Source organism: Cnephaeus nilssonii, assembly GCF_951640355.1.
Source record: "Cnephaeus nilssonii genome assembly, chromosome: 5".
Classification (NCBI taxonomy): domain Eukaryota; kingdom Metazoa; phylum Chordata; class Mammalia; order Chiroptera; family Vespertilionidae; genus Cnephaeus; species Cnephaeus nilssonii.
In genome coordinates, this window is record NC_137076.1 from 37,571,364 (window position 1) to 37,797,263 (window position 225,900).

General features: G+C 43.3%; 5 protein-coding genes across 20 annotated transcripts; 3 read left to right on the forward strand and 2 right to left on the reverse strand.

The window, feature by feature from the left end:
* Positions 1-36,976: 36,976 nt before the first annotated feature.
* LOC307099589 (uncharacterized protein) lies at positions 36,977-51,300 on the reverse strand. Of its 6 annotated transcripts, XR_013813531.1 has the most exons (6): positions 50,260-51,300; positions 47,655-47,767; positions 46,643-46,731; positions 44,300-44,447; positions 43,338-43,443; positions 36,977-40,739 (listed from the first exon to the last, which is right to left on the reverse strand). XR_013813531.1 is itself a non-coding variant. In XM_079771338.1 (5 exons), exons 1-4 carry the CDS (start codon positions 50,313-50,315, stop codon positions 44,301-44,303), a joined length of 405 nt encoding a protein of 134 aa, XP_079627464.1. In that variant the 5' UTR covers positions 50,316-51,300; the 3' UTR covers positions 36,977-43,443; position 44,300. The 6 variants fall into 6 exon arrangements, 4 of the variants coding, with proteins under 4 accessions (XP_079627464.1, XP_079627463.1, XP_079627465.1 ...); XR_013813532.1 differs by lacking the exon at positions 50,260-51,300 and adding an exon at positions 46,986-47,144 and having other exon boundaries at positions 36,977-43,443; positions 47,655-48,085; XM_079771338.1 differs by having other exon boundaries at positions 36,977-43,443.
* HAND2 (heart and neural crest derivatives expressed 2) lies at positions 48,189-51,420 on the forward strand. The gene is made up of 2 exons (XM_079771335.1): positions 48,189-49,987; positions 51,310-51,420. The coding sequence occupies exons 1-2, from the start codon at positions 49,433-49,435 to the stop codon at positions 51,406-51,408; spliced, it is 654 nt and encodes a 217-aa protein (XP_079627461.1). The 5' UTR covers positions 48,189-49,432; the 3' UTR covers positions 51,409-51,420.
* Positions 51,421-58,909: 7,489 nt separating this feature from the next.
* On the forward strand, positions 58,910-179,105 carry SCRG1 (stimulator of chondrogenesis 1). 7 transcript variants are annotated; one of them, XR_013813559.1, is made up of 5 exons: positions 58,910-59,846; positions 73,112-73,162; positions 74,147-74,321; positions 74,670-74,712; positions 74,883-77,502. XR_013813559.1 is itself a non-coding variant. In XM_079771742.1 (2 exons), the coding sequence occupies exon 2, from the start codon at positions 176,519-176,521 to the stop codon at positions 176,759-176,761; it is 243 nt and encodes an 80-aa protein (XP_079627868.1). In that variant the 5' UTR covers positions 58,910-59,846; positions 176,505-176,518; the 3' UTR covers positions 176,762-179,105. The 7 variants fall into 7 exon arrangements, 1 of the variants encoding a protein (XP_079627868.1); XR_013813556.1 differs by lacking the exons at positions 74,147-74,321; positions 74,670-74,712; positions 74,883-77,502 and adding exons at positions 110,076-110,188; positions 128,518-129,933; XR_013813560.1 differs by lacking the exon at positions 74,670-74,712.
* Positions 97,729-195,792, reverse strand: SAP30 (Sin3A associated protein 30). Of its 4 annotated transcripts, XR_013813555.1 has the most exons (8): positions 194,821-195,791; positions 193,074-193,199; positions 192,577-192,675; positions 179,283-179,345; positions 166,044-166,132; positions 102,550-102,610; positions 98,378-98,437; positions 97,729-98,062 (listed from the first exon to the last, which is right to left on the reverse strand). XR_013813555.1 is itself a non-coding variant. In XM_079771741.1 (5 exons), the coding sequence occupies exons 1-4, from the start codon at positions 195,139-195,141 to the stop codon at positions 179,322-179,324; spliced, it is 570 nt and encodes a 189-aa protein (XP_079627867.1). In that variant the 5' UTR covers positions 195,142-195,791; the 3' UTR covers positions 165,609-166,132; positions 179,283-179,321. The 4 variants fall into 4 exon arrangements, 3 of the variants coding, with proteins under 3 accessions (XP_079627867.1, XP_079627866.1, XP_079627865.1); XM_079771741.1 differs by lacking the exons at positions 97,729-98,062; positions 98,378-98,437; positions 102,550-102,610 and having other exon boundaries at positions 165,609-166,132; XM_079771740.1 differs by lacking the exons at positions 97,729-98,062; positions 98,378-98,437; positions 102,550-102,610; positions 166,044-166,132; positions 179,283-179,345 and adding an exon at positions 189,332-189,663 and having other exon boundaries at positions 194,821-195,792.
* Positions 195,793-213,195: 17,403 nt separating this feature from the next.
* HMGB2 (high mobility group box 2) lies at positions 213,196-215,930 on the forward strand. 2 transcript variants are annotated; one of them, XM_079771738.1, is made up of 5 exons: positions 213,196-213,334; positions 213,912-214,080; positions 214,358-214,503; positions 214,588-214,762; positions 215,307-215,928. In XM_079771738.1, the coding sequence occupies exons 2-5, from the start codon at positions 213,931-213,933 to the stop codon at positions 215,460-215,462; spliced, it is 627 nt and encodes a 208-aa protein (XP_079627864.1). In that variant the 5' UTR covers positions 213,196-213,334; positions 213,912-213,930; the 3' UTR covers positions 215,463-215,928. The 2 variants fall into 2 exon arrangements, with proteins under 2 accessions (XP_079627864.1, XP_079627863.1); XM_079771737.1 differs by having other exon boundaries at positions 213,211-213,334; positions 213,896-214,080; positions 215,307-215,930.
* The last annotated feature ends 9,970 nt before the right edge of the window (positions 215,931-225,900 follow it).

Below are 225,900 nucleotides of genomic sequence, written 5' to 3' on the forward strand. Positions count from 1 at the left end.
TTCATCCTGAAGAAGAGAAATAATCAAACAACTTAAAAAAATAAACATGCCCTAGCCAGTTTGACTCAGTGGTTAGGGCGTCGGCCTGAGGTCTGAAGGGTCCCAGGTTGGATTCCAGTTAAGGGCACATGCCTGGGTTGCAGGCTCGATCCCCAGTAGGGGGCGTGCAGGAGGCAGCTGATCAATGATTCTCTCTCATAATTGATGTTTCTATCTCTCCTCCCTTTCTTTTCCTCTCTGAAATCAATAAAAATATTTTAAAAATAAATACATAAAATAAACATAATTTTAGGACTGTAGAGTTTTACAGCTGATAGGAAGCTTGAACTCCGCGAGTCCATGTTCTTCACATTACATTTGAGGTAAATTGGCTTCAGGCTAGTTAGTTGGTTAGTGAAAAAACTGGGAGCAGAAGGCCAGGTTTATGACTCAACTCTACCAAATCTCCGTTCACATATAACTGGGAATATGCATATTATTGGACACTGCTAGTAAACCTTTAATTTACTGTGTTCATGTGCATCTCACCTAATTACTTTGTATTCCAAGCATCTATGATATGTAATAATCAGGATGTCTCATAAATTTACTTTCAATCATTTAATTACTCCTAAAATCGTGTATAAAGCCAACTCCCTTTGCTATTCTACAATGATTTCACATATCAAATATCAAATTTATCACCCTTCTGGGCAGTGGCCTAAACATATAAAATTTCTTTCGTGCTGTATTTTAAGGAAAATATCCACTTTTAACTTGTTTTTTCCTATGATCACTGTAAGGCAATATTGATTTAGTTTTATATTAAGACATTTTCTGATAAATAGTTTCAACTAAAGGTTTAAGAATGTTTAAGGAAAACAGCTTGTCTTCTACTCATGTTTGTTTTCACCTTTAAGAACAAAGTCCCACAAGTCAAAGTTTATAGTCAATCAAAAAAAAGTCACATTACTTTCCCATTTTAATGGTAGAACAGGGGCCTTTAACTTTCCTAGAGGCTTTGCTTTGGGGTTTATGCAGAGCAGAACTTCCTTAACGCTAGTAATCAGACCCGCAGGACACGTGTTAATTGTTCCTGACATGTAAAACTATCTACGATATCTCAGCTAATAACACCATTGCAGACATTTCACTTTTGGAAAACACGGTATTGAAACCAATTACGTGTCTGTTGATTTACCTTCCCATACTTCCCCAAGACATTAGTTTAGCTCATTCCAATAATGTCAAACTTTTAATCCCAAAATTGCAGCAAAAACACAAGTTATCAGGTATGCCATCGCTGACTAAAAATACATTTGGGCACATTATTATTTGTGCAATCCTATGGAAGCATATAATTGATACAGTTTCACCATAGCTAATAGCTTCAAATAAACATTATTTACAGGTAAGTCACTCTCAAAGGTAGATTACCATTGAGTGCATTGATAATTCAGTGTAAGATGTTAGCATTTATTTCCACCCAGGCTTTGGAAGTTGTTGCATCAGTGGAAGTTCTTTTTGCAAGAAATAGAAACCTACTCTGATTATCATAAGACAAAAGAGTGATGAAGAGAATTGAACAGAAGTGTATGGAGGCTTTGGAATTGGTGGGAGGCTGGAGGACCAGGCTGGGAGAATGGCCAGGAACCCAGGGGTCCAACAGACCTGGGCAGCCAGAACCAGAGCAGTGGGCAGGCTGAGCAGGCTGCTCCAAACCCACTGCCTCTGCTGCCAGGGAACACACCCTCCATCCATCCTTGCCCACTTACCCAGTTGCTAAAGATTCAAAGTCCCAGAAGACAATGTCTGATTGCCCAAACCTAAATCACGCTACTTCCTTGGGGAAGAGAGGGAGGGTCTGGCCCCTTCAGTAGTTAGTTGTGCAGCTTCACCAAAAGGGACCAGGGACTATGAGAAGGGGAGTTGGATAATGGAATCACATACACACACATACACAAATGACAAAGGCTTGCTATAAATGTGCTGATTTCACTTGTGGGTGGTTTTTTGTTTTGTTTTGTTTTTTTGTTATTTAAGCCTTTGAATTTGGGAAATAGTTTTGTATTCCTGATGAAGTTCACTTTGAGCTTTAGATATTTAATGCCTTGAATGGTTCTGGCTGCTCAGGTCTGTTGGACCCCTGGGTTCCTGGCCATTCTCCCAGCCTGATCCTCCAGCCTCCCACCAATTCCAAAGCCTCCATACACTTCTGTTCAATTCTCTTCATCACTTTTTTGTCTTATGATAATCAGAGTAGGTTTTTATTTCTTGCAAAAAGAACTTCCATTGATGCAACAACTTCCAAAGCCTGGGTGGAAATAAATGCTAACATCTTACACTGAATTATCAATGCACTCAATGGTAATCTACCTTTGTTAAGTTGTGCCTCACACCCATGTCTTTGCTGCAGCAAGTAAGGTTCCTGGGATTTGCCTGACTTTGATCATAGAGAGAGAGACCTAACTGACTGTAATAGCAAAACAATGTATTCTGAGATTGTTGACCTTTTTGCTAAAAAACAAGAATCAGCCACTCTCTCAATTAGAAAGAAAGTTTCCAAATTAAATTGCAGTTTTTAGTGATATTGAATCAGATCTTTCTCATTTTTTACTCTAGGTGACTCCTGTCAGCTCATAGCTGTATTTTCTTTGTACAAATATTAAATGTAAAAGCAGTATTTGCACATAACTGTTTCACTAAATGGTGGTGAAAATGAAATCCAACATGGAACTTTACTCTCTGGGATATGTTTACCACTTGCATAAAATAAAGATCAACTTTTTAAAGGTGGAAAAAATACTTAATGCATATTTGCTACCTTTTAAATTTTTTAAAAGTGTTCATACTAAGAATTTTACCAGATATGAGCACATTTTCATCATATTTTTAACTATTCAAAAACTGACCCTCAGCATGGGGAATGAAGCAGGGAGAATCTGTAATCAGGTTTACTTCCTTAAAGAATTGTTTTTCTGGAAGGTGGCAGAAATGAGGAGATACTGATCAAAGGGTATAAATTTTCAGTTATAAGATGAATAAGTTCTGGGGATCTAATATATAGCATGGTGAGTATAGTTAATAATACTGTATTGTATGTTGGACATTTGGTAAGAGAGTAGATATTATATATTTGCACCACAGAAAATATGCTAATGATGGTCATCATTTCACAATTTACTAGTATATGCATATTAAATATCATGCTGTAGTACAACTTTTTAAAAATCACACTGTACAATCTAAATGTATACAATTTTTATTTGTCAATCATACCTCAGTAAAGTTGAAAAGTAATACAATAAAATGAATCAGTAAAATAAAACAATTGTTCCCCATATAAGATAACTTAGAGGCCCAGCACACAAAATTTGTGCACTTGGGGGGGCGGTCCCTCAGCCTGGCCTGCGCCCTCTCGCAGTCCAGGAGTCCTTGGACATCCTTAGCGCTGCCGCGGAGGCAGGAGAGGTTCCCGGCACCACTGCTGCGCTCCCTAGCCTTGAGCCCGGCTTCTGGCTGAGTGGTGCTCCCCCTGTGGGAGCGCACTGACCACCAGGGGGCAGCTCCTGCGTTGAGCATCTGCCCCCTAATGGTCAGTGTGCATCATAGCAACCGGTTATTTTGCGTTCAATCGACTTGCATATTAGCCTTTTATTATATGAGATAATAGTATAAAGTTGATTCATATCAATAGATGCTAAATAATAAAAGCTCAATAAGTATTTACTAAGTAAATAATAATTACATTCATATCACTAACTGTGCCAGACATTATTCTGATGGCTTCACATATGTTCCTTCATTTCATTCCTCCAACAGCCCAGTGAACTAGGTATTATATTTATACCCATGTTACAGATGAGAACACGTAGGGGTAGGACAAATAAGTAACTTGCCTTAAGATTTCTTAGGTAACCCAATAGATCTGGCTCCAGAGTCTATGCTCCTAATTGTTAAGTTATAATTCCTCTTGGATACAGATTTTTCAAGAAAGGTGATGGAAGTCCTTCCATTAATGTAATTTAAAGATAAAATATGCCATTGGATGGGATCATTGAAATAATCCTCTACCTCCCTCCAGTTTTGGATCAAACGGTGTTACAATTTCATACTCTTATAGTAGAGCTCATAAATCTGGAGTAGAGGACCCCCTCTCCAAAAAAGTAAATATATTTAGACAATTCTCTCCAAGGTACTTACACATCTCTTTCACCATAACTTAGTGTGTATATTTCCTCCAATATTACTCTTGTCAAGATATGACTCTTGTCAAGGTTTTTGGGGGGTACAGAGATTGATCTATAGAACACAGAGTTACAGCTACATAAATACCTAAGAAAATTCAAAGCACTAATAATGTGATGCTTTTGAGTGCCAGGTGTACTCTTAGTGGTCTCAGATAATGAAACATCTGAAGAGATATCTAATATACAGCCACAGAAGAGCTTAATGAGTGAAGAAATCAAATCCCTGATGGTACATTGAATTGTACATTAAAGTCCTAGTGGAGGGAGTATCAAACAGCCAACCTTTATGGCAACAAATGTCTGTATTCTGAGAAGTAGACTGAACAGTATTGAAGAAAACAGCAATTACTAAAAAGGTTTCCAGACACACTAGAGTTATTGGACCCTGTTACAAACTCTAACTTCCACCATCAGTTATTACGTTCATTTGTGCCATTGACGCCTACACTCAGAGCAACTGGAACAAAAATGTTTACATTTTACCAGTGTTTTATTTTCAATTAAACATCTCAGCTGCTATTTACATAGTTGAATGGCATGGCATTTATACCGTGCAATTTGATGTTATTTCTTTGTAAATATTTCTCCAACAAGAGACCTAAGTTCAAATTCGTTGTGAAAATGTCACCAAAAGTAAAATAAACTTTAATTTAACCTTGATCACAAATTATTGTTAGGCTAAAGCTGAAAACCTATAAAAATTAAAAATGGAAGGCCCAAAGGAATTAACTGGGATGCCCTTCCCTGTCCCAGAAAGTGAGTTGCTTTTGCGCTGCCTGGGCCTTTGAGACTTAGGTTGAGCTAACTCAACCAAGGTCAAGTTAACGTGGACCGCAAAGCTACAGAGGGCATGGCATAGACAGTGAGGCTGTGTTCTGTGCTCTCACCTCTCAGGCCTGCAGATCCATTCTGGAATAAGTCACAACTGGAATGTTTCACATTTCTTACTAATGGTTGCTGTTATCTGACCAAGGTCATTCATCATGGCTGGAAATCTCCTCTCCATCTGGATCTGAAACTCCCAGGGCTAGGCAGGTCAGCATCAAATTCAGAATGGGAATAAAATCATGAAGAGGGTGTGCTGAGCTTTCTCTGTGTTGCTACCGCAAAAGATTCTCTTCCCAATCTCTCTTTAATACAAAGAGAAGCCTAAGTAAATAAACAATGTTTTAGGCTCACTTTTTAACATTTGCTTGTTGATTTCTTCCAGTTTTCCAGATGGTGATATAGAAACCTGAATTTAGGAAAAACAGGCTTTGAGATAGAACTGGCCTTATACCCCACGATGTAAAAGCCAATAATCACAACTATGTAATGTGACTTGAGAGATTCCAATCATGACATTATGTAAACCCCTCACCCCACAAAAAAAAAAAAATCCACTGGCTTGGCAGACACCAAAGATCAAGGCGTGGTTACCATTGTCTTTTAAACTCCCAGTAACACTAGAGGGATGAAATATACAATTCAGTGTGGAGTCTTTTATTACATTACTTTCCTCTGAGAATGCTAAATGAAATTTAAAATAAGAATTTGACAGTGGGAGAGATAATTTTTGGATAGGGGAGACCTGATGTCAAAGAAACTCAAAAATTTACCAATTTTGCCTATTTACCAATTTTGCCTTGGTTTGGGGAAATGAGCTAATGCTTCCCTTCTCCATTTAGTCAGTAAACTCAAATGCTTTCAGCAGTTAGCCGGGTAACATAAATTACACAGAACCGACTACGTAAAGCAGAAGAGAGGAGAGGGTCTGTGATGCTCTAAGGAGCACAAACCTCATCACAAGAATTACAAATTCAAAAAAAAAGGCGGGGGGAGGGGGGGGACAAATTGGCCAGCCCATACTATATATGTGCAGCTGCTAGTTTTTGATCCCTAATTTAGTCCAAGCTAAAGGAAATTCTATGGCAAGAATGATATTATTCAGGAATTATATTAAACACGATTCAGTACTTTGTGATTGCTTGTTAAATCGAGAGGCCCTAGAGAGAAGCCAACTGAGGGGCAAGCACTAATTGAGTTTTCTCTAATTTGTATACATTTTTCTGATGATGGGGATGGTGACTAATTTAGTTACTTGAAGAAGTCTCATGTTATGCGAAATGAATTGGCAGCATCTGACAGGGATGTGCAGGGAAAGGCACTGAGGTAAGAGACCAGTTTAAAATTTGGAAGCTCAGAACCAGCAAGCAAAGTGTTCATCAGCATTCAAATAAATGCCACTTTAAATTCTTTTCTTTTGCTTCCATATCTGCCAAAAGAACACAGCATGTCCAGTGCCTTCCTCAGAATGGTATTATGAATATTAATCATGCTAGTGCCTTCCAGGTACTTTGAAGATAAAAAGGACTAATTAGTATCAAGGCATGAAGTGGCAGCCAAGACATCCATAACAATTAGAGCAAACAGGAAGGAGACACCACCGAGAAACTTGGAACCAATACAGCAATGTACTTGTTTCTGCGTAAACCTTTTAATAACGAAAGCCTCTGAACTCCTCTTCAGATGAAAAGAGGCTCAACTGTGTCTTTAATTAGATCATCCCATTGGAGCACAATATAGTGATAAAGAAGATTTAATAAAGCATTTTGTCTTTTTATTACTTTGATTTGATGCAACATATCTGCTCATCCAAGCAAGATGTTTAACTTCAAAAGAAGTTCTGTCCACCCTCCCCTTTGGCCAATAAATAACTCCCAGGGGGGAAAAATACCATATATTTGGAGCATCCCCATGCTGCTGAGTGATGAAAAGATTCATCATTTTTTTCTTAACTGTGAACATGGGTCTATAATGAGTCCTATTCTTTCCTCCTATAACTGGCAGAATTTATAAGACTTTAAATGTTGCTAGTTATTGATTAAAACACATGGCAAAGTAATTTTGAAAACAATATCTAATTACTTAACAACCATAGTAAAACTTCCCGATTTGACATGATCCTGGATATGCCCATAAGATTGGGAATTTGGGGAATAAACAAAATTAAGCCATAAAACTGTTGACATAGAATTCTCTGTATCATGACAGACTTATTCTAAACATATTTTTTTATACATAGATCTATAATTAACTTCGTTGTTGGATTTAAAATTATGGCCAGGCTAAGCCTGGAAACATAAAAATAGAAGGTTTAGGAGGTCAAGGAATTGATATTTGGAATTTGTTTACTTTTTTTAAAGTCATCTCATCTCAACAATAATATTAGCATAGATGATCAGATTAGCCAGACAAACATCCTGGGTCTATACATAAGAAAACTTCAGACAAACATATCCAAATAAATTAGTTAACATTGATCAAGTAGTCTGGATAAAAATGAGAAGATGGACAAACCACAGAGAGGAAACCAAAAGAATATCAACAAGGACAGAAGGAGAGTGAGCAATCCAGTTAATTAATTGTCTTAACTACACTATACCTTAAAGCCATTTTGACTTTTTTTACCTTAAAAAAAAAAAAAAGGTGGTATTAATGAATCAACAGAGAGTCATGGAAGATGGCTTAAATCCTCAGATAAGCAGAAAGAAAAAGGATGTCTCAGATAAGCCTATAGGCTATAATTGTTAAGTAACATAACAGAATTTCTGATTTCTTATAACCTTTTTATTTTGCATGACACACACTGATTTTCTTTAAAGTCATTTCCAACATTTCTCTTCTATAAGAAAACCACTGTTTCTATATGTGCCAACTTAAGTTCCTTACAACCTCCCTCATATCGTTGGAATCAGAGAGACCTGAATTCTTACTTCACCTTCACCATTGACGGTGGCTGTAGTTTTCTTACCTGTAAAAATGGAAATAATAATGCCTACTACCTGTGGTTATAGTGCAGATTGAATGAGAAAACATACATAAAATTCTTGGAAAGTAGCAGGTTCATACTCACTAACATCCCATATCCACTCACACACATGCAGACATACTCTAATCCACAATCTGAGCTAGCGTCTTGATATTCACTTGAGTGTTCTCCTACCAGTTTTTCTGAATGTGCATTTTTAGAAAGTGCATTCAAGCTTACATCTAATAACCTCACATGTTCAGGTGAAACTTTGTCTTCTTATCCATTGTACATAAAGTTCTCCAATGCAATAATCCATTTATTTGGGGAGTTTCACCTGGATGTTTGGAAGCATGTAGACATAGCTTTTAACTGCAAATTTCTAGAGAATAGAGCACCTCACATGGAACGACATGACCTGAATGGTCCTGTTCCTTACAATTAAAAGGAGATAGGGTCCACCACTAACATTGGACAGCTCCTGGGAGTCACTCCCCACCTGCAAGTGATAAAGGAAGTGTCCTGCTGACAGGCAAGATGTGGCATCCAGTGGTGGATTCTATCCCTGCACTGCCAGTCAGTGCACTCGCAAACAAAGCCAGACTTGAGGCAAATAAGGCACCAGGAGTTCAGGAAAGTTACCAAAAGAGGGATTTGAAAGATGGCATCTTAGTCAAGATCCTTGTGGTTACACAGAAGAGAAGCCAACTCAATCCAGCCTAAGCAAACACGAGACTTTCTTGAAAGGCACTGAGGTATCTAATGGAACCCAGAGATCTTTTCCAGAGAAGTGTTTTTCTTTTATATGGTGTGTGAGGGGTTTATTTTTTAATATATTTTTATTGATTTCAGAAAGGAAGGGAGAGGGAGAGAGAGAGATTAACATCAATGATGAGAGAGAATCATTGATCGGCTGCCTCCTGCATGCCCCCCAATGGGGATCAAGCCCGCAACCCAGGCATGTGCCCTTGACCGGAATCGAACCTGGGATCCTTGAGTCTGCAGGCCAACACTCTATCCACTGAGCCAAACCAGTTAGGGCTGGTTTGTGTGTTTTTTTAAATATATTTTTATTTATTTCAGAGAGGAAGGGAGAGAGAGAGAGAGATAGAAACATCAATGATGAGAAAGAATCATTGATCAGCCACCTTCTGCATGCTCCACACTAGGGATGGAGCCTGCAACCGGGCATGTGCTCTGACCAAGAATGGAACCGTGACCTCCTGGTTCACAGGTTAACACTCAACCATTGAGCCACGCCAGTCGGGCAGAGAAGGGTTTTTCAACCTCAGGACTATTGACACTTTGCCCGGGTAAGTCTTTGTTGTAGGTGAAGGAGGAGGTTTTCCTGTTTGCTATAGGGTGTTCAGCAGCATCACTAGCCACTGTCTAGCATTGCCCCTCCCCCAAAGTCATAACAACCAAAACAGTCTCCTGACTTTGCAAAATGTCTCCTTGGGGACAAAAATCACTCCCAGTTTAGAACCACTGGCCTAGAAGGGGAAGGCTTGCTCTGTGACACGTGGCAGAGCTGCAAGAGGGCCAGAATGGGGCGAAGGGCTCCCTAAAGCATGGGGAGCAGAACAGGGGCCGAGGTGTGTCAGGCTCTGTGTTAGTTATCTTCCCAGAATTATTTTCTCTAATCCTCCCAACAACTCCACAAGGTAAGGACTATTAACCAATTTTATCAATGAGGAAACCAAGGCTTCTGAATTTAAGCATCTCGCTGAATTTCACACATCCTGAAATTGCCAGAACCCAGCTTAGCTCTATGAGGTGCCAACCAGGCTGGAACCAAATCAACAGAAAGCCAAACTCAAATCTCAGGCCTTGAAATAGTCTGATACTAAAGTGACCCTACTTGATTCTTCATCAGATGTGGAGCACATTTGTTGATGCTCATGAAATGGTATGCGATGATAACGAATATCACAGGAAGCATTTTCTTCTGTTTAGGAAAATATTGAAGAGATTAAGAAGTTACCCCTGGCTTTAACACCAACCCTGCCTTTTAAAAATATCATATCTGAGTGGAAAACATTCATAGCCTCCTGTCTCTAATTCATTAGTTAACATGACTTGAATTAAATGGGAATCAGCTCTTTTGAAACCAGCGGAGATTTTGCCCACGCAGGGGAGCAAAGACTAAGGTCAGGTGCACATAAATTAAGGTGCAGAACTATGTGTGCAAGACCATAAAATCACATAGTTCTTTAATGGCAGAGTCCACATCTCCCTTATTTTGAATCTAACACTGTATGTAATACATAAAAAGCACTTAAGAAATTTTGTTGAATGAATCAATGGCTTTGAATTTCTCTAGATAATTTTAGTTAAAGAAATATACTTTCTTCCACCCATGGGAAGGATTCTGGATAATTGCCTAAACTTTTTGCTTAACTTTAACTCTATAAAAACAATCTAAGAGAGAGAGAGAGCCTTAGAATGTGTCACATTCAAATGTTTTAAAATAAATTTTGTGTTTGATGCAGTGCAGTTCACATAAAGCAATGCATCCAGCAAAACCAAAAATAAGCATGTGTCACCGGAAAGCTGAAATGCGTTAATAAATACATTTGTATGCACTGGACCAAGGGTAATAGTACACAAGAGCAAAGGTCAGACAGTTGGAGACCCTGGTTTAATAGCAGGCCTGAACTGCTATTTAAATGTCACAAATGTCAGTGTTCATCTTCAAATAGTATTACAGTAGGATTAGTGTCCTAAGCCTTGTCCCAATTTATGGAGAATCAGGGAGAATGATTCTCATCAACTTGGTCCAAAGCAAGAGAAGATTGATTTTCCTTTACCCTTGAGTCTGCTTTTATGAGTTTTCCAGACCCTACCTTTCCCAGGCTGCATCATGGATGCAAACTGCCGGACTGGTTGGAGGCCATATGTCAGCAGTGAATCTGCAAGAGTTATGGCTCATTGAGAAACCAGCGAAGAAACTCCTGCCCTTCTCAGCCACCTCCTCCCGACCAGAGCTCCCTGCAAGTGTTGAAACCAGTAGTGACTCAAACACGGAGCAAGTGTAGGTAGGACCCACCATGCAGAAGGCAGCAAACAGCAGAACCAGGATGCAGAGCTCATCCTGAGTCTCCATCAGCATTGTTTGTCTTTGCTTAACTAGGAGAAGGGACATGATTCTGCAGCGCTTCCATTCCTTATTAGAACTTATCTTTGTGGTTAATCACAGTAGCACTCATGTATTTGAGCACCTGCAAGTGCAATAGACACAGCATCTCATCTCACTTAAAGCTCACAGCGTTATGTGAATAAGTGTTATTATTGTGCCTATTCTAAATAACAAGGATATGACTAAAGGTTTCATAACATGGAAGGGTTACCTAATTCCAGGCCCCTCCCTCGTAACAATTATGTAAATGGAGTGGCTTGCATAGAGGGATAAGGCAAAAAACCTCAAAGCCACAAAGCTTTATCCCTTGAAGTATTGCCCACCAGGGACTTGGAGTTCTATAGCTCAAGGGGCTGTAGTATTTGAGGTCCCAGCCTCAACTAGGACATCCAGTGGCATTCAATACCTTGAACAACCTCCAAATGAGAACAGCATCTGTCCTTGACATAGCCCTTTCCTCTTTAGAGCTTTGGACAAACCACAGGGTGATTTTCAAGTAGAAGGTGGAGACTTTCCTACTACAAAGGAACAAGGGGGTGTCAGAGAAGGTCATGGAAAGAGGACTGTGGGCCTATTCAGCTCTCTGAGGGGAAGGCCAGGTGAACTGAGGGAAGCAGCCATCCCTCTACTCTAACCCTCTCCATTTCCCAGGCCTTTGATAGTTACTATAATTTTAGAAAATAAATGAACTTCTAGTTGTTCTGCAGAGTGTGTGGATGTGCCATGTGTGGGAAGGCTGCATGAGGCCCCAGAGGGACCACAATAAAAATATTTGAGTTGCTGAAACCGGTTTGGCTCAGTGGATAGAGCGTTGGCCTGCGGACGCAAGGGTCCCAGGTTCGATTCCAGTCAAGGGCATGTACCTTGGTTGCGGGCACATCCCCAGTAGAGGGTGTGCAGGAGGCAGCTGATCGATGTTTCTCTCTCATCGATGTTTCTTGCTCTCTGTCCCTCTCTCTTCCTCTCTGTAAAAAAATCAATTAAAAAATATATTAAAAAATAAATAAATAAATAATAAAAAATAAAAAAATATTTGAGCAAAAGCACCAATCAGAAAGGATATATGCATCCCTATGTTCATAGCAGCACAATTTACCATAGCTAAGATTTGGAAACAGCCTAAGTGCCCATCAGCAGATGAGTGGATTAGAAAACTGTAGTACATCTATACAATGGAATACTATGCTGCTGTAAAAAAGAAGGAATTCTTACCATTTGCAACAGCATGGATGGAACTAGAGGACATTATGCCAAGTGAAATAAGCCAGTCAGAGAAAGATAAATATCACATGATCTCACTCATTTGTGGAATATAATGAACAACATAAAGTGATGAACAAAAATAGAACCAGAGTCATAGAAGCATCAGATATACTGTCCAACCTATAAGGAAAGGTGGGGGGTCAGGGAGTAAGAAATCAACCAAAGGACTTGTATGCATGTATATGAGTATAACCAATGGACACAGACAGTAGGGTGGTGAGGGCATGTGCTGGGGGGGTGGGGGCAGCCAGAGAGAGGTCAATAGGGGGGAAAGGAGACTTATGTAATACTTTAAACAATAAAGAATTTAAATTAAATTTTTAAAAGATTATCCCTTTGTCTTTAACCTTTGGCATTTATATATATATATATATATATATATATATATATATATATATGAACAAATAACACTACAAGGCAAGAAATTAGACCCATATTAAGATCTCCAGAAAGAAAACACTCAGGGCAGCCACTAAGTTTTAAGAGAGATGTACTATCTGTTATTTCTTTCCTCATGTGAGCATGACCAGATAACACAAATAAATGATAATATAGATGCCCGTTGTTGGACTACATTTGACTATTAATGAGATGACCCCAAAATACTATAAGATTGATGCCACCTTGTGAAATATAGATAAATGTTTAATCAATCATAACTAGTATTTCATATGCCGTGAACATAAAAATGTACAAAGCACCTATTATGGATTAGTTACATTATTAGGCACTTTTACATAATCAGTGCTTTTCCTCACAACAGCCTTAGAAGAAACAACTGTGTCTCAGAGAAGCTATATGACTTTCTCAAAGTCCCACAGCTATTTGGCTCTGAATCGGGGTCCTTAGATTCTAAAACTCTCACTCCTTTTATTTCCCCATGCTGACAGCTCAACAAGGCGAGCAGCCCAGGTGGGCAGTTGCAAAGAAGGGACTTAATGAAAAGGTCATTAAGTATAGAATTTTGTTCTGACAAAACCTTGCCTAGGTAAGTTCAGGTTGCTAATACTGGTAGTGTCCTATATCTAGACACTTTAAGTTAGCTCTACACAGATGAAGTAAAGATTTATGTTCGCATTCTAAAATTTGCTATTGAAGAAATCAAAATTTGATATCCAAGTCAACCATCATGTCATTCTATAGAGTCTAAATTCAGCTTATAATTATTAATTGACCTCTACTTTGCTTGTGTAGAAAAGGTCTTCTTCACCATTGCCATTCCTTTCCTTAAACTGTCTTGTTTTTAATAGTTGATGCGTATTAACAACCCCGCTCCCCGCACACACACAAACACACACCAAGTTAAATTTTAGAAAGAGCAAGGAAGAACAGAATCCAAACAACTCTTATTTTATGTTTTTAAGGTGAATTAGTCCATACCAGGTGTTTTTTGTTTGTTTGTTTGTTTGTTTGTTTACCATTTTTGAAAAATTTGTTTAAACTTTCCTACAATTTTTATACAAAAAGAAGAGAGAGAAAAAATACATCCCCAGACATGATTTTTTAATGTAATCTTTTGTTCTGGATTTCCATGCTAAATTAGGAAAGAACTTACTATATATTATCATCTCAAAATGATTTTTCAGAAAAAAATAATATAAAAGTCTTTGGAGCTTGAGTTCAAATTTATGTTGTAAAGTGACCAGACTTTTATGCTGCTCTCCATGCCAGAAAACTGTACGTTCTCATCACTTCTTCTCCTCTTCTATCATAGTACACGTGTACAATCTTCCTAAAATGTTTGGGGATCAGTAGGTTCTAAAGAGTGGGTACATACTATCTGACCGAGGAGATGCTTTACTGAAGAGAAGGAGAATGAGGAAGCCTCGTCTGAGGGCAGAGGGAGAACAGGAGAGTGGTGGCAGGGAGAATCGGGGTTCTGGAAAACTAATGTTCTTGGACTACACAAAGGCTTTTCAGTTTGTAACAAAAATCCAATTCAACTTACAAATTAACTTTTTTTTAGTTCACTAATAATCTGAAAATAATGTCTACATTAAGCTAGGAAGTAAAACCATTCAATTAAGGAATTAAAAATATCAACATGAACTAAAGAACTTTCTGATGGTAAATGTATAATAGCTCTTTTGTTAGTGTGTAAAATAAGTCCGGGGAATATTTTGATAGATTAATACTCAAATGAACAGCAAGTTAAATTTTTCCAGCACAGTAATACAGTCTGCTTTATTGAGCACCAAACAGAAAGTTGCAAACGTACCCTCTGGATAACAATCTCTACACTGTTCCATTTTAGCAGGTGGAATTCCAGCTTGCCAAAAAATCAAAATTAGGAAACTGCTCTTCTAGCCATCTCCAGATTGGTTGAACTGAAAACTGTAGGAAGATTGTCCTTAAGTATGGGATCAGATCCTGAACCAAACTTTTGTTTTCTATTACATTCCAAAGAGGTCTTTATGCCAGGCAAATAATTCAACGGTGCATTATAAAATGGGTAAAGAAGGGGGATGTACTAGTAAATGCTGATCATGAGATTTCTGAAGACTGACGCTTGCTTCTGCATATTCATCTCGTTTACCCAGAAGGCAATAACGAGAATTATTAGATACATCAAAGAAAGGAGGCCCCTTTACTGAATAGAATAAAATAAAGCAACTAAGCTACATATGGAAATTTACTCCACTGTGATATTTTCTTCTTCTAAGATGCCTTGAAATGTTTTAATTTATTTTATATAGAGCTATTTGATCCCTCCTGGACACAAATATAGTCATAAGTGTTATATTAATTCAGCGAGCCATGAAAAGATGAGCTGTAAAACATTTAATATAGGACCATGGTGGTTATTCATAACTGAATAATGAATAGCATGTCACACAATGCATGATAGTTATCTGTGTTGCTGAAGTTATAGCTAAGGAATTATTGGTCTCCCTTATCTAAAAGACCAAATGTTGAGTGAGATCAAAGGAGGCAATAATTGTACAGGAAACAACATCTTTAAAAAAAAATTCCTCTGAGGATGAGAAACTGATTTATAAAGTTCAAGATTAGTAAGTACCGAGTATCATTTTAGCTACTCAACTTGCATCAAACATGTTTAGCAATTTTTCTAATACATCATTTGCAGCAAGAACAAAAACACTAAAAATTACCAAATTGCCAAATCAAAGACTGAATAAAACAGCCTGTAAAGTTATTTTCAGTCACTGACATGACATAGAAAAAGTCTATATATGTCCAGCTGGGCATGGTTCAATGGTTGAGCATCCACCTATGAACCAGGAGGTCGTGGTTCAACTCCCAGGGAGGACACATGCCCGATTGTCTGCTCAATCCCCAGTGTGGGGGATGTAGGATGCAGTCAATCAATGATTCTCTCTCATCATTGATGTTTCTATCTCTCTCTCCCTCTCCCTTCCTCTCTGAAATCAATTAATATATCCTCTCTAATAAAATGGTAATATGCAAATTAACCATCACTCCGCTACATAAGCCACACCCACCAGTCAAGCCACGCCCACCAGCCAATCAGGGCGAGTATGCAAATTAACCTCATCCAAGATGGCTACAGCCACAGAGAGCAAGGTTTCCCTGGTAACAGAGCAAGCCAAGCTTTCCGATAGCTGTTGCAGGCCTAAGCCTCCACTCAAGCTACAAAGTTTCAATTATAGAAGGTAAACAAATTCAAACAAATGGCGGCAGAATGGAGCTTGAGAGAGCAGGCCAGGGTTGCCGGCGGCAACAGGGGAAGCAAAGATTTCCGCACACCCTGGCCGGGCTCACCCGCTTAAGGCTACAAAGTTTCAATTGTAGAAAGTGAATTAACTGCCAGAGAAATGGCTGCCACACTGGAGGGAGCAGCAGGCTGGGCTCTGCTCCAGGCTACAAAGTTTCAATTGTAGAAGGAAAATAAATTCCAGATACCAGTGCCTCCGCTTGGGTTGCCAGGGGGCGTGGCCGGCCTGCAAACCACCACAGGCCCCTCGCTCAGGCCACCCCACGCCCCAAGGGAACCCCACCCTGATCCAGGACACCCTTCAGGGCAAACCAGCTGGCCCCCACCCCTGTACCAGGCCTCTATCCTATCTAATAAAAGAGTAATATACAGATTGATCATCACTGCAACACACAATATAGCTGCCCCCATGTGGACACAACATGGCCACCACAAGATGGCCAGCAGGGGAGGGCAGTTGGGAGGCACCCGGCCTGCAAGGGAGGGCAGTTGGAGGTGATCAACCCTGCAGGAGAGGGCAGTTAGGGGTGACCAGGCTGGCAGAGGAGGGAAGTTGGGGGCAAACAGGCTGGCAGGGGAGCAGTTAAGCATCAACCAGGCTGGCAGCAGAGTGGTTAGAGGGTGATCAGGCTGGCAGGCAGAAGCGGTTAGGGGCAATCAGGAAGGCAGGCAGGCAAGCAGTGGGAGCCAGCAGTCCTGGATTGTGAGAGGGATGTCCGACTGCCCGTTTAGGCCCGATCCCACTGGATCGGGCCTAAACGGGCAGTCAGACATCCCTCCAGGAGTCCCAGATTGGAGAGGGTACAGGCTGGGCTGAGGGACAACCCCCCGCCATGCACGAATTTCGTGCACCGGGCTTCTAGTATATATATATATATATATATATATATATATATATATATATATATATACTAGTAGCCCGTTTGCACGAAGATTCGTGCAATAGACCTTCATTCACCTGGCTGCCTGCACCAGTTTTCTGCCGGCACCAGGGACCCAGGCCTTGGCTGTGGCCACCGCCTTCTGCCTTTTTCAGGGTCGGGGCTTGGCCCCGGGCAGTGGCCTTGGGCTTGGCCGCACCCAACATCCCTGCTAAGGATCGCAGGAGCCGACCCCCAGTGGTTTCCTGCGATCCTTGCAGGCTCCCTGCTGGTGCCCAAGGCCGGGAAAGCCTCCGCCCCGAGGCTTTCCCGGCCTTGGGCTCCGCCACACCCCAACGTGGGCGTGGTTGGTGGGCGTGGCTCGGTTGGTGGGCGTGGTTTGGGCATAGCGAAGGTGCGCTCAATTTGCATATTTGTCTATATAAGGTAAGATATATATATGTGTGTGTGTGTGTGTGTGTGTGTGTATACACACACACACACACACACACACACACACACACACTGAGTGGCCAGATTATTATGACCACATGACGTTTGTAGGCAAATTAGCCGTACACTGCATCGTAAGGAATATGGAAGCCAAAAGCCTGTTCCAACACCTTTGCTGCCCACAGTTACCAAGATAAAACGTCTCCAATTCACACAGGAACACAAGGATTGGACAGTCGAGCATTGGAAAAAAGTCATGTGGTCCGATGAATCACGTTTCCAGTTGCATCATGCAGATGGCCGAGTGAGAATTTGGCAGAAAGAGCATGAAAGCATGCACCCCACATGCATGAGTACAACCCTTAAAGCTGGTGGGGCAGTGTTATGGTTTGGGGCATGTTTTCCTGGCATGATTTGGGCCCTTTAATTTGTGTGGAACAACTTCTGAATAGCACAACATACCTAAGTATGGTTGCTGATCAAGTTCATCCTATCATATTGATGGCGTATCCCAATGGAGATGCCTTCTTCCAACAAGACAATGCGCCATGCCACGGTGCTCGTATTGTGCAGGAGTGGTTTCAAGAACATGAGGGAGACTTTACCTTGCTTAGGTGGCCCCCACAATCACCAGATCTCAATCCAATTGAGCATTTGCGGGACGAAGTTAAAAGAGCCATCAGGCAGCTGGTTCCACAACCATCAAATCTCACAGAACTGGACAGTGCTATTCCTCAGGCATGGTGTCAGATTCCTCACATCACCTTTCAACATCTCGTGGAGTCAATGCCAAGAAGAATCGCCGCAGTATTGAAGGCAAAAAGTGGCCCAACGGAGTACTGATGGGGTGGTCATAATAGTCTGGCCACTCAATGTGTATGTGTGTGTGTTTGTGTGTGCATCATCCTTCTCTTAGTGGTATACCAACAAATCCAATTAACTTTAATTAAATACATTATTCTCATTTAAGTGTCAATTTTAATATTCATAATTCAGACATTACAAATGCAATATGTACATTTTAAATAGCTACTTACAAATTCACATATGTATATATAGAGAGTATCTCCAAAAATGTATACACACACTCTGAATAATTATAAAGGCAGTGTTTATTAAAATACATTTCATTTTCAAAATTAAGCTACCAGCTGTTAAAGTGTGTATACATTTCGGGGGGACACCCTGTTTTTACGTGTGTCATGATTAGAGCAGCAAGCTGAAAACAGGAGCCCAAGATCCACCATTCCCATTCAAATTCCCTAGTTCAGCTACACTGAGCTCTGTTCCCCACCCCTCACCACTTGGCAATTTCCTGTGTGCACACCTTTGTTTGTCCTGTTCCTTTCACTTAGTATGATTTTTATTTTCTCCTGTGCCCCATTTTAGGTCCAAATTCATCAAAATCCTTCCCACAGTGCCCTGGCATGTGTGGCTCAGTTGGTTGAATCATCATCCCTATTCACCAAACAGTTGTGGTTTCAATACTAAGGGCACATGCCCAGGTTTCAGGTTCCATCCCCAGTAAGGAATGTGTATGGGAGGCAACCAATTAATGTTTCTCTCTCTTTCTCTCTCTCTCTCTCTCTCTCTCTCTCTCTCTCTCTCTCTCTGAAATTAATAAATAAATTAGTTAATTAATTAATTAAAAATCCCTTTCCACCGTTATCCTGTGGCAGGACAACTCTTCCCAGTGCAGCCATGATGACTTAGCAATAAGGGTCAGAATAGACACTTTAAAGAGGCTGCATAAAGGTCATACCTAGGCAGCCCAGTACTGCGCTGCCTGCCTCAACTTGTACCTGTCAAATATGCTAAAGCCACTTAGTGAATTAGCTAAGGCTGGGACTGCTGAGAAGGTGGTAGCTAACCTCACCAAAATACATGCTAAAAATGAGAGAATAAAAAATCAATCATGGGCCCTGGTAAAGTAGCTCAGTTGGTTAGAGCGTCGACCCTATATGTCAAGGTTGGGGGTTCAATCCTCAGTCAGGGCACATACAAGAATCAACCAATGAATACATACATAAATGGAACAAAAAAATCTATATTTCTTTCTTTATCTCCCTCCCTTATTTCTCTCTCTCTCTCTCTCTCTCTCTCTCTCTCTCTCTCTCTCTCTCTCTAAAAATCAATCAATTAAAAAAAATTTTTAATCAACCATGAAATAAAGAGCCTTTGGATCATGAGCTATAGCTGAGGCAGTCTGCTTCTTGTGTGCATCTGGAGAAATGCCAAAATCCTCTGCCCAACAGCCTCCCCAGCCCCGGTGGACAACACGGAACTGGGCTACAGAAGTGAGGTACCACCCCTAGCCCTAAGGGAAAGGTGGGCATCTGGCAGGGCCAGCAGTTTATTTCATCAGTTTCTGACAATTGAACCAGTCAATGTAGATTTTTAATAAACTTTTCAGTAAAATCTATTATGTTGGGTTCTTGTTACTCCAATTGTCTTATCCTTCAGGACCAATACCACTCTCTCTTTCCTATTAAAAGTAATGTCCTCCCCTGTGGAGCTGCAATAGCACTTTATATCATTCTTGAGGTGCTTACCATGAATTTCTTAATCTCCTTACAAGACTGTTAAGGTATGATCCATACTTTGTACTTCTTATATTTTCCAGAGTTTTAACACAATAATTAGCACACTAGGAGCCAAGTAAATATGAAATCTGGCAAGGAATGAATGAATCAGAGTTGAATAAATGGATTTATGAATGAATGAATGAATGAGTGAACACTCCATAGTGAATCCCATTGCTACAGCCCCCAAATAATCCAGGTCCCACCTTAACCCAGATTTCCATCTGAGACTCACTTAAATGTCCTTTCTTTAAAGGGAAATGCCTATTCATCACACATAACAAGAGATGTCCAACAACAATGTTAACTACAACATTATGCTGTCAATGTATAAAGCAGGTTGACAACTACTAAAGAAAGTGCTCTCTGGTGACATTCTCTAAATTTTAACCTTATTTTCTTCTTATTGCTTCCATAAATTGCTTCTTCATTTAAAATAACTGTTAGAATTCTTTGTATTGTTCTTAATTGGGTATAAATAAAATTACCGGTGTATAATAAATTTTTCAAATTGTACATGCTAGTATTAATCATTGTTAGCATTAACTTGTGTTCTCATAAAATATCTAACTCAGTGACAGAAGAGTTTTCCTTACTTTTTTTCTCAAAGCTAATAGTACCTGAAAATTATTCACACTGAAAAATATTACTCATAACTAAACATTCCACTCATGCAGTTATCATGGGCTCACACTTCTCATGTAAGTCATTTTCTATAATATTAAGTCAGCTTCCCAGGCTTTCCTAACTTTAATATATATATTCGTGCACCGATGGGGTCCCTCAGCCTGGCCTGTGGGGATTGGGCGGAAACCAGCTCTCTGACATCCCCCAAGGGGTCCCAGATTGCAAGAGGGCGCAGGCCAGGCCGAGGGACCCCACCGGTGCACAATCAAGGCCGGGGAGGGACCATAGGAGGGCTCCAGGGCATGTCTAGCCCATCTCACCCAGTCCCGATTGGCTGAACCCCAGCAGCAAGCTAGCCTGCTGGTTGGAGCATCTTCCCCCTAGTGGTCAGTATGCATCATAGTGACTGGTCGAACGGTCGGACACTTAGCATATTAGGCTTTATTATATAGGATATTTTCCAGAGAGGAAGGGAGAGGGAGAGTGAGATAGAAAGATCAATGATTAGAGAGAATCATTGATCAGCTGCCTCCTGCACACCCCCTACTGGGGATCAAACCCACAACTGGGGCATGCGCCCTTGACTGGAATTGAACCCAGGACCCTTCAGTCCATAGGCCGACACTCTATCCACTGAGCCAAACCAGCTAGAGCTGGGCTTTCCTAATTTTAAATGTGTTCTATGGCTCTGGCAGTGCCTAAGGACATTAATAACCCCTATCACACTTCACTAAAGGTGCTTCTTTGTCAGATTTCCCTCAGATTTTTAATCCTTGCTATAGCTTAAGAATCCATATCCTTTGAAGTCTATATTATAATGTCAAGTGTAAAAAATAAAATAATGTGTATTCTACATCTAGACAAATAACTAACTCATAAAGGTAACTTGGAAAATGAAAATATTTAATTGTATAATGTGATGATAAATTTTTATGACTTTTATTTCATTAAAATTTCTACTTTTACTAAAAACCTGACTTTTTGGTATTAATTCTACATATTTACTTGCACATGTATAAGATAATACACATATAAGGTTATTCATTAAACATTGTCTATAAAAATAAAACAGTGGAAACTCAATGTATACCAATAGGGATCTGGGTAAATAATGATATATTCATTTAATGGCATGATATGTGTTTAAAAGAGAATGAAAATGCTCTCTATGTAATACACTAGAGGCCTGGTGCATGAAAATTCATGCACTGGAGGAGGGGTCCCTCAGCCCGGCCTGCCCCCTTTCACAGTCCGAGAGCCCTCAGGGGCGGGAGGCAACCCGGCGATCAGGGGAAGGCAACACCCCCATCACACCTCTGCTGCTGCCACTGCCAGCAGCGCAAGCCTGAGCCAACCCTGGTTACCTGAGCTTCAGGCGGCCCTGGGCGGCTGGGGGTCTGAGGGAACTGTGGGACTCCAGAGGTAGGTGTGCAGAGTGGCTGGGCCCACCTGGGGGCAGGCCCGGCCTGGCCGTGCACCTGCCGCCCCAGCAGGGCTGAAGGGACTGGGTGCCGCCATCTTGTGGCTGTGGGCACTGCCATCTTTGAGAGCGTGGCAGTCAATTAGCATATTCCCTCCTTTTGGCTGTGGGCGCTGCCATCTTTGAGGGCAGGGCAGTCAATTAGCATATTCCCTCCTTATTGGCTGTGGGTGCTACCATCTTTGAGGGCAGGGCAGTCAATTAGCATATTCCCTCCTTATTGGCTGTGGGCACTGCCATCTTTGTGATGGTGTGAGGGTCAATTAGCATATTCCCCTTTTATTATATAGGATTTCCCAATATAATTTATTACTTTGTTGTCTGTGATAGAAAATATTAGAAACTCTATCAAGGACCACCAATAGGTAACTGGATAAATAAATTATAGGACATCTATTCATTGGAATAATACACAATTATGGGGGAAATAAGGCTACTCTTCATATATATGGAAAGAGCTCTCAAACATACTGTTAAAAAAGGCAAAATTAATAACAATGTTTATAATGTGTTAATTTTTGCATAAAAAGAGGGGAGAGTTTAAGATATATTTGCATAAAGAAATTCCATATGAGTACATAAGAAACTAATAAAAATGGCCATATAAAGGAGATAGAATTGGGTACATAAAAGACAAGGGAAGTAGAAAAACTTTTCATACTATATCATTTTATATTTTTTTGTTTTTAACCTTGTAAATGTATTACCTAGTCAAAAAATATATTTTATATGTTAATGTATTTTATGTCCTATATAATAAAGAGGTAATATGCAAATTGACCATCATGCCCTTGCACAAGATGGCCACCCCCATGTGGTCACAAGATGGCCAACCCCATGTGATCACAAGATGGCCGCCACAAGATGGCTGGCAGGGGAGGGCAGTTAGGGGCAACCAGGCCAGCAGGGGAGGGCAGTTGGGGGCGACCAGGCCTGCAGGGGAGAGCAGTTGGGGGGGACCGGGCTGGTAGGGGAGGCCGGCAGGGGAGTGGTTAGGGAGTGATCAGGCTGGCAGGCAGAGGCAGTTAGGGGCAATCAGGCAGGCAGGCAGGTGAACGGTTGGCAGCCAGCAGTCCCGAATTGTGAGAAGGATATCCCAGATTGGAGAGGGTGCAGGCTGGGCTGAGGGACACCCCTCCACCCCCACCCCCAGTGCATGAATTTCATGTACCAGGCCTCTAGTTTTAATATAATATTGCATTATCACAGTTGTAATGTTTATTTAATAAGTAGATTTTAAAAGAATTCCCAATATATCATTCTCTATCCTTCTCTTGCCAAATTTCCCTGCAGTGCTCTGCCCTCCCCTCTTCTGTATCAAATGCCTTTTCAAGGCTCACAAAGACCCAGCTACAGCAGAGCACTTTGGAATGGAGTGGATTTTTTATCCAGTTTGAAATCTAACAAGACACGATGTTAAATAATGAAGTAATTTGAGGGACATGTTTGCCTAGAAATGAAAGATGGGATGGGTGATGGCCAAAAAGTTGAATAACACAGAATTAATTTTACCTGCTTTTCACTAACATTTTAATGGCCTAATTATCAGGAAGTTTAATAACAATGCTTTCTTAAATGAAGGTGATGATTATCAATCACTCTCTGAGGAATTGGTTATTTTCTTATTTCACTAGCTTAAACAAATTTTAAGAAAAAGAGAAGGTAACTGAATAGCCATACTGAAATTTCCTTTTTAATTCTAAGTCAACTTTTTAAATGTTAAATCATTACTCTAGATTTGGAAATCTGTAATCATCTGAGATCTTGAACAGCCTGCCATTTAGTAGAAATGAATTCACACCAAAAAAAAAGCAACAATGTTTAAACTTGGTGTTCAAAAGACCCTCTCAGCAAAAGGTATTAAAATGTCAACCTCATTTAAATGAGACATTATTGACCCCCATTAGTAGGACACGTGCTTGGCTTGGCTTTCTCTAATGGTGGTGATGGATTTGCTCTTGTCCATCCACACACTCCTGCCATGTCCTCTTATGACCTGGGGCAGACATATGCTAGACAGCTGGCTGGACCAGGTCTGTCTGTGACCACTGAACAAAGCAAACCTTGCTGGCCCACACAAAGATTGAACCTGTGACCTTGTTCTCATTAGCTCAATACCCTGACCACCTGAGCTAAACAGCCACACACACAAAAAGTATAGATTGAATGATATGTAGATAGATGTCTGTGTGTGGGTGTCAAAGCCAGGTATAAAATAATGTGTAACAATGGGCATAAAGCTGGTGCTTAAGTATAAAGGAGGGTGTTAGCAGTTATATATTTGGTATATCTTGTATCCTATGTCCCAGTGATGCTTTCCAAGCTGAGCACAAACCATGATCACCTCAAAAGGAATTTTATTTCAGTTTGGTAACAAATTTCAATATGGTGTCAACCCTGAAATAAAGAAATTAGCCATTTAAATTAGTAGTTAACCAGAATATATTAGAAGATTCCAGCAACATATTCCGCATCTCATTTGATCTGTATTCTACTGAGCCTTGGGCTAAAAAGGTAAGTAGAGATAAGAATAGCAGTTGATAGAGCAAGAGGTGAGAATAATACCCAAGAATTTGTAACTAGAAGATATAGAAGCTGTTTATCTAAGCAAAGCTTCATGGGGGGAAAAAAGTCAATCTACAACTTTTGGTTAGGTATTTATGTTTGTTTTTGCTTTTGGATTTTTGTTTTGCTTTGTTTTGTTTTGTTTTGTTTTGTGTGTGTATTGTTGTTTTGTCACAGGATCTTTGGTTACAGAGATTATTAACAGGAAGGAGACTTCCACTCATAGGACACTCAATCATGGAGAAAGTCACTAAAGTCTAGTTTCTTAAATTTCTCCTTAGCCTTGAATAAACAGTTATTCTGGTGCCAACTTCTAAGGGTCACATGACCGTGTGCCTAATACAATACTCGCTAAATGTAGAAAATTCCAGATTAGGTGAGAAGTTTAAACACGAGTGGATTATGAGCAGTTTCAGTGCTAAGGTTTTATTTCTCAGGATGAGATGAAGTTCCACCAATAAACTCTTCCTCTTCACTCATTTGAGTGGACTCTCCATCATAGGAATGAGCTATAACAGAATCCTGGTCAACAGGATCGCAGGCACTAGGAAATGACAACTACACTCATATCTTGGGTCAGGATAAATATATTTTAGTTAACCATCCAAAAACACCAGTTTCAAGCTCCTCCCTTCTTGAAAAATAAAATTTCCCTCTGCATAAAGTTGCAACTCCTTATTTGGCATCCAACAGAAATGCAAGGCTACTAGTAAATCTTCTTTGTCTTTGCATCCCCATGACTAGGAGAGGACTTCGCACATAAAAGGAACTCAAGAAACTATTGAATGAGAAAACAAGTGAGTGACTCTGATTCTAATGTATCTTTTCACATTATCTCACTTTTCTTACTAAATCATTCTTGCCAAGACTCATAATAATCTTCTCATTGCCCCATAAACATGGTCAGCTCTCTCCTTATTTCATGTTTGTCTAGGATGTTCTCTCCAACTAAGGGTATTAGCATTTATTGAGTGATTACCATGTTTCACGTTATATACATTATTTTATTTAATCCTGAAAAATAATAAAGTAGGCATTATTATACCCATTTTCCACATAATGCTCAGAAAAGCTGAATAACCTCCCAATATTATAGGGCAATGGAATCAAGATTTGAACCCAGATCTGTCTGGCTCCAAAATAAAATTCTTCTCCCTTCTAGGGTAATTCTTCTGTCTTCAAGTACCCAAATTTTGCATTTCCAAAATTGGTCTGTTTCTCAAAATTTAGTGAAAGTTGTAAGGAGAGGCACTCTTTATTATTCATCCCATAATGATCTCTCTTTTAAGTTAGTGTTATTAACACAATGTCTCAGGTAACAATCATGGGCTACCTCAACATCCCTACTATTATTCCTTCTATATTTTCCTTTTAACTTTTCATTAATCCATTCCCTCTCAGCCTAATCGATGATAATAAAAGCGTAATATGCTAATTAGACTGGACAGCTGAACAACCTTCCGGATGAAGCCACTGCAGTGGGGGCCGAGGCAGAGGCAGTTAGGGGCTATCAGGCAGGCAGGTGAGCAGTTAGGGGTGATCAGGCAGGCAGGCAAGCAATTAGGGGTGATCAGGCAGGCAGAGTGGTTAGGGGTGATCAGGCAGGCAGGCGAGAGGTTAGGGGTGATCAGGCAGGCAGGCAGAGTGGTTAGGGGCGATCAGGCAGGCAGGTGAGCAGTTAGGGGGCATCAGGCAGGTAGGCAGAATGGTTAGGGGAGATCAGGCAGTCAAGCAGAGGTGGTTAGGGGTGATCAGGCAGGCAAGCAGAGTGGTTAGGAGCTATGAGGCAGGCAGGCAGAGTGGTTAGGGGCAATCAGACAGGCAGGTGAGCAGTTAGGAGCCAGCAGTCCCAGATTGCAAGAGGGATGTCCCAGATTGCAAGAGGGTGCAGGCCAGGCTGAGGGACCCCTCACCGCCCCCGCCCTCTGTGCACGAATTTTGTGTACTGGGCCTCTAGTTAAATTATCAGCTTAAAGGGCAGATTGTACATGTTATAATTTGCTGTATCCCTTTACAAGCATTGAAGTGACTTCCACACATGGTAAGCACCCAACAAACATAACTATTTTAAAAATGAGTAATTAACGTTGGCACCTCCATTCTCCCACCAAAAACGTTTGTGCCAATTCCCACTGTTATAAAGAAATACTTTTTAAAGTCTTTATCTCCTAAGATTATCATAATAGAGAGAGAAAACATATTTGTAAAATATTTCAGTCTTTCATTACTAGCCTTCTGGAGCATCTCTGCTCTGACAAGCCCACCAAACCAATGTTAATGAAATCATCTTAAGATTTTCCTTGTTTCCTTCAAATACCCTCATTTTCAAAGGTTAATTACCTGGTTGTAAAAGTGCACTCCAGAATGAAATTAAACCTACAAGTTCTCCATCTTGAGGTGAAATATTCTTAGCCTTTTTTTTTCTTCAAAAAATAGAAAGCCATCTGTTTAATCAATTTGAATACATTCCTATAGAAGAATTTTTAAAAAAGGAATACAGAGGTTCATGGATTTTAAGTACTTTTGAGTATTTGTAAAACACATTATGACTTTGATGCTTGCAAAAAATATGAAGTGATGCTTTCAGCTATAAATCAGCACCAGCAAATAAAGCTGAGCTAAAAGTGGGGATATCTTTAGGACAAAATTTTTTTGATCATCCAAAATGTTGATCACTTGTGGGCCATAGGAAAGAAAGATTTATTATTTTTGAATGGTTCAATTTTTAGTAAGATAAAGCACATATAATTTGAGAGAACATCAAACGGAATGTGGTTCTTATTAATATCACATAACTTTTCCTACCAAACTTTTCCTTTCTCCAGCCTAGCTCCCATTAGAACCAAACTAAACATGTTGACAGCTACAACTTAGGAAGGTGTTAGGCCAATAGTCTCCCCTTTTGAGAAACTGGATCATTAATTCCATATCATGTTTCTAGTTTTCTGTAAACCAAATGCACAGGGACAGACTCTATTCTGTAGGGTTTAATCACACTCAAGTGGCAAAAACCACAAAACACAGCTCCTAATCAGCTGGGCCTTCAACCACAGACTCCCTCTATGCACATATGTCACTCCCATTATAATTAGTATGAATAAAATTCTTATTTTACGAATTCAAAAGAGGCTGGATCTCAGTGTTCATGGTTATATATGTTCTCATAAAAATTATATTGTCTCATTACCAAATGTGTTTACAGATATCAGTATGTTTTAGAATTCAATATTCTCCTCCAGAGCATAATAAATCATTGTTTCTTGAACAGTCTATGACTTATTTCCTTTTTATCCTAAAAACTCATGAATCTGAAGTTTAAAATTTTTAAGAAAATCAATGATCTCTAGGATCTCAAGTTTGATTTATTCTGTCTTGCATGTACTAGCCACTCAATAAACATTTACCAAAGAATGAATGACTGAATCACCTAAACTTGGGAATTCAACCCATAATCACAAAGGGTTGTCCCTAGGGGAGATCCCAAGTGGAATTCAAGATAAAAATCTCAACAACTAGGCTCAGCCTTTTGCCTCCTTGCATCTGAGAGAGCAAGATGAGTCATCAGCCGATCTATAGGAGCCATTGAGAAAATTCACCCAAGGTTTTCGCTCTTGGGCTGGAAATACTGTCTCAATATGTGCCACCTGTGATTCCCTCAGTACAGGAAGAATTTAGGCTTCATTAAATTGGACTAAGTCCGTGATCGGCAAACTGCGACTCGCGAGCCACATGTGGCTCTTTGGCCCCTTGAGTGTGGCTCTTCCACAAAATACCACGGCCTGGGCGAGTCTATTTTGAAGAAGTGGCGTTAGAAGAAGTTTAAGTTTTAAAAATTTGGCTTTCTTGCCCTGACTGGTTTGGCTCAGTGGATGGAGTATCTGCTTGCGGACTGAAGGGTCCCAGGTTCGATTCCGGTCAAGGGCATGTACCTTGGTTGCGGGCACATCCCCAGTAGGGGGTGTGCAGGAGGCAGCTGGTCGATGTTTCTCTCTCATCAATGTTTCTAGCTCTCTGTCCCTCTCCCTTCCTCTGTAAGAAATCAATAAAATATTTTTTTTAAAAATTTGGCTCTCAAAAGAAATGTCAATCGTTGTACTGTTGACTAATGAGTTTGTCGACCACTGGACTAAGTGAACTTCCTTGAATGAGTCATTCAAGATATCTACATTACCACAGCAACAATGTTAGCTCTTTGTACTTAAAAATTTAAAAAGATAGGCTCAGATCTACCTCATGAGTTGATTCCACTTAACTTTGAGCTTGAATCCCAGGAGGAATAGTCTTAAGGTTCCCAAAAGATTCAGGCAGAATTGGTTAGGCAGAGATCAAAGATAATAGATGTGACTGTATCTTTAGAAGAACTAGTTTAGACTTTCCTTTGTCTGGGGCTATCTCCTGACTCCCCTTTGGAGGCCATCCCTGAGTTGATGAACCCAGAATCATATTCCAGAGTTGTATGGCTGTACATCAAAACAAAGCAAACGTCAACGCCTTCTAAGATACCCTGGGCCCAACTCCCACCCCTACTGCCACTGTTACTGGCACAATCGTATCCAGGTAGAGAGCCTGCCCACCTAGCCTGTGACCTGAGGAGCCTGACATTGAAGTGAGCCAACCTTTCTACCTACTTGGATGGGGAGCAGAAGGAAGAAGACAACCAAGGCTGTGTGAGAAGGAGTCAGGCTGCCCACTTTTATTAAGGAGCCATATCAAAATCAACATGCCATACAAACATGGACTAATCCCCTCTCACAACCTCGAGCTCTTCACACAATAAGTCATCAGCCTTTGTGCTCAATAGGCCGTAAGCTCAAAGAAGGCAGAGACGTATACCTAGATTCACTAAAGTATTGCCTACATAAAGCCCAAAGCCTGTGGTATACCAGATGCTCAATAAATATGTGGCAAATGACTGAACAATAGTGGATAAGAGAACAAATCCGGGGATCAGTCTGCATGGGTTTCATCAGGTGTGTGATGCTGGTAACTTCTTGGGGCTTCAGTTTCTTGTCCATAAAATAGGAATAATAACTATATCTTAGTCAGTAATTATGAAAAATAAATGAGCTAATATGGGAAATGTACTTAGATCAGTGTTTGTCACAGAATACGTACCAGTATTTTTATTATTATTATTATTATTATTATTATTATTATTATCACCTTTAATTCCTGGTGTAGAGTGAAGCAGAGTCTTGACCAACTTTTAGCACCATCCTAGAGGTCTGTGAAAATGCTCACCGCCCTGTGAAAATGCTCACTCCTATAATAAATTGTGCTCCTTTTGTGAATGAAAAGACAAAGCACACCGCTCAATAAAATGAATTACTGCAATGTTCAAAAGGATCCTCCGGAGTGAAAAGCTTATCTCCACTCTTGCCCTTACGTATTAAGTAAGTGGTGTCCAAGGTATTATAACAAGGTCTGGAGATATTAAACATAAAAAATAACTTTCCCACACGTTCAAAATGCCATCGGTGCAATTTTGACAGGTACAAGGAGACTCCCGATAGTGCTCTCTGTTCACTGGGCTTAACCTCAGACAATGATTCAGCTAAAGGGTAGATTGGATTTCATCATTTCCATTTGCACTGCCCCTGCAGGAACTCTCTGAGGGGTTACGGTTATCTAGAATGGTTCGAGTGCCTGGCTGTGTGCCTGCCGTCACTGTGGAGGGTTGTGTGAGGGGAACGGGGACTGGAACATCTTAAAATGAAACAGCTGCATCAGAAATGGTCAAGGCTTGGGCGCAATATGATAGCTCCTATTAAACTCCACTTTGAGATTCTCTTGGCTTTGATGATTTCTTTCTTCCTCTCAAAAGTTTATCATTCTTTTCCTGACCTCAAGTCAACCTCATAAAAGCCCAATTTTTGTTTGGATTCCTATTAAAGTTTTTGTTGTATTGTTGTTAGTTTAGGGAGTTTAATTGTTTTGTTGTTGTTACTGGTTTTTCTTTGTCTACTAGGTCTGGAAAAACTATAAAGGGAGGCAGACCAATCATACTAAATTCTCTGAAGTAGACATGGGACTGGAAATTTTTGTTCCCCAGTGTTCACCTGTTTCACAGCCTCTGCCCTCCATAGCAAGTCCTTCTGGTAAGCAGCTGGAAATGCCCGCGTGTGCTACAAGTTGTTTTCAGGCTGTCTGGTACCAATGGCCTGTCCTGACATCTCTCATTCCACTGTGAGAGAGCTAGTTGAGTTAAAAGGCTTCATTTTAACATCCAACAATGGCATCCTTAAATAAAGTTTATTGCTCGCTATTTTAAGAGAATAAGCGTTTAAATGCATTATTAGAATAAAAATTATTTTTCATTCCGACATAAAAAGTTAATGCACTTTAAGTGCCTTGGAAAAGATGTGTTATAGTAACACAAACAGTGACAGGAATGGGAAAGGTTATAAAGAAGCAGTTTTAGGGCCTTCTAACCCTACAAGGAGGGAAATCATTTAAATAAACTACAAATAATATTTCTTAGATGAACATACCTTAATGCCACGATTGTACGTAGCATAATCTTTTCTTAAGGAGATAATTAATAAGTCATCCCTTATAGATTATTTAATGATGCTGAAATGAAGCCTAGACTTAAGTCAGCCAACTCATTGAGACTTTTCCCAGCTCCCAATGGCCACCTGGCATTCATCTCAATTCTCTGATTCTGTGTTTCAAATCAGCCACTCAAAGATACTATTTGCTGTCAGCAAGTCCCCTGATTTATTTAATCCTTCCCCAAAATATGTCCTAAAATTCTCACAATCTAACCCCTATTCGTCACGACGGCAGCTCCTCTGCAGTGACTAAGTCACTCTCCGGCGCTGTCAGGTGTGTACAGAGGCCTCGTGACTGTGCTGGTGGCCTGGAAAAGCGAGGCCAACCCTCTGTAAGATTGCTGTGGCTTCATCTTCTCAACAGTTCATCAATAGATGTGTTTAATTCCACTTGTTAGCCAAGCATTCTGCAAGTGTGTGGTGCTGTGTGGAGAATCACTATAACTTTCTATCCCTCATTTTAAGAATAACATTAGTAATTCTGTCTACAAAATGCACTCTTAGTAGGTGTTTTTTTTTTTTTTAGATTAAACAGTGGAATATGGGGATATATGGGTTCAAATAGCATAAGCACACACAAAAAAAGGAAAATAAAGAAAAAGACAAGGATAATAAAAACTCTTCTCTGATTGACTTCAAGAACAGACTACGATGCAATCTAGTTTTATCTTCTGATATGTAAAGCCATCAGCCGATGAATTGAAAAATCCTTGTGGTTTGCAAACTGGCGAAGTCCTATGACAGAGATGTGGGAATTTTTGAATTCCCAAAATTCACAGTAAATATGCATTACAGTTCATAAGAAAAATCAGAAGGAAGACATTCAGAAGAGTTTGAGTGGTGTGCTGAAAATCATTCTCAAGGTTTACGACTCCTATTCTCAATCCCATCCTGCCTCTATTTTCCCAACAGTTCTAGAAGTCACTGCGGGTCAGTGACTGGTCTATTAAGCTTTTTATGTTGAGGTAATTGTAGATTCTCATGCAGTTGTTAGAAATAACAGAGATTCCATGAACCCTTTACCTAGTTACTCCCAACAATAACATCTTGCAAAATTACAGTACACTATCACAATCAGGATATTGACATTAACACAGGTTAAAATACAGAACATTTCTGTCACCACAAGTATCCCTCTTGTTGCCCGTGTGTGTGTGTGTGTGTGTGTGTGTGTGTGTGTGTGTGTGTGTTTGTACTTTTCCTTTTTTTGTTGTTGACTCTATTACAGGTGTCCCCCATACCCCCCCACTTTTGCCTCCCTCCACCCTGCTCCCACCCTCCCTAGGCCTTCACCTTATGTCTGTGTTCATGGGTTATGCATCTATTCTTTGGTTCATCTCTTCCCGTCCTCCCCACCCCCTCTTATTGCCCTTTTATAGCCACACTCACTTCCCTTCCACCCCCTCTAGTAACCATTTTCTCCATTTCTGTAATTTTGCCATTTCAAGAATTATATACACATGTATCCTTTTGGGGTTAGCTTTTTCACCCAGCATATTTCTCTGGAGATTTATTCAAGTTATTGTGTTTATTAATAATTTATTCCTTTTTATTGTTGGGTATATTCCATGGTACAAATGTACTCTGATTAACAGTTCCTGCTTAACTGTTAGCAGAGTGGTTAACAGTTTGTTTATCCATTGAAGGACATCTGAGTTGTTTCCAGATGGGGGCTATTATGAATAAAGCTGTTATAAATATTGATACACATTTCTGTGTGAACTTAAGTCTTCATTTATCTAAATAAATGCTCGGGAGTTCAATTGCTGAGTCATAAGGTAGTTGCATATTTATTTCTTTTAGAAACTGTTGCCCTGGCTGGTGTGGTTCAGTTGGTTGAGCATCGTCCCGTGCACCGAAGGGTCACAGTTCATTCCCAGTCAGAGCACATGCCTAGGTTGCGGATTTGATCCCAGTGTTTCTCTCTCTCTTTCCTTCTCCTTTTCTCTCTCTCTCTAGAAGATTAATAAAAACATTTTTAAACATATATATTTTTTAAAAAGAAAGAAACTGTCAAACTGTCTTCCAGACTAGCTGTCCCATTGTACATTCCCACCAGCCAAATATGAGTGATCCAGTTCATCCACATCTTCAACTGCATTTGGTATTGTCATGGTTGGTTTTTAGCCAAAGCCAGAGATCCAATTTGGGACAAAAACTGGCAGCAAGACTTTCAACTTTAATATGTTTTGTTATTTTAACATTATTTTAAAATATGTATTTTTTACATTACATATGTAATCTGTCTCCCCTCATTTCAGACAAAAATAAATATAGTTTTAAAAGTAAGTTAAGCCTGGCTGGTGTTGCTCCGCGGCTGAGGGGCTACCCAGAAACCAAGCGGTCACAGGTTCAATTCCCAGTCTGGACACTTGCCAGGGTTGCAGGCTTGATCCCTGGTGAGGAGCATGCAGGAGGTAGACGATCAAGAATTCTCTCTCATTACGGATGTTTCTATCTCTCTCTCCCTCTCTCTTCCTCTCTGAAATCAATAAAAACTATTTTTTAAAAGTAGTGTAACCTGCTTTAAAAAAAAAAAAAAGAATCACAATGGAATACTATGCTGCGGTAAAAAAGAAGGAATTCTTACCATTTGCAACAGCATGGATGGAACTGGAGAGCATTATGCTAAGTGAAATAAGCCAGTCAGAGAAAGATAAATATCGCATGATCTCACTCATTTATGGAATATAATGAACAACATAAACTGATGAACAAAAACAGATCCAGAGACAGAGAAGCATCAATCAGACTGTCAAACCTCAGAGGGAAGGTAGGGGAGGTTAGGGGTAAGGGGGAGAGATCAACCAAAGGACTTGTATGCATGCATATAAGCCTAACCAATGGACACAGACAACAGGGGGATGAAGACATGAGTGGGGGTGGGGGGGAGGAGGGAAAAGGGGGGATGAGGATACATATGTAATACCTTAATCAATAAAGAAATTTTAAAAAAAGAATCAACTAATGAATGCATAAATAAGTGTAACAACAAATTGATGTTTCTCTCTCACTTTCTCGCACTCCCTTTGTTTCTCTCGAAAAATCAATAAATAATTGTTTAAAAAGAGCAAGGTATTTAAAAAAGAATATATAAGGATCAAATGGAGAGACGTGGAGGAAAGGAAATGGAATTTATTGAGTATTTATTTTATCCTATGCTCTTTATAAACATTACTAGAGGCCCAGTGCATGATTAAATCATGCACATGTAGGGTCCCCTACACGCTTTCGCTTTCAATCATGGGGGAGCTGGGTGCCTGTCCGCTGGTGCACCAGGCCTTTCAGAAGCCTCCGGCGCGGCGGAGGCTTCTGAAAGGCCTGGTGCCTGAGCGGACAGGCACCCAGCTCCCCCGCTTTTGATGGTCCGCGGTGGGACGTGAGCTCGCTGCCCCAGAGGCCCCTTCTGTGCCGCAGCACAGCCATGGCGCAGACGCTGAGCTCGTGCCACCGCTGGCAACGCGAGCTCAGCGTCCCACAGGCCCAATCGGCCACCCCGAGTCCCGCCCCCCCCTTCCCACGCCTCCTGGCCAATCGTGGGCATAGCGAAGGTATGGTCAATTTGCATATTTTTCTATTATTAGGTAGGATTCCTTTAATCTAGTTCTTTACTTGGAAGGGTAGATTTTACATGTAAAAGTTGTTTAAAGTTCACAGCTTTGCAGCTGTGGCATTTAAATTTAGAAAAATCTGACATTAAAAACATGTTTTTCCTCTCTTTAAAGGCTCATAATACGTGAAGTTGCTTGACTGTGGGGCACTCCGGCATGAAAATCCCTTGAACTTCTAGTGGTGGCCGTGGCCAGATAAGCAACCTTCTTAGTAAGTATAAATCACATCTGACACTTAGTATTAAGAAAAGAAAAAAAAATCTTAGGCACCATTGACCTAGGATATTCCGTTTATTTAAAGCATCATTTCCCCCAGTTTAGACCTTCGCGTCAGGCGCCAACTGACCATACCACACGTGGAAAAGATGGCATGAGCCTCAGGCAGCCTGATGGGTTGCTATCACTAGGACCATTTCCACATACCTTTCTAGAGCCTCTGAAGACAGCCAGAAGCCATTGCCTTCACCCTGTCAGCCTGGAGGGCTGGGTGCCAATGCAGACTCCACAGACGGAGCTCCATGCCCGTAGGCTGTCAACATCCCCACCCTTACTTAATGGCTCTCAGGAAGGTCACCGGCGTGCCACTCTTAACCTGGTAGAGCAATGCCAAAGAGAGGAGCTAGTGCTTACTGAGCACTTACTCGATGCCAGACCCTCTCCTAAGAGCCTCAGGTGAATCATCTCACCAAGTGTTCAGCATACACTGTGACAGAGTCTAAAATTATGATCCACCTTTTGCAGATGCAGTAAGTGAAGCAGAAAATGGTTAAATAATTTTCCCAAGACCACATGCTGATAAGTGTTGTAGTCAAGATGCAAAACTGTGTCTTTGACCCCAGTGACTTTGCCCTTAATCACTATGTTATGCTGCTTCCCATGCATAATAGTTTCATTTCTGTGTATCATTGAAATGTCTTTACAACACGCTCAAAATTAACTTCAAAAATGTGTCGCATTCCAAATGTGATTTTTGCTTCATCTTGGGATAAAGATTTTTACCAAAATATAGCATTGATCTCGTGATAAACATCAAAATAAATTGCAAAATTACATTTACAGGAATTATTTTTTTAAAACAAATTTGGAAAAAAATTATCTTAATTCTTCAAACAACTACTTTAAACCCTTCCTGACATGTAGCAGGGCCTAATTAGTAATCCAATAAAATGTATATGGCTTACTATTTACTCAGATGAATCTGGGGTTGTAAGTTAAAACTCCAAGGCAATGAGAAAAATTCAGTTCATGATCCAATTATTGCCACATATTAAGACAATTAACAAGGAGAACATAAAGCTCAAGGACAACTGAGTGAAGTCTTCAGTCATCTGATAGTAAGGCATTTAAGGAGAGAAAAGCCCAGTGAGCTGCAGCCACTCTTCATTCTGGGAAGTTTTGGGAGGAGGGTGAGAGATGGCATTTTCTTTTTCTTTCTTTTTTTCTTTTTTTTTTTTTCTTTTAATTGATTTCAGAGAGGAAGGGAGAGGGAGAGAGATAGAAACATCAATGATGAGAATCATTGATCGGCTGCCTCCTGCAGACCCCCACAGGGGATTGAGCCCGAAATCCAGGCATGTGCCCTTGACCAGAATCGAACCTGCGACTCATCAGTCCACAGGCCAACATAACACTCTATCCACTGAGCCAAACCGGCTAGGGCGAGAGATGGCATTTTCAATAGAGAAATGCTTCTAAGGCAAGTTCCCCCATATGATGAGGTGTCCTCGCCTGTGTACGTTGAGGACCCTAGAGTTTCTCTTCTCAGATGTCCTCATTATGAATACCTAGGTCATGGTTTTAAAAGCACTTACAATTTACAGAGCACAGCTCGCACCACACAGATTCAAATGCCCCTTGGTTACCATGACTATGGTATCTTTGATGAACCTTCAGATTGATATTTATAAACACTTCATTAAATATCACTATCTGAAAAAAAGAAATATTCAACAAATAACTACACTTTCAAAAGCCCCAATATAATGTACATATATGTATATTGTAATAAAGCAGATACATTATAATAGAGCAAAAATAGTCACGTGAATAGATTCTGTAAGTTTATTGCTAACATTTTTACTTGAATGGCACAGGACGCAAAGAACTTAACAATGTTGGAAAAGCAAAATGACTAGGAATGTAAGGGACCAGTTTCTTGCTTTTTGTCTCCCAGATTCCTAACCAGTTGCCTAGTTTCTTGCTGAAAAGGTTTTTCCCCCCACTTATTTCTCAGCTAATTGGAGTTTATGAAAGCCATCTCGTGGATATATACTGTACTTTATTATCCCAATTTAACACAAGTTTGAAAAAGTCAAGACTTTCGACACCAACTGTTACTACATTCATTCACTTAGAAAGAACAATGGCATGGTGGATCCAATATTGAAAATCAAGGAAGCTATGTAAGAATTCACATATATTTCCTCAATTGCACTTCTTCGGTGAAAAATCTACTTTAAAATCACTGAATTGAAGAAAATAACAACAATAACAACAACAAAAACAATTTATTCCCTGATGTGGCTGCAACTCATCAATCTCCTATGTATAGACAAAAAGCCAGATCCTGCCTGAGAAAACTTTCTTTTTCAGATTTTTTTTTTGCCTCTACATTCCTCCTCTCTTATATTTTACATCCCTCTCTAAGCCATCATTTCATAAATATAGTTAGAAAAGGCACTCACTTATATTCTCTGAATATATTCTCTGAAACAGATTTTTTTTAGATGAACCCCAAGCAATCTTACAAAAAACTCCAATTTCTTGTAGATTCTGCAAAGAGTAGGCAGTCTGTCCAGTGCACTGTCCATTTGTCACCCAGCACAAACAGGGAATCCTATTACCTACAAAGGTATTAGGAAAGTGCTCACAGCTGAAAGCATTTATCCAATTCCAATTGTTGTTTGGAAGTCTAAAATACTAAGGGTGGTACTGTTCCAGGAGCTACTGTTTAAAACAATGCAATGCCTGTTTAGAGTGGAAAATCAGAACTTGAAAATCTCAGTTGGCTTTAAAAATAATAACTGTGCATCCAAAAAAAAAAGAATTCTTAAAGAAACATTTATATGCCAAGCACATGTTTTTAATTTTAATAACATTGGTTTAGCTTAATAAATATGTAGACCTAATAATTATTCTCTACATTTTGATATTTTTGTATATTATTCTATTTTAGTGAGTTTGCAAAGAGACTAATTAATAACAATGTAGGAAAAATCTGTATCTGTCAGTACAAAGTTGCTGTGGTTTATAGGCTTTGCTAATGCTGTTTTGAAGGGGGGAAAATCTGTTAAAAAATAATTGAAAACTGCCCCGATTTTAAAAGAAATAAATGTAGCCATATCCTTATAGGATAATGTCAGATAAAAAGTAATCGTGTTCCCTTTACAATTGTATTTGCTGGCATTTATATAAGAATAATCATGCTTTAAGGTTATTTTCATAGTTGTTCACTTAACGTGGGATTAACATCAAAATCTTCATAATTATCTGAGATCACCCATTTGAAAGTAGTGTAGTAAAACATGTTAGTGGTTAAGACACTCTAGCAGTTTTAATACTAAACAGATTAACACACATGAAACTAATATTATAATTTGTGCATGGAATAATATGCCAGACCCAGTTTTTTTTTTGTAAAGAGAGAATTTTTAGGAAATAGTACCCTTTCTAGCTACTGTTTCCTATTTCTTGAAATACTAAAGCCATCCGCTAGAAACTCTGTGGGAGACGTGAGTGGGTATGCATGATTTCAGGACTTGGAATATTATTTTGTGGCTTTGTCATTGCTCAGTTTTAGGAAACCATCATCTCTGAGGTTTACTATAAATAAAATTGAGAACCAAAATATTTCGATAGGAGGGTGATCCAGGAGAATGAAGATACAGTCCAAGAGGATTTATTTATTTTTTTAATTTTAAGCATAAAAAAAGATTGTTAATTAGCAAGAATGGCTATGAATTCATTTTATGACCACCAGCAAACAAATACAGGTCCATACTTTATGCATTTTTTTTAAATAGTAAAGAAACATTTTAATATGTACCCCAGAGTCTCATGAAACTATTTCTTTGCCTCAACTTTCCCACCCCTTCAGAAGCCCACGTGAGAGGAAAATGGGTAGCCATTTAGAAAGTTACATGAAATTATAAATTAATTACCCAAGTCATGCCATCTTTTTTGAATCCGTGTGAAAATAGACTTCACATCCCAGAGCTAATTAATTCATAGTCCTCGCTGCATGCGGCTCTGTGTGGGTCAGGGTGGGGTGTGAAAGCTTGGAAACTAAACTGAATGTAACAAATGTGGGTGCCTCCCCCCCAGACACGCAGAATGTGTGTTCAAAGACAGTATCTGTATAACTTCAGCTGTGCCTGAAAAGAGGGGGAGGGGGGTGTGAGAGGGGAGAGTGTCGCGGATTTAAATCACGTTGTTTCCATGTATGCAGAGAGAATCCATAAAAAGAGATTTATTGTCATATTTTCCTTTTTGAAATGTAGTATTTGCTTTCGACTTTGAAAGTGCTCCTCGGCGTAGAACAGAGTAAATATTGCGTTTTTGTTCAGCAGCCGCCAAGATGTAATTGTCTGTGAAATACAAGGCTTAGGACCTGATTGGAGTTAACTACCGTTCTGCGGCGAGGCACCCGGCGGGCCGGCGCGGGGACCCACCGCGTCCAGCGGCGGATTTACGCGGAGGAGCCGCCGCGCGGCGTCCGGGAGGGCTGGGGGCGGCCGCGCGCCGGCGGGAGCCCTTCCCGAGGGCTGGGAGCTTCGTTCTTCCTGCCGAGGGTTTAAAGCGACTCTGTACCCGAAGTCAAACAAGAAGAAGCAGCCGTGGAAAATATCACAAATCATGCTAGCAGCTTAACAGCGAGAGAGAGGGGGTGGGGGCGGGGGAGGAGAATCCAGGGACCGCTAACAAACACCGGAGAAGCGTGTCTCGGGGGTGGAAGAGAGGGGAGAGGAGAGAAAGGCTCAGGAAGGATGCAGCACGATTGCCACGTGTGCCCTGCTCGTTTTATTGTTCGTGCAGATACCTCCGTGGCTCCGGGAACCTGAAGGCTCCGAGTCCTTCGCCAGCGCCCTGAGCGCCCTGGGCGCGCGGGGGCAGGAGAGGCCCGGCCGCCCGCGCCCCCTCGCGGCCCCTCCCCCGGAGCCACCCCGTCCCCCAGAAGGGGGCTCCGCGGACCGCCGGCCTCCTGCACCCGCCCGCGGAGCCGAGGAGAACCCGGGCGGCCGCACATTGGCCCCGGTGGCACCGCTGCCACCAGCCAACCCGTAATTGCAAAGCAAACACGGCTGAAATATTGGGATTGGTCTCCATCGTGACAAGATCTACGCTTTTGCCGCCAATTTATTTGTGCAGCTCTATTTAAAGGCACTTGATTGAGGAAATGTTGAAAATAGCGGTGAGGGTTTCCCTAATGAGACCTCGGGAGGGAGGCGGGGGGAGGGGGGGACCTTCGCCCGGCACGGAGGGCGCGGTGGGGGAGGGACGCGGTTAACCCCTCGCTGCCCGCCTCCACCGAAAAGTCCTCCGAGGTCCGCCGGGGGGGGGGGGGGGGGACGCTGGGGGAGGTCCCTCCCGGCCCGCAGCGGCGACCCGCCTGGGCCCGAGTGGCGGAGAACCGGCCTCCTGGGCGGCGGCGGTGGGATCAAAACGAGAATGCAACCAGGAGCGGGCCCAGCCGCCAACGCAGAGGCCTAGGTGTGGGGTGGCGCCCCCTGTACCCCAACAGTCCCGGGCTGTGGCTGCAGCCCCGCGTATCAGTCCGGGGCGCACACTGTCCTTCGCGGGCTGAGGCCTTGCGATCCCCGGGGAGGCCGCGGTGGTGCCCCCGACGCGACCCGGCCCGGCCCGTCGTTGTCTGGCTGGGTCCTCGGGCTCCTGGAAGAGAGGGCGAGAAACCGGAGAGGCAGAGAAGATACATGCATGCTCACTCCGCGCAGCCAGAAGCCGTTTAACCTTCCCCAAACACCCTCGCGGTCGGGCTCACTATCCCCATTGTTCAGATGGGGAAACTAAGGCTCAGAAAGACCCAGGCGCTCCTCCGCGGGGAGCCCAGCGTCCTGCGCGCGCGCTCCGACCCCGGAGCCCCAGGAGGTGGAGAAAGGGTACCTCGAGGCCGCACTGGGTCTCCCCCTCCCGGACCCAAAGCTGGCTGCCGCAGACCCCGTGCCAGGGCGATGGATGGCAGGAAGGCTTCCCTGGTTCTCCCGGGGGCTGAGAGAAAGGTCGGTGCCCTAATGGACCACGATCCACGATCGACTCCTCCACGAGCTCGAGTCGCTTTCAAAATAAACACCAATCCGACTGCTTCCCGGGATAGGCGCAATTCACCTGGCTGCTCGAAGTCACCCCTTTTACACACGCTGTCTACGCACCTACTGGGTTCAAGGCATTGATTGGGGTCCCCACGAACCCATAGTCAAGGAAGTGCTAGAGATCTACTAGAGAGACCGAAGCAGGAGCACCCGAAAGGAGTTCAAAAGAAAAAAGTTGATTTTTTTTTTTCTTGAGTTGGTGGAAGAGAGAGAAGGGAAGCTATACCTGAAAAGGATTCCTGGAGGGAACGCCATTTCAGGGGGGGAGGGGGCTAGAAGAAACACAGAAGTGGGGGGAGAGAGGAGTCGTTTCCTAGCTGTGCTGGCGAGGCAGGGGGTGCCGGACCCACAGTTGGGCACCTGCTGCCATCTCCTGCTCCTTTAACCTGAGAACTGAGTTGATCAAACCCTCAGCCTAAGTTCCAGTCTCTCTGCAGATTAGGGCTTGGCGACAGCTCCCTTAGGGCTAGACTTAGACCCTTCCAGAGCCCTGGATGGGGGCCAAGGGAGACTGTCGAGGGCAGGGGTGGGCACATGGCACTGGGGACGCTCTCCCCAGAACTCCTATTAGAGCCACACAAGCCAGCGCCTCCCAGAGGGATCTGGTCAGAAATGTAGCTTGGCCAATCTGACGTGTGTCTTTCTGGAGTCAGAGGCAGATGTAGACTGGAAGAAGGAAGACCCCCTTCTTGGGGAGGGGATAGGGGAGGCCTGGTTTGGGTTGGACTTCCCCAGGAGTGATCTGTGCCTTCTGTTAGCAAAACAAAAAAAGCGTCCGTCACACCGATTTAGAGAAGCCTCCAAACGTGTTCTGAATGGAATTCTGCTTTTCTTCTTTGAAGTTGGATGCTTTGCAAGCAGAATGCAATTCCACGTTTAGTTCCTCGAGGTTTTGGCCTGTGTTCATGCAAGTGGGGCATTCACGCAAGTATTAAAAGAAAACCATTCTCTTCTGGAAAATGGAACAAAGCCGCCCCTCTCCAATCATGGGCAGATATATAATCTCTAACAACAAATTAGCCGCCCAGTGCTGCGCATTTCCCGCAAGCATCCTGCCTTCTCTGTTTATAACTTTCCTGCCTGCAATTATTTTTATTTTAATTTTCTGTCACTTGAACAAAAACCAGAGCCTTTCCTTTTCATGTTTTGTACACAACATGTTCATTTTGATAAGATGTTCTTTCCTATCCTCTTTTAGTTTGCCTTTCCTTGTTTAGAGTTCTGTATCAGGCGTTTCTAATACTTCTCTCTCTCTTCCCTTCTCTCTCTCTCTCTCTCTCTCAAGAACTTGTCCCTGTCTTGCTTTATTTGTGTGAAATTTAGTTTGAAAGGAGATCAGAGAGAGCAGGAGGGGTTTGTAATAAGAGAATGACCGAATGACCCAAAGGCTGATTATCTATCATTAACTGGAGACTCGGTGTACCCAAATTACCAGGGAGACCTCAGTCTGCCGGATCCTTACCCGGCCAGAAAGGCGAGTGTGGAATGCACACACTGAAAACAGGCTCCTGACATTGCAAATGAAGACACTCTGCTCACACACTTTAAGGAGGTTTCCTTCAAAACGCAACTCAGGTTCAGCTGGCAAATCTATTAGATTCTGACACGGTGTGCACAGGTAAAAAATCTCTGCTGAAAGACTAACTGTAACATTTCTGTGACTAACGTTTTTGTGTGTTGTTTCGTTTGGAGCAAAATTGCAGTTAATTGTCTAAGCTCCAGAGAATATTGAGAAATCAAGCCAAGCTGCTTTTGATCTGCTCACGCTGCTAAACCCAAGCCTTGTAAAAATCGAGGTTTGCCATTAATATTGACAATAAAAGTGTTTCTTTTTGTTAACCTGAAACCTAACCATCCTGGCTCACGTCCCTCGACTAGAAGCAAAGGCCCTAGGAGAAAGCAGAAAAGGTTTGGGAGAAACTGCCAGGGCAAAAAAAACCCCTCTGTGCGAGTTTGCAACGGAGGTTTCAGAACCGGACTTCCAGGAATGCGAGCAACACCGCAGTTAGGACTGGGGATGGCCTGGCCCTCCAGTCCCAAGCAGACCCTTCAGTCACATCAGTGGTGTGTCCAAAGCCCCACACTTTAAGTTGCCCTTTGCTTTTGCATTTTACTCTGGACCCCAGACTGTATTGAGGACTAGTTGAAGTCAATTACTTACTGTTCCCACAGAGCATGTATGCAAACTTGCAATTCCTTCCTCATCTGAATGTTGAATGGTTTCCTCCCGGCTTGGAAGAAAATATTGCTGGCATGTATACAATTTGCTTGAAACAAGAATGTGGATGAGTAGTTAACATAAATCCTGTGGGGTGTAAACTCTATTTTACTGCAAAGTAGCAAAGATCAGATTTACAGGACCTCATAGGACCCCTGTAATAACATTAATAACACCTCCCATGTATATATTACCCTGCCTCCAGTGAGGCCCTTTCGCGTACACTATCTTTTGTCCCCTTTAGTCTGAGTAAGTATTTTAGCTTTACAGACTTGGATACCTAGCAAAGTACCTAGCTCTCCCTTATCAGTGCAAATCTCCCAGACCAGCTGACTATCTTCCAGTTAGCATGGAGATCTAAGCATTGATTATTTGGAGGAAAAGGGAAGTCCCAGTGCCAGTAATCTTGGATATTAATATTCTGTATACATGTTGTATACCTTAAACTTACAACAATGTTGCATGTCAGTTATATCTCAATTTAAAAAAAAAAAAAAAAGGTTTTTCTTAGAGGAGTTAGGATGAACCGGTCAGTAACATCAAAAACCTTGTAAACCCAAACATCGCTAGAGGGCAAATTAGAAGGGAGGGAAGGAGACAGGGGAGAAGAGGGACTAAGTGGAGGGGGGGGGGCAAGAGAGGGGGAAGGGAGGATATACAGGCAACAGGCAAGTCCCAATTGTGGCCACTGACTGAGATGTTTCTTAATCATCATTGGACTGAAGGGGTCCTAAGCAATCAGCCCCTTCACAGTCATCACTGCAGCTGGATCAGCCCCTCCCCGCCCCCATCGCCACAGAACCGCTCTGGATGGGGAAAAGGGGAGAACCGGGCTCACTCTTCAAATACCCTGCCCCCACCCCAAAATACAAAAAAAAAAAAAAAATGCTCAGAAGAAATAAAACCTCATAAGAGCCCAAGGGAAGCTCTCCCCGCCCTTCGTGTCTGAAACAGATATAAAAGTCCGATGGCATTTGGTTCTGCTTTGTAGACGTGTGCTGCAAACGGCACTTCACTGCTGGAGCCACTGTCACTGGCCGGGTCTGTAGACAACTGTTTCCAAAAAGGAAAACAAGGAAGTGAGCGCCTGCAAAACCCCAGGTGGAGAGAAACCCTTGCCGGCACTCAGGCAATGTGTCTTGTTCTAGATGTCCTAAGGGTTCTGAAACCAAGTGGTTAGCATGTACGATGACTCCATCCCGCCCTAGTACAGACAGGAATGCGGAGCCATCCGGGTGTCACAGGAAGCAGGGTCCCTGGAGCAGGTGGGACTGGGTTACATCTTCAAGAACACGTTGCTTCTTGTGCCACCTTCTGGGTTCGGTGGCTTTCTGGGGGTCACTGTATACAAGCTCATTGTGGATATATAAGGGAATGCTCCGTGGCTTCTATGTTAGTTGGGGAAATAAGGTAAAAGGAGATTTGAAAAAAACGACGAAGGGAATTGAGCCATCATTCCCGTAAACATAAAATGTGTGTTTATGGCCCTTTGGCCTGGTTCGTTTCAGGTCCAGTTTATTTTGAGTTCTCATGAGCAAAACACAAGCTACAATCTGCCCTTGCCTTTGGAATCCTAAAGGCCTCAAAAAGATCTGTATTTTCCCTAAAACGCACTGAGGTTTTAAAAAAATTTTTCTTCCCCCGTTTAAACCAGATTGATTCTTTAAAGTATCTCACAAGACCAACATGTTTGCAAGGGAGTGCTCAGCCTCTCTCATGCTCTTTGAATCTTTTCCAGGGGAAGGGGTGGGAGTGAAGGGAGAGAGACAGGGACATGGGCGCAAAATAAATGTTTGAACCCCGTTCTGTCTGTTTAGTTGGAGGCAGATGTCATGAGCAGCACAGTGAGTACACCATCAGCTACGACAAAGACCATGGACACGGAATCACAAACATCCCCCCAAACCAGGCGGCCCCCTTGGGAAGGGGTCTCCAAACTGACCCCAGTAAGACAAGTTGCAGCCCGCCCCCCCCCCCCAAGCCTAAGAAAAGGAGAAGTAGGAAGTAATTCCCTTGCCAGGATTCCTCCTGTGGGCACCCACCCTAGGGCTGCCCCCCAGCCAGCATCATCTCAGCAGCTGGGGCCCTCTGAGTGCTCAGAAAATAATCCCTTTGGGGAGCAGTGCACCAGAGGCCACACTAGTTCAGCCCTGGGGAGGGCTCACCGGGCTGCCATGTAAGCCTGGAAATACACCCTCCTTCCCTTTTTTCCCCTCTACTTTCCCCCTCCATCACTGCCACTACCATCACTTTCATCACTACCGCCTCTGGAAGGCACAGGTTACCTAAACTGGGGGCAAAGATGGCACCTCTGCCTCGCAGCTTTCCAAAACAGCAAGCTAACCCAGCATCCCACTGCGCCTGGAGCAAAATGTGCCAAAGAGAACACCAAGGGGGAAACATGGCCGCCTTTGATTGAGAATTCAGAGTGGAGCTCAGCTAGCCTGGCTTCTCTGAGGCAGTAACCACAGTTCAAGACAGCAGAGTTCACCCATCTGTCCCCTGCCTCCAAGCCGCCTTTCTAAGGCTGTAGCCTCTGGGTTTGGCTTTCTGAGATAAATGAAGCCCTAGACCCTTGGACCACATTAATTAACTGATAATGACACTGTCAGTAAGAACTGATGCTCAGATTAGCATCTTTTACGACTTTTTTCTGTCCCAAGTTGTCCGTCTCTTTTTTTTTATCACTTGCCATGCTATCTGGGACCATGAAGGGACTCGCTCGTTTTTGTTGGTGTTGTTTCAATTAAAGATCGAGAGAAAGGCAAGGCAAGTTCTGAAGCCTTCGCCCCTGAGGCCACTTGCCTCTGGTGGACACAGCATCCCAATCTCCAACTCAGCCCTCTCCTGGGCCCCTTCATCCTCTGTTCAATTCCCAAAATTCCCTGTGGGTCTGAAAGCAGACTACCAACTGCTCTCCGTGAATTTTATCTGTTCCCAGCCAGGGTGCAACCATCTTACTTTGTCTACATACTCCCAAGGCCTAGATGTGTTTTTATAAACAGACTTTTTTTTTAATGTATCAAATGTCAGGGGATTGAACTACCAATATTTACACATTCAGGGTTTGCCTCCTGGTGAAAATGTAAACAGAACCCAGACCACACTACCTATATTCTTTCCTAGAAGAACGACGTCTTAAAAGGACTCTCCTTCTGTTCAAAATTGCAGACCCACCCAAGTTGCAGCTTCTTAAGTTCTAGATCCCTATTTTGTTTCCAGCCCAAACCCAAGCCCCTGGCACTTACCCACGAATCTGGCTTCAGCTGCTCTCCACTCCCTGTTCTCTGCCTTAAGACGTTCTGACCAGGGCCAGGCCGCCAGGGAAACTGACCTCCTACGGGGGGAACCGAGTGGGCCTCGCATGGACTCCCAGCCTGCGTTTCTAACATCCCTCTCTGAGTTCCTTCCCCTCTCCTACGGCCCTGCCGCAGCCAACCTGAAAATTATTTCTCAGTGCTGTTGCCCAGGGCTCTGGGCCTCAAATCCCTGGCAGCAACGGAGTTGGACAACCACCCCCCCCCAAACCCTGCTCTCCATTTGCCCTGACCATGCCTTCCATCCCTGAATTCTGTGCCCCACAGAACTCACCCAGCGGGTGAGGAGAGGGTTGTCCTCCGGAGTCCTTGGGACTCACTTTGCGGCCTCCCTCCAAGGACGGTGGATGATCCGGGTGGAGTCACTGGTCTGCCCTGGGCGACCCTGGTCAGGATCAGCACCGTCTTCTGCACACTCTGCCCTGTGGTCCCTCTAATTGATGGCCAGAGGGCTTCTGTGAACACCCTTTCCCAAACTCAGCTCCATCGAATAGAATCCTCATCTACCACCCTCATCTATATATATCAGCCTCCCCTGGCCGCTCTGGGCAAAGCCGATGGAAGATTTCAGCTCCCGCCACTGTCCAGTCCCACCGCCCCCTCGCCCCACTAGCCTCCTGCGATCCTTCTGATCCTTCTCAGAGATGCTCAGGGGCGCCCTGGCCTGGGTGCCCCCTCGGCCGGTGACTTCCAAGTGGAGATCCATTTTCCGTTATAATGCGTTCAAGATCACCACGGCCAGCAATCTAAACATCCACGAGCCGTCCTTCTGGCCTGCCTCTTAAACTGGTGTTTAATGGTTCCCCTCCGAGAACTAAACCTGCCTTCCACAGATGCCCGCTTTTATGGGAGAGGCAGGAATGTAGAGATATATTTATATGTTTGTTCATAAAAACTGGAAAATAAGCTCTGAACACGCTGTAAAAAATATTCAGTTACTTACCAAACAGGCTAGTTAAAACAGGGGAACACCGGTACCCGCCACACCACAAATTCGGGGAATCGAGGTGCCTGCGCCTTGAAATCGCCCAAGGTCTTCCGTAGGGGCTGGTGTCCCTGAAGAATATGGAAATAGGATTTACAATCGGCTGGACCGTTCCTCCGGGGGTCTCAATCGCGATCTCCAAAAGCAGCCACCATCACAGGAGCCACAGCAAACAGCCCGCGCCGGGGTTAAGGCGGTGGGTGAGTGAAGGGACCCCAGCCAGGAGTGTCCAGCCTGTGCCCAGGTCCAAGCATCAGCCTTCCCCGCCGCGCCCCGCGTCCGCCCGGGCTCAGCCGCCCCTTTGTGGGGGCCCCGCAGGCCGCCGCCTCTGCTCTCGGCCCCGGCACAATACTGCACCCGTCGGCCTGCGGAATTTCTTCTTGCCTCGATTACCTACCAAACACTTCGAAAAGCAGTGTCTGCGTACCTTAAAAAAAAAAAAAAAGGGAGCAGAAAAGAAAAAAGCGGAGAGATACTGTACCTGGTTTGAGATTCTTCAATATTTGAGAGTTGGGGGGGGGGGGAATATTTTAATAAGGAAGCATCTGTTAAACACTTGCATTAACCTCTGGCTGATAAAAAAGTTTTTTTAACCCTGCCCCCCCCCCCTCTCGTTTTAATTATCTTCTGGTTATGAAGGCGCAGCCAATCCTAGAAGAGGACCTCGGCAATTAGCAAGAAGAACATCAAAAAGTTTTATTGCGGAGAGCGCGAGGCGCCGCCCCCGCCGCCCCGGGATTGGCGTGAGGAGCCTCTGACGACATATATTAACCCGAGCGGCCCTAAAGATGTGGCTGTACATGGAGATCTTGCTGGGGAAATCCGCTTACTCCCCTCACGGCGTCCAGCCCCGAACGGCCGCCGCCGCCGCCACCCGCGAGCTCCCCCGGCCGCCGCGCAACCCCTCTGAGAGCCGGAGCCGAAGGCCTCCCCGCTCCGAGGCGACCGCAGGGCCCCCGATCTTTGCCCCGAACGAAGGAGAGGGTCTGGGAAAATGGATGCACTGAGACCTCTCTGAACACCCTCCGCGGGAGCCCGAGAGGAGCGAGGACACGTACCCCGCAGCTAAAGTCACACTCAGGACCAAAACCACCACCATCCAAAATTTCATTAAAACAATAAGCGCCCAAGAACCCAGATCCGGCTGGTGGGGGGAGGGGAAGGGGCGGGAAGGGGAGGGTCGCACGGAGGTAGCTTCGCGCGGAGCAGTCGACCCCCCGCCGCCTCCCTGCAGAGCCGGGCCGGCTCCTCCAGCGGCGGCTCGGACTCGTCCCCGGACTCCACGTCGACTTCGGTGCCAGGAGCGCGGCCGGGGCGCGGAGCCCGGCGACGCCGCGGAGCAGCCTCGCGGGAGCCCGGGCCCTTTTGCATGAGCACCGGAAGGTTCGGCGTCTCCGCGGCAGCTCGGGAAGCAGGAGCGGGCGCGCGGGCCGTGGAGCGAGGCGGGAGCCGGCGGCGGCGGCGGCGGCCAAGGGCGCACGGTGCCGGGACCAGCTCGCCGCGCCCCATGGGGAGCCGGCGGCCGCAGCGCGGCTGAGGCGGGCCCGGCCGGCCAGGCGGGGGGCCGGGGCCCGGGCTGCAGCACCCCCCTCTGCGGCTGCCGGGCCGGCCCGGGCGCCCGGGGGTTGGGGGGTGGGGGGTGGGGGAGGCCGCCAAGCGCCGAAGCAGGGGCCCGGGTCGAGGGCGCTGCGGGGCTGCGCGCACGCTGGGGCGCGTGGAGGGGCGCGGAGGGCGAGATGAGTCTGGTCGGGGGCTTCCCCCACCACCCGGTGGTGCACCATGAAGGCTACCCGTTCGCCGCTGCCGCCGCCGCCGCCGCCGCCGCCGCCGCCAGCCGCTGCAGCCACGAGGAGAACCCCTACTTCCATGGCTGGCTCATCGGCCACCCCGAGATGTCGCCCCCCGACTACAGCATGGCCCTGTCCTACAGCCCGGAGTATGCCAGCGGCGCCGCCGGCCTGGACCACTCCCATTACGGGGGGGTGCCGCCGGGCGCCGGGCCCCCGGGCCTGGGGGGGCCGCGCCCGGTGAAGCGCCGGGGCACCGCCAACCGCAAGGAGCGGCGCAGGACTCAGAGCATCAACAGCGCCTTCGCCGAACTGCGCGAGTGTATCCCCAACGTGCCCGCGGACACCAAACTCTCCAAGATCAAGACGCTGCGCCTGGCCACCAGCTACATCGCCTACCTCATGGACCTGCTGGCCAAGGACGACCAGAACGGAGAGGCGGAGGCCTTCAAGGCGGAGATCAAGAAGACAGACGTGAAAGAAGAGAAGAGGAAGAAGGAGCTGGTTAGTACCAAGGGGCAGGGGGCAGTGAGGGTGCGGGTTTCCGGGGAACCGGTGCACCCCGTCTCTTTCCAAATGGGCTGAGCAATGGCATCCCGCTTTCTTCGGCTGCGTCCTGAGCCTAGGTTGTTTGCACTGGGCTGTGTTAATGCTGGTTTCCCAAAGAGGCAGAGGTGGGGGAGGGTGTCAGCCCGAGGAGGAGGTTAAGAGGGGTGCTTGGCGCTGGTGATCTTCCCTCCAGGTTATCGTTGCTCCCCCGAGCACTTAGCACCGACCTCGCAGACTCAGGGTCGCAATTGATCTTCCGATCACCCTGGCCCAGACCCCTCATTTCGTGTCCTTTAGAAGAATCTTCATTTGGCCTCCAATCCGGTGCTTTCAGATATTTAAAAAAAAAAAAAAGTCGCCCCAAAACTCTCAATTCCAATTATTTCACTATTGATTCCATTTCCACCTCTTGAGAAGGAGGATGCCACTGATTCTAAGAGAGTTTTATGGTCGTTCTTACTGTGCTCCGGAAGATGTCAAGGTAAACATACACTAAGTACTTTTAACTTCAAAATGCAGCTCCAGTTTCTCTTCCGAGATGAGGTTAAAACGTAATTTATCAGATGAATACATTGCATGGGTATTTCTTGTTTTATTTGCATTGCCCTGCACATTTTAAAACAAATAGTAAATATTACTGTGATCATTGTTATTGTTGTTAACAGTAACACAAAATTATAACTGAAAGTTAATTTTCTCAAGTTCCCTACCAAGTGCCCTTAGGGTGGTAGTGTTCAGAAAGGGCCTGGAAAATAGTGTTTCTTCTTTGGGGCCCGTGGCGCTCTAGTTGCTGCATAAAGGAGTGACCTATAGGATAACCAGGGATTCCAGAGGCCTGGAGGAGAGGCACAGCTGAGCGGGGGCTAGAAAACCTCCGGCCCACAGGCCCAAGCCAGGGTGAGGGAACTTCTCCCCATCTTCCTGAGAGCACGGATCTGGGATTGCAACTGAAGACAGGGAAACCATATTTAGCCAACCCCCGCTAAGGGCCCCCAGCTCCTCCATAAGCGACTTGCAAACGGGTTGTTGTTTATAAATGTGCGGATTCGGTAGTTGAGTATTGCTGGCGCTTGGAGGCCTGGGCGGGAGCTGGGGCAGCGCCAGTCTTCCTAGCTCTTGTGCAGGGACTAGGACTTAAAACCATCTTACTTCCCATCTCTTCCTCGGTCTCACTGTCTCTCTGAGCCCAGGGAGCTTGGGGGGTGATGTGGAACCAGGTCTCCTGTCTCAATTTCTCTTTCCACTTCTTTTCTCCCCCTCGCCTCCCCTCTATCCAGAACGAAATCTTGAAAAGCACAGTGAGCAGCAACGACAAGAAAACCAAAGGCCGGACAGGCTGGCCGCAGCACGTCTGGGCCCTGGAACTCAAGCAGTGAGGAGGAGGAGGAGGAGGAGGAGGAGGAGGAGGAGGAGGAGGAGGAGGAGGAGTAGGAGGAGGAGGAGGAGGAGGAGGAGGAGGAGAGCGCGAGTGAGCTGGGGCCCAGGAGCCAGATGCAGACCCAGGACTCGGGGCCAGCTCTCCGTGCTCCGCTCCGAGGACTACTTGCATTTGGAATCATCCGGTTTATTTATGTGCAATTTGCCTCCCCACTCTTTGCCCCCCCTATGAGGCATCCGCTCCCCACCTCCCCCTCCAAAAAATAGTGGATATTTGAAGAAAAGCATTCCAGATTTTAATATGAAGAGGACACTCCCGCGTGGTAAGGGATCCCGTCGTCTCTCGTAGATTCTCTGTGTTTGAATGTGCCCTCCTGGCTGTATAAACACCAGCGTGGCCCCCTTCCCGCCTACCCAACCGCTTCCAGATAAAAGACAGCGGACCTTGGTGTGTATGTGAAGTGTATCTTTAATACTTGGCCTTTGGATATAAATATTCCTGGGGATTATAAAGCTTTATTTCAAAGCAGAAAACGGGGCCGCTAACATTTCCGTTGGGGTCGGTATCTAGTGCTGTCTCGTTTCATCCGTGGTTGTTCCCTATTCCAAGATGTTTCCAACAGCTACTTGTTTTGTGCACTTCCGTCCTCTAAAACTAAGTGGAATTTAATTAATATTGAAGGTGTAAACGTTGTAAGTATTCAATAAACCACTGTGTGTTTTTTTTACAAAACCCCCAATCTTTTAATAGTTGATACCTCAAAAGAGTTTTGAAAACAAAACTGTTATATTTGTTTTCATAATATTTAAAATATTCAGAAGTAAACTAAATTATGATTGCCTCTAACTTTATTTGAAAGAGTCAGTGGTTTCGACCCATCATTAACGTGAGCATCCCCCCTCCCCAGGGCATGGAGGTTCCTTCAAGAGAGGGTCCTTGATGAAATCCTGCCAAAGTGCCTGGGCTCTGTCCCCCCCCAACCTGGCGGAGAACGCTGAGTGGTCTGTAGGAGGAGGGTCTGGGCTGGAGAAAGGTCTGTGGTTCCCCCAGAAGGTGGAAAGAGGTCCTTGTTTTCCTGAAATCAACCAGAAGCCATTGGGGGGGGGGGGCTTCGGTTTTGGTGTGGGGAGCACGTTTTCAGTGGACGGGGTTTGAGGAGAATCCCAGGCGTTAAAGCCTTTCATTCAAAATATAGGGCTTTCATCTAAGAAAGAAAAAAAGAGAGAGAAAGAGAAAGAGAAAAAGAGGAGGTTTTGCGTGGTATGGAGGGGGCGGGGGGAGTGTATTCTCCTCTGAGCTGGCCGGGGAGAGGGAGGGCCTTGGGGGGCGGGGGGGGGGAGTCCGCGATCAGGAACTTAGGTAACATCAAGTAAGAAATCTCCAGCACGATCAAGGATTTAAAAGGGGTGCGTAGTGAGGGCTAGATTTACAATGAGCTACAGGGAATTCAATGTGAACTGCGCGGTGTCTGCCCAGCAAGCGGCTCCCTCTCCGGACTACCAGCCCCTTCTCCCCCGCCCCCCGCCCCCACGTCGTCCGAGGTTTGGTCTCCCCAAGTCCCAGCACGACCCGGAAGGAAGTCCCTGAGGCCTCCTTTGCCCGTGGGCTGGGCTAGATCCCGAATCTCTGCTTTAGGAACCAGAGAGACTGGTGTGCCTAAAAGGACTCGGCAGGCCCGGGAGGGGGAGGGAGGGGAGGGATTCAGGAGCGAAGAGGGGGGGGGGAGGAAGAAAGGTGAAACGTATTAAAAAGTGGTTTGTTTCATGAAACGCCACTTATATAACTCTGGTGTTAGGGAGGCTCGCCAGAGGCTTTCCATCTTGGAACCCATCCTCGAGGCGCTGTTCGCACCTCGGCTTCGGGCACAGACGCGCCCTGGTCTCCCAGCGGTTCCCACGCCCGGCCGGTGCCCACGCGGAGCCCGCCGCCGGCAGCGGGCGAATTCGCCAGTGCGGGGAGAGGCGGCGAGCGCCTCGGCGGGTCTCTCCCGCGGGCAGCTGACGGCGCGAGGGCGAGGGGTTAGAACAACTCGGCCAAAGCGATCTGAACTTTCTCCCCTCGGGTCAGCCGGCGCTGGGCCGCCGCGGTGGGCGCGGGGCTGTGTTTACAGACACTTGCCTTTGTTTATAGCACTGGGGGGGGGGGGGCGGAGGGAGGCGCGCCCTTATTGTCTATTACTCTCGGGATCCCTGTCCGTTTGACCGAGTGGCTCCCTCCCTCTCCTGCTTCCCGCCGCCTTTCGCAGTCTTTACTTTAATCCCTTCAAGAGAAAGACACCAACCAGATCCTAGGGGGTCGGTGGAAGGCGTCTACCAATGTAGTGGAGAGGCGGCGAGGTTTTCAAAACAGGAGCCACAGAGAAGTCATCTTCACCTTCACCATCGCATGCGCTCGGGCAGCTGGTCTACTTCGCCACCTGGGCCTTTAACGCATTTCTGCTGGTGGAACACTTCTTCTGGTTTATGAAACGCCAGCGGAGGAGAACCAGGAGACCCTGGCAGCACCAGCGCTCACGGGGCAGCCCCCTACTGCACAAGCTTGTAAACCCGCTCTCCAGAAACGGGTCTTTGTCTGGCCTGGGCCAGGCGCGGCCCGCCTTCTCGCTCCTGCCTGCCGCGCCGCCGCTGCCTCGGGCCCAGCAGCACCAGACCCCACACCTCAACCACCTCGACATTCCGGCCCTCCAGGAACCCCAAAGCCAGACATCCAGCAGAACCGACATCCCGGGGGACCCAAAACCCCTAGCCGGATGCACACCCTAACTGGCCGGACACTCCCGCAGGCAAGACACTCAGATTGTCCGTCACTCCAGCCTCCCAACATCCCTGCCCCACGTTGTCAGGTCCCAGGAAAGGGACCGGTGTGCCGGGTCATCCTTTCTTGAGCGCTTCCATGCTTTTCTCCTCAACACATGTCTATCTCTTTAACTCCTTTTCTTTAAAAAAAAAAAAAAAAAGTTTCCAAGCTCCTGCCTGGTGGAACGGCTAAAAGGTCTCTGTTTTAATTGCTCGGATAATGTGGTTGCTGCTGACATTTTGTTAAAACCAATCACTCCTGCAGCGAAATCACAAGCTCTCTAGACAGGCCGGAGCCGACAAAAATGCAGGATTTGACGTTAAAAGCTAAATGGGAAGCTGGGGCGGCGGAAGGTAAATTGATGGTAGATCTGGCTGTCAGGGTTCGGCCCCAGACCGCCACGCCGTCCCAGCGCCTGATAACCCTGGAGCACCAGCGTGGCTCTGGCCTGGCTGCTGTGTGAGTGTGTGTGTGTGTGTGTGTGTGTGTGTGTGTGTGTGTTTCTTCCTACAAACCCATTCTCAACTTCTTGAGAAGTAATTTGGAAAACATAACAGAGTGGGACCTAAACACACTCCCTGCTCCCAATCTCAGTTTTCCAGGACTTTTGCCCCCAGTGAAGACAGTGACGGCAGCTTTAAGAGCTTTTTCAGGTCAAGACATGAAGGTGACAGCAAGATCACCTGGGATTCTTCTTGCCTTCTAAATTGGGGGTTGGGGGGGGCGGCTTCTCTGGGGACCAATGGGAAGTTCCAGCCTCCAAGTGGAATAGCCAGTGGGTCTGGCATCTAGGAAGGGTGGGCCTAGGCTGCCCTCCTCAGGTGTGGCAGGACCAGGCAGCCTGGTCAACTCCACAGTAAGGTGGGTGCAGTAGTGGCCCTGGCAGCCGCCCAGGCTCTAGGAAAGCAAATGTGTGAGACTTGGGGGTGGCTCAATCCCTTCCGCTCACCTATGCCTCAGTGGCTGCCCCCTGGGGTGGTGAGGGTCGCAAAGCTGGTATCTCACCCAGGTGTTAAGGTACCAGGAGTGTGAGTGTGTTGTGTGCACACATATTTTGCAAGAAGGGGTGCTGAGGGTAAGAGTGAGCAAAGCCACAGGGATCAGAGAGGGGCCTGTGAGCTGCTTCTGAGATTACCTTTGAAGAGAGAACGGAGCCCCTGGTGGGGGATTGAGGTGTGTGTGTGTGTGTGTGTGTGTGTGTGTGTGTGTGTGTAGGAGACAGTAAACTGGGCAAAGGATACCACAACAGCACAATAGCCTGGACTGCGTTTGCACTGCAGGTCTGCAAATTGCGGGAAACTTCTCAGTTATTCATGTGGCTTTAAGGAAACGCTGTGTCTGCCGCACCTGCGGTTGGCGATTCTCTTTCACAGTTGCCAGGCGTCCTCCCTGCCCGCCTGTTCCACCCACCTGCCTGGATTTGGAAAAGGGACTGGTGGTGGATCAACCGGAGATGACCTAGAAGCGAGGCTTGTGACTATGCCCGTAGAAGAAAGAACCTGGGCACTGCTTGTCTTTTCTGGATCTTTTGGCCTGGGAACCCATTCGCTCCACGAGACCCAACTCCTGACGTCCAGGTCGCAGTGAGAGGAGGGGGCGCTGCAGAGTCTTCGGGACGCACCGGACTCCTGGCCTGTCGGAGCCCACGGACCCCTAAGAGAGAAAGACCCTGGAGCCACCCTCAAGGGGGAAGGGGGACACATTATTTTTTAACTGTTTATAAAGGGGAGGAGGAGAAGGGGGGGCAACTCCAGGAGAGGAAAAGAATCCCACATTTCCGGGGTCCGGGCAGCTCTGAACTCGCCACTTGACCATCCAGCCGCCTCGCAAGGCGCACTTCGCTCACAGCAGCTGCCTGCCGCGGTCCCGTTGGCCTGGGACAGCCCCGGCCGCGGCAGCGGGGCCCACGGAAGTTCGAGTGCACTGCGTATCCGCCTTCCACGCGCACAGAAGTTGGACGTCTCTCCCGGGCCCCTCGCTCCACCCCGGCCAAGTCAGTCCCCTCCGAGGGGCACGCCCCCTCCTCTCCCCTAAACACGAACCCCCCCCCCCCGCCCTCCTCCCCACGACACACACATTCTCTTCAAATTCTCCCGGCACTGGGGCCGCTTTGATGATCAGATGGTAGAACCCTGATTACAAATTTATTCCCGGCCGCTCCGTCCGTCTTTATCTCCGCTATTAGGGACATCTGGGAGTGATTAGCGCCGCGCCCGGCCGCGCAGCCTATCTGGCCGCGGCGGGGCCCGAGCCGCGCTGACGTCAGGGCAGACGGCTCGGAGCCATCGCGGCCGAGCTGGGTGTAAGCGGCGGCCGCGCGGCCAAGTCCTCCCCGGGCCAGGCCGGCAGCTGCAACGCGCCGCGCTCGCCTGCGCCCAGGGACTTTCTACGTTTGCGTTTTTAGCCCTGAAGCGGTTTTTGTTTTCTTGGTTTAAGGTGAGACGGGGCCGGTTCGCTTTTCTACTGTCCTCCCCCCACTTTAAATGTTCCAGCTCGCTGGTCTGCTGCATTCCTCCTGGAAAAGCCTCCCACATCCGGCCCCGACCCGCGGGCGTGCGTAGGCTCTCCGGGTGCCAGGGTGCTGCCCTCCTGCAAGGCTGCGGCCACGGCTGAGGTGCCCGAGCCACCGGGGGCGGGGAAGGGGGCGGCTCTTAGGGGGTCCAGGCTGCTTTTAAGGGTCCACCCCTCCCCGCACTGGCGCCCGCTTGGTCCCGACAGCCCTTGAGGCCAACATAATGAGAGTTTCTGCCTAGTGGCGTGGAGGGCTAATTACCCAATGGGACTTCTCTCCAAGCCCCAGACTTTGCACCTGCTATGAACACCTGATGGATCTAAGGAGCAGAGGCGCTCTGCCCTCTCCTGCCTCCCTGGCCCTCCCCCCTCCAGAGTTGTCACTGACACTTGGAAGGGAAAGGTTGAGTGGTGGCAGCTTTGTCCCCTACTATATATCTCAAAGCCCAGCGCAGCCACTAGGTGTATTTGTCTACCAGTCATTCCTGGACGGGAGGATGACACCCCCCCCCCCCATCGCCAACGCTGGCACCCTGGGGCACTGCCCTCCTCGCTGGGACGCATCCAACTCCAGAACCCTTTACATTGGAGCTTCCCACACCTATCTAGTTATCCCAAATCCCCAAAGACCTTGAAACCATGATAAATTCAGCCCTCATTTCACTCCACCTTCACCAGAAGTTCTGATCCAGCACAGCAGGGAGGAGACCCGAAATCTGCAATGTTGAAAAATTCCCCCAGGTTATTTGGGAACCACAGCCTGAGGCTACACACTGCAGCCGGTTTCTCACCTTGGGTGCTTTTTCTACACCCCAAGAAAACACTGGACGACTTGGGGTGGCTTTATCAAGGATGGGGGGGGGGGGGGGAGGGCAAGGCCTGTATTATTTAAAGTCTCTACAAGGCTCAGTCCTATACTTGATTTAATTGGGCAATGCAGGGACTCAAAGCAAATCCAGAAGATGCTATTCATTGGCACACAGGCTGCAAAGTCTAAGCTGAGTATTTAGTCAGAGGCTACAGTGAATTTAGCTAGAGGGAAAAGAAATCATAGCCTGTGATTTGAGCATAGTAACAGGAAGATCTATTGGGGGGGGGGGGCAAGGTTATCAAACATAAACAGGAAATCCAGTTGAGAAAAGTTCCCAAATGTTCACCCCTCCTCAATTCTTCAAGGCACTCAATACACCAAACTCCAAAGTGTCTTCATGTAATCTGGAACGGAAGAGGATCATTTCCTCTTAAGTCAGTGAAAATGCCACATTTGAGAGAGTTTGGCTCCCCCTTCCACCGACCCCTATCTCCAGCTGAGGGTGAAGGAAATAGCTGTGGGGGGGTGGCAAGTCTTTTAGGGGACAGGAATAGAGAGTGAGGCTTTGGGACAACCAAATCCTTACTGATTGGAGGAGGAGGAACCTATCTGTGCTTCTAGAGGGGGGAAGGGCAGGCAATAGCTTCACAAAGAAGTTTCTCACAGTGCTGGCAAGTGGCTTCTCCAGGATCTTCCTTAATGATGGCATCTGCTCAGGCAAAGAGGCAGTTTTCTGAATCATTCAGACCACTCAAAAACAAACGAACAACCCTAACAACAACAAAAACACCCTCATTGCTTTTGCCCCCAATACTTTCTTGTGTGAAGCATAAATCCACTTTTACTTGAATTAGTTGGAATGAATCAACATGGACCAGGGGCTCAGAGAAATCCAAGCAAAGGTATCAGGCTTGCAGGCAGCTAGATCATTACTGTAAAGAATAACAGGGTACTCACCAGCCCTCCCCCGTGAACAATCCAGTGTTGGCAAATAGTATATTTAATGCACAACTAATCATGAGCCAACTAGATCCAACCTGATGCTTCCCTGTGACCAGGTGGAGTGTTTCCAAATAGCATGCCTTGTTGTAGCACCAAATCACCTTTCGGTCTATCAGTGAACAAGAACTAAAGAGTTAGGGAGACCTGCAGATTCTTCTGTGAGGGGTAGAATCATTTGTTGCTGCTTGTTTGCTGCTCCACCAGCTAAAAGGAGTTAGAACAAACAGTGGACTTAGCCGCAGAGGAAATTTTCAACCTTCATCAAGTACAGTGTTGAGAAGATGCCAAAAAAAAAAGGACATCATTCTAAATCAAGATGGCAGTAAATGAATGCCTCCTTGGTGAAAAAATGGAGGCCAATGGCCACTGAGGCCAGGGCATGGTTGCGGTCTATTTAAAGTGGATTGCTGTTGTTGCCTTGAGCTGACATTTTTGTCTGTAGGATCAGGCAGAAACACGTGTGTATGGGGGAGGGGGATGTTTGTTGCTTGTATTTTTAAAGAAGAAAATGCAACCTAAGTCTGCAACTAGAACTTGGCCCTGAGGGAACGCTGGTGCGGTTTTAATGGGAAAGTGGCCTCCAGGCCGCCTGACCATCGTCTTTGCTTTGCAAATCTGGTTTTCATATTCTCGCTCAGTAATCACCCAAAGCCATAACTGTCTCTGAAATTATTCATTAAAGTCATTTTCAGGGATTCTCACAGGATGACTCTTACGTTTATGATCTTCTGAGAGCAATGACATCAGCCGCCATCCCTTTTCCGCTTTTAATTAATGTGCTGGGAAATCGAGAGGGGCCGAGGCTGTGTCCGTGGGGAGGGGGCGGGCCGCGGCTGGAATTCGCCGGCGCGTTCCGCTGAGATCGGGCGCGCAGACATCCTTTGATTAAGGAGGGTATTTCGGGGAGTGCAGGCTGTGCAGAAGATCACTGCTGTGCCCTGTGGTGCTGTCAGCAGTGACAGATCCCAGATGGGGCCGCTACTGTATGGCAGATTGAGTTTCTCAGCAGAAAACTCACCCTCCCTCCTAAACGTCTTCAAAAACCTTCTCCAGATACTCCAGGTCGCTTCGTGTGAAATTGAAAAGGTCCAACCCCGAAGTTGGTTTTTCGTGCGCTACGTTAGGTTTTGTTTCCCCCCCCACACCTTCCTCTTCTTTTTTTCTCTGCACTTCCTCCTCCTCTGAGCATCTTCGACCCGCAGGGCTACCCGGCTGCTAAGAGCGCAGACCTGGCGGGCCTGCCGGTTCCTGTTCGCCCGGCCACAAAGCCACGCCGTGGACACAGCACCGAGGGGCCCCCCCGCGAAGGCAATCCGGTGGGTAGGGGCGCGGCGTCCGGGACTTGGGGACAACGTGGAGCTCCCCAGGCAGTTGGGGTGGACCTTAGGGCCAGCCAGACACTCCTGTAGGGAGAGCTGGTGGTGGTGGTGATGGGGTGCAGGGTGCGGAAGCAAACTACCCGGGCCTGGCTCCCGCTTACCTTCCTTGTTCTCCCCAGCGGAGCGCCGTCCCTCCCGCCCGCCCGGGCAACTTTGAGGGGCTGCACCGAGCCCAAGAGGGGGGGTAGGGGCCGTCTGCTGAGATCGCTTCGCCCGTAGGGGCCCAGCCTGGTCAGGGAAGGCGACTGGGGGGCAGGGGGCGGGCTGCGGAGGAGGTCCCAGCTGCGGCCCAAAGCCAGGAAGCTGGACTGGGGCAGATCCAAGGTGAGCGGGGGCGCAGCGAGATCCAGCTTTCTACAGAATAAAACATTTGCTAGTTTGAGTCCAAAGTTTCGCATTCCTGGACACACATCAGGTTGGAAACTCCTTTGCAGAAACTCTTGGACTTATCTTAAACCTTTATTTTTTTAAAAAATAAACAAATGTCTCGCTTCCCTGCCTCCTTGGAAGCTACGGAGATTTCTCCCTCCTTCCCTCACCTCCCAAGGGTGCCCAAGTCCGCTCCCAGGAAGCTGCATGGCCTGGAGAGAAGGGCTGAAAGGCAGAAAGGAAGGCGCTCGGCACCCAGATTCTGTTCCGATTTCTAGAACCCACCCATCCCTACCCGCTCGGTCCTCTGAACTGTAGAACTTGGCGTGTTCCCACTGGCCTGGGGGGCGGGGGCGGGGGGGGGGGTTAGAGCGAGTTTTGTTTTAACGTAAAGATAAGCCATTTTTCTATCAAAATATCCTTGCAGCCGCCTCTACCTACTTCCCACACCCACCCTGTGAGGGAGGGCAGCTTAGAGAGCCTCCTTTGGGCTTACAAAAGAGCCTCGAGGGAACCCAAAGAGGAGCTACCAATACCGCAGACCCGAGGCCCTAGGTCTGGGAAGACCTAGCGCCTCCCCAGCCGTGCCACTGAGTTCAGGGGGCCACCGCCTGCTCCTTCTGGTGGGCCCGGCCGGCTCTCGGACCTTTCCTTGAAGACCAGGCGGGTTTCGCCTGTCTTTGCGCCCTGACCCGGGTTTTTTTGTACCCATGCCGGTTACTCTTAGAGAAGTCTTCCGGCCCAATCTCTGGCAAAATCAGATGCCACACTTTGGACGCTTTCCCTTCTGCCCTCTCCGCAGACTCAGTTTTAAAGGCTCAGTTTTATCAAGAAAAGAGGTGGGACCACTAGATCCTATTTTATGTCAATATAATCAGGTCGCGCCAGTATTCTCCCCCTGATGAACAATGATCTATACGGATATGGGTAGTTGCTTGCAGGCCTGGGACACAAGCTGATTTGAGACAAACCTGTGTACCCTTATGGCAGCCCTCCCTCCCCCCCCTAAAAAAAGTGATTTCCCTGACAATTTCCTCCTAGGACACTAAACCATATACAAGTAAAACACACACTGAATTTCAAAACTCCCGCTCACCCCCTCTAAAAGGCAGCTTTTATTTTCACGGCCCACGCTGGATGAAAGTGGCTTATTTTGATTTTTTTTTTTTTTCCTTGTACCCACATGCCTTGTAAAAGGTTCCTGTGCACGGGCCCGACCCCCTCTGATGACCGCAGGGCCTTGCTTCCAGACTGCAGTCCCCGCCACTTGGTTTTTAAGTCCTTGCCTGGAGCCGAGGTGTAATTGTGACCCCGCCCGAGTGCGAGCCTCCCGGGGGGACGTTTGGCCGGGCCTGGGTTGGGGCCGGGACCTCCCAAGTAGTGGACCTGGGAGCCGGGAGCCGCGGGGTCCTCTCCCTCCCTTTCCTCTTCCCTCCCTCCTTCCCCCTTCGGACTTTGCGCGTTTTCTCCCTCGTCCTCCAGATCGCCCGCGCCAGGGCGCACACTTCTCTTCCCTTCCACTTTTTGTTTGTTTGTTAGTTTGTTTACTCCTGCCCTTTTCCTCTCTAGCACTTAAAAAAAAAAACCGCTCTCTCCGTCGCCTTCACGTTTAAATTTCAGGCCCTAAAGAAGCGAAGTGGGGCTTTGGAGGAATCAGGGGGAAAGAACTGGGAGCCTCCGGCCCCCTCGGCGCCGCGGCCGAGTCGCCATCGGGCGCGCTTCTGCGTAACGTCAGCGCGCGGGGTAATTTACCTTCCCCCGGCGTCTGTCAATATGACTAATTTCCACAGGGGTCAAAAAGCCTTTCCCCGGCAGTCCATCTTGGAGCGCTCTCTCACACAGCCGACCGGGTTCGTTGTTTTGTTTCCAAAAGCCCTGGAAGTAAATACTCCTGGGGGCGTCCCTGCCTGGGCAGCGCGGGAGGAGCAGAGGAATAACGCACGGTGTCAATTAAAGGCCGTTTTCCTTGAACTACGAACTGTGATTGGGTTTAAACGACAGCGTCCTGCTTGCCTTTGAGCTCACGTTACCCAACTCGTCCTTGATACCAAGGCTCGCAGTAGAAACAGGAAATCCAAAGAGGGGAATAATTATTGCTCCGGTTTTTGCTCTGTCGCGTGTAGATCCCCATTGAAATATTTTCTCCGCGTTTCAGGGTGTGATTTAAACAGAGAGTATGCGCGCGTGTCCCGCTAATCTGGCCTCGACAGACGATCTATCATCCGGGTGGTGTTTTACAGTATTTTCAAAACTGCTACCGGCCCCTAAGTGTGAAATCAGTGCTGCGGATTTAAACAATCTCCGGGACGCGATTCAGGGGGCTAATTGATGCCGGTGGCGTAACTCCCCGACTCGCTTTGAAAAATGCGCTAAAAGAAACCGACGTGGCTCGCGGTGACAGGGCGATTCTCCGTCTGCAAAGACGTCTCCGGCCTGGAGCAGGGCACCTCTGAGGGCACCGAGTCGCACGGCTTGGGGGGTGGGGGAGGTAAGCCGCTCCGGTTCAGGAATCCAGGTCCAAGGGGAAATGAAATGACACAGACAACCCTTTTCCAGCTGCTACGTAGGCTGAGGCATTGAGGCCCCAACTAATAAACTTCCCGAGTCAGATTTTTAACAAACCCTCTTGGAAACACACGTTTCTCCCACCCCACCCCACTTCTCCTTGTGGCCTTTGGGCAAAGTGAATGCTTTGACTCTGGGCAGTTAGGAACTTCGGTGGAACCCATGGGAGACATAGAACCTAAGGAAGCCAAGCAGAAGCCCTAGGAAGCCTCGCCCGCGCCCAGGACCGCCTCCTCTCGCCGGTCCCTGGCCTCTGCCCGGGGTACAAGTACCTAGGCGCTTCCCCCCCAAACCCCCCCCCCAACCCCCGCAGCCAAACCCACCTACCGGCTCGGTTCCAGCACTCGCGCGTGCGTGTATGTACACACACACACACACACACACACACACACACACACACACCACTCACCTCTCTTTCCCTCTCATCTGTTGGTGCATTTATGACCTAATGAAAGTATATCCTTTGGGGAAAAGACGCTCTATAAAACGTGAAATATGAAGAACCCGTTTGGATATCCCCACTCCAGGCCAGGCCCGATGTTGGAGTTTTTTTTAGCACAAACACCTTGACCCCTTCTGTGGCTTCCACAGTCACCCTGTTATTTTTACTAAAAGATGAGAATTGGTTCTAAGCGGGCTCCACTCATTCCCTGTGAAAGATATATCTTCATTTGGGGGAAGGCATTGCTTGGGGGGGGGGGGGATAATTTACTGTCTATCCCTCGTCATTTTTTTGCAAACCCTGCCGCCATATGTTCCAGCTTCGGCAAACAGCTGGGGAAACCCAGGGCTTTTCAACTCCCTTCCCCTTTCCTTTCCTCCTGCCCCACCATTTCTTCCGGATCTACCTTTTTGAGTCTTGAAAACATTGGCCTGTTCTTCCTCCTGTTCCCTCTTCTGAAATCTCTCCCCGTTTCCAACATAACCGAGAACCTCCTTGGAAGTCTCCTAACCACCTGCTTTCATGGGGAGAGGCGATCTGATTTTTTGTTCTGGGGAGGATTTGTTTATTAACACAAGTGGACAGAGCATAGGTTATTCCCCCGTGTGGTTTTCTGTGCACCATACCTTTAAACAAGAGTTTTAACGGTCTCTTTCATTTTGCAATTTGACCTTTGCCATGAGAGTGGTTTCATTTGTTTACTAGCAGGGACTATGCAGCAGGAAAAGCTGCAGGAGGCATAAACGCTAGTGTGAGCTGAAGAGCTGCGTCCCCTAGTGGGGTGGAGTTGTTTATTTGCATATTTTTGAAAGAGCTCAGCAGTTCTAACTTAAAGCCTTTTTAAAATTTTTTTTTTCCATCCAGGGGCCATTCAGTAACCTGGGGCAGAGTGAGTCTATTTTTCAACTCTCTGCTTAGTTGATCTCTCATCTCCTTTGTTTCTGAGTTAACATCACTAAGAATTTTTAATATCTCTCTCTCTCTCTCTCTCTCTCTCTGATTTAGCCTTAAAACATTAAGTTTCCTGAGTAAAATTTGTCCAACAAGAACTTTTGCACCTGGCTAAAGCCTAAGGAAAAAGGCAGACACTCTAGGGCAGAGTGTTCAGCCCTCCCTGAGAGGAGTAAGACAGCAAGGAGGTGGAGTGGGCTGAGAGGCGGCCATTTCTAGGGAAGGGCCTTGTCTTCCTTGTACAAGAAATGGTTCATTTTCAAACATCCATTAGGAAACATCAATCCTTCTTTTTCAGTTGTGTTCCACTTAGACTTTCCCCTTAGGACCGAGGGCTCGGCCAGTCCTGGAAGTCTGTTCCCACTGACCTGACTGAACTGGAGGAACAAATGGCTTTAAACTGACAAATAGCCCCATCTGGGAAATAGGAGAAGAGTATTTGAGTAGCATGCATTTTGCCTTACCTATGGTTTTATACTTCTGCATAAAAATATTATTCTCTAGTAAGATTACCAACTTAGGACCCATTGAATAACACAGAAAGTTTATTACATATTTCCAATCCCATATTCTCAGTAGATGTCCTCTAGTTCCTCCTCCTCCACATGTGATGTTATGCCTAAACTAGTTAGCATCTAGCAGCTCTCATATAGATCTTGATTATATTAATTTCTAATCAATAGGCAGTACATTCTCATGGTTCAAAAATATACGAAATATATATGTGAATGGTTTGTCTTTCAATTTCTGTCCATTTGCTTCTCCTGTTGTTGTTTATTTCTTGCACATCCTTCCAGAGCTTCCTGGTGCATGGGAAAGCAAACAGGAGTATAATCCCTATGGATCTAGAAGGATGCAAAGTACTTGTATCTGTTCTGCTGATCTGGAGGGATTTGGGGGGGAGGATGCTGGAAGCTTTGAAGAACTTCAAGAGGCTCACACCAAATACAATCTGGTCAGGGTGTGAGATGCCTTCTGATAATAATTAAAAATATCCTGAAAGAAGATGATAAGGCACATGCAGAACAAAGGATCCCTAAAACTCCAAACTGGATGTCTTTTCTCTGTGGCTGAGTTTAAAGGAGGATACAAAACCAGGGAAGAAGGGAAGGAAGAAAAGCAAGCAGAAAGAGGGAGGTCATAAAATTCTAGATTCCTCATTTTTGGTGTCCCCACATCCCCCCCCCCCCCCCCCACACACACACTTAAATTTAAAAAGACTAAATTATTATGCACCAGATAAGTAACAAATATCCGACTCTTGTAAGAGAGGTGTTACCATGTTCTAGCCTGTAGATATTTTGTATGGTTATAGAAGGAGGGGGGAGAAATTGGGAAATGCTCACATATTATATACCAACTGAGATAAATTCTGCAGTGTATGAAGCACGTGTATGTAGGCCTGACAGAGCCCAGGCATTTTGTCCTGAATACTTCAACAAGAGATGACATGAAGCCAGAGTTGATTGCTCCCTCCACAGAGCAGGTGGCACCTTCAGCTACATCAGGGCAGCCCCTCCCTCCCGGAGGCTAAGGGGTCCTTCCACCTGACGGTGACTGACCCTGACCGTTCTCTATCTAGGGCTTAGATGTGGGTGGAGAACAAGCCCTGAAGGAAAAGTACCATGCACGGGGGCTGGGGGAGGGGGGAGGGGGGCTGCCAGTGATGGAACCGGTCCTGATATCTGAGGTGTTCTGTGACTTTCTGGTACCTGGCCAGAATTGCCATTGCCAAATTAGCTCAAACCCACACTCCTCCCAGCATGCCTTCCCTTATCCTTGTAAATGGTTTGGAAGAATTTTCAACTTCTTGATAAACTATAGCCATGACAGTGTGTGTGAGTGTGTGTGTGTGTGTGTGTGTGTGTGTGTGTGTTCACAAAGAGGGTTGCTAAGTATTTATGCCTTCTATTAATACCAGACATATACATATATCTTCAACAATAAAGATTTAAAAAATAATAAAAATTTTAAAAACATTTAAAAAAAACAGACATTTTTCTTCTTTCTCTTTGTGCTTCTCTCTGCTCCCTCTCATAATTATACTGGGTGCAACAATAACAACAAAAGCTCACTGCTCATTCCCTTTTTCTTTTCCTCCTTTGAACAGATTCTTGCCTGTTCATCTTAGGGACCTACTGCCAGGCTTTAGCCTTAGTGACTGTGATTAAGCACTCTCTCAGGGTGTTGGGGTTAGTTTTCAGGTCACCCACGGTGTTCCACTGATGCCCTGGTAGGACCAAAGAGCACTGGTAGGTGAAAAGGACCCCAAACCCCCTGCCCTCTGCAGCCCTGGAGCTGTTCATCAGACTGGAAGCCAAAGGCCCACACAACTCTAATTAATGCAAGCATATGCTGGCCAGCCTCTTGGCTGGTTTTATGGGGTTTCACTGGTGGTGCTTGAATCAGCAGGGTCAGATGAGGATTAAGGGTCCTAATGAATCATGTGACCGTAAGTGGACTTTGGTGGTGGCTGTGTTCAGGAGACCGACCCCTGGTGCTCTCCACCCCAGTGGCTCTTTCTGTGCCCAGAGAGGGAGGCAGCTCTGGGAGGAGCCAGCCGGGAGATGGCCCTATCAGAAGTTTAGAATGTCCTCCTCTGCATCTTGGCACAGAACAGTGCTAAAATAGATATTCAACCATTCAGGAGAGAAGTTTTGTCTTAAAACGTATTGAAGAGTGGAAATTGGTCTTTAGAGTTTACCTGTTCTAGCCCTGCCTTCACGGAGTGGAAATATTAAGAGTCAAAGACGCTCCTGGTACCTGGCCAGCATGTGCCACTAATGAATGAAACTGGTTGGGGAGAGGGGTCCTCTCCTCAGGTCGTTATTTCCAGGGATCCTTTGTTTAAGAAAGATAAGGGCATAGATAAAAAGGAGGTTGTGGTAGAAACGTTTTGAAGGAAAAAATGCTGGAGAGGGCCAACGGGAGAAGCGGTAGCCCCAGAAATGACAATCTGGGAGGCCTAGCTCCGTTTCCCGGAAGTCTTTACTGGACTCCAAGGCAGCTATTGGAGGCTAATGTTTTCACAGAAACTTCGCTGTGTGTGTTTAAGCCATCCAGGGGAATAGAGTCTTCTCTCTTGGGGAGAGGAAATGTGTTTCCAAAAGGGAAGCAGCTCTCATCGAAAGCACTAGTGAACCTGGTGACAACACGGACACGCGCTTTGGTGAGAGCCTGGGAACTGTCAGGCGGTGGAGTTGGAATGGGGGGCAACTAGAACTCTGGGTTCCCAAGGAGATGGCATCCAGCGGGCAACATCCCTGGGTCAGAGGGTTTCTGGCCCTGCTAGGGGACTAGCTAGGATTCCCAGGGGATGGCAGCGGGAGGGAGATTGGCAGATCAGCGATAGAGAAAATGGAGGAGAAAAGAACTGGACAGGAGATTGGGAGGTCACCAAACCCGGCTTCTGGATTCCTATAGGAAAACAGTCTACCCGCAGGCAGCCAGTGGGTCCACTGTGGGAGCTGAGTGTGCCTCTCTGAGTTTGATGGGGAACCACCAAAGGGGCTCTAGATTTTTGCATAAATTCAAGCCTAAATATTTTTTTTTTATTTAAAAAAATTTTTTGGCGTAGGTCGCAGTGGGGGCTGAGGCCAAAGGCACCTTGGCCAATACAAAGGGGTCTCAAGAGCCATCAGCTGTCTTTCCTTACTCCTCAGAAACAGAACCGGACAAAATTAAAAATCAGCCGCGGAAACTAAACAACAGCCCCCACAAGCCAGCCTTCATGGCTGGGGAGCCGTGCTCTGGCCTCAGCGCTCAGGTTCGAAATGCGAATGAACGGAGCCAGATCTTGGATTACACCCCCGGGACAGCATTTTAATGTAAATGTAAAATATGCTTGTAATAATCACTTGTGGGCCCTGAAGCGCCACTAGAATCTCTGTTTAATTATGGGGGCATGAGAGGAGCATTACCAGCTAATTAAATCCAATCCTATTTGTAATTCTCCCTCTGCTGCTGCCGACTTTAAAATGCGAAATTGCTTTTTAAACGTGCCCACATATGAATTTTTAAAACACATGTGAAAACTAGAGGAGAAACAAGGGAGCCAGGGGGCGGGGGAGAAAGAAGGAAGGAAGGAGAGAGACGTGGGCTGCTGGGCCCGATTCCAAGGAGGTCGGGATGAACCTCCGGGCTGGGCCTCGGGCTCCATCCACGCGGGCCCCGCGCGCTGAGTTGGGCCTCGGATAAAGGAGCCACTTTCTCTCTTTGCAGAGGTTTCGACTTCCCCTTTCCTCCCGGCGGAATCTCAGCTCCCGGACGTCGCCCTCAGAAGAGTCCTTGGGCGCGGAAAGGCCCTGCGCCCCGCGCGCTCCGTGTCCCTCGGGGCCGAGGAGGGGGATCCGGTGGACCCGCGGGCGGGCGCGGGGAGGAAGTGAGCTCATTGGGGGAGGCCGGCAGGGAAGGCGAGGAGGCCCGGACGCGCACAGAGCCCGGGGAGGGCGGCCTGCGCCCCCAGAGTGAGCCAGGGCCCCCGAGAAGTTGGCGCCGTGCGGGGCTGCGAGCGCGCACTGCAGCTCCAGCCGCGCTCTGTCCTTCGCGCTTCCAGAGAGGAGGAGCGCGGGGCAGGCGTCTCCAGGCTCAGGCCTCGAGGCCGGAAGGTGGAGACCCGCGAGGGCTTTATTCAAGCGAACGCGGCCCCCGTGCCCCCGTCCTTCCCCACCCTTCCGCTCTGGCGGCCTTTGCTTCTGCGGGTCGTGCGTGCCATCTCCCCACGCGCGCGCACGCACACACACAGGCACACCTCCCCCCGCTCCCCACCCCTTCCTCCTTCGTCAGCGCCCATCGCCAAAGCAGGCCCGGGAGCTTTGGTTTATGACTAGAAGGTTGAGTTATTTGCCTGAGAAAACCCGGGTGACGGCGGCCACCCATTCTTGAATACTCCTTAGGGCTTGTGAATTCGAATACATAACGCGCTGCGGGGTCTGTTTCCAAACCACTATCTGCAACCGTCGCCCGGCTGCTCCAGCGAAGCCCGATGTCAGGGAATGTCCTAAAGCGGGAGGCCGCTCTCCGGCTTCGCACAAGGCCCTGAAACGTGAGAGCGCGGGTGCAAGCCTTTCTAAGCGGACTGCGCGCCGCACAGACGCATGGCACCTATCCCAAAGCAGGCATTCGCACCTCGGCCTCCTGGGTCGCGAGTGCTATTCCAACCAGGCCGGCCCTGCGTGCGAAGTCAGCACTTGGCGGCCACAAAGCTCATTCGCATCTGGAAGAGCTGGAGACCATCCAGAACTGGGCTCCGGGCTGAGTGGGATGGGGGTTAAAGGGTAGTTCTACGACTTACTTACGGCGGGGGGGGGGGGGGGCGGGGGGGGGCAGCGGGGGGGTCTCCCCGGGCCCCAGGCCTTTTCTAATGCCTTTCTATGCGGCCCTGCCTCTGGGCCGACCTAGCGCGGGGGCGCTGCCTGTGGTCTGGCTCCCCCTGTTGTTGGCCTGTGGTTTGGCAATTAGGGATTGCTGAGAACCTGGAGGTGGAAAAGTCTGAATCCCTGTGTGTGTGTGTGGTGGGGGGTAGGGTGGGGAGGATTATTGTTAGACCAAGAGGAGGTGTCCTTGCCTGCACAGCTCAATGTGGAAATGCTTGTCGGGTTTGTGTGCTCTCGGTCTAGCATTGATTGCAGACATTTTCATCAACTAGGACTTTGTCATCTCACCCCCACTGCAGAAAGCATCCACATACCTCCTTCATCTTTACCCCGTGGGTTGATAGAGTGTTTCATAAAAATCAGTGAAATCTTGTTTTCAATCTAAATTGTAATAGGCTCGTTATCTATTTTTGAACACTAAGTCTCTCTGTACATTTGGGCTTGGGGAGGTGAGGAATGAAATTCTACGAAGCCGCCTGGTGTCAACCTGGGCACTCAGGAGGGGAAAGCCAACAGCACCTTACTGAGGTTTCCTGTGCTGGGAGTTTGACTCCCACCTCCCGCTCCGGGCATCTCTGTGCGCATCCCCCCTCACCCTCTAGTCCCAAATGCCCCCGTCAGGTTCTCTGGTTCGAGGTCACTAGCAACGCCTCCTGGCCCCACGCAGGGGGACAGCAGGGACTCTGGGCCTTCCAGACTAAGCAGGGGAGGGGCCTGCTTGGAAACCCTCCATTTTCCCACAGTATTTCACATTCATATTACTTTTCACACCCTGTTAGGCAGTAATAGCACCGAACCTGCTAAATACTTCCATGCGCCAAGCTTCCACGGATCCAGATTGGCTGCCTTCTCCTGGTGATAGGGACCAGGACTGCTCCTCCTCGTGCAGGGTTGGTAGCTTATTTCTCTTCTCTCCTGGGCTCCACCTGCAGACCCTAGTAAGGTGGTGCTGGTCGTGGCTGCAGGATGGGGGTGCTCAGGTGTGGAGGAAGTCTTAGCCCTGGCCCTTCAAGAGGATGGAGGGGCAGTTGTAGGGGGCGGGGAAGGACCTGGGGACTGTCTGATTTTTAGTAATTGTGAGGCTAGATTGGCAATTTTTAAGAGAACAAGACCTTGCTCCAAGCCTTGAGCAAGGAGTCAGGCCTGGCCTACATAAGAAGCACTACCTCGCCCTGGCCGGTTTGACTCAGTGGATAGAGCGTTGGCCTGCGGACTGGGGGGTCCTGGGTTCGATTCTGGTCAAGGGTCAAGGGCATCTACCTTGGTTGTGGGCACATCCCCGGGGGCGGGGGTGTGTGCAGGAGGCAGCTGATTGATATTTCTCTCTCATTGATGTTTCTAGCTCTCTCTCTCTCCCCCTTCCTCTCTGTAAAAAATCAATAATATATATATGAAGCACTACCTCTGACCTTTCTTTCAGGAGCACCAGACCCAACAGGTAGCATTTGGGCACTAAGGGATTCTGAGGCAGCAGAGCATAATACCCGCCCCATATCTCCCCCCCACACACACACACACACCCACACACACCTCCTCTAGCCCACAGGTGGCAGCTCTGAAAACCTGGATTGGGGGTGGGTGGGGGAGGAGTTAGAGCCATGCAACAGGGACGGCATGATGAACTCGTCAGGGCAGAGAACAAAAGTGCTAGGCTGGCCCAGGGAAGCCACCACTCTGAACCAAGAGTCCCTTGTTCTTTGGCTGTCACTTGCTCCCCAACCTAAGGCAGGGTGGATCCTCAGAGTCCAGTGGCAGTGGGCTGGGCCAGGATAGGTGCACTAGATACCAGGGCCCTTGCCCTAGCCCAGGCCTGTGCCCGGGCTCCTACAGGGCACTGCAGGCGTAGAAAGCCCTGAGCCACCTTAGCAGGCCTGAGGGGGTGGCCCTGGGAGGCTTCCAGCTGAGAAGTCAGGGGAAGTTAGGGGTGGTCCTTGGCAGCTCCCCCAGGACCCCACCTCAGTTCTTCATCAAGAGAAGAGGAATAATAAAACCTGCCTGCCCCCTACCTCCAGGACATGGAGGAAGGAACTAACTTTTAATGAGAGTCTATTAAGTGTCAAGCATTTTACAGGCTGCGTATTGTTTAATCTTCACAAACTATAAAGAGGGTATTTCTAAACCCTGTGTTCTGCAAGGAAACCCAAGTGCAGAGAGGAGGAACCTGGCCGGAGCATGCAAACTCCAGGCCTCCGCACTACCATTCTGTGCTTCTAGCAACCATCCTGGCAGTTGGTGGCACACGGAAGGGTCCTTCAGCCTGGGCCAGGTCTCCTGGTGAACTTGAAGAAGGACACAAGCTGCCTTCCGTGAGCCTCTAACATATACTCCTAGAGGGTGATTTGGGGCGTGGGAATTCAGATTCTAAGAATTTGTTGCTCTGGGTACCGTGTTAAGCTGTAAAACCTTTATACTGATTCCTCCAAAATATCCATGAGAGAGCCAAAGTTCCCAGGACTCTCTTAACCAAAGGAGCCCAGAGTATACCACACATGTGTCTCTCCGTGTCACTTTTCTTGCCCCAGCACAGCAGGGTTGGGAAGACTGAAACTCAGATTCAATGGACTTGAATTTCTGTTCATACCACTAACATATAAACTGAGCCCAAAGCTTCCCCCTTAAGCCTGGGGCTGAGAAACCTGAAGGCCTAGAATGGGATTAACTTGGTTCCTGACTTCCAAGAGCCACCTCAGCCATTTCTCTCCTTGTCGGGCCAGCGTTTGTCCCATGAACAAAAGGGCCAAACTGGGGAGGATGTACTTGGGGCTCTGGAAATCCCTGTGTCCACTTCTGGAATGAAACCCCAGGAACTCCACCTCCCAAACATTTTCATGTTCACACCCACCTCCCTGCTTCTTGGTGGCATGGGCTTTCTTTCTATCTACAGAGAGGCTGTGCGGTGACTGCTTGCTTACATGCTGGAGAAAATGCTTTAGATTTGGGATTTGAGGCATTTGCAGACGTTAAGAGAGATGAGACAGAACAGGCAAAGCCAGAAATCAAGTCAGGAGAGTGTGCAGCCTGAAGGGGGAGACCATTGTGGTTTGGGAGGTGGAGTTCCTTGGGGAAACTTTTTTGTTTTCCTATTTCCTCTCCTACAAAAGCACCCTCTCAGCCAGAGCCTATCTATTGTCTATCTATTCTCCCCTTCCCCCTTTTCTTCCTTCTGATGCTGAGCCTGAGCTAGAAGAAGAATTAGGGAGAGGAACCCCCACACCTTTCCCTTTGGGGGAAGTCAGCTGCCCAGGGCACCCACTCCAGGTGGGCATTAAGGGCAAATTGTGTTAAGAGTCCCTGAAGCCACAGTCACCCCTGTTGAGCCCTCTCATTCCCTTTGGTCCTGGAGGGGATTTCTGGGGATATCAGGTGCATTTCCTGAGTTTTGGAGTAAAGTCCTCTGGACCTTAATTGCCCCTGGAGCACTATTCCGAACCTGGAGGTAGCTAAAGGAGTCATTTAATAGGATTTTTAACCTTACCAGGGTATATTAATTCATTTTACAGTCATTGGAGTGGAAGAGGAAGGGGCTATGGCGATTTCCTAAAAGCCAACTGGTAAGTCCGCAAAATATTGTTTTAGTTATTTGTTATCTCACTCAGTAGTGACAATGCTGACAGACAAATACGAACCAAGTTACGAAATCAGCATTGTATTCCTGTATTTCTCCTCTATCATGCTGTGCTGTCATGTTTGTTTGTTTGTTTGTTTGTTTGTTTTGTTTGTTTGCTGCTTCTTATGGCTGGTGGCATCACCAAGTGGAAGAGGCTGACCAGAGAAACCCAGGAGGCCATGGCAATGGGATTAGGTTACCAATTTGAATTGTACCTGGTCTTACTCTGGCCAGGATGGTGGGGACTTGGGAGTGACATCTCCTCTTTTATCAGGGACTCAGGCGGTCTGAAAACTCTGAAAATCAAGAAATTAAAAAGGGAAATTAAAACAACAACAACAAGAAACTGTAGGAAGAGAGGGAAAGAAAAAGGGGAATGAATGTGCACAAAATTTGAAGGGCATTTGGATTTCTGCCTGGAATTTCAAGAACTAAAGCTAAAAGCATGTTTGTCTCCACTTCACTGGGTTTCTCCACGTGGTTTCTGCAGCCCAGTTCCCTCCTTCAGTTTCTCTGGGCTCCTTTGCTTGGGATGGGCACATTCCCAAGCAAGTAAGTGGATCTGGTCCCCTGAGGACTCTTCCCACTGGCGATGGGTAGGGAAAGCTGGGGACAGCGACAGGTAGCAGGGATGGGGAAGCCTTGGGAGCTTCAGGCAAGTCCTGTAGAGGTCCTTCCCCACCCGGCTACAAATAAGAGTGCCTTGCCCCAAACCCCAGGGGAGCCCCTGGGCTCCTCGCCATCCCAGGCCGCTTGGGCCAGAGTGAGCTTATTACAGTTAGTAATGACCAGAATGATTCCTTAAGCCAAGACCAAAAGAAATGGCTCCAAATGAGAAAACCATCGTAGTTGGGGCTCCGTGGTGGCTGCGATCAGGGAATTGCACAGGCTAACAATATCCCCAGCTGCTTCCCTGGCATTCACTCAGGCAGGGCGAAGAGGCGCTGGCAGGTGGACTCTGAGCTCCGGAGCTGGCAGTTGTGTGGGGCTGGAAGGCAGTTACCTGAAACAATTAGACTACACCGTGCTTACACACTCCTGGGGTACTTAAGAAGACTTACAACTCCCCTCTTTCACTTCCTCTCCCCAGCAGCAGGTTTAAGGTAAGTGTCTCCTCTGCTAAGGATGACACCCCTTTCAAAAGCCGTCAGGCTTTGGGGCAGATCAGCGACTCTTGTAGAATTAGGTACCTCGCGGAAGATCCCCCTTGAGCTGCTTGTCAGAGACTGAGTGGCAAGTGCTGACTGAGCTTCGGAGCCAAACCCAGGTCCTGGCTCCTGGTCACACTGGCTTTGTGATCACGAGCCATCACCTCGGTTGCATTGAGTTTGCCATTGCAAAACAAGAACGTTTGCCCAAGGAGGGGTTTGAAAGTGCCGCTCCTAGCGCTGGTGATCCTCACCTCTGTGCATTCACTCCTCTTCGGGAAAATCACAGCATTTTCTTCCTAGAAATGCGGGAAATGTGATGGGCCCGCCGTCTCCCTTTCCCACGGTGAGTTGTGGCCTCCTAGGCCGAGCTCCCCCCACCTTCCCAGGACCCCCGGACTCTTGGAACTCCAAGTCCTTCCCCCTGGGTCTCACGGGCTTATCCTCCAACCTGCCCGCGTTTACATTCTCCAACCCTGGCGATCGATGTCTGATCCTGCGTTTGCTCTTGAGCAGGTTCTATTACCCTCCTGCTGCCCGTTGGAGAAGCCCACATTCAACCACCATGGAGGGTGGTCCCTCCAAGCCAGCGGGGAACCAATGCAAAAACCCCAATGGAGCACAGCCTGGTTCTGCATATCTGCGAAGTGGGCCAGTCCGCACGTGCCTGTCTAGGGCACCTGAGAGTGCAAGCAAGGGCCAGCTGGCCACAGGGACCGAGAGGCAACACCTGCACGGCTGTGGGATCCCTGGCCAGGAGAAAGCCGCGTTGGAGAGCCGCGTGGGCCTTCTCCACCTCCCCTCCCCCAGTTGGAGAAGGGTTCAAGGTTATCGGATTGCTGGCCCCCTCTTCAATGCACACCCTGCGTCCCAGGGAGCCCCACTGTTGGAGCCAGGCTCCTTTTAATTTTTTTTTTCACTAAGAAAAGTAAACATCTTGTATATATTTCCATCGTGGTCAGGCCCTAATTATGGAAGATTGCGTTCCAGAACCTCGAGGTCAGAGGGAGCCAGGGGCTGGTGGAAGTCGCTTGGTGATTTACATGGATAGGAAAAAAAAAAAAAAGCTCAGTTTGGACCGTTTGGGGAGGGTCTGGAACTGACAGGTTCTTGGCTTGGAAAGGGGGATCCTGGACTCCCCATTCTGAAAATGGGGCCTCTCTGTCACCTTGCAGGCGAGAGCTGGGGAGGCAATAAGTCAGGGCTCCTTCCCCGGCCCGTATTTGGCCAGCACCACCACTCACCTGGAACCCAGTACAGTCTCTTAAACTTGCAGACGTGTAGAGAGAGGAAGGTAGCCAGGCAACGGGATTACGGAAACATCCTCTCGGTCACGTGGACTTTACTGCAGACCAGGAAGTTCTCTCACAGCTGCCACACATCTTCTGACTCCAGGGCTCCAAATGCTGACTGTTCCTCACACCTCACCACCCCTACGGAGTCTGCCGCCTTGGGGTTGATCGGTTTCCTCTTCCCTTTCAGCTTCCATCTAACCCCACCTGCCGGCTTGCACTTGGAGATGATTTCCTTGTTTCCATTCGCGAGACCATGTGGCTCCCATACTTACCTGGGCTGGCTGTTTCCCCACCCACCCGCAGGGGAATTCCAAACCTCCTGAGGGGAAAGCCGGGTTGAGCAAGGGTCAGAAAAAGGGAGCCGAGCCTCCAAGTCCAGGCATACAATGGTATATTCTTCTCTAGGTGCCTTTGATTCGTTCAAGAAAAACACACACTGTAGCACAAGAAGTAATTTTAATGGGTGTCGTCCCTTTCTTCCACCAAGGTACTAATTCCCAGTCCTGAATCAGTGACCCTGTGTCCCCTAAAGAGCCTGCTAACTTCTGAGCACACAACGCAGTACGCGCCCAGACAATAGGTTCTGGGTGACAGGGCGGGTTCTCCGAAGGAAAGGGGCAATTATTGGAGAGCGGTGGTACGTCCAGGCACGCAGGTGTATATCGTGTGCCTAGTCAGTTAATTTCAGGCTCCTATACGAGATTACTTCAGGGAAATCTGCTCCCACTTTCTTTTTTAAAAAAATATATTTTTATTGACTTCAGAGAGGGAGGGAGAGGGAGAGGGAGAGATAGAAACATCAATGATGAGAGAGAATCGTGGATTGGCTGCCTCCTACCTGCCCCCTCCTGGGGATCAAGCCTACAACCCAGGCATGTGCCCTGACCAGGAATGGAACCAAGGAACCCTAATCTCCTGGTTCAGAGGTTGATGCTCAACCACTGAGCCACGCCGCCTGGGCAATCTACTCCCACTTTCAACCCAGGGCCGATTCCTGGAAAACCCGCACTTCGGCGTCCAGGGAGCCCACTCTGGATGGCCCCTTTAACACAGTCAAGGCGACACTGTGGCCTCTGTCCGAGAGCGCTCCTTTCCTGAGCCTCCAGGGTCCAGGTGGGCGGAATCCACGCGACTGAGTCCAGTCTCATCTCAGATGACCAAGCACAGAGGCTCTGCAGGAGGCCGGAGGGCAGAAAGGCCGTACCCCGTGTGCCCAGTGACTTTATTCTGGATTCCCGTGACCGCGGCGGCCTTCTGGTCCCCAGCTTCGCGGATCCCGGGGCATCCCGAGCTCCCGCAGGACCCCCCTTCTCTGAGCCGGCAGAGAGCAGGCGCTGACGTGCCCTCTGGGGGTCCTGGTGTCGCCAGCCCCGACGTTATTATCCGCAGGGTCATCATTGTTCCCTTTTGGCACGAGCCTGGCGTAAGCGTCCTTATCCATCGGCGCCGAAACCGGCCGTGCGCGCACCCGGGAAACTCTCGCTGAGACCCGGAAGCAGCGGGAGCCTGGACGCAGCTCCCCCCGGGGTGCGCCCCTCCCGCCCTGCGCCCCTCCCGCCCACTTTTGAGGGGCCCCATTCTGCGAAGCCTCGTGCGCGCCCCCCCCCCACCACCCCTCCCGCCGGGCGTGGGGAATTTCCCGCCTCTGGGTTCTTCCTGGGCCGCAGGCCAAGGGTCTCGCTGTCCCCTGTCGAGGACCCCGAGTTAAGGGCGTCGTCGAGTCGGCCGTGGGTAGAGGGAGGCAAAGAGAAGGCGAAATGTACAGGCGCAGGCGTGACTGTTTCACCAGCTCCCCAAGGATCAGAGTGTAAATTTACTAGGGATCGTCGGTGGCGATCCATAATTCCGCACATAATAAAAACAGCACCCCACGCCCGTTTGTGTCTGTTTTTTGCCGAGCTTCTAGCCCCCGCCCCCCCCCCCGAGCCAGGGGTGGGCGCGAACCCCGCGAGTGAGGGGGTGGGGGGAGCGCGCGCACCCCGCAGCTCGCCAGGGAGCCGGGCTCGCGGGCGCCGGGCGCGCCCCGTGACCCGCCGTCGTAAGAATGCTTCAGATCCAACCTGGGCTCGTTTCCGTGACACAGGAAACATCTGGGGGACTTTTTCGCCGAGCGTTTGGGAAAGTACTTACATCCGAACGAACTTGGCGCGAAGGGCGTTCTCGGATCCAGACCAACCCGGGCCTGGAAGGGGGATGGGCCGGGAGGGGGCGGCCGCCCTGCCCGCGGCCCGGGTGCCCGCCGGGGAGCTCACCGGGGGCTGGCGCTTGGGTGAAGGACGAATTAAACACTTAGAGCCGGGTCCGCGCGCTCGGGCCTCATTGTTTTAATGTCTGTAGTACTTAGGCGCAGTTGGGGAAAGAAGAATGTCTTCAGTTTCAGAAAAAACATCAAAGACCAGGGGCTGCTCAATATGGAGCACATATGGTAGTCTCCGAAGGCTTTGCCTGCCAAAACATGTTTCTCAGTCTCCACCCCCCCACACACACTTCTCTCTCTCCCCTCCTCTCTCTCTCTCTCTCTCTCTCTCTCTCTCTCTCTCTCTCTCTCTCTCTCATCCCTGCTCCCCCCCCCGTTTTTTTCTCCCCAAATGGGAGGGAGCCACGGGCTCAGGTTACCTAGGGCGTCTTGCGTTCACTGGAGGCAGTAGGCGGCTGTGCGGAGGCGCTCGTGGAGGCCTTTCTGGAACTGAATGTAGCCCAGGAAGGGACTTTGAAGATGGGGTGGCTGCAGATCCAGGCCCGAGGGGCCGAGACTTGACTAGGACCCGAGAGCCAGCTGTGGCAGAGTTGAGGCATTATCAGATTCAGAGGCCCTGGGTCGCTTTTGGTAAGTGCTTCATGTGGTCCAGATACTCTGGCTGAATCCCCAGGCCTTAGCTTGTAGCTCACAACATAGGGGACACTTCAATCTTTACTGAATGAGAATTGAATGAACTAACTGAAGGCAACAGCCTGCAAAGCACCTTTTTTTTTTTTTTTTACTTCAGTCTAAACAAGATTCAGTTGCAAAGTTCTCTTCCACATTAACTGCTGCTATTTACTATTATTATTATCATTATTATCTAGATCACTGTCCCAGATTTTTTAAATTACCCAGTAGAGAGACACAGGGGACAGCTGGCTAAAAGTTCAGGCAGTTTGCCTTAGGAATTTCTCCACATGAAATCTAGGAATATTTGGAGTAATTAAAGAGATCTAATTCAACTTCTGAACTTCCCTGAAGATGAACTAAGATCCAATGAGGTAAAGTCCCTTGCCCAGAGCACACAGCTCTGCTGGGAGGGGGTGGAGGGGGGAGTGTCCTCTTTCTCATCCCTATTGCCTGCTGGGCTCACTACCCCAGATTGCCCTCAGTGGAAGGACAAGCTGGATAATTTCCTCTCTTCTAGCTTCTTCCGTTAAATGGACTCCTTTCATCACCTCTGAAAAATGATCCCAGGATGTTATCCTTCTGCAAATTTACATGTAGGATTAGTATTAAAGGCAGTGGTAAATTCTTGAGGCTCCCATTTAAAAGAAGATTCATACGGTCTCCAGAACCCGCAGCTTTCTGAAAAGCAGCATCGATGATGGTGGGGGAAGGAAGCACATGACACATGGAGATGATTAAACACCAATCTTATCAAATCTCCCAATGTTCTGGTGACTTATATGATTTATACACAGAGAGCAGTGGATACATTACCTGACAAGTAGTTAGAAAATCTGGACTTTAGAGCTGGCTTTGCCATCAGCCCATTGCATCTCTTGACTAGTCAAGAGCCCTCTCTCTCTCTCTCTCTCTCTCTCTCTCTCTCTCTCTTTCTCTCTCTAGATCACATCCCATATATAGGTCAATATATATATAGTATATATTATATAATATATATATATATATATATATATATATATATATATATATATATATGTCATCTGTTGGTCCACAAATCCAATTTCTGCTCTCATATTTTCTGATGTGAGCATATGTATCAACATACAATGAGCTCCTTCCTTACCAGATGGAGAAGCAACAGAGCCAACACTAGAATGCTGCTTATTCTTGTATTAAGGACCCAGAGAATGGTAACCTTGCAAAACGCTTTAGAGATTCTTCAGCCCCTTCATCCTACAGATGAACACACTGGACCCCAGAGAGCTGGTTTCCTGGGTCATGCAGCTGGAGAGCCCAGGTGGGCTTCCTGCTCAGTGCCACACTCCTTCAAGAAGGTTCCTGCAAAGATGGGACCCACCAGAGTTTGTGACAGTTTTACATGAGCATAGATCAAGTCTTTAGGTTACCTCCTTCTACCACCCCAACTATCCTACTTTCTCATTTATATCAGGAATATCTGGGCCAGAATATAATAGTCTTGGAGGAGGCATTTAAAGCAAAACACAGTCAGTACCATTTCACTTGGGTGGTGCTTATGTAAACACTAGAGGCCCGGTGCATGAAATTTGTGCACGGGGGAATGTGTCCCTCAGCCCAGCCTGCACCCTGTCCAACTGGGACCCCTTTAGAGATGTACGACTGCCCGTTTAGGCCCGATCCCAGTAGGATCGGGCCTAAACAGGCAGCTGGACATCCCTCTCACAATCCAGGACTGCTGGCTCCCAACTGCTCACCTGCCTGCCTTCCTGATTGTCCCTAACCCCTTCTGCCTGCCAGCCTGATCACCCCCTAACCACTCCCCTGCAATCCTGATTGATGACTAACTGCTCCCCTGCCAGCCCGATTGCCCCTAACTGCCCTCCCCTGCAGGCCTGGTCCCCCCAACTGCCCTTCCCTGCAGGCCCAGTCGCCCCCAACTTCCCTCCTCTGATGGCCTGGTCACCCCTAACTGCCCTCCCCTGCAGGCTAGATCACCCCCAACTGCCCTCCCTTGCAGGCCTGGTCCCTCCCAACTGCCCTCCCCTGCTGGCCATCTTGTGGCAGCCATCTTGTGTCCACATGGGGCAGCCATCTTTGACCACATGGGGACGGCCATCTTGTGTGTTGGAGTGACAGTCAATTTGCATATTACTCTTTTATTAGATAGGATGCCAGCTCTATTGTGTGAGACCTTTAAGGATCTCTGGGACAAGGTGATGGTTCTTCTAATGAACAATACAGCAGCAAGTCTCCTTTGTTTTTATGTATTTACACATTTTAAAAATATATTTTATTGATTTCAGAGAGGAAGGGAGAGGGAGACAGAGATAGAGACATCAATGATGAGAAAGAATCATTGATCAGCTGCTTCCTGCATGCCCCACACTGGGGATCAAGCCTGTGACCCAGGCATGTGCCCCAGGAATCAAACTGTGACCTCCTGGTTCATAGGCCAACACTCAACCACTGAGCCACAACGGCCAGGCTCATTTGTTTTTAGAATCTTGAATTCAATGTTAGAGACAAAAATCCCTGGTCACACTTAATAAAGAGGCAAAATAATAATTAAGAAGGTAAAGCCAATGTTCAGAATAATATTCAACTGATCTTTTCCCCTCACACAACAAACTCCCAAATTATCAATATTGGGGGCAGGTTAGAAGAGCTAACTGAGGAATTGTCCACCATTCAAAACAGGATAGTAAAGCTGCTCTTACTTTGGGGGAGCACCTTTTTGATGTGAGAAAATGACTGGAGGCACTGTGACCATGTTGAAAATTAAGTCTAGCGCACTTTGTCCTCCTGCCTGTCTGGCCCTGGTTGACCTTGACTAGCCTGATTGATGCTGTCTGGCTGGACTACAAAATGTTTCAGAACAACAGTCATGATATGCTTTCCCTGGCTGTATGGTGGGATAGCAGCAGTCTTTTCTTCTATCACTTTCAGGCTGGGGCACCTTGATGACTTTGAGGCTAAACATAAACCCACAAAGCACCAATTCTGAAAGAGTGTCCCTCAGCAGGGACCTTAGGCATGTAGGAGTGGGCTATGCAGCCCCGATAGCCCCTCCAGGATGTTTTCCCAGGCAGGAATGGAGCAAGAATAGAGCTGAGAATTCAACCAACTGGAGGTAGACATGTTGCCTTTTGCCTTTAAGGCTGCATGGTTATGTACTAGTGAATTATTCTTTGGGACTATAGCTGTGCAATCTGGTAGAGAAAGCTCTCCTGCCATTCTTCTTAATCTTCAGGGTCCTGTTTTAGACCTTTTCTCTTCTCACATGAAAACCTGTCCCTGGGCAATTCTTAATCATGGTACTTCCCGAGGTTGTGAGGATTAAGTGAGATAATCTACTAAAAGTGATTTGCACAGTGCCAGATACATAGTAAGTACTGGATGCATCTTAGCAATGATGATGATGGTGATGATGATAATGGTGATGAATTATTCTGTGGTTTCAGTTGATGTAGATGGCATATCTCTTTACAATTCAGTGTTCCTTGGAGCACCAGACCTGAATATCCAACTCCCTACTGTAGGGCATTTCTTTGTAGATGTACTTAGATTTTTAAAACTCACCATGCTCAGCACAGAATTTATTCCTAGTCCCTGTTGCAAACTCAGTCTGTTCTCCTAGTCTCTGTGAGTGACCATCACCCATCAGGCACTCAGGCTGGTAACCTGGCCACTGTCACCAGGTCCTCCTAAATATCTTTCAAATCCATCCTCTCTTCTCCCCACCCCATTTCCTACCTTAATAATGACAGATACTGCGTTTGGCCTGCGAAATACCATCATTTCTCCCACTGCCAGTGGACTACGCTCCCGTCTGTCCTCACAGTAACCGGAGCGGTCTTTATATAAATCTGATCATGTCACTTCCCTACTTTAAATCTTCCATTCACTCCCTATAGACCAGGAAAACCCAACTGCTGAGCATATAATGCTCTTAATGGTCTCCTTTCTTGCCACTCCCTGCACACATGCCAAGCTCTGTCTCTGCTGAACTAAACCGAACACCCTAGGTTCTTTTACCTTCGTGTCTTTGATGTGATGTCTTCCTGCCTGGTACACAACTTCTCTCCGTCTCCATCGGACTTCATTCTACTTGTCCTGCAAGATCCGGCCTGGATCTCCTTGTCTTGGAAGCCTTCACTAAGCCCCAGACTGATTGCAGAGTTTATATCCTACAGGATTGCAATGTCTGTCTCTTCCACTAGGTGTGAGTTCTTGAGGGCAGCCGAATAAGTCTTTAATATTTGTGGCCACAATGTTTTAATGCCTGGCACACCGTAGGTGTCCCTCACATGCATGCTGATGATGAAAATGGTCCAGAATTAGAATAAATGGCTTTGGTTCTAGAGCTTCTTATCATCAAGATTTTGGGAAAGCAGCCCGGCCGGCGTGGCTCCGTGGTGGAGCATCGACCTATGAACCAGGAGGTCAGGGTTCGATTCCCGGTCAGGGCACAGGCCCGAGTTGCGGGCTCGATCCCCAGTAAGGGGGCGTGCAGGGGGCAGCCGATTCTCATCACTCCTGTCTCCCTCCCTCTCTCCCTCTCCCGTCCTCTCTGAAATCAATAAAGATTTTGGGAAAGTTATTTTTTCTGAGTCTCAGTGTTATTTATCTGCAAAATGGGGGAGTAACAATGCCCCTAATATTGTGAAGAGTAAGTGAAAAGTCAACGCAAAAGTAGTCTGTAAACTGTGTGGCACGGTACGTGAGTCTTTACCATAATCAATGCAAACCCATATTGCCCACACACGCACACATGTTCAGACATGCACTTCGTGCATTCGTATTCTATGCATCCCTGTGTCTGCTTGTACGCCTGCATGGTTACCTCGAAAAACAGTTTTCAAACATACCTTTCTCTAGATCCCAGCCTTTAAAAGGCATGCTGAGGTAGGTGGGTAAATAATTGCATTTGATGACTAGTCCAGGTTCTAGATAAAGCAGTTTGTAGCAGTGTCTCCGGTTAGCAGCCATTCTGTGAATTCATTAGGTCCACACACAAATACAAACTTGGTGCAAATTTATAGAGCACTGAGCAGGTAATTATAGGCCATTGCCATTTTTACTACGACTATTACCCTACCGTCCTAGTAAATCCGTAATGTTGAAAGCACTTCCCCACCAGGCTTTCATTTTATTTTCACAGGGTCACTTGGAACAGTTACTGAAGGCAGCGTTTTCCCCCATTGTGCATGAGAACTAACCGAGGCAGAGGGGATTCGTTTTACAACCCGCCTCCTTGCCAATGTTGCAAGTGGAGGTTGGAACCTTAGGACGTTCTTTCTGCTGTTTTCGTTCTTCTCCCACCAGTTGGTGTAGGAAGTTTGTGCAGAATAGGTGATCGATGCAAAGGAGCCAGAGCTGATCAATGCGTACGAGCTGAGTTACTAGTGTACTGCTTTGAGCTGCCAGTTATTTCTGCACTTTGTACCTGCTTTAAACGGGGAAGCCGCTACTCTAACCTCAGTAGCGAGGGGAGTCCCTGGTGTTTTCCATTCCCTGGAAGGTAATTGCCCTGTCTGCCTCCAGCAGCTGCCCGGCTGCCCTGCCCTTTGTAGATTTTTTAAAAACTCACCATGCTCAGCACAGAATTTACTTCTAGTCCCTGTTGCACACTCATAGTCTGTTCTCCTAGTCTCTGTGCATGACCATCACCCATCAGGCGCTGGGTGGAAGTCACACCCGGGCTTTCTTCCCTGCGCTGGTGGCCGCGCTGGAAAAAAGGGGAGCGCGGGCTCCCCTTCAACCTCTTGGACCTCCATCCAGCCTTTGGTTCTTCTTTAAGAAGCCAGGTGGCGCCAACTCTCAGCCGCTGCTGGCGCGGGGGGAGCTCGCTGCCGGCGCAAAGCAGAGTTCAAGGCGGAAGGCCGAGCCCAGTCCCGGGCGGTCGCTCTCGCTCTGCGCCCTCCGCCCTCCGCCCTCCGCCCTCCGCCCTGGGGAAATGGAGCTTGGCTTTTTTCTTCTTCCTCACCCCTCGCAGGAAGACGGCCAGCCCGAAGGGAAGCGGGGTGTCCTGTGTGCCACATGGAGCTCGGGGAACTGACATAATTAAATCCATGAGGTTTCCGGGCTCTTCGCGGCGCTCACGGTGGGTTTTGATTTGGGAGGGAGAGCGCGGAGAGGTGAAGGCCGGTTCCCATCTGCCAGCATCCTGGACCTGTCTGTGCTGCAGATGCAGTGTGGGGCCGGGAGGGCACGCACGCCTGGTGTGCACGCGGCTGCTGTGGCTGCGGGATCCGGTCTCCGTGCGGTGTGTGGTGTGCAGTGGCCTACCTATTGCCGAGTGACAGAGTAGGTGCACGGTTCAAAAGAGGCAGCAGCCCTCTGACAGGAGGGCTTCCCTCCTGTGTGACAGCTCAGGGTCTGAATCTATTAGGGAGGCACACGTTTCCGTTTTCAAAACCTCATATATATATATTTTTTTATCCTTGAAATGTTCACAGTCTTTGAACTACAGTTATTTCACAGGGAGAAGGGAGAGACTCCATGATGCAATCATATCGATCATATTGCTTTACCCGATTTAAACCAACCTTCACTGTACAAAAATGTTTGTTGAAACTTAGAAAATAACTGCCAGTCTGGTGATGAAAATCCAGCCGTCCACATGTGCCGCTGCAAATCATCACCAAACGAAGTTAAGATGAATTCAATGAAAGTAACGTTTGTTTAATTCACCAAGAGAATTTCTGCTAAGAGATTAAAGTTTGTATTGTGGCCTATTGCAGCCTGAAGATTTTAATTGAAATGACAGTAACATACAGTCAAACACACAGAGCACTCAGCAGCGTTAGTAATGACGGCAGTCCGCTGTTGCTGCTGCGGCTCTTATGGTGCCCATGGTTCGCTTACCACAGTGTGCACGTTCGAGCAGTGTTTTTCATACTGCAGGCTATCAACCTTTGGTAACTCATGTAATCAAGAATGTGGTATTTCACTACCATTTTAAAAAACATATATTTTTTTATTGATTTCAGAGAGGAAGGGAGAGGGAGAGAGAGATAGAAACATCCATGATGAGAGAGAACCATTCATTGATCGGCTGCCTCCTGCATGTCCCACACTGGGGAATGAGCCCACAACCTGGGCATGTGCCCTGACCAGGAATCAAACCATGACCTCCTGGTTCATAGGTGGATGCTCAATCACTGAGCCGCTCTGGCCAGGCTCGCTAACATTTTTTAAATGAAATAGAAAATGTCAGAAGGATGGTAAGTGTATTCATGCATTTATGAGTCCTGGGGGTCACGATATAAAACGTATATCTTATCATGGATTACATTAAAACGAAGTTTGAAAGCTGTGGTTTTAGAAACTCATATTTCTCTAACAAAGTTCCTTTCTATCAGGGTTATGCTCTTTGGGTTTGGGGTGCAAGGTGTCCCCTGATGTACTACACTGAACTACATTGAGTGTATAGACTTGACAATGAAAATGACCCTCAATGAAAATGAAATTGGGAGGTGGGTATTCAGGAGTTAAAATCTCAGTACAGTGGCTTCTTTCCTGGTTATGAAACTGATACTGGATAAGAGATCACATCAAGTTTCAGGACCCAGGGAGAGGACTGGCAAAACACAATGACATTAAGCCCCAGGCCTCAGAGAAGACTGGTGGCAGGCAGTAGGGGAGTTAGAATAAGAGCTCTGGAGCAAAGACCAAAGCAGAAGCCTGCTTATTCAAGCTGGGGTAGGGGGTGGGAGGAGTTTGGCCAGAGTCAGAAATTTTGGAATGGGGACTCATTATCTTACCAGGGAAAAGGAGAACAGTCTTGAACCATGGGAAACGATTTAGGATCCCAGCAATTGATGTTGGGGTTCAGGAATGCTTCTATCTCCCTTCTTCCTCTCCATCTAAGAAGAGCAGATACTACTTTTATTGTTCAAGTTTTAGGACACTGATTAAACCATAGTTACTAGCTGATCCTTTGGCTCATCATTAACATTTTGTGTTAAAAGGTGATGCCTCTCTTTGGCTCTTTCTCCTATTTCCTGGTAAGAGAACCCTCTAGAACCTGCCCCCAAGAATGCCAGCCTTCCTTTTTTCCACCCCAGATATTAGGAGTGGTTAGCTGAACCAAGAGCCAGCTTGGGAGTGACCTTCCTTCTCTTCCCCTGACAGGGCTTTGGGTTCCTGTACCATGTGGTCAGCTAGAGGGAAATGAGGTACAGATTTGGACTTTGGGGGAGATGGACCCCGGTGCAGGCTCCATCTTAGTCTGACTAGAGCTCTGTACTGAGGCTTATTCTGTTTTCAGCCCTAGTCATCACGTGGGCATTCCTGCCCATTATCTGTTGTTCCAGAAATATTTGTTCCCTGCAGAAGTTGTTCCGGAATTTTAGGGGGCAGCAGAATCACCTGGAGGGCTTGATAAGACACAGATTGCTGGGCTCCACCCCTCCTTTGGACTCACCAGGTCTGGGGTGGGGCTGGAGAATTTGCATTTCTCACAGGTTCCCAGGGGATGCTGCTGCTGCTGCTGCTGCGGAACCAGACTTGAGAACCATTGCTTGTGAAATCTTGAGAAGGGTGTGGAGTGGGAAGGTGACTGGCAGGGCAAGATGAAAGCGCTCCTGAATTCTGGGCCTGGAGACCATCTTAATCCCATGAACCCTGCTCCCCAACCCCCTCCCCCCCCTCCTCAGCCAACCCCCTGACACTCAAGGCTTCCAGGGTGTCAGATCTGGAGGAGGGTGATTCGATCATAACACCATCTCTCAGTGGTTAGTTTGGGGACTCTCCCTCTTGAGAGCAGGCAGGTTCTGGGGCACTTTATTCTTGGACAGGCCACTAAGGAGAATGATTCACGGTCAAGTGCCTGAAGGAGAGCTGTGCTAGCTATTGTCCACAGCACTTAGCATGCCGAGGTTTCCCCACCGCCGTTGTGTTGCAGGGCCAAGAAGTGTAAAAACTCTCATTCCCAGTCTCCGCTGCAACAGGAGTTCGGAATGAAGTTTAGGATCTCATAATGAGATGTAGTCACATGGGATTTGAAAGGCAGAAAAGAAGGTGTTCACTTTCTTCAGTTGTGCAGAAGAAGGCTCTGGAAGGCATGAGTACGGGTGGTGGCCGCATTGGGTCCCCTGACAAGTCACCAGCCTCCTGAGTGCAGGGGCTCTGATGGCTGCCCGACTCCACTCCTCCAGCTCTTCCACTTGAAAACGTGTACGAAGTCCCTCCGAGCTTGAAAGGTCAGAGTGTTTTCTGTTTGCTGCACTGACGCCTAGCTGGCACAGGGAATGCGTGTGTGAGTGCTTGGTGCCTGAGGGCTGGATTAGTGTAGGCAGAGGGTGAGATGACTGTCCTCAGCTAGGAGAAAGGTGGGGTTGGTGAGTCCAATCCAGGAGAGCTTGCCTGCTCTCCACAAACCATGGGCTGAAGGGATGAGCGTACTGGATCAGACGCGTCTCTGTCTACCTCTCACTACAAAGCCTCACTTCCACTGGCTTCCCTTTCGGATTTTCGTAGCAAAGCAGGGAAAAGGGCAATTTTGGGGAGAGTTCAGACAAACATTTTGGCTAGGGCTCCATGTCTGTTTGCCCGTTTTGATACTCAGTTGGATATGGTCCTGCATTGTGCTCTGATTTGTGGACATTCACTCCCCAGTGAGGCTACAACCTACTTAAGGGAAGAGAGTGAGTTTTCACTGTGCTGCCCCGGGTGAACAAGTTATTTGGGCAAGTTTGCTTTGCTCACTGTGAACCCAGAGCTGGATGGACATGCAGGTCTACGCTGTAGCTGCAGAAAAGCAGGCTGCCTCTTCTGCCTGCCTCCCTCCCCAAAACTTCCATCCCCCTCCACCCCCGCTCCCCTTAATGCCCCAAACCTGCAGATATTACTCAGGAGCTGATCCTTTAGCTCATCAATTCTTCCTGAGCAGAGATTATGATACAGGAAAATGAGACTGGAACACACGGAGTTCCCTTGGGCGGGATTGTTCCCGGGTTCTTTGTCCAGTGGAGTCGAAGATGGAACCACGGAGGAAAAGTGGTGTAGCAAAAGGTGGAAATTTGTTGAGAAACAAAGACTCCCACGTGGGGAGGGGAAAAGAGTCCCACTGAGTTCCTTTTCTCTACGGTTTATTAATGCTGCAGATCTTTGTGCCTTGATATCCCCTCTGATTGGTCACTATCCCCCTTAGATTGGTCACTATAGCAACTCTTGAGCTCAGACCTCACGGGGAGTGTGTGAGGTTCCTTCCATCTTCTCCCTTATTGTTTTCCTATTCCCTTTGGGCTTTCCTCTTCTCTTTCTGAATGAGGGGCTTCCTTCCCTTTATTCTGTAAATGTATACTTTCTGCTGCTCTCAGCTCCCTTATCTTATGGAAATGTACCTTCTGCTGCTCTCAGCTCCCTTATCTTATGGAAATGTACCTTCTGCTGCTCCCAGCTCCCTTATCTTATGGAAATGTACCTTCTAGTGCTCTCAGCTCCCTTATCTTATGGAAATGTACCTTTTGCTGCTCCCAGCTCCCTTATCTTATGGAAATGTACCCTTTGCATCTCTGTAGCCCTGTGCTTTTTCCATGAACCCTTTAATTCCTAAAATTCCCTAAACCTGCCTATTTCACCCCTAAAAACTCCTCTCAATAAGACGGAATATATATCACTGAACTAATTTTTGTACAGAAGGAATTGATGGCTCTAGGAGCCATGTTCTTGCTCATATGCAAGACACCCTTCTCTGTGGGAGGAGTAGACATCCCCACTCCGTGGCCTGCCCTTGGCCAATGAAGTGTGAGCAGAAAGGCTGCCCTTGCTCATTAGTCCTAATCACACATCAGCAATGACGCAGAAAGAGATTACTCCCCGGCCGGGGCTCAGAGTAAAGCCTGCGGAGCAGGGTTGCTGGGATCCAGGATGGACATGTGGCTAGGACTTTTTAAAAAAAACATATTCATTTTGTATTAGTTAATTTGCTTCTGTGAAGTGGTTGAGATTCTATAGGCCTAATAAATGACACCTGTCATCCTGGCGGCAGTTTGGTCTGAAAGGTAGACTGGGCATGCTCAGTTTCTCCATTCAAACACACCAATCATATCGATCAAATCGCTGCTGTCCCTGGGGAGGCGGGATGGGGTGCGAATTACTCCGAAGGAGGCCCTACCCCCTGAAAACTTTAGGCAAGGGAAATAGAAGTTTCTGAAGGGATTTTATTACTGTAGAATGTTGTCACTCTATGTAGCTAAAAGAATTTGCCAGAAGTAAAAATATTAGAAGAGGCGATAAAAGGGTTAATTTTTGTCCCATTTTTATTCTTGCATATTTAAAAGCCTAGAGGAAACATCCAAGTAACAGATCAAGGCATTGAAATAAAAGTTTAAGCAATGGTAATCCTGACCATTATCATTAAGTAAAAGCCATTTATTATCACATTGCTGCAATAGGATGGCAATTCCATAACAAATGGGAACTGAGGCCTGAATATTAATAGGACTGACTTTCTGCCAAGACAGCCCTTGCGCTGAGGGCCTGGCTCATCGTTAACTGATGGCCTGTGGCTCCCAGCGCGGGCTGGGCTCTGGCTGCTGGGCCCGAGGGAAATGGGGTTGCTTTGAAACACAGTGTTCTTAATGAAGCAGTTCCTGACCCTGAAATGTGCCGGAAAATAACCTAAAAGTGTGATGAAAAACTGGTCTATTGAAAAGTTAGTGACACTTCCAGAGTTGATTTAAAAATAATAGATTTGTTTTATTTTGGTAAATGATTTAATAAAGCATAACAACGTCAAAGAAATTATCCAGTGTGTTTCATGTCCTGCAGCCTGGAATATCTACACTGTATGCTTGCAAATGAACATCATTATTAGTGAAATTTTGTTGCAAAATTTGGCGTGGAATATTTTGGGGTGTCAGACTTTTAGGCGCTATCACAGAAATTGGCAAGATTCAAGGGATTGTTACTGATTTAATAACATTTTTCTTTATTGTCCCCATAATCACCTGCTTTATAAACTGTGGCTAGAGCTGATGTTGCAACTGGTAATTTTCTTAGAACCCAAATGCATTTACATTTTTCCATCTTTTGATTTCCATCATTTCTGGGAATTGTTAGTAGATGGGAATAAAAAGAAAATACATTATAAACAATTCAAAACACCAAAAACAAAATTCCTTGGACCTTTTACAGATACCACACATGCAAATGAATGTGGCTTTGCATTCCGAAGGCATTCAAGTGGGGATTGCATTTTCCTCATTAACCTCTGTTATACCCAAACAGTATTGTTTCTCAAGCCCATTTTATCAAAATCACATTTGACCTTTTAAATTCATTCACATTGACGCTGTTCAAATGAAGAGCTACAATGTCTTCTTTTGATCCCCAGTCATTTGTGCAATCCTGGTTGAACTGTATCAAAGTTGGAAGGCCTGCCAACGGGTTGAAGAGGAAATCTGGAGATTGATTGTACTGCATGCAAAACCAAAACAAACATGAGAGATACTAAATATGGTTTTTCCTGCACTCCTAAAGACAGAGGTGGAAAAAGCAATCCATGATGTCCACCTGAGATCTGAACATGTTTGCTTTCCTATGGAAAACTATTTACAAAACCAATGTCATTTCTACTTATTTCTAATAGAAGGAACACCCGATCTGTTCTTAATCAGTCATAACAAATGATTCCTCTGCTAATGTGTGGACCTTAATTTGAAGCAGTGGGAATCTTCTCTTTGCTCCAGGAGAGCCAACAGAGTTGTTTAGAAAGACTGTACAATTCTGGTAGGAGCAGAAATGTAACTTGATTTTTTTAAAAAATATATATATATTTTTATCGATTTCAGAGAGGAATGGGGAGGGAGTGAAAAACATCAATGATGAGAGAGAATCATTGATAGGCTGCCTCCAGCACACCTAACATTGGGGATCAAGCCCGCAACCTGGGCATGTGTCCTGACCAGGAATTGAACCGTGACCTCCTGATTCATAGGTCGATGCTCAACCACTGAGCCATGTTGGCCGGGCTAACTTGATTTTTTTTTCCCACTTCTGTAAACACTTGTTCATGGACTTGCCATTTTTTGCCCTGATATAGAACAAAAGTATACATTGTTTTCAGTGTTGATATTTGGCAGTGGATGGTGAAACATTTGTGTGTATTTAAGTATGTCCGTCTGAGTAAAATGAAAGAGACATTAAAATCACTCTCAGTCTGGAGTGGAAATTAAGTCTACCAATTTTAGGAAATTTTGGATCTGTTGTCTTCACTCTGCTGTGAGCTGTCTTGCTTGGTCAGGCATTCTTTTCCATCCCACCAGCTTCCCATGCATTGTTTTCAGGCTCCTGCAATCCCAGCTCAAGATGGCATGAGTTAGAGTTGGAGAGAGAACCAACACTAGCTTCCATAGTGTCCACAGTTTCAAAACACACCCTTTAATGTTATTTGACACCATTTTCTACATGTGCTTTCTTTAGAAAAAACATTTGCAAAACTGACTATTGACAAAAATGCATGTGACTCCAAAAGGGCTTGAGTGATTGAAAGCAGTTGCAGTATTTCAACATGAGAATGTTGCTTATCCTTTCTGTTGTCTGTTTGCAGATTCCTACAGAGCATACCTCTGGACTTCTACTGTCCCCAGATAGCAGTTTCTACACAGCTAACTCAGAACAGATTAGAGCCAGAGTTTTAGAACACTGTCTGACTTTTATTTCTTGAGTAAGCATTCAGGAAAACGCATCCCTGCTCTCCCATGGTCGTGTCTAATTCCCAGGAGGCTGACTTCCCCCTGCGTGCCTGCAGTGTCTAACAGTGCCTACCAAATTGCATAATCACATCTGTCCATTCCCAGCATAGGCTGTGATGACCAAGATGTAGCCAGGCCCCCAGCAGGCCCTTTGAAAGACAAGTTCAGTCCAAGTCACATAACTTCAGGGTTGATTTGCCCCTCACTCTCTTTTTTCTAGTAGTTTATTGATATTTAGAGGCAGAGGAAGGGAGAAAACAGAAACATTGATGTGAGAGTGGAACATCGATCAGTTGCTTCCTGCAACCCGGGCATGTGCCCTGACTGGGAATTGAACCAGCATCCCTTCATTGCATGGGATGATGCCCAACCAACTGAGCCACACTGGCCAGGGCTGCCCCTCAGTCATAGATCCCAGTGTGGCTGACACTTAGTTTACTTCTGAGAGTGACACCAAAATCAGCTCTGCCACTAATGAGAAATAAGACCATTCCCATTGTGAAAAGAAAACAATGGCTTCATGGAAAATTGCATCTGCATCCTTGGTGATAATAATTACCATTTAGAATTTAAAGTTTTCAAAAACCCACATGTGTGGTGTGGGCAATGTGTGGTGAGAGAGAGTTTTCCAAAAATCTAATGCATTTGACATCTCAATTGCCTTTTGACTAACACAGAATTTGTATCCTGAAAACTGACCAAAGATGGGGAAAATGTGTGGTGTTTTATTTTATTTTATTTTAAACTCACTTCCTTTGTCAAATAACTCTCTTTACTAATAAGAAAAACCATCAAGAGCAACGCACTTCATCTTTATTTGGAATTTCAGAAAAGCAAATGTCCCAAACTGTCTTCTGAACTTTTCAGTGGACTTTTTGGCTGTCTAGCTTCACCTCATTTAAAGATGTTAGAGCTGTGTTGAGATTAATATAAGCAATCAGAAAGTAATATCGTGGTTCTGATTGTCGTTATCCTGTTTAGACATGCTAGAATGAGGTTGTGTGCGTAGAAACTTAATGGACTAGAGAAGAGAAGTATTCAGAATCTTCATGATGGGGATTTTATCCAGCCATCTTCTAGATGTCTCATTTCTAACCTTAGAACATCTGATAAAACCATGATTTGCCCCAATTAGAATTCTCAGCCCTGGCTGAACCTTAGAATAATCCAATAATTAAAAAAAAAAAAAAAAAAAAAGGCAGGCTCCACATTCTAATTAAAGTAGAATCTCTCAGGTTGGGGCCCCAGACATTTTTTAAGTGCCCCCAAGTGATTTGAATGTGCAGCCAGGTTGGGAATCACTAACAAACATGATAATTTCATCTTTCAGAAGGGAGAGGAAGTGATGAAGAGGATTAACACCCTGCTTCTAATTCTGGCCAACTCAGAGGCCCCGAATGGAAAATCAAAAGTGACAGGAATCTTGGAAGAGGGCCACCTGGCCATCAGAAAATTCCAGAGGGATGTGGTCACTGCCAGACACACACTCGGTTAGTTTGAGTTTTAAAATATCACAGGAAATTATAAAAGCTTTGACCTGCCAGTCTGAGAGTCCAAAAAGAAGCAGGGGAGATTCCTCAAAATAAAACTCTGATGCTAATATTGTACATGGTCCAAGGCAAGGGTATTGAGGGGGAGAAGAAGAGAAAAATAAAATGGGAAAAGGTAGCTAAAAAGATTTAATATCTTCATGCAGGAAGTTGTCTGCTGAGATCAGATATAGTTTTAAATGGTGTATGTAAAATGTGAAAGGTAATCTAGAAAAGCTAGTATAGTCTGTCAATAACATGTGCGAAAAGTCAGAAAGACTAAATCCAGAAGGATTTAGATGATGAAGAGGACTGATGGAAACAAAAGCAAGTATAAAAATCCATGCAGGACTCTGCTGGTGTTTTGCGAATATTAGGTCAATGGGGAAGTCACAGGTGGCCACACCCTCAGACTATTTTACATTTTATATTAGAAAGCGTGGGGCAAAATTTAGTAAGGAAAAACTGAAGAGTAAGATCACTTAGGAACAAATGTTAGCTCTCCTAAAGAAGTTTAAACAAATAACAAACCAGAATATTAATAGAATTTTCCAAATAAATTGCTTTCATCTTTCAAAAAATATGGAGAATGAAAGAGAGTGACACCAAAATCAGCTCTCAAAAAGAAAGTGGAAAAAGAATTTGAACTATGGATCAAAAAATATGCTGATTCTTCTGTTTAAAAATTCTGGAATTTACTCTAAAATGCACTTTGAATGCAAGATGTGCTAAGTTAAATCATACCTATGACATAGCTTATAAAGAGAGTAGAGGCAAGCCCTGGCTGGGTGGTTCAGTTGGTTAAAGCATCATCCTGCACACCAAAAGGTTTTGGGTTCAATTTCAGATCAGGGCACATACGTAGGTTGTGGGTTTGATCCCCAAGTGGGGTGTGTAGGGGAGGCAACCAATCAATGTTTCTCTCTCACATCTGTGTTTCTTGCTATCTCTCTCCCTTCCTTTCTCTCTAAAGTCAATGAGCAAAGAAATATACAATGTTTAACCCTTTTGCACTCGCTTGCTTTTTTCTCGATTCCTTTATTCTACTCAGGATTTAATTTTTTTTTTTAAATGGACCCCAACACAAAGTTTAGAGAGATTTTTTAATTGATTTTTTACAGAGAGGAAGAGAGAGGGATAGAGAGTTAGAAACATCAATGAGAGAGAAACATCGATCAGCTGCCTTCTGCACACTCCCCACTGGGGATGTGCCCGCAACCAAGGTACATGCCCTTGACTGGAATCGAACCTGGGACCCTTCAGTCCGCAGGCCGATGCTCTATCCACTGAGCCAAACCAGTCAGGGCGGGATTTAATTTTTTTAAATACCCCAGATTTTACAAAGCGCGGCAGTAGAATAAAAAACTGGAGTTTCTTTTCATACAAACTTATTTATTTGGATTTTTTTATATTTCAAATTATTGATACATTCAAAGAGTAATTTTAATCTCGACATCCGAGTGCAAAAGGTTAATAATCTAATTCAAATTCAGTAATTCATTATTTTTGAGAATTAGATAAAAGCTAAACACCCTCTTGAAGTATTTAGATATTACAGTAGACCAAACCATCCCAAAACTTAGTGTCTTAAAACAGCTACCATTAATTTGCTCACAATTCTGCAATTTACTAGTATGCTAAGGCCCAGCTGGGTGGTTCTTCTGCTGGCTGATCTGGGATCACGCAGGCTGCTTAAGCCATCTGATAGTTTAACTGAGGCTAGATGGTCCAAGATAGCCTCCGTCACCTGTTTGGTGGTTGTTGCTGGCTGCCAGCTGAGCCACTTCTCTCCAGCAAGAGAGCCAGAGCTAATTTACCTGGGGGAAGCAGCATTTCAAGAGAATGAGAGCAGAAGCTTTAAGGCCAACCGTTGGAAGTCACATAACATCTCTTCTCCTTTGTTCTATTGGTCAGAGCAAGTCACAGGCCAGCCCAGATCAAGGGATGGGGAAACAGTCAATACCTTTAGAGGGGGGTTGCTGCAACTCCCGTATCTAATCTACCACGCTAAAAAAAATTCTTCACTGACACACAGGAACTATGGTGTGTTGTTATGGTGGCAATATTATAACAGAGCTGAAAAATTCCTATTCCCTAGAGACATTGTAGCTGTATCCCCGGGTTTTGCATCCGTGGACTCAATCAACCACAGATCAAAACAGTATTTTCCCGAGGTTGGGAATCTGTGGTGCTGAGGTTGCCTCTATGCATTGTTCTATGCCATTTTAAATAAGTAACTTATCCATCTGTGGCTATGGGTATCTGCAAGGGGTCCTAGAACCAGTACCCTGCAGATATCAAGGTATAATTGGGAAGTGAAAAGTTGTGCATGGATTTTCAACTGCCCAGGAACTGAAGCTTCAAGGGTCAACTGTATGATGTCTTCCATCTCTTTTAATTTAGAATAGTGTGTGGTATTGACTTTTTAAGAGGCCAGACTAGCTGCCTTATAGAGTGCCCCAATTCTCCACTTTTGGATCCTTTTTTCATGGTGCTTTAACTTGTTCCTCCATCTTCTGTATACCCTTTGGATCTACAGCCTTGACGACGTTCAGGTTACACATTTTGAAAAATGCTCCATAAGTGAGACTATCTACTTCGCAGTGAGTGGCATCAGCAGTACTAGTACACTAAGCCTGGTTGCCCACTATCGGTGATGCCGAGTTGGATCCCTGCATTAAGGTGATGGCAACCACAACTTTTCACTAGTGAGATGCATTTTCCCTTTGTAAATTAGCAAGTCATCTGTGCTTTTGATTTTCATGAAAAATTTTTCTCACCTTTTCAAAGCTTTCATCAACCTGTATATATTCAGCCTGAAACTACGCAAACAAACCAATATCTGCATTAAGCCGTTAGATAATTATTCATTCTCTGATCATATCTTTGTCACTTGGGGTACCATTCTGGTTTATAGTAGTCATGCATGCTTAGATTAGTGGGGCCCCACAGCTGTGTTTTGGTGCTCTTATTCACTCATCTAATTTTATGACTATTACGTGCCAAGTTCAGAAATGGAGCAATGCCGAGTGCTGTGGAAGTGAATGCCATATTGTCATGAGTAATGAAATGAGATCCGGGCAGCACACAGTGTACAAGAAGACAGGTATTACTGTAGGTGTGGGCTACTAGGCTCTTATCATGAACTAATTATGCCCCCCATAACAACTGAAATGGGGGTGCCTTGAAGTGACTTCTTTGTTTCCTTTTATAAGAAGGCCAAAAGACGAGAGTGAAAACACAACAGTAACCAAACACGGTGGTATCAAGCCTAATTAGGAAGAGAAAACCCTTTCTAAATCAGTGTCTGTTCATTTTCTTTATTTCATTTGTTTTTGTTTCACTTTCATCTGCGATTCATTTGCCTTTTGTCATCTTCCACAATGGCTTCTGCAAGAAGATCAGTCTTGAAATGTACAACATGGTTCGTACCCACTTCAAACATTGTTTAACATCTCATTTGTTATTTTGGACTGTGGTCTCGCTTAAAAGCCAGTGTTACTGAGAATGTGGAGTACATACGTTTAATTCCCAGTGTGAGTGGGGGAAGAGAGGGCACAAGGCCTTTAATGCCCAGGGTGAGAGGGGAAAGAGAAGGCACAAGAGCCAGCAAGAAGGAGAGCTAAAACTGTGAGACGCTCCCCAACAGACGTGTGAAGGAAACGAATATTCAGGCAACTGAAGTCTCTAGACACAGGAACACTGGAAACTGCCCAAACCTGGGCTCAGTAGAGTATAGAAATGTGATGAAGACCAGGACTGGTTTTTTTTTTTCCCAATAGGAGGTTAGTTTCTTAAGGACCAGATTCCCAGGATTACAAGGATTTGCCTGCAGAGCCCAGGGAACACTTATCTGCAGTAGAATTAGTGACATGAAAGGATGGGATTCTGTGTGAGCTTATTACATGAGACTGTGTTGGGAACCTTAAATTAACATTGGGAAATCATATTAACTCAGAATCAGCAGATAAAAGCTTTATTAAGTATGAATTATGGTTTTCTAATTAGCTTGAATTTTTAAGTGTTTAGGGGAGCCAAAACAGTCGCTGGGGATTAGAATCATTCCTTTAAAGAAAATCAAAAACAAGGCCACACGTGCAGAACATCTCAGGTTAGGAGCTTAATCATATTCACTCAACTCACCTTCCTGTTTTCATGTCCAAATTGTCACCTGCAATTGAAAGCTGCTTCTGTGTGGGCCCTGCTGCTTTGGAAGGGGAAACTATCCCAGCCCTCCAGGGGCAGACGTTCTATTGATGCGCCTCCACCCCGACACCTTGTGGAAACATTTGGTGAATGACAGGAGAAAAGCTTCCACCTAACAGGGAAGAGAAGATGGGGAGAACATCTTGCTGTGAATATTTTTCCCCTTTTACTAAAAAAAACTAAGCCACATCTTTATAAAGATCTCAACTTTGGACCACATGTTTTCAGGCAATGATTTACTCAGCACCTTGCAGCAGGGTCTCTCCTTCCTCTGGGAGTTGCAAGTTTGGGACATAAGATAAGAGAACTATGCATTGAACTATGATTTTCATTCCTCTTGCTGAAAAGAGCTTGACTGGAACAGCCATAGGAGGCTGTGTCCCAAAGCTTCCACCTTTTTTCTGCTTTTTCACTTGAGCAAACTTACTTGCAGTGCTTTCGTTTTCAACTTCAAATTCTTGGAGATTGGACAGCCCATTTCTTCCTTCTGTTCCAGGAAAATAAAGAATCAATAGATGCCATGGCTGATGTGGCTCAGTTGGTTGAGCTCTAAAGTCAATAATGTTTTTTAAACATTTTTTTTTAAAGAATCAATAGCTAAGGCATCACCCAGTGATGCTAATTGAAGTGGATAATGATGGAAATTCTCACACAGGTCGAAAATTAGCATGGGGTGTTATCATGAAGGCCCCAAATGACTGGATAGCCTTTAGAGAGTTTGGAAGGAATATAAGTATGGCTTTTGATATCAGTCTGGAGATTCAGGGTGCAAGAAATACAGTTTTATGATGCAACTACAATTATGTCGAGCCTTCATTCAGTCAATTCAGGAACTTTGTCCCTGGGGTCACAGCACCCAATACACTGGACAGGCTCAGCTGGTTCTCCATGTTGTCTGTCCACTCAGGGGACACTGAGTGGCCCATCAACCTGGGTTGTCCTTGGTTATAAATTCAATCTTTGTGAGTTCTCTTCAGATCCATCTGCCTGCCCTTCAGTTCCCTTGCCTCTTTCTGCCACTTCCCTACCACTCTTGGGAACCTAGCAATTAACGATGCTGCCTTTAGACCCACTGGGGCCTGGGGATTTTGTGAGGCTAAGACCTGGATGGCCAAGACATAGCGAGTAGCCATAATTTTCCCTCTTCAGAATTCTTGTCATTCTCTGGCATTACCTGGGAAGTGAGGTTCAAGTTCCCCCAAACTTAGATCTATGAAGGGTTTTGCCCATTCCCCAAGAGCAGGGTTCATGACCCTTTCTCAGGAACCCATCATTGTCTGTCTCATTCTTGCTTCTCTGGTTCCTCCTTCTCTCAGCCTGAGGAATCCTTTTTGGCAACAAGGACAGAAAAGACTTGCTTTCAACGTCAGGCTACCTTCACCACTGAGTGAGCTTTGTTTGTTTAATTGCTGTAAAATGTATGTCACATAAAATTTAGCATTTTAACCATTTTAAGTGTCATTTTTTATTGGCATTAAGTACATTCACATTGTTGTGTGACCATCACCACTCATCTAGCTCCAGAACTTTTCATCTTCCCAAACTGAGATTCTGTACTCATTAAACCTAACCATTCCTGCCTTCCCCCAGGCCCTGGCAACCACCATTCCACTTTCTGTCTCTATCAATCTGGCTCCTTTAGGCACCTCATATAAGGGAAATCGTACAGTATTTGTCCTTTGTGACTGGTTTCTTTCACTTTGCATAATGTCTTGAAGGTTCATCCATGTTGTAGCATGTGTCAGAATTTCCTTCCTCTTTAAGACTTTCTTTATTCCATTCTAACTTGTACCTTTTGATCTTTGGGGAGGAGATGTATTTAAAGTTTATTGCTCACAGAGGATTTTTTAAAATGTCTTTACTAGAAACTGAGATTTATCTATTTTAGTTACCTTTTTGTACTAAACTATGAACACATCTAACTTTTAAAAACTATTAAATAAAACTTACATTCCATTGCTATTAGTTAGGATGATTGTGTTTCTAAAAATTTCCACAATGCTAAAAAATAACAAATCAAGGCCCTGATTTCTGATATTTTATTGAACTGTATAAAAAAAGAAAGAAATGGGTCATATGACCTCTCTAATCTATATATATAAAAGCCCAGTGACCGAACGGCTTAATGACCAGAACAACCAGTTGACCAGTTGCTATGACGTGCACTGACCACCAGGGGGCAGATGCTCAATGCAGGAGCTGCCCTCTGGTGGTCAGTGTGCTCCCACAGTGGGAGCGCCACTCGGCTGGCTGGGATGAGCAGCGCTCCCACAGCGGGAGCAGCTGCTCAGAGGGCAGGTCCACAGCTGCTCGGCTGACCAGGATGAGTGGCACTCCCACAGGAAGCTGATCCCCACAGGCCACACCCCCCACCAGTACATGAATCCATGCACCGGGCCTTTAGTGTCATATAAAACAAAAACATCTTAATAAGCAAATGTTAGTACAAAGTACTTACATTTAACACAGATAATGGTTAATCTGCTTTGGTGGAAGACTGATTTTTTGTTGTTGTTTTTCACAGTGTTGATGACTACTTGCTCAGTAACCAAAGACTATTTGAGTAACCAAATCAATCTGACTGAAACACCCAGTCACCTGTGAGCGGATCTCAGTCATTTGGACTGCAAACTCCAAGAGGGAGGAATCAGGCCTCATTCCCTTGTGACATGCATGGTAGATTGCATATAAGAAATGCCCAATATAGTTTCTGTACCAATGAAAAGTCTTATAATAATGCATGCCATGCCACCTGGTAAACATACACTGAGTGGCCAGATTATTATGATCTCTGAATGCATAATAATCTGGCCACTCAAAAAATATATATATATATATTTTTCAAAGCCCGGTGCATGAATTCATGCATGGGTGGGGTCCGGCTAGCCTGGCCAGGGGGAGGGAACATTAGCGGTTGGCTGGCCTGCCTGCTGGTCGAACTCCTGGTTGAGCGGACAATTTGCATATTAGCCTTTTGTTATATAGGATATACACTGAGTGGCCAGATTATTATGCGTTCAGAGATCATAATAATCTGGCCACTCAGTGTATATGGCGTTGCTTACTAATGATAACGGGAGGGGGAGGAAAACAGAAGAAGGAAAAAAATATGAAAAGGGGGCAGATACTATATGTCCCCAACTCTGTCTGGGTTCTCTACCTGAGCTGGGTCAGATGCTCAGACTCCCAACAGAAGATAAGACTCCCGGAAGAGATACACACACACACACACACACACACACACACACACACACACACACAGAGCCTGTGATATGTGACAGTATGTGCCTCTAATAGTGGACTCTGTCTTTGTGTAAACAATAATGCCAACAGAAATAAGCCTCCCTCACTCAGCCATAAACTGAAGGAGCTGGAGAAGAATTATTCCCCTAAGTATATGTAACTCCTCTGACGGGGAGAATCTATGAGTGGGAGGATGGTTTTCTTTTCCTTCCTGTGGGTTGTTTTGTTAGTGTCTTATGCTAACAGAAGGCTTGAACAGATAAAAATTTATTATTTTCTCTAACTTATGCAATATTTTTCCTCCAGTTATAAGAAAACTGTTGCTCACATACAAAAAATATCTAATTCCAGTAGGGAGCTTATAGAATTTGCTTCTCACCAAGGCAAGATCCTGACTACATGAAACCTGAGTACTTGCCAACTTAATGGGTTCCTAATAATTTTTAAATAGGATGTATTATTTTAATGCTTTACACAGTTGGAAGGTTATGAAGGGATAACTTGGCTGAGGCTCTATTTTCTTTTGAAAAAACAAATTCATAAAAAAATGAAGTATTTGACATTTATTTATATTATTGTTATGGCAGTTTTATTTTTATGACAAAGTTTTGAGTCAGTTATATTGTCTGAATTCTAAAAGGATTCAATGGATTACAGAAAATGTATTTAAAAATTTGTTTCACCATTTTTTCTCTGGATAATTCCTGAGGGTTTTATTTTATATATATACTTACTATTTAAAGGACCTAATTTATTTTTTATGGCCCATCACCAATATCCAAGATAGTATCTAATTTCTTAATTCTGAACTCTGCCTTGAGTGACTTCCAAACTAAATGAAATAAAAATACCCTGAGCACACTTTGTTTATACACGGTGGCAAAATTAACTTTAAGGTACATGAATCATGGCACTGAGGAGACTTCTAAGCCTCTACTATGTACACCCCCATGCAGAAGGTTTCTCCTCCTTTCATTTTAGATAAAACAAGATTTCTAACACCTACTCTGAGCAACAGAGGGTGCTGAAAATACAAAGGTGAATCAGGTTCAGTCCCTGATTTGATGGTCCTTGTTGGAATAAATTCTAGAAATGTGATATCACTTTGTCTTTAGAGGCAAAGAGCTTGTTTGTAAATATGTTTTTACTGATTTTAGAGCAAGAGGAAAGGAGGGGGTGAGAGAGAGAGATAGAAACATTGATCAGCTACCTCCTGCACACCCCTTACTGGGGACCGGTAATCAAACCAGCGACCTTTCGGTGCATAGAACCATGCCCATTCAACTGAGCCACGCTGACCAGGGCCAAAAAGTTTGTTTTTATCAGTGGGTTTCAAAAAGGGATGCGTTTACTTACAAGCCATACGTTGTATCATCAATCTACGAAACTATCCGTTGTCAAGATTTCTTTCCGATGCCTGTCAATACAAACAGAGATGATCCATGAAATCCTTCCACGGTCATTCTGAAGCACAGTCTCCTCCTTTTGGTTTGTGAGAAAATGTCAGTGGTAGAGAGACTACGTGGCAGCAGGCAGCTGTGCAGGTCTGGTTGGGCCCGTCTCTAAGAATGGCTCTCTGAGCAAGGCCGCATGGTGCTTCTTTATTTCCCTTACACATCAAGTGTTGTCTAATACCCAGCCATGTGCTGGGCACATAGTAAGCATGCAGCAAAGGTTTTCATCAGCAAATGGATAAGTGGCTGGATTTTGTGGGCCTAGTTAGGCTAATGTATGTAGGGAGCCACTGTTTGACTTAACAATTAGACATCATTCTACCGGTATTTTTTAATAATTCCACTTTTTGCAAAGTCTCATTTCCATGTGGGTCCAATTACTTGGGGAGAACTCTCCTCACTCTCTTATAATTAAAAAGCATGTTCTTTTTAGATTATTTCAAAATGTTCTTCTCTACCAACTCCCAAAGCTTTCTGGCTTCTCTGACTCAATGTGACTCAACATCATTGAATTATCAGAACACATGTAGCTTTTAGAATTCAGGTGAAATGGAATTGGAAGCAGACTCAGTCAGCCTAGAGCTACAAAACCTCAGAGGACCATTTTAACATGAGTGTGTTGATGCCAATAGTTAGCTCCAGCTGGGAGGGGGTTATAAGAATTATAGGCAAATGTCCAAGTTATCATATTTCCTAAATTGTTGGCAAAGTTCTCCCAAAACAATCCAAGGCAAAGAATCTAGTCTTGGGTGACTAGTAATTTTTGTCAACAAATTCAGTCTTTTCTATCCTCCTCCTATTCACATGAAACCAAAAACCACAGTTAGTATGTCAAGGATCAACTGCTCTGTGTCTGTGCTTGCTGGTCTCTTGGGTGGATTTGTTCACTTATATTCTAGTGCATTGAGTAGTCAATTATGTTAAATTCTAGTGATTCTATTTGCATAAGATAGGAGATGTCCAGATTCTAGTCCAACGCCAAAATACTAGATGATGTGATTCTTTAGTACAATAACAAAATACCTTTTTTTATTTTCTCTATTTTTCCCCAAACAAGGAAAAATAGAGAAAATAAACTTGATAAATTATAATTAAGAAAAATACATTTTCTTTAAAAAATATTGCTTCAATTGTATATTCTATGAGAATTTTTTTGTTAATGCAGATGATCCAGAAAATTTCCAGCTTCCTACTTTTCATGTATAGATTCATATGCCTCTGTTGTACTAATTAGTATTAGACCCAAATTTGGAAGAGAGGGGAGAAGAATTCATAGCTGATCATATTCAGAAACTAGAGGAACTAGTTTATAGCCAAGTTCATTTTTTTTTCTTGTGAATATTCTTTGGTAAGGTGGTTATATCAAGTTTGTGGAGTCAAATAGAATATTGGCAAGTTTTACTTCAAAGGAAGTAAATGAACATAATAACATTTAGAATTACAAACTTTTACATTTGAAATATATTATAGTCTTTGAGTTGATATTCAGTTTTACAATTCACTACATTTTTGCAGTTTGGTGTATTAATTCCATTATTTTGTCAAATATTACATGGCTGAATGCTAAAATTACATTATTAGACCATCTATTTTATTTCAGGTACTTGAGAAACAGACTGAGTTAAACATTTGGACTTTAAAAAATTGTGTCAACTATTTATCAGGTCTGACTTATTATTTTTTCCATTCTCCTTAAGTGAATGTCTTGTACCAAACCCAGCATTGCTTTTTGATTGAAATCTTTATCTCCCCTAATACCAACACAGTGTTGGTTCCAAAACTCTGTGTAAGCTTCCAATCCTTATTTTCCCATTTGACTATATCTCCCCAATTGGAAGATCATGGAAAAATGTGGTAAAGAGTAAATGAAAGGACTTGGAGGTTTTCACTCTCTGTAGACGGAACAATTGTTTTTTGGGAATTGTTCATTTGGATTCCCTTACTAGCATGGAATGTAACATATTCCAGCTGACGCTATTCAAGGCAAGGAAATATATCATGGTTAACTTGACAAATGACTTCAAACCCAGCAAGGCTGCTTGAGAATTTTCCCTTTGACTGCATTACTTAGGGCAAGTTTATATACCAAATAAAAAAGAAACTTGTTCCATTTAACTGCAAGTTTCATAAGATTTTTCTCCTCTTCCGTTCCTCTTTCCTCCTCCTTCCTTTTTTTTTTTTTTAAACCTCTCCCTACTCCCCCACTTTTTTTTAAACTTAAGATTGGTCATTTCATCCATAAATGTTCTTTAAACCAAGGAGAAGTACAGCCTGCCTCTAAGCTAGCACTAAGTCTCCCCTATTGCGAATTTTCCTCGCTATTTAAAGGAAGATGGACCACTTGCCCCATGAGCAAGAAAAGTAAGGTCAAGACATTGTGTGTACTGTCTGTGCACACATACACACTCCCCCAACACACATTGTTGTGCAGCCATCAGCACTATCTTTTTCCAGGTCTTTTTCACCTACCCAAACTCAAAGTCTGTCCCCATTAAATAACTCCCCACTCTCCTCTCCCTCCAGCCCCTGGTAACCACTATTCTACTTTCTGTCTCTATGAATTTGACTAGTTTAGGTACTTTGTATAAATGGAATCATATACTGTTGTCTTTTGTGTCTGGCATATTTCACTTAGCATAATGTTTTCAAGGTTCATCCATGTTGTAGCATGTATGTGAACTTCATTCTTTTAAAGGCTGAATATTATTCCATTGTATGTATATAGCACATTTTGCTAAGCCATTCATCTGTTGATGGACATGTGAATTGTTTCCATCTTTTGGCTATTGTGACTACTGCTTCTATAACTTTGGTCTACAAGTATCTGCTTGGGTTCCTGCTTTCAATTCTTTTATACCTAAGAGTAGAATTGCTGGATTACATGGTAGTTTCATGTTCAAATTTTTGAGAAACTGCCAAACTGCTTTTCACAGCAGCTGCACCATTTTATTTTTCTACCAGCAATGCATGAGATTTTCAATTTTTCCATATACTCACCAACATTTATTATTTTCCCTTTTTAAAATAAGAGTCATCGTAAGGGATGTGTGCTCACTCATTTATTTTTAAGATTTTGAAAACGATACTTTGACAAAAGAAAATACTATTCTGCCCAGCTGGTGTGGCTCAGTGGTTGAGCATCAGCCCATGAACCAGGAGGTCACAGTTTTATTCCCAGTGGGGGACGTGCAGGAGGCAGCTGATCAATGATTCTCTCTCATCATTGATGTTTCTATCTCTCTCTCCCTCTCCCTTCTTCTCTCTGAAATAAATAAAAACATTTTCTTAAAAAGTACTATTCTGGTAGTGTTTTTTTACAACCACAACTTCTGGTTAATTTGGTGGTTATTTTGTTCATTGAGAGATTATATTCTGGGAATGCAAGTTTGTGGTATCCCTCAAGATCTAGGAATGGTCCTCAACCCCATCTCTCTACCCCAGGACTAATACTTATGTCTTCCTCTCTGCAGAGTATAGAATCTGTCAAGGCAAAGGGCAAGTTCAGCCTTGCCAAAAATTCAGACAGCCTGAAAAAATGTTTGTCCAATATTCTGTATTTTTTCTTCATATCACTTCTTATAAGCAGCAATTATTATATAGTATTTTGGTTTTTTTTTACTAAATTATTGCCTATGTCAGATACTAGGATGTAAACTCCTCGAGAGCAGGGATCTTGTTCATAAAGGTCAGGGATGCCGTATCCCAAGTATCTGAAACAATGTTGGTTGAATGAAAAGTTATGAATAGAATACATACAGACTCCAGGCCAATGGATTAGTAATCCTTAATAATGACTTTATTGAGGAGATAAGGCCACAGAATTGGCAGATTGAGTCGTTGTTTAAATCTTCACTGTCTGACATGGTAGCCAATAATAGCCTCATGTGGTTATTGAGCACTTGAAATATGGCTGGTATGAGTTGACATGTGCTCTAAGTATAAAATACACAGCACATTTTGAAGACTTGTATAAAAATGTAAAAAATCTTATAAATAATTGTATATTGATTACACATTGAAATGATACTATTTTAGCTGCATTAGGTTAAAAGAGGAAGTAAGCCTGTCTCTAAGCTAGTGTCATTTTAATTAACATTAAAATTAGTTTCACCCATTTCTTTTCACTGTTTTAGGTGTGGCTACTAAAACATTTAAAATCACATGTGTGACTTGCATCATCTATGTATATAAAAGCCTAAGCAACCATTACGACTGCTCGACCGAATGACTGGTCGCTATGACACACACTGACCACCAGGGGGGCAGACCCTCAATGCAGGAGCTGCCCCTGGTGGTCAGTGCACTCCCATAGCCAACTACCTGTGGTCCCTTCCCCTGGCTGGCTGGCCCCGATTGGCCCTGATTGCCAGCCAGGCCAAGGGACCCTACCCGTGCACTAATTCGTGCACCGGGCCTCTAGTACTATATAAGACAAGTGTAAGACTGAACAATCAGTTATTATCTGATTTTTGTTTTCACTGGCTTGACTGAAATTCCCCTGAAAGAGTGTCAGGATGGCTGGACTCCCTCCGATTTACCCCAGGCCCCTAATGGCCCTATTAGGTGCATGTTCAACCCTGAGTTCAGGTCATCTCAGTCAGTCCTGGCCATCCTAAGAGCAGTTAGGGATCTTGAGCTTCCTATTACCATCTAGGGATTTCAGAGGGCATTCCATTCACAGCCCAGCAAAGGCCTGTTCTTAGTGCCCATTCTCATGCCCTGCTAGGTACTCTAGAATTCAGGGCAACCCATGGTTCTCCACCCACCTCCCCCCCCCCCCTAGATTTAGAAACATAGACAGACCTCATACAAGTGCAACATTTTCACTCAGGGAATAAGAATTCCTTCAGGGAGGCAGGGAGAGGATTCCAGAGGTGAAGAGGGATGGGGGTTGAGCAAGAGGGAAAGTAGGACACAAACACAGGATGAGCCTATAAATCAAACTATTCAGGTGTAGTGGACATATAACTTTCACAGACTCCTTATCTACTACAAGATTATGATTACTGTTTTAGGATGTATGTATGCCTAAAATAGTATTAATGGCAAGGTCTTACAGATAAAACCCAAATTAAGGGGACTAACAAAAGAATGTCGATTATAGGTCTCCAAGAAATCTCAGTCCTGAGTGCAAGCCTTGCTAGCCCAGATCTGGAAGGACAGACACCTCGTTGGCAAGTCGGCGGGAAGACTGTTTGCAGTCTGGGCCCCAAGGATCAATTATGCTTTTAATGACTAAGGATGATTACCCAATGTTCTGACTCTCTGTGCAAAACAAAGGCAAATGCAAGTCAAAAGCAAAAGATACTTTTTTTTTCCATAACAGCAAAGAAACACAAGGAATTGCCTCCACTCCCCAAGTCTTCTGAAGTGTGGGGAAATACTTTTTCTTTGTTGTGCCATCATAAGCATTATCAACATCTGAACATTTGTGTGTCTCTCTGTCTTCATAATTTGCTGTATTTTTCTACAAGAGGTCTCATTTTCATTCCTCTGTAGGTGCATGGCCATGGCTGGGCTCAGTGGTAAGCCCTCTCTGACCCGCTACCCCTTCCTCTGCAGGAGGCGTTGCTAAGCAACATGGGTAATGGCACATTCAGATGCTAGCTTTGGTAGGAAGGACACAAATGCACTGGCTCCTAATTCTCCTCTATGCTTCTCTGGCCTCTGATGTAGAGATGGAAAAAAGAGCCTCCCTGAGCCCCTTTCTTAGCCCCTCTGATATGCAAGGTCAACTGTGGCTGTAAAGCAAGCAAGACCAACCTCCAAGCTGATAGTCCCTGGAGGCAGGGACCCTGACACCAGCTCTGTCCCTCACCTCTGCCCTGATGAAGCACAGGGAAGAGAAGTTATCTGCTAAGACACCCAACAAAAACCTCTCACTTCTCCTTGTAGCAGTACAACCTTTTCTTTTTTTTATATATATATATATTATTGATTTATTACAGTGAGGAAGAGAGAGGGATAGAGAGGGATAGAGAGTTAGAAACATCGATGAGAGAGAAACATCGACCAGCTGCCTCTTGCACACCCCCTACTGGGGATGTGCCCGCAACCAAGGTACATGCCCTTGACCGGAATCGAACCTGGGACCTTTCAGTCCGCAGGCCGATGCTCTATCCACTGAGCCAAACCAGTTTCGGCAGTACAACCTTTTCTACTCTTGCTACTTTTTCCTAAACCTTATAGTTACTTTCTCTAAGTCCTACCTAATTCTGTACATATTCTTAGCTGGTCAACATATACACCTATTATCTTGTCATTGCTGGAAATACAGGGTGTCCACCTGCAACTGTGTACTTTTCAATAAGAGAAGTTTACAAATGAGTGCACATTATATAACACAAAAGTTTGATTTTTTAAATATAATAAAGCAGCTCAAAGTGTGAATTATAGCAATATTTGTATGTGTATGTGCACACATGTGCATGTTCTAGGTGATGGCAGACAACCAAATGAGATGCTGCTACTGGAAAAGGGAATTCCCAGGAGGAAGCACGGAGCGTGGGATGATGTGTTTTGTTTTGTTTTGTTGTTTTTTGAGACCCAATCAGAACTTCAGATTCATGGAGACCAAATCAGCTCACACAATGATCTACAACTGGATATAAAAATATATTCTGGGATGTTTCTTTTTCATGCCTATGAATTTCATTACCACACAGAGTTTAATTCAGTATTTACTGTCAGTCAAGTTATGAAGGTTTCGAGAGGCTACTCTGCTTCAGATTCAAGTTTCCTTGAATCACAGAATGCTGAGAATGACTTGAAGTCATTCATTGGATGACAGTAGACTCCTTCTGCAATGTTCTTCCAATACAGTCCGACAGTTAGAGCTTCGATGTCTCAAACAGCAGAGGACTCTGTCTCCCTAGCTGCCTGGTCCATTTCTGAAGAGCTCTATCTTCAAAAGAGCTCCCTGCTTGCCCCCCTTTTCAGCTTATATCTGTTTTTGTGGTCTTTGCCCTTTATCACTGGTTTCCACCTCCCCTGCTCCTGAAAGACCTTCCTCTCCACAACCTTCAGAGTATTTGAGGACAGGTATTGGTTCCTCCCAAGCATCCTATTTTTCAGTCTGTTCCCAGTGTGACATGGTTGTGTCCCCTTACCAATCTGGTTGAATGTATCCTCTCTGAATGCATCATAGTATTGGGGTTATAGTCCTCCTGAAGTGTGGTGTCTGAAATCAGACAGTCTGTTGGGTGTGGTATTTTCCATCAATAATTCGGCACTAGGATGGGTTTTTTCCCCTTATAACAGATTGCTTTTTTCAGCATGAGCCCTCAACATTCATTCCAGTTCTCAACAGCTCACACTGGTCACTGGCTGTGAAAACTTCCAGGCTCAGTTTCAGGGAACAGTTTAATGATGGATATTGTTCTTTTTCCAAGGGCAGTGATTCCCAGTCAGTGACTTTATTCACCACAGGTGGCCAATGGTCAAGGGACTTCTCATTAAAAGACTGCAAACTGTGACTCTCCCTCAATGCTGGGAACTTGGTGCACTTGACTTCTGCAAAACAGCATCCGCCCTCTCATTAGGTGAGTGTTATTTATTCCCTTCCAGAAGGCCTACTGCAGGTATATGTTCCGTGACAAGTGTAATGTGTTTATGAGCATGTACATAATAAATTATTGGAAATAGCTGTGTTTTAAATACTCCCTTCATATAGAAAGTTTGACGCCCTTCAGCCATGGTCTCTGTTAAAAATAAGTAGGAGTTTGCTTACACGGTGGTCTGTGAAGCCTTCGATGACGATCTAGTGGTCTCACTATGGAACTGCTGAGGACCCAGCATTGTGGGAGGCCCCTGGAGGGTGATGGGAGCCTGGGAACATGTAAGGTGGCACTTCATTCATTTGCAGAGAGGCAGGTGTGAGACTTGCTCATGTTTCTTACAACAAGGTCAAGAAGCCAAGACTATTACATAAGAATAATAGGAAACCACAACAGGACATTTCAATCTATAATCTTAGGGTTAAAGACATGGATGTTTAGCACTTACTTTATCAAGGGCCTCCCTCCATTCAAGCATTTGCTGTTAATACTCTGAAGTGTTTTGGGGGGTGGGCATGTACGTTGCACTATTTTTCTCACTTTGAGAGTTGAAACTAACTGGTCACCCATGTACAACAGGTGTCATGTCTATCAGTCTGCCCCCACACAAAAGCCCTCTCTTATCCTGGCCGGGAAGGCTCCCAGGGGTCCTTTAGACCTGACCCCTCCAGGGAATGGCCTGATCCCAAAATGCATGAGAGGATCCAGCACTACACACATTTGGATGGCACCCTCCTGAATGAGCAAGTCTATGAAAGTGCCACTTAAGGTAACAGATTTATTTAATGATGCTATAAATCAATCTGTACACATACAAAGTTACCTAGAAAGTTTGCTTTGGTTCTCTACAGTAAAGAAAACTAAATTGAAAAAATACAGGAAGTTTTCCTGCCATATGGAAAAAATTCAAATATTCAATACTTCATGCCCAGATCATTGCAATAACCTTCTGGTAGTCTCCTCTAATCCCTATGCTGTCCTTCCTCATTACTGTAGGAAAGTTTCTTAGGCATTCCAGGCCCTGCAGAGACCAGTCCCAACCCCCCTACAGCTTTTCTAAATAAACTTTCCTTTCAACCAAATTGGCCTGTTGTAGGTTTGCGCATGCGTCCTCTTAGTCATGTCTCTGCGCCTGCCTGCAGAAGGAGAAGCTCTCTCCTCTTTTCCCTTCAAAGTCCACCTGCTTCCCCAGACCGCTCAGCTGCCAGTGCTCACCTCTCGTTTATAAGGGGAATGGTTGTAATATTTAGTGTTTCTGGTCCTGATGTAGCACATGGCATGCACTGCCGCATATCAATTGGGAGGCAATTCTCAATGGGTCTCTCATGTTTCTGCACATCTTGCAAGCAAAGATACTGATTACATTTTCTAAATGTTTATATAGTGAATAACCCTGAAATACAGTTGACCCTTGAACAACAAAAGGGTTAGTGGCACAGATGCCCGCACAGTCAGAAATCTATGCATAACTTTTGACTCACCAAATACCTAACTACTAATAGCCTACTGTTTGACTGGAAAACTTACCAATAACATAGACAGTCGATCAACACATATTTTGTATGTTATACATATTATACACTGTGGTCTTACAATAAAGTAAGCTAGAGAAAAAATTATTTTGAGTATAGGCTGGTGTGCAAACATTTCTTTAAAGTTACAGACTATATAAGTGTCCACCTATCCACCTACAGGAAACACCTTCACCAAAAGCATTTTATCTGTTGTTTCCTGTTCTAAGACAGGAAACACTGAGGAAGGGGAAAATAAATGTGTCCCTAAGATCTTTACAGTTGAAAACACTCAGTTTTCAGAAAACTAAGATGGCAGCATAGGTTAACACCTGTACTTGCTGCCTATCACAACCACATCAAAACTAAAACTAAAAGACAAAACAACAATCATCCAAAACCAAAGGAAAGCTAGCTGAGTGGAAGTTCTACAGCTAGAAGGAAAGAAAAAAGCACATTGAGACTGGTAGGAGAGGTGGAGATGTGGAGGTGTGGAGGCGCGCGTGAAACAGGCTGGCAACTAGGTGCGCTGATGTTGTTGTTTTTTCATCGGGAGGGAGATACAAGCTCCTGATTGCTCTGAACTCCAGTTCCGGGCAAGACTCTGGGGACCCAGACTCATATGGGAAGAAACTGGACTGTCTGGCATCGGGCCAGAACGTGAGGACAGCTTTCTCTCAGAGGTGCTCGCAGCGATCATTGTTCCTGCATGGGGGCGTGGGACGCGGAGATGCAGGGACCTCTCCAGTGCAGGGCTAACTGGCAGCCATTGCTGTTTGCTCCACCCTGGTGATTCCCTAAGACCCCGCCCCACCCAATTTACAACCCCACCCAAGCTGTGCGCAGAGGCTTTTGCATCTGAATGGCCTGTCCTTTCGCAGCCTAAAACCTAACAAACTACAGCTGGGTCAGAGGGCTCCAAAGCTTCCAAAAGAAAGCCCAAGGCCCACCAGCAGCAGCCTGCCTTGCTTCAAATCTGGGCCTCATCTGGGCACTTCCAAAACCCAAACAAAGAGGAGAAATCTGCAGATCTCTCTGTAGCTTTTGCTGGGTGGCCTCAGGTAATGGCTGACTTTGCACCTCCTTGGAGATCCAAGAGCCAGTGTATCCAGTGGTCAATGTGAGACCATACCAGGTTACAACTCTTCACATCCATAAGTGACACACTCAAGGAGTAGACTCAGTGAGCACCAAAGCCCCACTGAAGCAAGTCCTGCCCCATAAGGGTGTCTCCAGCACAGCAGTTCTTCCATTGTAGACACAGCGGGTCCTCACAGCCAATTGGCCTGGAGGTCAATTCCTCCCAGTGATACCAACAGCAATCAAGGCTTAACTACAACAGGACTGTGCACCCAGCCCAAAAAAGGGTGCACCAAGAGTGTCCACCTCAGGTGATTGGGGAGGCTGAGCCACTGGGCCCTATAGGACACCTACCACACAAGGCCACTCTATCAACACAGGGAAGCAGCCAAAATGCGAGACAAAGAAACGTGGCACAAATGAAAGAAATGGAGGAAAGCAAACTACAGTATATAAAGTTCAAAACCACAGTTATAAGGTTACTCAAGAATCTTCTAGAAACCTCCGAGGAACTTAGTGAGACCTTCAAGGATCTTAGTGAGAATGCCAAAAGGAAAAAAAAAAAAAAGGGAAAGGAAAAGGGCCAGTCAAAAATTAAGTATACACTGACTGAAATAAATAATAATATACAGAAATTCAACAGTAGATTAGAGGATCTCAAAAATCAAGTCAAAGATTTGAAATATGAGGAAGCAAAAAACACCCAACTGGAAGAGCAAAAAGAAAAAAGAATCCCAAAATTTGAAGATAGTGTAAGGAGCCTCTGGGACAACTTCAAGCGTACCAACATCCAAATTATGGGGATGGCAGAAAAAGAGAGAGAGCAAGATATTGAAAACCTATTTGAAGAAATAATGACAGAAAATTTCCCCTACCTGGTGAAAGAAATAGACTTACAAGTCCAGGAAGCACAGAGAACCCCAAACAAGAGGAATCCAAAGAGGACCACACCAAGACACATCATAATTAAAATGCCAAGGGCAAAAGACAAAGAGAGAATCTTAAAAGCAGCAACAGAAAAATAGTTGGTTACCTACAAGGGAGTACCCATACGACTGTCAGCTGATTTCTCAACAGAAACTATGCAGGCCAGAAGGGAGTGGCAAGAAATATTCAAAGTGATGAATAGCAAGAACCTACAACCAAGATTAACCTACCCAGCAAAGCTATCATTTTGAATCGAAGGTCAGATAAAGAGCTTCACAGACAAGAAAAAGCTAAAGGAGTTCATCACCACCAAACCAGTATTATATGAAATGCTGAAGGGTATTCTTTTTTTTTTAAAAAAAAAAAATATATATATATATATATATATATATATATATATATATATATATTAATAATTTGTAGTAAGATATCTTCTTTTCCTTTTTAAAATATATTTTATTGATTTTTTACAGAGAGGAAGGGAGAGGGATAGAAAGTTAGAAACATCGATGAGAGAGAAACATCGATCAGCTGCCTCCTGCACACTCCCCAATGGGTATGTGCCCGAAACCAAGGTAAATGGCCTTGACCGGAATCAAACCTGGGACTCTTGAGTCTGCAGGCCGACGCTCTATCCACTGAGCCAAACCGGTTAGGGCTGAAGGGTATTCTTTAAGAAGAAGAAGAAGAAGAAGAAGAAAAAGGTAAAGATAAAAATTATGAACAACAAAGTGACAACAAATACATATCTATCAACAAGTGAATCTAAAAATCAAGTGAATAAAAAATCTGATGAACAACCCTAATCGGTTTGGCTCAGTGGATAGAGCATCGGCCTGCGGACTGAAGGGTCCCAGGTTCGATTCCAGTCAAGGGCATGTACCTTGGTTGCGGGCACATACCCATTGGGGAGTGTGCAGGAGGCAGCTAATCAATGTTTCTCTCTCATCGATGTTTCTAACTCTCTATCCCTCTCCCTTCCTCTCTGTAAAAAATCAATAAAATATATTTTAAAAAGGAAAAGAAGATACCTTACTACAAATTACATATATATATATATATATATATATATATATATATATATATATATATTTATTTTTTTTTTAAAGAATACCCTTCAGCATTTCATATAATACTGGTTTGGTGGTGATGAACTCCTTTAGTTTTTTCCAGTAGGGGGCATGCAAGAAGCAGCTGATTGATGTTTCTCTCTCATCGATGTTTCTAGCTCTCTATCCCTCTCCCTTCTTCTCTGTAAAAAAATCAATAAAATATATTTTTAAAAAATCTGATGAACAGAATAAACTGGTGAATATAATAGAATCAGGGGCATAGAAAGGGAGTGGACTGACAATTCTCAGGGGGAAGGGGGAAGGAGAGTGCGGGAAGAGATTGGACAAAAATCTATGGATGAGGACAGTGGAAGGGGGTGGGGTAAGGGCATGGGGTGGGGTGGGAACTGGGTGGAGGGGAGCTATGGGGGACAAAAAGAGGAACATCTGTAATAATCTGAACAATAAAGATTTATTTTAAAAAAAAACAACACTGAGTTTTCAAGGGGCAAAATAAAATCACGAATAAACAAAGCAATTGAGGAACACAGCCCGCCTCAGAGTGATTTGCTCACAGGCCACTGTCGAGAAAAGGCCTGGCACTCACCTGCCTGGCTAGGCTTGGCATGGGAGACAGGAAGCAGATCAAGTAGGAGGTATAATCGTCACAAGACCCCAGAGGAAGGACATTCAAGCGACAGACATTCATGGGACGCTGGAGCCAAGAGGCTGGGACCAGAGCATCTGGGTCTGCTATAGGCAGAGACATGTGGCTTTTCCACAAGGCCAGCTATGTGCTGGGAAGCCCAGAGACACAAACCAAAATAAGGCTCTCCACGTACAGTCTGCAGAAAGGCCTTATCATCTGTCACACTCAGGTATTTTCAGCCACACTTGCCTACAGGGATAACCACAGTGTCAACAGTATCATCTTGGACTACAAAGGACAACGGTGACAAAGCTCAGGGCCCTCTGAATGTGAAGATAGCGTTGTTAATGCTGCGAATGCCAGATTTTCTGTTGTCAACGGAGCTTCTCAAGTTATTTATACTGCAACGCCTTGTGTTAGATCACCCCGCTCTTTTAGCCGCTTCCCTGTGGCATGTCATACTGAACGTGAGACTCTTGTCAGCAGGAACTTGTCCTACATGGCCCGAACAACCACTGACACTGGAGTTCCCAACGTAAGCTCGAGACCTCTCGCTCTGTTAACCTCCCCACTTTAGCCTGTCTCTCTGATTCCCCTGGGAACTTACCAGTGGCACAAAATGATAGCTCATTCGGGAAACTTTGAAAACCTTCCAAAATAACAAATCACTCCATGACAGCGATTTTCAATCCATGTGCTGCAAGACTTTTAAAACATGCAATACCTGACTGTTTAGTCAGGGGCACTGACCTCTTTTCTCTTAGCTTGTTAGATTAAAAAAAAAAAATGACAACAGTCAACACAATAGCCATTTGGTGTGAATGAATCAAACATCATACCTATTTTTTTTGTCAGATTGGCAAAAAATATTATATACTTTTTGGAGTGCTGCAGAATTTTAGTAATTGCTTTATGTGGGCCAGGAGATGAAAAAGGTGGAAAATCGCTACTCTATGAGACTCCTTAAATGCCCAGTCCAAACCAGGACTGCAAGGATTTTTGAAGAACCTGTACAAGGAGACTATTGTATGCGTACACAAATAAATGACACAATTCAATGGTTTAATACTATCTGCCAAGTTAAACTACTGCAGAGCAGCTGTGCACAACTGGAGATCCATAAATCAGCAGCAGCAAACTTTCATCCAATTAAGAGAGTCGAATAAGAAAAAAATCCACAAATTAAGATGTGTCCAGGACATGGATGACATCGTCATTCCTCTCTGAATGCAAAAATAAATAAAAATAAAAATAAGTCTTCATTTTGTTGATGTAAAGGCTGGGGTTTCTTTTCTAGGGGCACACGTTTTCCAGCAGGTCAAACACTTTATATCCTGGCATAAAACTTTGTTCTTAGGGGGGTCATTTTAGACTTGCCAGTTTGTCTTTCTATAAATAGTAGGGCAAAATAAGAAGAGATGACTCAATCTGAAAAGCAGTCTTTCTTTAAAAGGAGTGGATGGGTAAACTAGGATCCCAAGGCTTTCCTGGGAAAATTGAAACCATGTTATAAGTCTGCCTTTGTGCAGTTATATTTCCTTTGTCCTCTCTCTTGTTCATCTGCAGGACAAGGACATTCAGCAGCAGGTCTGATGGCCAGGCCAGCAGATGCCTCCATCCAGCATGGTAGGCCTTGGGCTCATGGGCTTGGCTGGAGACGCCAAGTCAAACTATAACAAAGAGAAGTCACATTGTTATAAAGTTGGGTCACTGCTGGATAGAGTGATCAACTATCCCAGTTTTCCTGGGTCTGAGAAGGTCCCTGGGGTTCATGAGTCTTAGTGCTAAACCCAGAAAAGTCCTGGGCAAACTGGGACAGGTTGGTGGCCCCAGTAGAAGACCAAGTTTTAGGCTATATAGGAAACCTGAGTTATCCATTAATCTATAGAAACATCATTTTTAGCTTTTCTTTAGGTGAATGAAAAGCCAATATTAATCATCCAGGCTCCAATAAGCTCTAGGTACAATGTCATAGATACCTAATTAGTATTTATTAATTGAGCTTTTGCTTTATGTTAGGTACAGAGCAGTGATAAAAAGGAAAGTGCAACGAATTCCTCACTTTCTTTTAATCCACCTTTAGAGAGAACAGCCAAACAAACCTCTGCTAGCTACTAACTAGAGGATCTTGCAATCCACAAATAGACTTGTTTTTATTTGTTATCTTGTGGGTTCTGCCTCTACAAATGGCCTCCTGGCCTTCTTGAACAGCTTGCAAGGTGAGTATCAACAACCACAAAAACGGTTAGCTTAAGCTGGCAGAGGAAGGATGGAGAGAGAATGCTGTATCTTTATAAATATACAAGATTAATTTCTTCTGTGGCTGATTCTCTCCACAGACAATTCTTCAACAAACATTCCAAAAAAATCATTTAAATAAGCATGCTCAAAGGAACTACTAAGAAGAACTATACTCATTTGATTTAGAATATTTTCTATTTAAGAACTTTAATTTTCTTTTGATCAGACATATTACATTATTTATATGACTAATAAAAGGAAAATAAAATGTTCTTTATAAGGCTGCCACTATTAGAAAGCAAATGTATTATGTGTAGTTGGAATTGAAATTTTATTCTTCCTGATGATAAAAGCAAGACATTTTTATAAACAAATAATTCTATTTTTAATTTTAAAATATTTTTTAAAAATATATTTTATTGATTTCAGAGAGGAAGGGAGAGGGAGAGAGAGATAGAAACATCAATGATGAGAGAAAATCATCGATTGGCTGCCTCCTGCACACCTCCTACTGGGGATCGAGCCCGAAACCTGGGCATATGCCCTTGTCCAGAATCGAACCTGGGACCCTTGAGTCTGCAGGCCAATGCTCTATCCACTGAGCCAAACCAGCTAGGGCTAAAATATTTTTATTATAGGGAACTTAAGATATCTATGAAAATAAAATAAAATTTGAATTAGCTAAATTGTTATTTTGTAGTGTTTCAACCTATTCCTTTTTTGTGCACATATATTTCTTACATAATTGGAATCACTGTATATCTTTCTAGTATTCTGTTTTTACCTGTGGACATTGTATTTCTGGTAATTTTGTCTGTCATTAAGTATTCTTCTAAATCAGTGTTTGTTTATGGACCTTGTTACAGTCTTAAAAATTATTGAGGACCCCAAAGAGATTTTGTTTATGTTATTCTCATTGATATTAACTATATTAGAAATTAAAATGGAGAAATTTAAAATATATATTTACTATTCATTTTATGTTAATAATATTCTTTATAAGTATTGTTTTTATATTTGAAATATATATTTCAATATATATTTTTATTTTTAATTGACATATTTTGCTCCAAAGGAAGGGATATATGTACATGCAACTTATATATTTGCTAAATATGAGAAGACTGATTATATAATTTTTATTTTATTGATTTTAGAGAGAGGAAGGGAGAGAAAGAGAGAGAGCATTGATTTGTTGTTCCACTTATTTATGTATTCATTGGTTGATTCTTTGTATGTGCCCTAACCCAGGGTTGAATCCACAACCTTGGTGTAGTGGGATGATGCTCTAACCAACTGATCTACTCAGCCTGGGCTTGAATATATTTTCAAAAAATCATGGAGAAGAGTGGTATTGTTTTAACACTTTTGCAAATTTTCTTAGTCTGAACTAACAGAAAACAGGTATATTCTCCTATCCTCTTTTGCAATCTATCTTGGTTAAAATATATGAAAAAATCCATCCTTAAACAGATATATAGTTGGAAATGGGAGGAGTATTTTAATAGCCTTTTCAGATCATTTTGGCTATTCTTCTTTGACACCGTACCACAATGGACAAGTGGTAGTTTCTTTGAGATTACTTACAATGTGATAATCTGACATCATAGCAGTGCACTTTGTGGTCCTGCTTCACTAAAATCTATTGGTCCATCTTGTGCTTTGAATTGATCTTGTACCCATACATGATTTTATAACATTAATCAATAACACCACTGATCTCATTAGAAATGTCATTAAACATTGCGGGGCTATCAATCTCACAGTGGCAGGTACGAATATTCCAAAATTCAAATTTTTACTTGAAAGCTCAAATTTTATCATTGCTAACATTCCTTGAAGTGACTAACTTACTTGATTCATTTGAGAGAAAATGCCTGCCAAAATTTAATCTGAATAATTACAGTCTGTCTGTTAGTTATTATTTTAAGTAAAACTGGCACTCTATGAAAAACGGGGGTAGTTAAGCTCACCACACAAATAAAGACACAAGTACTTACTTTCCAGACAACTATTGCAGCAAAAGTGCTTTATGTGTGCGTCCCATTTTGTTTCTCCGAATATTAAAACATGTATACTCAGGATTGAGATTTGATCAAAGTAATGATTTTTTAAATTTATTTTTAAAATATATTTTATTGATTTTTTACAGAGAGGAAGGGAGAGGGATAGAGAGTCAGAAGCATTGATGAGAGAGAGACATTGATCAGCTGCCTCCTTCACACTCCCTACTGGGTATGTGCCCGCAACCAAGGTACATGCCCTTGACCAGAATCGAACCTGGGACCCTTGAGTCCACAGGCCAATGCTCTATCCACTGAGCCAAACCAGTTAGGGCATAATCATTTTTTTAAAAATAAACCTTTATTGTTCAGATTATTACAGTTGTTCCTCTTTTCCCTCCCATAGCAAAGTAATCATTTTTATTGATTCTTCAATAACATTCTAAATTGAAATACTATTTTTTTGTTCCTATGATTGCATGGCATTGAAGGATACAGTGATTACTAGTGTAGTTGGATGCCATGGCTGTTTCATGCTAAGATACTAACAGTTTTACTCATTATTGTTTTAGCACCATCAGTACAAACATCAACCCAGTGAAAAAGGCAAATAATGTCATTATTACTATGAAAATGGTTTTGACCTCATAGACCACCTGAAAAATGCCTGTAGGTAATCATAAATAAAGAAAATAGCCCTAACTGGTTTGACTCAGTGGATAGACCAAAGGGTCTCGGGTTCGATTCTGGTCAAGGGCTCATACCTTGGTTGCAGGCTCCTCAGTGGCCCAGGCCCTGGTTGGGGCTTATGCAGGAGGCAACCAATTGATGTGTTTCTCTCACATTGATGTTTCTCTCTGTCTTTCCCTCTCTCTTCCACTCTCCCTAAAAATCAATGGAAAAATATCCTCAGGTGAGGATTAACAAAAAAAAAAGAAAAGAAATGCTAGTATCCTCAGAGGCATGTAGTGGGAAAACATTACTCTTTTATTTCTGTATTATCAGAATTTTAAAGAATGATTTTGGCCCTAACTGGTTTGGCTCAGTGGATAATGTCAGCCTGCGGACTGAGGAGTCCCAGGTTTGATTACAGTCAAGGGCACATGCCCAAGTTGCAGGCTCGATCCCCGGTGGGTGGCATGCAGGAGGCAGCTGATCAATGATTCTCTCTCATTACTGATGTTTCTATCTCTCTGTCCCTCTCCCTTCCTCTCTGAAATCAATAAAAATATATTTTTAAAAAAAGAATGATCCTGTATGACTTGCAATTAATTTTTTAAAATTGGCCTAGAAGTGTCCCCATCAAAAATGTGGGGGGTGGGGGGGCTTGAATAATGTCTTGAGAATTTATCATGAGGGCCCAAATCTCCTTTGAAAGTCAATTCAAAGTCTTATGAAATGTCCCCTAAAAATCCTAATGAATTCTGTAACTTGAATAAGTTGTTTCTGTGCTTTCTGTAGTAAACATAGTGTAGGAATTATAAAGATCTAAGATGAGAACTTTATAGAATACGTATTTTCAAAGTATTTTTATATTTTCAAAGTACATGTATTCTCCCCTAAAATGTCTCATGAGTCACCGAGACAGAATGCTGTTCCAAGTAGAGCACTGTTTTATTATTCTTCCTTGTGGTTTGGTGTTACCTTTTGAAAGAAAGGTGAGCAGCATGTGAAGGTCTTATCTAGCATTCTCCACCCATGGGCACTAGGATCACAGGCCCTCTAAAAGAGATCCCCCTAGGCTTCCTTATGTCTTCCTTAGCCTTAATCACTACATCAGACCAGGGCTGATTCTAAATGCAAAGGTGGCATTTTATCCTTGTCACCCAACTTTGTTGGTACAAGTCCTCTATCATTGCCCTCCTATTCTATGATACCTCTCTTTTTTTCATTGATTGATTGATTGATTGAATTGATTGGGGAGACATTGTTTTGCAAACCATACAGGTTTCAAGTGCACAACTCAACAAAAACAAAATGTGCACACTGCATTGTGTGTCCATCACCCACAGCAAAGTCTCTTTCCATCCCCATTTATTCCCCTCTTGGCCCATCTCCACTACCTCCATCCCCTTTTCTCTCTGACTATCACCACACTGTTGTCTGTGTCTTTGTGTGTTATATATGTATGAATATGTATATTTTTAATCCCTTCACTCTCTTGTTCTCACCTATTAGACTATCTTATAAAGGGTCTGAAAACATGAATGTTCAAAGGTAAAACTAGAATTCTCACTCCAGTCAAGAGACTACAAAATCCTTGAACTGAACTAGAAAGAAATCTGTGACTACTTCTCACTATCCTCAAAACCAGCACTTTTAGGTACTTTCCTAACCTGCTACTTCCAAATATGAACTGTTATGCACCAAGCACTGTGCTAAAAGATCAGTATTAAAAGGATATAAGAATATGAAGAAATATCCTGAAAATTCCTATCCCATCTGTCCTACAGGCCTCCTCAGTTTGAAGTTTAGGTGATGACTTTCAATTTGTCATGAGTTTCATGAGGTGAAAACTAGATGGGAAGCAGTCATAGCAGTTTGAAGAAGAGTAGTCACAGTGTACTTGCCTCAGCAGTGACTCTCAACCGTTAGCAGGAAGTTGGGAGAGACACATCTGAGAAATGGCTGCCTCTAGGAAGTTGCACAAAACAGGGTGAGAAGCACAACGGAAATCAGGCGAGGTGGCTGGGATCCCAGAAGGGCTAAGTACTGGATTTCAAAGCTGACATGACTCAAAGGCCTGAGGAATTAAGTATGTTTCAAATATTCAGGCAGGCAAGGGCCCAGAGCCCAGCTCTCAGGAGTTTAAGATTGGAAATAATTCCTCTGCCCCATAATGCTTCAGCCTTCTTATTCAATTCGGCAAGTATTTCTTGAATGATTATTGTGTGCCAGAAACTGCATATATTACTTAGGTTATCTTTCTTCTCCTAGACTAGTGGTGGCAAACTCATTAGTCAACGGAGCGGCAAACCGCGGCTCGCGAGCCTCATGTGGCTCGTGAGCCGCAGATTGCCGACCACTGTCCTAGACGATTGGCTTTTTGAGGACAGGACATATACTGTGTTTATCTTTTTAATCTTCTCCACACCTAGCACAGTGGTTTGCAAGCAGTTAATACACAAAAAAAGTTTGTGAAATGATGAATGAATGTGCGAATGAATGAATGAATGAAGTGAGTTCTGTTTCTGATGCAGTCATCTTTTATACATCCTTAAGAATGAGGATAGTCCTACCCCCAAAATTAGTGGTGTGAGTCCTGCACGTGTTCCCTGTTCACAGTTAGAATAAGGCCAAAGGGGCTGAGATTACAGAGAGATTCTTGCACCAGAAAGTGTTAATGTGATAAATATTTAGCACATGGCCTCTAAACATTTCACAGCTGAGAATCAAGTAGGATTGCCCGGATTAGAGCAGTGAAGGAGGCATTGCTATGGGGAAAGGCAAAGTAAATGTTTGAGGCTGAACCTCATCTTAATTAAAATAGTAATACAATAAAAAAATACCTGTAAGAAAGTATTTTTATTTTTTATATATTTTATTGATTTTTTACAGAGAGAAAGGGAGAGGGATAGAGAGTTAGAAACATCAATGAGAGAGAAACATTGATCAGCTGCCTCCTGCACACTCCCTACTGGGTATGTGCCCCCAACCAAGGTACATGCCCTTGACTGGAATCAAACCTGGGACCCTTGAGTCCGCAGGCTGACGCTCTATCCACTGAGCCAAACTGGTTAGGGCAAGAAAGTATATTTAAATCTGCTCTATATGGTATCACACATGTTTAGGTGATAAACCATCTCATACATCCCTCAAGATGCAGCTCAGCTGTCATCTTCTCTAGGAAATACCCTTTGATCATCTTTCTGACTTGTCCTCATCTGGATTAGAAACCTATGCTGAGTTGAATAGTGTCCCCTCTAAATTCCTGTCCACCTGGAAACTGTGAAGGTGACCTTATTTGGAAATGAGGCCCTTCAGACACAGTCAAGTTAAGATGAGATTATACTGGATTAGGGTGGGTCTTCAATCCAATATGATTGGCCTCCTTATAAGGAGGAAAAAAAATTGGACCTGGACCAAGGGAGAAAGCCATGTGAAGATGGAGGTAGAGATTGGGGTGATGCATCTATGAACCAAAGGATGCCAAGTATTGTCAGCAAACACAAGAAGCAACAAACGATTCTACCTGAGAATCTTTAGAGGGAAATTGGTCCTCCCCACATCTTAATTTTTGGACTTCTAGTGCCCAGAATTGTGAGAAAATAAATTTCTGTTGTTTTAAGCCACATGGTTTGTGGTAATTGGTTACAGCAGCCCTAGAAACCTAATACAGAGCTGGTTTCCTTTTATATCTACTTACATACAATGCTGCCACACAGTTTTGGATGTGCCTCTTCATGAATATGTCTGCTTTTCCAGATTATGATTTCTTGGAGATAAAAACATGCCTTACTCATTTCTGTGTCCTTAGTACCTCACACAATATCTGCCAAAATAAATGTTATTACAGGAAACCGATTGGGATATGACTGACAATTCTAAATGTCCATCAAAATCCAAATTTCCCATGCCTGCCAAAATTCCAAACTACCACCACCGGTGTCCTTAGAAATAGTCCCAACCCACTTTGTCACTTATTCCAGAGCAAAAACTAGGAGAGAAATATCAAAATCTGGAAAAGCAAATTTATTACCACTTAATAAAAGCCTTTAGTGGATTTAAAAATCTTTCATTCTACACAGATTCAGTAGTGGGCAAAAGCTAGAAAAGGAATTCTCTATAATAAACATTCTGAAACCGTTGGCCCAAGCCATAGAGTGTTAAAACAAAAACAAAACCTGTAGGGTCTACCAGTTGTTCGTCAGCAAAAATAAAGAGAAAGTAAGACGTTTGCTTAGGCACATGTTAAAACCTGAATCTCCTGATTTTGATAGAAATGTTACAATATTTTCTGTCAAACATCTCAGAAGCATCTTCCCCTAGAGATGATCACATGTTGATTAGTTGGATTAACAGCCGTAAAAGAAATTACGTGCCCATATTAGAACCTAAAAGGAAAATCAGTTCTCTGGAGACAGTGTCACATAAACTTCTTCAAAACAAAGAAACAAGAATTCGTAAGCATGTCACTTCCTGTCAAAGGCTCTGGCAGGAGCAGCTGATTGGATGAGGACCACATGCCTATGCTCTTCCCACCAGGGAGAAGGGACAAGAATTATCCTTTAGCCCAGCTGGCTGGGCTCAGTGGTTGAGCATCAACCTATGAACCAGGAGGTCATGGTTCGATTCCCGATCAGGGCACATGCTCAGGTTTTGGGCTTGATCCCCAGTAGGAGACATCTTATCAATGATTCTCTCTCATCAGCAATGTTTCTATCACTCTCTCCCTCTCCCTTCCTCTCAGAAATCAATTAAAATATAATTTTTAAAGAAGAATTATTGGTTAGCTACAGTGGCAAGAGGTAAAGATCTGTCTCCACACATTTGCCTCAAATAAGAAGGCTTTTTATATGCTGGAGTAGTTTTTGTATTATATATGACTAGAGGCCCAGTGCACGAAATTCGTGCACAGGTGGAGGGGGTGGGTGTCCCTCAGCCCAGCCTGCACCCTCTCCAATTTGGGATCCCTCGAGGGATGTCAGACATTCCTCTCACAATCCAGGACTGCTGGCTCCCAACTGCTCGCCTGCCTGCCTTCCTGATTGCCCCTAACCGCTTCTGCCTGCCAACCTGATCACCCTCTAACCACTCCCCTGCCAGCCTGATTGATGCCTAACTGCTCCCCTGCCAGCCTGTTTGCCCCTAACTGCCCTCCCCTGCAGGCCTAGTCACCCCTAACTGCCCTCCCCAGAAGGCCTGGTCCCCCTCAACTGCTCTCCCCTGCAGGCCTGGGTCCCCCCCAACTACCCTTCCCTGCAGGCCTGGTCGCCCCCAACTTCCCTCCTCTGCTGGCCTGGTCACCCCTAACTGCCCACTCCTGTAGGCTTGATCGCCCCCAACTGCCCTCCCTTGCAGGCTTGGTCCCTCCCAACTGCCCTCCCCTGCTGGCCTGATCACCCACAACTGCCCTCCCTTGCAGGCCTGGTCCCTCCCAACTGCTCTCCCCTGCTGGCCATCATGTGGCAGCCATCTTGTTGTTCACATGGGGGCAGCCATCTTTGACCACATGGGGGCAGCCATCTTGTGTGTTGGAGTGATGGACAATTTGCACATTACTCTTTTATTAGATAGGATTAATGAATATATATCTTTGGATATATATTTTTAACACACAAAAAAAATTTATTCCTTGACTACGTAAACAGGCATTCCTGACTAGTGGTAAGTGTTTTTTCAAGCAGTAATTTTGGGGACCCAGGTTCCTTCTATTTTGTGACTCTGCCACTTTCAGAATACGGTTTCTAAAGGCCCTGCACTGTTTTGCACTTAATCTGGCAGATGAGGGAAGGAGGAGCATGGAAGAGCCATCTTGGGAGGCTCTGAGGAGAACAGTCCCAGAAGCAGCCACATCACTCTGCACACATCCCATTGGCTCAGGACTCGGTCCCTTGTTCATGCCTATTCATAATGGGGGTCTTGGAGACCATGTGTGTGCCCAGGAAGAAGAGGAATCTGGTTTGGTGAACAACCAACGGTCTCTGTCTTACTATTTGTGATTATTGTCCACTACAACATCTCAAACATTTTTAAGAAGTCTTAAATCAAAAAAAACAAAATATCATGATCATGTCTTACAAAAGTTAGGTAAATCTATTAAGTCCCAAAAGCAATAATTGAAAGGAAAATAATGGATTAAAAAAGAAAAGGCTCATTGAAAAACAGTTTGACATTGCCTTTTCCTGCAATCAATATTATGATAGCCAGGTGGGAACTATGTCTAAGTCACTTATCTTTAATACTAGTAGCCCATCACGCAATATCGCGTGCAATAGGCTGCCCGCCACTCCCACGGGAGCCGGTGGGAACCACAGCGTGCCACCAGGAGCCGCGCTGCTTCCACAGGAGTCATGTGGCTTCCATGGGAGGCAGGCCCGCCGTCTCCTCTCCGGGCCTGCGCTCGGCCATGGAGGCTGCGGGCTGGCTCCCCTGTCCTCCAGAGGCCCTCCGTGGCCGGGGCGTCACCACGGTGATGAAGCAAGCATTCACCAGGCCACTCACGCTGCCCTCTCTCAGCGGCAGCCCTTCCAGGACTGGGGGACTCCGGTGAGGCTGAGGGGACTGGGCGCCGCCATCTTGTGGCTATGGGCACTGCCATCTTTGTGATGGAATGACGGTTAATTTGCATATTGCCCTTTTATTAGATTGGATGCCACCAACCTACTTTAAACATGTCAGACCCTAACTCAAACAAGATAAGCCTTTGGTAATTCCCAGCTTCTGCCATACTTTTCTTTTCCCTCTTTTCTTTTCAGCTAATGTATGACCCAACAAATTATCACTCTGATTGGGTATTATTTAGTCAATTCAAAAATAGAGTTAATAAGGAAGGCAAATGAGTTAATAAAACCCTTTTGTTTTTCTTAACATGTTTCTCAAAATCTAAATTTTAAATTACAGGCCATTATTACAAATTTTATTTTCCCTTAGTTGATGACATCTGTGGTTTTAAGTGTTCAGAGCTTTTGGGGTGGTTTAAATTATTGCATTAAATACTGCCAGACAAAATAAGTTGGTACATGCTTTATTAAATGTACTATTGAGCAAATGACGTTTAGAACTAAGGAAAGGATGTCCAAACTTCATTTTGACATTGTGTGTGTGTGGGTGTGTGTGGGTGTGTGTGTGTGTGTTGCTGTTGTTGTTGTTGTTGTTGTTGTTGTTGTTGTTTTCTGGGTGTCTTTTATAGTAAATTGTTTTAAGATTACTCAATAACAAGGTTGCGTGCTCTGGGAAGCTGGGGTAATGTTTGCTTCTTTTCTAAAGTAAGTCGGCAGAGAGCATACAGTAGAAAGGAGACAATGAAAGCAGGAGTTGATGGTAACATTAAGACAGCCTGCCTTTTATGTCTTCCTGGACTCCATAGAGAGGAATCCCAACCTCATTACTGAGCAATGACCATTTCCTGTTAATCTGGGTGTGTGGGCAAACGAGGGGGAGAAGGGAAAGCCAACCACAGGCTGCTAACTAAGCTATTGTAGTCTTCGGAGATGCTTAAATGAGTGAAGCAATTAGAATCAACACGCCTGGGAGGCCGGGAAGAAAACTGGAGAAGAGTAATTAGTGAAGCTCCGAGCATATAAGCAGTTGTAGGGTCCATATGAAGCCTATGCAGGCAGTGGTCCAGCCAGGCATTAAGGTGTCTTTAAGTGCTAACATAATGGCCAGATGCTCATATAAACCGAGAAAAAGAGACCAACAGGCCCACACACAATTTGCGGACAGATGTGCACACAGCTTCAAGTTGACCCATCACACATGCACAAATAGTGAATGCATTCTTATGGGCAGCATATATGTTAATACCAAAAAAAAAAAAAGAATGCATAGAGAATGATTGTTTTGCTCCGGTGTGGACGTGAACTTTGATGGAACTTCGTAAAACACAGAGCATTTATTACCATGATGAATGGCTCTCTGGGGAGTCGTCTCCCTGCCCTCCCAGCTGGAGTATAGGGCTGCCGGGACAGCGCTGGGCAAGGAAGGGACGCACAATGGGTTCTGTGAGTTGGAGAAGCTGAGGCTGCCCTCCTGGCTGGGTGGTATGAGCATCAGTCCCGAGCAGCACATAATTCAGACGACTGATGGATTCTTGCGGAATGTGGAAATAACAAAGGGGGGAAATGAGAGCCAATTATGAAAGTGCACTTGAATCGCCCAATGTGCTGAGGATTTTTTGTGTCAACAGATTCCACTCTTGAAAAGCCACATGCCTGGTGAATTTCCTGATCAAATCCAGGACCCACTATTCCACCCGGAGTAACGCAACGACATTACCCAAACTGGACACCACAGGGGGATTGGCCGATTGGATCAACTAGAAAACAAGTCGCTTTTATACCCCTTAACAATTTTTAAAATGTACATGTTTGTTTGGTTGAATTTTTAAAACTTTAATACAGTTAAACCAGTCTGTCTGACTTACGTCAGCGCCTTTGCTGGAAAACCCAGGGGCAGGGACTGCCTCCGTTTCTCTGCCTTCCCTTTGAGTGTGTCGGCCAGGGGGTAAAGACATCTGCTGCACCGAACTTTAAACTTCACTTTACCCTTGTTTTTCTCGATCCTTTCCCCTGGCCGTGAGCAGAAAGCTCTTGATTTCCTCAATCTTGCAGAGGTGGCGCAGGGAGAGAAATTGTACCGCCTGAGAACTGTCCTTTTTGCCTGAGGTTTTAAAACATTCTGAGGCTCTCCTCTGCTCCGTATTTATTTCAAAGGCACAAAGCAAGAAAAGGGACCCTGGCTAAAGCGGAAGGAGACTCTTCCTCGCTACTGATCTTGGCCATGTTCTTTCACTTATTTCATTTCCATTTTCTCGAGAAGCTCCTGGCAGTAGGTGTGTACATACGGGGCTGTTCCTTTAAGAAGTCAGATAAATTTATATTCGTACATGCATAACCCATGGACACAGACAATAGTGTGGTGAAGGTCTGGGGAGGGGACAGGAGTGGGGTGAAGGGGGTCAGTGGCGGGGGGGGGGGGGATGGGACATCTGTAATTCTTTCAACAATAAAGATACATTTAAAAAATAAATCAATAAATCTTAAAAGAAGAAGTCAGATGCCTGGCCACTCTACCTTAGAATTCCACCAAGGTAGCCAGCCACCTGGAGAAAGCTCTGCACAGCTGGTGAAAGGCCCACTGAGGAAGTAGATCCCAGCGTCCTGACAGCAGGTGCCCGAGGGCCCCAGCACTCAGACAGAGACGGTGTCTCGGAGTGGAAACACACGAGGCCAGCCCAGCCCAGCTGCCTCGCCCTGGGGACCGATGCTTGGCTTTGACACTGGGTGGAGAGGATCAAAAGCCCCTCAAACACCAGCCCCCTAGGACAGCTCCCTTGTCTTTCTTCTCTTCCAGCCTGTGCTTCCCCCGCCAGGATAGAGGCTGTCAACACCGCGGTGTTCCCAGCTCAGGCCTTTCGTGGGAAAAACACAAAACAAAACAAAACACTGAACTCTGAATCTAAGTTCTAATAAAAAAAAATTCTAAAAGTTTTTATTCTGTATCATAATGGATCTGAAACCTGTTAATTATCAGAATCTCTTGATCACATGAGGTTTTCAAAAAATACGAGTTCCAGGGTCCCAACCCAGGCAAATCTGACTCCCTGGTCCTGGGATCAAACTCGGCAATTCATCATTTTAATGCTCCCCCAGATGAATCTCATGATCAGCCATATTCTGAGAACGGTGCTTTTGGATGGTCAATAAATTTCGAAAAACTGAACTCATAATGTCATTAGCATATTAAAGCGTCTGAAAAGTCCTGCAGTAAAGGAACCTACTTTATTTGGTTTAATGAACTTATTTCTAAAATCTATTTAGTGTAAATTTCTTATTTTTTCCATATGTAATATTCCTCAGAATATGCGAACTATGCTGTAAATGTTGTTCTCAAGCTTACTGCTTAAGTCTAAACCTAACCTGTTAGCTTTCAAAGCTGGGGCGGGGGGGGGGGGGGGGTGGGGGCGGTGGAGAGGGGAACAAACCAAAGTGAAATAGAAAGAAAAACAAATTTTATCTGCAAAGTATTACATCTAACTATTTCTCTTTCATGTTCTCTGGTATCTGTAAAAGGGATACCTTCGTCTGCCCCCAGAAGAATTCCTCACTCAACCCCTAGCCCTTTGCACTCGCTTGCTTTTTTCTCGATTCCTTTATTCTACTCGGGATTTAATTTTTTAAATACCCCAGATTTTACAAAGCGCGGCAGTAGAATAAAAAACTGGAGTTTCTGTTCATACAAACTTATTTATTTGGATTTTTTTATATTTCAAATTATTGATACATTCAAAGAGTATAAAAAGAGCTGCTACCGATGCTAACCGTGTCGAGTCACACTCGACATCCGAGTGCAAAAGGTTAAAAGAAACACTAACCACTGCCTACCACAAGGATCGCCAGCTTCAATAAATCTGAGAGAAACAGGGGAGGTGTTACATGAACCACACAAACCATCCTGCCAGCCCTGGGATGCCCAGCTGCCCTTAAACACAGACAGAGCTTGAAAATTATCCCATGGGGCAAAAGGGGACTCTATTTTTATTCAAGGAGATAGGAAGAAACCCACTCTCTACCTAACTTTTAGGACTATGATATTTCTACCCATTCCATGCCTGCCTCAGGCCGGAAGAGGCATCTGACTGGTGACACCTGCTACAGACGCAGACACGGAGCCAAGCACAGAGAAACTCTGGGAGTGAGGCTGAGGCCATCCCGTGGCAGCTGCAGCTGCAGCTGAGAAGGGGATGCTGAGAGAAAAAGGAACAACCAGAATGGAGGGAGAGGGAGAGAGAGAGAGAGAGAGAGAGAGAGAGAGAGAGAGAGAGAGAGAGAGAGGAGGGGGAGGAAAAGGGGAAGGGAGGGCGGTTTTATAACACCACAATGTCCAACTAATAAAGTGTTCCCATCATGTTATGCTAATCTGGCTTTTACCTTTGAGTTGGATTTCATTCATAAAAACAAGCTGGTTCCTATTTAGAAATAGGGAAGTTTCTTAAGCAAAAACAGTTTGAATTGATTTTATTTATTTGTCTATTCCATTCCTAATTCTAAAAACAGGTACCAAAAAGTTCCAAACAATTGAACGTAGATGAAAGTAACCATCACACGACTCCAGCGTTCCTTCCATCATGATGTGCTACCTGAGGACCTGACAGAATACTAAATGTATATGAAAACACGAAGGCTGTTTTCTGTCCCATTCATTTGGAAGCTGATGAGTATAGATGGAGACTCTGGTGGTTTAGTCTTCAACACCCACATAACAAAGGACTGAAGTCCCTGGGGCAGAGGCAGAAGAAACCAAGTCCAGTTCAATATGCATAGTTCCAGGGATTAAAATCTTCTATTAACATCCTAGCAAACACAGTCTCATTCTGAAATTAGCTTTCTTTCACTGGATCTGGCTTCACTTCACAGTCAAAACAACACTTCTGAATATTGGCCAAGCCAGCTGCCAACCACAGCCTTCTTTGAAGGTGACCTATAAGGGTTGCTTCCATTTGCATTCTTCTGCCTTAAGGAACACCACATCCTCTGCCTTCTAAATTCACTGGCTTTGTCTTGCTTCTCTTTCTTTTGCCTCTCCCTCTTTCCACCCTTTTGGAATTAATCAGTCTGCTTTCACAGCTTGACTTCAGCTGGAATACAAATTCAAACTTCACTTTGCTTGTGGCCCACAACTGAAGGCCAGCAGTTCTGCTCACTGAACCCCAGTCTATGCAGGAGCAGGTGGTCTGAAAATAACACAGAGTGCCCTGGCTCATAAGCCGAACTCTGGCCCTGAACTATTTCATAAGTAAAATGACCTTTGGGAGAGCATACACATTAACCCCTTCACAGACCTGAAAAATTACTCTTAGTAAATATTTCAGCAGTATTTGCTTTTTCTCTTTAACAATTTTAGGTAAACTTACTTTATAACCTATGTATGAAGTTCTTAGGGTCTAATTATATTGGTTGTTTTCGCTGATGATTCTGGATTGTTTCATGTATTTTGTAATTTAGAATTGTAAGTTCATGTCTGGTGGGACTTTATATAAAAAAATTCTGTGCAGGGTTGAAAATATGTCTTTCTAGAGAAGGCTTTTAATTACTTTTATTGAAGGCACCAGTATTGCTATATGCCTGAGTCTATTTTTATATTTTGTTGGATAATTTAGGCCCTCCAAACAGTGTAAATTCAAATCCTAAACTTGAGTGAGGGCAGCTTGAGGTTCTTAGGTTTTTTCCAGATTTTCAGTTTTTTCCTTCCCTTCCTGCATTCCCAACAGATCAGGCAAACCAAAAAAGTTTTCTTTAAGCCTCCCTTTGGGAGGAGATAAACATTCTCAGTTTTCCCCTTTTACAGATATATTCAATAGTTCTTTATTTGAGGGTCTTAGATCCAAATTTCTGCCCTTCATGGACCTCAAAATTTGTTACCTGTACTTTCACACCATTAAAACCCAAACCCATGGTTAACCAGACTAGTAAAAAATAAAACCAGAGCAGTCAAAAGATCAATTTCTGGAGTATTTCCTTTACTTTCTTATTATCACTTAAAAGCATACTTGTTATATTTTTATTCAGTAAATCTAAGCGATTTTTAGTAAGTTTTCAGATTATTTAGTCAGTAATATTGTTAGAAATGAAAGTCCTTTGATGTTATTTTTTTATGTATTTATAGTTCTGACATATTTGTTCTTATCTGTCAAGATTTCTTTGTGTATGAAATCACTTCTTAAAGGCTTGATTGATAACCACTTTTGATCCCTTATAGACTTACATTGAAAATATCTTCTTGGGCAAAGTGAAAAGAAGATTTGTGCAGTTATCTGCTGGCCTAAGTCAGAATATGCATGCTTCCTTATGGGAAGGTTCTTTGGAATCAGCTTGAAGAAAGAAAGAGGGAAAGAGAAAGAGAGAGGGGGGGGGGGGCGAGGGAGAGAGAGAGAGAGAGAGAGAGAGAGAGAGAGAGAGAGAGAGAGAGAGGAGGGAGGGAGAGAGAAAGGAAAAAGGAAATGAAAGGGGAAAAAAAGAAGAGATAAGAAAAGAAAAAAGCCTGCAACCTGTCATGTGTCCTGACTGAGAATCAAACCATGACCCTCTGGTTCATGGATTGACACTCAACCACTGAGCCACACCGGTCGGGCAGATGTCCTCTTTTCTGATTTTATTTTGGGTGCCTTGTTTTGCTAGTGCCCTCAGCACATGCTTAGTTTGTCCTTTGGATGACTCAGAACTGACTGGGGCCTCCAGCCTACCTTGCCAACCACCCAGGCACTCTGGGCTGCTCTGGTTGCTGCCCCTTGCCAAGTACTCCCTGCTTTTATATAGCTTAGTTCAGGTTGCTTCTTGAACTTGGAATTTCTTTTTCCTTTTTTTCTCTGTCATATCTAACAAGCCTTAGCACAAATGTCATCTCCAAAACTTTTCTCAACTCCCACCCTGGGAAAGGCCTTTTTGTACTTGTCTACTCATAGTACTTAACATACTACGTTGTAATGAACTATTATATATATACTAGGGACCCGTTGCAGGAATATTTCCTGCAAGACTTCTGTTGGGCTTCCCTCCTGCCCCCTCACCTCTCCCGCTACGGCGGGCGGGGCGGGGTGGGCCGAACGGGCGGGGCACCTCCCGCCCGTCCCGCCCACCCAACCCAGCCTGCCTCGCCCTGCACTCCCGACCCTCTGCGTCCGCTGACGCAGCTACCTCTGTGGCCCTGTGCTGCCTCCGCCTCTGATCACCCCGACTTGCCGCGCATGCTGCCGCTGCCTCCTTGGCCCCTCGCGCTGCTGCTGTGCGCCCCACCCGCCCACCCGCTCCACCACACACCACCCGCCTCGCCACGCCCCGCCCGCAGCCACCACCGCCTCCAAGGCCACCGCGGCTTCACACACCGCCCGCCATGCCCTGCCTGCCGCCTCCACTGCGCACCCCGCCCACCGCCGCCGCCACCACCACTATGGCCGCGTCGCCACTCACACTGCCCGCCACCGCCTCAGAGGCCACCATGGCCGCGTGCTCCATAGCTGCTCCGCCGCCCACCCACGCAGCCGCCATGCTTTCTGCTTTCTTCACTCCTCCCTCCCTCAGCATATGCAAATTAACCGCCATCTTGTTCGCTCTGATTGGCTGTGGGCATAGCGAAGGTACGGTCAATTTGCATATTACTGCTTTATTAGATAGGACTAGAGGCCCAGTGCATGAAATTCGTGCACGGGGGGGGGGTCCCTCAGCCCAGCCTGCACCCTCTCCAATCTGGGACCCCTTGAGGGATGTCTGACTGCCCATTTAGGCCCAATCCCTGTGGGAATGGGCAGTCGGACATCCCTCTCACAATCCAGGACTGCTGGCTCCCAACTGCACATCTGCCTGCCTTCCTGATTGCCCCTAACCGCTTCTGCCTGCCAGCCTGATGACCCCCTAACCACTCCCCTGCCAGCCTGATTGCCCCAACTGTCCTCCCCTGCAGGCCTAGTCATGCCTAACTGTCCTCCCCTGCAGACCTGGTCCCCCCCAGCTGCCCTCCCCTGCAGGCCTGGTCCCCTCCAACTGCTCTCCTCTGCAGGCCTGGGTCCCCCACTACTGCCCTTCCTTGCAGGCCCAGTCACTCCCAACTGCCCTCCCCTGCTGGCCATCTTGTGGTGGCCATCTTGTGTCCACATGGGGGCAGCCATCTTTGACCACATGGGGCAGCCATCTTGTGTGTTGTAGTGATGGTCAATTTGCATATTACTCTTTTATTAGATAGGATAGAGGCCTGGTGCACGGGTGGGGGCTGGCTGGTTTGCCCTGAAGGGTCCCGGATCAGGGTGGGGGTTCCCTTGGGGTGTGGGGCAGCCTGGGTGAAGGGCCTGTGGTGGTTTGCAGGCCAGCCACACACCCCCGCGACCCAAGTGGAGGCCTTGGTATCTGGAATTTATTTATCTTCTACAATTGAAACTTTGTAGCCTTGAGCGGAGGCCTGTGCAGGCCAGGGTGGGCGGGAAGCTTGGCTTCCTCCATTGCCAGGGCAACCCAAGCCTCTGGCTGGCTCCAGCTCCATGGCTGCCGCCATATTTGTTGGGTTAATTTGCATACTTGCTCCTGATTGGCTGGTGGGCGTGGCTTGTGAGCATAGCGGAGGTATGGTCAATTTGCATGTTTCTCTTTTATTAGATAGGATACTAGAGGCCCAGTGCATGAATTCATGCACCAGTGGCGTCCCTCGGCCTGGCCTGTGGGATCGGGCCAAAACCAGCTCTCTGACATCCCCCGAGGGATCCCAGATTGCAAGAGGGCACAGGCCAGGCCAAGTGACTCCACCGGTGCACAGTCGGGACCAGGGAGGGACCACGGGAGGGCTCTAGGGCATCTCTGGCCCATCTTGCTCAGTCCTGATAGGCCAGACCCCAGCAGCAAGCTAACCTACCAGTCAGAGAGTCTGCCCCTTGGCGGTCAGTGGACGTCATAGCGACTGGTCGACCGGTCGACTATCTGCCCCCTGGTGGTCAGTGCATGCCATAGCGAGTGGTTGAGCGGCCTTAGGATATCATTAGCATATTACGCTTTCATTGGTTGAACAGATGACTGGACAACCGGACACTTAGCATATTAAGCTTTTAGTGTATATAGGATTTTTTAACATTCTCTTCTGTGAATATCTTGATGACTAAGATGGGAGAGGGGTCTTACATACCTTTCATCTTCTGTGCTCAATGATGGGCATTTAGTCAATAATTATTAAGTGCACACATGGTAGAGAGAGTAAAAATGAATAGAAATTTTAACTAAGTGGTCAGAGTGGAGAGAAGGAGTACAGCAAGAGACTGGGAGTGATTTTGAAGCACAGGGTTGAGAATCCAAAATAGGACCCATAGTGAGGTCTTAAAGTTGCCAGAGTAGAAGCTCATACATGCACTAAGAGCAAAAAAGATATATGGCTTTGGAGCTGGATAAACCTCCATTTGAATCCCTTCATGTGGCCACTTCCTGGGTGTGTGACAATGGGCAATCCTATATAATAAAGAGGTAATATGCAAATTGACCATCACTCCAACACACAAGATGGCCGCCCCCATGTGGTCAAAGATGGCTGCTCCCATGTGGACACAAGATGGCCACCACAAGATGGCCAGCAGGGGAGGGCAGTTGTGGGGGACCAGGTCTGCAGGGGAGGGCAGTTGGGGGTGACCAGGCCAGCAGGAGAGGGCAGTTAGGAGCAATCGGGCCAGCAGGGGAGGGCAGTTAGGGGTGACCAGGCTGGTAAGGGAGGACAGTTAGGGGTGACAGGGCCAGCAGGGGAGGGCAGTTGGAGGTGACTAGGCTGTCGGGGGAGGGCAGTTAAGGGTGACCAGGCCAGCCAGGGAGGGCAGTTAGGGGCAATCGGGCTGGCAGGGGAGCAGTTAGGCATCAATCAGGCTGGCAGGGGAGTGGTTACGGGATGATCAGGCTGGCAGGCAGAAGCAGTTAGGGGCAATCAGGCAGGCAGGCAGGCGAGCGGTTGGGAGCCAGCAATCCTGAATTGTGAGAGGGATGTCCGACTGCCCGTTTCCACAGGGATCGAACCTAAATGGGCAGTCGGACATCCCTCAAGGGGTCCCAGATTGGAGAGGGTGTAGGCTGGGCTGAGGGACACACACACACACACACACACACACACACACACACACACGCATGCACGAATTTCATGCACCGGGCCTCTAGTTATTAATATTAGTGTATTAAAAATTGCATCCAGGCCCAGCTGGTATGGCTCAGTGGTTGACTGTGGACCCATGCACCAAGAGGGTTGATTCCCAGTCAGGGTACATGCCTGGGTTGTGGGCTCAATCCCTGATGGGGGCTGTGTAGGGGGCAGCCAATCAATGTTTTTCTCTCATCAATGTTTCTGTCTCTCTCTCCTTCTCCCTCTAAGAGAAAAATCAATAAAAACATATATTTTAAAAAATTGAAAGGAAAAAAATCATTCTTAAAGAAATCTAGGCTCTTCCTGGGAAAATCAGGATTTAGGCCTTACATTTAATATTTAAAACCCTCTCCAGTTTTCAATTTTTCTTTGGCTTGACTTTAATGGAAATCTTTGAGTGGGAAAACTATATGGCCATGCACTTATAACATCAAAATTCATTTGCAATTTGATCAATTTATGCAAACTGAACAATCCAGTTTTTAAATATTTATTATTTTGTGGAATTGAATAATAGTAATAACTATTATTTAGAAAAGAGAGTGACATTGAACAATTGGGTAGAATAATTCAAATCTCATATGCTGGATAGAATATTCATAAGGCTTTATGATTTTTGAAAGCTATTAGCAATGTAATTTCCATCATAATTTTACAAATCTTCTTAGGAATGTATCATTTAGCCTCTCTTGGGCAGCTATTTTACTGATTATCAATACAGAGAGTATTTGGATCTAGCCTAAATTCTTCCTTCTGCAAATCAAACCTATTTCCTCTTGTTGTATTCCTAATGGAGACCAGATTCTTACATAATAACCTTTCATCTTCCTGAAGACCCACCCACTCAGCCATGCATTCCATTGCATTGTCTTAGTTACCCAGCCGCCATGGAGGATATCCTGAAGGGAAAAGTTCAAGATCAAACAAGATGTCTCTCTCTTCATAAACTAACAAATATAATTTCCTCCTTTCTAGTTTTATTAACAATGAGAATTTCTCTTCAAATAACATACTGCAACCAAAGGTGCCACAGAAAATGCATCCCTTTTAAACCCCAGAGAGGCCTGAAAATGTTACTCTAGTAAACATTTTTTTGAGTGATGCTGTTTTTGCAATAATTATAGTCTGAGTTTTCCCTGTCAGCAGAATCAAGTGGCTGATATTTAATGACCCTTTTGGCTCTAAAAATACAATGAGTCTGACTGTTACTGGCACAAATTATATTGTTCATGGATAGACTTTGATTCCATCTCTCTTTTGACTCTGTTTTCAAAGTGAAGTAACATGGAGTGTTAATTAATTCAAAATAAGTTGATCTGGGTAATTAACTTCCATCATCTCTAATTACCATTTATCCTGTTTCTCTGCTCTTTCCCTCACCTCCACCCCAAACACATTCATTAATGGAAAGTTTTTTTATTTTCAATAATTGATTCTTATGTCTGACTTTTCTGGATATTGACACATTTTCCCTACATAGGCCCTCTCCCTATATATGTCCATTAATCCGAGAGTTACCATGTATTTATAAGATCATTACAGAAGATAAAATTAATAATAACTATAACAGCTATCATTTATTAAGCACTTCTTTTTTAATACATACTTTTTATTATTGATGGTATTACAGATATCTCCCATTTCCACACACACCCCTTTACTCCCCTCTGCCCAGCCCCTACCCTATTGCCTGTGTCCATGGGCTATGTATATAAGTATATGAGTTCTTTGGTTTATCTCTTCTCGTCTCCTCACCCCCACATCAAGGTATTTCAGTCTGTTCCATGCCTCCATGCTTTGGGTCTTATTTTGTTGGTCAATTCATTTTGTTCATTAGATTCCACAAATAAGTGAGATCATATGATATTTGTCTTTCTCATACTGGCTTATTTTACTTAGCATAATATTCTCCAGGTCCATCCATGCTGTCCTTCTTTTTTATTGAGCACTTCTTATTACCCATGATTTCTACTAGGTGTTTTATATGCATTACTGTATTTAATTCTTTTTAGCAACTTGTTATGAGTTTCTTCCAAAAAGAAATGAGTCCTACCTCTCAGTACCTCAAAATGTGACCTTATTGGGAGAGAGGGTCTTTACAGGGGTAATTAGTTTAATGTGAGGTTATTAGGGTGGGCCCTACTCTAAAAGGACTGGTGTCCTTATAAAAAGGGGAAATCCGAGTACAAAGACACACATACAGAGAGGATGCCATGTGACTATGAAGACAGCCATCTATGACCCAAGGAGAGAGGCCTCAGAGCCCTCAGAGGAGCCAACAGCCCTCAGAAGGAACCAATCCTGTCAACACCTTGATTTCACACTTCCAGCCTCTAGAATTGTGAGGTAATAAATTTCTGTTGCTCAAGCCACCCAGTTTGTGGTACTTTGTTTTGCAGCCCTAGAAAATCAATGCACAGCTCTACAATTTAAGTCTTTCTCTCATTGATGAGAGAGAAACTGAGACACTGAAAACCTTAACCGGAGTCATATGGGTAGTCCGTGGTAGGACTGTCATTTAACACAGATCTGTTTTGTTCTAAAGCTTGCGTGCTTTCTACTATAGCATGCTGCCTCCAAATTTAAGTTATTTTTATCTATATGTCTAAGAAAACACACATTGCACCTGGGCTTACAGAATATACCTAGAATTGTACAATTGTGGCATTTTAAAAAATATATTTTTATTGATTTCAGATAGGAAAGGAGAGGGAGAGAGAGATAGAAACATCACTGATGATTGGCTGCCTCTTGCAGGCCCCCTCCTGCAAGGGACTGAACCCGCAACTCAGGCATGTGCCCTGATGGGAATCGAACCATGACCTCCTGGTTCATAGGTTGACGCTCAACCACTGAGCCACGCCGGCAGGGCAATTATGGTATTTTTATATGGTTTACTCTGAGGAAAACTTTTTGAACACCACTTCTCTGTTTGGGGAGTGAGTTATCACAGAAAGTTTAAGAATTGGGTAGAGTCATTGACCTGGTCTGGGGAAGACAAGGTTATTTATTCAAAGGCAACAGTTAGCTTGCCCTGGACAGTAGTAGAGAACTGGAAAGGTGAAACCAGACGTGTGGGAGGAGCTTAGGAAGTTGAAAGACTTTGTGCTTGCCTGCCTGATGGAAATTGGACAAGGAAAATGGAAGGAAATCTTTGAGTAACTTTTCTGGGAGAGTATCCCAGCTGAAGTTGGAAGGGAGGCAATAAGATGCCCAGAGAGCAGGTGGTAACCAAAAAAAAAAAAAAACAACTACCAAGAAAACAAAACAAATACCTAGGAGGAAAGAAAGATTTCCCAACATTTTTAAAAATATATGTTCTTATTGATTTCATAGAGAGAAGAGAGATGGAGAAAGGGATAGAAACATCAATGATGAGAGAGAATCATTGATCGGCTGCCCCCTGCACCTCCCCTACTGTGAATTGAGCCCTCATCCTGGGCATGTGCCCTGATTGGAAATAAAACCCTGACCTCCTGGTTCATGTGCCAACACTCAACCCCTGAGCCACGCCAGCCGGGCAAGATTTCCCAACTTTTAACTAAACTCTAGTCCAGTGATGGCGAACCTCTGACACGCGTGTCAGTGCCATTTCTGATGACACGCGGCCGCTGAGGCGGCCGCATGCCGAGGATGAAACATTTATGTTATTTGAACTATAAATATCGCGAAATAATGTTTTTTCCTCAAAGTGACACACTACCCGAGTTATGCTCAGTTTTTTGGCGAAGTTTGACACACCAAGCTCAAAAGGTTGCCCATCACTGCCTAGTCCATGGGCCAGCTATGCCAAGAAAGGAGCCGTTCCCTACAGAGGTGTGGACTGTTCATTCACTCTACGAAGATGCCTGGCCAGGGTGGAGAACAGGGCCTGAAGTTCAGCCTGCATTCCCCTGCCTCGCTGTGTGCCATGGAGCTGCGCTGTGCCTGGTCAGCAAAAGGTGCATATTTTTCTAATTCACACAAAGGCATCTCATAGGCTTCCTGTGGCCCGGACCAAGAAATTTTTATCTCAAGATCTATGCATTTGTATCGGACCCTGCGATCGTTCCTCTGTTCTGTGGAATACAATAGAGCTTGTTGGTCATTGTAGGATCAGAAAGTAGTACTTTATAAATACGATGGTTTTATGCTTTTGAGATTTTTTGTTTCTCCTAAAGTTTTTCTTTATTTTTGGTTGCTATTGTTTGGAAGTCCTTTTTGTTCAGCTAACAAAGTAAAGAAATGCACTTTGTGTTTTTGCTTTTTTCACATTGGGACCAAAGTTTCCAGAGAAGAAACCCACCAGGAGGCCTGTCTGAGCTGCTAGACAGGAGAGGGGCAGAACTAGGCAGCAATGAAGTCTGGGGCTCCCTGTTAGTGAGAGCTACACATGAGACCCAGCGCTGCAGAGCCAATCAGGCAAATTAACTTCCTAAGTCTCGTTTGCCTCACTGTAAATTGAGAGCTTGTTCATTGACCCAACAAATATTTACTAGGTGGCTACGATGAGCCTAGTGTTATTTCCAGGGCCAGGGCTGTGTTCTCATGGAGATTAAGTTCTAGATTGGGGTGGGAGGAAAGGGAAAAGACAGACAATAAGATAAAATATATGTATAATGTAATGGGTGAAATCTCTCTCCCCACAAATACACCAATAGGCATTTCTCTTTTGCATTTCTTGGTATCCTTCTTAGCCAGGAATATCTGGCTAAGGAATGGGGAAGGGGATACAGTAATGCAGTAGGAATGCAAAATGATTTAAATATTTAATATTTAGCCCAGGTCAGTTTGGCTCAGTGGTTAGAGCGTCAGCCAGTGGACCGAAGGGTCTAGGTTTGATTCCCAATCAAGAGCATGTACCTGGGTTGTAGGCCCAATCTCGGCCCGGGTCGGGTGGTGTGCAGGAGGCAACCAATGGATGTGTCTCTCTCACGTCAATATTTGTCTCTCTCTTTTTCTCTCTCTCTCTCCCTCCCTCTCTCCCCTCTCCCTCCCTTCCTCCCACTCTGTCTAAAAATCAATGGAAAAAAATATCCTTGGGTGAGGATTAACTAAAGACTTAATATTTAGTTGTTGGCATCCAAATAGGATTTCCAAGTCAACAGTAAGATAGTAATCCTTGAAATCCAGGGTTGTTTTTTTTGTTGTTGTTTGTTTGTTTGTTTTAGCAAACCCTATGAAGAGGACTGACTGAATAGATCATATTTTTTTCAATAGTTTGTATTGTGTTTACACTTATGTTTGATATTTGAAATATGAATATACATCAAAATAGTTCATTTATAAAGATATAATTATAGAAATTTCTTGTAACAAGTGCAACTTGTAAGAAAATAGTGTTAATTAACCAATGTAGAATTTTAGTTTCTATATCTCCATTATGAAACTGGAAAAATATTTGACAAACTGTTTATGTGGCTGGTCTATGTTAATTACCCACTCATAGGTAATTAACATAGTGTGAGAAATTGCAATGATTTCATCCATGCTAGCAATTTAAATGAGTAAGACTAAAGATCATAGAGCTTTACGCATACCTGGAGCAGAGAATGGGAAGATATGAAGTAGAAGAAGCTAAAAACCAAGAAGTGGGGGAAGAAAGGAGAAGAGGAAGTCAGTTCTCTGCCCAACCTCGGGCCCAACCTCAAACATCTGGATGGGCTTGGTGAAGGACATCTGGGTTGTGGCTCACTTCCTTGTGCAACTCAGAGGGCTCCCAGATAGGGTTGTCAGATAAACTACAGAAAGCCCAATTAAGTTTACATTTCAGATAACAAATAATTTTTTAAATACAGGTACCTCCCATGCAATATTTGGGACATATTTAGACTAATTTTTTTTCTATTATCTGTCATTCAAATTTAACTGGGCTTCCTGTATTTGCTAAATCTGGCAGCTCTAGTCCAGGGGACCTTTTAACTTGCGACCCCAGCCCCCAATGGCAAGGGAACGATGGCATAGAAGTATCAGCAGGAGTGTCGATAGCTAGGCCTAAGGAAGGAATCTTGTTCTTAGATGTTACTGACATCAATAAATATTACTTATTATTATCATTACAACAATCATGAAATGCCCTCTTCAGTCCCTGGAGAAGATGCAGGGGTTGGTGAATGCAGCTGTCAAGAAGAGAAGAGCCCTAGCTGGTTTGGCTCAGTGGATAGAGCATCGGCCTGTGGACTGAAGGGTCCAGGGTTTGATTCCAGTCAAGGGCACATGCCTGGGTTGCAGGCTCCATTCCCAGTAGGGCGCATGCAGGAGGCAGCCGATCAATGAGTCTCATTATTGATGTTTCTATCTCTCTTTCCCTCTTCCTTCCTCTATTAATCAATAAAAGTTTAAAAAAAAAAAAAGAAGAAGAGAAGAAATCGGGCTAATATTATTATTCCAGGGGTGGATTGGCACTGGAAAGGCTTATGTAAGATAAAAACGTGGTGAGGCAAGCTGGTTTACGGAATGAAAGTTCTGAATCCAGCCCTCTTGGGCATCTCAATGGGCCCTGAGCCAATGGAATAAACGAACACACAGCTCTAACAGCACCAACCACTATAGCGGCCGGGAAATACAGTAGCCACCATACTTCCCTTAGGGGAAACGAGAAGAGACCCAGTGGATCTGTGAGAGACACAGAAATGGATGTCTTTTAAATTATGTGGAGTGAAATAGTATTACTGTATTGGAAAACTGCTGGAAAGCCAGCTACCAATGGAAACAACCAGAAAATTCCTTGCTGTTGAATGAAACTCAAGAAAAGCAATCTTGTTGAACAGTTTTGCTTTCTGTGTTTATGGCTAAACCCAAAAAAAAAAAAATGTCCTAAGACCAAAATAGTAAGCCAAAATAGTGGTCATGAAATTGGCAACTTACTGATAACTCTGCTTTATGTTTTTTCTTTAAAATATACTTTTACAGCCCTAGCCTGTTTGGCTCAGTGGATAGAGCATAGGCTTTCGGACTGAAGGGTCCTGGATTTGATTATGATCAAGGGCATGTACTTCGGTTGCAGGCTCCTCCTTGGCTCAGGCCCTGGTGAGGGCTCGTGAAGGAGGCAACCAATCGATGTGTTTCTCTCACATCGATATTTCTTTCTATCTTTCCCTCTCTCTTCTACTCTCTCTAAAAATCAATGAAAAAATATCCTCCAGAGAGGATTAAAAAAAAAAACAAAAAACATTGGCAAAGGACTTTTACTAGGCAACAATGTTGGTGATTAAATCAACTTGGTAACTATTTTAACAACTATTGTTGTTAAAATATTTGAAATTAATAAAATCACTTTTTAAAAATAAAGTCACAATTAGTAAATTATTTAATAATTCAAATTTTGTCCAACTAGTCTAATGTCATGAGGTTCATGGCAGTAAAACAAGATCACTCAGGTCTTCTTGGAGGTAGTACAAACAAAGAACCAGGATCCCCTGAGCCTGTCCTGCATAAAACAGTGAATTCTGGCCCCATGTAGATATTCTAGACTTTAATCATCTCTGACAGGAAATTTTTAATTGGTTGTACAGAGTTGTAATTAGGGTGCATGGATTTGACTTTTAAAATCCTATATAATAAATGCGTAATATGCAAATCAACCGAACCATGTAATGATCAGCAAAATGACCAGTCGCTATGATGTGCACTGACCACCAGGGGGAAGATGCTCAATGCAGGAGCTGCCCCCAGCCCACAGCCCCTAGGCCAACCAAGGTGGGTGCCATCAGGGGCCCCCTGATCTCCCCGCTGGTCGCTCCACAGAAGGAGATGACTGGCGGTGGCAGTGGGGGGCGGGGCCGGGGAGTGGGTGGCACCAGGCCAGCCAAGGCGGGTGCTAGAGGGGTCCCCTGATCACCCTATCAGTCACCCCACAGATAGGCCCTGATTGCCAGCCAGGCCTAAGGACCCTACCCATGCACGAATTTCGTGCACTGTGCCTCTAGTATAAAATAAAAAGCCAAGATATTGATAAATAATTATCTGTGTCATATATGGTCCTATTTATTTATTTTATTTTTTAATATATGTTTTTATTGATTTCAGAGAGGAAGGGAGAGAGAAAGAGAGAGAGAAAGAGAGAGAGAGAAACATCAATGCTGAGAGAGAAACATCTATTGGCTGCCTCCTGAACGCCCCCTACTGGGTATTGAGCCTGCAATCTGGGCATGTGCCCTGACCCAGTATCAAACTGTGACCTCCTGGTTCATGGGTCAATGCTCAACCACTGAGCCACACTGGCCAGGCTATGGTCATATTTATGATGAAACTTTATCAATTCAAGTCACTATATCAGCAAAATATCATTTTGTCACTTTTCAAATGGTTTTTGATATCAGATAGTTGGAGCCATATGTAGAATCCTACGCTATAGAGATCAATTATTTAAAAATTTAGAATCACTGTTTTTCTTTGTTATCCCTATGGCAATTCTTCTACCTTTTGACTTTTTTATTTCTAAAGATATGTTCTCTAAGGTGATCAATGGAAAGAGGTGAAATTCATATTAACACTTACACTCATGGCAATCCTGGCAAAAATATGGATGGGGAGGGGTCTGAAGTTATTGGCCATGATTAGCACCAAGTGTATGACTATGAACAGAGTAGTCTTTCAGTAAGTTCTTAATTAATTAATTAGGGACTTGATCAATTTTTGCCTTCTGGCTATTATCACGTCTAATGGGAAGTTGATTGAAACCATAAAACCATCTGAAACTACCAGTGATCATAAGTTATATTTTAAAAATTAATGAGAGAAGTAATGCCGACTCTAAATGCACATGTGCTTTATTATTCAGTCTCACAAAGCATTTGAAAACCGCAGCTGTTGATAATGCTTTTGATTTGCCAGATCCTGTAGCAGTCCACTTACTCTGCCTTGAACATGGCATTTGTACCACATTAAGGTTTGGCAAGCTTAATCTTTGCTAACCACTGGCAAATGTGAACATGCTATAAAATATAAAAATATATTCCAGCCAAAGCCATTATCAGGTATATATTTGTTTGGATTTGACTAAGAACATCTAATTTGTTCATGCACACTTGGCATCTTTATGTTCTGTGTGGTGACTTTGCTTGTAGTGAATGTATTTCATGCCTAACAGTTAACTAAGGCTCTAAGTGCAGAAGGGGAGGAAAGAGAGAGAGGAAGAAAGAAGTCCTATTTCACTTCTGTTGGAGTGAAAATGAACCTCCACAAACTCACCGAGGGAGCTCTTCCAATGTCTGCTGTTCTTCACCCTCCAACCCAACATGCTCCACACGAAAAATATTTTTGAGTAGTTTGCGAATTCTCTTTCACATCATCACATGAGAGAATCTACCCTTGCATTTATCTAGCTACCTACAAGCCTCACAATAGAACAAAACTATGTTATCTGGATATTCACCAACACAAAGCTCAAGAAAACAATCATCCCTAATATTCCAACACATTGGATTTCTTCAACTTGGAAATCCACACCACCCATGGAGGCCGAACAGGGATAGGTAGTATACGATATTGAGATGATTGTTCAGTTAGACAAAGACAGCTAGGGCAAGGAGTGTAACAGGATGGAGTCTGTGACTCAGTCACACTCCCTCCCCAAGGGGCATTGTAGAAAAATTTTATTAACCCCCCAATTATTGCCTGAGTCACTCCAAAACTTTTCTGGGATGGCACCCCATATTTATCTTGAGACATGCTGTAAAGTAGAAAGGTAAGAATTATGTAATTATTATTTTCATTGTACAGAACCTGAAGGAAAGGTCAATTTCATAGCAGGAGCAGAAGTAATATCTGCTCATCTTAGCTCTCCATTCATGCCTACTTTCCAGAGTCTGTGACAGGAACCATCTTCTATGCATACTTTTCAGTGCCCAGTAAATGAACATAGGAAATACATAAAGAACATTGAATATGGATATATATATATATATATATATATATATATATATATATATATACACACACACACACATTTCTGGTTTAAATTGAATTTAGTCCTATCAATGAAATAAAAGCAACTGTCTCCAACAAACAAAAACAAAACAGAGAAACAGATCTTTTTCCTAACACTTATTTACTCACTCACTCATTAACTCATTTATTCAGTAATTAATGACCTTCTACTAAGTTCTAAGTGTTATCGTTGATATTGTTCATTTCAAGGAGTGAGTCAGATAACATGTAAAACTACTTATCACAATGTCTGATGTGCAGGAGGCAGTTAATAAAATTAAATTTCTTTCCTTCTCAAATTTTCATACTTGGACTAATCAGTCAATCAAAACCAATATTCAAATCTAAGAAAATTATTTGCTTCCAATCTAGTGCCAGCCTTTCTTTATACCCTCCCTCTATGTAGTTATATATTATGGCACTTAGGCATGAGCTGTTGAGTCAGGGTGAATAAACCACACTCAGGCAGAATCCTGGCTTGTGATTTTTGACTTGCCATTATAAAAGAGGAGAGGAAAAGATCAGTAAAGAGTCCTAATAGTAATAGACTCTACCTGTAAACACACACACACACACACACACACACACACACACACACACACACACACTCTTTTGGGAGGTTGTATTGTTATTAATCCAGGAAGCTTTGCAATTAAAAATACGCATTTATGCCCTGGCTGGTGCTCAGTGGATAGAGCTTTGGCCTGAGGATGGAAGGGTCTCAGGTTCGATGCCAGGTCAAAGGCATGTATCTGGGTCACAGGTTCCCCAGTCCTGGTAGGGGCACCCACGGGAGGCAACCAATCGATGTGTCTCTCTCATGTCAATGTTTCTCTCTCTCCCCCCCCCTTCCCCACCCCCCACCCCGCCACCCTCCCTTCCATTCTCTCTAGAAATCAATGGGAAAAACTCTTTAGGTGGGGATTTTTAAAAAACTCTTTTAAAATAGGCATTAACTGTCTTTTCTGGTTGTTTTTACTGAATTTAGCATTTATTTATAAGCAACTTATAAATTTATAAAAGTAGATACAACTTTTTTTTTTTTTGCTTAGCTCCCAAGACTAGGTCATATATGGAAGAGAAACCAACCTGAGCCTTCAGCAGTTCTCATGACCTATGCCAACTGCCACCACCAAATTGATCACGTGGCCATCCACACAAATCCTTGAGACATCCAGAGTGAACAGGACCTTGTATAAAAGCAGACATAAAAGTAGTTGCTGATCCAAGATGGCTAAAGAACTCATCTATGACCTCTACTGGTCATATTATTAAAATACACCAGCTTCCACTCCTTTCAGAAGTGTTTTCATAAATTCATTCATTCATTTAACAAAAACTTTTTAGCACCTACTATGAGCCAGGCACTCTTTATCTTAGTAAGTGATGACAGTAAACAAAACAGACCAAGAGAAAAAATCTTCCTTCTTAAAATTCAGCTGGGGAGACATTTAGATAAGCTAATTGTGGAGTATACTGAGTGGTAATAAGTGCTTTTAAAAACAGAAAAAAGTAAACCAAGGTAAAAGAAATCAAAAGTACTGGGCAGGCAGAGCCAGAGGAGCAGGCTGCATAATTAAGATGGAGGCGCAAGATAAGAGTCAGTGAGAGAGTAGAATTAAGCAAAGACTTGAAGGAGGTGAGAATGTCAGCAATGTAAGACCTACTGCAGGTTCTTGAATTAGTCAAATTAGACATCTTCCTGGGAGCACAGTTCTTTTTCAAAGTGAGGTCCCAGAGAGATTCTGGAGTCAGACTTTTTTCAAACCCTGTATTGGTCAGCTTTTGCTAGAGCAACAAACAATCTCAAGTTCCCAGTGGCTTAAAAGACCACTTACTATTTGTTCGCCTTTTGCGAGGGCTGCAGGTTAACTGTGGGCCAGGGGTGAATGTCAGCTCAGCTCAGCTGGCTTCAGCTCAGATCCATGTATCATCTCATGCAGGAACCAGGGTTGAAAAAACAACCACTCTCTAGGCATGTTGTTCTCCCGGAGGAAGTTAGGAGAAAGTGCACTCAGTCAAACTACGAAATTTAAAGCTTAGCTCACTTGCAGCACCTATCAGTGCATTCACATCTCATTGACCACAGAAAGTCGATTTGGCCAAGCCCAAAGTCACTACAGGCAGGGAGTATATATCCAGCCCATGCACAGATTTGTGGCAAGGTCAAGGAGGGAATGAATAACTATGAATGGATAATACAGTATAACTTTAATGAGTTACCCAACCTGTCTGAATATTACTTGTCAATTTGTGAAACAGAAATAAGAACCAACGCCTTGTGAAGAACAAAGGAGATGTTTGTAAATGTACTTAGCACAACAAATGGCTTATAATAAGGGATACGTAAATGTTAGTATCCTTTTTTTTGTCTTCTTCCAAAGGTGGTATTATCCCTCTGGCCCAGTTCTTTTGGAGGCTTACTTAAGTAAGAGGCTATGGTGATGTAGACGGAAGTCAACAAACTGCGGCTCGCGAGCCACATGCGGCTCTTTGGCCCCTTGAGTGTTGCTCTTCCCCAAAATACTACGGCCTGGGCGAGTCTAGTTTGAAGAAGTGGCGTTAGAAGAAGTTTAAGTTTAAAAAATTTGGCTCTCAGAAGAAATTTCAATCGTGGTACTGTTGATATTTGGCTCTGTTGACTAATGAGTTTGCCGACCACTGATGTAGTAGGAAATGGAGGAGCCTAGGATTCAGGAAATCTAGATTCAGTCCTTCCTGTAAACCCTGGATAAATTACTAATCCACGAAAGGAGGCAGCTGTTTAAATGATCCCTAAATTTCCTTTCCTGTGCTAAAGGTCCTCAATTCGGGGATTAAAAACATTTACAGTACGTTTCTGCTTTGCCACTGTTTAGTTTTAACACCAGGTGGCGCAAGAAAACAACTTAAAGGAAAAAGACCCTTTTGTGTGGTGACAACAGGAGAGAGAGTTCTAGACTATTCTTTTCTTCTTATAGATCGTCATGAAACAGAACTCTTGCATATGATAGTTCCTGAGAAAGCACTACTTTGCTGCAAAGGCATCCTAAAACATGAAATAAGCACTCTAGTCCTAGAACCTCACAGTTTGAGAGAGGACCTGGGGAACCCCAGACAATTTCTAGCGTTTGACTTGGGAATTTGGGAGCTTTCCTCTTTTTGAGCAGAAGTCCGAGATAACTGGAGCTGTGCTTTAGGGTGATCCATCTAGTAACCAGGAGATGGGAGCAAAGACTGCCTGGCAAGGGGGAGAGTTGTTCAGGAGGCTCTTACAACAGACCAGAGTCTACACACAATGAAAGAAAAAACTAACAACCCAATCAAAGATGGGCAAGGGACTTGAATAGACATTCCTCAAAAAAAGATATACAAGTGACCATTAAGCCCATGAAAAAAATGCTCAATATCATTAATCATTAGGGACATGCAAATTGAAACTATAATGAAATACCACCTTACATGCAGTCAGATGGCTACTATAAAAAAATTGAAACAAGAATTGGTGAGGATGTAGAGAAATGGGTACCCCTGTGTACAGTTGGTGGGACTGTAAAATGGTACAGATGCTACTGAAAAAAGTAATGGAGGTTGCTCAGATAATTAAAAATTGAATTACCATGTGGTCCAGCAATTCTACTTTTGGGTATAGACCCAAAAGAATTGAAAGCAGGGTCTCAAAGAGGTATTTGTTTACCAGCATTTATAGAAGCATTATTCACAATAGATAAAGCATGGAAGCCACCCAAATGTCCATTGACAAATGAATGGGTAAGCAAAATGTGGTACATATATTCATGGAATATTATTCAGCCTTAAAAATGAAGAAAAATGACAGTATACTACAACATACATGAAACTTGAGGACATTATGGTAATATAAGGCAGTCATAATAAATGCAACTACTGTATAATTTCACTTATATGAGGGAGTTAGAGTAGGCAAATTCATAGAGACAGAAAGTAGAATGGCGGTTGCCAGGGACTGGGGGGAGGGAGGAGTGAGCAGTTATTGTTTAATAGGAACAGAGTTCCAGTTTTTCAAGATGAAAAAAGTTACGGAGATGGATGATGGTGATCGTTGCACAACATTATGAATGCATTTAAAACCACTGAACTGAACCTTTACAAATGGTTATGGCAGTACATTGTGCTGTGTGTTTTTTAATCACCATATTTAAAAATTGAACAAAATACACAGCAGCAGAACAACGAAGTTAATGTGGGAATGCTGTTACATGGTCCCGCAGAAGAGGCAGTGGCTTTGGAGTCCCACAGGCCGAGGTTTAAATCCTAACCTCCAGCTCTACAGCATTATCACCCACTTCTCCTGCATACACCCGACCAGAGAGAGGATGCTTGTGTTCGGCTTTGGAGGTACTCTATTGCCTTGAGCAAGTTACTTAATGTCTCTGAGTCTCAATCCCATCCATAAGCTTGGGGAAATAAGATTGATCTCACAGATTTGCCATGAGAAATAAAGGTGGTGTGGCTATAGGATAAGTAGTCATTGAATATCAGTTCTCCTTCCCATGAAAGAAAAGTCTACCGAAGTGCCTTTATGTGAATCTGTCAGACAAACTCAGTATCAGCAGAGAGACAGATATAATGACCTCCGTTATCTATGGCTGAGCTCTCATGATGTGAGATACTAAAAAACTGAATCTATTAAGCTGGCCTATAGCTTGAGATATGACAGTCACTGATCCACAACAAGTAAAGGGGAAGAAGGAGTTACACAAGGCATCTCTATTCTCATTACTCAATCTCTACCCAACGGAATCCTTGCTTCATGAGAGATTAGCCACAGCCCCTGAGAGCAATAAGCATACTGCATTGCAAACCCCACTTTGCCATTTCCCAGAACTTCTATAAATCTCAGTGGCAGGAGCTGTATCTCTTATTTTATTTACAGGATGACTATTTTTTTGAGACAATTATGATAGTTATCATTAGTAGTCCTTTGGCCAACTTCCAAATTGGGGGAAGCGGCAGAAATTCATAAGCAATATTAATTTTTTTTCTATTTTTCATTTAAAGGGAAGACAGCTCGCTCTTTTCAAGGGACACAGGGCAATTTCTGGCATGTAAGACTAGCAGGTAATTTCCACAGTTGGGTCATTGCTGCTTCCATCTCATTCTGAAGGTGGGCAAAAACTATTAGTCACCAAAAGACCAATAGGCAAATGTCCTAGAGCAAGCAAGTGTGGGGTACCCATCCAGGGGTGGCCACTACTTACTTCCTGGGAAGGAAACAACTAAGAAAGAGTAACAGCTGGTGCTCCCCCTTTATAACAGTCGGGGATGAGGATGCCGGAGCAAGTCATAGACGCATGTATTCTCTCTGATGGGGGGAAACGGGCAAAGCGCTGCACCCTGCATAGCCACAGTGAGCACAGCTGACAGAGAGAAGTACATTTGAGTTCTGTTCTTATGGAGGAGATCACTCTCCCCTTTCTTCATTTAACTCAAATCACTCCCCCTTGCAAGCTACTTGATCGAGGGGTACAAAGGAGTCTGGGTATAAACGGTGTTTGGTGGCATCATCCTTCCTTTGCCACCCCTTGCTGAAGGACCCTTGGTACACTATCGTGTGGTCTCCCCACGGCCCATCCTCTCAAGATAAAGAGGTCAGCAGGGACCACAAGAAGCTGTAAGTTGGTTCCTTGATGAAACTTTATGCTCACAGTATGATTACAGATAATGCAATAAGTTTCCTAAGGCTCGGGGCTCTGAGACACGAGAATCCATGATAGAGAAGATGCTTTAGAATGACCCTGGGCTGACTTTAAACAAGCAGGTAGGGAGATGACTTTTTTCGGGATGGTTTGTGTTGAATTTGAAGAGAGGCACCGATGTCAGGGAAGCAGGCCCAGGGCTGCAGGGGGCACCTCACAGGATGGCAATGCGGAGGAGTGGGCACAGTGTTCTGGGGTCTGACACTCAGCTGTGCAGGTCCGAAGAGTGGGTTTTGTCTGTACTGCCGGGCAATCAAGATGCATCCTAACCTATGCTAATCAAACCCTCAAACGATTGACATATCAAACAGAACACAGATGTATTTGCTTGTAACAGCTATAAAATAACTTTCCAGTGACTTTAATCCTGCCCATTATCAGGGTAGCTGGGAGACCAAATTCATAACCAGAATGTTATTTGTTGACCCAAGATTCTGAACAAAAGAGCTGGATAAACTTAAGGGGCGTTTCATCCGGGCATTGGAAAGCCTTGTGAATGGAATGTGTTTTCCAGGTGATCTGAACACCAGTGACCTCCAGGAAAAGTGTCTCTCCTCCGGAGAGTGTTGGGTAATCTGCAACCATTTCTCACTGCCTTGCCTCCCCTTTCCTAAACAATTGCAGATTACCTATCTCCTACACCTCCAACCACCTTAATCCCGGCTTTCTTCAGATGAGACACACAACAATTCTCGCTGTTTTGTTTTGTATTCAGTCATTTTCCTGAACCTCCTGGCTCAGCCCCAATCTTCTCAGTCCCTCATCACCAGCTCTCAGAGAGGGTGACTGATGGTTGGTTTCCTTAATTATGTGTTGGTTCTTACTACTTCCTCTGATGAGATGATTTTCAAGTTCTGGGGGCATTTTAATATGCCTGTGACAAGTTCCCACAGCCTGCCTGGAGGCAGGAGGATGCCTCCTGTAGCCTTGCTCAGCACCGATTATTCTGTTCATCTGTGGGATGCATTTGTAACGTGTTTTATTTATTTTGCCTCCACACATCCCCACCTTCCTAGAGGAAGAGGCGAATCAACCACCCCACCTCTCCCCGCAAGAAAGCAATTTTGTCACCTTAGGTGGGCCATCTGTTTCTCCTAACACAGTTCTGCTTTGACTTGAATACATCTTGTCTTAGGCATTTTGCCAGCTGTAGGCTCCAGGAAATGGAGCAACTAAAAGTGGTTTCCTTGTGATGTCAGATCTTCTTCTTTTTTTTTTTTTAATGCAACTTACAGAATTAACCTAAAGGAAATTGTGCATCACTGTCCACAGGAGTGGTTCATAGAGTGGCAAGGGTTCCAGAGTAACAACCAAATTGTATATGAATTTCCTAGGAGATCCCATGGAGGCATGGAGGCAGAGCCAGCAGGGGGCCTAATAAATGGAGGGGGAAATTGAGTACTTGCTTTGGACAAAACAGACCCTTAGGCTAAGGGTTTTCAACCCTTGATGCAAATCCAATTCACATATGGAGTTTTCTATCTTCATGCCACGGAACTGGCTACTCCTGATGCCCAGCATGTTGAGAACAATTCCCCTTAAACCATTGGGGATCAGAGCCCTCTTCTTAAGCTCCCAAGCTATTGGGGGTGGGGGGAATTATTCAGGATAGAAAGAGTGTCAAAATGTATAGGCTGCACAGCAAAAGAAACGATTGACAGAGTGAAAAGACAACCTACAAAATGGGAAAAATATTTGCTAATAATATATCTGATAAGGGATTAATATTTAAAATATATAGCCCTAGCCGGTTTGGCTCAGTGGATAGAGTGTTGGCCTGCGGACTGAAGGGTCCCAAGTTCTATTCTGGTCAAGGTCACATGCCCAGGTTGAGGGCTCGATCCCCAGTAGAGGGCATGCAGGAGGCAGCCGATCAATGATTCTTTCTCATCATTGATGTTTCTATCTCTCTCTCCCTCTCCCTTCCTCTCTGAAATCAATAAAAAATATATTTAAAAAATATAAAGAAATCATACAATTCAGTAGCAAAAAAACCCACAAATAATCCAATTTAAAAATGGGCAATATGATTAAGCAATTGCACTTCTGAGCATATATATCAGAAGTAAACAAAAACACACTGTTGAAGCACTATCTAGCAGCATAATTTACAAATGCCAAGATATGGAAACAACCTAAGTGTGCATCAATGGATGAAGTGATAAGAAGTTGCGGTATATTAATACAATGGAATATTCAGCCATAAAAAAGAAGAAAATTCTGCCATCTGTGACAACCTGGATGGAACTTGAGGGCATTATGCTAGGTAAAATAAGTCAAAGGCAAATACTGTATAATCTCACTTATATGTGGAATCTTAAAAATAAATTCATAGGAAAAGAGGTCATATTTTTGGTTACCAGAGGTAACAGATGGAGGTTGGGAGTGGGGGAATTGGATAAAGGTGGTCAAAAGGTACACATTTCCAGGTATAAGATAAATAAGTACCTGGGATGTAATGTACAACATGATGACTATCATTAACACTACTGTACTAGTAGGGTCTAGTGAAAAGTTGGTTAAGAGAGTAGATCCTAAGAGTTCTCATCACAAGAAGAAAATCCTTTTCTTCTTATGTCTACCTGATGTTAGCTGAATTTATTGTGGTGATCATTTCACAATATATGTAAATCAAGTAATTATGCTGTATACCTTAAATTTATACAATGGTGTAGGTCAATTATATGTCAATAAAACTGGAAAATATGTACAGGTTTAATACAGAAGATGATGAACTGTGGGAAGCAACAGTAAACTAAGGGTGGTATGATGGTCAGGTTGTTTTCTGATATTGTTATCATGAGACTTGGGGTTGTAGGAAGGAGTAAGTTACAAAGAGAAAAAGGCAGCCTTAGCTTGGCAACTGTGAGCATTCAGGCCAATAGGAGAGATTTTATCCTGCTTTAGCTCAGAGATAGAGCATCAGCAGGGCAACACTACGTGAGTGACTTTAGGAGATAAAGCAAACTCAGTAGCTGCTTTCAGGAATCAACGCATAAATATGGGAGCCATTTTATGGAGGTGAGAGATAGAAGAAGAAACGGTAGATATCATAAGATAGAAGAAAAGCATTCATAGTTGATTTGAATAGATGTGGGAGAAGACTTTGAGACTTTCTGAACTACTCAGAAGTGATTGGGCCATGGCTGCTATTCAGCTAATATACACTGGCATGGCGTTGCTGCAGGTTAAAATATACTGCCCTGATGATTGACAAATAGCTTAAGTTAGACCACATGTCACAGAATGACAACATCCAACAACCACTACATAGGTGGCGATGGGACTTGGGACTGGTGCATCTGGACATTGGGGCAGAAGCTGGGCAGACCAAGGTGGTAGCCGAAGGGAACACAGCCTCTGCTGCTCAGGAGGGCCCAGGATTGGCAGGAGTGGTGGGACAGGCCTGGCTGGTGGCAGTGTTGTAGGAGGGAGTGGAAGCAGAGGCCCTTCAGGTTCAGGCTATGTGAGAAGCATTAGCATCCAGAACATGAGGGACAGCCCATCCCATCACCCTGCCACTGAAGCAGGTACCTGGACCCCGATCTAATGACCATTGATTTAATGGTGAGGTATTGGGAGAGTTCAGTAGTTTCCTCCACAAAACTGTAAGCTTAGAGACTAGCCACCTTTCATTTTACGAGAGCTTATCCAATATAAGATCATGCCAGCAATTTCTAAAATTCAATAATGAGCTAGAAATTATTAGAGTGATTTGATGACCATTTTACCTTGTATCACATGGTAAGTAGTTTCATGACATATAGTATAGTAGAGAATAGAAGGAAAATATTTTAAATTTGTATTTACATACTGATTATTTATATTGATTGTATTTATTTATAAAACTTACATTGCCATACAAGTTGATAAAGATCATTCTTATACATTGGGCGATATGGAACTGGGGGATTCGGCTGGTGGGGCTCGAAATGGCTTCAGTGTATCCCTGCTCCTCATCTCAGGTTGGTCTGACTTGGGCAAATATGGGCTTCATTTTATTTACAAATGAGATGCCATTACTGTTCTCATACTTCCTGAATCTTCAGAAGGATCTCTTCTGCAGCTGCAAGGGACACACTAAGCAAAAGAAATGGCAACGTTAGGTTTTTAGTAACTTTGCCCAGACAGTGAAGGCCAGAAGTTCACTCAGTCAACAAACAATAGTTATTGAGCAGCTGTGCCAGGCACCAAAGATACACAACAAAATAAAATAGACAAAAACTGACTTATAGAGCCAACAAGTGACTGCAGGTGGTGCTCCTTATTCAAAGGCAAAGGATAGATGGAGCCAAGGAGAAAGCTGCGATCTCATGTCAGCACCGTCTCCTGTGCACTCTGCCTTCCTTGGGTTAGTCATTAGGACATTGTGATTAACACCACAGAGCTAGGAGCTAATCTACTCTGAGACAGTGAAGCAACCATCCAGTATCTAAATCTGCCATTAGAGAAGCATTTTCCAAGTGTTCCTTGGAATCCAGTCCTTCAAAATGCTTAGTTTAAAAAAAAAGATTCAGTGCTTAAACAAGTTTGGCAACACTTCTGCTCTTAGAGATTCACAATGAACTGTATGACCTATTAAATACTAACTGTATGACCTCTATTAGTTTTGGATTCAATATTTGGGCATCTGTCTTTATTTATTTTTTATTTTTTAAATATATTTTTATTGATTTCAGAGAGGAAAGGAAAGGGAGAGAGAGCTAGAAACAACAATGATGGTGGAGAATCACCAATTGGCTGCCTCCCGCATGCCCCCCACCGGGGATCTAGCACACAACTCAGGCATGTGCCCTTGACCAGAATTGAACCTGGGACCCTTCAGTTCACAGGCTGACGCTCTATCCACTGAGCCAAACCAGCCAGGGCTGTCTTTATTTTTTAATTACTTGCTTAAGTATTTAAAAATAAATTCATTCTTCTATATTAAAAGTTATTCTGTATCTCTCTTAAAGTCTCCTCATTCCCCAAATTGTCCATAAATCCTGGAAACTTATGTAATCCAAAGGGAGCAGTCTTGTTTCAAAGTATCACATGGAAGGAACTGGTTAGTCCATTAAAAGTTCTGATTTTAATCACTTCTGCATGGTGTCACTGTTGAAAACTGGTTCCAACAGGCTCAAAAGAGTCCTTGTCCTGCCCTAAGGTTGTCCTTTCTGCTGCAGAACCCTGTGTAGGCAGCAGGCTGTCACTGAGGACAAGGACTCTCAAGATGACAGCTTATTGGAATTATGCTCACACAATCAGCCACTGTTCCCAAACACGACAGCTCTGCCCAGGGGGCCCCATATAATTGGGTTTCTAACCACAGGGGCACCCTGTACCTAGAACACGCTGTCTCCCACAAACCTCAAGGCCCTGGTGTTGAGCCTAAGTCACTGAACCAGACTCCCTCTTTTTTCTTGGGGGAACTTGAATGTTTTTTGCTACCAGGGGACCTCTGTCAGGAATACCCCAGCCATTTAGAAAGCTCTAATTAAGTTGAATCTCAAAAGGGAAGGAGATAGGATCTTTAAAAAAATAAAAATAAAAACAAAAATAATACACACACACACACACACACACACACACACACATATATATATATATATTTCAAAGAGGAAGAGAGAGGGAGAGATAGAAACATCAATGATGAGGGAGAATCATTGGTTGGCTTCCTCTTGCATGCCCCCAGTGGGGATTGAGCCCACAACCTGGACATGTGATCACGGAATCGAACGGTGACCTCCTGGTTCATAGGTCAACACTCAACCACTGAGCCACGCTGGTCAGGCAGGAGATAGGTTCTTGATCCCTTTCCTTCTTGAGGATGCTTGGCCATAGGTGAGTTTAATTTAGCACATATATTAGGTTTCGAATCACTATGAATGTTTCTGGGTTGGAATGCTTAAAAATAACGACTAATTTGGCCCAAGTTTTGATTTGAGAGGTAGCTAAAATCTGGAAGAATATAGAGCATGGCACTTATAAAGTTTCATGGGGGCAAAGGATGGAAAAAGATTCTAGTATATTGGAGGCAGTCAAGTATCTGAAGGTTCCCTGGTCACATGGGGGAAAGAAGAGCAATGATAGAGACAGAGGAAGATTTTCCCCTATTATACTTTTATATATTATAAGAGGTGTTATCTATCTCATACATCATAGGTGTGTTCTCCTTCAGAGAGAATTAGACTTCCAAGAATTCTCTCTTGAATTTCTTCCACGAAACTAAAAAGCCCTAAAGCCCTCCAGGCTTCTTGAAAAGCCAGTCCTCATCTCAATGATACAGACTCTTATGGTAATGAATAAATCTCAGAACCTTTTGGGTTGGGGAAGAAAATCCAAGCAGTTACCAACATGGCTTTAGACTCAATTTTTGGATCCCAAAAAGGCCGTAATTTCTATGGAGATGAGAAATACATTGAACAAGTATGATATTTATAAAGTCCCTTATTCTCCCTGGTAGTTGGCCTTCTCTATTTTCTCAAATATTTTACATTAAATACCTTAAGACACAGAATAAAATGTAGCATACACTGTTAAAGCTTTCTTGATACCAGGATATTTTATGCTCAGCCTTACTGGACCAATCAACACAAGTCACTTGGTCTATAAGGTGGTAACAATGTGGGGGCAATTTTTATTAATTCATCTAAAAAAGGAGTCTCTAGAATAGTAGCATGAAAGACAAAGATTAACTTGCCATTTGATACAAGATAGTGTTATAAAAAGGCCTTTTATTTTTTTGTTATGTTTAGGTTTCTAGGGACACATTTGCCTCCCACTCTAATGCACACCCATATCCTATGGAATAACAAGTTGTGTTTTAATAGGATTATGCTGTAGGTAAAACACATCATGTGTTTAGAAATGAAATATCCAGGGAAATTATTTTCATTTCTTACTATTTTGTGGCATTTCATGTGTTCTGTCTGATATGTAGACACGTAAAGGGAGCTGGTTTTAGTTATCTAATACTGTGTTGTATTTATTACTTCAACTTGCATATGCTTTTATTTGGATTTCCAAACATGTAATTTTTAACATGTTCTATTAGTGAGGTAGCAATAAAGGAAGAATTTGTAGCTAAGTTAACACTTATAAATTTCCCTGCTTGTGATGTAAAAGAAATGGCAACACCAGACCACATATTTCAAAGAATATTAAATGTAAATGTTCTATATTTAAATTTCCCTTATTCCATAAAATATTATAGATTCATTGTTTATACTTTTATAAAAAATGGTGCTTGATTATGAACAGATTTGTCACTTGAAAGTGTTTATTATTTTTAAATAGCTATATTTGAGAAGTCATATAAAAGCCAGATGATTACAAATCAACAATTGTAATCAATCTGAAAACTAAATGTTAAACAGATACTGATCAACTTATTTGAAAACATATGCCTACACAAAACCTGCACATGAATGTTTATAGCACCTTTAGTCATAATTACAACTGTAAGCAACCAAGATGTCCTTCAACAGGTGAAAGGATAAAAAACATGTGCTATATTATTATTATTCAGTAATAAAAACAAATAAATTATCAAGCCCTAAAAAAATACATGAATGACTCATTTTTAAATATATATATATATATTTTATTTCAGAGAAGAAGGGAGAGGGAGAGAGAGATAGAAATATCAATGATGAGAGAGAATCATCGATCAGCTGCCTCCTGCACACCCTCCTCTGAGGATCAAGCCCAAAACCCAGGCATGTGCCCCAAGCAGAAATCGAACCGTGACCTCCTGGTTCATAGGTCGATGCTCAACTACTGAGCCACACCAGCCAGGCACATGGATGACTCTAAATACATATTGCTGAGTGAAAGAAGCCAGTCTATACAAGCTACATACTATATGGTTCCAATTATGTGGTGGTTTGGAAAAAGTAAAAGGATATGAATGGTAAAAAGGATCAATGGTTACTAGGAGTTTCAGACAAGGGGAGGACTGAGTAGGTGAAGCACAGGAGATAGTTTAAGGCAGTGAGATTATTATGTATCATAATGTAATGGTGGATACTTGCATGGTGGATGCATGTGACAGAAACCCATATACCTTCACAGCACAAAGACTGAACCTGAATGCATAAAAGTATATTTAAGAGATTGGGTATCACAGGATGGAATGCAGAATGTGACAAAACAATCTAACTATTACAAATGAAAGAAACCACCTCGCTAAAGGGTGTGGTGGTGGGGAAGGTGCTGACATAAGTAACTTTGGAAATGGGGTCTATAAAACTGAAGTCAGAAAACACTGTACATAAACACTGTACTCTGGTCAGTAAAATTATTTATTGCAGAATATGAGTTAGCAATTCTGATACTGCTCTCTGTGTTTGTATACGGGAAGTGAACAACTAAATGACAGATGGTGGGAGACAGGCTTCTTACTGTTGGAGTGGGAGGTTACAGATAAGAAAGGGGAGGAGGCTAGAACATTTCATGTAGTACTGGATTAGCGTTGGAGACAATATAAACTCATGTTTAGCTTGATATAGGTATAAACGGTTACACAGAGAAATATAGATAGATGTGGGTTCGTATATACAGATTAGTATACACATATATCTTTCCTTGCTCTGTCAGCTGAGAGGGCCTAGAAGTTGGGACACAGCAGAAGCAATGAGTCCACCTAGTGCCTCATTAAAGCAACACTTTTGCAGGCACCAGGGTTCCTTGGAGAAATGGATGATTCTAGGACTAGAACAGGAAATGTGCAAGATAAGCCTGGAGCATCCTGTAGTGCCAGAAAGTAAGGAAGTGTTTGGGGGATAAAAAAACAAAACACCTGATGAGAGTGCATGTCAAAAGAACACAGGATTAGTGATGTTGAGCATTTTTTTCATATGTCTCTTGGCCATCTGGTTGTCCTCTTTGGAAAAATGCCTATTCAGGTCCTGTGCCTATTTTTTTAAATTGGGTTATTTGTCTTCCTTGTGTTGAGCTGTATGAGTTCTTTATGTATTTTGGAAATTAATCCCTTATCAGATGTGTCACTGGCAAATATATTCTTCCATATAGTGGATTCCCTGTTTATTTTGATGATGGTTTCTTTTGCTGTGCAGAAGCTTTTTATTTTGATGTAGTCCTATTTGTTTATTTTTTCCTTTGTTTATCTTGCCCTAGGAGATATATCGGTGAAAATTCTGCTATGTGAGATGTCGGAGATGTCACTGCCTATGTTTTCTTCTAGAATGTTACGGTTTTGTGACTTACATTTAAGTTCTTTATCCATTTTGCGTTCATTCTTTTTAAAATATTTTATTGATTTCAGAGAGGAAGGGAGAGAGAGCTAGAAACATCAATGATGAGAAAGAATCATTGATCGGCTGCCCCCTGCACACACCCTACTGGGAATCAAGCCCGCAACCCTGGCATGTGCCCTTGACCAGAATCAAACCTGGGACCCTTCAGTCTGCAGGCCGATGCCCTATCCACTGAGTCAAACCAGCTAGGGCTTGAGTTCATTCTTGTGTATGGTGCAAATTGGTGATTTAGTTTTTTTCTTTCTTTCTTTCTTTCTTTCTTTCTTTCTTTCTTTCTTTCTTTCTTTCTTTCTTTCTTTCTCCTTCCTTCCTTCCTTCCTTCCTTCCTTCCTTCCTTCCTTCCTTCCTTCCTTCCTTTTTTTTTTATGTACCTGTCCAGTTTTCCCAATACCATTTATTGAAAAGACTATCTTTACTCCAGTGTATGCTCTTGCCTTCTTTGTCAAATATTAATTGACTGTAATGATGTGGGCCAATTTCTGGGGTCACTGTTCTGTTCCATTGATCTCTATGCCTGTATTGGGTCAATACCAGGCTGTTTTGATTATAATGGCTTTGTAGTATAGTTTGATATCTGGTATTGTGATTCCTCCAACTTTATTCTTCTTTCTGAAGATTGTTGCTGCTATTCGGGGTCTTTTTTGGTTCCATACACATTTTTTGAATATTTGTTCTAGATCTGTGAGATATCAGATATCACTAATCATCAGAGAGATGCAAATTAAAACAACAATGAGGTATCACCTCACACCAGAATGGCTACCATCAATAAATCAACGAATGACAAGTGCTGGAGAGGATGTGGAGAACCTCCCACACTGCTGGTGGGAATGCAGATTGGTGCAGCCTCTATGGAAAACAGTATGGAACTTACTGAAAAAAATTTAAAATGTAACTATCATTTGACCCACAATCCCACTTTTAAGAATATATCCTAAGGAGCTGGAAACACCAATCAGAAAGAATATATGCACCCCTATGTTCATAGCAGCATTATTTACAATAGCTAAGATCTGGACACAGCCCAAGTGCCCATCAGTAGATGAGTGGATAAAAAAGCTGTGGTACATTTACACAATGGAATACTATGCAGCTATATCAAAGAAGGATTTCTTACCCTTTGCAATAGCATGGATGGACCTAGAGAGTATTATGCTGATTGAAATAAGCCAGTCAGAGAAAGACAAATATCACATGATCTCACTTTATAAGTGGAATAATGAACATAATAAACTGATGAACAAAATAGGTCCGGAGGCATGGAGACATGGAACAGAGGGAAATGGGAAGAGATTAATCAAAGAACTCATATACATATATGCATAACCAATGGACACAGACAATGGTGTGGTGAAGGCCTGGGGTGCAGCAGGGCATGGGAGGAGGGGGGTAAAGGGAGAAAATAGGGGACATCTGTAATACCGTCAACAATAAAATAAAATTAAAGAAACAAAAACAGGTGATAAACAAAAGGGCTCTCAATGGCTAAAGATGGAACAATTTGAGCAACAAAAAAACATTTTTAAAAAATATTGAATTATAATCCAAAGTATAAAATAAATATCTATGAGTTCATACTGATGTAAATAAATAAATTAGGGGAAACAGACAAATCTCACATGCAGAAGAATTTTTTAAAATGTATATAGATAGTCTGCCCTCAAGGAGGTGGACCATAACCCTTCCTCCACTCCTTAGGTGTGAGCTGGGCACAAAGACTTCCTTTCACAAAGTGCAGTCAGAAAGGGAAAGAAGAGCCACTTTAGAGTGGAGAAACCTACCAAACACTGCTCCAGCCAGGTGAGCAAGGTTCCTACTGTCATTGATAAGTTATGTTCAATGTATGCTCCCTTGATATGCTATGATGAAAATAGCACTTTAACTATGGGGTATCCCCCCAAAAACACATACTCCAAGTTTAATACTAAGATAAATATTAGACAAATTTCTATTGAGGGACCGTCTATAAAACACCTAACTAGTACTCTTCAAAACTTGTTAAGATCATCAAAATCAATGAAAAAGTAAGAAGAAACAGTCACAGTCTATAGAAGCCTAAGAAGACATAACAAGTAAAGGTAAGGTGGTATCCTGGAGGGAATCCTTGAACAGAAAAAAGGACACTCATTTCTCTCTTTTTTTTAATATGTTGGGTTTTTTTTATTGATTTCAGAGAGGAAGGGAGAGGGAGTGAGAAATAAAAACATCAATGATGAGAGAGAATCATTGATCGGCTCCCTCCTGCATGCCCACTACTGGGGATTGAGCCCGCAACCTGGGCATATGCCCTTGATCGGAATCAAACTGTGACCTCTTGGTTCATAGGTCAATGCTCAACCACTGAGCCATGCTGGTCTGGCGAGGACACTCAATTCTTAATAAAAACTGAGAAAATTAATAAATCATGGACTTTAGTTAATAATGTATCAATTCATTAATTATAACAAATGTACCACATTAATGTAAGGTACTAATAAAAAATCAACTGGATGTACTGTTAGCAATTTTTTCCATAATTCAAAAACTATTTTAAAATTTTAAACTCTATTAAAAAATGATATTGAGAATCATACACTCTTTGAAAGTGGAAAATGGAAGGGACTATAAAAATAATCAATTAAGCCCTTTATTAACAAGAGAGAAGACTGAGGATTTATAGAAGGACTTAATAGCCTGCACTTCAGAGATGGCCTAGAGAAAGTGGTGTCTACTTGCTGAACTACATCCTTAGTGACACTACACATCAATCATAGTACACAGTAGACCCTCGATAAGTAACCATTGAAAGGTGAATAATTCCCCCAAACCTAATCTCTATGCAAGTATTTCATCCATTGCTCACTTATTTATTGACTCATTCATTCATTTAATAAGTATTTACTGAATGTCTGGCACTACGATTTTACTTCTAGAATAATAATCACTTAGAAATTCTACTCAAATGACTGACATTTTGGCAATTTTCCACATCTGACTTTGTAGAAAACTCTATTTAGCTGATTCAAGTTTATATGTCCAAGGAAGACTTTGAAAAATTATCTCATAAAACAATGTTGTTTGCATTAAATAAGCCAACACTTCTAAAGTGTTTAGTACACTTGGCAATGACATTATTATTGGTAGTATCAATACTGTTATTGTTATCATTGCCAACCAACCAGATGCTTGTACCTGTGGAAAAACTTTGGGAAGCTTAGGACAAGAACTCAGGATCTGCAAACGATCACACGCTGGCACACTTAAGAGCTCTTTTGATCTTTCTAGGTTTGATAAGTTGGTCCTTTCCAACAAACCACAAGATTATTGTTGGGATCTGGGCTGTGATTTCATTCACTGTTAGTCCAATGTCCCTTTTAGATTTCCAGAAAACTAAAGGGGTTATGTTCAAGTTTCTTTCCTTCTTAATACATTTCACTCCTGATGTTCATTTTACTGACTTTATTTCTATTGTATTTAAAGATCCTATTCTTCAGGGTGTCACAACCTCTATGTAGAAATGCTGTGAAAAAGCCCAGCACTCCCGGTGGACGTCATCCTCTCTAAGCCCAGGTAAAAGAGGTCTTGTGTTTACTGTTCTGACTAACAGTTTCTGAGCAAGAAGACTCCCCCTCTAATCATCATCATAGCCACCGCTGCCTGTCTGAAACCCAGCAGTTCCCAAATACATCATACCTTCAAAACTGCTTCCCACTATGAGTGCCTCTAGAAAATAGTTCTCATCCAGTAGTTGTCATGGCATCAGCTCAACATCTTACACAACAGCTCCTGGGGGGTTCGGCTCTTTCCTCAAGGGCCTCACTTGAGACTCCTCAATGGAGTCTGTTTCCTTACTTCTCACTTCAGTGGCAGAAAGCTAAGTTTGGGTAACCGAGGTTATCTCGTTCCACCCAGCTGCATAACCCATTCTCAGCACAAATGTTCCAAGTTCAGAGAAAATCTTAAGGAAAACTTTAAATAGTTTTAATAAAAAAGAATACTCTTTTACTGAGTTCAAAAATAATAAAGTTCATAAAACAGGTTAATTGTTTCCTTTTAACTTATTTTAAAGGAATTTTAAAAGGTAATTTCGTCTGTAGCTCATTATTGTTTCAACAAACATGCCGTGAATTAGGTTTCCATTAGCCTTATTATTAGAAATCCTTTTGTCAAGGAGACTCACATAAAACGGGTCCTACCTCTCTCCTGGGAAGAACCCATGAAGGTTGAAACCTGCTGCTGCTTCTCGCCACACCGCCACTCTCGGCGCCTCCTGCAGGATTTAAGCCTGAGGGAAATGAGAGAAAGGGGTCAATTACGGAACACAGGAGCAGCAGATTCTAAATCAGGTCATATGCATGAGCTCCCAGGTGGAAATTAGGAGAAGAATTTATGTGTTCCCATTTTTTTTCCTCACAAGATTAAGATGTTGGATGTCTACAATTATTTAGATGCAAAATACCTGCTGAGACTTCATCTGATTAGAAGGATTTTAATGTTATTGTTTGTTTGCTTTTTAAGAAATGCCTATCAGCTCACTTTTCAAATGTAATACCAGCACTTTTTTTAATGCCAGTACTTTTAACATAATTGCTTAAGTTCTAGATCAAATTGCTTAAGCTCTGTCATCAATTTGTGGAGATTTCCTATTTGTAACAAACCTGATTAGACTTGATATGATAAAATATACCTATATAAATAAAACATGCACACATAGAGAGAGAGAGACTGCCATATAAAAATACAGCAGGACATGTTTTCTAGAAATCTGGACAGTATGTCTGAATGGCCTTACCTATCTCATATAAAAGGTTTACTTTGGGAGGCTATCTCAGAGACAGATGGTCTCCAGAGCAACATAAATCGGGGTTCAACAAAAGGTCTGAGTTATAGGCAATCAGGAGAAAAAACAAAACAAAAATGCTGAAGTTTCTACATACAAGAAAACAAACAGTGGTTTCAAATTGGAGCCCTAAATTGAAAGTCACAAGGGCAGCCTCTGCAATCGCAGGTCTTGGTTTGCAATCAATTGCTTCTCAAATGGGCAGCTGCATGGAATAGACATCAGGATGAATAGCAGCAGGCACTTTTTCATTGATTTTTATTTTTTTAGCCATTAGAAAAAATGTTTTTCTTTATTGATTAAGGTATTACATATGTGACCTTTTTCCCCTATTGCCCCCCCACCCGCCCACTCATGCCCTCACTCCCCTGGTGTCTGTGTCCATTGGCTAGGCTTATATGCATGCATACAAGTCCTTTGGTTGATTAGAGAGAAAGAAAGGGAGAGGAGAGAGAGATACAATATCAAAGGGAGAGAAACATCTATAGGGGATCGAGCCTGCAACCCAGGCATGTGCCCTGACAGGAATTGAACCTATGACCTATTGGTGAATGGGATTATGCTCAACCAACTGAGCCACACCAGCCGGGAAGCAGCAGGCATTTGAAATTTTAGTAATGTTGCCCTAGCTGGTTTGGCTCAGTGGATAGAGCGTTGGCCTGCGGACTGAAGGGTCCCGGGTTTGATTCCGGTCAAGGGCACATGCCTGGGTTTCAGGCTCAATCTCCAGTAGGGGATGTGCAGAAGGCAGCTGATCAATGATTCTCTCTCATCATTGATGTTTCTGTCTCTGTCTCCCTCTCCCTTCCTCCATGAAATTAATAAAAATATATTTTAAAACATTTAATAATGTTCAACAATTCTCCCTTGAAATGATGGGAAGCCCAATTAGTAATAAGTAAATGTTTGACAGGCAACAGGGACTAGGAAACCAAGATCCAAATGTGCTTTTTAGGGGCAATTTTTTTCTAAGTAACTAGGAACATTATCCAGAGGCAGTAGGTAATTACCAAAGAGGTCTTGGGTACCATATGAAGCAGGCATGCAAGAAACACAATGCCAGGTATATTTCTGGTATTGTATGGATTTGAATTCTGCTGAATATAAAAATGAATCCAGCCCTGGTTGATTGCTCAGTGGTTAGAGCACCGGCCCTCAGACCTAAGGGTGTAATTGCATAACTCAATTAGTTATTTAGTTGACATTTAGTTGACCAGTTAATTCTAACATTCTAGCCCATTCTTTTTTTCTGTGCTCCATGTACATTTGACAAACTGCCAAGAGAGAAACCAAGATGGCGGCATAGATAAACACCTAAACTGCTGCCTCCCACAACAATTTCAAAACTACAACTAAAAGAAAGAATGGACATCACCCAGAACCACAGGAAAGCTGGCTGAGTGGAAATTCTACAACTAGAAGGAAAGAGGAAAGCACACGGAGAATCAGAACTGCAAAGGACTGAGGTACAAAGACGCGCACGCGGAGAGGAAGGGCGGCTGAGTGCCTGGCTGGCGTTCTCTGGTGGGAGAGGGAAGGAAGCCCCCGACTGCACTGAACCCCAGTTCCAGGCAAAACGCCGTGGACCCAGGCTCATACAGAGGGAGTCTGGACTGTCAAGTAGAGAGAAAGGCACGTGGAGACTCAGAGAGGAAGTCGCGGCGGGCAGGGGTCTGGAGGTGCGCATGCATGAGTGCACGCATGACTGACTGCTGAGGTTGCTGCTAGCTATCCCTAGGGGAAGGGAGTCGGAAGCTCCTGACTGCACTGAACCCCAGTTCAGACTGCACTGAACCCCAGCTCCGACTGCACTGAACCCCAGTTCTGGGCGAGCCTGGGGGAATCTGGACTGTCAGGAGGAAACTCAGGGGAGCGCAGAAGGCAGAGGTCTGGAGGCGCGCACAAGGGCAGGGCTGACAGGAAGCCAAGACTGTCTGCTCAGCTCTGAGACTCCACCCCATCCAAGCTGAGCACAGAGGCTTTTTCAATTTTGCAAGTCTGGTCCTATAAGGCTATGTCCAGCACAGGTCTCCCGGTGTAGACACAGCTGATACACATAGCCAATTGGCCTGGAGGTCAATTCATCCCAGTGATACCAACAACAATCAAGACTTAACTACAACAAGGCTGTACACACAGACCACAAAGGGGTGCACCAAGAGTGTCCACCTCAGGTGACTGGGGAGGCTGACCCACTGGGCCATATAGGAAACTAGCACACAAAGCTACCCTACCAACTCAAGGAAGCAGTGAAAATGCGGAGACAAAGTAACAGATCACAAACGAAAGAAATGGAGGAAAATAAACGACTGGATATAGAATTCAAAACCACAGTTATAAGGTTTTTCAGGAATTTCCTAGAAAAGGCCAATAAATTTAGCTAGACCCTTGAGGATATGAAAAAAGACCAACTAGAAATTAAACATACACTGACTGAAATAAAAAATATTATACAGAGACCCAACAGCAGACTAGAGGAACGCAAGAATCAAGTCAAAGATTTGAAATACAAAGAAGCAAAAAACACTCAACTGGAAAAGAAAAAAGAATCCAAAAAGTTGAAGATAGTGTAAGAAGCCTGTGGGACAACTTCAAGCATACCAACATCAGAATTATGGGGGTGCCAGAAGAAGAGAGAGAGCAAGATACTGAAAACCTATTTGAAGAAATAATGACTGAAAACTTTCCCCACCTGGTGAAAGAACTAGACTTACAAGTCCAGGAAGCACACAGAACCCCAAACAAAAGGAATCCAAAGAGGACCACACCAAGATACATCATAATTAAAATGCCAAGAGCAAAAGAAAAAGAGAGAATCTTAAAAGCAGCAAGAGAAAAACAGTTAGTTACCTACAAGGGAGCACCCATACGATTGTCAGCTGATTTCTCAACAGAAACTATGTAGGCCAGACGGGAGTGGCAAGAAATATTCAAAGTGATGAGTAGCAAAAACCTACAACCAAGATTACTCTACTCAGCAAAGTTATCATTCAGAATGGAAGGACAGATAAAGAGCTTCACAGATAAGAAAAAGCTAAAGGAGTTCATCACCACCAAACCAGTATTATATGAAATGCTGAAAGGTATTCTTTAAGAAGAGGAAGAAGAAAAAGGTAAAGATAAAAATTATGAACAACAAATACATATCTATCAACAAGTGAACCCAAAAATCAAGTGAATTAAAAATCTGAGGAACAGAAAAAACTGGTGAATATGATAGAATCAGGGGCATAGAAGGGGAGTGGACTGATAATTCTCAGGGGGAAAGGGTTATGGGGGGTGCAGGACGAGACTGGACAAAAATTGTACACCTATGGATGAGGACAGTGTGAGGGAGGTAAGGGCAGAGGGTGGGGTGGGAACCGGGTGGAGGGGAGCTATGGGGGGGTGGGGGAAGGAGAAACTTTTGTAATAATCTGAACAATAAAGATTTATTAAATTAAAAAAAAAACCTGCCTACTAAACATTCCCAATTCCATCTAGGGCTCTATAAATCCAACATTCATTCACTAACTCATTTCTATCTCCCACACCTGCTCCATCCCAAACTGCTCTTTTTGCATTTTTCACCCTCAAAGATGAAGAACAGCATTGTTCATCCAAGGGTCCAAATTTTTGAAATTTAATAAAGTCTCCTATCCTTCTCTCAGCTACCTCTGCCCTAAACATGAACACCTAATTGGTCACCAGGTCTTTTCAGTGTTGCTTCCTGTCTCCTCTCCTGTATCACCGCGGGAGCTCCCCTTCTCCCGTTTCCAGTCTCTTTCCTCCCACACCATAATTCTTTCATTCTCCAGTCAGGGGTTCGACCTCTTTAATATGTGTCATCATCTTTCCATTTACCTTTAGGATAAAATCCAAAACTTTTAGCACAGTATATGAGGTACTTCATCAACTTGTCTCTCTCTCTCCCTCTAATCTTATCCCACCATCACTAGTTCCAGGACACAAAACTACCTGTGATCCCCAAACTTGTTACCCAATCCTTCACCTTCATGCTTTTGTCAATACATCCTAGAATGACCTTTTCTCCATTTTCTGTCTAGATAATCCCTGTTCTATTATAATATTTCCAACTCCAGCAACACTATTCCAAATTGAATTTTTTAAAAACCCAGCAACTGAAGGATAGTTCACAGACGCTACAATTCCAGTACACTTTGCTCAACACAGAATGAAAATCCTTTTGTGCCTTTATTTCTGAGACACAGAATAGATTTCTTTTTCAGTCATTGTACGTTTTGCTTTCCATTGGCTGGTTATGAGATTTGGAATATACTTTCAACCAAAGTGTTATAACAAGGGATCTAGATGGTGAAGAAAACTTGGTGACAAAACACAAAGAAACCATGAAAGAGGAAGAGGTGCTCAACTGTTTTCCTAAATCCTATTAGCCATTTCTCCATCTCCTTCTTCCCCTCCTTCCCCCTCTCCCTAGCTCTCCGTCCCTATCTCTCTGTTTCAGTGTCTCTCTTTCTGTGTCTCTCACACATGTATGTGCCTGTGTACACACACTTTTCTTCAGGTAAAAGAAAAAAATGACTCTCTCTGTGTTCTTTATAAATCCCTCGGGTTTAATATTTTATTGCCCCAAGTCTGCCTCCCTGAGGTTCTTGTATAGACTCGTTATTTCCCTCTGTAAAGAAGCTGTTTAGTCCATCTTCGCCTGGTGTGTAAGAACCCCAGGGAGGCAGTTCTTGCAGCCCAGTCTTCCACTCCCCTCCCCGAGAGTCTTGGCTGGAGCAGCCAGTCTGTCAATCCCAGGCGGGAGACAAGGCAGACAAAGGTTCATTTGTGAAGAACCTCCTTCCAGCACCTCCTCTCTTCTCCTTCTGCCCAAACTCACCCAGCGAGTTGGAGCATTTTAAAAGAGTCCTCTGACAAGAAGACCAAAAGGAAAGAAGAAAAGGGTATGTAACTTTTTTTCTTAAAAACCATTTAATGTCATTTGTTCTACTCCACACTATCGATTAGAGCAGAAATGTATTTATGCGAAGAGAAAGACAGACAGAAAGAGACCCTCTAAAGAGATGATGTATGTACTTTGAAAAACAAATGCTTCTTAGTATAAAGGAAAAAAATCAGGTTAAGAGAATAGATACTGGGAAAGTCACTTAATCATGAGGCTCGGAAGAGGCAGCTTCCTCTCTGTTATTTCTTATGAATACACAGGTCCAGTCTGAATTTGGTCCACACAACAGGACCTTATTCCACGACTCAGGACTATTTGAGGATGATGAAGTATATACTTTTTTTTTAATGCAGTAGCTATATCTGTATATTTTACCTACTCAATATGAACTGCAAGGTCTAAGAACACAAATGTCTCTTGCTTTTTAAAAATCCTGATTCCTGAAAAGAGACTGGTATACATGTGTGATACAAAGAGGGAATTCATTGAATTCATCCTTGGTGTTCCCATCATGGAACACAACAAGGTGTCTGTACTGCTAAGATAAAGGGAACCCTTTTTCCCTTTGGGGGTTATAAAAATTTCTCTTTAACATTCCTTAACTTAGGTACACAGTCTATGAAAAGCTCTCCCAAATGCTGGCCCTTTTCTCCATGATGATGATCTATTGTGACCAGGAAAACATTTTAAATGATGCAAGACTGAATAGCAATATCATCTCCTAGCATTCTTTGAGCATCCTGAAGGCAGGTCGCCTTCAGGGAGGATACGGACTTCATTTGTCCACTGATGAATGGCTTTTGGCTATTTGGGCTGATCATGTCTGTTTTAATGATGTTTGAAAGGCTTTTCCACTTTCTAATACCACTTTGATTCCTTTAACATACCCTTCGAGAAGTTTCACTCCAGGACTCAGTCATTCTAAGATAAACCTCTTGTATCACAGTTAATAAGAAAGAGAAAGAATTTTTCAAACAACAGTGAGTTTCATCCTCCAAGAAAGATGATGGAAAACATGACAGGCTGGACAGCAATTTTAATCTCTTCCAGCTATAATTTTAAATGTCAGGTTCTGGGCTGCACTTTTCATTTGCTTTAGCAGCTTTTGCTTCTCTTTTGCTGTGTTTTGAAAGAAATCTGAAAATGGACTGCCCTTTCTGTCTAATTCATCAACTCTGTCTCATTCCACTTTTTAAAATAGCAGTTCCCAGAACTGACATCAGCTGCCTATATGAGCATTGCACCATAAATGTCTCAACACTTAAACTACATAGCCCTGTTAGTTTTGGCCATTACATGAGATAATTTTTCTTCCTAAGTCTCCATTTAACTCCAACCATTCAAAAGCTTGCTAGTGCCAAATACCCTTTACACAATCAAGATTTGCAATTCCCTACCTATATGGTGGTGGCAATGATTTATTGCTTAATTGGAAACATTTTGCCTTTAATTCTGTATGCTCTGCCTTGATCTTTTAAATATTATGCCATTAGCCCTGGCCAGTGTTTCTCAGTGTTTAGAGTGCCAGCCTGTGCACTAAAGGGTTGCGGGTTGGATTCCTGACCAAGAGCACGTAGCTGGATTGCAGGTTCAATCCCTGGCCCCATGCAGGAGGCAACTAATTCTCTCTCTTCCCCGCTTGTCCCCTTCACTGTCTCAAAAAAACACACAAACACAACGAAAAACAAAAAACAAAAAACTAATGGAAAAAATATCCTCAGGTGAGTATTAACTATATATATATATCAAGTGGAACAATAGCAATATATATGACATATATTTTCCCATTAATATCATGCCAATCTATTAAATATTGGGATATGAATGGTATCATACATAAGGAACAATATTAATTACATAAAATTTAGCCCCAAAAATCCAATAGATAACTAATTGAGGGTCTCTTGCTTATTCCTTCAGATATTCAGCTTTTAGCTTTGTTTTCTTTTATAATTTGGATGTACTCCAGTAGGAATTTTATGTGCATGTACTTCAACTGAAAGAGAAAAAAATAGAGCAGTTTGCTTCAAACTTGGCAAAGTCATTTCATCTTGTTGGAACTTGAAAATATATGGTCTTGATGGATTGCCAAGGACTAAGGTTGGTGTCTTCTAATGAAAAAACCAACCAATGTATCACAGGAACATTCAGACATTGTCCCACTGGCTAAATAAGAGTTAAAGCTATTTATCTGCACTTAAGTAAAAGAAGAAGAGAGATGTCAGTTCAAACATGTAATTTCTAAAGTGTTAAAAAAAAAAAAAAAAAGAACTACCAATAAGTGTTTGCCAGATGTGGAACTTTCCATCTTAGTATGTGACTGAGACTGTGACAGAAACACTATTTTATGCTCTGGCATGAACACAGTCAGAAGAGGTGTGTGGTATGGCAGCATACAGACTTACTTTTCCTGCAATTTATTTTTCACTCCAGTGAATATTTTTTGAATACTTACCGTGAGCCCAGCATTGAAGCAGGCGCTCTGAGAAAAGAGGAAAAAAAGAAAAAAAAATAGGAGTTACAGTCCTTGCCTTTATGATGCTGGCATCTTCTCTTCCAGTCCTCTGAGTGTTGGCTCACCCTTAGTCCGTTCTTTGCCTCTTCTCTCTGAATCTATACTGATTACCCTGCCAGTCCCATAGCGATAAATACTATCAATAAATATCCTGATGACTCTCAAATTTGTATTTCCAGCCCTGACCTTCAGACTCATATTCAACTGCCTACTCAACATCTTTACTTGAATGTGTAGTAGACATCTCAAACTTAACTTGCCCAAAAATTTACTCTTGCATTCCCCCCAAACTGACTCCATTCAATTCTTTCTTAGCTCAATAAATGTCAGTAGCATTCAGGTAAAAAATGTAAGCGTTATTCTTGATTCTTTCCCTCTAGTGTCACATCTTCCATCTACTTTTGCCTCTTTTCTTCTACTTCCAATTTTGTCCCACCATAACACACCTTCAAAGAGCTAAAAAAAAAAAAAAACTTTTAAAAAAGACATAAATAAGATCATATTACTATTCAATAAAAATCTTCCAATGGTTTCTCAATCTATATATATAAAAGCCTAATATGCTAAGTGTCTGACCATTTGACCGTTCGACCAGTCGCTATGATGCGCACTGACCACCAGGGAGCAGATACTCTAACTGGTAGGTTAGCTTGCTGCTGGGGTCTGGCTGATCAGGACTGGGTGAGACAGGCCGGACACGCCCTGGAGCCCTCCCATGGTCCCTCCCCAGCCCTGATCTTGCACCGGTAGGGTCCCTCAGCCTGGCCTGTGCCCTCTCGCAATCTGGGACCCCTTGGGGGATGTTGGAGAGCCAGTTTCGGCCCGATCCCCACAGGCTGGTATAATCAATAAAATCTAAAGGCCTTATCATGTCCTGTAAGGCCCTTTATGATCTTTCCAAATCTTCCTTCCTGGTTCTAGGTAAATCCATAAAATGACCAATTCAATAAGTGGTCAAATGGCTTTCTGTGAATTTCCCACTCCCAGCTGTAGCCATATACTCCATATGGTTCACTGGCTTATGAAAAATGCTGACAATGACAAGGCATTATTTAGTCAAATTCACAGTTCTTGCAGTACAGATTATATACATATAGAGCTATGGATATAGAGAGCAAGGGAACTGTTAGAATGATATGGGCTATATCAGAAAGGTTTCTTAGGAAAGATGAGTTTGAGGTTTGTCCTTAATGGATAGTTTAATCAGAAATTAATGTAAAGGGAAGAGGTTAGCGGGGGCAACAAGGCAAAGACACATGTGTAGGATTGAAGAAGTTTCAGGTCTGATGGCCTACTAACTGCAATAATGAATGATTTGTGTGGAGGAGAAGTGGAAGGAAGACTAGAGGATTAGCCCTAAGAAATTCACAGTCTTTTAGATAATATAAAACTCCTGTAGGCGCTTGCTCAGGATTAAAAATACGTTCTCAGCCCTAGCCGTTTTGGCTCAGTGGATAGAGCATTAGACCATGGACTGAAGGATCCCGGGTTTGATTCCGGTCAAGGGGCATATACCTTGGTTGCAGGGTCAATTTCCGGCCGGGTTGGGGTGCGTGCGGGAGGCAATCAATCGATGTGTCTCTCTCACATTGATGTTTCTTTCTCTGTGTCTCTCCCCCTCCCTTCCACTCTCTCTAAAAATCAATGGGAAAATATCCTCAGGTGAGGATTAACAACAACAACAAAAAAGTGTGTTTTCAGAGAAGCACTTACTAATACTAGAAAAATGGGCCAAGTATTGTATTAGCCATTGGGTATGTAGTGATAAAAAATAAGACTGCCCTGGTAAAGCTTTCCATCCTAGAAATTTGTCAGTTTTATCACATTAAAAAGCAATTTTTCTGCCTGTTCAGTGTGGCTCAATGGTTGAGTCGACCTATGAACCAGGAGGTCACAGCTCGGTTCCTGGTCAGGGCACATGTTCAGGTTGCAGGCTCGATCCCCAGTCAGGGACATGCAGGAGGCAGCCAATCAGTGATTCTTTCTCATCATTGATGTTTATATCTCTCTCTTTCCCTCTCCTTTCCTCTCTGAAATTAATAGAAATATTTTTAAAAGCAATTTTTCTCTATTGAATATACAAAAAAAATTACTTTGAGTACTTAAAATGCGAATTCTGGGTCTTACCACCACCTCTTCCCCTCATCCAGCATTTCTTAATCAGTATTTCTTTGTGGAACCGAGACATTTAATTTTTAACAAATATCCTAAGTGATTTTTATTGTAGATGGTCTTTAAACTACACATTGAGAACCACAAAGAAGAGAGTAGAAAAGATCAACTCTTTCTACCCAGGAGTGTATGAGAATGCTAAGAAGTTTACGTTCAGACGAATTCCATCTTTAAAAACAAACTAACACTAACACATTTTGGTTTTCCTTCTATCTCAGGGCCAAAAGCCAAAATGAAATTTATAGTACTTGTCACCATTGGGCTAACTTTGCTGCTAGGAGTCCAAACCATGCCTGCAAGTCGCCTCTCTTGCTACAGAAAGATACTAAAAGATCGCAACTGTCACAGCCTTCCAGAAGGAGTAGCTGACCTGACAAAGATGGATGTAAACGTCCAGGATCATTTCTGGGATGGAAAGGGATGTGAGATGATCTGTTACTGCAACTTCAGCGAATTGCTCTGCTGCCCAAAGTAAGGAAATGTAATCACAAAATATATTGCTATGAAATGTATGGATAACGATTCTTTTTTGACACCTTTATAATGAGTTTGCTGAAAATAATCACCCTTTTTAGTAAAATCCTGTTCAAATCTCAGCTATTTGCTAGAATCATCACCATTGTGTATAGAACTAAATGTTTTCATTTGAGAAACAGAACTTGGCAGATTTTAATAAAACTAAATGAAATCCAGAAAATTAATAACACTCCAATCTATTAAAATCTAAATTCCCTATCAGATTTTTACCACAAAAAAAATCTACCAGCAGCAGCGGTCAGCTTCAAGGTTGATATTTTAAACCAATCTGAAAACTAATAAAAGGCTTTAGATAAAAGATGTCAGCAAACAGGATCAAGTAATTAACTGGATCGAAAAGTTTGGTAATGGTCAAAGAAAAAATTTCTAATAGCACATGATCTCACTCATCTAGGGGAAATAATGAACAACATAGACTTATGAACAAGAACAGACCCAGAAACAAGGAGGCATGGATCAGACTGTCGGGCCTCAGGGGGAAGGTAGGGAAGGGTGGGGGTAAAGGGGGAGATCAACCAAAGGACTTGCGTGCAGGCATATGAGCCTAACCAGCGGTTAAGGACAACAGGGGGGTGGGGGCATGTGTGGGGAGGGGTGTGGGATGGGAATGGGGGGACGAGGACAAATATGTGATACCTTAATCAATAAAGAAATTAAAAAAAAAAAAGAAAAAATTTCCAGCTCTGTGTATGAGTTAACCAGAAATAAACTAAATAAAAGTTTCTCACTGACTTGGAAAGTAGATGTATTTTAAGTATAATATAATAGTAGATAAGTCAATAAATATTTCCAACTCTTGATTTTAAACCCTTGGTTCCTGAGAAATCTTTCAAATACTATGATCTTGGCTATTTCATACACCTAAATTAGCCTTTTCAAATTACTTGTCATCATATTTTCATTTTTCTAAGAAACCTGTAAGGTAGAAGAGGCAGATATAACCATCTGATCAAGGAAAAGGTACAGAGAGATAAAATGGCCAGCACCATCCTACGTGACTAGTTAATATCAGCACTGGCACTAGAACTCAGGTCTTCTGATTTTGACCAGATTTTTTTTTTCTACCAAGCCAGTTGGTTCTTAGTGTGCGGTTCTCAGAACAGCAGCTTCACTGTCACCTGTGATCTTGTTAAAAATGCATATCCTGCCTGGCTGGTGTGGCCCAGTGGTTGAGCATCAACCTATGAACCAGGAGCTCATGGTTCAATTCCCAGCCAGGGCACAAGCCCAGGTTGCAGGCTAAATCCCCAGTAGGGGGCATGCAGGAGGCAGCCAATCAATGATTTTCTCTCATCATTGATGTTTCTATCCCTTTCTCCTTCCCCCTTCCTATCTAAAATCAATAAAAATGCATTTAAAAAAAAAAAGAACATTCATTAAAAAAAAGTGCATAAACGTTCTTGGGCCCCAGATCAGACCTACTATATCAGGGACACTGGAGGTGAGGCATAGCAATTATGGCTTAACACTCTTCCTAGGCGATTCTGATGTATGACGACGTTTCAGAATCACTGTATTAATGATGATATCAAGAACCTGAGTTAACTGATTCCACAAAATGATTTAATTTTTCCCAGACCAAATAAATGAAATACCATCTAGTATTAAAGTACCATCTTTGCTTTTTTGTAATTGTAAGACTTGAATCCAATTTACAGAAATGCGCTTGTATTTATTTCATGATATAATTTTGTGTTAATGGATAAGAATAGAAGTATAGATATACAAAAGTAATTTCTACCTGATATTGGGTTATTCTTTTCCTAGTGGCAACAAATTTACCTTGCTAAGTATATTTCTTTTTTCCCGCCCTGTAATCACAGTTTAATTTGTCATCCTATTTTTTTTTTCATTTTTTATTGAGATATAATTGACATACAACACTTTTTAAGTTTAAGGTATATGGCAAATGAGTCAACCAATACATATTAAAAAGTAACTACCATAATAATTTAGTTACAGTTAACATCTATTACCTCATATAGTTACCCCCAAATTTATTTTTTCTTGTAATGAAAACTTTCAGACTTACTCTCTTAGCAAATTTCAGATATACTCTACAGCAGTGCTAACAATAGTTATCATGTTGTACATTATATACTAAGTATATTTCTAATAAACCATATTCATACTACCTTACATTTATATACAATTTTATATTTTTCCATGCATTTTTATACATTACCTTATATGATCTTTCCAACAAGAGTAGAGTAGCTTAACACTTCTCCTTTCCCTGTAAAAGCTAGAAATTTATTTATTGACTTTCTAGGAAAATTTGAATCTTCTGTGTTTTACCTTAGATTTAAAGTTCATGGTCCATCCCACTCATATCAGAGGAATGAATGTTTTGGTATGATTATAAGGTTTTGAAATCACCTAACCTTTCCTTTTTTTTTTTTTTTAAAGAAATGATAGCATATTATCAATGGAAAAGGGAAAGTAGAAGAATTGATTACCTTCTTGGTCTTTGTTGCTCCTGTGGCAAGTCCTCCCACTCATTCTTTTTCTACTTTATTCACCTAAAACAAATAATCATATCTGAAATCCTGCAAATCACTGTTCATTTTTAACCCAGAAAACTAATATATACCTTAGCTTATAGCTAGATTTAACTGTTGTTATATTTTTTTTTTCCAGAGATATCTTCTTTGGACCAAAGATCTCCTTTGTGATTCCTTGCAACAGTCACTGAGAATCTTCATGTATTCCGGAGAGCACCATCGCTAATTTCCCAGAAACTGAATTTCTACTTTCTATCCATGCCATAAAGCACAGATTTTATAAATTCTCACTTGTCTAAGACAAGTAAACTTGTGTCAAATAAGTAGTAATAAAAATTAATTCAATTTAATGTTTCTCTGTGGACTTTGTTGGCACTGGTTAAAAATATTGGCTAGAAAGTTTTCATCTATGAGGTGTTAACTACGTTCAATAAAAGAATTTTGTTCTGCAGATGAACAGACATAATGCTGGCTCAAAGAATGAGATCTTTCAGTTCTTAGTTGACAGTTTTCGACCATCTAATACTTAATGGAAAGAATCACATATAAATTGAGATTCTTAAAAGGGAAACTACAAGTTTTCTAGTAAGAGGGGGAAAGGAAGCCAGTACTTGAGTATATATTATGCAGGCCAACTATTCTAAGTACAATTTCATTTTATTCTCTTAAAAACAGCAACAACAACAAACTTCAAGGTAAGCATTCTTAAACCTATTTTTCAAATGCTGACTTAAGTTTAAGATATTTGCTAAAAATCAAGGCAAGAATTTGAACAGGTCCCTAATTCCAAAGCCCATACACTATACACACTCACACACAACAGCTGTATTCTTAAAACTATGATGCATATGCCCAATGTATCAATTTTTCCTGAAAACAGCTCATATTAAAAATCACACATAATGGATGAGAATTAAAAAGTCAAATGAGTTTTAAAAGGAAATAAAACAGATGCCTTCAAATATATTTTCCAATTGTCAGAGACAGTTTGGGACTATGCCCTCATACCTTAGGAGGTATGCATTGACTAGTGGCCTTAGTGGTGATTTCAGAACGTTCTTCATGCAACAAAAATTGATGAAATGCTTGCTAAGGGTCAGCTATTATTAAGATTTGGGCACATAGTAATGAATAAGATGGATTGCCTCTTGGAAATTGTATAACAAAAGTATAATAATTATATACAAATTATATACAAATTATTCTCTGCTACAGAGAAGAGGTATAGGATGCTATACAAAATATTGTGGGGAAAGGTTTGAGAAGCACATTACCTGTAGTAAACTTAGATATTTTGTGAATAAAAGTTACATTATTTAATGGAAATAGATCCTTTGAGGTCCCTAATCTGTTTATGAAGACCACTCCCAGGATAGTATCTGGCATCTATTCAATATTCAATAAGTGTTACTGTGCTGGACCAAACAGTTTTGAGGTAGTCAGAATTCAGTTCCTCTTAAAATTCACACAAACGTAAGTTACAACCTGATTTCAAATAGTATTGCCTCTTACAAAAATGCATGAAGTGGAATTGTTTTAAAAAATCAAATTTCTTATCAGTATAACATGCTTTGATTCAGGTTTCTTCCTTCCCTGAAGTGACTGGTATTAAAACTGGACTAACTCAATAATGAATGTCGTATGTCCTTTCTGGAACAGTGCATAGAATAGGTAAATAAAGAAAATCAGCAGTAAGCCAGTTTAATTTTCTACTTGGTATAAACTCCCTTTAAGGGAGAAAAAAATGTGGTAAAGATTCAGTATCTCAGCATGAGGGTATATATGTGGCAAGAATGGCTTTTGAATAAGTTTTCCCTTATTATTATAATCAAAACCTAATGAGAAAAATAGTATTTGAAAAAAAGCTAAATATTTAATAAGTGGAATTTTACAGTTATGATTATTCTTCATCATATTCTCTCTTTTCAGGAAATAACTTTGTAATATGAAATTCAATGGCATTCTTTTAGAAATGGATTACAGAACCACACATTCTTCTTTATACTACTAAATAAATGTAAAAGCATGAATGTTCACACACCTTATTCAACGTTTTTCTGACGATGTCAATATGAAATGTTGGCTTTTTAAAAACAACGTTTTTAAAAAGCCAACATTTCATTCAAGCATATTAATGAATAGATCTTTTATTTTTTCAATGGCTTTCAGTTACAAGAAAAGACAACTAAGATTTTATAAACATTTACTATTGTTCCAAATATTGTCTTACAACTGGATGAGGTTGATACTATCATGGTTCCTATTCTATAGCCAAAGTTTCAAGGTTTAGAGAGATTAAGTTTAGAGTTATATTATTAGAGCAGTAGAGCCAAGTTTTAAAATATGATCAGTCTTCGCACACTCTCCCTCCAGGGAGCACACCTATGTTATTCCCTTCCTCCTCTCCCCCTGCCAGTATCCCCTAATCTCCAAGGGACCCCACGAAACTTGCAACCAGTGGAGCAATGGACAGCGGTAGCTCATCCCAGGCTAACCCCCTGAACCTGTCTCCAAGGCTCTCTTTTCCCCCTTTTCTCTGACTTCCCGGTGAGCCAAAGCAGCCCAGTCTAGGCTCTCCTGTTGCTTCTTCTCTGCCCTTCCTTGTTTCACTGTCCTAAGTATGTGTTTGCTGTGCTCAGTAAATTCTTGCTTGCTTTTCTAAAAGATAAAAAATAAAATATGGTCAGTCTTCCTCTAGCATCTAGAGTCTTAACCACTCCATCATTTAATAGCATCATCTAATCTATTTTCTTTTTAGGAAAGCAAACCTTTACTTGTATGGGACACATTATTTTACATTTCAGATAACTCCTATATGCTAAATACTTACTGAATAATAATTTCTGAATTTTCTATTTGCTTTTATATATCCTTTTCTTACTGTGAATCCCATGGTGCTGAGCACAAAGTTACAGTAATACTTACTAATAGCTCATGTCTTCTTCTTCTTTTTTTAAAAATATATTCCATTGACCTTTCACAGAGAGGAAGAGAGAGGGATAGAGAGTCAGAAACATCAATGAGAGAGAAACATCGATCAGCTGCCTCCTGCACACCCTCCACTGGGGATGTGCCCGCAACCAAGGTAATGCCCTTGACCAGAATCAAACCCGGGACCCCTCAGTCCCCAGGCCGATGCTCTATCCACTGAGCCAAACTGGCTAGGGCAGCTCATGTCTTCTTGATAACATTTCTCTTTTCCTCATCATAATCCACAGGGATTCCTTAAATATTTTTGTTTGTTAGGATTAGGTACTAATCCTAAAGGACTATTAGTGTGGGGAAGCATGAGACTTGGTTGGAAAGTTTGTAAGGAGGACATTCCGAGAAAAGGGAAGTGTGCAGAAGGCCGCCCGTCCTGTTTATCGGAATTCTGACTTAGGGGAGACTTAGGGGAGTGCCAAAGGCGGTGCCCCTAATTATTCCTTGACCTTTCCAAACAAGTCTGTGCATGTGCAGACCCCTGGGTATTTACTGGAATCCTTATGCTTAATCTTTGGGTGTCCTTGCTTAAAGGACACTACAAACATATGTGTCTTCCCAATATTACTCACCCTACTGATTGTATCTAAAAGATAAACTTGATCTCAAACTGCTGCTACAACAAAAGCCTAACAAGGCAGGCAATCAAGGCTTTCTGGTTCCTTTAACCAGTCAGTCCCTTAGGCCTCTCTTACATAGCAAATGTTGTGTCGGAGTAATCCATTCATCCGTCACTCAGGGTCTGCTGGTCAGCCCTGACATATTAGATAATTGGAAGCAACATGAAGAACCAAAACAATGAGCAACAACTATTGGATGAAGGGAAGGACAGATAAGAACATTTACAGATCATTTTGCAACTTTAATTCCTTATAATTGCCAGCAGGTACACTTGAGTTCTTTCCATAACAAATCATTTTTGCAAAATATTATGATATGTGCTTTTAAAATGTAAATAATTCACCCAGCTGGTGTGGTTCAGTGGTTGAGCATCAACCTATGAACTAGGAGGTCACAGTTCAAATCCTGGTCAGGGCACATGCTCAAGTTGCTGGCTCAATCCCTAGTAGGGGGGCATGCAGGAGGCAGCTGATCTATGATTCTCTCGCATCGTTGATGTTTCTATCTCTCTCTCCCTTCCTCTCTGAAATCAATAAGAAATATATATATTTAAACTTTATGTAAATCCATGTAAATAGTAGCCAAGAGAGCTGGTGTGGCTACACTAATATCAGACAAAATAAAGTTTAAATAAAAAGGTTCAATTTGCAACAAGATATAAAAATTATAAACATATAGGCATCAAATAACAGAGCCAGAAAATATATGAAACAAATATGGACAGACTTGGAGAGAAATACACAGTTCTACAATAACAATTGAAGATCTCAATAACTTATTCTAAATAATAGAAAGGCATCTAGACAGAAGCTTAATAAGGAAATAAAGGATTCAACAACACTATAAACCACTTAGACCTAACAGACATACAAAGAGCACTCCACCCAACCAAAGCAAAGTACACATTCTTCTCAAGTGTACATAGAGCATTCTTTAGAATTAGTAATAAAAAAAATTCTCTCTAAATTTAGAAAAATTGAAATCATACAAACCATTTTCTCTAACCATGGTGAAATGAAGCTAGAACTCAATAACAGAATAAACACTGGAATATCTGCAAATATATAGAAATTAAATAGTGCATCCTTAACAACTAATGAGTCAAAGAAAAAATCACAAGAGAAATCAGAAAATGCTTTTAGATGACTGAAAACAAAAACAAAATGTACCAAAACTTATTGGATGCAGTGAAAGTATTCAGAAGGAAATTCATAGCTGTAAACACCTACATTAAAATAGAAGATCTCAAATCAGCAACCTAACTTTACACCTTAAGGACCTAGGAAAGATTTTAATCCAAAGCCATTAGAAGGAAGGAAATAATAACAATTACAACCAATATAAGTGAAATAGAGAATAAAAAGACAATAGAGAAAATCAGTGAAACCAAATTAAAAAAAATTGACAAACTCTTAGCTAGACTACTAAGAAAAAGACACAAATGGTTGTGCGCTGCTTAACAATGAGGATACGTTCTGAGAAATGTGTCATTAGGAGATTCTGTTGTGTGAACATCGAGTATATTTACACAAACATAGATGGTATCACCTACTACATACCTGGGTATATAGTATAACCTATTGCTCCTAGCCTACAGGTCTCTACAGCATGTTACTGTACAAAACAACATAAGATTAAATCAAGCACAAGAGAAAATGACACAATCAAGAGAATCGATAAATATGAGATGTGTGAGGTTGCTGCCAGTGTAACACACCATACTGTTTTACAGCAAATTTTTACACAGCAAACTTTTTTTTTTATAAATACAAACAGTATACTCCAAAATAACAATAAAAAGTATAGTAAATACATAAACCAGTAACATAAAGGTTATGGCAAAAGTAGGTTTACATTTGTTTATATGGAAAATAATGCAATAATTAATAAATAATAATACAAGAATAAACTCAGTTTTGCATATTCACAATTGTAAAGCTACTTTTGAACCACCCTTGGTTATCATTATCAAGTATATGTACTGTACATAATTGTATGTGCTATATATTTAGTGACTGGTAGCACAGAAGGTTTGTTTATACCAGCATCACATATGTGAAAACCTATACACAAAAGGACATATACAGTTGACTCTTGAACAACATGGATTTGAACTGGGTAGGTCCACTTGTAAAATTTTTTTTTTCAATAAGTACTGTAAGTGTATTTTCTTACGATTTTCTTAATAACTTTTTTTCTCTAGCTTACTTTATTATAAGAATACAGTATATAATACATATAACATACAAAATGTGTTCATCAACTATGCTATCAGTATGGTTTCTGGTCAACAGTAGGCTAAGTTAAGGATTTACAGAGTCAAAAGTTATATGTGGATTTTCAACAGTGAGGAGGGTCAGTTCCCCTAAGTCCTGTGTTGTTTAAGAGTCAAATGCATTTCAAGGCTATTCACTATATACACATCCTCAAGAAAACCACTGAATTGTATACTTCAAAAATGGTTAATTGTATATTATGTAAATTTTGCCTCAATTAAAAAGGCCTTATCTGTATATATAAAAGCTAAGCAACCATTATGAGCGGTCGACTGAACAACCAGTCAACTGGTCACTATGATGACACACTGACCATCAGGAGGCAGATGCTCAATGCAGGAGCTGCCTCCTGGTGGTCAGTGAGCTCCCAGAACCAACCTCCCATGGCCAGCCAACCTCCTGTGGTCCCTCCCCTGGGCCAGCAGGCCCTGATCGGCCCCCGATCGCCAGCCAGGCCGAGGGACCCCACCCGTGCATGAATTTGTGCACTGGGCCTCTAGTGTAAAAATAATAGAGCTTGTTTTCTTAAATATATTTCAGGTACTAATTTTTAGCTTTTTCCTAAATTGTTCCGTAAAAGATAGTTACTAAATAACTTACTCATTTCTTGAACCCCTGCTACTCATTGTTTTCTTTCTTTTGACCCAAAGGCAGTCTTTCTTCTGATGCTCTAACATTAAAAGTAACCTCTACCCTTACTTATAGAGATATGAGTTTGCATTGAAATTTGGTTTTGATATAGAGAAATAAAAGGATTTCTAGTGAATTCACTATTTCTATACCCAACAGCAAAGAATTTAGAATTTTAGATAAAATAGATGTTTATGTTGCAGTTTCTTGAGTTCCTCAGCTTTGATGAGGTTCTTAAGTTCTCAATTTTTATGTTTTAAACTAGAAGCTGGTGCATGAAATTCATGCATGGGGGGGCAGGGTCTTTCAGCCCAGCCTGCATCCTCTTGCAATCCAGGACCTCTCGGGGGATGTCGGGCCTAAACTGGCAGACATTCCTCTCGCAATCTGGGACGTTGCATGCACCAGTGACCATACTTTTCATACAGGTGAAAGGCATCTTGCTGTTGTATGGGCAGCTACATTTTTTTGCCCTGATTATAAAAAGTAGTACATAACATGACCCTTCTGAGGCAGTAGTACCATTTTCCCCATCTTATGGGTGAAAAAACTGAGGCAGAGATAAGTTAAGTAATTGGCTTTGTCACACAGTTGTGTCAGGGCTGACCACAAAATGTGCAAGCCAGAGTCCATGCATGTCATCGCTGCATCATCCTGGTTTTTCAGTGTTAGAGTAGCCTTGCCAGGTTTTAATTTTTAAATCTAAAAGACTGTTCCCAATATATAGGGTAGGGTCTTTAGGCCTGGCTGGCGATCAGGGCCATCTGTGGGGTGACCAGTGGGCAGGGCAAATTGGGGGCCCCCACTGGCATCTGCCTTGGCTGGCAGCCTGGCACTGCCCGGCTGACTGGCCCTGCCACCACACTGCAGCTCCCCTGGTGGTCACTGCACATCATAGCGACCAGTCGTTCTGCCATTCGGTTGATTTGCATATTAGGGTTTTATTATATAGGATTATTCTAACAAGAACTTAATTTTTTGGGTAATCAACACCCAGAACTCTTATTGACTCTTTATCCAACTACATTTTATTTAAATAATTAGCTATATGAAAAGAACATTGCTAGTCCAAGGTTATATTCATAGACACTTTAATGTCAGTAAATAAACTTTTTTCACAAGAATGGAGTGTGTTTTATAGGAAAAAGTAAGTCAACAGTCAAGTTTTTATTAAAAAATTAAGTCTTCCCCTGGCTGGTGTTGCTCAGTTGGTTGGGCATCGTACCATGCACCAAAAGGTTGCCAGTTTGATTCCCAATCAAGGCACATGCCAGGTTGCTGGCTTGATCCCCGGTAGGGGGTGTGCAGGAGGCAGTTGATTGGTGCTATGCTCTCTCATCAATGTTTCTCTCTCTCCCTTCCTAAAAATAATCAATAAAATAGATATTTTTAAATTAAATCTTTGCAGGTTAAGGTAAAAATACTTTAAATAAGAAACATCCCTTATTCTTAGAATTTAAACCTCCCAACATATCTTGTGTTTCAACCAATCAGAAGCTAGTTTATCTAGCCTTATTAACCTTTCCCCCCTTTCCTTTAAAAAAAGTTTAATGGTAAGATCTATCCTGAAAGAAATTCAGTATTAACTCATGTCTAAATCACTGGGGTTAAAACTTCTAGCCACCCAGATGAGTTAGAGATTCAGAAGCAGTAGACGCCCAGCTGGGGGGTGGCTTACAGAGGAGCAGCTCCAGGCATTTCCAGGGCTTAGGAACAGAGGGAGCCAGGGGCTTGGCGTCTTGGGTGAAAGATGGCCCTACACTGGTCTCTTCTGTATAAGTCCTCTGTGGTCCAGTGACCTCTATCTATAGCTGTAGAATAAGTCTGCACAGTTCCTGTAGGTGAGTCTAAAGTTTTAATCTATGCATTCAGAGAAATATTTTTATATGCTTTGTGTAATTTATAACAAAGGATTTTTTTTATTTTTATTTTTTAGCTCTGTTAACTCTGAATTCACCCCTCCTCCCCCACTGCGTATTTAAATCATGTATTCATACTATGGGCAAACATCCTCTGAAGATAATTTTCTTTGTGCATTGCTGACTGTTCAAGTATAACAAGTATTATTAAAATTAAATATTAACTGAAACAAATTTGGAAGTAATACTTTATCTAAATAAACCAACATATCTTGTTGCTATGTGGTTCATTTTCATATAGCTAAGAAAAAAGTTCTCAGAGATTTCTGGAATGTGAGATAGTGTCCCCCAAAAATGTACACACTTAAAGCTGATAGCTCAAATTCTGTTTCTTTCTTTTCAGATTTAACCCATTGGAATTAATAATCATTCAAAGTGTATATACATTTTTGGGGATACCCTGTATGAGAGGATTCTATAATACTAATAATTATCACAGCCTCTGCTCATCAATGAAAAAACAAGTAAATCTTTAGTCATAGCAAAAAGACCAATTGCTTTGTTGCTCACCATTTTCTAGCTGTTAATACACTGAGAACACTAAAAATATAGACTCACCTTCTAATGAACCAGTACTTTAAATTTAGCTACATCAGTAGTTCTTAACCACGCTGACTTTGCCCCTCAAGGAATGTTTGGCAATGTTGACAGATATTTTTGGTTGTGACATCTTCAGAGTGCTACTGGCACTAGTGTGTGGGCTCCAGTGATGCTGCTAAATCTATAACACACAGGTCAGTCTCTCACAGTAAGGAATTATCAGACCCAAATGTCAAGTTTGAGAATCCCTGAGCTACATTACTGGTCTCATCCATTTCCAGCCTAAAATCTACATCACAATCTCAAAATTCTTCACTGAAGCTGTTTTGTTTTAATGTACAAGATGTAAATTTGATTTGTAATTATAAGACCTTGGGTAAGCAATACAATCTCAGGAAGAGGTTAAAAATATTCAATAGAAAACTGACAGAGAGTGAAATATAAAATAAAATAAAATATAAATCAAACCACAGCTATGTATGACCAAAATTTAAAGATCTCGTTAAACTTCTAATTTGCAATGTAAATAGTACAGGACATGACTGAAAATTAATGGGTATTGCAAAGGTTCATTCTATATTCATGGCATATAAATATCTTTCCTGTAAGACAAAATTTAAAGAAACAGCTATAACTAATTCTGCATTCTTATTTGAACTTTCACTACTGTGCTTGCCTTTGCTGGCATATTAAGTTTGCTTTGGAAGGAGGTAGGCATTAAATTAAACTGTTTTTTCTTCCTGATACAATGTCAAGCAACAATAAAAAAGGAAATAAAAAAGAAGTTGCATTCCAATGGAATTCTATTTTTTAAACTTCTTAGCACTAAAAAGCACTTTTAGGATATTTAGGGTATTCTTAATTCCAAATCAGATTGTCCCTTAATCTGTTAATTTCTTAGAATTAAAAAAAAAAGGGGGGGGGGACAAGGGATAACAAAATGCTTTTTATATTAAAGTCTCAATTAATACAGATCCCTGAAAGTCATCTTAAAATAAAAATCAAGTTTCACAAAATAAATACACTGAAGCAACTATAATAGTAATACTTTTATTTAAAATACTTGTTAATCTAGGAAAGCTTCTTTACATGAGTTTCCAACTAATTATTAGAGTCAGAAACAAAGAAAATAAAACCAGAGAAAATCCTCTGTAGAAAAAATACACAGGAACATTTATTTCTACATGTGAAAAACAGTAAACAGTCTTAACATCTGCATATCCAAGTCTTAGTCTCAATTCCATCTCTCCTAGTGAATACCACTATCAACCTTGACATCTGATTTGTTCTTGTCATTCTTCACTGAATAGATGAAATATGTTAAGGTGTCTTTTTCATTCACTGGAATAGACCTAAAGTGGCAACCAACTATCTATGAAGAAAAAAAAAATTGAGGAAATTAAATTATAGGTATTAACAGATTTCATGAACTAGGTAAAAAACACTTTCATCAAAAGAAAAAGTACTATGTGATAATAAGAGCTATTTCCATTTAAAAATAAATTGTATTCAACAAAATACCAACAGGACAAAAAGCATATAAGAATAAGATGTTATGAACAAGAGACAGTGTGATTTCAAAGGACCCTTCAGGCAACTCAATTAATTAGAATATATATTTACTTTTATTTTAAATTTTATAACTGGAATCTAGGTTAGAAAGCAGTATTTTTACTTTTTAAACTTTAAATATCAATGAAATAAAACAGAATGTAAGAGTCCACATGTATCATGTAATGGTTTAGGCACTATTCATAGAAAAAGAATAAATATAAAGTTGAAAGTTTGGTACTATAGAAACAAACATGAAATATGATACAAATATGTTTGCTATGAATTATGTTCATTCATTCATTGATAATATTCTTTGCTAAGGGGTCTTGAAAATTCTTCTGAATAAAAATTACAAATGGAAAATGATAGGAAAAAGAGGGATGTTCACTGAAGAATGTTTTCCTGATTTCTTGCTTTTTCACGAATCTAACATGTATACTGCAACTACCAATAGAACTAAACTGGGATGCTCAAGAGCATATCTAGATTCTGGAAGATAAAACTACTTAAAGAAAGGTTATCCAAATGATAAGTAAGAGACTTAAGGAGGATCGTTATTCAATTCTGGAATCACTTATAAATATCTATATTTCTGCCTAAATAAACTATAACACTAATAGGCTATTTGTTTACTTTTTTATTTATTGAATTTAGAGAGAGGAAGAGAAAAAGAGAAAGGGAGAAAGAAAGAGATTTGTTGTTCCACTCATTTATACATTCATTGGTTGATTCTTTTATGTGCCCTGATTGGGGATCAAACCCACAACCTTTGTGTACCAGGACAACGATCTGGGCTACCTGGCAAGGGCTACATTCATGGCTATTTAGATTATGACTATTTCTCATTAAAAAAAAAAAAAAAAGCTCTAGGAAAAAAAGTAATTATTTAGATTAGATTATCAAAAACTTCAGGTTTGGTTTACACATTTAAAAAAATTATTTCTTTGGTTCTGATTTGTCCTAAAACAAAGTACTTCCACTCGATTAGTATATGTATATTTTGGTATCGTTTCATCATGGAAGATAATAACTATATTTATGTTATACTAATGTGCTATATAATCCAAACAGACTAAATATTTTAAATCAGATTTAAAGACAACTTGATTTTTGTTGCCTAGCCAAGAAGAAAGAAAAAATTCTGGTTAAGAAATTAATATATTGGATCTTAATGTTAAAAAGCATTTCATTCTGCCAAACAGCTATACCTGCTATTCATCCTTTATCTTATTCAATATGCACATTTTAGAAAATGTTGGATTATTAAATTAAATGTAAAGAATATGAGAAAAATGATTTATATATTTACATTTTTATTCTGCTAGATTAACATTTTTATTTTAAATTAATTAAAGTATAAATATGTAAATCAATAAACATCTTAATATAATACTTAGACTACCAATAGAAGTACAGACTTCTTGGTTCTATTTTTCCTGAGAACACACACACATAAACACATACACATACACTCAACTTTTCAAAATTCACTAAAGGACTAGAACTCCTACATCAAAACAAACTATTTAAGTAAAAGCTTGGACACAGTCTTTGCATCTTCTAGATGTGAAGAAAACCTGGATGCCTAGCCCCATTCACTGAAAGGCCACTTGTTCAATACCGGATAGGTTACAGGTTCAATTCCTGGTCTGGGTGTGTAAAGAAGGCAACCAATCTGTTTCTTTCTCTCTCTCTCTCTCCTCCCCCCTCTCCCTCTTCCTCTCTCTAAAACAAAACAAAACAAAACAATAAAAAGATATTTTTTTAAAAAAGAAAAGCTCGGCTGGCTGGTTGAGAATTGACTTATGAACCAGGAGGTCATGGTTCGATTCCCAGTCAGGGCATATGTCCAGGTTGTGGGCTTGATCCCCAGTAGGAGGCGTGATTCTCTCTCATTATTGATGCTCTCTCTCTCTCCCTCTCCCTTCCTCTCTGAAATAAAAATATATCAATAAAAATATATTTAAAAAAAGAAAAGAAAACATGGATGTCTAAATTAAAACAAACTAACATTAACAAGGGCAAATTCTGAAACATTTAAATCAGAAAGTTATGGAAATACTGTTTAGGAGCTTATATGTAGACCTATTTCATTAGAAACTTTAAAAAATTCTGATAAAGACATCAAAGTTTATTAATTTATTTTATTATTCCTCAATTAGATGTTCAATAAATATTTGTTGAGTAAATGAAATTTTAAAATAAATTTTTAGAATAAAAAATTAAATATTTCAGAAACCTATAATTAGAAGATGCTTAGCCCTGACTGGTTTGACTCAGTGGATAGAGCATCGGCCTTCGGACTGAAGGGTCCCAGGTTCGATTCCAGTCAAGGGCATCTACCTTGGTTGCAGGCACATCCCCAGTGGGGGGTGTGCAGGAGGCAGCTAATTGATGTTTCTCTCTCATCGATGTTTCTAACTCTCTATCCCTCTCTCTTCCTCTCTGTAAAAAAACAATAAAATATATTTTTAAAAAATAAGATGCTTAGAAAACTATATACAATCCATTGAGTAGTCATTACGTAAAGAAATTTGCTAAGAGTCAGACAAAATTTCTAGGTAACTAGATTCTTCCACAATAGACTTCTTAAAAATTAACTTTGATCTTTCTAACTAAAATATATTGTTTTATATACCCGTTAACAATTTCATTAGCATGTAATGACTCCTTTTTTGTATGAACAGAGTCCTTTAAAGTTTTAAATAGTTTAAAACTCATAAATACCTCAACAAGTTGTGCTTTATTAAGTCCTGGTCTGGTTGGTAGTTTGAAGTGTCTTTTGTATCTCCTAAGTGTATTTACTTGTAATTGGTATAAATCAACCTAGAAAAAATTAACATATATGAATTAGTTCAAGCAATTTGTTATAAACTTATCTTTGATATGCATAACATTTCAATTACTGCACAATAAAATTTTCACTCTATTATTTTATAGAATCAAAACGATAAATGCAATAAACATTTTAATCTTTTGAGGATAAATACTAAAAACTGTTTAGGGGGAAAAAGTAAGACCACAGAACTATAAGAATTGACAATTAAAAATATAACAAGTCAAATTGTGTAACTGTGCGTTAACTGGCTATATTTAATTTTGCTTTCATTTCCAGATTTTTCAAATGTTTTAAGTACTTTTCAAATGTGTTCATATCTTTTTTATATAAGTTTCAGAATGGACTACTTAGGATTTACATTTAACATGTAAAAACTTTCCTTTACCTCAGGAGTATCAATATCTTGAACTGGTGAATCTCCTCCATCATCATCACTCCCTTTTCTCTTTCTTCTGTTTCGAACACTCTGAATTAAATTTTTATGATAATCACAAATGTAAAGATGCCTTACCTGAAACAGAAAAGTTTCACATACTATTTAGAATTACAGTAAAATACATCTATGTATTAGTAAAATACATAGACCACAGTGAATCATTTAAAAAACAACAGTCAAAACGGCATTGTTAAGGGAATTTTTTTTTTCTAAAGTCCTGCACACAGTTAAAACATGCATGTCTGGCCATACTGTTAAGAGGCTTGGGAAGTGGAGTGGGGAGGGGTGACCGTCAGGAAGGAAGAAAGAAGGAGAAATTCCACCCCCCTAGACTTTGTCAGTGAGTTTCAACTAGATGAGTTAAATCATGATGTTTTGCTAACAAGGGGAATAATGATGTTTCCCACGATTTTGCTATTTGATAGTACTTTCTCTATTTAAAGAGCATATGTTAGTAGCATAATATATGTTTCCTAACCTTTCTTTCTAATTTAATACTTCAAATATAAAACTATTCCTTTTTACAAATGAGCTATTGATTTTCACAATAACTATATTTAGATTTGAAATGATAAAGTTTCCTGAGTATTAAATGTATTTACCTGTAATACGTTTCCCCAACCAAAGCAATGGGAAATTATTCGAGTGTACCTAATAAAAAGTTTCTCATGAACATGACTGAAGAACCGTTTAAACAAGCAGAAGGTATCACAAACCTTCCAAAATGTTAATTACATATAGTTTTGAGAGCTGTATACCAACATGTGAAATCCTGGGCTTCATACAGTAACAGCTACTTCTTTAAAAAACAAACAAACAAACAATAAAGGACTGAGCTAACAGGCTTCTTACATGAACTTTTTTGCTAAGTGCAAGTTAAAAATGAGCAGGAAGCGTGCTAGATTCTGACCTCTTGTTCTTAATGTACTGCCTGCCAGAGCTCCGGAAAGTGGCAATGGTTGTTTCTAAAAGTCTCATCGACACAGATGGTCGAAGTAACAGACGTGCAGAAAGGACGTTAAAGGAAATCCTGATGGCAGGGCACAGCCACGGAGACTACGGGCTCCCCACGCTGGGAGCAGCTGCCCCAGAGGCGGACACCGCCGCCTCCGTTCCCAACCCCGGCTCCCCGCAGAGCAGGGGGCGCTCGGCTACCCTCTCTCTGTGCACTCAGGGGGACAGGAAGCGGGATCTTCCTCGACTGCAGCGTCAGGTCCTTGCAGGATCCCCCTTTCCCGAGACCCGGGAACCTACTCCCGAGACCCGGGAACCTACTCCCTGGGGCCAAACGCCAGCTCGGGGCAGCACAACAAAGGCGCCTCCATTCCAAAAAGGAGCAGCGGGGCTACAAGAAGACTACTCCAGGCCCTCCCTCCGAGCGCCGGTTCCCTTTGTTTCGTTTCCAGTTCTCCGCGAAGGGGGGAGGGAGAAGACGGGGAGCGGGAAGGACGCGGGGGGCGGGTTGTGGGAGGCTGCGGGGGCGAGGAAGCGCCGCGTGCGAGTGCGTGTCTTTCGGGAGTGGCGGCCGGAGTTGCTGCGACTTTGCGGTTTGCTTCCTACCAGAGACCCCCACAACGGGTGTGCGCTGCTGACAGGTCCGGGGGAGCTCGGAATGCCCGGCCCGACCGCCCCAGGGTGAACCGCCCCCGGGCCCCCAAGGGGGCGGGCAGGGCCGGGCCGTCCCGCCGTCACTTACGCTCTTGTCCAGCTCTATCTTCACCTTCTTCTGGGAGATGCTCTTCTGGATCCTCTTGCTGAAGCTGGCGTTGCCTGCCGCCCGGCCGCACCGCTCCCCGTCCTCCCGCAGACAGCACAGCTGTCCGGGGCCCGGCCCGGCCGCTCCTGGGGGCCCAGCCGCCGAGACTGCCCCGGCGCCCGGCACCTCAGTTCCTGCACCCGCTCCGGCCCCGTTCCCGGCCGAAGCGGCGGCGGCGGCGGCGGCCGCAGCGACCACCGCGGCCACTGCAGCCGCCGCGTCCCCGCTGCGGCTCATCTCCTCCGGCGTGAAGCCGTTCATGCCTCCGCGCTCCGGGGCGCCGGCGCCCACAGAAATCCCCGCTCCGCCTCGCCGCTCCGCCTGGCTCCGGATACTCCGGGGTCTCGGCGGGGTCGCTCGCACCTGGCCTGGCGGCGGCAATTCACTCTGCACCCCGAGTCCTTTGGCGGCACAGCCAAACACCGGGCGCCTCCCGCCTGCTGGGGTCTGCGGGCTCCGGACAGTGGACAGTGCTTAGGGTCGGGAACCAGAGTCGGGCGGCGCCAGGAGCTGAAACCCAGCTCCCTGTCACATGGAGACTCTACAGCAGTTGGACCGCTGCGTCTCCGCCTCCCTCCGGCCCTTGGACCAGCGCAAGCGCAATAAGCCCTCCACCGCCCCGCCCCTTCCATTCTACCTCAAGGCACGGCGGGAACTGTAGTACTCTTCTGGGCAGTCGACCTAAACTCTGTCCGGATCCCGCGCCACGCGGGTGGGAGGAACTACTTATCCTAGCATGCATTGCGCCGCAATGGGCCGGACTTTTTATTATTTTTTTAAACCTCGGGGAAAACAGGGGCGTGTTGTGGGGGTGTGCTACGTTTTCCAGTTTCTAAGCCCTTGGGGGAGGTTGGTTGGTTGGTTGGTTGTTTAGCTCCTGGAATTTTGCAGAGTTGGCATTCTAGACGACGAGGTCACTCAACTCCGGAAGCGAAGTGCAAAAGGAGGGGGGCAGGGGAGGAGGAGAGTGAGGGTGCTGGAAAAAGTTTCGGGGTCGTTATCGTATTTGTGATAAAAAGAGTTTTTGGTGTGACCACGCTTTTGTGGGAAACCCAAACCAAAGACAACTCAGGCTAGCTGGCGCTTTGCGGGTCCGGGAGGTTCCGCAGCAAACACCGGGGCTGAATAGCCGTCCCATTCATTGACGCGACTTAAGAACGCCTGCTTAGGGGCAGGCTCCTCACAAATGCCTGGGCAGAAGGCCGTTTCGAAATTTTTTGCATGTCCCTGCAAGGAACGCGTTTTATTCTTGGGCTCACAAAGTCTGCGGCTTCCTGAGGTGGAGCTACTGACTAGTTGACTATAACAGGCCTTATTTTCGCCGCCACCCCCAATCTTTTTCATTTCTCCTGGAATGAACCTGGAGAGGGCGGAGTCTAATGTTTTTAAAAAGGGAACGTGGAACCCTACCAATACCGAGTTAGTTTGAGGGCTCCTCAGAAAGTTTCTGCAGGGGAGAAAGAAACCGCGTTTCCTGGGTTGTCGCACGCGCGTGTTGGCGGTGTTTGTGTGTATGTGTACACGGTTGTGCGTGCGTGCATGTGGGCGCGTGCTTGTGGAGAGCCGGGGAGAAGGATGGGAGTGGCAAATACAAAAGCTGCACGTTTGCTAGTTACTGCATGTCCTAATCAGTAAATATATCTTGTTTAAAAATCCCATTGTTTAAAGAAAATACAAACCAACAGGGTTTTGGTGGTGTTGTTTTTGAAAATTCACTTAGACTTCCTGAGTAAATTTAGTGATTTTTTTTTTAAAATGTAAATGTCTTCTGTCCTGAAATTCAAAGCCATCCATTCTGTGTGCTTCCGTTCTACGATATGGCAAAGGAAAACAAAAGAATTAAAATATTACATAAATTGAACAGTCAAAAGAAAGATGCGAAATGGTAAGTGCCTTGTGTTATCTTTTCAATCTGCATATTGTGGCTATTGAACACTTGAAATATGGTTATTGCAACTGAAAAGTTGAACTGTTAATTTAATGTTTATTTTAAATTTTAAAAACTGATTTCAGTTACTGAAAACTTTTAAGTATGTGTGGAACAACCAGAATATATGAGTCTATTTTTTCAACTTAAACTTTATGAAATCTAAATTCAGCGTTGGAATTGAAATATGCTGTAAGTATCAACTACTAGTGGGATTTCAAAGACAGTAGCAGAAATTTAAAACACGGAATATTGAATAGCTCATTAACAATTTTTATGTTGATTACATGTTGAAATGGTCGTATTTTTGATACATTGGTTTAAATAAAATATCAAAGTAAATTTTACCTGTTTTTAATGGGGCTACTAGAACACATAAAGCTACACACATGGCTGACATATTTGCATTAGATAAGGCTGGCTTAAAGTGTTAAAACACAGAATAATACTACCTTGTTTATGGATATACTAGGGGCCCAGTGCATGAATTTGTGCACCTTGAAAGGAACCGTGAGGCTGTGGTGGGCACAGGGGCAGGTCTCAGCCCATCCTCCACAGCCCCACCTGGCCCTGTCACCTGTCCGCTGGCAGCCCCCGCTCCCGCCACTGCAGCTGCTCTGGCATGGAGCCACTGGGGCTGGTGCCAGCAGCAGGTGTGAGCGGGGGCTGCTACCCCGATCGCCCCTCAGGAGCAGGGGAAGATGGAGAAGCCCTCAGGGGCGATTGGGGCTGGCAGCCACCGCTAGCACCCGCTGATAGCGCCAAGCAATCAGCACTGGCACCGGCAGCAGGTGCAAGCAGCGGCTCTGGCGCTGGCTGCGGGTGCGAGTGGGGCCAGCACCGGCAGCGTACCGGCAGCAGGTGTGAGCGCCAGGTGGGACTACAGCCCATGGGAGCAAAGAATTTCAGTAACTACCAGAGGCTCAATGTGATGACAGTGACCAGTGCCCCGCCTTGGTCTGGCGCCCCCATTCATCTGTTCCACCATCCCGCCGTGGCTGACGCCCACCATGTTCCATGCTCTGTTGCCTGCTGCCGATGCCCGCCATGTTCCGCATGCACCGCCTGGTGCTTAGCGCACGTTATAGCAATCAGTTGTTTGGTTGTTCCGCCATTCAGTCTATTTGCATATTAGGGTTTTATATATAGACTAGAGGCCCAGTGCATGATTAAATCATGCACGTGTAGGGTCCCCTACACGCTTTCGCTTTTGATCACGGGGGAGCTGGGTGCCTGTCTGCTGGTGCACCAGGCCTTTCAGAAGCCTCCGGCGTGGCGGAGGCTTCTGAAAGGCCTGGTGCCGGAGTGGACAGGCACCCAGCTCCCACTCTTTCGCTTTTAATCGCAGGGGAGCTGGGTGCCTGTCCTCTGGTGCACCAGCGGACAGGCACCCAGCTCCCCCACTTTTGATGGTCTGCGGCAGGACGTGAGCTCGCTGCCCCAGAGGCCCCTTCTGTGTCGCAGCACAGCCATGGCGCAGACGCTGAGCTCACGCCGCTGCTGGCGATGCAAGCTCAGCGTCCCGCCGGCCCAATCGGCCACCCCGGCCACCCCGAGTCCCGCCCCCCCCCACGCCTCCTGGCCAGTCGTGGGCATAGCGAAGGTATGGTCAATTTGCATATTTGTCTATTATTAGGTAGGATTTTCTTTTCTTTTTTTAAAAATATTATTTTATTGATTTTTTACAGAGAGGAAGGGAAGAGGGATAGAGAGTTAGAAACATCAGTGACAGAGAAATATAGAAACATGGATCAGCTGCCTCCTGCACATCCCCCTCTGGGGATGTGCCGGCAACCAAGGTACATGCCCTTGACCGGAATCGAACCTGGGAACTTCAGTCTGCAGGCTGAGGCTCTATCCACTGAGCCAAACCGGTTAGGGCAATATATAGATTTTCTTAAATGGTAAATATGAGAACATATGGACAGGATGGATACACTCCAACTTCAGGGTTGTGGTCATCTCTCAGAAGGGAGGCCAAAGGATAGTAGAGAGATTCAAATAACTTGTATTTGAAAGGTCATCATCTCTACTACTTTTTCAGTGATAGAGCCCTACTAATCTTCTTTAGATGTTTTAAAATAGCAAAGTGAATATTGAAGAGGAAAGCACAGATAGAGAGCTGTGAGGAACACTGTGATCTTTCCTTCGCCAGAGGGAAATTCAGAATTAAAACCAGTGTGGCCAAACACTTAAAAAAATATATATGTTTTTATTGATTTTTAGATAGAGAGGAAAAGAGGAAGAGAGAGAGAAACATCGATGACAAGAGACACATCTATTGGCTGCCTCCTGCATGCCCCCTACTGGGATTGAGCCCACAACCTGGGCATGTGCCCTGATCCAGAATGGAACCCGGGACCTCTTGGTCCATGGGACAACGCTCAATCCACTGAGCCACACCAGCTAGGCAACGCTTACTGTTTGGTTTTTTTCTGGTGAGTTACTATCTTAAATAATTTACTCCAAAAATAAAATGACTTTGTCTTGGCATTGCTACCCAAAAGGAGGAAAATGCTATTTAAAAAGTTATGACCGGTTTGGCTCAGTGGATAGAGCGTCGGCCTGCGGACTGAAGGGTCCCGGGTTTGATTCCAGCCAAGGGCATGTACCTTGGTTGTGGGCACATCCTGGGTGAGGGGTGTGCAGGAGGCAGCTGATCGATGTTTCTAGCTCTCTATCTCTTTCCCTTCCTCTCTGTAAAAAATCAATAAAATATATTTTAAAAAAGTTATGAATCACTGACTGCATAGAACAGAATACCTATTTAACAGTATTATTAGTTTATTTTTCTGACAATAAGAAGGCTGAGGCAAGATGGTTCCTTATATTGCTTCTGTAGTTCAATAATGTCAAGGATGGTACCTATGATTTTCTTGCTTTTCCCTCATGCTACTCAGGATTGGTTTGAACCAGCAATAATCTATCAATAACTTCTAATCAAGGTATTTTTTACAGTAAGAAGGAAGGAGAGAATGATTATTGGACAAGCAATTAACAATTGTCTACAATGGTCCAATGGTCTATATTTTTTTATTGTTGATGCTATTACAGATGTCCATTTCCTCCTCCCATTGCTCCCCTCCCCCCAGCCAGCCACCCACCTTCACCCCATTGTTTTCTGTGTCCATGGGCTATGCATACACTATGTTCTTTGGCTATTCTCTTCTAGTCACCCTTCCCCTCCTCCCCTCTGAGATATGCCTCTGGTCCTATTTTTTCCATCAGTTTATTTTGTTAATTAGATTCCACATGTAAGTGAGATCATATGGTATTTGTCTTTCTCTGACTGGTTTACTGGTATTTTGCTTAGCATCATAATCTCCAGATCCATCCCTGCTATTGCAAAGGGTAAGAGTTCCTTCTCTGTTACATTTACACAGTGGAATACTGCAATGGTCTAGATTTAAGAAATAGGATAGAAGGAATAGAACAAGACCATGCTACTTAAAATTCCTGAAACAGATAAAAAAAAATCTTTCAGAAGTTAGCATAAATGAGTTATGGATTTTAATGAACGTTTAAAAATAATTCTACCTTTTTAAACTTAGAAAACATGTTTAGGTGTTAATTAAATTGACAAATTCACTCAGTAAATATTTGTGCCAATGACATTAGTATATCATTGTACGAGGTCCTATGAGAGATATAAAACATGATACTCCCTGCCTTTAAGAAACTTCTACATAACTCTTTGTATTATACTTTCTACTTTATAAAACTCTTTCACAGGCACGAAATATTTGGAAATCATAACTCTTTAGAGAATAAATTTTTATCTGGTAAATAGTAGGCCCTCTAAATCCCTTCCTATACCTCTCTGGCTTTTTACCACTTTAATGTTCTAGGGCAGAGTTCAGCTGCAGGAATCTGCGTCCCTTTGCATTCCAAAGGTGGAAGAAAGTCCTACCCAGTGTAATTAGGGCAATTTGGAAGTGCTTGAGAATTATCAACCTCCCATCTCAGCATCCCGTATGCAATATTATACAGAAACCATTTTGCCCCTCACATGGGATAACTTTGAGGCATGTATTTCATACTATTTCCCTGAATTTTCCAGTGGGATTACACTCGTCATTACTAGTGGCAGCTGGCTTAGTAAGGCACCCTTTATTTACTGCCTTCCCTTCTTTGTCTCATGTCCCCACCTCCTACCGGTGTTTCCTGAATCCTCCAGATAAACTACCTGCACTCAAATCCTTGTCTCAGGGTTATAGTGGGCATTTCCACTAGGTTATTTCCACATACCCACCCCTCAGCTATGTGTCAGTTCAATGGTTGGGCACATGATTCAAGCCAAGCCAATCTGAATTCTTCCCAGGCAATTTTGTTCAACCTGAAAAAGGGAGAAAAGAGACCTCTCCTCTCTTTTTTAAAAAATTTCCCCATTATTGTATTTCTAGTAGAACAGTGCCTGGCACAAAGTAGGAACTTGCTGAATATTTGTGGACCATTCAATTAATACAATTCCTACAACTTTTTTGCTGCTAACCCACATTTATGATAAGACATTAACTTTTAAATGTATGAAATACTCTTGTTACAGTATATCATAGTGTCACAGCATCGTCTGTAGTAGTTAAGAACATGGACTCAGGAGCCAGATGCTTGAGAATTAACTCTGCCACGTGCCAGTTGTTAAACTGTGCTTGTTATTTGTCTGTTGTCTCTCAGCTCTTTTCTCCTTCTACTCTCTCCTCTGTGTTGCAAGGGTACTGGAATTCTAAAAGAGACATTTCCCAGATTCACTTGCCAGTTGGTGTCACGTTCAGTTCTGCTAATGGGAGATTAAAAGGCAAGAGGAGGCTAGAAGCGTTTTTCTTCTTCAGGCTCCAGACGCCTCAGCAGCACTGTGCTTCTCTCCTCTGGCTCTCGGAGTGGGGGGCCTGCTGAAGTCGGCTGGCTTCCGGCGAAGCAGCCGCAGAGATAGTTCTAATCCTGCAGCAGTTGTGTTCCAAAAGCTCAGAAGGACAGCATTTTGGATAACACTACTTTCTCTTTTGTTCCCCCAGTGCTAGAATAGTAGCTCTTCTGGTAGTTACCTCTGGATAACAATACCTCCCCCACCCCTTCTTGCTCCTCCAGCCCTTCTGTAAGGATTCCCTCAATAATAGAAGTAATATTCCCTCTGAAATAACCAAAGTGGTTTTTCTTTTTCTGACTGGATACTGACTGATAATGTGACCATGGGCAAGTAATTTATTCTCTTTGCTTCTGTGACTTCCTCTACAATATGAAATAGTATGTCTATCTCATTAGCATTATTAGGAGGATTAAATGGGCTAATATTTTTAGAGCACTTAGAACAGTGCCTGGCACAAAGCAGACACTATGTTTGTTAAATGGTATTTTTTCAGACTCTATTGTTAATGCAAATGGCATTAGCAATATAATTTTTAAAATCTAAGGTCTTGCTCCATATACCATCCCTTTGTACAACCTGCCCCATAATCTTCCCTTGCTTATCACTATCACTTCCCTACCTATCATGCCTGTCTTATCCTTTGCTCAGCTCTTCTGTCATAAAACAGCATGCATGTTTTTCAGTGTCTTTCTCTCACTTGCTTTAGACAAAATAGACATTTTGGAGATTAGTAGAATTAAATGTTTTTATGAATATTGTATTATAGGATGCTGCAGTGGTGAGGGGTATGCAGGGTGAGAAGCAACACTGGAAGTGGAAGACAATCCTATATAATGAAAGCCTAATATGCTAAGTGTCCGACTGTTCGACTGTTCCACCAGTCCCTATGATGGGCACTGACCACCAGGGGGCAGACGCTCCAACCGGTAGGTTAGCTTGCTGTTGGGTTCTGGCCGATCGGGACTGTGCAAGACAGGCCAGACACACCGTGGAACCCTCCACGGTCCCTGCCTGGCCCCGATCGTGTACCGGTGGGGTCCCTCGGCCTGGCCTGTACCCTCTCACAATCCGGGACCCCTCAGGCAATGTCCGAGAGCCGGTTTCAGCCCGATCCCCGCAGGCCAGGCTGAGGGACCCCACTGGTGCACAAAATCTGTGCACTGGGCCTCTAGTAAGTTATATTAGAACCTGAAGATGAATCTAGAACCTTCATAGTGGTTCTAGATTCATCTTCAGGTTCTAATATAACTTACTAGAGGGACTTCATGTAGGAGAAAACCTTGAGAAATAGATTCTTTTGGTTAAATTGCGTCTACACTAAGAGTATCTTACACTTGTATGGAGTTATTTCATTGACTTCAGTTTTGAGATATTGAAAATATACTTGTTTTTGATCTCATACTCAGCAGGGAGAGCAGACTTAGATTCTAGGGCTACATTTACTCCATTACCAAGATCCTGAAGACAAGGCTCTCCCCACCCAAAAAAACAACAACAATCACCCAAAGTAGGAATGCGATAAGCTTAGAGATTACTGAATAGACAGAATTCTGCTGTCATTGTCCAGAGAATTTGTTTCAGAAATTCCTAGAATTTCTGTTGAAGTTTAACAAAGTAAACTTACTGTCCTTTAACCTTTTAGCTTGTCCTCCAAGGTGTAAATACTTCTCTGTCTTTATTAATTAGTCCAATCTTCAATTATGCTTAAGTGTATTTTTTAGTCTAACAGAATTCTAGGTTTTAAATATAGATATTTTTTAAAGTACATCTGAAAATCTCATGTTGTTTGTGAACATATTTTTAAATACAGTCAAACTACTAAGCATTGTGACAAAATTTAGGGAATAAAGTATAAATATGTCATGAGTGTTTATACCAGAATTTGCAATTTTCAGTCATTACCAAATTTTAAACTGTCATTGGCTAGATAGAAAATCAGCATAGTGACATCAGGTTACCTAAGGCCTGTTCTCTGGTAGGCCCGGCCAAGTCATTAGTGCCAGGACACTTTTCTTTAGTCCCCAATGTTCAATTCAGGAATTCACGCCAGTACATAAAGATAGCACTAGCAAGCACAACAACATTGTTCTGCATGTCCTTCCTTCCCTCCTCTTTAACCATAGACATAGAGCCTTCCTCAGCCCAAGAAGTAACCCGCTTTTGCAAGTGGAGTGAGCAAACGTGTTCTGATCTTCGCGCTAAACTGGTAGTTCCGAAAAACTATCCCCAACAAGGAAGTATATCACTTACACCAGAAGGTAGCCAGCACACATTCCCTGCTAAGACTGAAGTAGAAATTTACTCACTTGAAGCAGTCGGCCTGGGCCCACTTGCAAGTGAAATCTGACTGAATTGACTGCTCACAGAACGGACCAGATCTTATAATTTCCTTTATTAGATTCCATGTTCCCAAGACTTGGAGAAATGATCTCTCTGTTGCTGCCTTACTTGTATGATCAGCTGTATCCACTGCTTGGAACTCTTCATCCGACCTAACATCCCAGTTATCCTCAATAACACAGAGTTTCTGAGGATATTAGAAAAATATTTGCAAGTAATCCTTGCAGTTTCCTTCTCAGAGACTGAGTACCATGTGAAAGGTTTGGGAATTTCATATTGAAGTTTTATCAGTCGTTAATCTTAGCTATGGACAGGGAGCACATTTGCTTGCAGTTGCTGATACTTACAGAGCACATGCGCACCTTTACCTCGCAGTCCTCATAGAAGATGCGTTGCAGAAGTAGGAAGTCTCAATGTTAGATAAGGTAACTATATTTGTTAACAGGATAGATGAAATGGCCAAGAGAGGGTCATGACAACTATTTCCAGGCAGTCAAGTCTCTTTGGCCTCATTCACAAGGGTTGGTTATGCTCTATCATAACCAGCAGTTAACTAGTAATTTCCACTCTGTCACAGCCCCATCACTTGTCATTATTCCTTCCGCCTATTCTTCATGATCTTGCTAAGAATAATCCTCAAATGTGCCTGGAATTGTTTTCTGTATCAAAATGCTTCTTCTTCCCTGAAATTGACTTAGCTGCTGGCTGTCAGCAACAGTTTTACAGGATGAGGAGAGACGTGGCAAACACAGCCCAGTTCAGGAAAATCAGAGAAGATATACTAGTACTTGCTGCATTCTGAGCAGAGTACATATGTGGCTATCTGAGGAAACATGCAGTTTGGCTGCCGGTCACACTCCTCAAGTGAGTTACTTGCTCTATACGAAGAGCTTCTGGAGAATGGCCCAAAAGAGGGAAATGGTGATACAAAGACTTTAAATATGTGCCATTAGAGTTCTTAGGTCATAGGCTTGAGTTTGAGCCTGATCTCAACAATATCGTTACAAAGCAATTATTGAAGACAGGAACTGGTGGATCTATGAGTACAATGCAGAAGCTTATAGCATGAAGCATAACAAAAAGATGACTCAACTTTTTAAAAATAGGTAAGTTATACTCACTTCCTCTCAAATGATTCCTTTATTTTCGGAATCGTATTGTATTCTTCGGCTTTCATTGTTAAGGGCTAAATTGTTCTTGACTATTTTGAATACAGTGCTCTGCAAGTGAAAAAATGTCATAGTCTTAAAAAAAACAACCAGCATACACATTTTTAAGAGTGTGTGTGTGAACTTAGGTTTTCATTTATCTTGGGTAGATGCCTAGGAGTGGAATCTCCTAGTGGGTAAATGTATATTTAAATTTTGAGAAACTACCAAACTGTTTTCTATAGTAACTATCATTTTACCTTACCACTAGAGATGTATGTGTTCCAATTTTACCACATCTTCAACAATACTTGCTTTTTTCTTTTTGATTATGGCCATTCTAGTGGGCACCAAGTGGTATCTTATTGCTTATTAGGGTTTTTTAATTAGCATTTCCCTAATGATTAGTGATGTTGCATGAATTTTCATATGCTTAGTAGCCATTAGTCATTGGTTTTTTTAGCATAGACTAATTTAAGACTTGTATCCTATGAATAGGAGGGTAAATTTTTGCACATGCACATATCTAAATATAAATATGAATAGGAGGATAAATTTTTGCACATATCTAAATATAAATTTTTGCACACCCCAAAGTATATTATGCTAGGCATATTACAACTTAATACAGGTTATTACTTTTATCACTTTTGGAACAATGAAAGACCCTTATAACAACTTAACTCCACTTATCCCTGTTATCTTTTGTACTATTGTTATATATTCCATTTTCACATTATAAAAACCCACAGGACATTATTATTATTGCTGTTTTAAACAAATAATACTCTTAAATTGTACATACTTACCCTGTATTCTTTCTTTCTTTCTTAGGATTTAGGACCATTTTCCTTAAGCAATAACTTCTCTCAGCTTTTGTTTTTCTGAAAACATCTGTATTTTGCCTCAATACTTGAGAGCTTTTCCCCTGGATATAGACCTTGAGGTTAGCATTTATTTTCTTCAGTAATTTAAAGATGTCATTCTATGGTCTTCTGGATTTCCTAGTTCTGTTGAACAATTAGAATTCAGACTTAGTGTTGCTTTTAAAGTTTACTAGGTCTTTTCCCTTTGGTTCCTAAGATTTTCTGTCTTTAGTTTTCAAATTTTTTATTATGACACACTCCAGATAATCTTTTCTACTAGAGCAGATTTGATTTTTCCCTTGTTAGGCAGAATCAACCCCTCTAGTAGGTAGAAGGATAAGGGTATGATTATCTCAAAACAGTGAGAGATTGAGCTGTATGTATCCAGGCTGGGTTATAAAGTTTTAGTAAGATCCAGTTCACCTCTGGCTCATTCCTATTCCAGACATTGTCACATGGGTTTTTTGTTTTTACTTTCAATTTTTAAAAATTATTGATAGTGTTACAGATGTCCCCCATTCTACCCTCCACCCCCCTTCCACCCAGCCTCCCTGCTTCCCCACTCTACCAGCCCCTGCCCTACCCCAGGCCTTCACCATACTATTGTCTGCCTGTGTCACACTGGCTTTTTTTTTTTTTTTTTAACATTATTTATTTATTTCAGAGAGGAAAGGAGAGAGAGAGCGAGAGAGAGAAACATCAATGATGAGAATCATTGGTTGGGTGCCTCCTGCACACCCCCTATTAGGGTTCAAACCCGCAACCCAGGCATGTGTCCTTGACCGGAATTGAACCTGGGACCCTTCAATCCACAAGCTGACGCTCTATCCATTGAGCCAAACCAGCTAGGGCTGTCACACTGGATTTGACTGAGGTCTTGGCAGTCTCTGTCACCTTAGCCCTGAGAAAATTCATTCTGCCCTTTGGGGGTTTGAAGCTTGTCTCTCCACATTCCTATCTACACAGCTTCAAAACACAGCAAATGTTTTCAGAAAGAGACCAATGATGTGCTTTTGGCAGACCCTCTCACTCCAGCCAGACTTTTGTCTACAAAGTTCGATGAAACCCTAGATTTCACTTTGTCTTTTAAAGGCTCCTGACACAATTCTCTAGCCTCTCATACCACCTGAGAATTCAGCCTATCTGTGTGGAAAATAGATCATTATATTCATTTATGTGTCCTCTAGTTTCCAACTGATTGTGTTAACACCACATAACTGCTAAAAACTTAGTAGATTCTCTTTCCCTTTATAAAAGTCCTTATACTTGGGCCTAGTCAGATTGATTCTTGTACCTAAAATGTACAAATTGTTCCCCCAGATCAACATACCTATGAAGCGCTCTTCCCTGTCTGGAATTTTAGTTTGGATTATTTTCTGATTGCTTCAGTATAACTCCAATGTATTTTATGAGACTGACGCGCTACCTACTGCGCTAACGAGGCACCTTCCAATGTATTTTAAAACATGAATTTTGCAATCTGTCCACCTCCCCACCCCCGCCCTGCCCCAATTGTGGCAGTGGAGGCTTTTAGAAAGTAAATAACTTTTTTGGTTGACATTTAGTTCATAATGATTCACAAAACCTAGTTAACTTTTTGTGTGTTTTTTAAAATATACTTTTATTGATTTCAGAGATGAAGGGAGAGAGAGATAGAAACATCAATGATGAGAGAATCATTGATCGGCTGCCTCCTGCACGCCCCACACTGGGGATTGAGCCCACAACCCAGGCATGTGCCCTGAATGGGAATCAAACCGTGACCTCCTGATTCATAGGTCGATGCTCAACCACTGAACCACGCTGGCCAGGCAGTTAACGTTTTTTGAAGAAAAACAAAATAACATTGCTTACCATTTTTTTTTTTTTCATTAAAAATGCTACCAGTGGGATGAGAGGTTTTTTACTTTTTCTTATCCTGGAATTTTCATTTCATTTATTCAAAAATACATTTTTTAACTGTATCACTAAGTTGAAACTCTAAAGTGAATATGCAGTTAGCCCTCAAGACCAGGGATCTCCCCCTAAGTGGATGTGCCTGTTTGATAATTCTTCAGTGTGCTTATCCTACTCTTCTCACTGTCTTTGAAACAACTTAAAAATATTAAGATTCATCTTTGAGAAGCTATTATATGTGCAAAGTTATGGTTTCAGTTTTTTATATTAACTATGCAACTTGAGAACAATATTTATGTGCAACTAATCTTAGGTATATTACATTTTGGCTAACTATATGAGTTAATAATTATTGAGAATTTATTTACTGCTCTGTGGTGGTGGTGGTGGGGTTATCAAATTCTATCTAATAAAAGAGTAATATGCAAATTGACTATCACTCCAACACACAAGATGGCTGCCCCCATGTGGACAAAAGATGGCCACAACAAGATAGCTGGCAGGGGAGGGCAGTTGTGGGTGATCATGTCAGCAGGGGAGGGCAGTTGGGAGGGACCAGGCCTGCAAGGGAGGGCAGTTATGGGTGACCAGGCCAGCAGAGGAGGGCAGTTGGGGGCGACCAGGCCTGCAGGATTGCGAGGGACCAGGCCTGCAGAGGAGGGCAGTTGTGGGGGACCAGGCCTGCAGGGGAGGGCAGTTAGGGGTGACCAGGCCTGCAGGGGAGGGCAGTTAGGGGTGACTGGGCTGGCAGAGGAGGGCAGTTAGGGGTGACCAGGCTGGCAAGGGAGGGCAGTTAGGGGTGACCAGGCTGGCAAGGGAGGGCAGTTAGGGGTTACAGGGCCTGCAGGGGAGGGCAGTTAGGGGCGACCAGGCTGACAGGGGAGGGCAGTTAGGGGTGACCAGGCCGGCAGGGGAGGGCAGTTAGGCGTCAATCAGGCTGGCAGGGGAGTGGTTAGGGGTGATCAGGCTGGCAGGCAGAAGCGGTTAGGGGCAATCAGGCAGGCAAGCGAGTGGTTGGGAGCCAGCAGTCCTGGATTGTGAGATGGATGTCCGAGATGGGATCAGGCCTAAATGGGCAGTTGGACATCCCTCGAGTGGTCCCAGATTGGAGAGGGTGCAGGCTGGGCTGAGGGACGCACTCCCCCTCCCCCCATGCATGAATTTTGTGCACTGGGCTTCTAGTATATATATAATATTCCCTTTCACTCAGGATTTTGCTATCTGGTTTTATTATCAGACTAGAAGCCCAGTGCACGAAATTTGTACACTGCGGGGGGGGGGGGGGTTCCTTAGCCCAGCCTGTACCCTCTCCAATCTGGAACCCCTCGGGAAATGTCTGACTGCCTGTTGGGATCGGGCCTAAACAGGCAGTCGGACATCCCTCTCACAATACGGGACTGCTAGCTCCTAACTGCTTGCCTGCCTGCCTGCCTGCCTGATTGCCCCTAACCACTTCTGCCTGCCAGCATGATGACCCCCTAACCTTTCCCCTGCTGGTCTGATTAACACCAAATTGCTCCCCTGCCGGCCTGATTGTCCCCAACTGCCCACCCCTGCTGGCCTGATGGCCCCCAACTGCCCTTCCCTGCTGGCTTGGTTGCCCCGAACTGCCCTTCCCTACTGGCCTGATCTTGCCCCTAACTGCCTCTGCCTGCCTGATCACCCCTAACTGCCCTCCCCTGACGGCCTGATCTCACCCCCAACTGCCCTCCTCTGCTGACCAATTTGGTTCTGATTGGTTGGTTTCTATGCCAGTTGGCATCAAAAGCTCTGCCTCCTAGGCAGCCATTGGCTCCTCACAGTTTACCCAGATTTGGTTCTGATTGGTCGGTTTCTATGCCAGTCAGCGTCTCGGGGCCTATCAACGGGGCCTGATCAGAGGTGGAGGCCTGGAGAGAAATGGAGGTGTGGCTGCTGGCCAGGCCAGGAAAGAAAGAGAGAGGCAAGTGCTGATCAACAGCTGCCACAGAGGCTATGGATCAGACCCTGCTTCTCTCTTCAGGCCTCTTTCCAGACCTGATTCCCAGTCCCCGCAGCAGTCAGTGCTGGGTCGCCACAGCAACCCAGTGCTGACTGCAGGACTGACTTCTGGTTGGTCGAGCCACTGGTCGTTGTGGATGTGATGGACCCAGGGTTTTTATAAATTAGGATTATGAAAAGTTCAAATTCTTAAGGTAACTGACTGAATAAGTGATAGGAATTTCAATAGCTAGCAAAACCCAGATCATTTATTTCTACATAATCCTGCCAGATTGACACTGCTATGGATGAATTAGTTTACAGAATAGCTACTTACACTTATAGGATAGGGGACCTACTTTGGAAATAGCCTCAAGCCTAATTCATAATTATTTTATTGCTAAATACTTACGTTGTTATAATTTGTGAGATGCTGAACTCTGGCAAAGTTTGGCAAATAAAGTGCTATATTGGTATCATTTAGGAAGGGGAAAACTCTGGTAAGATCATTTTATTAGAAGACTAAGGTAACAGAGCAATATTGTATATATCAAGTTTGGTCTATATAGTTCATTACATTTGGATAGCTATAAACTTTTATGTAATCAAATACTGTTGTGAAGTAGCGGGGTTCACAACTAATTGGTGTTCATAACCAAAGAATTTCCTAGAACCCAAGTTATCTTTTAAAATTTTAATTATAATCTCTTGACCACTTAATTATTACAAAAGTTAAAATATGTATTTCCCCACATATGATTACATATTCACAGAATTATAGAATCATAAATTTAAAAGTTGAATGGCACTAGATTCCCCAAAATGTCATTTTATAATTTCTCAATCAAAAGCCTAGAAATATTAAGTAAACTATTCAAAATCACAAGCCCTTGCTAGTTTTGATTTATACTTTTTAAAAATGAAGAGCAATCACTTCCCTCTTTATCATCTTTAGAAAGATGCATCATTTTAATAAAAATAAACTTCAAAAATTATTTTATAGTATATATGAAATTGATGTGTTCCTGAAAAGAAATGGCTCTAAAGTTGAGTTTTAGAAATACAATCTTATTTTCCCATTTAGAACTATAACAAGATTCGAAAAGTAATGAGAAACACCTTTAGTATTACCTCTTTATAGGAATTTCAGTACTCTGCTAGTCATTTGTATGCCAGGTAATTCATAAGAGTGAACTAGGCTTCCTGTGTATTTAATCCATCTTTTCAGAACTGCATTTGGGATTAGATTTTGTTGTTTGTTCTACCAGATTCTGTATATAATTTTTATTTTTAAAAAGGGTTATTCTATAACCAACAACCGTCTATATCACACGTAGACCTTATTTCACTTTTCACTTCACTGTGCATCTCGATGTTATTTCTAGGTCAGGAAGTACAGCATGAGAGTGAAGTCTTGGCATCAACGGTAAAAGTAGATTAAATATAGAAATGTTTTCCTGTTCTCTGCTGTGATGGAGTAAAGAATGAATGTAAATTGGCTGGGTTGGCTTCACCTGTAGGTAGTAAGGGAGGGATCTATCCCAGGCCTTTCTCTTTAACTTGTAGATGGCCACCTTCTCATTGTCTTTTCACATAATCTTACCTCTATGGCTGTATCTGTGCTAAATTTTTCCCTATTTATAAGGACACCAGTTATATTAGATTCAGTATGACCTCATCTTAATTAATTACATCTGCAATGAACTTAATTCTCCAATAAGGTCAGTTCCAATTGTGCTATAAAAACACACAAAAATTCAAATTGTCTAAATCATACTACATGAAGTAGCAATAAGCAGATCACTAATGCATTACATTTTTCAAATTTATTTTTAAATTCAGAAACATTAAATACATGCATACTGTGCCACTAATATGTGTTTCCAGGGAAAATACATTTTAAAGAACCTAGTTTTTCTTTAGTAAACCTAGATTAGCAGTTGCTGGTTCCGAGTGTCTATTATGATGACTGATTACCAACGAAGCTGGGGCACACAGGCCCCAAAGACACCAGCAAACTTACTGAGAAAAATAAGACTCTTCAAAATCTGTCAAAACCAACTGTCAGGGCAACATATGGGCCGGTACCAAAAAAAAAAAAAAAATAGCCTTCAAAACGAAATGCACTACAGAAATAGCCTACTGTCAAACTTGTGACACTAGAAAGCGCCAAGTTAAGGTCGTGTCGGTGCGCTCGCACTAACGGGGTGAACCTGGGCTCGGAGGAGGTCTAAAATGCAGCGGTTTGGGGTGTATGTGCCATTGGGGTGGGGAGCATCATCCATGTTGCTTTTATGGGACTCTCAAATGGATCTTTTATATTAAAAACTTTAAAAAACAACACCACACTATCACATTAGAGGGACGAGACAGGGAGTAACACGGTGACAGCTGGCCCAGCCGAAGGTGCGGAGGTCACCAGGACCTCCTGGCCGCGCCGCGCTCGGGTGGTCGCGCCCCAGCCTAGCGGCCGCCGCCGCCGCCGGGAATCCCGGTCCGGGGAGCGGGGTGGGGCCCGGGGAGAGCCGCCCGCCTCCGCCCCTTCGGAGTCCTTAGGCGCCCCGGTTTGTCTCTCGGTATTTGACACCCGAGACAAAGGGGGAAGGGAGGGAGGAAGCTTCCGAGGGAAAGTCCGCCGGCGGAAAGCGCCTTACTTTTCAGGTCGGTTTGTAACACCCCCCGGGAGGCGGGCGCCGCTGTCCTCCCGCGCCCCGGCCCAGCTTCCCCGCCAGCTCTCGTCTTCCCGGAGTGGCACTCCAACCTCAGCGACCGCGGGCGGAGCTGGGCAAGCGGTGCGCAGGGCTAGCGCCTCAGTCTCCCCCCCGTTATCCTTCCGACGGGGCAGAGGGGCTCCGGACCGGGAAAGCGGTCGGAGCAGGCGCAGGGCAGGCTGCCTAGTTACCTCAGCGACCGCAGAGCGAGTCGCGGCCGCCAGCCTTGGCCAACGACCCTCAGGCTCGCGACTCGGTATTTTTAAATCTGGCGGGGCTTTCCCTTTCGGGCCAACCGCTCCCCCCACCCCCCGTTTACTGCCCTAGCCAGTCAGCGTCAGGCCCGCCATTTTTCAAACCCTCTTCCCGCCGCCAATCAGGATCTAGCAGGACATTCCTCCCCTGACCGGTTCTAACGGGTCTGGGAGTTAACGACCTGGGCGACCCACCGAACCTGCTAGGCTGGGGATGAGGGGACGGGCCCGGCGAGATTCCGACCAATAGGAGACCTCCGCTGGGAAGGGGCGGGGCTTCCACGGGTTTGAATAATAACCTGGCCCAATCACAGAGGCGGGGTGTGGCCTGCGGTGCAGCTCGTCAAGTTGCGGTGGCGCGGAGAACTCTGCAAAACAAGAGGCTGAGGATTGGCTTAGCGATAAACCAGTTCACGCCGGAGCCCAGCGAGGGAGCGTCTCGGTCGGACCCGGCCGCTCGGCGGGACTCTGAGGAAAACCTACCACCAGGCAAGAATCCCCTCTGCGCCCCGGGGGTGTGGGGGCCCGCTGTTCCCTCCCCTCAGCCTTCTCGCCGGCCTGGACGCTGTGGCTCTGGGGGTTCTCCGAGGCGCGCGGAATCTCGGGTGCGGGCCGCGGAGGGCCAGGGGCTGTGTTTGGGCGGGCGGGAAGCTCGTCCGCGCTCGGTTCCGGGAGTTTTTTAAAATGTCGGCCGCGAGACAACTTGGAGTGGGGCTCGCGATATGGGAGTCGGAGGACATTTCTGTCAGTAAAGGGGTTTCGAGGGCGCCCGCTGCGTTCCCTTCCTGCGCCCGGGCCCGGAGCGGGCGGCGTCGTCGGCGGCGTCTCCGGCCTCCGGGAGCGACGTAGGTCGGTCGCGCGGAGACTCGGTTGGGACGGCTGCGGCCGGGCCGCGGAGGACCGTGTAGGCGGAAGCGGTGTCGCCGCGGCCCCAGGGCGGGTGGGCCGGCGGGGCAGTCGGGCCCGGGCGGCCGCTCTCGCGAGGCGGGACGCGGGCGGGCGGGCGCGGATTTGGGCGGGAAGCCGAACCCCGCCGGCGCCCACCCCCAGGCTTTCGCCCGGCTAGGTGGACGCCGTCTGTCATCATGGGTAAAGGAGACCCCAACAAGCCGCGGGGCAAGATGTCCTCGTACGCCTTCTTCGTGCAGACCTGCCGGGAAGAGCACAAGAAGAAGCACCCCGACTCTTCCGTCAACTTCTCCGAGTTCTCCAAGAAATGTTCGGAGAGATGGAAGGTGAGTCGGGAATACAGACGCGAGCTAAGGGTTTTCAGGTGTGTTTGGGGGCCAGGACATGAAGCAGGGGAGTTGGCTTGTAACTTTCAGCTCTCTATCCTGATGACTGGCTCGATTATTCTGTTTAGAGTTTTCGGCAGATTACTTTAGGTTTCTGCTTAAGAGTACTCAAGCAAAAGGCTGTTAGCTAAGGGAAATGGGGCCGTTTAGAGGGGCTTTTGGATGTGTATAGCTTACAGTTTTGCTGTGTTGTTAACTGCTCTCGTCATGCTCACAGACCATGTCTGCAAAGGAAAAGTCAAAGTTCGAAGATATGGCAAAGAGTGACAAAGCTCGCTATGACCGGGAGATGAAAAATTATGTCCCCCCCAAAGGTGACAAGAAAGGGAAGAAAAAAGATCCCAATGCTCCTAAAAGGCCTCCGTAAGTATTTTTGTTTTTGTTTTTTTACATCGCTCAAATTGCCCCTTGGTTTTTCAGTTTATTAACTCTGTTACTTCCTTTCAGATCTGCCTTCTTCCTGTTTTGCTCTGAACATCGCCCAAAGATCAAAAGTGAACACCCTGGTTTATCCATTGGGGATACTGCAAAAAAATTGGGTGAAATGTGGTCTGAACAATCAGCCAAAGATAAGCAACCGTATGAACAAAAAGCAGCTAAGCTAAAGGAGAAATATGAAAAGGTACACTTTTTAAAGCCAGGGTTAAAATTAGGTAGATATTTTCTGAAGTATGTTAGAAGTAGATAGTAAGTGGTTGAAAGTTGGGAAGTGTAGATAATCATGTATTAGTAGCTGTCAGCTGTGCTTTGTACAACTTAGGCAGACAAACTAATTGAGAAATCTCTCTTTTGACTGAAATCAGTGTTGTGGCCCTGGTAGGTTCCTGCATAGAGACTCATTTGTGGTTATATAGGCCTCTTAGTTTGAAAAAGTGGAGGGCCAAATGTACTTTCTGTAGATACATCAAAAATGTGAAGTTGAAGGAGGGGGGAGCTAAGTGAGGTAAATACATGTTAGTAGTGAAAGTATTGACTTTGATCTCATACCTCCCCATAGTTTTACATCATAAGCTTCCTAAAGCCTAGAGGGAACAAATGCTGTCAAAAATAATTTTTTAGACAGTTGCCAGGGTTATTGGTCAATAATCTTAGATTGTTTACACGTAGTGGTTTTCAGTTGAGAAATCACACCGGATGTTGATTTTCTTCTCTTGACAATATTTCAGGATATTGCTGCATACCGTGCCAAGGGCAAAAGTGAAGTGGGAAAGAAGGGCCCTGGCAGGCCAACTGGCTCAAAGAAGAAAAACGAACCAGAAGATGAGGAGGAGGAGGAAGAGGAAGATGATGATGATGAAGAAGAGGATGAAGATGAAGAATAAAGGCTGTCCTGTAATGATGTGTGCGGAGTATGTGTGTGTGCTCTCAGGCAATTGTTTTGCTAAGAATGTGAATTCAAGTGCAGCTCAATATTAGCTTCAGTATAAAAACTGTACAGATTTTTGTATAGCTGATAAGATTCTTTGTAGAGAAAATACTTTTATAAAAAAATGCAGGTTGTAGCTTTTTGAGGGGCTACTACATACAATTAGATTTTAAGGCTTCTGATGTTAAATGTTTCTAAATATTTAATGGTTTCTTTAATTTTTTGTGTATGGTAGCACAGCAAACTCATAGGAATTAGTATCAATAGTAAATTTTGGGTTTTCTAGACTGTTGCATTTTGTTTTTTAAAAAAAATTTTGTAATAAAATTATGTATATTATTTCTTTTGTCTTTGTCTTAATATGCTAAATTAGCTTTCACTTTTAAAATATTTAGGGTCTGGAACCCTGTCAACTTTATTGTATTTCTGCCTCATCGTTCTTACACACACCTGAGTTAGTGAAGTGTTTGGTGGTTAAAAGTAAGTCAGATACACCCAAATCATCTACAAAGTGTTCTCTAAAAATCGGATCTGGAATTTAAAGAACTTTAAAATTGTATGCAGTTTACAAAATGAATGTTTTTTTGACATTTCTATTCTTTTATTAGCTAATTTGTCCACAACTCAGGGTTGTTATTTTTTTAACAGTTTATCTTAAAGGTAACATTAATAATATGAAGCAGAGGAACTAGTACAGTGAATCTATATCTATAAACAAATTTTAAAACATCATTAGTAAAAAGTTTTACATTTTCTGATAATGAACTACTCAAGGTAGAGTACCAGGGTTAAATCTTTTAAAAATCAGTGTGGTCTTAAGCTTTAGAATTCTGGGTAACAAGAAAGCAATTGATAATGAGCATTGTGATCTATAACAAATTTGACTAGATTTCACTAGGATTTATACAAGGGAAAGAAGATTTTTGAGAAATGTTCATTTGAGGAAGCAGTTTATGTTTGAATTTAGGTATTTTGAGTAGTTATCAGGCTATTAGTGAAAGCTGACCATCTGTTGGCTAAATAATGTTAATTTTATAATTAAACCTGACAATCTTGGTTTCCTATCAAGTTTTAAAATAGCCAAAATTCATATCCAACCATGGGAGCCTTGGTTGTCATGCTATATGTGGAATCAATATTTGGTAAGGATTATTTCATAAAGTTTTAGAAGTGAGGCATTAGTATAGTGACCAGAGCAAATGGACTCAAGTAGAACTAAACCTCTTTATAATTGCCCAATAGTAATCCTAATGGTTATAGATTCAAATGGATTTTTGGTGATAGAATGAAATCTGATTTTATATTTTAAAAAATACTTTCTCTCAGGTGACTTAATACTAAAAAATTGCGAATACTGTATATTTTAGACATCCCTAGGTCTGGATCCCAGTTCCCCAGTTCTACCAAATATTAGCTGCATGAACTTTACCTCTGAGCTTGCTTCTCCCATTTGTAATTTGGGATTAATACCTACTTCACAGTGTTTTAATGATTAAATGAGAATGTTATAAAGTATTTTTTAAAAAACAATACATAGAAGAAATGTTTAGGAGTTTTTAAAATTGAACCACAGTAAAAGTCTTGTTTCCCTAATTTCTAAGTCTATAGTTAGGTCAATGAGTCAGGCTTATCAGGTTCCTTGTTACCTTTTTTTACCTTTTGAGGAGCTTTTGTGTCTGCTTTCATTCTGTTCTCTACATAAAATATGCTTCCAAGTTAAGAATGACTTGATCAAGAGCTGCTCCAAAATAAGCTCAGGGTTTCAGATGAGTCATGTTTTGTATTTTGTAAGGATGGATCAAAATTTCAAATCCCTCTAAAGATTAGATCAGTAAGTTTCCAAGACTAGGTGACTTAGAGGAGTAGTTATATTGGAAAGTACTGAAATGGTAATTAGAATGAGGTTCTATCCCAGACCAGTGTGTACTTGGAGGTATATTTATGAAGACCACTTTTTCACTTTTATAGAATAGGTAATAATGGTACAAAATGTGAAAGGGCTATGTATTGGATAGTTTATGTCGTTAATTCCCAGCTACATGATTCTCCCAGGAGGCAATCCCAGTAATGCAATAATATATCCTTTAACATAATAGGTCTATATATTAATATTCCATAAATTGAAGCTTACTATACATGTTATGCCCCTTATTCTCATCATTGTAGAGATTGTTCATACACAGTCATTTAAATAACTACCTGCATAGTAGCCCATTGAATATAATTTAACCAGTTCCCTAAAGTTAGGTTTTTGCGTTTTGTTTTTGTTTTTTGCTTTAAGAATAACGTTGCTGTGAATATCATTGTAGGTGACTTCAAACAATCCTATAAAATATTTAAAAGTTTGTACATTTTGCCCTGGCCAGTTTGGTTCAGTGGATAGAGCATCAGCCTCCAAACTGAAGGGTCCCGGGTTCAATTCCGGTCAACGGCACATGCTGGGTTGTGGGCTCGATCCTCAGTGGGGGACTTGGGAGGCAGCAGATCCGGTGATTCTCTCTCATCATAGATGTTTCTCTTCCTCTTCCTTCCACTCTGAAATGAATAAAAAATATATTTTTAAAAAAATAGATAAAAATAAAAGTTCGTACATTTTAAAATTTGCTAATTCTGACAGCTAAAATCTGTACTTGGTTTATGCTAGAAACTGCTCTTCTGCTTTTACCTTATTGAAGCCTGCCAAAATTTTTCTGAGGTTGTACTAATATATAATATATATTCAACAGCAATGAATAATAGCTTACCCATTTCCTCATTTCAGCAATATAATAGTTCTCAAATTTAATCTTTGCTACTCTGACACATTAAAAATGGTTCCTATTAGGAATTTAGCTTATAATTGTTTAAGAGTCATTTGTGTTTCCTGTGGTTTTCTGTCTCATTGGTTTTTAATTGATAATTTGTGGGAATTAAGGAAAATGACCCTTTGTGACATGCATTGTAAATATTTTTGTCTTTGTTATTTGTCTTTGATGCTTTTATCATGCAAAGATTTATTTTTATGTAGGCAAATTTATTTAGTGGCCGTGGGAGGCCTTCCCCACTCAAATATTATAAAAATTTGTTTTCTTTTAAAAAATTATTTGATTCAATATTTGATCCTTCAGGAATTAATTTTGGTGCAAGGACCAAGGTAGGGGTCAAATTCATTTCTAGATAGCTACTGCTTCTGATCTTTTAATCTATAGAAACTGGGTGCTGGGTTAGAAGATCCTAAGAACTTTTACATATCAAAGCAGTCACTTGCAAACTTGCTCAGATGACAGTGTGCCTTTTGTGTTTGCTTTGTCTTAGGATAGTATGACTAGAACATTATCTTAAGCCTGGCTTTCTATTACTATATATGCCACTGAAAGTTTTTTACAAAGCAGCAATGATTTTATTTCTTGGGGAATAGCAAGAAGAAAGCTATAGGAACTGTGTTGCCACTGTATAACATTCAGTCCCTTTAAAATAAAAACACATCTCTGGAAATTATTTGTGGACTAGTTATCATGAGATTCCTATTGGAGACTATGGATGAGGTGAAGTGAGGAGCAAGAAAGTAAGCTCTATAAGGACAGGTGTTTTTTGTTTGTTTTTTGTATACTGGGGTCCCCCTCTTACCTGGTTTCACTTTCGAAGTTTGAGTTACCTTTGGTCAAAAGTATTAAATGGAAATTTCCAGAAATAAACAATTCATAAGTTTTAAATTGCACTCCATTATTAAAAATTTTTTTTTTTTTTACTGTTGATAGTATTACAGATATATCCCATCCCCGCCCCCCCTTACTCCCCTCCTCCCAGGACCTAAGCCCCCACCCCCACCAGGTTTTACCACCTTATTGCCCATGTCCATGGGCTATGCTTATCTATACTAATAAAAGCCTAGGTGGCTCTTGCGTGATGACATCACAATATGGCCGCCACAAGATGGCCACGTGCACAGTGGAGGCGGTCACTCTGTGTGGTGAGTCCTGGGAGTCCCATGGCTCAGTGTGGTGTGGAGAAGGCCGGTCCTGGCGGCTCCACTGCCTCACGCAGAGGAGGCAGGTCCCAGCGGAGAAAGTGGGTTGCAGCAGGGGAGGGCAGTTGTGGGTGATCAGGCTGGCAGGGGAGGGCAGTTTGGGGGCGTTTTGGCCAGCAGGGAAGGGCAGTTAGGGGTGAACAGGCCAGCAGGGGAGCAGTTAGGCATCAATTGAGCCGGCAGGAGAGCAGTTAGGAGGCGATCAGACTGGCAGGCAGAAGCAGTTAGGGGCAATCAGGCAGGCAGGCGAGTGGTTAGGAGCCAGCAGTCCCGGATTGTGAGAGGGATGTCTGACTGTCGGCAGTCGGACATCTCCTGAGGGGTCCCAGATTGGAGAGGGTGCAGGCTGGGCTGAGAGATACCCCACCCCCTGTGAACGAATTTTGTGCACTGGGCCACTAGTAAGTATATAAGTTCTTATGATTTATCTTTTCTTGTCCCTCCAACCCCACATCAAAATATGTCAATCTGTTCCATGCCTCCATGCTTTGGGTCTTATTTTGTTGGTCAATTCATTTTGTGTATTAGATTCCACAAATTAGATCATGTGATATTTGTCTTTCTCAGATTGGCTTATTTCACTTAGCATAATTATCTACAAGTCCATCCATGCTGTCCCAAAGGGTAAGAGATCCATCTTTTTTTATAGCTGCATTGTATTCCATTATGTAAATGTCCCAAAGCTTTTTATATCCACTCATCTACTGATGGGCACTTGGGCTGTTTTCATATCTTAGCTATTGTAAATTGTTTTGCTATGAACATAGGGGTTCATATATTATTTCTGCTTGGTGTTTTGGGGGAGTTAGGATATATTCCCAGAAGTGGGATTGCTAGTTCAAATGAAGTTCCATTTTTAATTTTTTGAGGAAACTCCATACTGTTTTCCATAGTGGCTGCACCAGTCTGCATTCCCAACAGCAGTGAACTAGTTCCCTTTTCTTCTGCATCCTTGCGAGCACTTGATGATAGCACTTGATTTTTTGATGATAGCCATTCTGGCAGGTGTGAGGTGATATCTTATTGTGGTTGTAATTTGCATTCCTCTGAAAATTAGTGACTTTGAGTATTTTTTCATATGTCTCTTGGCCATTTGTATGTTCTTTTCAGAGAAATGTCTATTCAAGTCTTCTGCCCAATTTTTAATTTGGGTTGTCTTTCTTTTGTTTAGTTGTAAGAGTACTTTATATATTTTGGAGATTAACCCCTTATCAGATATATCATTGGCAAATGTGTTCTCCCTTACAGTGGGTTCCCTTTTCATTTTGATGGCAATTTCTTTTGCTGTGCAGCTTTTTATTTTTATGGAATTCCATTTATTTACTTTCTCCTTGATTTCCTTTGCCCTAGAAGCTGTATAGCAAAAATTCTGCTACATGAGATGTCTGATATGTCATTGCCTATGTTTTCTAAGATTTTTATGGTTTCATGCCTTACATTTAAATCTTTTATCCATCTTAAGTTTATTCTTGTATATGGTGTAAGTTGGTAGTCAGGTTTCATTTTTTTGCATGTGTCTGTCCAGTTTTCCCAGAATCATTTGTTGAAGAGACTGTCTTGACTCTATTGTATGTTCTTAACTCCTTTGTCAAATATTAATTGGCAGTAATAGTGTGGATTTAGTATCTGGCATCTCTGTTCTAATCCATTGGTCTATATGCCTGTTCTTGTACCAGTAGTAGGCTATTTTGGTTATAATGGCTTTGTAGTATAGTTTGTTATCTAGTATTGTGATCCCTCCAACTTCATTCTTCTTTCTCAAGATTGCTGCAGCTTTTTGGGGTCTTTTATGGTTCCATATAAATTTTTGGAGTATTTGTTCTAGTTCTGTGAAATGTGAATTGTAAATATTAGCAATGAATTCAAATGTCCAAAGAAAACATGTCTGCAGGTAAAATTCTGCCCAAGGTTCACCAATTTGCCCCTTTTATAAATTGAATAGTATAGGTGAATATAAGATTATTAATATTTACTTGAAATAGGGTTGTTGAGAAAAGTTTATGTATGCCTTCCAGCTAAACATCTATCTATATAATAGAGGAATATGCAAATTAGCCAGGACACCGTAACACCACGACCAAACAGCAGGGACCTGAGGCTGCATGGCACCTGGCTGGGGTGAGGGACCTCAGGCCGTGCCCCCAGCCTTGTGGGGCTTGACAGGGGACCTCAGGCTGTGCCCCCCGCCCAGCAGGGCTTGACGGGAGACCTCATGCTGTGCCCTTTGCCCCAGCAATGGGCCGGGGGACCTCAGGCTGTGCCAACCGCCCGGCAGGGCTTGATGGGGGACCTGAGGCTGCACACCCCCCTGTCTGGAGGGGATTGATGGGGGTGGGCTGGCCAGGTCTGGGTCTCACCCAATGGGGGTGGGGCCAGCAGGGTCTGGGTCTCACCCAATGAGGGTGGGGCTGGCCGGGTCTGGGTCTCCTGCATTTTCGAAGCACATGCGGATGGTGGATGGGGACTTGACTCTAGGTCCCGTGGCATGCCCCAGACTCTGACAGGGGCGAGATTTTCATATACATTTTACTAATTTCATCTCTGACACTTCTATTATAGAGAAAGGGCAAATAGCAATATTAAAATATTTCCTCTAATTAATTCCCTTTTAATGTGCATGAATTTTCATGCACCGTGCCACTAGTTATTTTTATAGTTGTCTAAGAAACTCTCCTTGCCCTCAATGGAAACTCATCTATCTTCTTATCCTGTAGTAAACATAAACATAGACATTGTTTCTGAGGTTGTAATGGAATTACCTTGTGCTCCTGGGCCTTTTTTCTTGAGGATTTACAGTGCAGACTTCTCTTTTAGTGAGCCTCATCCTGGGACTTATATCTACAGCATAGTGGCTCAGGCTCAACCAGCATGGTTCAGCAGTTGGGCGTTACCTATCAACTAGGAGGCCGAGGTTCAATTCCAGGTCAGGGCACATGCCCAGGTTGGGCTCGATCCCCAGTGGGTAGCGTGCAGGAAGCAGCCAATTCTCTCTCATCATTGCTGTTTTTATCTTTCTCTCCCTCTCCCTTCCTCTCTGAAATCAATTAAAAAAAAAAATAATAGTGGCTCAGGAGCACAATTAGGTTGCCACATTAAAAGGAAAAAAATTTTTCTAAGCAATATGTAGCATCAAATTTCAGAACTGGAAAAGAGCTTTATATCAATTGGACCAGTCTCCTTCAGGGAGACATGGTGGTCAACTAGGAGAATGTCCTAGGACAGTGGTCGGCAAACTCATTAGTCAACAGAGCCAAATATCAACAGTACAACGATTGAAATTTCTTTTGAGAGTCGAAAACCGACTTCTGCGCATGGGCCACGAAGTTTCAATCGCACTGTACATGCGCGCCCGCATGTGGTATTTTGTGGAAGAGCCACACTCAAGGGGCCAAAGAGCTGCATGTGGCTTGCGAGCCGCAGTTTGCCGACCACTGTCCTAGGGCAGCTGGTAAGAGAGAGTCAAACATTAATTCATTCAAATTTATGTGCTATTCTTTGATTCTCCACATTTTTTCTAATCATGATGGGATCGCTACCCTCTGGCAATGGGCAAGGAGACACCTCATTAGTGGTGTTGCTCTTATATCAATCAGAGGAAAAGTAGATGTACAGTCCTTAGTTCATCCTAGCTTGATGCCTGTGTCAGTGGCCAAAGCTGTTTCATGCCTGAGGCAAATAAAATGAAAGAAGAAAGAAAAAAAGGAGAGAAAAAAAAAAAGATGGGATCGCTTATACAAAGAAAAAAAATACACATGTACAAAAGGAAAAACAAGGTTATGAAAGAAATTAAGAGTAAAGTAATAAAGCTTATACCTGGGAATTGGGTCAGAGTTGGGCTGTGTTTCTTTTTGGTTCAGTAACATCAGACAAGTCATGTAACCTTTCAGTTTCCCCATCTGTAAAATGAGATTTTTTTTTTTTTTTTTTAGTATTAAATAAGGCATTGCATTTTAAAAACTTGTCCTATTGGCCAGAAAAAGTAAATAGCCAATAAATGTTAGTTAAAAAATACATATCAATATTTATGGGTTAATATAGTTTTATGATAAGAATATTAGATTTAGTTCTGAGATTCTTGACAATCAAGGTGGAGAGGAAAACTGCAGTTAACATGGAAAACACTGATAGAAATTTATCCCACAGGGTTCTGAGGACATGGAATATTAGAGTTATGACTTTGGCTCCAATACTAAATTTGTAAGCTTGGACAAGTTTATTTAACCTCTGTACCACATATAAATAAGTGACTGGATGTTTAATTTTAGTTTCTTTTGATTTTACAGAAAGTGTTTGTTGAATAGTCTTTTGGGAATTGTCTTTGTCCCTCAACAGTATCTTAATGACTTATAGTATACTAGAGGCCTGGTGCATGAAATTGGTGCACTGGGGTGGGGGGGGTGTCTCTCAGCCCAGCCTGTGCCCTCTCGCAGTCCAGGACCCCTCGGGGTATGTCCGCCTGCCAACTTAGGCCTGATCCCCTTGGGTATTGGGCCTAAGCTGGCAGTCAGACATCCCTCTCGCAGTCCAGGGCTCTCACAGTCCAGGATCCCTCACACCTTACCGCCTGCCTACAGCAGAGGCGGGAGAAGCTCCCGCCACCACCACTGTGCTCACCAGCTGTGAGCCTGGCTTCTGGCTGAGCAGTGCTCCCCATTGGGAGCACACTGACCAGCAAGGGACAGCTCCTGCATTGAGCGTCTGCCCCCTGGTGGTCAGTGCGCATCATAGCAACTGGTCATTCCGCCATTCAGTCGATTTGCATATAAGGGTTTTATTATATAGGATGACTAGTTCATTCATGTTCATTGCTTTGTAACATTCCATTGTATCATTATATCACAATTTGTCCATTCCCCTGGTGTTCCTGGGGCTTTTGTTATTGTAAATGGCAGTGCTATACAAACTTCTGTGCAGGTCTCCTGGTGGTCAAGTGCACTCCTCTACAGTAACCTCTCCTGTAAATTCCAGCTGTCTCAGCGGCCCCAAACTCACTCTTCGCCTCCTTAGCGGTATGACCACTGTTTGAGCTCCACGTTCCTGTACCATGTTTGGTAGACAGACATGGTGAACCTGGGGTTCACCTGCTGTGCTTCCCTTCTCTCAAGTATCTGTCGGCTTTGCCTGTTACACAACTCCTGAAAACAGTTGCCCCATATATTTTGTCCAGTTTTATAATTGTTTAGGACAGGAGTATATGTCCAATACTCATTACTATGTATGGTCAGACATGGAAGTCTGTTGATCTCTATATTTTACTGAAAGGTTTAGTTTTGCTTTGTGCATTTAATTGTTAATACAGCTAGAGTTTACTTGCTCATATCAAAAGCCAGAGACAAATTTCATAATTTAAAGAATACATTCTCCAAGATGCACTTATTAGTAATTTTATCCAAGGGTTAAATTGTAGCACTGAAGATTACATCCTACACATGCTATATGAATTGTGTGATAAACAGTTTATTCCCTTATTGAACACTAGGTCACCCCCAGTTTAAGAGGAAGCTTAACTTTGAACTTCATTTCTTCACTTGTAAAGTAGGAATAATATCTCATATATGAAGCACAGGTATACACACACACACACACAGCCTTATAGAAAGTCTGCAGTGTAGCTGTCTTAAATCTGATATTGACAGATTTTAAAACTTTGAAATGAGGTAATAATAGCTAACATTTATATTACCCTGAATATATGCAAGAACTATTCTAAGTACTTTATGTATGTTAACTTATTCAATCCTAGTAACAATCCTATGAAATAAGCATTTACAAAAGGGAAAACTGAGGCATAGAGGTTAAATAACTTATCCAAGGTCACACAAGTAATTTGTAGTGGAGTAGGGATTCCAATACAAAGTCCATATACTATACTACTATTCAGATGACCAGATTGAAACATCATTCTGTTATGAAAATTGCAGAACCCTTTATCCCACCTCTGCTCAGATGCGGTTACCAGGCCTGATTCACTTAGAAAACAGACATCCAACAACCTTAATTATGGGCATTTCAAAATTTTAAAAATGAAAACTGCAAAGCAATTATTGAATTTAGAAATAGTCCCTCCTTTAATCTCTAGGGATAGCATTCCCCTCAAATCATTCTGACTTTTGTCCATTTTCTTGCAACAGATTGATTCTCATGAATAACATGCATTTTCATAATGCTCAATACTTTCTAAAAGTGTTTTTAAATGGATTAAGTGTCACACGCACAAACTGTTGGCCTACTGAGTATCTGGCTCAGGTCAGGTACTTGTCATATTTTCTACTGAATTATAAGTGGATTTTTTCCCCAATTACATTCTATCCAGAAATGAAATTTATTTCAAGATCCCCATGAGAGACTATCTTAAGAAATATGTGAGCCCACATTTACTCCAGTCTGG

Coding starts and splice junctions, on each gene's coding strand:
- HAND2 (XM_079771335.1), top strand. CDS start 49,433: ATGAGTCTGGTCGGGGGCTTCCCCCACCACCCGGTGGTGCACCATGAA. Junction 49,988..51,309: donor AGAAGAGGAAGAAGGAGCTG/GTTAGTACCAAG, acceptor CCCTCTATCCAG/AACGAAATCTTGAAAAGCAC.
- LOC307099589 (XM_079771336.1), bottom strand. CDS start 50,315: ATGAGGGGTCTGGGCCAGGGTGATCGGAAGATCAATTGCGACCCTGAG. Junction 46,732..47,654: donor TGTTTTAACTAGCCTGTTTG/GTAAGTAACTGA, acceptor TTCCCCCCGTAG/GAGGTCAGTTTCCCTGGCGG. Junction 40,740..46,642: donor AGCTGAAGCCAGATTCGTGG/GTAAGTGCCAGG, acceptor CCTCTCTTCCAG/GAGCCCGAGGACCCAGCCAG.
- SCRG1 (XM_079771742.1), top strand. CDS start 176,519: ATGAAATTTATAGTACTTGTCACCATTGGGCTAACTTTGCTGCTAGGA.
- SAP30 (XM_079771739.1), bottom strand. CDS start 195,141: ATGAACGGCTTCACGCCGGAGGAGATGAGCCGCAGCGGGGACGCGGCG. Junction 193,200..194,820: donor AGATAGAGCTGGACAAGAGC/GTAAGTGACGGC, acceptor TTTCTGTTTCAG/GTAAGGCATCTTTACATTTG. Junction 192,676..193,073: donor AAGATATTGATACTCCTGAG/GTAAAGGAAAGT, acceptor AATTTTTTCTAG/GTTGATTTATACCAATTACA.
- HMGB2 (XM_079771738.1), top strand. CDS start 213,931: ATGGGTAAAGGAGACCCCAACAAGCCGCGGGGCAAGATGTCCTCGTAC. Junction 214,081..214,357: donor AATGTTCGGAGAGATGGAAG/GTGAGTCGGGAA, acceptor TCATGCTCACAG/ACCATGTCTGCAAAGGAAAA. Junction 214,504..214,587: donor AATGCTCCTAAAAGGCCTCC/GTAAGTATTTTT, acceptor ACTTCCTTTCAG/ATCTGCCTTCTTCCTGTTTT.